The following is a 288,358-nucleotide window of genomic DNA, read 5'->3' on the forward strand; positions in this document are numbered from 1 at the left end:
TTTTGAATAGAGATGTGACAACATGAAATATTAATGAATGTTCCACTGGAATTGCTAATGACAGATTCTTCTGATGAAGAATTTAAAAGAAACCTCTTTTAAGGAAGGGAATCTGTTTGTTTTCTTGATATTTTTATTGAACTGAAATATTGATGTTTCTCTCCTTTAAAACAATTTTTTAAAGTAAATTCTACACCCAACATGGGGCTTGAACTCATGACCCTGAGATCAAGAGTTATATGCTCCACCGCCTGAGCCAACAACCAGAGAAGCCAGATGTTTCTCTTAAAGGTACTTATTTTTATCCCAAATGCTTCTATAGTATACATTTCAATAAAATTGTATCCCGGATGTGCAGGGAATTACTATAGAGTAATCATTAGAGACACTGAACTTATTCATTGTGATTATTATAGGAAAGTTAATGGGTCATAAGTGAGAAAGCTAACAATGGTGGAAGAGACAATGTGCTGGTCAGAAGCAGAACAGTTGTAAAGAATGCATAGGGTGATCATGAACATGAGAAAACATGTCTACAGTGACTAGATTCACTGTTTGGCTTAAAGTTTGAATCTTACATCTTATTTCAATTTTCCTATGGGACTGGTACAATGTTGTGTGCATGTGTATGTATATACAGGCCTGCAATAAGTGACTATTTAATTAATTGAATTACTTACACAGGACGTGTGAAGTTGCTAAAGTTACTCTTTGTCTTTGAGGCTGTTGTGTAAATGCTATCAAAACAAGGGATAAATTCAACAAAAATAAAAATTGTTATAGGAAATGATTTCAGACAATTTCAGCTGTTTGACTTGACTTTTCAAGATTTTAATCATCGATTTTCTACTGTATTATTATAAGAAAGTGTAAAATTTAAGTGGGCCAGATCTATAGTTAGTCAATCCTCTTTGGTACAAAATATCTGCATTAATATCTTTTATAATTACCTTGATTAAAATGTATTATTAGACACATTTTCAAAGACCAAATGGGTTTATATATGTGTAGAAAATTTGAATTTGTGATCTGTCAGCACAGAATGAACATTTTAGTGCATAGCTGCTTATAAACTTACACACACATACAATTGATAATTTTAGAGCTTATATAAATGTGCTTGTCTATAAAAAGGATACAAGATGGGGACTCAACAGAGGGTATTTTATTTGCATAAAAATGACAAGAATTTTAATCAAATGTTAATAATATATGAATTTACTTTAGCTATACCATCTCTTTCGCTCCTGAATTAAAGTTCTTACTCAGAAGTATGAGTTCCTCCTGCATTTTGTAGATGCTCTAACTTACTCCTAATTTATCAGTAAACATTAGCTGGGTGTTGTCATGGTAAATGGGAAAAATGTTTCTAATCTGTCGTCGTAAGTAGGCCCGCTGCGGTCAGCAGATAAGAGAGAGAACAAGAATAAGGTATGTGCTGAAGTGTGAACAACTAAAAGGTTAAAACAAGAAAAGCATACTTGTCCTTTAAGAATGATTTCCTTGAATACTATTTTTAGAGCAACATGCAAATATAATAATTGAAGAAGGTCTACGCAAATCAAATTGGAAATATTACAATATAAGAAGTGTGTACACAAATATAATTTTCATCTTGGCTTGAAATATGCATGAGGGTGTTGTTTGATCTTCACCCAGATGAAAACAAATGATGATATTCACTTTCATATAATATCCAGTCACACTTCATAAAGAGTTTTCAGAGGAAAGATATGTAATAGGACCTTCTTCTCTTTTACCTTTAAACAACAGAACAGTCAAATTTGTCTTGGTTTACCTAGCCTCTGGTCAATTGTAACTCTCCCCTCAAACCATCTGTCTTTAATTCCTTTCTGCGAATCCAAAATGCAATTAAAAAAAGATGTTTTTCAAAACGCCAATTCAAAGTGGCATTTATTATTCAGGTACTTTGACCATCGAATTCAATAAGTGTTTAGCACCCATAATGTGACTAATCGGGCTCTATGTGCAATGGAATTACTCAAAAATAAAAATATACACACTGCGTATTATGCTTGACAGTTAAGACTTATATAACCTGACCAATTAAAGTGCACAGTGTGCTAGGCTTTGCCCTTAGACAAAATGCTACAGTGGTTTAGAGAAATAATGGGTTATTATGAAGTGGGGAAGTTGGGAAAGAACTTCCTAGAGGAGGTAAGTTAAGTTGGGAAAGTTGCATACGTCTAATGCAGATGAGGAAGAGGGAGAGATAGTGTTTGGGGTCAGGGAAACATCAAGAATAAAAGGAAAAGGGTGAGATAAATTAGCTGGTAGGAAATAAATCAGCCTCTTAGAGCAGATATGTGTGGGGACCAGGCTTCCATTATAGCCTCAGTCTTTGCTTTTAGATTCACTTCCGGTTTTAGAGCTCTCCCCTCTCACCTATCTCTGTCTTGATGATATTACTAAGGGCGTTCTTTTGCTTGTGCTGTCCTGATTTTACCCGTTTAAGTTTTCCACTCCTTTCTTATAGTTCTGTACACCGAGCAGTTTCCTATTTCCTCTTTTGTTTTTTAGCTACCTGCATTTCTCCCCTTTAGACTGTTCACAAAGATCCAGGAAACCATCTAGGTTTAAGCTGACCAATGAACTTGAGTGCCACCAATGTTTATTAAGCACTTTCTAGGGGGGCAGGCATGTATAGATGAAGGCGGCATGGTTCCTACCCTCCTGAAGCTTTCAACCAGGTAAAGGCTCTTTTGTGCCCCAACTCTGCTTATATTATGCTCTACTACAACTGCAGGTTAAAGTAGGCCAAACAAAGAAAAAAGTAAAATGACTTATAAATGCTAAGAAGCCTGAAACTCAACCCAAAGAAGAATCTAGATTGTATCTGTGAAGCAACTGTGGTGAAAAGGTGACATGGTAGTTTGAATCCTAGCTCTGTCACGTGTAATACAACTTTGAATAGGATGATAAAAGAAAGGGGAACTGACATTTCTATGTGTCCAGCACGATGATTGGTATTGATTGTATATTATTTAATACTCATAGCTCATATCACTTCCCAGCTCCCACTTCAAAAAACAAAAGTAAAATCAACAGCACCACTAAAAACAAAATAAAAAAACATATTCTTCCCATTTTATTTTATTTTTTAAAGATTTTATTTATTTATTTATGAGAGACAGAGAGAGAGAGGAAGAGAGAGAAGCAGGCTCCCTGTTGAGAAGAGAGCCCGATGAGGGGCTTGATTCCAGGACCCTGGGATCATGACCTGAGCCGAAGGCAGACACCCAACCAACTGAGCCACTCAGGCACCCCTATTCTTCCCATTTTACAGATGACCAGAACTCAGGTGTAGATAAAGCTAAGAAGCTTGGGTTTTCAGACACATCTGAGATTTGAGCCTGGTCTCAAGCCCCCAGCCCTACCACTTACTAGATTTTAGGCTAAGTTACTCATTCATTTATTGAATACTCACTATATGTCAAGCACATTGGTTGGCATAGGATTTTAAGAAAACAATGTGACATGGTCCCTTCCCTTAAACTTCTTACAGTGCGGTAGAGGGAGACAAGCATGTAAGGAAGCCCTTGTAATTACGTGATAGGTGTAGTTCTGGAAGTCTACAAAGAGTAGTGTGAGGTACAAATGAGTTCATTCTACCTGGGACTGCCAAATGGCAGAGGTCAGGAGAGCTTTCACATGGGAGGTGGCCCTGGAGTTCCACAGAGTCACCCATTAAATCAGGTGATTATGAGATAGAACAAGACATTCTAACTGGAGTGAGCACTGGGGCCTGAAACAGGATGGCAAGAAATGAAGGTGGTTCAGGGTGCCTGGAATGAGAGTCGGGAGTAATAATATTCACTTCCCTTGTTAGAGGATACATAGATAACACTTATAAAGTGTTAAGCATAATGCCTGAGACATACTAGATGCTCAATAAATGTTTCTGTTCCTCTTTCAGATGCTCCATTTCATTATATCCCCTTCCAGCCCTGAAATGCCATGATTCTTACCATACTGTATGAGTTTGTATGTATTGGTTCATACACTGTCTTATACATTGTACATGTTCAATAGTCTCTACCACAGTTGGCAGAAGCCTGGGTAAAACAAGATGTGAATTTTGATAAAGGATTGAAACAAAAGCTGAATTCAGCTTCAAGCCTTTCTTTCTCTGTCCCTCTATAGTAACTTGAATACAGTTTTACTTGTTTATATGTGAATGTTGTGGAAGTGTAGAGATTCAGCATTAGTTAAACATACTGGGACATAATTCAATATTTTACCATGGGAACTGCTCACCTGCTCCCCAAACCAGAAGAGCTGCTTTTCTGTCCCCGAAAGTTTCTGAGATCATAACCTCAGCCACATTGCTGGGTGGAGATTTGAAGGCAACATACCATACAAGCACAATCTTAGAGCTCATCATTTCTGTACTGAGTTAACACATGTAATTCACATTAAAATAGCACTGATACATCACATGTATCCAACAAGAACTGGTTCTTATTTTACATTCTGCTAAGGTTTTATATAAATGTACCTGGGAGCAGGGTAGGAGCAGGGTAGTAGAGCCTGGCCATGGGAGGGAAATACAAAAGGTAGCTAGAAGAGGGGGGGCAGGAACATATCCAAGAGTGTGACTCTAATCCCACTAGGACAAATACTTGTTTAGGCAGGAAGATATCCTTGATGTGACATGTGAGCCTGAGGTGCTGTATATCCGTGGAATCTCCTCCATGCCCCCCCCCCCCCCCGCCTCCCCCACCAATTTGGCTGGGATGGCCATCGGAGTGCCTCTTCTGATGGTGAAGTTGTCCACCTCTTGTAGTCTTTTTAAAAAGCATGGTCAAGCTCTAGGCAAAATTCTATCATAAATGAATTTCATGTCAAATAATTCACTTTTTCCCTATTTCGAATATTTGTGAACAGCTTGGTATTTTAAACCACACCGTCAGATCGATTTTTCTTAGATGCATATAAATTTTGACAAGGTATAGTGATGATGTTGAGAGTTTTAACAGAAGATAAAATATTGGTGACATTAAAAAACACATTTTAAGATAATGGAGAGATGTATATATTCTTCTAGTGGACTTTGGGACTTTTACTTTTTTGGAAAGCAAAGATATGGTCATTTAACTAGGTATAAAGAAATACTGTTAGGGAAGGATAATTATTCCTAACAGTAAAGCATAATAAGGCTAATAATGATAGAAGGTACATCATCAAAGGAAAACATTGACTTGTGAGGAAGAAAAAATGATTAATCAGGCACTGGAAGAGATGACTTATAAAGCTAATAATGACACTGGAATAAGCCTTTTAGGATATACATATTTTGTTTGATCCATGCCAGTTTTTCTCACTCCACACATCTTTGAGAGCCACCTTAGTGTAAAGTAGATGAGGGTCAAAGTAACAAAAAGGGTAATAGTTTTCCACTAGAAGGCAAAAATACAACAATAATCCCTCCTCCCCCCTGCCTGTTTCAGGATCTTGGAATCTTTTAGTTGGCTACAATGATCTATTGACTTTATCAGAATATTGTAACATGAAACCATGCAAACCAATCTATTTAAAAAAAAAAAGTCTTTAAAGGGAGACAAACCATAAGAGACTCTTAATCATAAGAAACAAACTGAGGGTTGCTAGAGGGTAGGGGGTGGAGGGATGGGGTAACTGGCTGATGGGCATTAAGGAGGGCACATGACGTAAAGAGCACTGGGTGTTATATAAGACTGATGAATCACCGAACTCTACCTCTGAAACTAACAATACACTATATTAATTAATTGAATTTAAATTAAAACATTTAAAAAAAGTCTTCATTATGTGGCTACCTTCCAACTATTTTTATAGCAGTACAGCTATAAACATTTGAAATATTAAGATAGGTATAAAAAACTAAAATGTAATTTTAATCTTTTACCTTTATTAAACTATTCTATATCTGTGTACTTACTGTAAGTTACCTCAATGACAGTATTTTAGAGGATCAGAATTTACATTATTCATACATTTTTTCCTAGAGATTTTATTTTCCAGTAGGAAGCCAAATTGGATGTTCATCTGTAACCATGGTTTAAGAATGAGCACAAAACTAAGAGACTAGAATTCTCAATAGAGTTTCATATATTGGTATCTCAATTTCTGCCTACAAATCTGTTCAAGGATACTCATCCTCAATTCACAAAGCTGTAGGAAGATACAATGTGACAGTTAATTTCAACATCTTTTGGTGGTAAAAGTGTTTGTAAATGTTGGCATTTTTGTTATTAGTAATACAATGTTTTTGCTTTCTTATTAAGCAATATGTTAGTAGCTGTCATAGAATATTGTGGAGTTAAAATTGTCAAGATGAGAGAAAATTTAAATTTTATTACATTTTTGGTGAAAAATTAAAGAACACATTGCCTGGTGTTACCGGGGGACTTATGCCTTAAACTAATTATAAGCTTCCATATTAGAAGGGGGTTGTATGAATTTCTTCACCACAGCAATTGTGGTAAATCTGCTCCCCAATTGATCATAGGAGACTTTTATTCTTTTTTTTTTTTTAAGATTTTATTTATTTATTCGACAGATATAGAGACAGCCAGCGAGAGAGGGAACACAAGCAGGGGGAGTGGGAGAGGAAGAGGCAGGGTCATAGTGGAAGAGTCTGATGTGGGGCTCGATCCCATAACGCTGGGATCACGCCCTGAGCCGAAGGCAGACGCTTAACTGCTGTGCCAGCCAGGCGCCCCAGGAGACTTTTATTCTTGTATTGTGATTAGGTGTAGTTGCATTAGGCCCAAACTGTTTGTTAGGCTGATACCAGTTTTGAATTGTATGAAATGACTAAATTTCTCCATTAGTCTGCTTGAAAAATAGAATTCAAATGTAGGAATGAGACTCTGCAGTGAATCTCTACAGTAAGGAAAATGGTCAGCTTATTTCTAAATGGAAATCCCCAATTGTCACACCACATCAATCATCTGACATATAATCTGACTTCCATTGAGCTGGAATGTACTTTAAAGTTCAGGTCTCTGGATGAAGAATTTTAGCTTAGTGGGTTATGCAGGAAAAATGCCTAAATCCAGAGCACTGTTTTGGCATTGGTAGAAATAGCTTCTCTTCAAATAGCAGAGGGGAGGAAAAATGTAAGATTATTAAGCTCAAAGTCTTTTGCCTAAGCACATCTGCCTGTATTCCATTAACAAGTTGGACAAAGCAATAGGGGTAAGGATAGAACCACTTTCATCTCCTTTCATAGAAGGTTCATACTGGAGTCTTGTAGGCACAACTTATTTGGTCTACACTGAAAAAATTTAGGAAATGCCATATTAGAAAAAAATTCCAGATATCTGGTTTCTCTTTAAGAAATTGGAACCCCTGGCCACAGTGGGCCTGTATTCATAGGGCTGGGGTTGTGGTGGTGGAAAGCAGGCTGACGCTGAGAATCGGGTGCTCTCTTTACATATGCTCTGTAAATTGTCACTCTCTTACACCCCCCAACGTCTCACATCCATGCTCAATTTGCCTGCCTCATTCTGGCAGGCACCGAGATTCCTGCAGTTTATGAAATGGATGCAACGAGCTTTTGAAGGTGGGCACATCTCTTTGTTAAACGAGGGACGGGGAAAATTCAACGGCTGGTTTTGCTTCCAAACACTCCTAAATCTGCCGTTTTTCAATCTCATTTTTCAGAATGGCCTAAAGTACGAAACTAGGTATTGAAGGATGGACCTTGTAGTCCCAGTTCCACCACTGTCCAGCTGTGTGACCTTGGGCGAGTCCATTAAGTTCTCTTGGCCAAAGGCCATGAATGGTCTGTAAACGCACACAATACCTGTTTCGACTATCTCACACGGCTGTTGCACAGCACACCAGATTTTAAAAGGTACTCCTAAGCAATTTATAAACCGCAAAAACGCTTCCCAGCACAAGCGCCTGTTACAGAGTGCGACACGGTGGCTTTAGAAGTTGGGTTACTGGAATCCGCTCTAGTTCCGTGCTGCTCCCACCTCCCACGCTCGAGGGTGGGCGAGCGGAAGAAGATTCTCAGGGGAGGTCTGGAAAACTGACTTAGAAATGCAGCGAGAAGTTCCTTAGCGGGGGTAAAGTTGTTGGCGGCATTTTTAAGCATCCAGACTGACACACCAACTCCTTGCCGAGATGACAGACCCTGCCGCACGGCCAGCGCGGGAACCGGTCCCCCGGCCACCTCCCACCTCGAAGCCAGGGCCAGAGACCTGACCTGAACGCTCCCAGCCGGGACCCCAGACCCGACACCCGGACCTCGCCCTTGTCCCCAACCCCCACAATCACCTCCCCGCCCCCCTTCCCTCTCCACGTGACAAGTGCCGGAACCGTCACTTCCGGCGGCGCGGATAGCGCGCCTGCGCGGGGCGCCGGGCCTCAGAGAGCGGTTGGCAGCGGCGCCGCACCGCCAACGGCCGCGAGTGGCGAGCGGCGTAGGTCCAGCTCTGGCAGCGGCGGCGCCGCGGGCTGCGGTCTTGGGGGTGTGCGGCCGGAGAGGTCCAGCCCACTCCCCGGAGTGGCCGGCCGCCCCGCCCCCTTCCCCATCTCCCTCCCTGGGGCTCCCCCACTCCCAGGCTCGCGCTCCCGACGCTTAGTGAGGCGGCTAGGGCGCCCGGGGCGCTCGCGGAGGCGGCGGCGTTGCCCCCGCACTCGGCCCCGCCCCCTCGCGCCCCGCCCCGTCCCCGCCCTCTCCACCGCCCTCTGCGGGAGCCGGGAAGCTGCAGCGGAGCCGCGGAGCGGGCGGCTGGGCCGGGGCAGTGCGCTCGGGGCGCGCGGGATGTGAGGCTCGGCGGGCCGCAGCGCGCACGGACGCTCGGACGGGCGAGGGGCGGCGACCCCTCGCGGACGATCGGCCGCGCGCCGGGCGGAGGACTAGCTCTCTCGCTCGCCCTTGCGCGCGTCCCGCGCCCCCCAGCGCGCCGGCGGGACCATGAAGAAGTTCTCTCGAATGCCCAAGTCGGAGGGCGGCGGCGGCGGCGGAGCGGCGGGTGGCGCGGCCGGCGGGGCCGGAGCCGGCTCCAGCTCTGGCAGCTCGTCCGTGGGGGTCCGGGTGTTCGCGGTCGGCCGCTACCAGGTCACCCTGGAGGAGTCGCTGGCCGAAGGTACGGGCGCCTGGGGAGACTCGGGCAGGCAGGTGAGGGAGGGCTGGGGTGTGGCGGTGGCTCTCCGGATCCTCGCCCGCTTCTTTCCTCGCCCCCTCGGCTTACTCTTCTTCCCGCTTCTGCCTCCTTTGCTGTGCCGGCGGGGGCTCTTGAAGAGTAGCTCGGGTTTTCCGCTGTTAAGCCGGCTTTTCTCGCCGCTGGCAGCTCTGACCGGTGCGCAGTTCTTTCATTACTGAGTTTTAAGTCATTTTCAGTCCTCCTTGACGCGAGGAAATAAGTAGAAAACGTCCTAGCGAGTGATGTGGTGTCATGATTGGACCAGTGACTCATTGGAGGGTCAGATTGTGCAGGATCGAGGCTCTGCTCTGCCAGCTGTGGCTCAGGCGGCTGTAGTGCGTTGGCCTCTACCTCCGAGTCTCCACCCGCGCTGCAGGGTACAGGACCCTGCCGTCCGCGAAGTCGAGCAGGGTTTGCGCCTACTCAGTCATCAGTTGGAAAACCAGTTTATTTCTGTGCGTGCGCTTGTGCATGTGTTGGAGGGGATACTTTGCCCCAAATTCAGTTAATAGGTTGCTTTGGAGGAGCAAGTAAACTTGAAGTCCATTTATCTTTGTTTTTTAGACTCTTCATCAGACAAGGTGCTATTCATACCCTTTCGATATGTCTCTTTGGTGCTTTAAAAGGTGCTAAGAAAGCAGGTTAACTTTGACTTGCGAAGTTGTGCGTTCGGTCCGTCATTATCATTACCAGGCTATGTCAGCAGTTGCAAGTCTGCTTACAAGAAAGCTTACTCCATTTAAAAAACAAGATCCTGAACTTTAGTTTTTTATTTCTTGTAATTGGCTTGTAGAAAATATATTTTCTTATTTATTACATGCTTCATTTGATCTTTGAGCTTTTAATTGCAGAGTATTACAAAATGAATACTTTAAAAAATTCATGAGAAATAATTTGTTGATAAATGGCCCTTTTAAGTTCCAAGGTTAAGAGAAAAGAAATTAAAGAGAATAGTTTTGGTTCTCTGAAAGTCAGACATTGATGTGGTTTGGACACAGTAGACTGAGAGATTCCACTTATGTTTTTTGAAATGCCATAAACAATAGCACATTAGTGCAAAAGAAGAATCTGAAGGTTTTTGTCTATAAAATATTTAAAGAAAAAGAAATCTTGAATTATTCAGGGATGGGTGTCATTGTTTTACAAGCCATTGCCCCTAGTAATGAGCCTAGCCAAACCTTGGAGAGGTGGGAGAAGGATCCTTAGCTTCTCAAAGAATTGGAATATATGGTGATTGGTTTTGATAGACAGATGTACTGTGCTGTAAAATTTCCTAGCTCTTTGTTATACATGGATTTCAAATGTTAGATTGAGTTGTGGGTTTTAAGAAGACATGGCTGTTAACTCACATGCTGTACTTATTTCTTTGAATTGTAGTAACTAATTGAAGTGTGGCTTGAATAGTATTACACTCACTTCATTTCACAAAATCCCAGATGGGTTTTTAATTTAGTAGAAAGAAAACATTGATGTTTCATCGAACTAGACTTTGGATTTGTGGCTTCTATCACTGCTCCAGGCATATCCTATCATTACACTAAGCAAGTCATTTTCAAGAAAAATTAAGTAATTTTGGAAAATGAAAATAAAAATGGAGTATTTCCAAGGGGGAGCGCTCATTCAACCACAAAAAATTAAAAAGAAATTAAGGACTAATGTCAGTGTTTGAGTGTTCAACTTTTGCTATAAATTTTGTCATTTTTCTTGGGAAAATCCATAATCAACTGCAAGCAGTAGCTGAAGAAACTGTTTTGGAAGGTAGGACTTCCCCACCCAACACTCCAACTCTTGGACTAGACTTTATTTAGTCTTCTCTGGAGGGGAGGGGAGACTTTCTTCCCTTGTGTATTTCTTTTCTCTTCACACACACAACTGAAATTACCTATATTCAGTTTACTTTTTGATCCTGACAGTTTCTTCTTACTTCAAATGCTTAATATCCTTTCTTTTCCAAATAATTTAGACAATTTAGACAAGATGTTTAAGTGCAAAGTCTGGTTCACACTCAAGAATGGTCATTCAATAATTGATAGATACATTTGCTGGATTATAAGATTAGGGCAAGTGGTGGGAAAAGGCATTAGAGTTTAGAATACTTGAATTGGGCAGAGGTACGCGTACCATTTAGTGGGATAAGGGGTAGAAACAAAGACAGACCGAAAAACAAACTTGATAGGTTTTACTTTTTTTTTTGCCTTGGGTCCTTGTTGTTTAAACAGGGCCAAGACTGTAGGTGCTGTGCCCTGAGGTGTTTTTGCCATGCTACTGCAAACATAGGCATCTTGTTCAGAATGACCTCTGCAGTGTCGTTAAGTCTTCAATAAATCTGCTGTTCTTTCTCTCTGTCTCATATTCTGTCTCATATACTATCTCCTTCTCTTTCTCTTTCTAAGTATATTTATATTTACATATTTGATTCTGATTGTTCGGGGTAGTTATGTTTTGTAAAGTCACTGAACAGTGAGTAAGTACTGATCCATTGCCCTTGAGAAATACAGGTGTAAGATCCTGCAAGTCCCTGTTCACAGCATTTTTGTCAACCAGTCAATATATTACCTTGTTTTATGTGGGTTTCTGTTTAAAGATCTTATTTAATATTGTTGACTCATTAAAACAGTTTATGGCTAACAGTGCTTAACTCACGTCTAAATAAAGCTTATCTAAAAGACATTATTTTCTCTGTGAGGGACATCACAGCCTTCTTGAGCTTAGGAATGCTAGCTGACACTTTGGCACTATGCTTGGGGTCATTTTAAACAATGTAATCAATAAAACACAAAAATGAGAAAAACATAGCACTAAACAGACTTCAGAAAGGCCCTTTTTTATAAACAAGGCAGAACGGTATCTTGTTGACTCCAGCTGGCCTGCTCAAAATTTTCAGCACTATGCTCATGTCTGCAAATGATCATGAAAATGCCATTGTATTGATTTTGGGACTACAGATAAATTTTAGTGACTATGTGAATTTACAAATATGGAATCCCCAAACAATGACAATGAACTACGTATGTATGTATACATATATGTGCATAATATTTGTGAGTGTAAATATTATAAGGTCACATGTGTATATATATACACCTAATATTTATTTATTATATATTTAATTAAAGAAACAGATTCTCAGAGATATACTTATGTTGTATGTTTAAACTGTTGGAGCAGTTTCTTCTTTGAAATACACACTTTGTATCATAGTCTCTAGTGAAGTATGCGTGTGTTTGGAAATGCTTATTACACCTTGCACCTTTTTAATTCCTGCTCAGAGTTTAGAGGACTAATATTTTGGAGCATTTTCATTCCTTTTTTTTTTTTTCTTCCAAAACAGTTTAGTTTCAGGAGTGCATGCTAACCAAATCCAATTTGGGGCTAAAGAAATCAGATAGAGCCATATGTAAATTTTAGCTTGAAACAGTGTCAAATTGTCAAGTGTATATAATTCATGGGGCTGGCTTTTTGGTCACATGCCTCCATAAGCCTTCAGTGCTAGTTAGAGGATTTAATATTGATTGATAATGGGAAGAAGCTGGTTCCCAATATGTTTGGTTCTCAACGTTCTAAATGTGTTTGGTACAAAGTGCTTAAATAAATGGGGAACCAGGAGACCGGGACACTATCCATAATTTGTTGAGGTAATCTAATTATGAGGTTCTGGGGGGCTGGATAGGAATGGTGTTTTGAATATGATTGCATGGGTAAGGATAAGACTTTCTGTCATGGGCATGGAGGTTGTTGGTACTGTCAGTACAGGTAATTGGGAGGCCAGGAATTTACTGCAGAGTTCTGTAGAAGGAGCTCGGTAGCTCTCTCAGAGTTAATGGCTTAGATTAGGTTAGTTTAGGCTAAGTGTTAACCACTTCTCACTGTTAATTTTACAGGAAGGTAGTAATGTACATTTGATTTTACCATATAAATTAATCTGAAAATGATGGATTTAAATATGCTCTTTCATCTGTAGAAATTATCTGTGGCTACCCAGTAACTTATGAGTTAAAGTTTCTGAGAGAGAGTAGAAAAAGCAGAAGGGGAGAATTTAACAAAAATACTGACAATTGTTGCTACTCCATAACTATTTGTTAAATGCCTTTTGTGTGCCAGGCTCTGTAGTAGGTGCTATTCATACAGTGGAGAACAAACAGATATTTCTGTGTACGGAATTTACAGTCTAGAGACAGTCTAGATGATAATTGTCATGCAAAGAAAGCAGAGGGTTTAAGGAGAGAATAACTGGTTCAGTTTATATTGAAGGGTCAAGGAAGACCTTTTTAAATATTTTACCAGAAATCTGAAGTATGAGAAAAATTAGGTAAAGGCAGAGTTGTGAAGGTGGGGGTGGTGTGGAGTATGTTAAGAAGAGAGAAGTCTCTATGTGAGGAAGTTTTAGGAAGTGAACTATGCCCGTAGCTGGGGACTATAATGATTGAATCTCTTGGAGGAAGGACCCAAGATGATGTTGGAAAGGTGACCAGGATCCAGGACTTTAGGATTCCAGATTTTATCTGAAAATGCATTGGGAAGCTACTGAAGGATTAGGGCAGTTACATGCTCTGATTTGTATTTTTACAAGATCGCGGTGATTGCTATATAGAGAGTGGTTGAGAGGTATACAGATGATTAGTTAAGATGGTGGCGGTGGGAATGGAGGCTGATGTTATAATGCTTAAATGGGAAGACCTGGTGATGGATTGGATTGGGGGAGGATATTGTAGGAACTGTGAAGAATGACTTGCTTATGCAGTTCTTGGGTTGGAGGTACCATTTGCTGAGATGGGGAAGAGTAGAGAAGGAACAGGTTTTTTTTGGTGTGGCGGGGTGGGAGGGGGAGTTAGGAGGCTGTCCAGGAGTTCCAGACATGTTTAGTTGAGATATCTGGGAGGAAGTAAGCATCAAGTGGGAAGCTGAGTATGTGGTCTGGTACTTAGCAAGGGTGTCTGGGCTTAGAGATAGGTATTTTTGGTAAGTGAACATTTGGCTGTTCTTGAAAGCCCTGGGAGAGGATAATGTAGGGAGACAGTATAGAATGAGAAGGCTCTCACTGAAGGACTCTGGTAGAACATTGGTCTTAAACATTAGTGTTCATCAGAATCCTTTGGAGGGCTTGGTAAGCCACAGATTGCTGAGCCTGACCCCCAAGGTTCGATTCCATATCTGGGTAAGGCCCATAATGTTCATTTCTAACAACTTAATGAAGCTGATGCTGCTGGTCCAGAAACCTTACCTTGAGAACCACTGATTTAGAGTAAAAAGGAGCTGCCAGAGAGGTAAGAAGAATACCAGGAGAATATGATGCTTTGAAGAGGAGGAAGTGACTTGTGTTGCGTGAGAAGTCATCTTGATCACATATTTTGGTCACGCGCTCACAATTATTTATGCTTAGTTTTTTTTTTTTTTCCCCAGATTTTATTTTAAGCAATCTCTACACCCAGTTTGGGGCTCGAACTCACAACCCCAAGATCGAGAGTCACATGCTCCATGGACTGAGCCAGCCAGGCGCTCCCCCTCCCCCATGCTTAGTTCTTAACCTACCTTTTAAATCTTAGCTCTGGTTATTTCCTGATTATACTCTGCTTGTCACAGTGTGCTTCATTCCCTCTTGTTCTGTGACTGGAAGTTGTATTTACCTATCACTACTTTGCCTGTGTAATCCTAGCTGCTAGTTATGATCACTCCCTTCTTCCTGTGGACATTTGTAGCTATTTATTTGCCATTTCCCCCTTATCACATTTAATCTTTTTCTTGAGATACAATTATGTAAGCACGTGGAAATACTAAGGTGGTTATTGTTCCTGTCTCATTTCCTTTAGCAGATAGTAAAATTCTTGAGGCTAGAAGTACTCTCTATTAATTGCTTTTTGAATCACACAAATTGCCTTGTCATATCATGGACATTCAAATTCTTTTCAAAGGAAACTATTTTTGACCTTTTTTTTTTTTTTAATGAACACAGATGAAGTTCTTCAATAGAATTTAAGACCTAATTTGCAATTGAAAAGCACCAAGGGAGGGCTCTTCAGTTTTTTTTTTTTTTTAAAGATTTTATTTATTTATTTGACAGAGATAGAGACAGCCAGCGAGAGAGGGAACACAAGCAGGGGGAGTGGGACAGGAAGAAGCAGGCTCATAGCGGAGGAGCCTGATGTGGGGCTCGATCCCATAACGCTGGGATCACGCCCTGAACCGAAGCCAGACGCTTAACCGAAGCCAGACGCTTAACCGCTGTGCCACCCAGGCACCCCAGGGCTCTTCAGTTCTTGTCCCATCAGAGGTCTTCTGCTTAGGTCAAGGGACCCTGAATTTCTACTTTGGTGAAGACAGACTTTTTTTTAAAACCTGCACATGCATGTTTATAGCACCTTTATTCATCAGTCAAAAGCTAGAAACACGGGCGCTTGGGTGGCTCAGTCAGTTAAGTGTCTTGTCTGCCTTCGCTTCAGGTCATGATCCCGGGGTCCTGGGATCAAGCCCCTCATCAGGCTCTGCTCAGCCGGGAGCCTGCTTCTCCCTCTCCTTCTGCCCCTCCCCCTGGCTGTGTTCTCTCTGTCTCTCTCAAATAAAGAAATAAAATCTTAAAAACAAAACAAAAACCTAGAAACAGGAGGAGTCAGCATCATGGTAGCATAAGATGTACCTCTTTTTTTTTTATGTGGGATTTATTTTTTTATTTTTAATTCCAACATAGTTAACATATAGTGTTATATTAATTTCAGGTGTACAGTATAGTGATTCAACAATTCCATACAGGTGAAGGTAAAACTTTTGAAGACAGAGTTTGTTTAAGGCAAAGTGTCATTTCAGTTAGCCTCCTTGAAACAGCAAAGAAAGAATAACCTGGATGTTCCCTTATAGTTATCTTTCTCTATTGACATATTTTTCTTTATTTTGCAAAGATGGCTGAATTTAAAGAGGGAAAGTATTGTTACATGCAATTATGAAATTGTTTTATATTGTCATGCAATTATGAAATTGTTTTATATTGTACAATTGATTTTGACAATGAGCTTTTCGAGGGCAGGGTCTTATTTATCTCTGTATCTTTAGTTTCTGTCCAGCAATTTTGTTGTTGTTGTTGTTGTTGTTGTTTTGGTTGAATTAAACTCTCAGGAAACATTGTTTTCTTTTTTATAAGATGGAGTTAATATTTATTATGAAGATTGATAGGTAATATGTTATATTAAGAAGATAATGTATGACAGTACCTAACTGCATGCCACGGCTTTCAATAAATATGGGCCAATTTTAGGCTCAGTTTGGTTATCAGCTTTCAGTGAAATCTGCTGTAATAATTTGCTTGTAGAGTAGGTGTTACATTTATCCTGAATTAAGTATCACATTTATGTTCGTAAAAAATTTGAATCATTTTATTTAGATAATTATTATATGGCATTTAGCCATATATAATTTTAGCCATATATAATTTTTAAGTTTCAGTCAGCTATGTAGAATTTTTACCTTGATAGCAGCATATACTTTGACAATCAAATGTGAGTAATTTGTAGCAAAGAACATTGCATAGACTCTTACTAACACATGCTTCACTTTTGTGATATGTTATCATTGTAGGGATAGTTCTTTGGTTGTAGTTTTGATTGTTTGGTGTTATGTTTTCTCTAGAGGTGGCATTTTTATTCAAGTGCGCTAAAGCAATTCCCGATTTTCAATATTTTGAAAAAAGGTGTAGTGGAAATTATTCATTTATCTCCAAAAAAAGAGCTAAATTGCACTAACATCAAATTTCTTTGCTTTTAGCTATAGTCAGCTTTGTTTGGTTAATACTGACTTTCTCATGCTGAGCACTTTGGAAAGGTTGTGTTTAAATATTTTAAAAATAATAGAAATAAATTAAGACTTGTAAGCATCTTTCCATTGTGGGGTCTGCAGGAGGGAAAAATAGAAAAGGTCACTGATGTTGTTTATATTACGGAACATACTAGAAGGTGGAACTGTTGTTTGTACTTACATTGATTCTAGACCCTTAGTGTTCTTTACTAATCTTGTACATTATCTTGGTTCTCTTTCACTCCTCCTTGCCCCCCCCCTTTTTTTGGTCAAAACTTGAAGTAGAACTTTAACATTTGTTAGAATATATTTGGTAGCTATCAAAAATGATTAAAGGCTTGACTTGGAATTCTGAAATTAAAAGAGTCCTGAGTGGTGATTTCAAAGCTACAGAAAGGTTTCATCACAAGGAGTTGAGACTGTTTATTCCTTGGTTTTATCCTGCATCCATCTGGTGAACCATTCGTCTACCCACAAGCCTACTATTTTTAGGGAACTGAGTTGGAAAGTTGAGTGGTTAATGACTGAACTGTTTTAAATAGTTGGGCACTTAGTTAATTTGGAGATTCTCTTGTCTGCGTGTATCATCTTTACAAATGAGATCAGTCAGCACATTTCTGCTAACCGTTTCATGTCTCTCTGCAGGAAAGTGGTTGTTGGGCTTTTACACAGAGATACTTTATTTTTGGAATTTTTGGTTTGTCCTCGCCTTGTAGAATTCCAGTAAAGTTTAAGGGCATAGTTTGGGATGTAGCTTTTAGAGAGGCATTTTGCAGTGAATATTATTTTAAAATATGAAGCAGTTGTTGCTACTAATTTGCCTATTTTAACCTTTCGTTAAATCTTCGAAACAGTGCCTTCTTGGAGGCAACTGTTAAAAAAAAGGCAGAACTTGGAGCTGGGCCAGCTGATATTCTGTTACGCTACTAACTTGCATTGTGACATTTTGATTTCACTTTCCTCAAGAAAAAAATGAAGTGGATAAAGATGGATCTGTAACATCTTTTTCCATTTTAGCATTCTCTGATTCTGTTTATGTAATGGATTCTTAACTGCTGCTCTGATAAGAGAGGAGCATGGGAAAGGAGGGATAAAGTTGAACAGTTTTAGGATTGAGACCATAATGAAAGGATTGTGTTTGATCCTCATGTATTTGAGTTCTTTGACAAGCTTCAGTATAGATTAGCAATTTATTTTTTTTATCCTGCAGTGTAAAATTATTTCTTAATCATTGTGAAAAAGTCTTTTCTAGGAAGTTGCCTTATTGAGTACCCTTTAAGGTAAGGGGATAGGTGCTCAGATAAAATCCTGTGGCATTTTAGAGTACTGTTTAGTTTCAAAGGATATGCCACCTTAATGGATTCTTTTGTCATTTTAATGTTTGTGTTCTCCAAGTTACTCATATTTTGGAGGCTATCTGGAAGTAAAGAAATTTTTGTGTTTTTCAAGTTTTTATTTGGAAAGAATGTATAAGGAAGGGTTATGACAGTACTTTCTCTTAGTTTGTGGATAGAAAGTTTACCCATGATAATGTGTGAGGAGTCAGCTACTTTTTGTTTCCAGTGCGGTCAGCTCCAGTTTGGGTCCTTAGTACCTCTTACAGAATTATGTTCTTATGCAGACTGTTCTTCCCCTTTTAGGCTCTTTACTCACCAAATCAACTCTTGTGTTCCTTCCAGTTTTTCTTCCTGAAATGGACTTCTGATCATTTGCCTAACTAGGTGAAGTGCAAACTTATCACTCTGGGATTCAAGGCCCTCTGCAGTGTGACCCTAACTCCACACCGGTCTTAATCCCTCTCTCACTCTAACCCTAGGTGTGTGTTACTGTACATGTACTTGACATTTCCTGTACTTTGCTCTTGCCTTTTCATTCCTGTTTTTCAGTTTATGTTGTTACATTGCCTAGAATGCAGACACCTGCTTCCCCCACTCTGTTTAAATGTATGTTGTAGGATACATTTAAAAACAGTTACTTTCTTGCAATCTTTATTTTTCTATGAAACCCTTGTTTGCAACCAAATGAGTGTAATGATGCCTTCCTCTGAGGCTCTGTGTAGTAACTGTTGCTCGTATTGCACTTACTTTACACAGCTTGGTTGTATTCTAAGAAAATGTGTAATAAAAAGTTTCTTCGGCAAGATTAAAAGTTCCTTTAAGATTTGGCTTGTATTCATCTTAACTCTTATCTCTTACAGTGCTGTACTCATGATAGGTATTCAGTACATTTGTAAGAGATTGAATTTTTGAATTGAAAAGCAGCCAGAAGGCTTGTAAACATTTACTATAAAACAATTGGATAACCACCATATTTGACATACCCAACGGTTCGGCTGATGTTTAGGAGTAGGTTGGCCCCATTTTTCAAGTTATGTCCTTTTACAGAAACTAAAATAAGTAGATAGAGATATTTGATGATAATGTAGGTACGGCATTATCTAGGTGAAGGAAAAAAATACTACCAGATTTGTTTCTGGATTCCTGGCATGTTTCTTTTCTGTAGTGATTACACAAATAGTACATCTTTGTTTTGTGGGTACTACATTGCTCTTCTTACTAGGTGTGACTCTCAACAGTGTTCTAACCTGTGTTCCCATGTCATCTTTAAAGAAAGCCACTATTATGGGACAGAGAGGGCAGGCAGGCCTAAAGTATGTGCTCTGAATACCTAATCTTAAGGTAACAATATTGGAAATGCTCAACTGGCTATAGCTTTCTCTTGAGTGGTTGATAGTTAGCAAGGCTTAAATTGGGACAACTGGTATCTAAGAGTATGAGAGATTAGGAGGAAGGGTCTTATATCCTTAATGCTCTGGGGAAGAAAATACTTGGTTATTACCTTGGGGGACCCCTCTAACTAGTGTGTCTTATATTCGAGGTGCTTTTCTCAGTAGAGAGACCTTCACTTTTCTTTTCGATTAGGGAATTTGTAAGCCTGGCATAACAGATCAGAGGTAGCAAACCAAGTCTTTATGCAGTTTTGTTAATAACTAATCATTATCACCCTCAACATTCTTCTATTCCTTCTTTGTTTTTCTGGAAGAGAGGTTTCCAACACACCACTTCCCTTGCCTAATTGCTGTGTTTACTTATTTTCCTTAATTTTTTATGGCTGGGTCATTGTTAGGGCTGGCTGGAGCTTTTTACATATTTAAGTATTCTCTTTTGAATGAGATTGTGCGTGTTAGTCTAAATTTTACTATTCATTCTGGAATCATTAAGATAGTGTAGTAAAATGACTTACACATAATATAGTAATATATTTTACTTAATGAATGTTGTCAGGACTCTTACTAGGGAGTGGGATTATGCATCACTGGCCATGACCCACTTTTTCATTCTCTGGCCTGCATAACAGAATCTCTCCTACTGAATGTTAATGGTCTATTTTCTGTATATAAAAAAAATGATGGCACTGACTCATGATCAGTAGGACATGTGTTTTGAGTTATTTTTCTAGAAGTAGGATGTGTATATGCTCTCTGGGCATAGGCCTTTAATGGTCTCTTCTGTGATCAATAACAGAAGTTTATAAGATAGTTAACTGGTGTCGTAAGCAATAATGTAGATCTGAAGAGTTTTTTTTTTTGTTTTGTTTTATTTTCTTCCCAACTAGACTAGTTCAAATCCTAGTGAATAGTTAACTGGGTTGTTAAATCTGTTAATTTTTTATCTTTTAGCAAAATATTGTTTGTATAATCCAAAGAAGAAATTCAAAGGATCTCAATCCAAATTGACCTATATTTTTAAAACAACTAAAGCTAGCTGTTAGGGATTTTACGTTTTTCAGCTCACTGAAGTGGCAACTTAAGAAATGTTGCAAATCCATGGATTTTTAAAAAAGTATGGGTGTATGTCACTTTGCTGATTTTACTCTGTCTCTAAGGAATATTGGAAGTGAGTTTGCAAGGTGCTGTATGAATCCATAGTTTTCAAAGTTGGATGTAACTTATGGCCATAAATTTCTAGTATGAGACACTCCTATTTACAGATTTAAGTTCAAATTTGTTCTCACCTTAGAGTAGTAGCTGTCTTTCTTAGTAAAGGCTACATGCCTTTTTAAAAAGTTATGATGGGCCATTATGGATATTGTGGGGTCAGTTCATTGATTCTTGCTTTTTGGAAGACTAAAGGTGGGGATGGGGGTGGTGGGTGGTGTGCAAGAATCTGAATTGAGGGTTAGACCTTCTTAGCTTCCTTCAGAAAATATTCTTAAATATTATTTCAACAGGTGTTGTTGGACTAACAGTCTTTGGTTTAAAATGCTAGTGCGGGGGTGCCTGGGTGGTGCAGTCGTTAAGTGTCTGCCTTCGGCTCAGGGCGTGATCCCAGCGTTCTAGGATCGAGCCCCACATCAGGCTCCTCTGCTAGGAGCCTGCTTCTTCCTCTCCCACTCCCCCTGCTTGTGTTCCCTCTCTCTCTGGCTGTCTCTCTCTGTGTCAAATAAATAAATAAGATCTTTAAAAAAAAAATGGTAGTGCATCCTGAAGTCACACTGTTAGTGTTGGTTGTGGAGGGAGGAATTTAGGTCTCATGACTTCAACCTAGCGCTCTCCACTACATATGGGCTCCTGAATTGGCTCCTGTGCACGTACAGGCATTGGCTTGTGATTGGAGTGGGGACTTTGAGCAGGCGTAGGGACTAGGGGAGGAGGCAGCTGGAGTATTCATGGGTGCCTGCAGAGTCTGAGGTGGAAGGAGGTATTCCCAGCCACTTCTGAGTTAAAGCCTTCCCCCTTTGCTTTTTCCGAAGGCCATCAGACCATGTGCTGCAGTTGTTTATGATGTCAGGATTAATTTTACAAAGTTTAAAAAAATTTTTTTGCAAAGTTTAAAATTGCAGCTTTCCCCTAAATAAAATTGCAGCTTCCCCCAAATGAGTCTGTTGTCTCAGTGTAGAAATGTTCAAGCGTAAATGGAAGGTTCCATCGTAAATTAAATAATGTATTTGCGAACTGTAAAGTAAGAGCATAAAATCACATTAGCGTCTTCAGTTGAATGTACTGTATAGGACCTCCTATAAAAAACAAAGAAAGCGAAAAGAAGAAAATAGCTGAATTCTTATCCTCTGCTTCCTTCAGTTCCTAGTTCAAGGTTACGGAACTTTAAGGCTTAGTGCTGTAATGTCAAATCGCCTTTTGCATTTCATTTAACAGATTTGTGCTACATGTATTTGAAATAAAAAGGAACAGGTTTCATCAGATTTTTATTGTATTAGATCATGGTACAAATGCATTTGACTTACACCTGGAATACTAAACTTCTGAGTGTTTGCAGGAGAAATAAGTGCCTATGGCATCATAAAACAATTTTCTTAAAAATGACATGACATTGCTTCTATGATACATGTGGCATATTTTTATACACATACAGGTGAAAAGTTAGACTAGTTCTTGATATATGATTTAAAAATATTAAAAGAAAATTTCTTAGTCTTTTTCATAAAATGCTGGAATTATTCCCATCATTATCAAGAAACATATATCTAGTGTCTGTATTTTTCTGACTAGGAGAGCTTTTTAAAGCTCTTATTTTATTTTTTTAAATATTTTATTTATTTATTTGACAGAGAGAGAATATCAGCACAAGCAGGGGGGAGAGTGGCAGTAGGCTTCCGCTGAGTGGGGAGCCCAGTGTGGGGCCTGGTCTCAGAACCCTGAGATCATGTCCTGAGCCAAAGGCAGATGCTTAACTGACAGAGCCACCCAAGTTCCCCTAGGAGAGCTTTTTTTTAACGAAATTGAGATATAGTTGACATAAACATTAGTGTCAGGTGTACAAGGTAACGACTGCATATTTGTATAAATTGCGAATGATCACAATAAATCTGGTTAGCATCCATCATTCATTTTTAACATAGTTACACGTTTTTTTTCTTGTGACGTGAACTTCTAATATCTACTCTTTTAGCAACTTTCAAATATAGAATACAGTATTAACTATAGTTGCCATGCTACACAGGACATCCTTAGGACTTAGAGTTTTATTATATCATAGTATACCCCCCACCCCATCCTACCTCTGATATCTGTTTCTCCTTTACTTCCAACCTTAGAGGCTGTGTCCCTGATTTATCTAATCTGCCCTGTTTCTTTCTCTATCAGTTATCTGATGTTTCTTCTGTTTTCCACTTGCTCTTTAATTCTTACTATATCTCATTTCTGCTCAGCATGTAAGCTTGTTTCTCTCATCTTAAAAGGTAAAATAAAAACAAAAATAGAACTAAGTGATCTTTTGTGTCTCTTTTTTTTCTGCCATTAATTGGCTTTTCTAAAAGAATAGGCTTCAGTAATGGTTCTCAAAATATGGTTTGTGGGCCCCAGGGGAAAGGATCCTCAGGGCCCTTTGAGGAGACCTTTCAGGTCAAAATTATTTTCATGATACTACCGAGACATAATTGCCTTTTACACTGTATTGGCATTTTGTTGATGGTTCAAAAGCAATAGTGGTGGTGGTAAAACTTACAGTACCTTACCACAAATGAAGACAGTTTGCACCAAACTGAATATTAGTAGTCATTGTCTTCTTCCTCATCATTTGCGCTCAGTTTTTTGTTTTTTATTGTTTTGTTTTTTTTTAAAGCCAGTTTCCCTTAAGAAATCCTTGATAAAGCTGTAAAAATTATATCAATCTTAGCCCCTTGAGTCCACTTTTTTTTTTTAGATTGTGGTAAAGTATATGTAAGATAAAATTTATCATTTTAACCATTTTTAAGTTTACAGTTAAGTGGCATTAAGCATATTCACATTGTTTTGTGACCATCACCACTATTGATCTCCAGAACTTCCTTGTTTTCTCTAATTGAAACTCAGTACCTATTAACCACTAGCTCCCCATATCCCTTTTTCCCCAGCTTGTGATAAACACTGTTTTACTTTCTGTCTCTATGAATTTGAGTATTCTAAGTACATCTTATAAGTAGAATCACACAATATTTGGCCTTTTGTGCTGGTTTATTTCACTTAGAAATAAGGTTCACCCATGTTGTAGCCTGTATCAGAATTTCCCATTAAGTCTGAATAATATTCCATTGTAAGTATATATCACATATTGTTTATGCATCCATCATTGGGCACATTTGGGTTGTTTCTCCCTTTTGGCTATTGTGAATAATGTTGCTATGAACATGAGCGCACAGATATCTTAGTCCCTGCTTTCAGTTCTTCTTGGTATATATCCAGAAGTGGAATCGCTGGCTTATATGATACTTCTGTGTTTAATTTTTTGAGGAACTGTATTCTGTTTTCCATAGTAGCTCCATTTTTAAAAATCCCCACCAGCAATGCACAAGGGTTCCAATTTCTCCCATCCTCACTAAAACTTGATATTTTCAGGTTTTTAAAAAAATTTTATGAAAGCCGATTCTAATGCTTGTGAAGTGGTATATCATTGCAGTTTTGATTTGTATTTTCCTAAATATAAGTGATATTGAACATCTTTTCATGTTCTTATTATGGGCCTTTTGTAAGTACACATCTTTTTAGTGTGTGAAGAAATGGGAAGTGTACATAAAACACTTGCTGCATAATGAAGTTCGGTGGTGTAACTGAGGACAAGAACGTGGGTGATTGAGTTGTGTCCCAGACCAGCTGCTTTTCACATGGAACACCATTTTTATTTGAAAGGATGACTGACAGACTATGATTCATTTAGATTTGGGTATTTCGCAGATATTTTCTCTGTTAAGTGAGGCTGTCACTTCAAGGAAAACACCTGACAGATGTTATTAATGATGGAATTTGAGCTTTCAAAAGAAAATTAGAATTTTGGAAAATTGTATTTGCAGTCATGAAGTTGACAGCTTCCCATTACGTAGGTTTTTCTGAGGAGATAGATGATAATGTTAACAAATGTTATTTTCTTTTTAAAAATTGTGTAATGGAAGATTTAACTTAGAGAACTGATATTTTCCAGAAGTATGATATTACAAATACATAGTACAAGGTCAACCATTGGATTTTAGTTTAACAGTGCAAGAAATTCAGTGATACTTGCAACTAACCTTTAAGAAACCACTCATTGTCATGTTTTGCTGTAATAGCAAAGAAGAATATCTGTAATTATTTGAAAAGATTATTAGGATAGTCTTCATCTTTCCATATATATATATATATATATATACACACACACACACATATATATACGGCTAGATTTTGTTCATATGGTTCATATATATATATACACATATATATATGGCTAGATTTTGTTCATATGGTTCATTAGGCCCAAACAGCATATCACAGGAGATTTATTGCAGAAACAGTTATGAGAATCTAGCAGTCTTCGACTAAGGCAAATATTAAAGAGCTTTGCAAAAATGTAAAGCATTGCCATTTTTCTCTCTAAATTTTTGTTTTGAAAAATAACAGCTATTTTCATATTTATTTATGTTGACAAGTAATGTTTCTTATTATTTTAAATCAATAAAGATTAAAAAAATTCTCAGTTTTAATTTCTTTTAAAAAAATTTTTCATTTTAGAGAGAGAGTGTAAGTATGCTTGAGTGTAAGCATGGGGCGGGGCAGCAGCAGGGGAGAGGGCCAGGCAGACTCCACACTGAGCACAGATCCCAGTGTGGGACTCGATCTCACGACCCTGAGACCATGACCTGTGCTGAAATCAAGAATTGGACGCTTAACCAGCTGCACCACCCGGATGCCCCATCTGTTTTAATTGCTAATATGATAAATGAAGATTGATATAACCCACATGAGCAAAAGCTTTCTTGGGTCTTCAGTAATTTTTAAGACTGTAACGGGATGCTAAGCCCAAAGGGCTCGAGAATTGCTGGATGGTGTATAGTCTAGCAAAACTGTCTAATACAGAATCCACCAGCTGCATGTGGTTACTACTTGAAATGTGGCCAGGCTGAATTGAAATGTATCATATATGTAAAATACACGTGGGATTTCAAAGTCTTAATGTGAAAAAAAAGAATGTAAAGGTATCATTATATTTAATATTGCTTACATGTTGAAATAGTAGTTTTTTGTTATATTGCATTGAAAAAAATGTATTATTAAAATTCACTGTGTCCTCTAGAAAATTTAAAATTGCATATGTGGCTTACATTATATTGGACATGTATTGGACACTATTCATCTGTAGTGTACAGTTTGTGTGGACTCTACCCTTTGCAGTTGGGGTAGTTCAGCTGGAGTTCATTGACATTCCTGTGTGTTTTTCTTTGGCACGGGATTATGGCTTTCATTGTATTTTCAAAGGGACACATGACCAGAGTAAAGGTAGGAACTGCTGTAGAAATTGGAGACAACTTGTCATAGTTGCTGCTTGTAGTTACTTGAGTACTGCTAGTGGCTTGGATCTGGGGGAATCTCTCACTGGTAGGCTGGGCAAAACCTGCAGTACTAGGGGTATAGTGAGATGCATTCTTGGCTTCTCAGGTTGGAACTCTGGATGTTCGCACAGAAATGTCTTTATAGAGAGACATTAGGGTATTACAGTACTGTTAATACTAGATTGCAGGTTGACCTGAGCACCTGATTATCAGCTGTAGGATTGTTTGTGTCGGGAAATACTCTGAATGCCAAAGTGTAGATATGAGCTGTCAGAACACAATCCACAACTAAATCGGGGGATTTCCTACATTTCATGTTGGAAACCTGATCGAATGAGGAAATTTTAAGTTGAGCATTCATAGAGGTTGAAAAAAAAATATGTGTTATTTGGTTGTACAGTATAACCAATACAAAAGAATGTATTAAAATAAAGTGGTAATACATTCCAAAGATGAAGTTATAGGATGCTTCCTTACTATTTATCCCTAATCATAAGTGGGATGATATAAATAAGCCACTGAATTGGATATGTGAATTAAGTGATTGCATGTTTTGCTTGAGTTAGATATGTGATGCCATTTATGTGATAGATTCCTGGCTAATGTTGTCAGTTCTCATCTAGAAAGTCTTCCTAAAACAATGAAATTTCAGGGCCCGCTTAAGTGAAAAAAGAATGCTGGATTGAGGGTATTCCAAATATAATTATTTCAACCCTTTGCACCTCAGTGATATTGCCCTTATTATATTGTTCATCACAGTGTGCCACAATAACTTATTTTTGTCTTTCTCCCCCCAAGAGACTGTAAACTCACACATACAGTGTCCTACTTAGAATGTGTTCCAAAAGCTAGCACAGCCACTTATTAAAATTTGTTGGAGGGGAGCCTGGGTGGCTCAGTTGGTTAAGCACCTGACTCTTGATTTTGGCTCAGGTCATGATCTCAGGGTGGTGAGATGGAGCTTGCTTAAGATTCTCTCTCTCGGGGCGCCTGGGTGGCACAGCGGTTAAGCGTCTGCCTTCGGCTCAGGGCGTGATCTCGGCGTTATGGGATCGAGCCCCACATCAGGCTCCTACGCTATGAGCCTGCTTCTTCCTCTCCCACTCTCCCTGCTTGTGTTCCCTCTCTCGCTGGCTGTCTCTCTGTCAAATAAATAAATAAAATCTTTAAAAAAAAAAAAAAGATTCTCTCTCTCGCTCTCCTTCTGCCCATCCCTCCACCCTGACATATACTCTCTTAAAAAAAAATTGTTGGAAAAAAAATAGGAAGAGCCTCTGTCTGATGGTTAGCTAATTGCAGGTTAGGTGAGATGCGGGAGTATGGTAGTTGAGTGAGGAGAGCATTGGAGGCAGTCTCAGAAAGCAGATGATGGGTTGTGGAGTTTCAGAATACCAGATGTTATTGAGGTAACTTGGAAAAGTCGAAGATGTAGGTGTCTGTATTTAACATCATGAAGCCAAGGAGTCTCAAGAAGAGGTTAGCATAATGCTGAATTTGGGAAGAAAAGACAAATTTAATAGCAATATGTAAGAATTGGCTAAAATTTGGTGCTTTTGAATTCTGCTATTTCTGGTGAGAATGAAGTTGTGAAATGGGTGAGAGATGATTGAGACCCTAATACCCAGGCTTAGGATTTATGAATGGAAGAGTTTTCAAATGTAAGAAAGGGAGAAAAAAGTAGTTGATGCAGTTATGGAAAAAAAAAAATAAAACATTAATTCTAAAATCTGACTTTTCCACTATAGGAAAGAAAATGGGGATAAGGGAGGGGGAAAGATGTCATGACTGGAAATAAAGGACAATCAAAAGATAGTGACTTTATCCCGGTCTTGTGAATGGAAGTTGTGATGAGGGACCCTTGGGACTGGTGATAGAGCAGGGAAGTTTAAGAGGAATATGAATGTCCCTTTACTTGAATGGCTGTTTGTTTTTTAAGATATATTAATTTTTAAAAACATGGTAATTCTGGAGAGTCTTATTCTTTAACACACTGGTTATCAAACTAATAAGTATATAAATCACCTGGATATTTATTAAAATACACACTCCTATTTAGTATCTGGTTGGGGCTTGAGGTTCTGCATTTCGTAAGCTTTCCAGCAATGCCAGTGCTGCTGTTGCCACAGGTCACATTCTCCTTTAGCCAGTCTCCTAAGATGAGAAAAAAATACCCCCGAAGTAGTCAGATCAGTTCATGAATACAGGTCTTCCTTGACTTATGATGGGGTTACATCCCACGAAACCCATTGTAAGTTGAAAATATCATGTCAGAAATATACTTAATACACCTCCCCTCCTGAACATCATAGCTTACCTTGCCTGCCTTAAACGTGCTCAGAACACTTTACCATTAGCCTACAGTTGGGCAAAATCATCTAACACAAAGCCTGTTTTGTAATAGAGTATTGAATATTATGTAATTTACTGAATACTGTACTGAAAGTGGAAAAAAAAAAGGAATGGTGTATAGGTACAGGAAGGTTGTAAGTGTATCAGTTGTTTACCTTCATGACTGCATTGGCTGACTGGGAGCTGTGGCTGGCTGCCACTGCCAGTATCGCGAGAGGGTATTGTACCACGTATCACTACTGTAGGAAAAGTTCAAAATTCAAAATTCGATGTATAGTTTCTGCTGAAATGTGTGTTGCTTTTGCACCATTGTAAAGTTGAAAAATTGTTGAGTTGAATGATTAAGACAGGGATTGTCTGTATCTGCTTTATTAATGGCCTTCAGGCCAGACATTAGTAGATAACAGGACCAATGCAAAGGTTCTTAAACTTCATAGGGCGCTTATTGAATAGATTCCTGGACTTAAATCACAGAGAATTAATCCTAGGTTTAGAGAAAGATCCAGAAAACTTCAGGTTTAATAAGCACTCCATATAATTCTGCAGTTTGGAATTTTAATTGGCATTACATGAAAACTCTATGTTAACTTGGGATTGTAGATGGGGGAGAACTGACATATTAACAGTATTGAGTATTTCTTTCCAGGAACATAGCGTGTCTCTCCATTTTATTAAAACTTTTATGTTTCTCAGTGAAGTTTTTCTTCATTTGGGTCCTGCAACTTTATAAGCTTAGTCCTGTGTGCTTTATATTATATTGTAAATGGATTTACCTCCTCACCAGTGCAAAAAGTTTTTATTTTTTTATGATTTTGGGAGAAGATAATTTGCCTTTAATTAGGAATATATTCTTACTACTTAGGCCCGAGGAATCAAAGCTATAAAAAGACATAGAATCTATGTAGGAAGATCTTGCAATCTGGTATGTTTTTAAAGAACTGATTTCCCCAAATGCAGGTAAGTCAGGTCAGTAGAGAAAAACAAATTAAAGTCATAAATGTGAGAATTGTAAGAAATCCTTTAAGATTTCGACTGAAAGAAACAAAGAAAAAAGGGACATGGTACTTACTGTGTGCCTGTGAGAAACTGGTTTGTACTGTTTCAGAGGCTTTATCTTTATTACATGGGTCCTTTAAAGTCAAAGGGGACAGGCCATTAAATATTTTTTAGGTTATGGGAATAATTTTACAAGTATTGTTAGTGTATATAGAACCTTACCAAGGGAAGAAATAACTCACCTTATTTCTTTTCTTAGCTTTCCTTCTATTGCATTTTATAAATCATTTCACTCCGAAAAGAATTTGTTCTTAGAAAAGCTATGATTACGTTCTTTAAAAGGTATGACTGTTTTTTACAGTAGTCTCTGAACAGATCACTTTAGGTGGGCAATATTTTTATTTGTTTGTTTATATTAGTTTCAGAGGTAGAATTTAGTGCTTCATCAATTGCATGTAACACCCAGTGCTCATTACACCAGGTGCCCTCCTTAATGCCCATCACCCAGTTACCCCATCCCCCACCCACCTCCCAGTTTGTTTCCTAGAGTTCAGCATCTCTTATGGTTTGCCTCCCCCTCAATTTTCATCTTATTTTTCCATCACTTCCCCTATGTTTATCTGTTTTGTTTTTTAAATTTCATATATGAGTGAAATCATATGGTATTTGTCTTTCTCTGACTTATTTTGCTTAGCATAATACCCTCTAGTTCCATCCATGTCAGTGTAAATGGCAAAATTTCATTCTTTTTGATGGCTGAGTAATATTCCATGATATATACACACACAATGTGCCCTTGTGTGTGTGTATTTATATAGATAAAGAAGATGCAGTATACACACCCACACACCATATCTTCTTTATCCATTCACCTGTCGATGGACGTCTGGGCTCTTTCTGTATTTTGGCTGTGGTAGACATTGCTGCTATAAACATTGGGGTGCAGGTGCCCCTTTGAATCACTATGTTTGTATTCTTTGGATAAATACCCAGTAGTGCAATTGCTGGGTCATGGGGTATCTCTCTTTTTAACTTTTAACTCCATACTGCTTTTCAGAGTGGCTGCACCAGTTTGTATTCCGGGTAGGCAGTATTTTTGAGGAAGTTCCAGTGGGTGCCTGGAATTCTCTTACTGAAGAGTTTCACTGTAGTTCTTATTAATCAAAAAGTGCACATGATAGCTATCATGTTCTTTGAAGTAAGATATATTCTGATGTAAACCTACATGTCTTAAAGATCCACAAGCTGAATGAGACAACTGCAGTCTGGGTATCAGTGCTTTTAAGACAGAGCTTGTTTTGTTATGTTTTAAACGGTACTTGTTCTGTCTGAAATTGTAAATGTCTTTATAGACCATTCTCACCTGTAAAACTATCAATGGTGAACATTATTAAATTATTTTATATTGACATATTTTTGATAGAAACTTCTAATTGTCTAGAGAACTTTCTCCTGCATTGCCAAATTTAATGTGGAAGCCAGTTATATAGACGTTTTAAGGACCAAAATTTAGAAAACATCCTGTTGCGTATTTCAATAAAAGTAGTAAAACTTAACTTTTTTTTTGAATTGCGTATTTCGTTGAGAATCTAACGAAAGTTGTATACTGTGCGTTTTTGGTGGAGATTCTTGTGCTGATTCAAGTATTTGTGTGTATGTGTGTTCAAAGAGTTCTATGTACATTTTTTCTTTTTCTTGGTATGATTGGCTTTTCTATCAAAAGTATGTAAGATGTTTGTAGTTCTGTGTCTAGTGTTATCTCTGAGTATCAGAAGAGTTTGACCAAATTCTTCCTTACTGAGGTGCTGTGATCATATCGTATGCCACAGATAGGTTATAGGTATGCCAAGATGATGCCTCTTCAGCCCTCAAAGTGGCCCTGTTGTGGTGGTAGGGGGTCCCTGCTGGTTCTCTCAGGCTGAAAGCAGACTCCCATCACTTTCCCATGGGGCTAGCCAAGTAGTTGGAAAGCACTGATTGGGTAGTAATACTGGATGGTTTTCCATTAGTATGATAAGTACAGATTTAGTCAATGGAATATTAAGTCCAGGGAATCGTGGAAGTTGGTGAGAGAGATAAGCTCTACTCTGCCTGACAAACCTCATTAATCAGGAAGTAGACTTGAGCTGAGCTCCTGAAAAGGAGGAATTGCTCAAGCTATTCTTTCTTGTTTGTGTTTGGTGACATCAAGATAAACTGATCTGAAACACTGTATAGTGTGCTTTTCTTAGTCATACACAGAATGCTTAAATATGTATTTGTTTTCTGAGCCAAGGGTTTGGTATCAGGCCTTGAAGTAATAGATACTGGCCCTGTGCTGATGATAGTTTGGCTCTGTGTTGTGATTTTTCTCAGTAGTCCCCTCCTCCCCCTTCTGAAGTAATTACAGAAGGCGCTGTGTTTACTTGGCACACTTGAGATTGTTATACAAAGTGCATGCATAAGCATCAACATGTTGGGGCCAGTATAGTGATAAAGGATAGTGCCAAGAGGAGTTAACATATCCTGTACAGTGCACTCCATCTTTGGTGACTTAAAAAAAATTATCTTACTTGGATTGTAGAATTACCATGCTTTGTGACTTCCTCATGCACATTCATTTATAAAGTTTTTAGTGGTTTTTGTTTGCTCACCACAGGCTGTTTTGTATGATTTTAACTGTGCTTTAATAAACTAAATACTAGAATGTAGTTATGTGTGCAAGTTGTTTAGTGTCAAGGTAGCTTAATTACCAAGTGTTCTAAAAAATGGATTTTGCCTTCTCTGACCGTTTCATGTTACTATTTTAAATCAGTACGGCTTGAACTACAACTGTCTTCAGAACTTTGAAATAGGACTGTTTTTATTTAATGAAAATATAATTTGTATTATAAAGTAAGTATCTAAAAAATGGCAGAGAAGTTATTTGTTAATGGACTGTAGATTGAATCACCTTGCGTATTTATATACAAGAATTATCTAAATGTAACACATACTAAAATGGTAAAAATGTTTTGGGAGGATGAATATATTTTAAAAACTTAGTGGCCCTTTCAGTGTGTTTCAAACCGTTTTTTAAAAAGAAATTTCTTTTAGTGTTTTTTTTCCTGGTAGCAGTTGTCCAAAATATTTTAAGGTGGAGTTAAAACATTCCATAATGCTTAATAAGCTCATTTTCCTTTGCCTAGTATTGATATTCTATCTGTCCTTTATTTCCTTACAGTCTTTCTATGTGATGGATCTATTCACAGATTCCCCAAATCTCTATCTTTGTAGTCCAGGCTTCCTTGACCTGTTATAGACCTATCAAACAATTAAAATATATTTTCAAACTTTTAAAAACCTGGACTTCTCACCAAGTCAACAACTTAATCTATTTTGATTGAGAGGGGAGTCCACACATAGTCACCTAAGTAAGAAACTAGAGATTCATTTGTCATCTTCTTTCTATGAATACCTTTATTATCTATTGCCTGGACTATTGAAGTGTATGTATTAATATCACAAGTAATAGAAAAATGACTTTTCATAATAAAATAATCCAACAGGATAGATAAGGCAAAAATTGTTCACCCTTACCTACTTCCATTCCCCTCTTGTCTACTTGTATCCTTCTGAGAACTTTTTCCTTCATGGTGAAATACCTTTTGATTTGTGTCCCCCCCCCCTTTTTTTAGATTTTATTTATTGATTTTGAAAGAGAGGGAGAGTGTGAGCAAGGGGAGGGACAGAGGGAGAGAGAGAGAATCCCAAACAAACTCCAGGCTGAGCATGGAGCCTGATGTGGGGCTTGATCCCATTACCCTGAGGTTATGATCTGAGCCAAAATCAAGACGTGGGCACTTAAACCGAATGAGCCACTCAGGTGCCGGTTTCCCGCTTTTGTTCTTGTCTGCTCTTCACTCTCTTCCTAAACAATGCTTGCTAATTATTGTCTTTTTAAAAAAAAATTCTTTGTTTGCTTTGTTTTGGACTGATTAAGGTTCTCTTTCCTTCAATTCATTTTTTCCCTATGTTAATTGGAAGTTATATACTTTTCCCCCTGTTCTTTCAGTGGTTGTTCAACACAAGACTAATGTTAATTGCTGTTATGTATTATAAGTACTATGAAGATGCTCTAGAATGCTCTAACTTCTATCACCACTGTTAATCTCCTCATCACTTATGATATTTTCCAGGAGTTTGCATCCATTTTCACTTTAATCCACAAATAATACATGCTTATTGTTTTACAAGTCAGTGTTTAATAGCTTAGTTCATCATTGTTTCTTAAATGTCAGACCTTCCATCTGTGCTCACTTGTTTTCACTTTGACACCCCTTTAAAGTTCCTTTCAGCAAAGACCATTTTGTTAATCTGAACAGTTTTTATTTCAACTTCATTCTGGAAGGCAGTAGTTTTTTTTCTTTCAGTATTTTGAAGGTATTATTTCACTGCCTTCTTACTTTCTTTTACTGTTGAGAAATTGCTAGTTACTCTAACTGCCTTTGGGTAATCTGCCTTTTCTCACTGGTAGCTTTGATATCTACTCTTTGGTGCTGTACTCTTTCACTGTGGTGTGTGGCTTTCTGTTATTTTATAATTCTTGCTTTTTCTGAACCTGGTGATTGCTGTCTTTCATCAGTTCTGGAGAATTCTCAACCATTCTATCCTAATAATGCCTCTTCCCAATTCTTGTAATTGATAGATGTGTATTAAATCTTCTCACTGTATCCTCCAAGTCTCATAACCTCTCATTCTTGTTTTCCATCTTTGACTCTTGGTGCTGCATTTTGGTACACGTCAGCACTTGACTGCATTCAGATCTATCTTCCAGTTCACTCGTCCTTCGGGTGCGATTCATCTGCTGTTTACCCTTTTCAATTACTGTATACTTTTCGTATGAGAAATTCAGTTTGTATTGTAAAATTGGCCAGTTTTCTTTTTGAACTTGTCAATTTTGATAATATTTTAATGCCTTTCTGTACTTGCAGTTTCCTATTTTGTTTCTTTAAATATGTGAAACATTGTTATTTTATATTTAGTGTTTGGTAATTCCAGTATTTTTTAGTTTTTTCAAGTCTCATTGTGTAGTTGGTTGTTCCTTCTGACTTTTGTGTATGGTGACTGGTTTCTTGAATGGTCAGTGATTTCCTTCCCTTAAAAAAAAAAAAATCCTTGTTTATTTTGTGCTTACATATCATATAATCTCACTGGTTGGAGTTTTTTGAGGTCAGAGTGCCTTCCTCTAGAGAAAATTTGAGTTTACCTCTACCAGACTTTTGGATATACCCACGTGGGGCTACTTTAAATTGTTGGCTTAGTGTGTGTGTGTGTGTGTGTGTGTGTGTGTGTGTGTGTGTGTTTTGTCATACAGGTAGTTGAATTCCCAATCTTTGAGAATTAGGACCGTGCTCAGAAAGTCTTAGGAAACTCTCCCACTTCATCCAGTGCTAAGGCCAGGGCATATATCTGTAGTGTCTAAGGCAGGGTGTGGATTGGTTTCTATTTCACACTGAGAATGAAGTGCTTTGTGGGTCCAGGCTTGGTGTGGTGGTCCCATTGTGCATTCTGCCCTTCTCCAGTGTTGGCCTTTAACTCCAGTGCAGCTTATGGATTTGTGTTTTCTTCTTGTTTCTGTCTCCAGGGAATTTTCCTGCTCTATCTCCATGATTACTTTATCCAGCATTTTAAGAACTACTGTATCAGGAAAGGTTTTTTTTTCTGAATCTATAGTCTACCATGTTGCTAGAAACAAATCATAACTTAAATTTTAACATGGCCAGATTATTAGTTTTTATCTTTTTGTGTTGAGTGTTTTTAACATATAATTTAAGAAATTCTTTTCTACCTCAGTCATACATACATACATTTTCCTACATTTTCTTTTAAAACTTTTAATGTTTAATTTTTCATACTTACATCTTTAACCCATCATATTTATGTTTGACATGTTATGGAGTAAAGATCAAATTTCCTTATCCACCCCATTTGTTTAGCAAAACATAATTGACTAATTTATCCTTTTCCCAATGATATGCAATGTCTTTGATGTCATTTTTCAATTTTTAAAAGTTTTCTTAAATAAATAGCTCTGTTTCTGAGTTTTCTTTGTTATTCTGTGGTCCTTTGTTTATCTTTATGCCATGATGATATATCTTATCAGAGTTCATAATTTTGATAATTGGTAAAGAGACTAACCCAACTCCTTATTCTTTTTAAAAATTGTTAGCTATTCTTAATTTTTTTGCACTACCATGTGAATCTTAGAATCAGCTTATCCAGTTCCATGAAAAACTATTAGGATTTTTATATGAATTACATTGGATTTATCAAATAATCTGTGAAAAATTAAAAACTTTATAATATAGAACCCTCATTTTCATAAAGAAATTTATGTATATGTATCTTCAGCTTTTGTTAAAGTTTTATAATTTCCATTGTACAGTCCTCATGTACCTTGATTGATTGTTGTTGTTGTTGTGGTCATAAATGGAATCTTTATTTTTTTCTGTTTTTCTCTTGTTTGCTCTTGTCTAGGAATGAAGTTACTAGAGGATTATTTTTTATGCAAATCTGATGAATATAAACTTTTACTTAAAATTCTTCTATGGTTTCCTCATCTTTTGCAGGACAAAGTTCACACATCTTAGCATAATGATCTTAGCAGTGATCTTTCATGATTGAAACCATGTCTGACTCTTTACCATTTCTCATTTTCCATAATGATTTTGCAACCTGTGCTTCAGCTAAATGGAGCTAGATGTAGTTCCTTGGACATGTCCTGATATTTTTAAAAATAAGAGCTTTATTGAAATATAATTTACATATCCTGTAATTCAATTTACTTATTTTTTTCTATTCTCTATGTTATACTTTTCATCACTGTGACTTATTTATTTTATAACTGGAGGTTTGTACCTCTTAATCCCCTTTCTGTATTTTGTTCATCTCCCACCCACTTCCCCTCTTGCAACCACCAGTTTGTTCTCTGTATTTAAGGGTCTGTTTTGTTTTGTTTTTTAGATTTCACATATAAGTGAAATTATATATTATGTGTCTTCCTCTGACTTACTTCACTTAGGATAATACTGTCTGGGTGCATCCATGTTGTCACAAATGGCAAGATCTTATTCTTTTTCATGGCTGAGTAATATTTCATTTTGTGGGGTGTATGGGTGTGTGTATGTGTATGTATCACATCTTCTTTATCCATTCATCTATTTGTGGATGCGTGCGTTGTTTTCATATCTTGGGTGTTGTAAGTAATGCTGCTTTAAACATAGTGGTGCATATATTTTTTCAAATTAGTGTTTTCATTTTCTTTGGATAAATACCCAGCAGTGGAATTACTGGGTTGTATGGTGTTTCTATTTGGAATTTTTTGAGGAAGCTCTATACTGCTTTCCATAGTGGTTGCACCAGTTTAACTTACCACCAACAGTGCTTGAGGATTCCCTTTTCTCCACATCCTTGCCAGCACTTGTTATTTCAATTCATTTTACAGTGTGCAATTTAATAATTGTTAGTATGTTTAGTATATTTGAACTCACCACTATCTAATTCTAGAACATTTTCATCAACCCAGAAAGAAGCCCAATACTCATTAGTAGTCACTTCCCATTCCTCCTTACTTGCTCCAAACCTTTGCAGTCAATAATCTCTCTCTTTTCTTAATGGGTTTGCCTATTCTGGGCATTTCATATAAACAAAATGATATGTGGCCTTTGTATCTGGCTTCTTTCACTTAGCATGTCTTCAAGTTTCATCTGTATTTTAGCATGCATTCATGTATCATTCATTTTTTATGGCTGAATAATATTACATAATATGGGTAATATCACATTTTCTTTAATTATTCATCAGTAGATGGACATATGGTTTGTTTCTGATTTTTGGCTATTGGGAATAATGCTATTATGAACATTTGTGTACAAGTTTTTGTGTGAATATACATTTTCAGTTCTTCTGGATGTGTTTTCTGAATAGAATCGGTAATTCTATTCCAGTGGTAACTCTGTATTTAACTTTTTGAAGAACTGCCCAAGTTTTCTAGAGTGGCTGTGCCATTTTATATTCTCACGAGTAATTTATGAATGATTCCAGCTTCTCCACATCCTGCTAGTATGTTGTGTGTGTTTTTGATTACAGCCATCCTTGTGGGTGTGAAGAGATATTCTGTTATGGTTTTGATTTGCATTTCTCTAATGACTAATGATGTCAGGTATCTTTTTGTGTGCTTATTGGTCATTTGTATATCTTCTTTGGAGAAATTTCTATTAAAATCTCTTGCCTCTAAAAAATTGGGTTGTCTTTCATATTGTTCAATGGTAAAAGTTCTTCATAGATTCTGGATACTAGATCTGTATCATATATGGTATTTGTAAATATCTTCTCCCATTCTTTGGATTATTTTTTAGCTTTCTTAACTGTGTTCTTTGAAGCACAAAAGTTTTACATTTTAATGAATTCCAATTTCTTGTTTGATTGCTTGTGCTTTTGGTATCATGTCTAAAAAAATGTTGCCTAATCCTAGGTCACAAGGATTTATGCCTATGTTTTCTTCTAAGAGTTTTATAATTTTAGTTCTTATGTTTAGGTCATTCATTTTGAATTAATTTTTGCCTATGTTGTGAGGTAGAGGTCCAACCTCATTTATTTTGGGAATATCAAGTTGTCCTAGCACCATTTGTTGAAAAGACTATTCATTGAATTGTGTTCACTCTTATTGAAAATCAGTTGACCATTAATGTATGGGCTTATTTCTAGTCCCTCAGTTCTGTTTCACTGATCTCTATGATGTCTAGCTTTATGCCAGTATCACACTGTCTTGATTGCTGTAGCTTTGTAAGGTAGTTTTGAAATTGGCTCCAAGTTTGTTATTTTCAAGTTTTGTTTTAGTTAGCTGTTTTGTTTGTTTAGCTAGTTGTTTTGTTTAGTTTTGGGTTCCTTGCATTTCTATATAAATTTTCAGGTCAGCAGGTCCAGTTGTGCAAAAAAAAAAAAAAAAAAAGGATCTGATGGTATTGGAGGTTTACGTTTATTTATTTTTTTTAGATGGGGATTTAGGGAGTATTTGAGAAGTATTAACCACCTTAATTTATTATTTTATTCCATGAATGAGGGATGCTTTTCCATATATTAGGTTTTTAATTTCTTTCAGTGGTTGTTTTATAGTTTTCAGTATGCACATATTTCATTTCTTTTGTTAAATTTATTACTGTCTTACTATTTTTGATGCTATTGCCAATGGAACTGTTTTCTTAATTTCTTTCTCAGATTGTTCATTGCTAGTGCAGAGAAATAAAGTGGTTTTTGCAGTAATGAATGTGTATTCTGTAACATGCTAAACTTGTTTATTAGCTCTGATAGTTTTTTTGTGTGTGGATTTTTTAGGCTTTTCTGTGTACAAGATTGTGTTATCTACAAATAGAGATAATTTTACTTCTTTTTCAGTTTGAATGGTATTGTATTTATTTTTCTTAACACAATTACTCTAGCTAAAATGTCCCATACGGTATTGAATAGAAGTGGTAAAAGTAAACATTCTTGTCTTGCTTCTACTCGAGGGGGAAAGCTTTCAGTTTTCAGTAAGTATGATGTTAACTGTGGGTTTTGATAGATGCCCTTATCACATTGAGCAAGTTTCTTTCTATCCTAGTTTGTTGAGTGTTGTTATCATGAACTGGCATACTTTTTTTCAAATTTTTCCTGTGTTTATTGAAATGATCATGTGTTTTCTTTATTAATATGTTTTATTGCATGATTGATTTTCAGATGTTGAACCAACCTTGCACTCCTGGGATAAATCCCACTTGGTCACATGTATAGTTGTTTTGTTTTGTTTTGTTTTGTTTTGTTTTGTTTTAATTAACGTTTCTGGATTTGGCTTGCTAATATTTTGTTGAGGATGTTCACATCTGTATTCATAAGGGATATTGATCTGTAATTTCTTGTGATATGTTTCTCTGCTTTTCATAGAATGGATTAGAAAGTGTTCCTTCTATTTTTTGGAAGAGTTATGAAGGATTGGTGTTAATTCATCTTTAAACATTTGATACAATTCCCTAGTGAAGCCATCTATTCTTGGGCTTTTCTTTGCTGGAAGTTTTTTTTCTTTGCTACTCAATCTCTTTATTGATATAAATTTGTAATTTCTTCTTGAATTAGTTTGGTATTTTATATTTTTGTAGGGATTTATTGATTTCATCCAGGTTATTTAATTTGTTGGTAAAAAATGTTTTCCTTGTAATTCTTTTTATTTCTGTAATGTCGGTAGAAACATTTTTTAGTTTTATTTTTATTTGTACACTGAGTTTTATTATTTTCTTCCTTCTGCTTTGAGTATAAAATATCAACTTTTTATAGTTTTTAATATGGGAAGTTTTTGATTTGAGATCTTTCTTCCTTTTTCATTGTGGTTTTCTGCAAGTATAAATTTCCCTCCAACTGCTTTAACTGCATCCTGTAAGTTTTGGTATAATGTTTTTTCATTTTCATTCATCTTGAAGTATTTTCTCATTTCCTTTGTGATTCTGTCTTTGATTCATTGGTTTTTTATGAGTATGGTTTTAACTTTCACATACTTGCAAATTCCTCAAATTTCCCTTTTTGATTTCTAATTTCACTCCCATTTTTGTTGGAGAACATTCTTTGTGTGATTTCAGTTTTCAAGATGTATTGGGACTTGTTTTGTGCTCTAACATATGATCTATCCTGGAGAATGTTTCATATGTATTTGATAAATGTGTATTCTGCTGTTGAGGGGAGTGTTCTACAAATGTCTTCCGGTCTAGTCGGTTAGTAGTGCTCAAGTCTTATTTCCTTGTAGACCTTCTGCCTACTTGTTCTCTCCATTATTGAAACTGGGGTATTTAACTCTCCAACTATCATTGTTTAGTTGTCTATTTCTCTCTTCAGATCACTTTTTGCTTCATGTGTTTTAGGGCTTTGTTTTTAAGTGTATAAGTGTTTGTAATTGTTATATTTTATTAGTAGACTGACCTTTTCATTATTATAAGAATGCTCTTCCTTGTCTTTAGTAATTCTGTTTGTCATAAAGCCTCATTTATCTGATATTAGTTTAGTCATTCTGGCTCTTTCTTTGGTTGCTATTTATATGTCATATATTTTACGGTCCTTTTACTTTCAACCTATTTGTGTTTTTGAATCTCTCTTTTTTAAAAATAATATCTGACTCTATTGATATTCTCTCCTTGGTGAGGCATCATTTTCATACATTAGTTCTTTAGACATGGTTTTTATTAGTTCTTTGAACATATTTGTAGTAGCTGATTCATAGTTTTTGTCTGGTATGTCCAACGTCTGGGTTTCCTCAGAGACGGTTTCTCTTGACTGCTTTTTTCTCCCTCTATATGGACCATATTTTCTGTTTTCATGGGTCATAATTTTCTGTTGAAAACTGGACATTTTAAATAATTTATTGAAGTGATTCTGGAAATCAGATTCCTCCACTCCCCAGCATTTTGTTTTTGATATTTGTTTAGTGACTTTCCTGTACCGATTCTGTAAAGTCTGAATTTTTTATGGGTTGCCACTCAGGTCTTTGCTCAGTTAGGTTAGTGGTCAGCTAATGATAGGACAGATATTTCCTTAAACACCTGGAAGCAGGGAACCAGTAGGTGTTCCAACTTTTGCTGAGGGGCTCTTTATGTGTGTTGGCATGAATTCAGTGTTCTGATGCAGTTTACAGCTTTGCTTTTTCTTGTACAGAGTCTCAGTGTCATCCAGAGGTGAGAAGCTAGGGCTTTCTCATCTTTCCTGGGCATACATTTATTCTTTACATGTGTATGGCCTTCTAGATCCCCAGGAATGTGTTGGAGCTTTTCAATGCCCCCTACAGACACTTCCATTTCCATTTTATCCATGTAAGTTTTTTAGTCAGCCTCTCATTATCCTTAACATGGATGGCTGCCTAAGACAGCTGCAGTGTTATGTAGTTGCTGCTGATTGTTTTCAACGAACTCTCTGTTGATAGTGCTTTTTGCACATTGAGTCTGAGTCAGGTCAAATAAAGACAGACCTAGAGAATGGAGGTTTTCCAGGAAGCTCCCTGACAGGTATAATAGTGACAAGTCTTGTGTTTTTTGGTGAGTCCAGCCCTGTTTTGTTTCTGTCAGTATCTGCTAGTTTTTGCATTTACTGTTGTTGTGAGCTGTAACTTTTCAAGACTACTATGGAGCTGGGAGAGAATGATAGGAATAGGACAAGTTAAAATATCACAAGGCTCACTGTTTTTTTACTGAGATTCACTTATTTTGTTTTGAATAAAAGCTCAAATTGTGGCAAACTTTTGGATAGTTTTCAGAGTTGTGAAAAAAATGATTTTTTAAAAAAAGATTTATTTATTTATTTTTTAGAAAGAGAGAGCATAAATGGAGGAAGGGGGAGAGGAAGGGAGAGAGAAAGAGAGAGAGAGAAACAGTCTCCCTGCCAAGCATGGAGCTGGACATGGGGCTCAACACAGAGCTCCATCCTAGGACCCTGAGACCATGACCTGAGCTGAAACCAAAGAGTCGGCTGCTTAACCATCTGAGCCACCCAGGAGCCCTGGGTTTGATCTTTTTTGATAAATATACAAATAAATGAGTGTTGTTTTACCAAGTGATCTCTATCAAGAAGCTCAATATTTTGTCCATTGATAAAGACATTTCTTGTAACACATTATAAAAATCATTTAAGAAATTTCAGGACCATTTTATAAAATACACAGATTTATTGATCTGTCATGTACTGGTTTCCATATACTGCTTTTTTTTTTTTTTTTTCCCTCCCAGAACCTTTGAAACCCATCAAAAATTTTGTTTTCTCTCTTCATTTAGTTGACTTGTTTAGGGATAACTATAACAGTTTTGGAAATTCTGTCCAGTCTCAAGAAGTGGGGAAAGTTCCCATGTTGAGTTACTGAAAAGAATTTATGATGGTCTCTGCAGTCTGTTTCAAACAGAAATGTTAGAGAACTGTGTTAAATTATGGCAGTGATGTGAAAAATCCATGTCAGTAATTTTGGTGACAGCATTCATATTTGAGTGTCTGGGCATATAATATCTACATAAGCAAATACAGAATTTCTTTTGTTTAATATTCTAAAGTGTATCCCAAAGTGGTATTAAGCATTATAGGAAACTATCTATGATATTGGCCCACTTTATCTTACTGTTACCTAATACCCCAAACACAGGAGCATCTTTGGGTTTGGTTTCTTAGTTTCTACCTTGGAAACATTTTATATACATGGTTCTCAGTTAATAAGAAATTCATGATAATTGCATTCCTATGGAAGTAATCTTATAAATGATGGCTAGCTTCCAAGGGCTGATCCAAGGGCTAATGTAATTGATGCTTTAGGATTCTGAACTGCAAACAAAATTAGTTTACCAAAAGGGATTTTTATTGGTTGAAAGACAGAAACTTGGTATCCTGAATTCAGCTGTACCTGAAGGCAATTAGATTATTTTGTTTATAGTGTATTATGTGTTGTAGTTATACTAGCATTTTTGTAATGCCAACACAAAATACCATCCCATGTAATGTTATTTGCCTAGTCATTTGCATTTTGATAGAAATACAAGTTTCCATATCTTATTTCCTTATGGTAGAATTTTATAAATAAAATCATGAGGCAAAGAATATGAATATTTTAAGGCTCTTGATATATGATTATGGTGGTAATATTTTACTAATCTCCACATCCACCAAGAGCATATAAAAAGATCATAAAAGATTATTGATTTTAGAACATCCTTGGTAACAAATATAACGATGCTTTGCTATTAAATAACATTTTTTTGTGGGTTTTTTTTTTGGGGGGGGGTACAGGAACACAAGTGTTCTATTGTGGCTATAGATAATGATAAAAGATAAAAACTCAGGTATAAATAAGGATAAATAAGATATCTCTTGCTTTGATCTCTTCTCTGGACTTTACACTTGGAAATCTAATTGTCACTTCCATATCTCCAGTTGAATGGCAGTAGGTATCTCTGACTTAATGTGTCCAAGCTGTGCTCTTGATATTCTGCCCCAAACTTTCCCTGTTTGTCAAGAACTGTTCAGAGTTTGAGATTTTACCCTACTTGTAATCTGACAGGTTAGCCTGCCATAGTTACATGGATGCTGTCGGAAGACATGAGACAAAGGATTTTATTACAGCAATAGCTGTAGCCAGAGTATTAGCATTTGCTCTAGTTCCCAGAGCCTCAATTCCCACAGGACTATGCCAAAAGGGCCCAGGTGATGCCTGTGCATACAGTGGATTACATTACAGGAGAGGAACCCTGAGTTTAGGGAACTGGAATCTTTTATAATGTGTATTAAGTCTGCCCCAGAGAAGATAGGGGGGAGACATTATTATCTTTATTATGCTAGGCAGTAAACTAAACTGCCCTTTACTCCAGAGGGATATACAGGCTGTATCTTCTAAAGCTGTTACTATGCAATCTTGAAAAGGGAGTCCAAAACAAAGGTAGGTAGTGCCTCTGCTTACAAGATAAGTAGAAATGAGACACCAATGTTGAGTTGTTTCCCCATACAGTCTTCTCCATCTCAATTAATGGTGATTTCATCCTTCTAGTTCCTCAGTCCAGAAATCTTGAAGACATTTTTAATTCCTCCTTTTCTCTCATATCTCACATCTAGTTTGTCAAGAAATCTTGTCCACTCTACCTTCAAACTATATCTAGAATTTTTTCATTTCTCACTATTCCCACTGCTTTTTTCAATACCACTTTCATTTTTCAACAGAATTATTGTGGTAGCCTACTACCTGGCTTTCCTACTTCTAACCTTGCCTTCACCCTAATCCCCAGACAGTAGCCAGAGTTCATATTACAACATGAGTTCAGTCATGTCACTCATCTACTTAGAACTCTCCAGTGGCTTCTCATTTTACTTGGAGTGAAAGCCAACATCTTTACTCTCATCCATACATAAGACCCTGCATGGTCTGGCTTCCTTTTATCTCTATGAATTCTTTTTTTGTTATCTCTTTTTTGTTCGTTTAGTGCTAGGCTTTCTGGTCCATTTGCTGTTCTTCAGACATATTAGCCAAGGCTCCTTGTCTTAGGGCCTTTGCACATCCTCTTTTTCTCAACCTGGAATGCACTTGTCCCGATATCCGTATGGCTCATTCCCTCACTTACCATCTATACTCAAAAGTCACCCCAGGCCATCCCCATGCATCTAGATTAAACCTTTCAACTTCACCCCTCCCGCCAACTCAATTTTTCTAGTCTACTAGCCACCTCCACTTAATTTTCTTCTTCTTGGGATGTATCACTATCTCCTATAAAGTGTATATTTTGTTTGTTCTGTTTCAGTCACTCCAGAATGTAAGCTCACAAAGGGCAAGAGGGTTTCTCTGAATTTTTTATGGTTAGTTTTGTTTCTTGCGCCTAGTACAGTACTTGGCACCTTGTGAGCAGTTAATATAGTTGAAAGAATGAATGAATGACTTACATGGTATAGAAGTGAAATCCTGTTTTCAGAATTTATGTTGTGTATTAGAAGTATAATGAACAACAAGGGAAAATGATGAACCAGATTAATTGCTCTTTATTCACAGAAGATCAATGTAGTAATTGTAGCTTATCAGTTAGAATTACTTTCAGCAGAACCATTTTAATAATGTTAAATTATTTGCTTAAATATGTGAGTGCCAGGCAAGGTGTCATCAAACATTGATGACACTGTGATAAAAAAAGTGTACACAGTCTCTGTTCTTATGGAATTTATACCCAGTTGAGGAGAGAGGCATTGGATGAGTATAACAAGTGGAAATACTGTGGCGGGTAAGTTTTTAGAAGTTCCTGTTGTAGGGGTTGCAAACTCAGATGCCTGCACAGGCCAGGCGGGTAGTGTAAGAATGAAGTGGGCCAGTGATGCATTGAAATGGTGGAGAGTAGGGAGAATTCAGACGCACTATAGAGCACATGCCCTGTGTAAAGGGCACACTAACCGATAGCTTCATCTGATTGATGTCAAATAGAAATGAGGACCCACTCTTTCCTTACTCCCAAGTTTTTTAAGAGGAACTGAAAATGTAGGTTGTCATCTTAAACATCACAATCTTCTAAGGCACTGAGCAGTCCAGTCAAACATGGTTTTGACTTAAGGCCTCTTTATTAAGGAATACTACCTATTAAGTAAGGTTCTATCAAGAAGAAAACTCCAGGAGTGGGGAAGGCATTGTTTTCTCTTGATTATCCATTTTTCTTTTGTTCCTCCTCAGTTTTAATGTTTTTCCTAGGTCCTCCCATTTGTAATTATATAGCTAGACTTTTCTTCTGACATAACTAACAGGGACAGATGTGGATGTAAAAATCATTAGAAGGTGAGATTTAGAAGGGGGTAAAAGACTTGTGACTCCATCTTTTCAGCTTTGCGTTATTGGACTAGCTGCTTACCTTCTTTCTAAGTGTTTAGTTTATTCCTCATCTATACAGTGGGAATATCAGTTAAACTGCCTCATGATGTTATGAGTGGTAAATAAGGTAATGTACTTGGCAGTTCTCTGTAAATTGTAAGGCTATATGAATGCTCTGCTCTTGCCTTTTCTTCTCTAACTCCTCCCGTTCCCTGCCTAATCAGACCTACCTGATTCATTCTTTCATTGCCTTGGACTAGATAGCACTCACTGATATGGTAACTTTGGCAAGAATTTAAGTTAGTTATCCTCTTTAGGATAACTTTTTTTTTTTCACTTTTAAAAGAAACTTCTGAAGTTATTGCCTAACTTAACGTAATGAAACTGATGTATCACAGGCCAGTGGGCATTGGGTAGGAGAATCATTCTTCTGGCTCAAATCCCACAGCAAAATAAGTGCCTGTTCCACTTATCTTAAAGATAGTTTTCAAATGACATTGTTTTCTTTGGCAGTGGTTGAAACCAGAACTTGCTGACAGCTTGGTATTTCCTCTGTCTTGTTGATTTTCATGATGTATGATGATACACACAATGCAGAAAGACCACATGTAATTTTATCCTTCCATCTTTCTTCTTCCATTTCCTAGGAAAACAAATTTGATAGGAGTAAACACTGCTAAAGCCCAGTCTTTCATAAACATGAAATGCTTGTGTGTGTCAAGATGTTGGTGCTGTAGGTATCCAGGATACCATAAACATTTTCTGTGGCAAGAGACTTAGGCTGCCTTTGGGGAAGTCGTGAGTCTGTATAATCAGCAGCAGTGTCTTTCTTGTCAAATTCTCAGCGGTGTTGCGGTTGTTGGATGGCAAGGGAGAGAGGAATTACCTGGAGAAAAACATCCTGTGTTTCTTGTTCCTTTTCTTCCAACTTTGTCATGAAAAATGTAAAATAGTGTGAAAATTTGAAGGAATAGTATAATGAATAACCATGTGTTCATCATCTAGATTCAACTACTAATAACATTTTACAATACTTTCTTTATACATTTCTGAAAACACATGGATAATTTTGAATAATGACTCTGTATTAGAAGAATTACTGTTCATTTTCTTAGGTGGGACAGAGGTACTATGGTTATGGAGGATAATGTACACATTTTAAGAACATATATGTGTTTATCTTTTTTTTTTTTTTAAAGATTTTATTTATTTGACAGAGAGAGAGACAGACAGTGAGAGAAGGAACACAAGCAGGGGGAGTAGGAGAGGAAGAAGCAGGCTCCCAGTGGAGGAGCCTGATGCGGGGCTCTATCCACGGACTCTGGGATCATGCCCTGAGCCGAAGGCAGACGCTTAACAACTGAGCCACCCAGGTGCCCCCATATATGTGTTTAAATACCCATTGAGTACTATTAAGGAAAATGATACTCTACCTATTACTTACTTCAAACAGTTCACCACCAACAAAAATGTTCTATGGTTTCTTTCGCCAACAAAAATGTTTTATGGTTTCTTTCAAAACTAGAATTTAATTAAGGATTATGTAATGCATTTGATTATAATGTCTTTTAAAATCTAGAATAGGGGCACCTGGGTGGCTCAGTCGGTTAAGTGTCTGCCTTAAGCTCAGGTCATGATCCCAGCATTGGGCTCCCTGCTCAGTGGGGAGTCTGCTTCTCCCTCCCCCTCTGTCACTCCCCCTACTTGTGCTCTCTTCTCTCAAATAAATAAATAGAACTTAAAAAAAAATCTAGAATAACCCTACTCCCCTCATTTTTTTACTCTACCTGTGGAACACTGTATAAGACAACTAGCCAGAGTTAATATCTTGGACTTGGTCTGATTGTTTCTCTTGTTATCATTTTCCTTATTCTTCCAGCCCCTGTTTAATGAAAGCTGGAGTTCGCCTTAAGATTTATTTATTAGGTGAAAGGTTTTTAACAAAAGTTCTTTGTTAGGTAATCAAAAAGCACATAATGTGAATATTAATGCAATATTAATGACTCCCAGATTTCTCCCTTATAAGGGAATTTTTTTCCTTGTGATACTTTGGCATCATGGGAATATCCTATTTCTCATCAACCTTCATCTTGAATTTTGGCATACATTGATGATCCATACTGAATCAGTTTCTTAATATTGTACTTCTCAATTATGATACCTTTTCCTCCTAACTCCACTGACAGTCTCTATCATTTTTGGGAATGAGTAGTGTCTTTCAATGTGTTGGGCAAGAAAGTAGGCTGAGAACCGTGGTTATAAGAAACATTTTATGGCAATTCCGTATTTATAAAACTTCTGTCAAGTTGGATTTTCAGTTCTCTGGAAAGAAAGTGCTGATTAGGAGCAAAGAGACATTCAGTGAATGTAAATTATGCCTGATGAAATTAATTTCTTATAGTGACTAGGAAACTTGTCAGGTTTTGTCAAAGAAATTAGTGTATTTTAGTTTTAATGAGGCATATTAAAAATACCTCATTTTTTTTTCATTTCAGAGGAGTTTGGCTACTTCAAAAGTGATTAAACTGTTATGTTATAAACACATTTTGATTATTTATTTTGCATTTATTGTGTGAAATCTTCATCAAGTTGCTTAATACCTAATGGAAGAGGCAGATTGATGAACAAAAGATCAAGGGTGGTATATGGTATGGACTGGAAGCCGTGAGAGTTTTAAAGAAGTGCAGTAACAAATAAATATTTACTAGGTACTTAATTTAGTATTGCATGTCTTCAGAATATCTGATGTTGACTTCCAGACCTTTTTGGATTATTGAAAATCCATTTTGAATTATGGTTAGATTTAAAAGTTTCTTGATTGTTACTTGATATGGCGTACTTGTCATCTTCCTAAGTAGAAGATAAAATACATACATAACTCCTACATCTAACTATTACTTTTATATAAGTAGTTGTACTCCAGCAGCAATTCTCTGACACTAACTAGGTGTCCAACAATTCAGTTTAATTCTGACACGACCCAGAGTAAGTGCAGACCCACAAATTAAAGGGCTCAGTTCCAGATGATTGCCCCTATTTCAGATGCCCAGGGGCCCTCAGAACTTCTGATGACTGGCTTGACAGCAAATTTGGGGTTTCCCGTAACTTCTCTTCAGGTTTGATAATTTGCTAGAATGACTCAGCATTTAAGAAAGTGCTATATACTCATGATTAACATTTTCTTATAAAGGCTACAAATGAACAACCGAGCTGAACAGGTATACAAGGCAAGGTATAAGGTATGGAAGGTTCTCTAGTGCAGGAGCTTCTGTGCACATGGAGGCAGGGTGTGTCACTCTCTGGATATGTGAGTGTGTTCACCAACCAGGAAGTTCTCTGAGCCTTGCTATTGAGAATTTTTATTGAGGCTGCTTTACATAGGCACAATTGACTAAATCACTGACCATGTGATTGAACTCAGTCTCTTAAACCCTCTTTTCTCCTCAGAGGTTAGGAAGTGGAATGGAAGTAGAGGCAGGAGGCTGTAAAGTTCCAACCCTCTAATCATGTAGTAGGTCTTTTTGGGGCCAGTCTCCAACCTAAAGCTAGCTACTGGCCCCACTACTGTGCACCTCATTAGCATAACAACACACTTCTGTCAGGGAATACCAAGGGTTTTTGAAGCTCTGTGCCAGGAACTGGGGACAAAGTCCACATATGTATCATATTTTTCATGTATGTAGTGTCAGAGAAGTGCTTTTACTGCTTGGACTCTAAAGGGTTGCTTTCCAGTAGACACAGATTTCAAGAAACCAAAACATAAAGGTGGTTTATTGTGTTTAGAAAAAAAGAGTTATTTTTAGCTTTCATTTAACTTATCTTAAATTTCCTAGTCTTTGGAATGAGTATTATTTTACAAAGCTAATTTTGGTTTTGAATTATGTATGACATTTTATTAATACCTGGATGTACAAAGGATTTGGGGCATGTTTATGCAGGTAAATGTTGTCTCTTTGAATCTTAACTGTGTTTATGTTAGTTTATTAAGGCATGTATTTATTTCCATTCTTTGTATTCTTGAAAATGTGTAGTGTAATTTAACTTTCATAAGATAGACTATTATTAATAGCAGTACAATGGAAATCATACTAGTAACTATAACAGCTACCACCTATGAAATAGGTGATATTAGGCACTTTACATACATAATCTCTTTCACTCTTTGTAGTAGTCCTGTGAGATCTTACTATGTTTGCCAAATGCATGAGGAAGCTAGGGCTCAGAAGTTAACATGCCTTATGTTCATATAATTAGTAATGGTGGAGTTAATATGTAATTCCAAGTCTGACTCCAAAAGCCTTGTCCACCTCCTCCCTTGCTATGATGGATTCCGAGAAAAAATTTAGTAGAGCATTTTGTTCTCATTCATTGATTCATTCATCGAATAAATAATTTTGTGCCCATTAACTTAGACCAGGTGTTTCTCTTTCTTCCATTGATACTAGCAGTGTTTATTACTTCAAAACCTCTAACCCCCCATAATGTCTATTAATATAAAGGATCAAGTCCTGTTGTCTCATTACTCTGGTTAGAGAAATTTCTTTAAAATGATGAATTTGGAATACTTGGTCTTGCTCACTATATAATATCTAGGGATTTTTTTTTTTAGGGGGGTCATCTACTAAGATGTGGATTCCAGCTTATCTTCTGGGCATTTTTATTATTTATTGGCATTATACTTAATATTATTTATACGGTTATCTTACAGTGATTGTCTTACTGTGATGACTTTGGAAATAGAAAACTATTGAAGCAAGTATAAAAGTTTTTAGATTAATTTCAGGTAGACAATATGAAGGATTTGGTAAAATGATGCCATCAGTAAATAATATGCTTATTAAAAGTAGTATGGGGGCGCCTGGGTGGCACAGCGGTTAAGCGTCTGCCTTCGTCTCAGGGCGTGATCCCGCCGTTGCGGGATCGAGCCCCACATCAGGCTCCTCTGCTGTGAGCCTGCTTCTTCCTCTCCCACTCCCCCTGCTTGTGTTCCCTCTCTCGCTGGCTGTCTCTATCTCTGTCAAATAAATAAATAAAATCTTTAAAAAAAAAATAAAAAAAATAAAAGTAGTATGAACTTAATTTTGCTTACACATTCACTCACTGCTTGTGAGATGGCCAGATAAGGATATAGGGCTAAAGCCACCCCGAACTAAGGCAAATTTGCAACCATTTAAAACATCTTGTTGTGGCCTTTAGGATCTTTTCTTTATCCTGAACCTTCTGAAGTTTCTTGATAAGCCTTGATGTGAAATTTTAAAATTTTATTTATTTATTCATTCATTCATTCATTCATTGTGCTTGGTATTTACTGGGTCAGTGCTTTTTTTTATATTTAAATTTTAATTTGATTTTAATTTTTTAAAAATTCCAGTATAATTAAGATGCATTGTTCTGTTAGTTTCAGGTGTACAATATAGTGATTCAGCAATTCTATACCTACTCAGTGTTCATCACAGTAAGTGTGCTATTTATCCCCTTCATGTTTTTCACCCATCCCCACCCACTTGCCCTCTGGTAACCACCAGTTTGTTGACTATATTAAGAGTCTGTTTGTCTCTTTTTTTCTAGGTTTGTTTGTTTTGTTTATTAAATTCCACATATGAGTGGAATGATGGTTATTTGTCTTTCTCTGACTTATTCATTTAGCATTTACCCTCTAGATCCATCCATGTTGTTGCAAATGGCAAGATTTCATTCTTTTTATGACTAATATTCCATTGTGTGTGTATGTGTGTGTGTATATATATATATGTATATATATATATGGTTAGCTTTTTACTTATGGAAATCCATGCACTTCAAGTTTGGGATATATGTGTGTATATTATATCTTTGATATACTTTTCTTCTTTATTCTTTCTGGAACTTCTGTTATTGTGGTATTAGATCTGTTGGACTGGTCCTTTCATGTTCCTATGTTTTCTTCCTTTTTTCTTTTGTCTGGAAAATTCCTGGAAATTTTCCTTAGTTCTGTCTTCTAGCTTCTCTGTTGAAGTTTTCCCCTTTTGACCTCTTAGTTTTAATTTGCAAAAGTCATTCCTCATTCTCTGAATATCGCTTTTATAGGACCCTGCTCTATTTCATGACTACAGTGTTTTCCTTCCACTCTGAAAATATTTTTAGGATCATTGGATGGTTTCTTTAGCTCCTAGCATCTCTTCAGAGTTCCTTTTTTCCTGTTTGCTTGTTTTCATCTCTTCATGTTGGAGGCTTTCTGTGAGTGTCTGATGAACCTTTGATGTCTGGTTTTTGCTTTTGTTTTTATTTTATTTTTTAAGAGAGGCTCTTTAAAGTGATGATTGGAAGGGCTTTGTGTAAATTGTAAGGGTTTCTTGATTCAGGGCTTCACTTCAATGTGATGAGTCAGAAAGCCACTTTGTTTTCATCCTTTGACTCCCAAATTTCAGTGTCTGTATTTTTTTAATCCAGTTTCCGAGAAGAGGACTTCTTTGTCGTGATTAGGATGTACCCTATATGTCTGGTTTTTGTAGCTGAACAGTGGTCTTGGATTAAGGTGGAGATTCTCTTTTCACTGTGGAGACTTTTATTTAATTCTATTTTTAGGACTACACCTTTCCCTTCCCTCCAGTCCCCATGCCTACAAATGGTGCCTGGTGTCCCAGATTACTGCTGGTTTAACTCATCCTGCCGGGGGGATAGTGTTGGCTTGACTATGAGGAATGGGGTAGGGAATCTAGAGCTCTGATGCTTTTGTGAAGACTTCAAGCCAGTCTTCCTATTTTCTCATTGCTATCCCTGCATTCAGAGGGCCCCCCATAATTCTTTAGTTTTTCAGGTTTATGCCATTAGACTAGGCTTGCTTCTTGCTCATCCTTGCTCCCTTCATTTCCCAATCAAGTGCTTGGTGTGGTCTTTCTGTGTCTTGTACTGTGTGTCTATTTTTCATTTTCCAAAATTTTGTTGACTTGTCTCTTTCATTCTCCTTGACCTTACGGATTTATGCCTTTAAAAATCCTTTTATTTTAGTTATGGTGGAGTACAGTGGTAAATGCTACTGTTGAGACCACAATATGTTAATTGGAAATCTCTTGACTTTGTGTGACTTTATTTTGTAGGCTGCTTTTACTGTATAGCAGTGGAAAGTACCTTTCCTTTATCTGTTTTGAGTTGATGAGTTCTTTTCTCATTTAAAAGAAATGTTCTATATTATTTCTTTAAAAATTTCCAATAAAATGCACACCCCATGTGTGTGTGTGTGTGTGTGTGTGTTTGTGTGTGTATGTGTGTGTGTATGAAGAAAAAATTAGGGGTGCTGGGTGGCTCAGTTGGTTGAGCATCTGCCCTCGGCTCAGGTCATGATTCCCAGGGTCCTGGGATGAGCTCGCATTGGGCTCCCTGCTCAGTAAGGATCCTGCTTCTCCCTCTCCCTCTACTGCTCCCCCTGCTTGTGCTCTCTTACTCTCTCTCTCTCAAATAAAATCTTTTAAAAATAGAAAAAAAATTAAGTTCTTCCTCTCCCAATTATATGATTTTGGATCAAGCTTTGGTGTGTGTCCTTGCATGCTGTTTTTTACATTCATAAAATTATTAAATATGTGTTTTTGAATTTGCAAAATAGACCATTATATACCAAATGGAACAAGTGATAGACCAAATTGACATACCTTTTGTATGTTAAGAGAGTTCTAGAATGCTCTCCTGTGATTGAAAGAAAAAACCCTTTAGGAAAAGGAACCAGTGTTTGGAAGGCAAGTCACAAAAGAGGGGATATAAGTGGCCAACAAAAAGAGGTAAAGATGCTCAATTTCACTGGTAATGAGAGGAATGCAGGATAGAAAAAACAGCCACGAGTCTTTCCCTATCAAATTGGCAACATTTTAAGTGCTCTGGTGAGCATGTGAGAAAATTGGCATTTATGTTGCTGGTGGAAGTTGCTATAGCCTTTCAGGGTTTAACCTGGCAGTATTGAATCTGAAATATATTTTTCCTTTGGTGGACTTACCTTGGAAATCTATGCCACAGGAACAAAAGCAACAGTGTTTAAGAATGATTGTATGAGGATGTTTAATGCAACATTCATCATCCGTAATGGCAAGAGACAGATAAATAAAACACCAGACTAACCTGAATGACCATCACTTTGGAGATGATCAGATTATGGTATTTATATGGTATAGCATACTACGCAACTGTTAAAAATAATGAGTTAAGCCATGTGTTATTATAGTCCCTAGAGATGATTCTATTTTCTTAAAAAAAAAAAAAAGTGTGGAGGAAGGAGAAGCTAAACCTTGTATATAGGTATCTATGTTTTATTTTTTATTTCATTTATTTTTTTTAAAAGATTTATTTATTTGAGAGAGGGAGCACACACATGCGCGGTTGTGAAGGAAGTGGGAGAGAGGGTCAAGCAGACTCTGCGCTGAGTGCGGAACCCTCGTGGGCTTGATCTCACAACTCTGAGATCAGTACCCAAGCTGAAACCAAGAGTTAGATGCTTAACCGACTGTGCCACCCAGGCGCTCTGGTATCTATGTTTCAAACCAGACACTTGTATAAATATTATCTGATAAAACCTGTGTAAAAATTACCTTAAAAACAAACTTTATCAGTATAAGGTAACTGGAGGATTTCCTGGGTGGCTGACACTTGAGAGTAAGTGGAGGATTGTTCATTATGATTTAAGTCAGGTTGATTACAGTATACAACTAGTATCTTAATCTAGGTCCTTGCTTTCTTTTTCACTTAACCCAGTGGACTACTTATCAGTGTCCTCAGGATTATTTTGTTACTGATGAATTTCTACTCCTTTGGGTACTTCTAGTTGGTAGATTAATATCTGTACCAGAGGAAGTGCAGGGAAGATAAAGAAAGAAACTGGTTCTGTCATTCATATTTTCCTTTTTTCATTTTATCTTTCTGAACACATTTGAGGAGAGTTACAAATACATGCACCATCAGTAAATTAAAAGTAAAACAAATGAAAGCATGGAAAAATAATGGCTTTTAATAGGAGCAATGGTTTATCAGGAAGAAAAGTTAGTTTGTAGAAATAAATGCCTTACGTTCATACACAATTACCAGAGGCACCTGGCATCCCTAGAACAGCGCTTTCCAAGGTGGTATTCAGTCAGGTGCAAGCTACATTGTCATTATTTTAATACTTCTAACTGAAACAAATTTAGGTTGGCTTAGAGCCACTCCTTCATTTAAATATGATTGCTTTTTGTGTTGGGTTGGAACAAAAGAGGTGATATTTAAATGAAGCAGTCTGTGCAGTGGTTTCACATAGGAACCGCGTATCTTACCCTGGAAACAAACCAGGGGAGGCTGATAATCATTGCTGTTCAGAATATATACCCATGAATGGGAAGGAATGCCTATATTATATGATTTATAGATTACAAAAGATACCAGTAATTTTCCTTCCCGTGTTAACTTGCATAAATACGCATTTATTTCCCATTTTACTCTGTCAGACCAATATCTGTCATTAGTTCTTTTATTTTCTTGGGGTTTTGAGCACATTTGGAATGCTTTATAATACCCTCATGGCCCCACATTTGGAAGTATAAATATAGCTTTAATTTAACAACTGTCCCTTTGCCTGGACTTGAACAATATATTGAATTAGACATAGAAATATGTAATAAGGGGAATTTGTAGTTAACTGCCAGTAATCTTGTGATATATGTGTGCGGTGAGTTGAGAATTGAAATACATGATAATGTAGTCAAAACTCTAGATAAAAATTCTGAGGGAGTGATGAATGATGAGCATGAATTGGATTGGTCATGAAAGACTTCTCTGAGGAAAAATATGTGTTGAAGAATTTGGTAGATGTGGATTGGTGGCAAGCAGATGATACTCCTGTCTTGCATTACTATAATGTCTTAACTAATTACCACTAAATGCATTCTTCAAACAAATCATATTAACTAATTAGTAATCAGAAATTGCTGGAAAATATAGTATTTGGAGAAATATAAATAAATTATTCCCTTTCATTCTCAGAGCAGGCACTATTAACCATTATATACCTTGTTTAGGTATAAATCACAGTTGATGAACACATCATCTCTCTATTTAGAAAACGACGTCTGGCGGGATTTAGGTCTAATTTCGGATTAGTGAAATTAGCAAACTTTAACTTTTAGGAATAGGGGTTTTATGAAGAAAACTTAAAATTTTTCCCCCTGGTTTCCCTAATCATAGGCTTAAAAGTTACTTTGTTTTGTGGGTGGTTGAGAATGGATATATAGGATCCATGACTCCTCTAGGAACTTAGTCTCTGGGTCAGTGGATACTTAGCTAGGGTGTACATCGGAACTAACTGGGATACTACTCCCCATTCCCCCAGCTAATAACCAGTTTACATTATTATATATTTATAAGAACATATACACAAGTAGAATTATATAATCCTAGGGAGATAAATATATACACACATACATACTAGGCCTGACTGAGGCTTTCTGATTCAGAGTTGGGTCAGAACTTGGAAAACCATTCAAGATAAATTCATTCTCTCTCTCTGTTACCAGCTCACCAGGCAATTCTGATGCATAGCTGTGTTTGGGAAGCATTGTTCTAGGGGAATCTCTAGAAAAATATCTCAAATGCTGTTTAAATAATTTATCTTGACCTATAATCATACTACCTCCATATCTAGACCTAACTTTTAGCATGTTCTTTAAATTTTTTAAATCAAATAAAATTTGAGTAGTTGAAGTAGTATTTTATTAATGCTACTAATTTCTTAATGTTTGCATATGAAATTAATGCTTAGTGAACTTCTTTAAAAAAAATTCCCTGCATTGTTAGAGCTTTTACTTCAAGTACCTTTCCCAGATATCATCTTTTCTTTCCTGGTAACCCCCTTGTGAGTTGGGTGATTTGATTTCCCTTACGTTGTATACATGGAAATCCAAATCTACAAGGTGGGAATTTTACAGTTTCTTGGAATTGCAGGTGGGGGATATAAAGACCCTGGACTGAATCCATACTGATTCTGGAGTGTCTTAGGAATTCTTTTTCCCCTATCATTTATCCCCAGTAGTTTACTTTTCCTTTGCCTGTTTTGCATTGAATCAGAGTTTTGCATTGCCTTATCATTGCTCAGGATGCTGCTTTATAAGGGCTATCAAACTGATAAAAGTGACACACCATTTTTTGTTTTTAACTACGCTAAACCACATACTATCCTTTGCCAGGATGAGCTTTAAAGACTTCAGGTGGAAGTCTTTGTTTAGATGTGACAGAAGTAATTGTTCTTTAGAATACCTAGCAATGTGTTTCAGATGTGCTTTCTCAAATACAGTTAACAGACTGTCCAAATAACTGGCATAAATAATGAGGACATTTATATCATGTAAGAATTCTGGAAGGAGGTGGTTCCAGAGTTGTCTGATTCATAGCCTAACTATCTCAGTGTTCTGGGTCATTTTTGCTCTGATCCTTTTGGTTCATCGTGGTCCTGTCTGGTCCATCATGGCCACAGATAGCTGCAATAGGTCTAAACAGCATATTTGTATATAACAGAATCCAAAAGTCAGCAGAAGAGCATGGCCTTCTTCACAAGCCTCTCTCTCTTTTTTTCTGGGTGGACAGGGGTCCCTACAATCCCCAGCCAATTATCCCTTATGTCCCATTGCAAAATTGGTTACATATCCAGTCCTAAATCAGATACTGACAAAAGGAAATGAGATTCATTATCACCGTATAACAGTGTTGGTTCATCCCCTGGAACTGGAGGGGAACCCACCCATCTGATCATGCTGATATCTCAAATAACATCAGTGTTTTGTTATCACAGAGAGGGGGAGGCTAGTGGGTAGGCAGTCACTATTATGTGCCAAACTATAGTAATGCAGTTATGTAGTGACATTTTCCACATGTTACGTAAGAAGCAAAATGAAATTTTAGTATTTTAACCTTTAAAAGAGAAGCATATTTATTTGAGAAGCATGTTATTCTCTATGTGCTACTTTGTGATTGTCATAGGAAGCCAATGTTTTGGCTTTTAACCTAATAAAATTAGATTAAAATTACTATTATTTTTGTCTTGTGTACAGTTTGTTCCTCTCTGAGATTAAGCTCCTCAGTGATACTACATCATTTTGATAGTAGTTTCTGATTCTTTGTAATTAATTAGTACTCATTCTTCTAGGTGGATTCTCCACGGTTTTCCTGGTGCGGACACATGGTGGAATTCGCCATGCATTGAAACGAATGTATGTCAATAACATGCCAGACCTCAACATTTGTAAAAGGGAAATTACAATTATGGTAAGTGAAAGAGTAATTCCATTTGAAAAATTTAGTGTATTTTCTTTTGGTTTTGCACCATAACATTAACCAGCTTTTAGACAAGCTGCTTATTGCTTTATGCATGGCTAGAAAATCTTTGAAGTGCATTCTTTATAGTCCTACTTAGGGCTAAATATAGTCAACTCCTTCTCCTCTATCCTCTCTTCCTTATTGTAGTTCAACGGGCAAACTACTGTGCTTTTTCTTTTTCCCCCTCCTTTAAAAATACATTTTAATTATGGAATATTTTAAGAATAGAAAAATTAGAGAATTATGTCATAAATACCAGCTTATGCACTACCCAACTTAGGAATTAAAATCTTAACAGATATAGTTGAAGCCTTCTGTATATTCCTTCCTAGCTGTTTCCCTGTTCTGTTCTCATCCAAAAAGAAACTGCTGTCCTGAACTTGGTGTTTACCTTTCCCATGGTATTTGATACATCCAAAGTAAAGTGTTTGTCTTGAACAACAACAATTTGTTTTGCTTTTCATTTTTAAAATCATGCTGTAAAGTTTATTGTTGTTATTACTTTTTTTTTTTTGGGTATACTCTGCAATATATGGAAAGATAACCCTCAATAAGGGAAAAATTCTTTTTAAATATTAGGAAAAGTAAAAAGTATTTTAATAGGTTATTAAAGAAATTTTAGTAACTTGGTTAAATAAACAGTTAAAAAAGTACAAAATAAAAATTTTATTTTTTTTCTAGGGTATCTAATTCTCAGTGCTCTGGATAGCTTCTTGTTGTTTTTCTCCTCTTCCTTCTCCCCTGTTCCTCCTTTTCTTACTTCTCTTCCTCTTCCCTTTTTCCTCCGCCTCTTTTCCTCCTACTCCTCTTCCTCCTTCCCCTCTTCCTCCACCTCTTCTTCTTCCTCTTCCTTATCTTCTTCCTCTCCCCCATCCTTCCCCCGCTCCCTCCACTTCTTCTTTCTCCTCCTCTCTTTCCGTCCTCTTTCTTCCTCCACCTCTTCATTCTTCTCCTCCTTTTCCTCTTCCCCTTCCCCGCTTCCTCCACCTTTTCCTCCCCCTCATTTTCTTTGTCCTCCTCTTTTCCTTCTTCTCATTCTTTCTCCCCTACTTCCTCCCCCTCTTTCTTCCCCTCTTCTTCTTCCTTCTCCTCTTCCTCTTCCCTCCCTCCACCTCTTCTTTCTTCTCCTCTCCTTCTTCCCCCTCTTCTTCCACCTCTTCTTTCTCTTTTTCTTCTGTTCTCTGCCTCATCTCATCTATTAAGTGCTAATATATATTTTAAAATTTGTTTTATTGAAGTGAAATTTACATAATATAAAAATCAGCTATTTTATTTATTCATTTTGTTATTTGTTTATTAAAATCAGCTGTTTAAAAGCGAACAGTTTGGGCATTTAGTGCATTCATGATGTTGTGCAGTCACCACCTCTGTCTAGTTCTGAACCTTTTCATCACTCCAAAAGGAAATCCCCTGCCCAGTAAGCAGTTGCTCCCATTTTAGCTTGTTCTAGCTCCTGGCAGCCACCCATTCTGTTATGTCTCTATGGATTTACCTATTGTGGATAGTTCATGTAAATGGAGTCATGTGATATGTGACCTTTTGTGTCTGGCTTCTTTTGCTTAGCGTGTTTTTGAGGTTCATCCACATGGTATGTGTGTCTATCTGTCTATTGCAATTTATTCATCTGTTGATGGACTTTTTTAAAAAACCATTGATGGACATCTGGGCTGTTCCTACTTTTTGGCTGTTGTGATTAGTGCTGCTATGAATATGTGTGTATATGTATTTGAGTATTTTCAGTGTTTAGGGTTTATATCTAGGAGTGGTATTGCTGTGTTATGGTAATTCTGTGTTTAACTTTTTTAGGAACCACTAAACTGTTTTCTGTAGCAGCTGAACCATTTTATGTTCACACCAGCAATGTATGGGAATTCCAGTTTTTCCACATCCATGTAAATGCTTGTTAATATCATTCTTACTTACCAATCTGCTTAGAGAGAGATTTCCTATTTTATATCAACATCTTTATCAACACATATTTTGATCCCTTTTGTTCACTGATAGGCACATTTATACAACATGACTTACCTGATTCTGCTTTTATTCTCCCTATTCCCTAGTTAGACTAGAGTTAATTAGGCTTTGAGACTTGGTTTTTAAAAGCTTTTTAGAAAGGCTATCAGTCAAAAGGGTGAAGAGATTTACACCAAGATAGTAGGGGTTCTTAGACTAAATTCTCTAACTTGAGTCTAGATATGGTACTGTTGTACCATAATTCTTCCTTTCAGTAGAATTTGTATAATTTTGTAAAATATAGTCATCATCAGTAGCAGCAACACTCAAATTTTGTGCTTTAGAACAAGATAATTTAGGGAGATTAGCTCTTTAGAGCAGTGGTCTTCCAACTTTTTTTTGTTGCCCATCAATATTTATGTATTTATGAATTATTCACATGTTCAGCTGCCAAATGACGTGGTTACGAATTGGGTTTATTATTAATGATAGTGGACATAAATTTATTTTAAAAATCATTGTTGGTAATTGTTTTTTAATTTCCAGACTGACTTAATTAGATTATTTTTAAACTTATTGCATGCTGATGATTATCTTGTACCAGGAGCAAAAGTGTCAGATTTGCCATTTTTTTCCTATTTCCTTGTACTTATATTATTAGTATTATCTTTAACCTATCGTTACTTAATAGAAATCTTTTTAGCCACTTGTTCATTTTGTAGGTTATTTAGTTAAAAGTATATATATATGTATATATATGTATGTACACATTCATAAATCCACTTAACCAAGTACACATAAATTGCAGTATGTTGAAGGGAAAACAAACAAATGAGATTATAATTGTTAGTTCATAAATATTAGAGCTTAATTTAAAACATTTTTTTAGGTAAAAATAAATAAAAGTAAAATTCTGATACTATATTGTTGAGGCCCAAAGGACCTTGTGGGCTTTTGGAGACTTTTGGTTTTGAGTGAGCCATCTGTTTCTTCCTGATTGAATTTAAAAATTAGTGTTCATTGAATATCTGCCTGTTAGAAAATGGCAGCCACACGTAAATAAACTTTTCATTGAAACTGTAGAAGCCTTTTTGAAGGTTTCTACTTCCATATTTCTACACTTCATTATGTAGAGGAGAATCTATAGTTTTAACGAGATCAGATTCCATACTTATGCTTAATTTACTTTTTGAAATTGTTTAACCATTGCTAATAGAGCTTTAAAATGTATGTTTTTCAATTATTATTTTTTTTTTTCAGAAAGAGCTGTCTGGTCACAAAAATATTGTGAGTTATTTGGACTGTGCTGTTAATTCAATTAGTGATAATGTATGGGAAGTGCTTATCTTAATGGAATACTGTCGAGGTAAGTATTTTTCTGTATTTGTTTTATACTGAAAAAAATTGCCCTTAAAATGGTTTACTAGGTGTCTTGGTTTCTCCTAAGGCAGCTGTCACCTGATTCTAGACACTTATTGTAATCTCAGCTTTAATTATCTAATTAAGGAATGCTGTTAAGAAATATTTAAAATCTAGTCATCCTTGCTGCAGTGATGATAGGAGCATGTAAATGACAATTAGAAAAATGCTGTTGGTTTAAAACAAGAAATCCAAGCAGGTGAAGAGCAGTTTCACATCATCCTCCCTACATGCTTGTTTTATAGTCCAACAAAGAAGAGCATAATTTATCAATATTAGTGTTGTAAGATTTTTTCCAGCACTCTATCATGTAATTTGCAATATATTAAATGTAATAAATTTAGATGCATTTTGATCTGTAATATTTATAAACTTACATAGTCTTTGGGGTTCTTTTGTAAATATCAGAAGGTTAAAAACTGTATTTTATTTGTCTCTCTTATGGTATTTCAAAGAAATATTTACTGGTATAGTATGCCTTAATAATAATAATTTTAAAACTTTTTAATTTAATGTGTTTGAAGGGGCAATTAATTTATTTCCTGCAAACTCACATTTTTTTTTTAATCAGACTGTATCTGGCAATTTGGGCTTTAGGGAACCTTGGTTTATATTTAGATTCTCTTAAGGCAGTTATGATTTTTAATTATAATATTAGAACACTTGTCATTTCCTGAATGATGGAGGAGGAGGAGGAGGATGGTGGTAGTGTTGGAGAAAATATAGTCTCATTTACTCTAGGCTTGTAAGGAGGGAAGGACAGGGGAAAATGAAGTGAATCAGTATTGTAGTATCTATTAAGATATATTTGTAACTTATTTCCATATATAATAAAAGAAAATTAGATGTTTTCCTGGATGTTTTCTCTTTTTTATATTTCATACTGTAAAACATTGTGATCTTTTTAAGGAGAAGATATTGATGTTCTTTACTCCACTTTTCTGAGTTCTAGCATTTGTGATGCTAACTCTTAGCTGGATAAGAGTAGCCCTTGGTTACTTGTAAAGATAGCCCTTGGCTATTATTTAAAGATAATTGAATCTGGCATAATCATAACCTTGGATGAGTTTAATTAATAGTCATCCAGAAGACATTTTAAAAGGGGAACCAAATGAATTTCAGTTTTTAGGGGACAAATTTTATTTTTTAATTTTTATTTTTTAAAGATTCATTCATTTATTTGAGAGAGAAAGAGAGAGAGAGAGAGTAAGTCATGGGGAGATCATGACCCTGAGATCATGACCTGAGCTAAAATCAGGAGTTGGATGCTTAACCGAATGAGCCACCCAGGTATTCCAGGGGATAAATTTTAAAATAGGAGTATGACCTGAGCTATATTTTGAGGAAGGCATGCTTTTGCTTTTTAAAAAATTAAAAAAAAAACCAAAACTTTTGATCTGGTTTGAATTAGCAAGCTGATTCACATGAAATTTTTATTTTTATCAAAGTAATTCATATATATGTTTTAAAAAGTCGAATAGTTCTGTTAAGCTGTGTCTAAATCATTATCCTCTTGCCCCATCCCTCTCCTCAGAGGCATTCACTTTAAAAATCCTTGAGATATTTCTCCTCATATTTACTTCCATATTTCTACACTTCATTATGTAGAGGAGAATCTATAGTTTTAATGAGATCCTTAGAGTATGAAAAAGAGGGAACTTAGAGAACGAGGGGAAGTATGTGATTCTGGGCATGAGGAGGCTCTTGAATGAAAGTTTGCTAGTGGTTTTTCTGATTTTGTGTTTTAGATAGTATCTTCAAGTAAAGATGAGGATTTTATTGTCAGAGTAGTATATTCTTAGTTTTTAGATTAAATTAATAATCAGTGTTTAAATTATTTTGTTTGTCATTTAGCTGTGATATGTAATAGTCTGTAATTATATTTTCTTTCTTGTACTTTTAAATTTTTTTCCTGGAGTTGATAATTACTCTATTTTTCATTTGCCTAATTTCCTTCTCCATAAATATTAGCATTTTTTTTTTTTAAAGATTTTCATTTATTTATTCGACAGAGATAGAGACAGCCAGCAAGAGAGGGAACACAAGCAGGGGGAGTGGGAGAGGAAGAAGCAGGCTCATAGCGGAGGAGCCCGATGTGGGGCTCGATCCCGTAACACCGGGATCACGCCCTGAGCCGAAGGCAGACGCCTTAACCGCTGTGCCACCCAGGCGCCCCATAAATATTAGCATTTTAGCCCCACATTCCCCAGTGGAAGTGTCAGTCTTTATGCAGTATGCTTAAACGTTTAAATAGTTGTGTCAATTTTAGTTTTTCTTCCATAGAAATTTCTTTTCAGGAGATTTCAGTTCTGCCTAATTTTGAACAACATTTAGCTGTCATTCTGGGCATTCCCTTTGTCTTCCTGTCTTGAACTCCCTACTGCTCATGCCTCCCTCCTTGTTTTTAACTACCTCCTTGGAAGAGCGTACATTTTTCATTAGCTTTCTGATAGTGGATTATGGAGGGAAACATTTTTGAAACCCTGCATATATAGAAATGTTTTTATTCTACATCCATATTTAATTGTTAATTTGGCCGACTAAAGTGTTGTAGGTTAGAAATAATTTTGATCTAGAATTTTGAAGGCATTATTCCATTTTTTCCCCAAGTGTTTGCTAGTATTGAGAAGTCTGATGCATTATGATTCTTCAGTTTTTATTAGGTAACCTGTTTTTTTCCATGGGCACTTAGAATCTTTCCTTTATCTCCAGCATTGTAAAATCTCAGATATATTGGCTTCGTTGTGGGTCAGTTTTGCTATTTTATTTCTGGGCACTCAGTTTTTTTCTCTCCTTCATTTTCTCTGTTCCTCTCTTTTTCTTCTCTTTTTAAAAATTCTACTTCTGTTGGGAGCATTCCTTAAATATATCTTTTAGCTCCTCTATAGAATTTGGTATTACTGCTATGTTATTTTTACTTTCCAGGAACTCTTTCTGTTTTCTCAATGTTGTTCTTTGTTAAAATGCACCTTGCTCTTGTTTTAGGTGCAGATACTTTGTTGTCTGCAGTTATTATAGTTTTTAAAAAGTTTTCTCCTGTTCCTTGTGTTTTTGTTTTTCTGATTTTTTTTTCTGTTATTACGCCTTCTTTTTTTGTTAGAAGTTTTCTTCAGATGTTTCACCAGCTAAGCTTACTGCCCTCTGAGTGGGCAGTTACAGCCTAGAGAAGGAATCCAGAAGATCTGAATAGAGCATGCTCAGTTCCTTTTTCTCAGATGAATCAATTAGATAAGTTCCTTTACTTTCATGCGGGAGGAGTGAGTTGGAGGGGTAGAGAATGGGAGAATAATTACTCTCCCCTTCTTCTATAGAAGCTAATTATATTACATAAAATTGTTTAAGAATGAAGGTACTTTTGTAAGGAAGTCAATGCTACGAATATAGATCAGGTACATTGGTTTTGATTAGGGATAAAACCGTATAGGATGTAGGAGAATAAGAATGTATTATATAGCTGATACGCCCCATCATGGTTTTAGATACCAAATGTTTGCAGTCATCTTTTGTAATAGATGTTAGATCTTTGTAGGTTCATGATTTGACACTGCTTAGTTTGCTAATACTCTGATGTAGATTAAAGAGAGATTACATGCTTTAGGTAAGACTTCCAGAAATCAGAGTTGAATTTAAATATATTTCCATCATTGTATGAAAAGAACTTTTGGGTGTGTGGGTAGTTTAGTCGGTTAAACGTTTGGCTCTTGATTTCAGCTCGTGTTGGTCTCAGGGTCATGAGTTCAAGCCCCTTGTTGTACTCCTTACTGGGTGGAGGGCGTGGAGCCTACTTAAAAAAAAAAAAAAGTGAGAGTGAGGGAGAGAATGAGAGAGAGAGAAAGAGAGAGAGCGCTTTTATTTCCAGGAGGTGTTTTACAGAAATTCCCATGGATGATATACCTGTTAGCTTTTGCTTAATAACAAAACATCCCAAAACTCAAGAGCATAAAACAACAGTCATTTATTATTACTTGTGTATCAGTGGGTCATCTGTTCTAGACTGAGCTTGGAGGAATGACACTGTTCATTTTGACTGGGCTCGTTCACATGAGCGTAGATTTACTGGAATTAGAGTGGCTCTGTTTCATATGTTTCTCATCCTTTTCCCTGGCGCTAGCAAACTGTCCTGGGGATATTTTTGTAACAGAGATAGTAGAAATACAAGTATACCTTTTTTGATTTCTGAATCTGGTTCTTTTGTTTCTCATTAGAATAATCTTAACTTTAATTTTCAGGGGACTTTGATTTGCATAATGGAATTTTATTTGTTTCTATGTTTGAAATACAGCTCAACTACAGCTGTTAGCTTTTTCTGGGGACTTGGATTTTGTGATTCAAGACCTCTGAATGGAAAAAAGAGGATTATTGTTTGTTTAAAATTTATTCTACTCATTACAACATTGAAAGTTTGGAAGAGGAACTCAACATAGAGTTCAAGGTTATGATTTCTTCAGCTATGAAATGATATTTCAAGAATGTGAATGAGCACCAATAAAACACTTTTCATCCTGTTTAATTGTTGATTAAAACAAGTTCCGTCTAACACACAAAAGGATGGAGGAAATTGCTACCTGGTCAGGTCCCTCAATCTTGAGACACTCTGAATAAATTGCAACCAAGTATACTTGAATGTTCTGAAAATTGAGGATTGATAGGTAAAATTTGGTATTTTTTTCTGCTTTAAAATTTTATTTTTTATTTTTTTATTTTTTTATTTTTTTTTTAAAGATTTTATTTATTTATACGACAGAGATAGAGACAGCCAGCAAGAGAGGGAACACAAGCAGGGGGAGTGGGAGAGGAAGAAGCAGGCCCATAGTGGAGGAGCCTGATGTGGGGCTCGATCCCATAACGCCGGGATCACGCCCTGAGCCGAAGGCAGACGCTTAACCACTGTGCCACCCAGGCGCCCCTTTAAAATTTTAAAAAGAAACCCACCTATTTCAGAAAATACGTGAGCATGCTGTTTATACCGTAATAATAAAAGGAACAGGTGTGTGTGCACCTTCTTGCAGATTACAAAGTAGTAAACATTCATTTGTCCAACCTTGTTAAAGGGAAGTTTCAAGTTAATATAAGTTTGCCTTTTTAAATTCCCAAACCTGATTTTTATTAGAATGCTTTCTGAATGAATCACATATTTACTTGTGTTCTTAAATGATGGTAAACTTTTTTTTTAGTAATTTAGAATTGTCATTAGACTATCGCTTATTTTGGTATATGTAATATATAATCATCCTTCCAGGGCTCATTGGTATAACTGTTTGAGTTTATTTAGTAAGTTATTCTGCCCATTGTCTTTTACCTGAATTAGAGCATAAGCCTCTTAACCCGTCTCTCTATTTCCACTCTTGTGATTCCCCCATAATCAAGGAGATCCTTTAAAAAGCTAGATCAGGAAGTTTTCGTGGTTGTCAAGATAAAATCTAAAATATGGCTGATGGATAGCTGTCTTGCCAGTTTCATGTCACTTTACCTCTTCTCTGCTTCTTAGACCATACCTACATTGGCTTTAAGTTATTCAGAATTATTAAGCTCTTTTCCAAACTGGAGGCCTTTGCACATGTTACTTGCTGTTGCTAGCATGCTTTTCTCACTGATCTCTGCCTGATTAGTTCCTAATCATGCTGCAGCCTCAACATAAATAACACTTCCTCAGACCTCATCTGACACCCTCTCCTCCCCATCCTCCTTCACCAATTTAAATTTAGGTTCCTCTCATATTATCCTCATTGTATATAATTATATGTATTTGTGTATTGGCTTAATGTTTATCTGTGCCTTTAGATTATAAATTCCATGATAATATAAACTTTATTTTTGCTCACCACTGTTTATACAATAGCTAGCACAGTGTTGACTGTTTCTTCAATCCATGATGCCTTCAGTTATACGGTTTCAGAGATGATTTGAGAGATGTTAAAATCTTAAAAAATGGCCAGTAGTATCTATCTTAAGATGTTTTCATTTCAGAGATGTAAAATATGAAAAACAAATGCATGTCACTGAATCAATATATGATACAGTGAGCATTATGAAAAAACCAATTCCCCATTACCTAAGACCATATAGGCATTTCTTAATTTCTTGGTGGTAGTCTTCTTTTACTGAAAATACGTCTTCTCAAAATTTCTTTTTTGGTTAGCTGGGCAGGTAGTGAATCAGATGAATAAGAAGCTGCAGACAGGTTTTACGGAAGCAGAAGTGTTACAGATATTCTGTGATACCTGTGAAGCTGTTGCCAGATTGCATCAGTGTAAGACTCCAATAATCCACCGGGATCTGAAGGTAGGAATTTTAGACTACTTATGGATTAATACATTTTAAACTTCAGCATTAAAATGTTTTTGGACTGTCTTCATCTACACTAGTTTTTATTATCAGCACTGAGAAGGGTCTCTCTGTCCTAGCCTCATTTCCTGAGGCCATGTAAAGACTGTAGAATGGAAATTGTGCTTTCCATGACCCTGAGGGCTTCTAGTACGGCTGTATAAGTGGATTTTGTGCCCTCTTCTCTGCTCCTGTTGTACACAGTGGGCTTTTTTAAAAAGGGTTCATGTGAGCAAAAATGCGAACTTCACTGATGCAGGTTGAATGTCTTTCCACACTATTCTTGTTCAGTTCAGCTCTCCTCCTATTTCCTGTAATCCATATTAAGCATCACGATGTTTTCCAGAGATTCTGGAGGCAAACTTGAATGGGTCTTTTTACTCATTTATTTATAATTTACTATAGTTTTCTGTAATTTACTATAATTTGGTGGTGATTGTCTTTAATGTCATTTTATCTTAGTTTTTTTGTGGGCTCTCATCTCTTGTATAGGGTACCCACTTGTTACATTGGAAGAAGTCCCCAAAGAGGATTTAAATATTCCTGGTATCATATTTCTCAAGTTATCATTACATATATCATTTAAAACCATAGGTGTCTTCTTTGATGCCCACAAACACTAGGTTTACAAAAATTTCTCTTCCCCAAATGCTGTATGCCCAGATATCCCATGGCTAACATTTCACCCTGCTTCAAGTCTGCTCAGATTAACCCTGTCAGTGAGTTCTGTCTTATACCGCCTTATTTATAGTTACAGCCTAACATTCCTGCTCTCTACCCTGCTCTCTATCTTTTGTTATCACTTGTTACCTTGTAGGGTACAATATAATTTGCTTATGAATTGTGCTTGTTGTTTGCTTTCTGTTCTCTTCCACTAAAATGTAAACTCCATGTGGGCAGGGATTTTTCTCTTTTGTAGTGATATATCTAAGTATTTAGAAGGGTGCCTAGCACTTAGCCAGGATCTCAATAAATATTTAATGAAGGAATGAATCCCAGTTCTGACTGGTTATACAAAATTTATGAAAGGTGATAATAAAATCCTCTTAAGATACAAGAGAATAGAAGGTGTCATTTAAAATGTAGGTTGTTAACCATGAAAATGTCATCTAGGGTTACCTACTACCGTTAATATGATACAAATTAAGCCAAGATTGAAATGCATGACTGCAGACTTCTGTCCTTTAATTTGGATAACTAGTTATCCAATGAACTAGTAGTTCATTTCAGTTCTTTCGAATATGCAGTGTTTACATTTTCCCTAATAATTTGCTATGACTTTAACACATAGAGACAAAACTGTGTTTTTTAGTGGAGCATTTTCAATAAAAATGGAATTAGAAGTCAATCAGGTAGAATTTTAATGGCTTTTGTTACTTGCATATAGATAAGCTGAAGTGTCAGAAAAGGAGAAAAACAGAGGTACAGTATAGACCTCGACTGCTGCTAGTTCTTTTTTTTTCATAGAAGAGGTTTAAAGAGGATTTAGGGCTTCTTGGCCCCTGCAAAAATCATCCTGGGATGGGAGAAGCACTTCTCTGTTCTTAATAAGAGAAATAGTAGACATAGTCAAGTATATTTTTGGTCTGATTTGTTTGTCCTTCCTCATAATTTATCTTACTCCTGTCTCTATGTATATATGGCACAAACCTTTCAATGTTTATTTTGTAAAAACATGGTTATAAAAATATAATTTCTCTTTGAAAATACTACTAATTATTTATTTTTTCTGAAGGTAGAAAATATTTTGTTGAATGATAGTGGAAACTATGTACTTTGTGACTTTGGCAGTGCCACGAATAAATTTCTTAATCCTCAAAAAGATGGAGTTAATCTAGTAGAAGAAGAAATTAAAAAGTAAGTTTCTGTCTTTATTGTGCTTTGTCTCATGGGAATTTTAATTAAGTCTCTGGACCAGTTTTGCTAATACGAATTTTAGGTGTTCGATTTATAGATTTCTTCAAAATATTTCTGTGCCGTAGACATTGACTAATTTATGTCTGCTCTAGCTCAGTAGAAAATATATTTTATCATGCATACAGGGTTTTCATGTACATTGTAAATATATTAAGAAATTTGTCAAGCTGTAGTAATTTGTGGAATCATTAAAGGGAGTTTTAAGTGATTGTTGAGTTCAGTTAAACATCTTTGTTTTTACTAATACTGAGGATTTGTGCTTATTAGGAAAAAAAATCAAACTATTGGAAAACTAGGTTTTTACTTCATATTTAAATGAGGAAGATTCACTTCTTAATGTATTGAAAACTGTGTGGAAAACATGTTACTTTGTGATAGTGTATTAGAAAACTCTGTGGTAGAAGTGTCATATCTGCTTTTATGTTTTCTTAATTTTGTATCTTCTGTGGTTGCTAGAGTACCTGTACGTACCTTTCCCTGACTTTTCTGTGTCCTAGTTTTAGAAAATAGCATTGTAAATCTTAGATTACCTTAGTAAAATGATACAGCATGCCCAGTGATCTGTGAGAGTAGGAATTTCTGCATAGTTGTCTTTTCTAAGTTGCCTTTCTTCACTTCCTCACAAGTTCTCAGTTGTTTAAGACTAAGAGCTATCACTTGACCTGCAGTATACATTTTGAAATGACTCAAGGAGAGCTGATCTTACTGTGGCCCATTTGTGTAACACTGTGGGTTTCTAGACTACGTATTGCTACTCAGGAAACTTAGCCTATGATGATTATATTAGATTCTGTAAAACTTAACTCCTTAGTAGACACAAACGTCCTGAAGAACACAGAACAAATTATTGAATTGGCTTCTTGGGGGGATATATATATCCATCATAAATAAATAAATAAATAAATAAATAAATAAATAAATAAATACTTTTAAAATTTTATTTATATTTATTTATTGGGTCATGGTATATAATGCCTGCTTTAGGATCTCTGACTTGCTGAAAGTTTCATTTCTTGCTGTTGAGATTTGAAGTATAGTTAAGGTTTAGTAGAATTTTGCAGTAGTGATGAATGCAGGCTCGTGAGGAGTTCTTGTGCATTGGGGCTCAATTGAGGAATTAATGGCCTAACCATTTATTCAGTTAACAGGTGTTTATTCAGGGCCTGCAGTGCAGCGGACACTGTTGTTGGTGCTGCAGTATAGCAGTGAACAGAAGTCCTGCCCTCATGCAGTTTCTATTCTGGTTTCTCAGGTTGCTCCTCTGTAGTGTCTCACCAGTCAGGGTAATTTTGAAAAAATGAGATGACAGAATGTTGAGCCTTAAAATATTTCATATAAAATGAAACATATGAACACTCAAAATTGATCTTAAATTATGCCATCGTATAGGAAGTCCTTCCATTGTCTAACAATTTTTGCCATGAAATTGAGTACTACTTCATTAAAATAATCTCTTCGTAGTGGATTTAGAATTTTTATATTGGTAAATATTTTTTCACAGTATCTTTTAATTCCAAATAGCTTATGATGACAGTCAGTTCTAAAAGTGTTCTTAATTAGTGTAGCTAGAATTATGGCAACTAGGTTACTTTTAAAACAAAAATGATAAAAACAAACCTAAAGGAGATTTACTACTATGTGCCAGAAATTATGTTAGAGTCCATAAAAACAAAAGCCTTAATAAACATATAAATTTATTTTTTGAGAGCGTAGTAATTTTGCTTTTAGATTAATAGACTAAAATATTTTGATAAGAATAATTTTAGAGTCAAATTATTTAAAATAAATTCAAGGAAAACTAAATTTTCAATCCATTGTCTATAACATTTCTTTTAAAGAAAATTAAGTTTTTATATCATTAGAGATGCTATTGCACTTATTGAATAAAAATGTGTATGTAGATGTTTTGTATTGTTAAATCTTGATGGACTTTTATTGAGCTTTTTAAAAATAGTGTAATTTCTATATAATGTTATTGAAACTCAAAGTTTTTGTTGTAGTTTATATAGAAACAATGTAGTATCTTTTTTTTTTTTTTTTTTTTTTTTTTATATCTCCACTCCACTTATTTACTGCCAGGTATACAACTCTGTCATACAGAGCCCCTGAAATGATCAACCTTTATGGAGGGAAACCCATCACCACCAAGGCTGATATCTGGGTAAGGCCAAGAAAGGCTAACATTTTCTCTAACCAAATTTAAAAAAATCTGAGTTCAGTTGATTATTTTCCCCCGTGTCCCCCAAAAGGTATTTTATAAGTAGAAGAGAGTGGTATATAGTGGTGCTTCTTATTCAGAAGAATAAAACAAATAGAACATTTTATCTTCTTAATCCCGAATTGGAAAGCTTAGGTATAAAAAGTAAATAAAGTACTTCCATATAATGTGACGTTTTACCACAGTATTTTTTAGAATTTATATTACATAAAATGTTAATATTTTTTTGATTGAACATAATTTTGGTTGATCGCAGTATGGAAAAGCTGGTCATAACTCTTAAGTAGTTTTTAGAAGTATTTTAGGATCTTTTTAATGGAAACTAACAGGAGTAAAATTTTTTTCTAATTACAATCATACCATTGACTAACTTCTACATATTGAGGATCTTATCATTTAACATTTACAGTTAACCCTTGAACAACATGTGTTTGAACTGCATGGGTCCACTTAATATGCAGATTTTAAAAAATAAATATATTGGAAAAAATTTGGAGATTGGCAACAAATGTGAAAAAACTTGCAGATGAACCACGTGGCCTAGAAATACTGAGAAAATTAAGAAAAAGTTACATATTATTGTAAGACTACAGTATATAATACATATTACAAAATATGTATTAACTACGATACTGGTAAGGCTTCAGGTTGGCAGTAGATTGTTAGTAGTTAAGTTTTGGGGGAGTCAAGTTATACATGGATTTTCAGCTGTTGTTCAAGGGTTAACTGTGTATCTGGATTGAATTATTAAGATTGATCATGTTTCTGTATAGTTGAACTTGATGTTAGAATGCTAGTACTTCTTTAGAACTTGTTTCATAAGGAAATATATTTTGGCTGTATTTGCTAAACTAGCAAGAAACTCAATTTAAATGTGAATTCATTTAAATTCAATGAGTATTTGGTCATACCTACCTCCGTATTAGGGATGGAGGAAAAAAATTCCTTTGGAACTAGTTCTAGAGTTTACAAGAAAAGTCACGTTTGTTTAATTTTTAAAACGTATTTAGAAAGTAGTAGTGCGTAATATGTGAAACCAAATGAATATCTCCTTGGTTCTCTTCTCCTGACTTCCTCCTTACAGGGGTTGGGATACTAAATATTCTTGCAAGGTAATGATAAAACAGTATCTTTGATATCTTTTCATCTGTTGTAATATATACTTTTGCACCAGTGATTCTTAAATCTTGTGGTAGTTGAATTTTTAACCATATGCATAGTTGAATCAAACCTTGGATAAGTTTGATTTGGTTAACTTGGTGACTGCTTATGGATCACCAGCTTGTATAATTCAAATTCAGTTTGCTTTTCTCAGCATTAGCATTTGACTTATTAAATGGCTTATAGTAAATGGCTTATAGTGTAATGTAGACAGCAAATCCAATCAGATCTTAATTTATAAAATGAAGGTATTAGGAGAGGTGGTTGTGGAAATATTTTCTAGCCTAATTTTGTGACGGCTGTTGAAATCCATGTCACCTAAGAGTATTTCAGCAGCAGAGAAAACAACAGACGTCGTAGCTTAACTACAGTTTGGAAATCATCAAGGCTTGATTGAAAAAAATAATTAGTCTCTAAGCACATGATTGTACCCAGTATCTTAATAAAAAAGGAGGGAATCCTTTCAGACTTTGTATGTATGCCAGGCAGCATACTAAATTGTGATAAACTTTTTACCATTTATAGATTAGTATATGGGGTAGTATTTCTATAATGGATAACTGGGTATAACTATGGGGTTACAGATAGATTATCCAAAAATAAAAAATAAGAAAAATAATCAGAAAATAGAACCTATGTTTATATGCTTGATAGAAATAGAATTTTAATTTTCATGATGCCATTTTTTTCTTATCTTAGCTCAGGTGCAACAGAAGTATGTTACAACATTTTAGGTGTGAATGAAAGAATATCCAGAAAAAAATATTCAGTTCATACTGGTCAAGAATTATATTTCTGATTCTATTTCAGGGTAGTACTGATTCAGGGAGTTACAGTATTGAGGTTAAAGTATTCATTTAGCACTTTATATTTTGGGAAAAATTTTTTTTTTGTTTGGAAGTTTTCATTGTAGGTTATTTTTATCCTGAGAAGTAGGATGCTGATTTCATAAGCATTAGGAAATTCAGTGAGAAATGCTTCATGTTATCTTTTAATGAGGAAAATTGAAGATGATGATACTTAGCCTTCAAAATCAGGTCATTTGTTTCCTCCTGTTTCTTGAACAATTCTCATCATATCAAATGGGTAAGGAGGGAAATGCCTTTGGTGTGAAAAAATTAGGACACCTGGTTGTGTTCACACTATGTGAAGCAGAGTATTTTATATTTTAGATTTATGTTTTTTAAGTATACTGGCGTTGCTATCTAAAATTGTTATCTGGGAAGTCCTGCAACATTTATTCTAACAGAAGACACATTACTAAAGGTTTGATTGATAAGATAAAACTGGCTAAAATGCAGAACTCTTGTACTTAGATTGTCATCTGGGCAGGAGAAATGTGAAATTTAATGTAGATATTACACCATTAATAGTAGTTTTTTTTGTGCTGTTAAGGAAGCCTTAAGCTCAAATTTGCTCTATAAATGCTGAAAATATCTTCCTTACGGAAAAAAGCATTATAAATATTTTTACGTGACTTGGAACTGGTTATTTCCATTCAGAATCTTTACCATTTTATTAGTCACACTAATGCTTTTGAACTTACTAGAATTACTCTTCTAGAATTGAAATTTCTAGAGCTTTTAAATTTATTGTTGGAAGGCTATATTGAAAATAATGTTTCATAAATATTGTTGAACTTAAAAGGTGTTTCTGCATATTATGATTTTCATGGCAGTTATAAAACTTAGTGTATTTGTTAGCTGAGTGTGCTAAGTTGATGTGTGGAGAAAATCGAACAAAGGAGAAGTGCTAGTAAGGCCAAATTTTGGTATTGCTGATGTAATTGTATACTGACTATTGGATAATTTTATTACAATCTCTTTAGAATTAGAAATATCTTTTACACCGTTAAGGCTTGAGGTGACATTTTTTATAACAACATAATGATTTCTCGAACCAAAAATCACATTTTATTACTGCTTCTCAGGTTTGAGCTGTTAGCAGCTTGGTAGCTAGGAATTTCCTGTGTTGCTTTTCAGAATGCAGTTTGTGTTGTTTTAGGGTGTTTTGTCCTCATTGTCAGCAAGTAGATTTATTGGTGCTGTGCTGTCTAGGAAGCCATGCAAGTGAAGCAGACAGAGCTCTTTCTAGCCAAGTACAAATATGAATAGTATATTTAGATTAAAAATTATAGGGTTATATGTAGAAGTAGAGAACTAATTTTTATGATATGAAATAATGACATGTGTTTAGTGAATAATCAATAAAACTGTATTGATGGTTGTCTGATAAATTTAACTGTGCTAACTCATATTTGGAACCCCAGGATTTTATAACATGTTTTATAGTGAATTTTTTAAAAATGTTCCTAGAAGGAGCCTTGTGATTACTTTGTTGGTTATATGCTAGTTTTGTGCTATAAATATATTTTTTCCTTGTGAAAGAAATAAAAGTATGATTTTTCCCCAAAGGGAACCAGCTACTTCCAGTTTTAGTTACATCATTCATGAATTAGAGTTCCATGATAGCTTTAATACAGCCAACTAACCACAGAGGTGATAGAAAAATATGGAAGTGATACAGTTAAATATCTTTTCAGAAATGAAGCACATTGATTGGTTTAAGCAGTAATTTGTGAAAAGAGTGATCTGGTATTAGAAACATTAGACTTTTGTTTTTTTCGTAACATATTTAGTTTTTGGTCTAGAGCTATGTTTTTGTCTTGTGATTGATTACTTGAACTCTGATGATATTCATACTTGTTTGTTTTACAGGCGCTGGGATGTTTACTGTATAAACTTTGTTTCTTTACCCTTCCTTTTGGTGAGAGTCAGGTTGCTATCTGTGATGGCAGCTTCACCATCCCAGACAATTCTCGTTACTCCCAGAATATACATTGCTTAATAAGTAAGTACTTGGAAAATTTTATGAAAAAATTGTAAGATACTATACTTAAGGGTGGGCTATTTACATCTCTTTACCTAAACCTAGTCTAAACTATAATAAAGAAAAACATTAAAAAATGTTTATAAGACTTTTATAGGAATGAAAGCAGCCTAATTACCGATTAGTGCATGGATATTTTTAAGCCCCCTAGATAAGCTTTTGTAGAACGTAGAGATTATGTAATTAAGGAAACTGGAATTTCTGGAAAAACTTAGAGCAAAACATTTAATTAGTCAGTCTTTGTACTTTGAAATCTAAATATCCAGATCTGTTGCTTTTTTTGGATCAAAGTATTGTCAGTCTTAATGGCAAAAATTGACAAGGCAGGAAACAACAAATGTTGGAGAGGATGTGGAGAAAGGGGATCCGTCCTACATTGTTGGTGGGAATGCAAGTTGGTACAGCCACTTTGGAAAACAGTGTGCAGGTCCCTTAAAAAGTTAAAAATTGAGCTACCCTATGATCCAGCCATTGCACTACTGGGTATTTACCCCAAAGATACAGACGTAGTGAAGAGAAGGGCCATATGCACCCCAATATTCATAGCAGCATTGTCCACAATAGCTAAATCGTGGAAGGAGCCGAGATGCCCTTCAACAGATGACTGGATTAAGAAGATGTGGTCCATATATACGAGGGAATATTACTCAGCCATCAAAAAGAACGATTACACAACATTTGCAGCAATGTGGACGGGACTGGAGGAGATTATGCTAAGTGAAATAAGTCAAGCAGAGAAAGACAATTATCATATGGTTTCACTCATTTATGGAACATAAGAAATAGGAAGATCGGTAGGAGAAGAAAGGGAAGAATGAAGGGGGGGCATACAGAAGGGGAATGAACCATGAGAGACTATGGACTCTGGGAAACAAACTGAGGGCTTCAGAGGGGAGGGGCATGGGGGGTTGGGATAGGCCTGTGATGGGTATTAAGGAGGGCACGTATTGCATGGTGCACTGGGTGTTATATGCAAGTAATGAATAATGGAACTTTACATCAAAAACTAGGGATGTACTGTATGGTGAGTAATATAACAAAATAAAAATTATAAAAAAAAAATAAAGCAATGGGAGAAAAAAAAAGTATTGCCAGTCTTAGATTGTAGCTTATTTGGCCACCCTTTTAAATATTTATTCTTGATTGATTATAAAGTGTTTATTGGAAAACAACTTAAGTGTAGTATTAGGAAGGGGTAGACCTGTGGACCCCTGACTCCAAAGGAATACCTCCGTTTTCCTTTTAGCCTCCGTTAAGAGTTTTTTCTTCCTTTTGGATGGGTACTATAATTTAACTTTTTATATTTATACATGGTAAAATTTCTGGAAAAGATGATTGAGGGTGGGGGGACAGCTATCAGATACTAAAATTAAAATAGTATTAGGAAGCTGCAGTATTTAAATAACACCTCTCAGCACTGTTTTAATTAAAACGTTTCTAGAATTTCTACTCTGTTTTTTTGCATTTTTAGCATCTGCTGTCATAGCCTCCAGTCACACCGATCAGTGCAGTAGAAAAGAGGGACAATCTAAATATATTTGGTGTTTTGTATTATAAAGATGGCCATTCAACTCAGTGGGGAAAAAGTAGATGGAAATACAAAAAATTATTAGGCATTTGTGGACAAAAAAAACCAAGCTGAAAATCTACCTCATACTTTATGATAAAAATTCAAATAAATCAAAGACCTTAATGTAAAAAATAAAACATTAAAGTACTTGAAGAAAATAGGCTTGTATTTATTGATAACACTGGACTGGGTAATCTACAGGCATTAGGTCTCAGAAACTAGGAGAGAAAAGATGGATCTCTTACCTATAAGTTTAAACTATTAGAAGTACCCCCCCAAAACCTATGAACCTCAGCATAAAGTCAAATAATAAATTGGGGAAAAAATATTTGTTATACATTTGACCAGTAACTAACTTTTATAATCTATAAGGCTCATGTAAATCAAAAAGAAAAGGCAGACATTCCAGTAGAAAAATGTTCAAGAGAAAATGGATCATAAAAGGATATCTAGCTTTGCTTTGCAAACTTGTTTAAAGAATAATCTTTTTATTTATGTGGATTTGCTCAAACATGTTAGAAATTGGAGAAGTATGTCAGTTGAACACAAACTTACATTGCTTCACATGGAATGTTTTTCCTAGGCAAAGGGAACCAGAGTAACAGGGTAGGAGAGGTGGTGTTTTAACTTACAGGGGAAAGGAAATAGCCCTAAGCTTTGCTGCTGTCCTGCTGGTGTGAAAACTTTTAGCTCTGATTGGAGAACATTAAATATGAGTGTTTGTACCTGGGGTCTTCTTCACAGAGAGATCTACCTCTGTTTCCTGTGGCTTCCTACTAATGGGGGTGGTCCCCTCCCCTACTGGCTTTGAGTTCCATTTTTATTTTGTTGGTTGAGCACTTCCCAGCTTTGTTTTGATGTGTTTTTGTATCCTTATGGCAGCTTCCAGCTAAATTACCTTCCCAGGTGCAAGTTGCCTTCCCAGGTACCAGTTAATGTTTTTGTCAGTGCTCTGGTTGACAAAGTTGTATAGTTTTTCAGGGGTCTGACCCAACTCTATTGTTCCCATTATCCCTGTTATTTTTAGCCTGCCATTTGACAGAATGTGATTTTTTTAAAAAGTAAATACACCTTTTGAGTATATTTGAATAAACATAGATCCATAACCTCCTCTATTCAGTTGCTTTCCTCCTTCATTGTCTATTAAAAGCATGAAAGAATACTGATTGCAGTGCTCAAAGAATAGACTGAGGAATTTACTTTAACTGTTGTGTGTTCTGGCTAATTGAAGTTTAACCTTTTATTGAGGTTCTTGTAAATCATTGTTACTGTGACTGTTTTTCATCACAATTGAACTGAGGGTTTTATTGGGGATCTTTCAGTGTCATAGAAACTGAATATTCTCAATGGACAATGCTGTATGAGAGACTGGACAGTATATACCCTGATTCGTGATTTAATTTGCTTATAGTAGTAAGATCTTATTTTCTTGAGTTAGGTTGTTTGTTTTTTTCCTTCTCTGGGTATGTGTGTGTGGGTATGTGTTTGTGTGTAATGGGAAGGTGGAAAATGCTAAACACTTTTGAAAATTTGGGATCTGATTGGGCTCTATCTAGTTCATTGATGCTTTACTGTTTTTCATATGCTTCCTTTATTTTTCAATACATGTGTAGATTTTAGTTTTTATCAATGTTAACATAAATTTGACCATGTATTAATGTCTTTGAACTTATATCTGAGAACTAGACAGAACAGAAAAGTTGAATAAAATAAAAGCATTCAAGTAAATGTTGGTATTTTATCTCCTCTGAAAGGGTTTTTATGGACTTTACTTTTTAAATATTGCCTTGAGAAATAAAAGTTTAAAAAGTAGAGATTTTTTAAACAAGAACATACCTACAGTGCAATGTGTTTTAGAAAACACTTAGATTCTTTGCAGTTTTATTCTTTATTTTTTTCACATGTGACCTTGCCTGTTTCCTGACATCCCACTTATTTATCTGCTTTTATAATATATAATGAGTGATCTACATTGCTTTCAAAAAATTCTACATTCAGAAAACTGGAAATTGCCTAGTTGTGCTCATAGTTTTTGAAAGTGAAGCATTTTATTGTCAGTTATTCATGCAATATAGTTGTCTCCACATATTAATATAAAACAAAGCATTAAAAAACATATATCTTTTTAGTATTAACACTTTTACTAATGCTGCTTGCATCTATTTTATATGACTCAGGATTTTTGAAAATGAAATGGCTCTGCCTGATCTTTGTTAAAATTATATGGCTTGTGGTTACCTAAGAATTTGCATATACTTTTGATTATCACCAGTTTTGTCAAGGGTAATTATTATTACCTATTGTTCATGAAGCTATTTAACTATTAATTTCATTATATTTTTCTGTTGACGTTTCTTAAAAGTAGCAGAATCAATTATTCAGAATTTTTCTTCTTAGCTTCTGTTAACTTTTTCAGTAGACAAATAATGGAGCTGAATTGAAGGTTGAGGAGAGAAGCATTTTCATTATGGATGTAAGAGTTGAAAAGAACTTAGAGTATTTAGTGGAGAATGAGAAGCTTAACCAATGGGGTTACTGAATAGTTACGATGGATCAATACAGGGCTGGCTGCCTTCCCTTTCTTTTAGCTTCTGTGTTGTAAGGTAGTTAAGGTGGTACATTGTTAAGAACAAAGCCTTGAGCCAAAGGGTCTGGGCTCGCATCTGCTCTGTCACTTACTTGGTACAGAACATTGGGCACCTCCATTTATCTTAATCACATTTCTAAAATGAGCATATTAAAAGTACCTACCCCTTACTGTTATTGTGAAAATTAAATGAATTATGAAACGTACTTCTTAGCATGTGTAAACATTCAGTAAGAGATGGCCTTTAATACTACCATCATGACTACTATAATAACTACCATTACTACTGATATCATTATTATAATATTCCTGAGCTAACCCAGTTTTTGATTTTCTGGGTAAGGGGCAGGGCATTTACTTTCAGAAACTCATTAGGATGTTCATTTCCTGCAGAGATTTCTTTGGATGCTATGAAGCAGAACTTGGTTTTGCAGATTAATGGTGGCTGTACCAAAGGCTTACTATAAGTTATATGCTCAAGAATATACTGTTACATGTAACTACTACGTTTTTTTTTTTCTTGTTGTTTGCTTTATGCGGTGATTTATATGAACAGCAGGAAAAGCTTTGTTTTTCTTACTCTTGGGTCTACTCAGTTGCTTTATGATTCTGTATCTTAGTTTTTTACAGCTCATCTATTGGGCTTAACTTGTAAAAAAAAATATATTTGACATATTAGGTCCAGATGTATAATGTAGTGATTTGATGCATGTGTATGTTGTGAAATGGTCACCACAATAAGTCTAGGTAACATTTATCACCTCACATAGTTACACTCCCCCCCCCTCGCCCAGTGATGAGAACCTTTAAGACTTAGCAACTTTCAAATATACAGTACAGTATTATTAACTATCATCACCGTGCTGTGTATAGTACATCCCCAGAACTTACTTATTTTGTAACTGGAAGGTTGTACTGTTTGACCACCTTCACCCATTTTGCCCACCCCCTCCTCCTCCCCACCTCTGACAACCACCAATCTGTTCTCTGTATTTATGAATTCATTTTTCTTTCTTTCTCTGTCTCTCTCTCTCTCTTAAGATTCCACTTATAAGTGAGATCATATGATATTTGTCTTTCTGTGTCTTATTTCACTTAGCATAATGCCATCCATGTTGTCTCAAATGGCAAGATTTCCTTTCTTTTTTTTTTTTTTAATTTTATTTATTTATTTGAGAGAGAGACAGCCAGCGAGAGAGGGAACACAGGCAGAGGGAGTGGGAGAGGAAGAAGCAGGCTTCCAGCGGAGGAGCCCGATGTGGGGCTCAATCCCAGAACGCCGGGATCACGCCCTGAGCCAAAGGCAGATGCCTAACGACTGAGCCACCCAGGTGCCCCAAGATTTCCTTTCTTTTTAATAGCCAAATAATATGAGAGAAAGAGAGAGAGAGAGAGAGAATGAATGTGTGTAACATTTTCTTTATTCACCCATCAGAGGACACTTAGGTTATTTCTATGCCTTGGCTATTGTAAATAACACTGCACTAAAACATAGGGGTGCAGATACCTTTTTTTTTTTTAAAGATTTTATTTATTTATTAGAGAGAAGAAGGGCATGAGGAGGGGGAGGGGCAAAGGGAGAGGGAGAAGCAGACTCCCCGCTGAGTAGGATTCCAACGTGGGGCTTGATTCCAGGACCCCGGAATCGTGACCTGAGCTGAAGGCAAACACTTAACTGACTGAGCCACCCAGGCACCCCGTGCAGATACCGTTTTGAGCTGTTTTTGTTTTCTTTGGATAAATACCCAGAAGTGGACTTGCTGGGTGATATGGTAGTTCTATTTTTAATTCTTTGAGGGACCTCTGTACTGTTTTCCAGAGTGGCTGCTCCAGTTTACATGCTCACTCACATTGCCCAAAGGATTCCTTTTCTCCACATCCCAACCAAAATTTGTTATTTCTTATCATTTTAAAAGTAAATAAATTTATTTTAATACCTATTTCCTGTGGAAAACAAGGAACTTGCTTGTTTTAATACACTTAAAATTTATTTGGAAATAAAAAATACACAAATACAGGCAGAACAGTTCAGTGAATTGTGTACCTTGTTCCCCAGCTTCAGTGATTATTAATTCATGGTCAGTGTTTTTTTGTCCTTGGCCTCACCCACTCTTTTTTATATTATTTTTGAAAATAATCTCAGACATTTTACTGTGCCCTTGGAAAAAAATCAAAGATTAAGGTAGGAGTTCCTTGGTGATTTCCAGTCATTGCTCCTGGGTTACCTCATGGGCAGGTGTGGTGAGAGGGCTCTGATCCATGACGTCTAGGGGCAGCTACCAGGGTTACCCCAAACATACTAACCTGGCATATTGATAGTGCCATTTTAGTGTTTTAGTTATGATTGAACACATATTAGCTATTAAATTTGGTTTCATTTCAGCAGTCCATAGGATAAGTTATGTAGAATCTATATACCTAACATGTAGGAAGATCTGTAATAATCTCCACAGGTTAACCGATAAAAATAGCAAGTTAATGCTTAAAGTATTTATAGTTGTAAAATCGGAGTGGATGTTCTCTCTTTAGGTATATTTACTGTAAGTGTAATAAATAGGAGTCTTTGGGAGAGAAAAAGTGTCTTTATGAAAGGAAAACAATTTAACAAAATTTTAAGCAGAAAAATTTTTTGAGACTTCTGTCCCAAGTATTTTCCTATTAAATGTGTTGAGCCATCAGAGAGGCTAGTTTAACTTTTACTTAGGCCCAGGCATGGGTCTATCATTTTGTATAACTTGAATGGAACCACTTTATTTAATTTTTGGCTTAAGTCCGTAGTGAAGCCGTAATTTAACTTGGTCACTGCTACAGCAGCAGCAGCTCCTTCAGCAGCTCTTTTTGTTGGAATATGCATGGATGTTGTACTTTCCCATACAGTTAGTTACAAACATAACTATTTCAGCTGCATTGGCAAGTGTTTTAATTTTTTTTTTTTTTTTTTTTAGGATTTTGTTTGAGACCGCGCGTGCACAAGCAGGGTGGGTGGGTGGGAGGGAGTGGGAGAAGCAGATTCCTTGCTGAGCAGGGAGCCCAATGCTGGGCTCGATCCCAGGACCCTGGGATCATGACCTGAGCCGAAGGCTGACTGAGCCTCCCAGGTGCCCTGCAAGTGTTTTCTAATCAGATATGTCGGATACCTTAGTTGGAAATACCAGCGTAGTTTAATCATACACTACCTTCAGTGCTGAGACTGTTTTGTGTCCTTATGTTATATAAGTGGTGTTTGTGTCAATAGAAAGATTCACACAATTAGGAGCAGAGAAATAGCCTTTCATTTCTATGTGGCTAACATTTTAAAAGTTGATCTTACATTGTCAGTAGAATCAAGGTCAATGGGAATGTCTCATGATGATTCACATGATCATTTTATTTTATTATTTTATTTTTTATTTTTTTTAAAGATTTTATTTATTTATTTGACAGAGATAGAGACAGCCAGCGAGAGAGGGAACACAAGCAGGGGGAGTGGGAGAGGAAGAAGCAGGCTCATAGCGGAGGAGCCTGATGCGGGGCTTGATCCCATAACGCCGGGATCACACCCTGAGCCGAAGGCAGACGCTTAACCACCGTGCCACCCAGGCACCCCCACATGATCATTTTAAATTGAGTAAACAAGGGTGTATTCTAGCTTCTCTGCCTTTTTTTGGTATGAATTTAAACACTTTTGGAAGAACCAGATACTTGTATTTCTTAATCCATTCTTTCAGGAGCATATTGTTGTAGATGATATGGTTTTATTGTCTTTGAAGTAGGAGTTAATAAAACACTAGACTTGAGGTTTAATTATTATGAGAGAAAATGGGCAAACTACTTAAAAACTGAAGTTGTCATTCTTGGTAGATATACCTCAGTGTTTAGCTGGATTAGAGCTGATGCCTCTGTACTCCAGATTATAGCATTTAGTTATTGAGGAGTATATTTTGCAACGTACAGTCCTCTTGGACAGTTTAGGAAATTATATTATTTAAATGCTTAAAGATGCCTTATTGAGTTCTTTACTTTTTTCTTTTTTAATGGCTGATAATATCCAGTATAAAAATATTCAAAGATAAAAATGTAGCCATGTTCTACCTATGGATTTCAGCCTCCTCATACTTTGAATTAGAATCAAATCAGAAGGACATGGGAGCGCATCAGATAAAAGTGTCAGCATTAATATTAATAAAGCAGATTGCAGAATGAAATTTAGATCTGAAGGCAAATGGGCCTATTAATCTGTATTCAGTCGCCAAATGTACTTACACCTCGTCATAGGCAATGCTGGCAAGCCATAGACTTCCTCTGTAGAAGCGGGCCATTTACCAGACGTGGCTCCAGAGAGAATGTTTACGTCTGGAGAACTGTTCTGAAAGAAAGAGTATCAGAGATTGGTGCATGTGGGTGCTTCTTTCTTTTTTCTGGTCTAACAATTGGACAAATCACTGTTTTCTTCTTGGAGAGGAACGAGTTACAGTAGTAGGGAGAGGTCACTAGTACAGTGGTTTTCAAACTGTTTGACTATGGTCCATAGTAAAAAATACATTTTAGTTGTGACCTGGTGGATGTACGTGCATGTGTGCTCTCTCTCTCTCTCTCTCTCTCTCTCTCTCTCACACACACACACACACACACACACCCTCCAAAGAAGCTTCATGACACATTGTTTATACTTACCATAATAATGCACTCTAATATTTTATATTCTATTAAAATAAATGATAGTTGTGACCTTTTAAATTGATTTTATGTTCCATAAACGGGATCAGTACAGTTAGGCAAACTAAACTGGCTTTAGCAGATGTAGCCCCACATGGAAACACAAGCCTGGGAGTTAGAGGTCCTTCTGTATGGTTATAAGATGATAATCAGTCCTACCCACAGCTTGGTTACCTAATCTTATTAAGGGGATGTTGTACTGTGCTTAATTTGAGAGAGAGAATTACCTATAGAGATACTGGTTAGAGAACATGAAATCTTGAATTTATTGCCCCTTAGTGCTTTTCATTAATACGAAAGAAAAAAATATATAGGATTGCCTGAGGTTCATTCTTTTCCACTCTAGAGACTTAAAAAGCTTTTCCTAGATTAAGTCCGGCCATAGAAGTATATTCCTGTGCCGTACTGTTCTCTGCTCTTACAGAATTTCTTCTCCTGAACTGCACTTAGGTGTTATGTCACTGGTCATCACAGAAGGAATTGTCACTCACTTCAATTTCTTAAGGATATTGTTCACTCTGTAAGAACCTTTAGAAAGACTCAAAGGAGAATTTACTCTTTCCGTCAATATTAGAAATAGTGCTTTTTCTTAACACCTAGTTTGTTTTTGTGCTAAGGATACGGTGATTCTTGTAATGGATCATGTTGCTATATTTGTGTTGCCGAGTAGAAAGTAGAGACCTAAATTTTTGGCTTACTTTTATAGGACCAAATCCTATGCAGTTTCTTCACTGACATCATTATCCTGTTTATTTTTTGCCGGGGGAGGGCAGGGGCTCTTAGCCATTACTTTTCTTATTAGTACTAATTTTCTCATATACTTAAAATCTTATAGTTTTTGGGCTCCTGGGTGGCTCATTGGGTTAAGTGTCTGCCTTTGGCTCAGGTCATGATCCCAGGGTCCTGGGATTGAGCCCCGCAAAAGGCTCCCTGCTTGGTGGGGAGCCTGCTTCTCTCCCTCTCCCTGCTTATGCTCTCCCTGCCCCTCCCTCTGCTTATGCTCTCTCTCTCACTTTGCTCTCTCTCTCTCAAATAAATAAAGTCTTTGAAAAAAAACCTCATAGTTTTGTATGCCTTTTCAGGTCCTTTATAGGAATAAATATTTATAATTAGCTAAGTTGAAATTAGATCTTAAAAGCCAAATAAACTTAATTGTTAGTATAGAAAAAGAGATTGTGAATTTGATGTTTCTTGTGATTTGTTTAGTTTTAAAAAATTATATGAATAAGCATTTATTGTTAAAAGTCTGTTTAAATTTATTTCTATATCATGTACTGTTGTACTTTTAAAACATTTAATATTTGTTGGTGTCAAGATCAAATATGATTTTGGAGGATAAAATAAACCTTGTAGGTCCCTGAATCTTCTTTGGAATGAGGTTGAATACAATCTAATAAATAAATGTTTTTGGTTATTTACATTTAACAATGGTGACAAAATAATAAAAAACAATATTATAAGTGACCTATTATAGCATATAAAATCAAGTTACATGCAGAGAATTTTTTTTTTTGTTTAAAGACTTGCTTGTTTATTTTGAGAGCGTGAGAGAGAAAGAGAGTATGCGCGCGTGCATGGATGGAGGGGCAGAGGGAGAGAGAGAATCCCAAGCTGACTCCTTGCTGAGCACAGAGCCCAATGTGGGGCTTGATTCCAGGACCCTGAGATCATGACCTGAGCCGAAATCAAGAGTCATGCTTAACCGACTGAGCCACCCAGGCGCCCCCACACACAGTATTTTTTTTTTTTTAAAGATTTTATTTATTTATGTGACAGACAGCCAATGAGAGAGAGAACACAGCAGGGGAGTGGGAGGGGAAGAAGCAGGCTCCCAGCGGAGGAGCCCGATGTGGGACTCGATCCCGGAACGCTGGGATCACACCCTGAGCCGAAGGCAGAGACTTAACGACTGCGCTACCCAGGCGCCCCCACACAGTATTTTTTAAAACTGACTTTAGAATCTCCTGAAACAATTTCTAAGTTTGTACTTAGTGTCATTTGTTACACAGCTGTGTTTTTAGCCTAAGTTTATCATGCCGTTGCAGATGTATATGTTGTTTGTTCAAATAGTACTTAAATTTGAAGGGAAGATTTAATTCTTTTTGATTTCTAATTTTAATTTAGCTGTTTATATACTTAGATCTTTCTGTACGTAATTTTATTAGCAAATTTCAGAATATTATCTAATTGAAACTCTACATTTTATATTCCAAATAGGTTTAAAAATGATTTGAGCGGTGCCTGGGTGGCTCGATTGGTTAAGTGGCTAACTCTTGATTTTGGCCCAGGTCATGATCTCAGGGTCCTGGGTTTGAGCCCCACGTCGGGCTCCACACTAAGTGGGCAGTCTGCTTCAGGTTTCTCTCTCTCTTCCTCTGCTCCTCCCCCGCTCACACTCTTTCTCTCTAAAATAAATAAGTCTTAAAAAAATGATTTGAACACTAAGAACTTGGTGAAGCAGCGTTAGAACATGGAGATGTTTTAACAAAATATGAACTTTTTAGTTCTAGAATTGAATATAAATGCCAGCCTTCTTGTGCACTTGTGAATTAATAAGGGACCCAAGAAATAGATAAGTAGTCATTTGGCTAGGGGAAAAAAAGATCATTTTGGCTAGAAAAAAAGGTCAGGTATTTCAAGCAATGTTGTAAGACTGGTGTGAAATCCGTTTACAATAGAACCATAAAACTCTACTCATACTTCTGAACATGACATGAATAACATGCAGAATAAGAGTAGCGTTAGCATCAGTATGGGATGAAAGAATCGTTTTGGAAAATTATAGTGTGAACCCTGAACTACTTTGTTAAACATAATGCACACAACTTAGTCTTTTCTTAATGATGCAGGATCATTTGAAAATTAGTAGAGGTATTTTAGATAATAATGAAAATAAGGACCTCTACTGTGGCTTTGGAACTTCCTTGAATTATTCCCCAGTGTTCACCAAACTCACTGTTTTGTGTCACTTTCTGAGAAGAATATTTATATTCGTTTATTTATACTTCTGGTACAGAGCTGTTCCATGACTGCTTTTAGCTTTGGTTAATGCTTTAGGTTCGTGTATAAAATAACAATTTCTATATTTTCTAGGACATTAGCAGACTTTACTAGAATCACTGATCTTAGAATGGAAAAAAGTGTTATACATTTTATTGTTTTGATGTGCCCCTAAATAGCTTCTGTGTGTTCAGTGAAACTTAACATTTTAATCTGTTCTTGCAGGGTTCATGCTTGAACCAGATCCAGAGCATAGACCTGACATATTTCAGGTGTCCTATTTTGCATTTAAATTTGCCAAAAAGGAGTGTCCAGTTTCCAACATCAATGTAAGTAGTTTTTCAAGTAGGATATGAATTTAAAATCCCATTTCATATGTATAGATACATATACCTTCAGAATTACTTGTTTCATGACAGGTGGTCTGATAGTGTGTTTGTGGCTAGTATTTTTGATAAAAAGCCACAGTTGCCAAATGGAGCTGTGGTGCCCCGGGGAGCTACAGCAGACCTGGGGCACTGCAGGATATTTTTCCTTTTTGGGGAAAACACAGTGACATCTGTTTTTCACAACACAAACTTCTATTATTAAGTTGTTTGGGCCCATCTGTTAAGTTGGGAGGGTACCTCATGAAAAATTCCTGAGACGCTAAGGACTGGGTAAACTAAAATTTTGGTTATGTTTGGTGTAGAGAGCATAGGTATTGTAAACGGAGAGACCTGGGTTCAAGTCTATCAATGACTGATTTTGTATATTTTGGGAAGTTACTTAATGTCTTTTTCTGTGAAAATAATAAATAGGGTCACAAATAATAAATGTAAAACCTTGTGCCTCATCCATGGAAGGTGTTGAGTTGATAGGAGCTAATATTGTTCAGAGTCTTTGAATTATTTTGTCTGCATAGTATGTCTAACTATATCAGATTAACTGTGTATGGCAAGTCTTTGCTAATTTTAATAAAGGTCTGGGTTCATCACTGATTTTAAGCCAGTCTCAGTTTTTAAAGATCATTCTGGCTCTTGTTCTTCTAGGTCTTGTTGGTGTGTAAAACTTAGTCCATCCCACTAAAAAAATAAGGAAGTTGGTACTATTTCTTTTTGTTTTTTAAAGCTGCAATGTAATATATGCTCTGTCGAAGCTGAAAGTCAGGCAGTTCTAACATTCTAGTAATGAAAGTAGGTTTGACATTTTACTGTGGATTTTTAGCTTTTCATTCAGCGTGTGTGTATTTGGGTGCCTACCATAAGACAAACATTATAGAGAGCATAAACAAGTGATCTGCTCTTGTTTGCTAGCCTTTACAAGCAGTGTCAGGAAAATTATCTGCAGTATGTAGAAACAACACTTTCCTCAAATGCTTCGTGTTTGCTGCTTTTTCCAAAGTCATTTGGAAAATAGTCACTGATTTACAAGTATTATATAATCCTTCTTTTTATCTGATATTTACATGTTTGTAAAGTGGATATGATGTTGTTCTGTTTCTTTTCCAAGGGTTTCTGTGGAACATGATATGACAGTGACATTTGTGTAGCATGCAGTGATATTTGCAGATTAGATCTGGCAAATATATGTGAACATGCTGTAGGTATCTGAGGTGAAAGTAGTAGTATTTCATAGTACTTTTTAAGAGCGTATCTATACTGTTTAAATAAAACTTTTTGCAATTGAAATGAAAACCAAAATGAAAAGTTTTATTTTTTTTCTTCCAAGAATTCTTCTGTTCCTTCAGCTCTTCCTGAACCGATGACTGCGAGTGAAGCAGCTTCTAGGAAAAGCCAAATAAAAGCCAGGTAGGCAAAGCTATGCTGAGATTTGAAAAGACATTTTTAAAAAAGTGTATAGTTGTTATTTTTAGTCCTACTAAGTTTCATTGATTAAATATTATTTTCACACACAAAAAATGTATGTTCTTTATTGCATGTGATGAGGAGCTTAGATAGCAGCTATGACATAAGCTTTTTTGCATGAGGTACGGGGTTTGACATCAGTCTTACTCGAACTGCTCACCCTCAGCAATTAAAAAGTGATTATGAACTAGTGATGTTACATTGGGTCATTTTGGGGGTGTCATTATTTCTTCACATGGTAACTATAAGTCATGAAATTTTTGTGTTGTGTTTACAGCTAGTATGATTTTTTTTAATTCAAGGAAATAACTCTTAGAGCCAGCTATCTTAGAGTATTCTAAATTCGTAAGCTCTTTTCTGTATTCTAATAGCATATTTAGGATATATATTGCTATATATAATTTATAAAGAATGGTTATAATTCTTTTAAGACGTAAAGAAATATGATATTTTAAATTATCATTCGTAGTTATTTACTGTATTGATAAGTTTGATATGTATTATGTAGGTTAAGATGTGTATTTGATCAATGATTGAATTAATTATTTTTTAAATACTATTTTTGGGTTTAAAAGTTAATAAACAGGATTATATTTTAGATTATCAGAAAGATATAATATTACATGTGGGGAGATTTCTTGGTCACAGCTTTTTTTTTTTTTAAAGATACATTTATTTGAGAGAGAGAGCATGAACACACGAGTTGCAGGGGTCGGAGGGTGGCAGAGGGAGAGAGAATCAGAGAATCTCAGACTCCCCGCTGAGCACAGAACCCATCTCAGGCTCCAACTCAGGACCCCTGAGATAATGACCTGAGCTGAAATCCAGATAGGATGCTTTACTGAGCCACCCAGGCACCCCTTTCAGAGCTTTTTTTTGTATTGCGTTTTACTTTGGCAAAGATTTTATTTGACATGAAATACATAAAATATGTTTATTATGTACCTGTTATTTACAAGATATAGATACGGGAAACACAAAGAAAGAGGAGCAGTGTTTAATCTCAAGGAGCTCACATTCTAGTGAAGACAGATGAGAAAACAGTTACCAGAGAGATACCAGGCAACTCTGAGAGTGGAGAAAGGGAAAGCTGGGAGCAGAGAAAGCCTCCTTTCCTTGGCCCCATGGCTTGCTAAACTCTTCCTGGAAGGATGAATAGACAGTCACCTGGAGTGATGGGGAGTGAAATACAGCAGTCAGGCACTTCAGGCAAGAAGAATGGCCTTTGTGAAAGCGCATGGATGAAGCATAAGGGCACATATACGTGTGTGGTGGGAAATGGAAGCTAGATGCCAGTCATGAGCAACTTAGTTTATATGTCATGCTGAGAAATTTGGACTTTGGCCTTTAAGCCAGTGAATTTTCAGCCTTGCAGTCAGCTCTACTATTTGGGACTTTGTGTGAGATGTGTTTTTATAATAACAAAAAATAATTTGTTATTTATAAATTGTTCAAATATCATTTGTGAATGACTGTTTAAAAAAATATGCCATCACTCTAAAAATATTATCTTCATTCACTTGAATTTTAAAGTACTCTCTCGAGTAAGAGACTGAAGGAATAAAGTTACATCTAACTTGCAGGAATCTGTTACGACTGACTTTTGTATCGGTGACACAGCTGTAGTTAACAACTGCTGTTAGAGTCGAGTGGCAATTATGAATTATTATAGGACATGTCAGTTCAATTTTATTGTGGTGTTTTAAAATTTTATTTATTTTTTAAAGATTTATTTCAGAGAGAGAGAGAGCAAGCAGGGGAGGGGGGGTGGGTGAGCAGAGGGAGAGAATCTTTCAAGCAGAAGCCCCGCTGAGCTCCAAGATGCTGCCAGCTCCTGCTCGATCCCAAGACCCGTGACGTCATCATGACCTGAGCCGAAACCGAGAGTTGGTCACTTAACTAACTGAGCCACCCAGGCGCCCCTGTTGCGTTTTTTTAAATAATTATTTTGTCAATGATTAAGTCTGTAAGAAATAGATACAGATTTTTTGAAAAGCATGAGTCAACTGAACAAGAATGATGCTTTGAATATCTCTTTAATCATGACAGAAGTCATAGCTATACAATTATAAGCAAATGAAATAGTTAATATGACCACAATTCACAGTGCTATTCGTATTATGTTAAATCTGAACATTACATTAAAAAAATTAGGTTCATTGGTGCTTATTGGTCAATAATATAAATTTACTCTTTATTGATAGAATCCGTAAAGTACTTGAAAGATTTAAATGTGTATAAAACCTAATTAAAAATATTAAGTTAGGTTTTTTTTTTTTTTCCCCATGTAAAAGGCTTCTTAATGGGGGACGGGTGATTGGAGAAATCTTTAAATAGCTAGTATCATTATTTATATGTTTTAGAGCTTTTATGTGTATTATCCATCTACCCTGCCTTTACTGTGTGACATTTTTGGTTTTACTTCTTTCTCAGAAGCTCCTTTCTACCTCCCTGAAACCTGCATCTGCTTTTGGGACTGTTAAACATGGGAGACTTTTGTGACTTGTATCTGAAAATGGAAAGGTTGAGAATTACGGTCCTGGCAGATGGAAACACTTAAGTATTTTAAGAGAGTCTGTGGTTTAGGAAGATTGCTCAGGTGATAGGGACTAGGAAAGACAAGGAAGGGAGCAGAGAGAACAGCTCTGTCTGTTGTAAGGGGCCAGATGAGGCTGCACAGTAGTGTTGACACTAGTGATTACTTCGTCTTTTGTTCTAGTCGAGTTCGGTCTTCATGTTGCCTAATCTGCCCAGGCATTTTCTTCCCATTTCTTCACACAGAATGCTTAATTTCTTTTTTACTGTCTAATGAAAATGTGTTTATTTTTTACCCTCCAGCACCTACCTGAAGTCTTTGTAGCCAAATTAGATTAAGAGTAGAATTACTCCTCTATGAAACTCTTGACAGTACTAGCTTGACACTGATTATTTTTACTGTCTTATGTTTTATTGTATTTTCATGAACACGCATCCTATCTTCCTGGGTATATTGTAAATTCTCTGAAGACAGGGTCTTTTTTTTAAAGATTTTATTTATTTATTCGACAGAGATAGAGACAGCCAGCGAGAGAGGGAACACAAGCAGGGGGAGTGGGAGAGGAAGAGGCAGGCTCATAGCGGAAGAGCCTGATGTGGGGCTTGATCCCATAACACCGGGATCACGCCCTGAGCCGAAGGCAGATGCTTAACCGCTGTGCCACCCAGGCGCCCCATCTGAAGACAGGGTCTTGCCCGTGTTTGCTGGATATCAGTAATCATATAATAGATATTGAGATAAAATACATTAGGAAACACTATACTAAATTCTGTAGAACTTTTAACATGCTTTTTAGAGGTTTGCTGCGCTCATGTGTGTTGTAAATCTCTGTAGAACGATTTATAACAGGAACAAGGCAGGGCGAGTTCTGGCCTATACCATCCACTTAATAAAGAATGGATAGACAGATAAAAAGGTTGTATAGGGTATACAGTCCCCAAATTACTTGAACTAGGGAGTACAGCGTTGGTTTTAGTGTCATATCCATAATTTGAACTCAGTAAGTACTTGATTATCATTAAAATGAGATATAATTGGTTAGATGTATACATGATAATTTTATTGCCTTTTCAGTTTTCATATGACTTGTACTATAACCCATCCCATTTAAAACATGTTATTTTTAGAAAACAGCACACATACAATGTATTTCTATTATTTAAAATCTTTTGATTAAATTTCAGTTCTTTTCTTTCTTAGAAAGGTAGTTAAGAGAGCTCCCTCTTGTGGTGTGTACGGATATAAGAGAGAACTGTAGATCTGTACAGTTACTGTATATAGGGCATTCTCCAAATGCAGCAGATATGGACTTGGTAAATCATGTATGCAGACTTTTTAAGTACCAAATTATTTGAAAAGGTGCTGAGGGAACTTGGGAAAGAGATTTTATGGCTGTCCTGTTGAAAAGTGAACATATGACCCTATTAAAAAGTATTTGAATTTTTATACTAAATTTATAGAAAAAATAAGTTGATAAATCTGTAAGTTAGAGAGTTTCCCTGCCCCCCCTTTTTTTTGAAAAAAGAAAAGAAAATGTGTCTTTTAGTGTTCTTGCTTTAAAAACTGTGCTTACCACTTTGACTACCCCTGTCTGTGGCCTAAACTAAGTCCTAGTGGGAAAAATGTTACATAATTTCCATTCATTGTTTTAAGTAAAGCATACTTAAAGATTCAAGAAGTTGGATGTGAATAGGTAGCTCCAATCATTGAAAGTTTTGGCTCCTTTTGTTTTCTGAGCGCTGGAGGGCAGTCTTTTCTTTCTTAGGCCTAGAGTCTAAGCGAAGGGAAACTTACTTTTTGTTTCTTGTTTTTATTTTTCTGCCTGGTTTGGAGAATTGGCTCCTGATTTTGTCTAGAACCTTTTGAGAAGGTTTCTGTTTGTTTCCTTTATTTCATCTCCTTAAGAGCAATCCTATATTCTTACTCTATCAGCTTCAGCAGCAGACTCTGAATGGTAGCATACTAGTTTAAGAAAAATGGTTAGGTTTATTTCATTTACTTTCCTATTTTTATTAAACATTTAATACTTGAGAATGGGACAGGAAGAAGCCAAGATGACTGATATGATCACAATAATAATTAAAGTGCATCTGTTAAAATAGAGCCTTTATAGGACAAATAGTGAATTAGAAATAATTCCAGTATTTGGAATGAAATATATTCTTCTGTTGTAGAATAACAGATACCATTGGACCAACAGAAACCTCAATTGCACCAAGACAAAGACCAAAGGCCAACTCTACTACTGCCACTCCCAGTGTGCTGACCATTCAGAGTTCAGCAACACCTGTAAAAGTCCCTGCTCCTGGTGAATTCAGTAACCACAGACCAAAAGGTAATAACAGCTCTGCCAACCTTATCACCTTTATAGTTAACTTAAACCTTTTGTGGCTTGATTTCCTAGGAGTGTAAATTACTGGCAAAATACTATTGTGAAGCAGATGACTTAATGCTTGCAGAAACTTTCTACTGATGTCTGATAAACTCAGCTAATTGTTTTCCTAAAGTTGTAGGCAAAATGTAAAAGTATGGTACAAAAAGCTTCCAATTTGCTTATGCATAGAGTCATCAACTAAGTAGGGTTTGAGGTTGGTAATAAGGTTCAAGAGTATAGAAAATTCTGGACTGTGTTGGAAAGGAGGAAGTTGAAACTTGAGCCTTAAAAAGTTTTATGTATTCCACTGCATCTAGATCCTTGACGGAGGAGTCTCTCTTGGGTCATGTGGAGATTACAACACAGGAACCTGTCTTCTCATCTGATTTTGAGAAGATTTGTTTTTCTAATCTAAAATATCTTCAAAGCATTATGGTACAGTGTAGTACTTAAAAAAAATTCCCCAAGAAAATCTCTCTAATATTAGATAGTAAACTTGTCCTCGCTAGTATTCGGGGGAAAAAGTAACAGGCCCATCTCAAGAAAACCCCGTTATGCACTTAATTTCATGGGATAGCTGTTTTGCTTTAATGTTAAAATGTTTTCAGTTAGTATACTCCAATGGTTAAGAGCCCACACTTAAAGTCTCATGAACCTGAATGTGAGTTCTGGTTTTCCCATTTCTTAGTGATGTATGTTATAAAGACTCTGGTACCTATTTGATAGGATTGCTGTGAGGATTAAATAACTGCTTAATATAATCCCTTGCCACATAGTATGTCCTTAAGAAATGTTAAATATTAGCTACTCTTATTACTGTTAAGCATATGCTCAGGGAAGAGAATGTTTATGTTACCTGATGCATTGCTGCATACTTCTGTCGTGATCAGGCCCAGCAGACGGAGGATTATTCCATGGAAAAGGGAAAATAGGGGAAGTTGAAGCCTTTTGTGTCCATTTCTTAGCCTCACTGTTCTCTCCTGTAAAATGAGAATAACACCCGCTTTGCCTGTTACAAGAAATACAAGACAAGGTGTGTGATATCTGGGAAGGTTCTGTTTCGTAGTAAGCATTCAGTGTTATTTCTTTTCTTTTTCTTTTTCTTTTTAATTTTCCTACCATTTTGGGTTGGAGATCCTATTAGTCTTCTCTATCATGTATCAGTGCCCTCTACCCGAAGACCACTAGGAACACACTTGTATTTGAACCAATTAGGCTTATACTTACATATCATGGGAATCTGTGGGAGTGTCTCAGTAAGATGGTGTTTGAAAGACTTACTGAAGGATTTGAGCTTGTGTTAGGTATTTTTGGGAAAGCTTGAAGGAAGTGGAGCTTTGCTCTGGAGTGAATGCTGTCAGGAAGTGGATATGATATCATTAGGTATCTTAATAAATCTTACTTCTGTAGAAGGAGGGAAGCAAAAGCCTCAATTGGTATAGAAGCAGCAGTCAGCCATAGTAGCCAGGATATATCCAGGAGAGGTTTGGTCAATTTTTGGTTTGGACAATGTGCCTGATTTTGGCAGCGTTCAGATGTGATTATGGAGTGGTCTTGTTGTCCTGATCCACCGTGCTCACAGGAAGCCTTGTCTGATGTGGGCGTTGGGAGAAGTGTTGTTTATTAGGAGCTGTGCGGGTCAGGCCTGCTCCCATGGCAGGGCTTGCTTGCTCTCCTTCAAACGCTTCCAGCTTAAGTTGGAAAAGTAACATTCCCTTTTCTCCCCATATGTGCATCTTTTAACATTTCTTCCCCCATTAAGTATTATACAAGAAGTGACACATGAATATGTTCTTTTAAAATATTCAGACAGTACAGTAGTATTTGGGGAAAAATGGAAAAGTCTCTATTATTTTTTTCTGTGGAATAAACTAGCAGCAGGTTAGTATGCATTTCCCGGGTGCATTTTTTATGTTCTTGCATGCGTATATATAGATAAAAACCACTTATGCTGGGTTTAACGTAAGTGGATTCATACCATACATAGTTCTCTGCAACTTGATTTATTTTACCTCCTGTATTTAGGAGAGCTTTGCACATTAGTGCATATAAATCTACCGTGTAGTTTTTAATAGGTAGATGATATTCCAGTGTGAGTGTACCATAGTTTATATAACCATTTGGGTTATTTCCAATATTTGCTCTTATTAATAGTGTTGTGGTGAACATCCTTATAACAGCCTCTTGATTTCCATGTTAGAGCATTTTTCTGAGGAATATATTAAAAAATATACTCATTTAAAATTTGCCACATTGCCAGAACATAAGGAATAGCATGGAGGACATTAGGAGAAGGAAGGGAAAAATGAAGGGGGGGAATGAGAGGGGGAGACGAACCATGAGAGACTATGGACTCCAGGAAACAATCTGAGGGTATCAGAGGGGAGGGGGGTGGGGGGATGGGCTAGCCCGGTGATGGGTATTAAGGAGGGCACATATTGCATGGTGCACTGGGTGTTATACGTAAACAATCATGGAACACTACATCAAAAACTAATGATGTACTGTGTGGTGACTAACATCACATAATAAAAAAAATAAAATTTGCCGCATTGCCATCCAAAAGACTTCAAAAACTTACACTATCAACAACAGTGTGAGTGTCCTTTGATTCTGATCCTTGCCAATACCTGATAGTATTGGTTTTTTTAAAATGTTTCCCTATTGATAGGTAAAATATCTTTGTTTTTATTTTAATATTCTTGATTAATACTACTGTTCCATGTTTACTGGCTGTTCGTTTTCTCCTGTGAATTATCTTTTGCAATTTTCTGTGAGATTGTCTTGTTTTTAATTTTTTATTGCCCTTAAGATTTTTTTTTTTTTAAGATTTTATTTATTTATTTGACAGAGAGAGACAGCCAGCGAGAGAGGGAACACAAGCAGGGGGAGTGGGAGAGGAAGAAGCAGGCTCATAGCGGAGGAGCCTGATGTGGGGCTTGATCCCAGAATGCCGGGATCACGCCCTGAGCCGAAGGCAGACGCTTAACAACTGTGCCACCCAGGCGCCCCCTTAAGATTTTGTTTTTATGTATTCTTAATATTCTTTGCCAAATATATTGTCAATACTTTCTTACAGTATGTCTTTAACTTTCCCGGTGAATTTACTTAACTTCTCTGAGCCTTACTTTTATCATTTGCAAAATGGGGACTAATAGTATGATGATTTAATGGTATACTTGAAAGCATTGTTTTCACATAGGATTGTTATGATGTTGTTTGGGATTTCTCTGGTGCTCTGTGGCCTTGGCTTGAGAACCAGGGCACCAAAGGCTAATGGTGGTAATATCTGTGTGGTAGAATTATGGTTTTAATTTTCTTCTGTATATTTTTATAAATGTTTGAAGACTAATTATAATGAACATGCATTTCCTTATAATTACAAGAATTAGGAAGTTATTAAACTATTTTCATAGAGGTGTTGTATTTAAGGCCTGGGGAGGTTTGAAGATATTGGTGAAAAAGAATCCTTCTCTCCCTTCTTGTACTCTCTTTTACCCCCATAGGATTAAATAGCTGCACTTGAATTTATGGTAAGTTGTTGGAGGAGAATATAGAAATTATGGCATATCACATTTCCTTTCTGATATTGTGTGTCTCGTTTTCATTAATTTCAAAAGTTTATTCATAGGATTTGCCTTGGATAAAAATTATGAAGCTTATAAATGTCCATTTAAGAGGCAGTGTTAATAAATTCACTATACTAGCATTTATTGAACACCTGTTATAATAGACATTCCTTGGGGCCTTAATAGATCAAAGTCATCATCCCACCCGTCAAAGGGCCCCGGTTAGGACATAGCCGTGAAGATAGCGTGTGCAAGGCAGAACGAAATGTTGTAAACCAAGTGGAGGTGTTAGATAAAGGAGAAAGGAGGAGAGCCTTGAGCTAGACTTTGAAGGATACGAAGAATTGCAGTAGGTGGAAGGTGGCAGTGTAGACAGAGAGAATCATATTGGCAAAGGCACAGATTCATGCCAGAGAAGCGAGAAACCGAGGACGTGGCTGATGTGTTCATGGAGAGATGACGTAGGAGAGAAGCGTTTCTAAGACGTTGACTTGTTCAGAGTTGTGGCTGACAAAATTAACTTTCATGGGTTCTTAAAATTACAGTAAACAGTCCCTTCAGACTATGTGCATATGGAAGTTTCTGTGCTATAAAGTAAGGATAAAATTGCCTTGGTTAATGATTATCGAAACGAGTGTTTTGAAATCCAGCCATCTTGTCGAAATCTTGTGTTCACATACATTTCTGGAAACCACTTTTAGGAGCGCTGAGACCTGGAAGTGGCCCTGAGATCGTACTGGGTCAGGGGCCCCCCCAGCAGCCTCCGCAGCAGCACCGAGTCCTTCAGCAGTTACAGCAGGGAGACTGGAGACTGCAGCAGCTGCATTTGCAGCCCCGGGCCCCGCCGCAGCCGCCGCAGCCGCAGCTCCTTCCGGATGCCTACACGCAGCAGGTCGCTCTGCGGTTCCTGTAGATGCGGAAGGGGTGGCGGGGAGGTCACGCGGCTGTTGAGAATCAGCGAACTGCCTGTCACATCACGGCACCATGAACTCTAGATCCACGTAAACGCTTGCCCAGTTTCGGGATTTTTGAAGAATATGTATTTACTTGCATTCTGTGAGAGTCTTAAGAATATTCCGCTCAAATAGGTTGCATCATGGCTTTATGAAGCAAAGACATGTTCGGTCATTGGGCAATATGAATAAGCGTGGCAATTTGTGATGAACGTTATCTTTTCCAGGTTATGTTTTGGGTTAAGAAACAGATTAATAATGTTATTGTTGGAAAGGTGATATTTAGGCTTTCAGAAGTAACACTACTTGGGTTTTTGTTCTAGTTTTTTTCTTCCCCTGCCTGGGTTGGTGTGTGTGTGTGTGTGTGTGTGTGTGTGTGTGGAGGGGTGGCATTTAGAGTTGGAAGGGGCATAGAAAAAAATGACCTTAAGTTCTGTTCTGCCCTTTGCCTTATCAGAACCTGCAAATTTCTAGTTTCATTAAACTATTTTAAATTTAATGACTTGTCACAATTGCCTTTCCGTCATTTCCTGAACTGTTTTTGAACCTAGTAAACGCATGGGTGGCTCCCTCTTCTCATCTTGATTAATAGACCCAGAACAGAACGTAGTTAAGTAGATGGTGCCATTGAGTTGCCAGAAGATATCACTGAAGTGGAGATAGAAGAGATGGGGAATTTACTGAGTCCTGGACACAAGTTACTGCAGGGGTTCTCACCAACTGGTAAATGTGTTTAGGTTTAGTTTTCTTCCAAGCGTCCTCAAACTGCGCTGGGAATGGTTTTAGTCCACTCCGTTATGTTTCACTGATAATCTTCGAACCAATTCCAATAAGCACATGTAAGTTATAGTCAGTTACATACTATAGTTCTTTTACATTGGTGTTTGGATTAGTAGTACTGAAATCATTGTTTTGATGGTAAGCTCAGTACTTAAAAAAAAAAACCCAAAACCAAAAAAAAAAAAACCTATGGCACAAAAAAGGCATGCATAATATTGATGACTTTCTTTGTTTTTTCATTGTAGTATCAACAGGCAATGCAGCAGCAACAGATACTTCAACAGCAGTTTTTAATGCATTCTGTGTATCAGCCGCAACCTTGTGCATCACAGTACCCTACAATGGTAAGTGTCACATAATTTCTAGGTATTTCTCTCTGAGAATACATTCCAGTGTTGGAATTCCCAGTATGACAGGTATTATTCAGAATTTAATTATTCAAATTCAACTCAAGTCAGTTAATTAACACATTTTTAACAAAGCCAGTGGTGTGTTCTAAAGCAGCTTGACATTGGTCTGAACCGTAGCACCTGAATTTGGCACATGGTAACTGACTGGTGGTATTTTTCTCTTACCTCATAATATAAGGGAAATGATCTATTTCCTGTGGTCTTTTGTCATATGTCTCTTTCATTTGGCAAATGTCTGTTGAATAAAAAAGAGAAACCCAAAAGGAAATTGCATTTGCTTCAGAGAATAGTGTGACCTTTTTTTTTTGTTTTGTTTTTTATAGCAACTGCTGTACTAGTGACTGTAAGCTACTCTCTTGTCTTTTTCTTAAACTATTCAAAGGAGGATTTTTGAATCCGGTTAAGTGAATCTAGCTTCAGAATTTTTTTTTTAATTGAGGTATAATTAACATAACATACATAACATGCTATCAGTTTCAGGGATACACCGTAATGATTTGATATTTGTGTATTTTGCAAATGGTCACTGTAATACATGCAGTTAAACAACTTCTTAAATAGACTTATTTTTGTCTTGCTGTGATATTCTATACGCAGGCTGCTCATTCATATATAAATTGTTTTTCAGGCTTCTGACTTTGTTGCCAGTGTGAAAAGGAAAGAATGGAGTAAATAGGTGTGATGCTGACTGTGCTTTAGTGACATCGGACCCTGTTTTGTGTAATGGCATTTCTTGTTTCAGATGCAGCAGTACCAGCAGGCTTTCTTGCAGCAACAGATGCTAGCTCAGCGTCAGCAATCCCAGCAACAGGCTTCACCTGAGTATCTTACCTCCCCTCAAGAGTTCCCGCCCGCCTTAGTTCCTTATGCTTCATCACTTCCAGCTCAGGTTGCAACCGTAGCGGACTCCTCTTATAGTGCCAATAGGCAAGTATTTTTCCAGTGACTGCAAAAGAAATGATTGTGGAAGTGGGTGTAAATGTGGAGTGGAGTCACTGAATGGCTCCTGAATTGAGAGCCCATCTTTTTAGAAAGTCCCCCTTTTTCTCTCACTAGGCCTGTCTTCCTGGCCCTGAGTATCCCTGTCCTTCCTTGCATTTCCATCAGTTAGGTCTGCTAATTGGTATTTGCAGGTGAGGTTTAGCAATGTCTAGCAGCATTTAAGGCTAAGAAAATTAGTGGCTTGTATGTTAAGACATTCTTTGTAATTTAAATAGAAACAAAACCCTAACGGGCTATACTTTAGTAGTTTAAAAAAATAACCCTTGTAGACAAGTTAATTTAACTTTCTCTACTTATGTATTATTACTTTCAATTAATTTGACAATATTTACTCATAAAGTTTGTCTAATTTGGTTTGATTTAAGAGGTACAAAAAATAGTAACGTGCCATTTGGTTCTTTTTTAAGATAGTGCAAGCTTATTACAACCACAGCCTCGTATATTTTGGTTATTTAGTTACATTGGTTAGTATAGAGTTATTTTTCATGGATAATTCATATTGAAAACATTACAGTAAACTAAAGAACTGTGGTATAAATTTTCTCAAACTCAGATTTGAACTGGGGAGTGCTTCAGGATTTTATAATGAAAAATTTGTTGACCATTATGAATATTTCTTAATAGTTTTAGATACGTTGGAGGAAGTAGCTATTAGAACTTTGATTATGGAAACACTAAAGAAGTTCTCATACAACATTATTTCAGGATATGAACATTAGCTGAGAAAAGGTATCTGCAAGCTTTGGGTAGGACTTAGGCATGAGAAAAAGCAACATCAGTAGCATACTTATTCATTGAGCATGTCAAGAGAGGGATAAAATATACAGTTTGCTGTGATATACTTCCCAACCTGTATGTGTGTGAGAGAGAGAGAGAGAGAAAAGAGAGAATGAAAGAAAGGGAGAGAGAGAGGGAGGGACTGAGGGAGGGAGGAAGCAAATTTATTTATTCAAGTATTTTCCTAAAACAAAAATTGAGGTGCATGAACTAAGACAAGTATGTCTAAGTGCAGGGCAGGGCATAGACCAGAAGCTGGTTTGGTTTAAAGATCCAGATTGGGGGGCGCCTGGGTGGTGCAGTCGTTAAGCGTCTGCCTTCGGCTCAGGGCGTGATCCTGGCGTTGTGGGATCGAGCCCCACATCAGGCTCCTCCGCTAGGAGACTTCTTCTTCCTCTCCCACTCCCCCTGCTTGTGTTCCCTCTCTCGCTGGCTGTCTCTCTCTGTCAAATAAATAAATAAAATCTTTAAAAAAAAAAAAAAAAAAGATCCAGATTGGTATTTGCAAAGTTTTTTGTTATTTGCCTACTCTAGTTACAGTTTTTTGGTTTATCCACATATCCACTTTTTTCTTTAATAAATTAATAACATTATTGCAAATAACATTAAAACAAATAATATTAAACATTTTAAACAAATTGAATCCACTAAAATATAATCTGGAAACACAAGTAGTAATCTAATGAATTTACAAAAAAGACACACCTAAAAAATAAGCCCCCTAGGGATAAGAATGGAATAGTTTTATTCTTCATTAAAAATAGGATATTCTGCTCAATATTGTTTAGTTTAAAATACTGATGAGGGGGCGCCTGGGTGGCTCAGTCGTTAAGCCTCTGCCTTCAGCTCGGGGCCTGATCCCAGGGTCCTGGGATCGAGCCCCACATCGGGCTCCCTGCTCTGCTGGGAGCCTGCTTCTTCCTCTCCCACTCCCCGTGCTTGTGTTCCCTCTCTCCTTCGCTGGCTGTCTCTCTCTCTCTGTCAAATAAATACAATCTTTAAAACAAAAAAATACTGATGAGACCTGTACTGATTTTTTTTTTTTTTTACTTTTGATGTTAATTAGCATGAAAAATGTCAGTTAAATCCAGCATATATATATAGGTAGTTGGAAAATGCAAAGATGTTAAACTGTCTTCTCGAATGCTGCATATATATTTATGTATACTTTGTGTGCTAAAGGATTACCAACCTTTGGAAACAAAGTTGTGTCACTGATGAGAAGAGTCATGCATTAAAAATCTGTAGGAGAGAGTTCTTGTTGGTATTCCATTGCATATGTATTACCTAAACTTCCAGTTAGTTAGAAAGGAAGATGGGCATCTAAAGATATGAGGTCCATGTAAGCATGCAGGGCACTGATACCTATAACCTGTGTAAATCACACGGCACTGTCTACTTCAATCTTTCCAGCGAGACTCTTCATGGAATCACAGGTGTGATATGTTAGATAAGTGCTTTTTTCTAATTTCTGGAGGAAAAAAATTGGTTTATCATCAGAATCTTCTGCATACCCCAGTGTGGGAAATACTGCATTGGGTATCTGTGAAAGTATATAAGACTTGTTGTACTCCACTTCTGTGAAATTATGTATCAAGGGAGATGGAAGGTTGGAGCAGGAAGGGGTTAGATCAGTAGAAACAATTATATACTTGGCAAATAGGTACACTAGCTTCCCAGAGGAACACTCCATTCACACTTGGGGCCTTAATGATACTGCATTAATATTCCCATTTAATATCAATCTTTACCAAAGTTATATGTTGAGTATAATATCTTAGCAATTTAAAAGGTGATCTGTAAACAAATATTCCTGCTTATAACTAAGTCAGTGGAAGGTGAAAATTGGGTTAACTGTTTGGCTCTAAGTGTATAGTAGATATTTGAACAGAAGAAACGAAACCAAGTCATTCCTTAGACAAAGGGAAAGGGTCAGTGTCTTGGTTAGCATGATTATTTCCTTTCCTACTTAATCTTATGCTAAAATTTCTACTTTTCCAATATGTTAATATAGCTTTAGTATGACTGTTGGAAAGTATTAACCATGTTGTATTCACATAACAATGAAATAAACATCAACACATGCGTTATTTTATTTTTTGTGATAGATTTCCCTGTTGTATTAGTTATTTGTTGCTGCATTCCCCAAAGTTAGTGGTTTAAAACAATGATAAACATTTATTATCTCCCACACTTTCTTTGTATCAGGAATTTAGGAGTGCATTAGCTGTATGTTTATGTCCAGAGAAGGGTCTCTCAGCATACAGTTAAGATGTTTGCCTGGAGCTGCAGTCCGCTGAATGGTGTGGCTGGTGCTGGAGGATCTTTTTCTAAGATGGCTCATTCAACATGGCTTAGGGCAGGAGGCCTCAGTTCTCTGCTGTGTGGATCTTTCCAAAAGGTTGCTTAAGTATTCTCGTTTGCAAAGCTGAAGACTGTTTTGAATAAAGAATTATTTGTTCTGGTTTGTTCAAGAGCAAGTGGTCCAAAAGAGAGGGCAAGAAGGAACCCGTGATGCCTTTTATGGTCTAGTCTCAGGTGTCACGCGCTGGCAGTTCTCCATATTTCATTTGTTGGGATTGAGTCACTAGATCTAGCCTTATATTCAAGGGCTGGGGAATTCGATTTCGCCCTTGAATATTAGGAGTGTGAGGGAGGATTGTCAGAGACTTTGTAGACATATTTTAACACCTGTTCAAATTGTAGGTTAAGGTGACACATCTCATTGAGTTACAGTCTACCAAGAGGAATCAATGAATTCATCCTAGGAATATGAAGAGGAGGATAGGGATAGCGAATCAGAAGTTCTGAAAGGGGTCCTTGGCAGGCAGGAGGGAGAATATCTATTCCTTTTTGAGTTTTAGCCTCTGATTTGTGTTTCAGGGACTCTGAAAGTCCTTGAGGGTAGTTTTGGAATTAGAGATGAGATTCTATCATAGGGAGGCAGGCTTAGATCTTAGCAGTTGATGCATTCCCAGGGTGAGTTCTAAACTGAATTATATTTGTTATTAAGATACCTAACTTATATTTATCAAGAAGGACTATTTATTTGTTGGTCAATTCCTGTGTTTTCGTCTAGCTTTCAGTAAGTGTTTAAACTTTCCATTCTCTACTCAGCTATACTGACAGGGCTTGGACTAGGGGATTAAATGGGCAACTTTTGTGTGGTGGCAGTGACAGTAAGCTCCCAAGGGGAAAGTGAATTTAAGGGGATGAGTTGAGGCTTGCAAAATTGAGACACATAGAGATTCTCCCTCCATTACCGATGTTAGAATATCTGGATCTGAATTATTGCCAACTTTGATTTGACAACTTTGTTACATTGCCTTGTGACTATGCTGTTTTTCCAGGCTGGGTTGAAGGAGACGTACCCAGGGATTCTTTTTTTTTTAAAGATTTTATTTGTTTATTTGACAGAGATAGAGACAGCCAGCGAGAGAGGGAACACAAGCAGGGGCAGTGGGAGAGGAAGAAGCAGGCTCATAGCGGAGGAGCCTGATGTGGGGCTCGATCCCATAACGCCGGGATCACGCCCTGAGCTGAAGGCAGATGCTTAACCGCTGTGCCACCCAGGTGCCCCCCCCCAGGGATTCTTAGGTTAAGAAATCTTTAGACTCCCACCTTCTCTTTAAAGTCAAGAGGCCTATTAGATAACTTTCATGAAACGAGTGGTTCTAGGCTCCAGACTATATAGATACTTGAAAACCATGAATTATTTATTATGTAGAAAATAACCCTCATCTAGTTTTAGCAATTCATAAAGCACTCCTCTAACAGTTCATGTCTGCTTGGTAACTATATAGAGAATGCCTTCGTCAAGAGGAAAATTGTTGCAGTGTCTCAGCATAACCAGGACATAAGAGCATCTTATTCAATGGTGATTTTAGAGTAATACTGTTTGACATGGCGACTGATTATCACTTTAGGGATATTCACTGTGATAATCATAATATTTATTGAGTGCTGATTTCTTTTTCTAGACACTGTTCTCTTTGCTTTATATATATTAATCTTCTCAGTAAACTTATGAGGTAGATACAGTTCCTCCTGTTTTTACAGATGAGGAAGCCGAGACAGTGAAGTTAAGGAACTTGCCCAAGGGTACGCATTGAGGCAGTTCAGATCCCAGGTGGTGCCATTAATCTATGCCCTGATCTGCCATATCCATCATAAATAATAAAAGGATCTGTTTTTCTAAGTTATTTAGAAAGTACGAACTAGGGCACTTTAGAATTTTCAAATCTAATGGTTTTTTTTTTCCCTTCTTTTCCCTCTTAATTATTACTATAGGTCAGTTGCTGATAAAGAGGCAGTTGCAAATATTACAAGTCAGAAGAACATCAGTAACCCGCCTGATATGTCAGGGTGGAATCCCTTTGGAGAGGATAATTTCTCCAAGTTAACAGAAGAGGAACTGTTGGACAGAGAATTTGACCTTCTAAGATCAAGTAAGGGACACTTGAAGGCTTATTTTGCTTCACAGTAAAATAACAGCTCTATAATTATTCAGCAAGGCCAAAGACTGTTTTGAGGCGGTAAATAGAAAATTCTTTTTGTGCATTTGAGGGCAAACATCAGGCCATCTTTTACATATACTATCGAACTATGTTGTGTGCATTAGAAATCAATTGCTTGATAGTAGCTTTAAACCCAAGATTGCTAATAACACCCTGATTCCTAACACTTAAATACTGCATATCTTTGAATGTTAAATTCAGAATATCTCTAAAACGTGGAAAATCAGTGTTCAAATGAAAAGGGAGACATCCGTTATCTTGCTTACTAATCATTTTGCAGCTCTGTTTTCTTGCACACGCAGTAGAAGATACTGTGGGTCTGAGATGCCCTTTGAAAGTGCCTGAAAGAAAACATGGGCTACTACATTATGTTAATGTTTTGTAATGCCCTTTTAATGAGTGTTCACATAAAAGGGCTGCTTTGTTGTCCTGATATGGCAAAAGTTAAATAAATTATTTTCCACTTTGAATCAGATATCTCAATGTTTTTACTTGGAATCATTGCCTTCTCTTAAACTACCTAATATATATGTCAAGCCTAACCACACGCATTTTAGAAAAGTTCTTTTTCGGAAAGGCGAAGTGTGGAATGTTTTGAGGAGGTTGCAAAATAGCAAAAAGCTCACTTCCGGAGTATGTAGATAATTTTCAGGTTTCAGAGGCTTATACGTGTGTGCACACGTGGGCGTGCGTGTGCACGCGTATCCAAGTGTGTTTTCCTGTTTTGCATGTGAAAAGAAGGTCCTAATGGTCCCTCATTATAGTTTCTAGCTTCTGTTTTATTTTAGGTAACTGGCTTTATGAGAACAATTATTAGATGAATTGCTTTGTTCCCAAATGATATATATTTTATGTAAAATTTATAAATGCCCCGAATTCATGTAAGAATAGTTGTTTGGGATTTCAGTTTGTATTTTACATATTGGTTATATGACTATGAAAAATTAAGTTGATGATTAATGCAGATATAAAGATGAGTTTTGAACCTTTAATAAAGGTTTGTCAGCTTCGGTAAAACCAAACTTACATCTTTTTATTAAAGAAAGTTTTCTTAAACCACAACTTTTTTGTTTGGCATTTTTAGTATACCTTATGTTGAGTAGCCCCAAAAGCCAAGTTGTAAAAAAGGAAATAAAGTATCTCTTTCTTTTGGGGGGATGGCAGGGTGACACAGGGGTTAACCGAATCAATATAATTTATAGGGTTATTTTGAAAGCGAAAGGTAAAATTAAAATATTCATTTTAATATGTTCTGACCAGGATAGTAACTGAGGGTTTGCTAAATCAGTATTTTCTACTCTTTGGGTAAAACTCGTCCTCCCCCCGCCCATCAGTTTATGGAATGGGTAAAATATTCACATTATTTTGTACCTTAAAAATAAAAGTGTGTCATTCTAAGCTCCCTAGAATTTGTAATGACAACCAAGTTTTATTTACTTTGCATAGGGAAGAATGGCATATAAAATATTCATGTATACATAACTTCATAAAAATTGGGTTTAGCATGTAAAACTGTTAACCAGCTATTTGCTTTCAAACTTCAAGGTCAGATAACATATGTAATTTTTGTATGTATCTGTGCACACATGTGTATGCCAAAGAATTTAGACTTCCTTGCACATTAATTGTGGAATGATATTAAGTTCCAAATGAAAGTGCAGGAGGAGCTTATCTGAAGGTCAAACTCGGAGCAACTCAGCCATTTGGGAAAGTGCCTAGATGGTCCCTGAGCTATTGAAATCATTTCACTGTCACAAGGCTGATGTACTTAAATTGGCATCTAGCACCAGAAAACATACGTGATTTCTCATCCTTGGCAATGCTGCTTAACTACGTTGTAATCTCAGTGAAGTAACTTAACTTCTGTCTCACTTTCTCACTTATAAACTGGGTAGAGTGATGCTTACCTCATAAGGTTGTCAGTAAAATTAAATGAAATAATGTCTTGAAGGGTCTGGGTACTCCATAAATGCCACTTCCCTGTTCCTCATCTTCTGTGTAAGTCTTTAGGCTCCAACTTGAGGTTATTGCCCTTTAACCAGCATTTAAAAATTATATCTAAACTATCAGGTTTCTCAGCTGGCAGTTAAAAAACCAGATTAGAAGGGGCTTTGTGGGCAAACAACATTACAGCAGAAATGACATGTGATAGCAAGAAAGAAGATGAAAAGTGTGTGTCTTCTCTGTAATAATTGATAGTCGTAATAATGGTGTTCATAAAAGGTGAAATGTCTTTAATAAAGTTTATAAAGAAATCATTAATATATAGAGTATAGTTTAGAAAGATTTCTTTCCAAAGTGTTACCTACCTGTAATATATTCAGTCATCTTTAACACCTCTTGCATTCACAAGCAATAAAGCACCTAATATCTGATCCACTTGATAGGGGCTAAATTACCCTGCAACACAAAAGACGTCTTTCAGAACCTTAAGGGTTTCAGTGGAAGACTAACATTAGTGTAATGAAAATTAATTTCGGTCATTACTGGTTGGTGCCTTTGTCCTTAAAAACTTTTTCTAAAATAAGTAAATTATTGTTGCATTTGGAATAGCAAATTTACCTTTTTTTCTCAGCACAGATTTTATCAACAGTTTTTCAAGTCTTTTCTAAAATAATTTATATTTGGTTTATGAAATGCTCTTCAGCAAGAAACTGAATACCTTTTTGTATGATGCTTAAAAATATAGCCATTTCCCATGTAATGATTGTTCAGAATAGTACACTGCCATTTGAGTTTTTATTTTTAAGATGGTAAATGGTTATTTATTAAAATGAAAAAGGATATTCTGTCTAGGAAGTACTTTACGCGTTTGTACTACTCAAAAGGTGATTTGAAAATCACAATATATTTTGACATACTAGAATTCCAAAATATGAGTATTTGGCAACAAAAACTTTTTTAGTGATCTTTATAAGAAAACAGTTATTGATTCCATCCATATACCAGTTGGCAAAGGGATTTAACATATAAAATAAACCAGATTCTTACTTTTGCTTTCAGTGTAACTGAATATTATTTATGGTTCAGAATTTTTCTCCTGTTCTACTTAAAACCAAAACATTAAATCAAAATTAGGCATTATTAATAAAGCTGATCTCAATGACATTTTTAAAGTTTAAACTTGTATTTTTCTTTGTCTTTCATATCAAAACATCCAGAATAGTATGTAAACTTTAGAAATCTAACTGTGATAAAATTTAATACATTAAACACTAGATTACAGGTGCTTGCTTTGGGACACTTTTTAACTTGCATTTGTTCAAATAGTTGTGTAGCTCTGCATGTTAATTAAAATTAATGCTTAATGGAATATTTTTTGTCAATGATGACTGTTTCTGTTTCAAACTGCATCACAATAACTAAAAGAAAGAATAGAAGAATCTAAAGACTGTGGCTGCTTTGCAAATTCTACTGAATGTGTGTGTGTGTTTTTTTTCTATGAAGCCACGGAATAAAATAGACGTAAATATCTGTATTAGTTTGTTGTAAAGCATTAACTCTCACCATTGTAAGCTAACTCAGATATATTGCTATTCCTTCAGTGCAGAATAACAGAACTTTTCAAATAGAATAGTTTCGAAAGTATCAGATGAAGACCGTACTTATAAAATTTACTTATTAGCCTTTTGGCTATTGAAGCCATTTTCCAAATAAGCTGCAGAATTAACTTATTAGAATATTTTAATTTTCTGATGGTATTGTGGAATATACTTTGATTCTAGGATTTTTAAATCCTGTATTTTTTGCTATCTGTATCAATTAAAAATCCTGAAAAGATATTGTCTTTATTCAACAACACAGTTCTTTTGGGAAGGCAGGAGGAGGTAAGTTTCTTAATGTTGGACAAATCAAGCTCAAGTTTTGCTCTAATGTAAACCAATTATTTGAAAATAGAACTTAAATTCATTTTAGGGGTGACTATGTATTTGAAAAATAGCTCTATATACCATTTCATTAGTTTTTAATTATAGGTAATTAATAATTGAAACAATTAATATGTGTATTTATTTTGTATTTTGTGCCCTGGGACCCAGATTATCCTGTGAACTCTAGAAATCTAGATGATTTAACAACAGTCCTCCATGGATAAATTGATTCTGTGTTTTGTGAGAACGTGATTCATTTTATAGCGCATTTATTCTGACTCCCGTTTTGAAATAATTGGAAAATGAACTTTGCATAGAACAGTGTCTCCATATTTTAAATTATGGGACTCACTGTATTAAAAATGTTAGTTTTTCCCTACATGATAATGTTTGTACTCTTGTCCTAACTACATGGTGCTGTTTATACATTTATGAGAATTTAGCTTAGATTGAGGGAGATAATATACCGGTGCATGAGGATTCAAAGAACCTTAGTGGTAACTGTGCATTTTTATATGCTGGGAACCATTGGCGCAGTGCTGGTTTATAAACCTGGGGAGTATATTAAAGTGTCGATTTCCAAATTCCCGCTCAGATAATCTGATGCATTAGGTTTGTGGTAGGGCCCAGGTAACTACATTTTATACAGGAACCCTAGCAATTATGATGCAAATGGTCTAGAAGGGAAGTTTGGTCCTAATTTAGACCTAAGTACCCATATATACTGTCTTGATTTTCAAGAACGAGGGATCTTGGATAGGATATGCTGTGGCTATCACTCTGAGATAGTCTTTTTCATTTGTCCTTTCCTACTTCCTCTTTCCTTTGTCCTCACTCTGTTGTACACGAGAATTTTCATTGTCATCCATTACAGTATTGGATTTGAAAGGCAGCTCACAAGTCTTGGAACTTTTGTTTGTGCATAAATCAGTTGTCAGATATGTTGCCTTAACAAAATATTTATCACTTATTATATTACCAGTGGGGTTTTAAGTAAAATTTTAGATAACTCAAAGTTTCATGTGGATATTGTATTTTAGTTTTAGCCATAAAAGCTGATAATTGTGTCCATTGTCATAAATGTGTTTAAAAAATTGTCCATTGCTGTAATTAGGTGTATTAAGGATGTCGTAGACTCTAGGGCCTCGCCTTCTCAAGAGTGTGCTTCCTGACCCAGCAGTATCACATCACCTGGGAGCTTGTTGAGGTGCAGAATCTCAGAACCCATCCCAGAGCTGTCCAGTCAGAATCTGCATTTTCACAAATCCCCAGCTCACTGGGATGTACCTTCAGTTTGAGAAGCACTGTCCTGGGAGATTGCTGCTTTAATTTGGGGCTTTTTGCTTCATTCTGAAGTTACAGATCATTTTTAGGGAATTCTAATTATATTTGGATTTTCTCTGCCTACCCTGCAATGTCTTAGAACTCAAATGAAACCAGCATAATTTACCCATAGAATTTCTTAAACGTGAAGGGTATAGTCCTGGGAATGCTTAAAATTCCTGAAAAAAGCAGAATGAGTTCCTAATAGTATATGCTTGAGTGCTAAGAATCAGAGGCTAGGGAGACAGCTTACAAAAATCAAGAAGTTGCCAACTGATCAAGTGCCTGCAATATGCTGTTTAAGAGGAAGGAAAGGTAATCACTACTTAGGGAATTAGGGGACAGCAACTCTCTTCACACACGACAAGCCTGCTTCTGCATGAGTTAGAGCCTCTGCTCTAGCTCTTCTTTTGTCTGTGTGCTCTCCACAGGTATCCCTTCGCTGCCTCTTGAAGTCTTTTCTCACCTGGTCCTGGTCAGAAACTCTCTATTACTGTGACTTGTGCCCACTCCCTTAATTCCTTACCCCTGAACTACAGTTTTCTGTAGAGCTTATATATTTCTCATTATGCTCATTGCTTTTTGTTTGTTTGTTTGTTTTTCCATGCCAGCATATAAACTCCAAGAAGGCAAGACTCTGTGTTTTGTTTGACATTGCCTGCCCATTGCTTAGAACAGTGCCTGGCACATGGTAGATCTCAGTTATCCGTTGGGTGAAATAAGAAACTCTGTCATTAGGCTTTTCATAATATCTGTGTATATGTGAATGATTTAATATGAGAAATGAACATCAGTAGTCAATTACTTTTTATTGCTATTGAGAAATAAGATTTGCCTATTTTATGAACAAATGACCATTTGCAATATTTTTTCCATATGTATTTTTTGCAGAAAGAAAGTCTGCCAAATATGTCTCTGTTCAGTAAGCTGGGTTTAAGTTCAGGTCCAGTATGTTACAAGTTGAAGACAACTGGGTATTTTAGTAAACCAAACTAAGTTATTTATTAGGTTAATTGTATTTGTGAAATTTGTGAAATCACTGAGATGATATTGTTAAGCTTGCCTTTGTAGCAACAAGTATTATTAAACTCGAGACTACCCCCTAATATTTATAAAATGAATTCTGACTAATATTTTTCAAAAAGGCCGTTGCTTTGATTAATTTTATTTATACTGTTACCAACTTTTTTTTATTTATTTTAAAGACCGTTTTTATTTTATTTTATTTTTTTGTTTCATCTTATTTTTGCAGACAGGCTCGAGGAGAGCGCATCCTCAGATAAGAATGTAGATCCACTTTCTGCTCCACATAACCACCCTCCAGAAGATCCTTTTGGTTCTGTTCCTTTCATTTCTCACTCAGGCAAGTTACATATGTAACATCGTCATCAATGAAAAATACACACACGAAGAGCAATAATAAAAATAACAACAATAAAAAAACCTTATTAATATAAAGCCAAAGTAAGAATTAGGTGTTAGTTATAGAAAATAGAAAATTATTTTTACCTTTGCTATCCTCTCTCTGCCATAACTCTCTTTTTATCTTTATTGTTGGATATCAGTGAAACAAATTCATGCATGAAAATCTCTCTCTTTTTTATATACTTAAAATATGTTTAAAGATATTTTTATACTCAGCTTTTGCTTAAAAATCCTGTATTTTCCTTGTTTTTGTGTGCTTTTTATAGTTGTTTTTAAAAAGTATTAATGATTTTGTATGTCATGATAATTTTGTGACAGATTACTCTTTTCTTCTTATATCCTCGCTTTAATTTCTTTTTTTGGCTTTAATTTCAATTTAGAACTTAAATATTGTTATTACTATTAAAAAATATCTGTAGTAATATTTTCTAAGTAATCACCCAGTTGACACTGTCAGAGATACTAGGGTGGAATAGGATCCCACTTTGGCATAAATGGATTTGTGTGTGTGTGTGTGTGTGTGTGTGTGTGTGTGTGTTCCTAAAGGAAAAAAATGAATTTGATCATAGAAAAAAATATATTAGAAGAAATAATGCCTTGATAGAGTACAAAGTTTTGTTTATACCATATTCAAGGTAACTATCAGCCATGTTCTTGCGTTCTCTTCCTTGTATTTCCCACTCAAGCAAATTACGTATATGTAATAACATCATTGCTATCATTTAAAAATGCACACAAGTGAAAACAGCAAAAACAGATACACCTTACAAGAAAAACTTATAAATGTAAGTTTAGTAAGAAATAGGTGTTCAGGATTTCTGATGAATACACTGAGGCAGTGTTAATAGCTTTTCAATATTTAGATTTGGTTATCCAGGATATGCAGCACAATAATCAGGAGTTTCTACATATTTTCATGTTCTGTATTTTACTCTTTGCCCTTTATTGAAAACAGTCCATATTGTTGTCATTTTGTGCTTGCTTCTTTCAAATTATCTTTGAATGAATGGCATGAAAACATTAATTGAGTGGGGAAGACAGTTTACTGTTTCTACTTAATCTGCACGCGTGTACTTCCTCACACCCCCAATAATAATGCTACTACTTTTTTCAAACAAAGTATAATATCTCAAAATGGTCATTAGAAGCTCTCAAGAACATAGGTATTGATCTGTCTGTGGCAGAAAATGGTTTCAGTACTGCTGGCTCTTTTTCGAACTCTGGAAGGAGTTGTATGATCCTTTTCAGGTTTGTATGTATCTTTGCAACTTCCCTGTTCTTTAAGATTCTGAAGGAACCCTGGGAAAATGAAGACTGGAATCAGGGACTAGGTTAAGCCTCAGTGACTTGCCATTTCCCTGGGCACCCTTATTTTGGGGTTGGCCTAGGACTTTTGTAGTTAGAAATATGCTCACAAATTTGAGCTTGATTGCTGTCATTGTTATTTTGTTTTTCTTCTTAATGTGGGCATTTAATTTCTGTTATATTTTAAATTTATCAAGTGTGGGAAACATGAATTGTCTGTCTTTGAATCATGTTCAGTAGCCAACCCAGTATGTATCTAATAATATTCCTTGGATGTATGAAAAAATTATAACTATTCCTAAAAATTCATACTCCTAAGTGTTAAGAAAGTGACCTTAAAAAATGATCTTTACTATAAATGTACCCTTCCAAAAAAGTCTTTTTAGATTTAGTGTAGCCATGAACACTGGAATGGTTAGGTTATGAAAAATTGAGGTCACAGAATGGAATAAAGGAGGGAATGGTCATAGGTGAGATGTGCATCTAGAAAGAGAAGAAAAGGTGGTCACTTGGCTATATTAGCACTGTTAATTTGTATTTATGAGATCTAAAATACATAATTAAATTAAAACTAAAAATAACATATTACTACTGACCAAACTATTCATTATCAAGCTTGGATGTACTTTGTTACATATAATTTTTCAATAAAAATAAAGTATTTGGGGTCATTCATTTTCCTCAAATAATCAAATCTACTGAAACAAAAATTGCCTTCTTCCATGAGATTTAGGAAGAAATTGGAAAAAGAAAAATGAATTGTATTCAGTGAAAATACACCTCACGTAGCATTGTGAGCATCTGGAGATGTGTAAGACCAGGAGTGTGTGTGGATGTGTGTGTGTGTGTGTGTACACAACATAGAACGATAGGTGTATGTGATAAACCATCTTACTTCAATCTGAGAGTTGACAATTACTGAACGTGATTGTATTTTAGGTAAAACCATATAGAGATTGCTACTTGAGAATAAAGTGAATTCAGTCATGAAGCAGAATGCTATAAGAATTTAGCAAGTTTTAACTCCATTAGGAAAGTACATTTAAGAGGAAGTCCCATTGTCCTAAATCTAGTGTTCCTTACACTGTTTTTGTTAGGAATCGTGCTCTTTTTATTTTGAAAGACGACATTTCTGCCAGCACTTTTAATCTTAACTTTCAAATTGTAATGGGTTAATTTTTGCTTTGTTTTTCTTCAGTTTATCATAATTTTACAAAATTAGTTTTTAAATGTAATTTTCTTAAAATATGTATGTACTTCAAAAAGTTGGATTTAACAGGGTTTATAATGAAAAAATTCACTTCTCTGCCTGCTGCCTCCCTGTCTGCTTTCCCTGTTCAGATTCCTTAGAGATAATTTTTCACTTCTGGTATTTAATATATCATACTTACTCTGCTATCTTACTCTTACCCTTCCCCCCCACTTTTAGGTAATATCTGTGGACTTCTTATTATGGAAAATGAGGATTTAGATTAGTTACAGTGTTAATCCTACTCCCCCTACCCCATCCCCCCACCCCACTCCAGATACACACAACCAAACACATTTTGTCTGCCCCTCCCCTGCTTCCAGTACAGCTTTGACAGAGTTGTTGGTTGTCAAGTGTTCAATGTGTACGTTTTTTGAGTACGTAAATGTTTTTCACCGCGGTGTTCTAATATACCGTGATCACATGTCCGTTCTCCTGTAAGGTTTTGTTTTTCCTTGAGTTAACTATAATTACATTTATAAAAATGACTATGTTTTGTTCCTTTATTTTTTTATGTACTCTGTTGTTGATTCATCTCCATTTAGAAATATTATTTCCTCCCATTTTAAGGTGGCTACCATTTTAATTTTGCCTGGTTACATCTCTCATGGAGTTCTGCAGTCTTCATTGGTTGCTTTCTGTAACTGCCACATGCTTATCATCCTAGTGTTTTCTTTTGCCCACCATTCTTCTGGGAATTCCTGGATCTCTTCTCTTTGTTGGTCTGTTAGCAGAGCAACCGCTCTACTAGTTTCTTGAGAAAGTATGCACGGGAGGAAAAGTTTTAAGCTTTGCTGCCTAAAAATATCTTTTTTAAAAAATTTTATTTATTTATTTTTTTTAATTTTTATTTTTTAAAGATTTTATTTATTTATTCGACAGAGATAGAGACAGCCAGCGAGAGAGGGAACACAAGCAGGGGGAGTGGGAGAGGAGGAAGCAGGCTCATAGCGGAGGAGCCTGATGTGGGGCTCGATCCCAGAACACCAGGATCACGCCCTGAGCCGAAGGCAGACGCTTAACGACTGTGCCACCCAGGCGCCCCTGCCTAAAAATATCTTTTTATCCTAACTGACACTTGATTGATAGTTTGGCTGGGTAAATAATTCTACATTGGATGTAATTTTTCTGTGAATTTTTGAGGCATTGCTTCATGGTATTCCAGCTTAAAAAAAAAAGGCTTCAATTAGAGGAATATTCCCTATGCCCTTAAGCCTAGGTCCCATACCCTCTATTGTTTAGAGTCCAAAATACCTTTCTTCCTCTATTTCTTTAAATAGCTGCATGTACTCCAGAGATGTTACAGTCAGCTGACCTACCTTAATTTGTTCACATAGATGCATCTTTCTGATTTGTTTGGTGTCTTAGCTTATGCTGTAACTTTTTCGGACTTTTTGGAAGCTTAGGTGAAGATAACATTTTGATAGGCCATGTCTTAAATGATTCAAATCTAGCTTTTCCTCTTTTTGTTTTTAAACATTTCTTTATGAGCCAAATTAAATTTATACAGTATCCATTTATGCAGAAATCAAATAATTACATCAAGAATATTTTTGGTGCTGTATGTAAGGGTAGTATCCTGTTCCATAAGGTGATACTTCAGTTACCATGGAATTATATTTACCTTTTATGTCAGGTTACTAAACTGTTATTAGAGTGGTATATCATAATTATAATAATTATAAAGTCCTGAATATAAATCTTATTTCTGTTTAGCCATGTGATATTGGGTGTTGCCTAATTTCTTGGAGGGTTTCTTTATCTTAAACTGGGGATAATATTAGCTACTCGATGAGATGATCGAAAGAATTAAAAAAGAGAATGTTACGCAAAGCACGGCATTCTCAGCGTTGTTGCTATTGTGGCTGTTGTTGGTAGTGTGATTAAATAATATTCTTACTGTTTACTAAATTTCAAAATCTTTGTGTTAAGTAAGTTGTAGCTGCTGCGCAGCCAGTAGTGCTACAAAATTCCAGTAATAATAAGCGAGTATTCTCTTCACTGCTGGTATCTTTAAATTACATGTAGAATCTGTTTAAGAAGCTTTTCACTACCAAGAACTGTTTTAATAGTGCTGTTTCTATTTTTATTAAAGCATTAGCTATCAGTGTCCACAACAGTACACACATAAACATCGTATTAAAAGCATGGCATTCATTCCCCATCAAACCCACACACTCTTCCTTCTCCCCAAGGCATCATTTTACAGTTAGTTTGTATACCAACACAGGATGTGTGGCTCTGTGAATTAAAGTGTGAACTGCTTAATTTTAATGAACATAACTTCTGAAACAGAGTATTTGAAGAATTTTGTTGACACATAGGCTATATTAATTAGGTCACTGAAGTTTTAGATTTCATATATTGCATTTCATTTTTAATTAGGTTTGGTGAACTTACTCTTCCAAATCCCAGATCCACCTCATTATCTAACAGGAGATTAAATTGAGTTTAGAGTTGGGAAAGGTCACATTATACATAGCAAATATTTGATGGAACGTGAACTGTTACAGATTGTCAGTTCAAATGCTGTGTCTTTTTAAAAGTGATGATGAATTTATTGCTTATATTTTTAGATTCCAGTATGTAATTCTTGAAGATCAAGAATTTTGCTATTCCAAGATGTTGGCAATAATGGTTACCATTTATTGAATTCTATTTTATACATACAGTGGAAACTGAGGCTCAGAGAGCATCAGTGACTTGCTTAAGGTCAGATAGTTTATAAGTAGGAATCCTGCTCTCTCTGCTTCTAAACTCTCTTCTTTAAATAGTAGTAAAACAAAGATGTTAAGTGGACTGTTTTAAATAAAAAGCTACATAATAGAAATGTCAGTTTTGTAGCGTTTTTAATCTGTCTGGGAAATACTGTTCACAACTAGCATGATTCTCTTTTTATACTCAGGCCTTGTCACTTGGCCTGTCTTCGGAGAAACAGTACAGATTTTGATAAAACCTTCTAATCCACTAATCCTTGGGCATGGTGCATTGCTGGGAGATGATGGCAGGCAGTATGCTATCAATTCAAAGTGAGCTTTAAAGTCTTATCGCCCTTCCCTTGTGTCCTAAATGATGAGACAACAGAAGGCATGTAATTACAATAGCAGTTTCAAGCCATTCATCCTCTATAATCTGATAGCAAAGAAAAGAACATCAAAATAAAATTTCCTTGAAACTGGAAGCTGCTTATATGATTAAAAATGTACACCTGTTTTATAACTAAAAGAGCATTCCTCTAAAAGATGGAAACCTGTTTAGAAGAGTATGAGGCAAACATGCCCCTCTCCTCATATTTTTTTGACATTTTCTAAATATTTTGAATTTTTTGATATCGTTTATGAAGGTTCATTTATGTGATTCAAGAATACATTATTTGCAATATTTATTTAAAATAATGTGGCATTATCTAGGATTTCACTCTTCTTCCCAAAGTGTGTAAAAGAATAGGGTATGTGCTATGGTGAGCACTGTGACTCGTGTAAGACTGATGAATCACAGACCTGTACTCCTGAAATAATACATTATATGTTAATAAAGAAAATAAAAAATAAACCATTAAAAAAAAGAATACTATAAAAAATATATGAAAATATGAAAAGTGACCTTACAAATTTAGCTTTTGAGTTTGGAATCTTCCCCTGGACTGGGCAAGACTTATGATGTCTTTGAAATTTTAATGTCTAGAAGTTTCTTTTTATGAAAACTCAAGCATGAAGTGGATGAATTTATGTCTTTATATTTATTTGGCAGATTCAGGTTCTTAAATTCATTTGGTGAATTCAGCTTGTTCTTCAGAACCTCCCAGTTGTTTTTACCTGCCTAGTCATTTTCCAGATCACTAGAATCAGGAGTTGTAGGTGAGCTTCACAACTGTTAGAGTGAATGATAAGCTTCTTGAAGTCAGGAAACGCTTTATTCATTTTTGTATGCCATACAACACCTTGATGAATGAGCTTATTACTTTAGTAATCTAATCTCTCTCTCTTTATACACACACACATACCCTAATATTTAATGAGCTTTTACTAAATAAAATGAATATTATTTAATGTTCAGCTCTATCAGGTAAGTTCTATTATTGTCTTTATTTTATAGATGAGGAAACAGAGGCTTTTTTGGATATTTATCTTCTGTGGATTTTGTGAAGTTGAGATCTGGTGATGAAGCCTTATGGTATTTCTAGAACTCTAACCTATAGACAATAAAATACTCAACACAAGATATGAATTGTACAGTTCAACAAAACACTGCTGAAGTAGAAGCAGTATTGGGCTTTTATGATTATTATTATTATTATTATTTTTTAACTTTTCAGACATAGCTTTGTAAAGGAAATCAAAAGAGATTCAAGACAAGTCCGTGGTTGTATTTTGTTGGGGGTTGACGATGAGCTATGTTGAGTATTCGCTGGTGATGAGATTCTACTGGGAGTTTAATTGTAGAATTTACAGATGAGAGTTTTAAACTAGTGTCAGCAGGGAAATCACTCTGGCTTTGATGTGTATGGCCTTAAACTCGGGCATATTCCTTGTGTATAAAAGGACTACATCTCTCAAAATCCCTTCTTGTTTTTTGCTTTCAAATATAGTTGAAGCTATGCAATAGGATTAAGGTCACCAAAAGAAAGAAATGGAAAGAGAAAGGGGAAAGCCAAGTAATGAGAACTGGATAGTAACAATGCATATCTTTGAAGTGGTAGGAGGTCATGACAATGATCTGACAGAGCAAGGGGAACATTTTTGGAGATGTAGCTAATAAAATTGAAAAGGAAAGATCGTAAGGAAAGATCACAAACCTTTCAAAGCATTTTCACCCTGACATTGTTGTGGGAGCTTAATGGTGAGGAGTTAAGAGATAATGTATGAAAAGCCCTTGGCGTTGCATTTGTGCGCTTGACAGTATTAGTTACCATCCTCTCTGATTCATTTCTCAGTGTCAGTGGAAGCGTATGGCAGGTACTCCACCAATAATCATGAAATGATGGTGTTACACCAGCAATACTAACATAGCCCTTCACTGAGTACGTACCACACGCCAGCAGTGTTGTAAGCACTGCACGTCCGTTCTCATTTTAATCCTTGTTACAGCTTTCGGAGGCAAATACTATTGCTATCCCTACTTTACAGGTGAAGTGAGACACCTAAGTAGTGCATGATTCCAAGTCATCAAAGGACACTTCCATTTAGTATCTTCTGCTGATGAGGGAAGGGAAGTCTGCTATATATTTTTATATTAACAGTTATCAAATGGTTAATGTGGTATTTAGATATTTAGTAAAAGTAAACGCTTTTTACTGACAGCACTGAATAACTGAAGCATTGCTTTAGTTAGCTCTGAACTATTATCTTGAATTCTATATATGACACATACGAAGCCAGTGAGAATAGCTTCAACCAGCAGAATTTATAAAAGTAAGTACTGGTTCTCTTGACACTTACTTTAGTGATTTCACATTGTTATAATATTTTTTTAAAGATTTTATTTGAGAGAAAGAGAGAGCGTGCACAAGCCAGGCGAGGGGGCAGAGGGAGAGGGAGAAGCAGACTCCCAGCTGAGCAGGGAGCCTGACGTGGGTCTTGATCCCAGGACTCTGGGATCATGACCTGAGCCAAAGGCAGACGCTTAACTGACTAAGCCACCCAGGCTCCTGTGTTGTAACTTTTTTATTCCCAACACTTTACTTGGAATTTCCCTGAGAGATCCCATACATGCCGCAGAAGAGAATTTAAGACTTTGTAACCCTTTATTGCTGTTCTTAATAATTTATCCAAATCTACCTTGTCTATCTTAGTCACTCCCTTTATTTTCAGGACTTTGTTCTGATTGGATTTTGGCTGTTGCAGAAATCAGACCAACCTCAAAAGATAAGGATTACTCAAAAAGCTGAAATTTTCATACTTTGTAGTCCCAAGGCACAAAGCAGAAATAATATCCTGACTAGAAGCCATTAAAATATTCTTCTGTATTTAGTTTAAGGAAAGAAGAATGCCCTACTCAGAGCCAAAAATAAAAGTTAGTCAATATATGAAACTTTACAGTGTTTTACCAAAATCAGTTAATAGAGAAAGGTAACTGAAGTATCCTGGGCACATTCTAGATAATTGTTTATGCTTTAAATACGTGTTTCTAGTGCTTATTTTAAATATTATGGTAGCCCCCCCTTCCACCCACTTGAAAACAGCCATTTTTAATGTTAATAATACAAATCTCAGTAAATATAGGTATTTTCAGGATTTAGGATATATTGAATTATAAGGAAACATATTTAGACTGTATTTTTGGGAAATTAAATAGTGAAATAATCCTGATTTAAATTTCATAATAAATCACATGTGTAATATTTACTCTAACAAGTGGAAGAAGCAGTCTGGCCCCAGGAGCAAACAGTAGGAATATCTGAATTCTTCTTTTTTTTTTTTTTAAATTACAGGATATGCTTAGACAAAGAAATAGTTTATAAAAGTTGATGGCACTTAGCTATGAAGTCACATTTTAAAGTACTATACATTGTACAGTTGATCACCGACTTTATGACCATAATACTTATTTTGACAGTCTTTCGTGCATATGGAATAGGACTAAAAGCCTCAGAATATATTGAAATAATTTTAAATTTTGTACAATTCCTATTTCTTTCTCAGTTCTTCTGTGGTTTCACAGTGAAGTGGGGATGCTTACGTAGATCACTTTTACTGCAGAAAGTAAAGCCTCATCTAGGATTGCTGTAACTTGCAGCTTGGAATTTCACTTTTCCTCAGCAGGAAGGACTGGAGAGAGATGACCACGTGTATTTAAACTGTGTTGTAATGGTGTTTAACTTTGAAGTTGCTCTTACTGTGCCATCAGAGAGTTTCATTGCTGCTCATGATTCTCTTGTGAGAATGTGGGAGAAGAAAGGAATTTGGATAAATATCCCTACTTGTTTTAGTTTTATAAAGGGGAAACAATAAAAGAAATGAAACTAGTTTTTCTTGTAACCAGCAGAAAATTTCCCCAGTTGCCCATACTTTTCAGGGATGTAATCTGAAACCACAAAGATAACGTAGATCATTGTGTGTGTCTGTTCTTGGTCTTTTCGAAAGCAGTCTTTTTCAACTTCTCCTGCGCACTCAACAACAGCTGTTTAAAAATCAGAGGTGTAGTTTCCAGGATCCAGTATGCACCCTTGTGTGTGGATGCATTTGTGTGCCTACTTTCTGCTGGCCTTTTTTTTTTTAAATATATGTTTTAAGTAATCTCTACACCCAGTGTGGGGCTCAAATTCACGACCCTGATATCAAGTCACATGTTCTTCTGACTGAGCCAGCCAGGCACTCCTTTTCTGGCCATTTCCTTTTTTTTTTTTTTTTACTTAAGATTTTTATTTATTTGAGAGAGACAGAGAAAGAGACGGAGAGTACAACAAGGGGGAGGGTCAGAGGGAGAAGCAGACTCCTCGCTGAGCGGGGAGCCCAATGCGGGACTCGATCTTGAGACTCCGGGATCATGACCTGAGCCGAAGGTAGTCGCTTAACTGACTGTGCCACCCAGGAGCCCCTTCTGGCCATTTCTAAAGTGGACCTGAACACCTCTTGAGTTAGCCATAGAGTTGCACTTGTCTCTGTGGTGCGTGAGTGGCGCAGTCGGTTCGTGTCGGCCTTTGGCTCAGGTCATGATCCCGGAGTCCTGGGAATGAGCCCCGCCTTGGGCTCCCTGCTCAGCTGGGAGTCTGTTTTTCCCTCTCCCTCTGCCTCTCCACCCCACTTGTGTGTGTGTTCTCTCTCTCTCAAATAATTAAATCTTAGAAAAAAAAGAAAAAAAAGAATTGTACCTCCCCTCCCCCTGCATTTATATTCACTGTTGACCACTGAGTCCAGAAAAGATGCTAGAAGGGTGGAATTTGGTGGATGAGGTAATTGAGTTTGGCCTTCTCCCGGAGGTGATGATGACAGTTTACTACTGAGTGCTTATTGTGTGTGTTGGGCACTCTTCTAAGGCCTTTCTCTCTAACAGTTCTATGAAGCAGAACCTGTTATTGTCATAGTATTCCCTCATAATATGATAATTTATGTCTTTCCTCATATGATGCATGAGGATACAGATCATGATAAGTATGAGCTTATCAGAGATTGTTACTGGCTTGAGTTCATTAGTGGTGTATCATTTATTTATAATGAATATGTATAATGAGGGAATAACAGTAAATCCATAAAGTGAAATTGATATTAAAAAAGGAGAGTTTTTTCTTTTTTCCCCTTAAGGAAAAAGTACATGATCTTGGTTCTATTTAAAATGCTGGAAAGCTAGAAACAACCTATAGGTAAATGTTAAATCATAAAATGTTATATATACAATGTTTTATCATGTTTCTATTAGAATTAATAATGACTATATTGATACCTATAAACATGCATTAAAAGTGGTAAATGAAAAACTTCACAAGTTTATATGCACACTGACAATTGAAAAAATAGATCTGGGGGTGCCTGCATGGTGGCTCAGTTGGTTAAGTATCTGACTCTTGATTTCAGCTCAGGTCATGATCTCAGTGTTGTGAGACTGAGCCCCGCTTTGGACGCAGTGCTGGGCATGGAGCCTGCTTGGGATTCTCTTTCTCCCTCTGCCCCACCTCTCCTGCCCTGCACGTGCTTTCTCTCTCTCTCTCTCAAAAAAAAAAAAATCTGTATGGTACTTAACACAAAGAAATCTATATCTCTATTAATACAACTTTGAGAAGCTGACAGTGCAGACAGAATGAGTAGGAAGTGACGAGTGTGTTTTGGAAAGCACTAGTGGCCAATTGGCTAAAGGAAACAGTTAATTTAGAAGACTGAAATTAAAATAGAAGAATAACAGAAAATCAACTGAAGGACTCTGTCCTATGTTAAATTTTCCAGAAGATCTCTGTGCCCTAGAAATGGAATTTCTCAGAGAAGTTGCAGAAGCAGGGGCCCCTGGATGGCTCGGTGGGTTGGGTGTCTGCCTTGGGCTCAGGTCATGATCTTGGGGGCCTGGATTCCTGCTCAGCGGGGAGTCTGCTTCTCCCTTTCACTCTCCCTTTGTGCTCTCCCTCTCACAAATAAATAAATAAAATCTTAAAAAAAAAAAAAGAAAAAAAAAGTTGTAGAAGCAGTATTTTCCCAGAGTGTATTTTGCAAAATCATTTATAAAGTTAACAGGTGCTACTTGCACGTGAAAATGTTTGTAGTGAAGCAAATTTGGGAAGTCCTGGGTTTCAGAAGATTAAGCAGATTCTTTTGTGCAGGACTTGGCAGGACCTTTAATGAGCATTTTCCAGGTAGAGGCACATTACATAGCAGCATTTTATAAACTCATTTTATAAACCTGGTACCTGAGACCGCAGAGCCGTTTTGGTTCTTGTAACAGGAATAATGTTCTGCGGGATACACTTTGGAAAACATTCTGGAATGTTCCTGGAGGTGTTCATGAGCAGGCATGATGGGTACACATTGTGTTTCTCTGGGTGTGTAAGGAGCTTGAAGTAGTAAGTTAAGCTGTATCATAGAGGAACTGCCCAAAAGTGAGGGATGATTGTAAGCCTTTGCCATTATACTTTTTTTTTCTTTTGAATAAAAATTCATGAGAATAAATTCTACAGCTAATCTAAAAGTGATCTTTGTTTTTAATATCAGAAGTAAGCTGTATGGAGGAGAAGTCAAACTTGAGAATCTGCATTTGATTTGGTTTTAATCTGTTAGGATTTAAGATAAGCCTATTATAAATTTGTAAAGATACAGCATTTAGCTCTTGGCTGGTTTCATGGAACTGGTAGATGAATAATGGATGAAGATTATATTTCAGTAGAACCTGACAGAATTCTCGTGTCTTCTTTCCCTCTCCCTCCTCAGCCCTGCTCCTCACTTTGAGGTTGCAGCAAACTGCATGGACCGACCAGAGCCAGTGGCCATTGTCTGTCCTCAGTTGATTGCACCTCTTTGCCTCACTCACCCAGCTCAGTTGTCTACTGTGTCTCCAGAAGCACTCCTCTTGGCTTCCCTGACACTGCACTGGCCTGGTTTTGGTCCTCCTCTCTGTACTTTGCAGTTAGCTTTGTAGGTTCTTCTGCTGATTTCCGAGTGTATTATACCTGAGGGCCCAGTGTTGGGTCCCCTTTTCCTGTTCTGTACTCACTTCCTAAGTGATTTTCTTCAGACTTGTAACTCTCTTCTATATACCCTCTGCATGGGGGAGGAGTCCCAAATATCCGGTCTCCAGTCAAAAACTAACCATTGCCCTCAAGCCACAGGTATCTGTTTGCACTTAAATGCCTCACAGATAACTCAAGCATTGTGTCCAAAACTAAATTCTTGATAATCTCTACTTTCCCCTCTTACTCTTTACTCACTCTTTTCTGTCTGTGTTATGGCACTACCATCCTTCCAGAGAGTTTCCCTCCTCAGTCTTTAATTCTTCACTTCTACTTAGCCTACCACCACTATCATCCAGGCCACCAGAATCTCTGGCTTTAATTTCTACCAGTTCCTCTTCCCTGATCTCCTCACTTTTGTATCTGTCTCTTCAGCCTTTTTTTCTACACAGCAGTCAGTTATATTTCAAATATCAATCTGATCATGACACCCATTTTAAATAAAGCCTTGTAATGGTTTCCCATTACATACTGAATTTAGAACAGAATCCAGACTCCTTATCATGGCCTGAAAGGCACCTTCACAGGCTGGTCCTTGCCCCTCACCTTCCTGCCTCGTCTTGTGTGGTGTTCCCTTTGCCACTGTACTCCACACACACTGGCCTATTTTCAGGTCCTCGAACGTGCCAACTTCTTTCTTGCAGTAGCCTTCACACATGCCCTGGCTTTTCTGCCCATCCTTTGCATGGCTGGCTCCTTCTCACTCTTCAGTCTTAATCGTCCTCCCCTCAGGGAGGCCGTTGCTGGCTGTCCGGAGTCGGTTTCTGTAGCCCTTCCCCCACCCCACGGCTTGCACCACTGCTCTGTTATTGCAGAGCGCCAGGCCTCATACTCTTTGCCTCCCACACTTCCCTGTAAGCTCCTGAAGGCAGAGACTGTATGTATGCACCAATGTAACAGACATTTTTTGTTAAACTTAAAAAATGCGGAGACTGAATTCTGAGCTCAAAAATATCTCCAAATGTAAAGAGTTCATTTTTAAGTGTAACTTTCTGTATCATATTTTGAATGTATTGGTTATGCGTCCATGGCTATGAGCTCAGAGTAGTCACTTATTGTTTCATTCAACAAATATTGATTCACCACATGCTAGGATAGAAAAGAGTGGTAAGTGAGGTAAATGATAAATAGGACTGTGTCTAGGAGCTCATAATCAGGGAAAACAGACAAGCAAACAAGTGATTGTAATACAGTACAATTAAGGCTTGTTCTCAGTTCATCAGAAGTCCCAAATATGGGTATTTTTCAAGGGGTGTCTTTGCAGGGCTCTGGCATGGGCTGGGTTTTGAAACACAGCCAGATCCACTAGGCACGTCAGGTGGGAGTAGGAGTGCTGGAAGGATGTTCCTGCCAAGGGGTAGTGTGACAGTGGTAGAGAGATGTTAAAACAGCAGAGTGCCCCTTGAAACCCATATCTCATTAGGTTCCTCGGTTTCTGATAGCAAACATCAAGAGGTTGGATAGCAAGATAGCTCAAAATAATTTTTTTTTAATCTTAATCTGTCGGGTGGAGCTATATACCCATGGAAGACATCAGCTTCTGAGGCTACAGATGTGGGAGGACAGAATCCAGATAGAGAAGGGCACCCTGTGCTGGGCTAAGGGTTGGGACTTTAGAGAGCCACTGAATGGGTTTAAGCTGTAGCCACTAATAATTACTGTTTCAGAAAGGTCATTCTGGTGGCAGGACAGAGGAGCACTTTGAGGGACATGGTACTGGAGGGAACAGATTCAAGAGTTTAAAAGCATTAACTGTTTGGTGAGGAAGGAGGATGATTTCCAGACTTCTGTTCATTTGCAGAACTAGTTAGAAGTGTTGTTCACTAATTTAGAGGGAACTGGTGAGGAGCACATTTTAAGAGGAAAAATGATCTCTTTTGAAATTATTGAGTTTGAAGTAATAGTAGGATACATATTCATAAGTATTAGATGAATAAGATAAGTATTCATGGTCAGTATTAGAGAGATCCAGTCATCATGGTGTATGTGGCAGTTAACATAAAAGTATTTAAGATCCCAGGAGGACATACAGTGGGAGAAAGCCAAGGAGAGAACCCTGGGGAACATATATGCATATGGAGATGTTCGTGAAAGAGAAGTCTCTACATGTATGACCAAGAAGGAATAGTCAGGGAGGTGGGGAGACAACAGTACTGATTTCTAAAGAGAAGTAAGAACTCAGAGGTGTCATATGCCCTAGGGACCTTGTTAATAACAGGAAAGTAATGGTCCTTCCATCATAAGTTGATTAGCTTTCATGACTACAGACTATACTTCCAACCCTAACTAATTATTTTGAAAATATCTGATCTTAGTCAAAGGAAGGGAAGGGATGATTGGCTATGTGGTTGGATCAGTTCAAATTGATCCCTACATCTGGAAAATCAATTCAATACACGAATGTATCGGGAGGGCAGTATATTTTCATGTAACTAATACAGTCTTTATTATATGCCATCCAGTGAAATTATAAAGCACTATATTTGTTTGGTGCAGTTTTATTACCCATCCATCTACAGTGAAAATATTGGTAGTTAAGTTTTTTTTAAAGGTAGCATGCTTTTAATGGACTGTTTAGTAGTGAAGATATGATAGTTAAAGGAAGATGTGTCATCTAGAGAAGGCAGATGTCCTTGGTACGGTCTCGGTTCAGTACCTGGTCCTTGGCCTAGATCAGATTATGGGTATGCACTCATGTTAAACCTAAGTTGTAAGATGACCAGAATGCTAATTTAAGAAATGACAGTGAAACATATAACTGAGCAGACAAGTTCTTCTTGCTTGTTGATCTCTTTGGGAAAACTTTATAATGGAGTTGAAATACAAGCAGAAGGTGGTTTGGTAAATGTGGGATTCTGAGTAGGGCAATTAGCCGAATAATCTTACTTTGAAGGTGAGAGAAGAAAAGCTGCCCGTGTACTATAATCAGAGTCCTCTTCTGGGGACCATAAATAAAACCCCGGCCTATGGTGAGTAGCGGGAGTGTAGGTTAAGAGGCAAGTACATCTCTTTGCACTAGAGGACCTAACCATCTAGTCGAGGATAAGTGCATTCCCTAAGCCTAAGGACCGAAGAATTGGCATTATTTTCTCTCAGTGAACTGGTATGAGGGATTTGTAATGCCTTGTGTTCTTGCATATTGTTTAGTGCAAATGGTTCTCGAAATGTATGGGAATGCTATAGTAATTTTTCTTTGAACCTGCAGGTTCTCCAGAAAAGAAAATTGAACATTCATCCATGAATCAAGAAAATAGTTCTGCAAACCCTATCAAGAATAGAAAAGCGAGTCCAGTCTCTAAAGACCACCGGACTTCAAAGAAGACCTCAGAGAATTCCTCAGTACAGGGTCAAGTGCAAAAGCGGAATGATGAGTCTGAAAGTGATTTTGAATCAGATCCCCCTTCTCCTAAGAGCAGCGAAGAGGAGGAACAAGAGGATGAAGAAGTTCTTCAGGGAGAACAAGGAGATTTTAACGATGATGACACTGAACCGGAAAATCTGGGTCATAGGCCTCTCCTCATGGATTCGGAAGATGAGGAAGAGGAGAAACACAGCTCTGATTCTGATTATGAGCAGGCCAAAGTGAAGTACAGTGATGTGAGCCCTGTCTACAGTAGAGACAAATCCGGCAGCGGACCAGCGCAGGATCCTACTAACACACCCCTCAGCCCACCGCCCTCCGATGTTGGGGTGCGCGCTCCTCAGCAGGAGTTTGACGTATTTGGCGCCGTCCCCTTCTTTGCGGTGCGCGCTCAACAGCCTCACCAAGGCAAGAATGAAAAGAACTTCTGCCAGCAGACCCTCCGTCCTGCCGTGGGGTTAGAGCCGGAGGAGTTTGATGTATTCACAAAGGCACCCTTCAGCAAGAAGGCGAATGCGCAAGACGGCCGTGCGGTGGGGCCGGAAGCGCATACTGTCCCTGGTTGTCCGAAAAGTGTCGATATGTTTGGCTCCACTCCCTTTCAGCCCTTTCCCACATCAACAAGCAAAAGTGACAGCAACGAGGACCTTTTTGGGCTTGTGCCCTTTGAGGAGATCACTGGGAGTCAGCAGCAAAAAGTCAAACAGCGAAGCTTACAGAAACTGTCTTCTCGCCAAAGGCGCACAAAGCAGGATCTGTCCAAAAGTAACGGCAAACGGCATCACGGCACGCCGACCAGCACCAAGAAGACCGGGAAGCCTACCTACCGCACTCCAGAGAGGGCTCGCAGGCACAAGAAGGTGGGCCGCCGGGACTCGCAAAGCAGCAATGAATTTTTAACCATCTCGGACTCCAAGGAGAACATTAGCGTTGCACTAACCGATGGGAAAGACAGAGGGAATGGCCTGCAGCCCGAGGAGAGCCTGTTGGACCCCTTCGGTGCCAAGCCGTTCCATCCTCCAGACCTGCCGTGGCACCCTCCACATCAGGGCCTGGGTGACATCCGTGCCGATCACAACCCCGTCCTGCCCGGGCGGCCAAGACCGAACTCACTGCATGGCTCATTCCATAGTACAGATGCGTTGAAAATGGATGATTTTGGTGCCGTGCCCTTTACAGAACTTGTGGTGCAAAGCATCACTTCACATCAGCCCCAACAGTCCCAGTCAGTCGAATTAGACCCATTTGGTGCTGCTCCATTTCCTTCTAAACAGTAGATACTTCTGATGGACTCTGGCATTAACTCCTGTTTCAAAAAAGTATGAATAGTTTTATGAATTTGAAAGAAAATTTATTTGTATAGCTCTTTATATCATTCGTTCTTACAGGTCAATCAGAATAGGTGATTTTTAAATAAACCAAATAGAAAAAGGAAGTATTTCCACAGGGTAGTGACTCACTGTCTCTTCCATGCAGGAGAAAAGGGAGCTCAACTGCTAGCTCTAACCCCGGGTTTCAGCTGCCGGACGCGACCCCACAGAAATCCAGGGAAAGCACGTGCCGCCTTCCCAGTTGTGTAGCCGCTGAAAAGGGACTGGAAAGCTGTGTCATTATTTTTATAACAGAATGTCACTTGCGTGTGCGCATTCTGGGCTCATGGCAGGATCCAGCATTTAAAACTAAGGTTATTTGTACATACACAGGTTGCATTGGCGGATTTTTTAAAGGTCCCTTCTGATTTCCACATAGTAAAAACAAAATCTGGTTCTCCTAAAGAATTAAAAAGTGATTATCTGGAGAGAGCAGAGATTTTAGTCCTCAACACCTTTCTCGACAAAGCAGAGCCAGAAGTAACTGACTATTGTGCCTGAAACCGTTGCATTTTTAAAAACAAGTGCCATTAATATGGAATATCTACGCAGAAGCCTAGAATAAAAACTAAAGAGAAATACCTGATGTGTGGAAAATGTGAAAGAAAAAAAACGATACAGAAGAGGGAGAAAAACGACTTCAGGAACACTTGATACATTGTTTCTGAATGGCTTCTTGCTCAAAGCTTTTACTGTCATGTCCCTAATAAAGCAACTTGTTGGAAAAATGGGGAGTGAGGACGAGGGTTGTATAGCAATTGTACTTCGGGAGAAAAATAGGTAGCTGAAACCCTGAGTTTTTAAGACGTTTACAACATAAAATCATGTTGCATTTAATAATGTGCTTTATTAAATTACCACCTTCCCCAAATATTCCCCAAGTCACAAGCAACAACTTTCTAGTTAGGTTGGGAGGGTGGCGTAGTTTCAACGAAGTGCACAGAACAGTGGAACCCGGAAAGCCTTATAGGCAGGACTCACGCGTCCTGCTGCAAGTACCTCCGCGCTGATCCGCAAGATCGTAAAATGGCTACAAGGTGGTGGATGACGAGGAGCTGGCATCTCAGTTCTGCTAGGTGATGTGTCTCTAGTGAGAAGAACCCAGCTACCAAATTGCCTTTTTTTTACACCCCAAATCCTAATTAGAAACTTGAGATTTTATAGAAAATCTTTAATAAGATAGAAATTACTATATGAATTAATGTGAATATAGTATCTGTGCTTCCTGTGTCTCCCAGCTGTTTTAAGTTATGATTAACTGTCCTTCCCTATCAACATGTAGAAGTTTCTAGAACTGTTAGAGCTATTTACAAAAAGGGGTGGAAACTCTTATTATCTGGCACTCTTCTTGATTGCTATACTTTAAACCAACTGTCTTTGAACCCAATTAAAGTGTATTTTATGAGTAATCTTATTAGAATCTCTTAATTATAGTGCCCCAAATGGGATGAGCTATTTGCCTGTTTTCACAGTTCTAAACTTGGAAAGAAGCAAAGTATATGTTACTAAACTATATATTCATTTTTATCGTTTTTCTCTTTTATGTTTTAAATCAGATATAAATTTGTGGACAAACAGGGAAGCAATATGTGAATCCCAGTGTAGCAGAGGCAGACCAAGCATTATATTACTGCTGAAGAGTTGTATTTTTAGAGCCCCGACTGCACCAATTACTTGTCCTTGTGCCAAAGGCAGATATTATGTTTGCACCTTTTCCCCCGATTCTCAGGTTGATTAATACTGCTAATGCGAATGCTCGAGTAGATGTTCTTTAAAACTTTACGAAGTCGACTCAAGTGATGCTTTCTTTTAAAACTGAAGACTTGGTGATTACATTTAGTAAATTCATATAGTAGGTTTGTATCAAACAGATTTGTTTTTTAATGAAAATTTGTTGGTTGATGTGTACACACTATGCTTCTTTGACTGTTTTAGTCCTTGGCCTTGGTCTCTGCTAGACCTCATGAGTTTCGTAATTTATAAGGGGTAGTAGATGAATTAATGTGGTCTCCTTGGGATGTAAACAGGAAATACTTAGATTGTTTCTGATACCAAGGCCTTGCTTAACTTGCTTTTCAATACACTGAATAATTTTAAGTGATTTAGACACTGATGTGGACACTTTGGGCTTATAAAGTTGGATGAATCCTAAAGAAACAATTTTGACATTGTTTAAAATACTTCCATTCTTACGTTTATTATATCACAGCCCAATGACTTTCCTCTTTTGAGATTATAGCTTAGAGGAAATAGGATTTGACAGGGGACCCGATAGGATAGAAATGGGGAGATGCCTGTGTGTTGAAGTAAAGGCATTTTCTAGGGAGTACAGGATTAGGGTTTCCATTTTTCATTATCTCCTCCCACTATTGTTAGGATGGAGGTCACTCTAGTGATGCCGGATAATCCCCTGATGAGAGTTATGAGACTGGAGCTCCTAAGACACATGAAAGAGCCAAACACATACTTGGGACAGAGCATTCAGTAAAAGTTTGGTTCTATTATGGGATGGTCCAATTCTTGTTTAAGGAAGGAAAGTTGAAATTATTTTCCTATTATTATTCCTCTGTGCTTCTTTTGTACGTCAAGTAGTCATAACTACACCTGTAATACTTGAACATCATTTAAGGGAAGTAAATTATGAAGCTAGCAAAAATCTGAGGCCAAAGTTATTTCTGTCCTAACAGCTTTAATAATGCATGTTGATTTTGAATAATCGTCTTAAAAGTGGACCAGTTAACGTTTTAAATATCACTTCAGCACAATTGTTAGTGTTCAAAAGATCAGCTTTTATGGCCTTGAAGACTGTATCTGCTGAGACACAAAAGTTGCTTGGTATAGGTGGAGGAAGAAAGGTTTCCGGCTGGATGAGAATTTAACTGACTAAAATATTTATTCAGAAGTATCGACTGGGAAATTGTGTAATTCTTCCACTGACCACCCCATTGAGTGTATTTGGGCACAGTTATGACATTATTTGGAATTGTAGATAGACACACCTTTTATCCCACCCCGTTTATTGTTTAACGGTGATCGATTGTTCTCATACTGCTGGTGGAAAAGAGTAAGGTGGAGCCCACTCTTCTGCTCTGATGTTCCTTCGGCAGAGCCGTTTTCTTGCTATTCGGCTGCTCTGCTTAGTTCAAGTTTTGGTACTTGATATAAACATTGCTAGAAGGTACACATGTATTAATATCACTAGTTCTGAGGAGTTTGGTATATTTGTTTTAATACGTGTAGAATGTGCAGTAAACTCTTCCTTTTAGCAAAATCACTCATCATTGTTAGGTCTGATACTGAGCTGACAGATCTACTGTGAGAATAAAAATTATGTTTGAAAATTGTTATACACCAGGGTGTTTATATATTGAGAAAAATATATAAACACACGTATGCATGCACATGTCACATCTCTCTACTGTGGAGTTAATGTGAATTTTTAATTTTAAATGGAATTGCAACCACAATCATTACTAAAAGAGCATTCACTCCTAGGGAGGTTTTACAAAAGCCACTAAAAGAATGAGGTAGACAGATGAAAATGCAATGGGTCATCATTTGGGGTTATTTTTATTTAAAAATCGATTGTGCTACTTTTGAAAGAGTTGTTTCTATTACTACTCTTTTTGTGATTGAAAGGTCATCTAATAGTAAGCAGCATAGTAATAGTAAGCTACTTTTTAAATTGCTGGCAAACAGCTTTAAGTGCACTTTCTTTGATTACACTTCCATTTTTTGTTAAACTTGAATTTTCTGAAGCCTTTTATGTACCACTAAGCAAATAACTTTAACTTTTAGTAAACCGGATTTACATGTTTATTGTATTTCTAATTGTTACAAAACATACTTTCTAAAGGAACTTCAATCCTCAAATATAGCTGGGAAACTTTGAGATAGAATCAGTTGCCTTTTTTTTTCTCTTTCTACATCTAATTAAGCACTAACTGATTTTACTACTTTATTGCCTTCACATTGCTTACTCTTCTTATTGACTGAATTCTGTCCCTCATTCACTTTGTTTTGTTTGAAATTTAAAATTATTTTCTTACTGTATTTATCATACCTACTGTTTTAATAATCTGCTTTCTTTAAATGCAATAAATCCCAAATGGATTGCATATTCTTTATAATTAGTGACTTTGGAGTTTTTCATTATTTGTCTTAAATGTTTTGGATGTAGACTTCTATTCAGTTCTCTTATTCAACTACAGACATGAAGCACCTATTATGCTCCAGCTAGTGGAACAGAAAAATGAATAGGATTAGATCTCAGTTCTTAGGGTGAAGCTTACAGTGTAGGATTTAAGCAAGAAAACTTATTGTGCCCTAGCATTTTTGCAGCAGAAATACTTCATAGCACAATTTGTTCAGGCACTACAATGACTGATAATTATAATAATGAAGGTAAGGCAAAAACATGACTTTGAAGCAGCTTTTGAGTGTTTGGCATTGTTTTTGCATTGTGTATAATTTATTTAAGCTTCTTAAAAACTGGTAACGTATATAACTTAACAAATATTTGGTTAAATAAAATATCGTAATCCTTGATTATGTCAGAAAAGAGGCTTTGGCATGTTAAAGAGAAAACCTGTTTGTTGGACTGGTGGACTAAGTTTGGTATCAGGATTGCATTATCTTACGTATTATTTCACAAACTGGAGTCTTTAGATTGGTGGCTTGTGGAAAGATTCATCTTGTTATGAACTTTTTTTTTTTTTTGACTTAGTAACATCTAAAGTTACATGGAAGAATAAGGGCTTTGTGTCTTCTTAGTAAATGGTACAAAGTGTGGAACGTACCACTGTTCAAATTGTTATGGTTAACTTCTTTAGAGAAAAAAATATCCTGCAATTAGAGCTATTTATTTTGAACAGCAAATCCCTTTTTAAGGAAGTCCAGCTCTACCATCATCCATAAGATATAATTATTCTTATAGTAAAGGCATGAGCTTTTGAAGTTTTATGTTGCACAAACACAGTTTGCTTTTTACTTCAGATGGTTGGCACTATTGAAATTACATGTATGTTCTGTATAGTGTTTTTGATCCCAGACTTATAAAGCAGGACTAGAGCTTTCATGGCTATCATTCGTACCCTCTAAGGATAGAATTTCCACTTTTCACAAGAGACCCCTATTGCTATTACCTCTCCCTTGTGAAAATGTTTCTGTGAAGGTAGTTTCAGTTTGGGGTCATTATCTCACTACCTACTCAGGAAGTATGGTACAGAATTTCAGGGGACATTGGTAGCCAGTAGCATCTGCACCTCTTTTGAATACAAACACAGTAACTGTGATAATGCATGGAAAAGATACTTCTGTCCCTCCCCGGATAGCTGAGCTGATTCTTCACGCATTTTGGCAGGGCTGGAATTACCCAGAATGATGATGCAGGTGGATACAGATCTACTCAGCTCAGCCACTGGCAGGAATCCAGAGGTGCAGGCTTTGCCCCTTGACATTTAATACAGGGCAAAGGATAGCTCTAGGTAGGTACCTGCCAAATGGAGTTGCACAGCTTTATGCGTCAATCACAATCTTCAAATCGGTTACTTTGTCCAGGTAGGATGCCAAAGGATGTGACAGAGATTCCCTGAATCTTCATTCCAGATTCTAAAATATGATTTTGAAGCTGTTATGTGTTATAAAGAACGACAGGCAGCACTTAATATATTTAGTAAACCCAGTTTATTTACATCACACGTATTTTGCCATGCAGCTTACTGAATTGCACTCAGTGTAATAACAAAAAAGACAAGCACTATCTTTTGAAAATGGCTTTATATAGAAAGATAATTGTCTCAAATGAGTTAACTACAACCTTATAAATCACAATAGACAATTTAAAACAGCCATGGATAGTTTTAAAATGTACGTGTAAAGTCTGTAGGTAAAGAGCTTTTATAGTTTACACATTGTAAAATTAAAACCAGTCTATGGTAGCTGAATAGTGTACTTTTACTCTTATTTTAATAAATCTATAAAAACAAAAATAACTTAAATATACATTATTACAAGGCTCAGATTTGTAGGCAATTTTTAAATATTCTTTCATGTTAGCAATGTCTTAAAAAATTTGCCAGTAGTGGTATGCACACAGTAGGTGGTCAATAAATGCTGACATACAGAAGTGTTTATAGTTGACAGCAATCTACATTCATTCACTTATTCCCTACTTTATAATAAAATATATCATAGTGAAGATGAAAATGAGAGAGGACAGATCTCTTACAATATTTAACATTTTCATAAAAAGATGAAATGTTCACATGGTATAATTCTCCCTACAGTCAGACTTGTATGCCTTTTAAATTAAAAAAAAACAGTCAAACACAGTATCATTAATTCAGATGGCAAATATTAAATAACTCATACACTCTAACAAAAAACCAGGAATGTTTTTTAAAAATTAAGAGAAAATAGAACTTTAAAAGTTGAATCTTTTTATTTTGAGAAGATTTTATAGTAAAAATGGTACCAGGCCTAAAATAACTAGACTTTTCTATTTTTAAATTAATTAGAACTACTCTCACTGTATTTTATTTGGCTAAAATGACAAAATATCTATTTAAAATCAATAATATCATGTTAAACCCATAAGGTTTGGGGGGAAAGGGGAAAATATATTCTGTTATCATTACAGCAAGTCTTTTTATCACTCAGCATATGGATCCAATTTGTGGCCTTAGGAGGCAAAGTAGCCATTTTCAAAGTAGTGTGTTCCATCATCATAATGGGTACAATACAGCGCCCTTAGCCTATTGGGAGGATTCTCCATGCTGAGATGCTAGCATGGGGAATTTATATTCCAAAAACACTATACTGAAAAGAAACAGAAAATTTTACAGATGCATAAACTGAGGCACATTAAAGTAACATTCCTAATACGAGATGTATAAATGGCAAGGTGGAAACAAGCTTCACGATCACTCAACACTTGTCCTGATATTTAGTAATTACAATTTTCTGAAGATACACCAGTATTTAAAACAGCTCATGTCAACCCATTAAGAAATTTGGATAATATTTTATATTCCAATGAACATGTTTTGTGAGTGACTGCTTCAAGAGGGATTTGATTTATACATATGAAAAGACCAAAGAACAAGAAAAGCATTGTATGCTAGGGCAGTGAGATCTATTTCTTAGATATATACAATAAACAGTAATGCTTCAGGCCCAAATATTAGATAGTGTGTATCAATATACTCTGAGTTGTCAAAAATGCTAACACATGCATAAACAGGGAAAGACTAGAGTACAGGTGAATAATCCTGTCATTGACTGGGGCATCTGCATGACTTTGTTCTAAGGCTTAAGGTTTATTTCAGGGTCAACCCTGGGCCATCTGGACTCTGTGGCCTTGAAAGTAGCACCCATATAACTGGGAACCCCCATCCATCAGGAAATTTAGGACTGCAAATTCAGAGAGGTGAAACTCTCTATTTTGCTACAGGAATTTTGGAACCAAAAATCTGTAATCCACTGGCAAGAGTGCAATTATTATATGGAACTAAGTAATATTCTTTGAAATTAAAAAGCTTAAATGTGAATGCCTTGGTTATTAGACCACAGAATTTGTTGCCTGATCATATAAGCAGTTTTTAATGTGGTTCTTATCTGATGGGAAATAACGACACAAGTTCTTTTCGTCTTAATGCCTCTCTCAACTTAAAGGAGGAAAGGTTTAAAGTTTTTGTGCTAGCAAACTAAAAAATCCAGTGTTCCTAAGGAGAAGAGAGCCTGTAGCTAAAGGCAATCATATCTTAAGTGCCAGTTTCTCACAAACCATGTATTTAAAGGCTAGGCACTACTCAGGACCACTCTCCTAGCTGTGTTAAGCACAGGCTATTGCAACCCTGGCCTTGATGAGGCACTTCAACTTGATCAACTACTGTAAATATCTTCTATTAAAGGAATCACACAGGATGACTCCATTTTATAATGGAGATAAGCCCTTCCTAAGGAAATTAAGCTGGTGTTAAGTAAAACAAATACTATTTCTACACCGGTTTCACATTCACTGTTATTCAGATGTTTCTTAAAAATGTCAACTAATTTTCACTTTCTGTACAAGCAGCAAATTAGTAGTTTTAAGGGCCGTAAAGCAGTTATTACAGATCCCCAAGCATATTTTTCCATTTTTATAAAGTATTACTCATGATATATTAAATAGGAGGGAAAAGGGAAAATCTAATGTGAATCTTAGAAATAGTGGGGTATACAACTCCCCATTACATATTGCTTAACAACTGAATACACCAGGTGGCCATACCTGAATTCACAAATGTGAAACATAGTCAGGGCAAGGCTTGCTGTGTCTGTACTGCATGACATACACTGTTGACTGATGCCACCAATATAACATCACTACTGCAAGGATATGCCATATCTGGTGGCTTGATCCGAGGTAGTTTAGTTGTCCTAGAAGGGAAGGCAGAGAGAAAAGGATATTGATTGTAATATTTTGATATTAAAATAAAAATATATTTTTATCTCTGGCCTTGGAAATACAGCTTAGCAGCAAAGAGATTTTGGCAGTGTCAGAGCACCTGGAGACTGACAGGAGATTCATTCAAACCCACATGTTTTTTAAAAAGGATGAATTCATATTTGGTTCTAATTTTTTAAGGACGCTGGATTTTAGAAATACTATTCCAAGTGTGTCTTCCAAATCTACTTTGGTTAATCTCAGGAATTCGATCTTCTGTCTTCCCTGTCTCCTGTCTTATCTGTCTGGATATATATGCCATGGACTAATTCACAAAATGTAATTAGTATGCCTTCATTAACTAAGGCTGATTAGTTCATGTACAATTTAGAACTATTTCTCTTTGTGCTTAAAGTTTAAATTCCAAGGAGATTAAATAATTAACATGTGGGAAGCTGCTTGAAAAAGAACAAAATAAAATACAGAGCTATAGAAATTTAAATGTACATCTCTTTTCCTTACTCATGGTGCTTCTATGGCCATGTAATGTAAATATTCTCCAACCACTGTCCCTGTCTTTTCTTACCAAGAGAAACAGTATGGTATGTAGATTTTAAAGTATAAGTCCGCACAATCCTTTCTGTAGGGGTTCCTTGCCTTTTTTCGGTCCCACAGCACACTTTGACAGTCTAGTGAAACCCACAGACTCATTTTCAAAAGCACGAAGTACAGAGGGTTACAAAGAAAACTGATTATATTGTCATACAAGTATCATAGATCCACTTAATTCTGCCCATGGACACCTTTGAGGATCTTTGGACCCCATCAAATATCATTGTGCTGTTTCTGTATTTTTAAAAATGTAACTGAGCTGAAAGTAAGTTCTTGGGTGTCAATTTGTTGATTTCACAGCATTCACCCACTATTCTCACCACTGCAGGTCTCTCTCTACAGCCAGGTCATAAATGGGGACTGGTGAGACAAGGTTTCTAAGCCACTCATTCAAGAGCATCTGAGACTATCACTTTTATCTGTGAAGACTTTTTATCTCGTATGGTCTCCATGTCTCCGCTGCTCCACTGTGCCTGTTCTCCACCACACACTCTGCTACACGGGGCACGGTTCAGGTCAAGCTCATCTGGGAGAAAAGTTAAGTTACATAACATTTGACCTTTTATAGGGATCCTATGTTAGACAACTGGAAACCTCTGATACGAATATTTTAAGGCATAAAAACACTATGGCCACAATTATGTAGTGTAGAAAAATTTCATGGTTCAATTTTCTATGTGTACTTGTCATGAACAAATTAGTAATAAAAGAATTATTAATAAAGTGATATAAAAATGTATTTTGCCAGAACTGTTTTCTGAGGAAAGTTCTGGCCCTCCCTGAAAGGATGGGTGGTCTTCAATGAAGGGACATGTCGTAGTTATCTTGAATCCTAGTGTTTACACTCAGGTGGTTCTTTCTACTCCACTCTTACTCAAAACTCACTGGTGAGAAACGAGTGCACAGAAGAATGCCAGAGGTTCTGTGCTCTATTCATTCTCTAGATCAGGGCTTCTCATCCTTTTTCTTCCCAACATACATCATGAGTGGCATAACCCTATCTTCAATTTACTGTGGAAGAGATTCTTAACCCAGGAAGGAAGGACAAGTTTGCAGTTTGAATTTGAACCACTGCCCTACTTCTAGCTCCTCAAACCAAAAAAATCACTGCTCTATGAACTCTGTTCTTGACTCAAACCAAAACTCACCTGGACTTACGTCATTCTGTCCCTTACTGAATCACATTACCCATTTATGGGACTGAGGTCGAGGGACATCATCATAATAATAGCTGCTGACATGTATTGAGTGCTTACTACTTGTGAGGAACCTTGCTCAGTGGTTCCTGCACATTTTCTCATGTAATCCTCACAATAGCGCCATGAGAAAAAGTAGTATCGCCATGCTCAGATGAGGAAATGAGCTGAAAAAGTGCAAGTAACTTATTTAGCTCATGTAGCTAGTAAGTGGGTGATGTGGATTTGAACCCAAGCAGTCTGACTCCAGACCTACGTTCCTAAACAAGCAAATACATGTTTTGGACAACATTATTAGCGTCCTCTTAGTTATTTTCTATCAAATGTCATTTTTTTCTGGACTGAAGAATCAGGGAAATCTGTCCTATTGCGTTACTAGCTTGTGTATGTCTTGCGGATGTGAAGACCCTTAACTTATATTTTTTTCCCCTTAGTACAGGGTACCAGGAAGCTGAAAGGCAGATTGGTGGTCTTTACCTATTTTTAGAACCTCATGATGGACATATGGTGAAGTGATCCTAACCCTGGCTTCTTTTCATTATCTTATTTTCCTCTCTTATTTCTTGTTTTGTGGATCTCTCTCTATATAAATAATTTTTTAAGATGAGTTGGTATATAAAGAAGTCAATGGTAATTGATAATTAGTATTCCACAAAAAAAGCAGTGGTTAGGAGAAGATTCCCAGCTTTGTCACCAGCTTATAACTGGGAAATGGTGGTGACCTCATCTACTTCACTCAACTCATGGTGAGGAGGAAAGGAAGTCTATGAAAGCCCTTTGAAAGTTAAGCTTTTAGATAACATTTGACAATAGGAGAGCCATTCTATAACCAATAATATTGAAAAAAATCTAACTTTTGATACTCTGAAGCATACACTTCCACCATATTTAGAATAAAGTCACGAGATCACTATAAAAGTGATACTTACCTGGAAAGTACCGTTCTGGAACTTTGGAAATGTAGAACAGGAAAGCAAGAAGAGCAATCACGTACATCACAATTACACGGGGTGCAAAGTCCTGAAAAGCAAAACATTTTTTTCACAGATCTTTTTACTCTGACTGAATTCCTAATTTATTATGAATCTAATTCACAGATTAGGTAGAATTCATAGGTGGAATTTAACCTTGTTAAATCTCAATTGCTTTTGTACAGTCTCCAATTATAGAAACCCTGCTCTCAATACTGTAGGAAACAGGGATGCCTGGCTGGCTCAGTCGGTGAAGTGTCTGACTCTTGGTTTTGGCTCAGGTCATGATCTCCGAGTTGTGAGATCGAGCTCCTGTCAGGCTCCATGCTCATCACAGAGTCTACTTGGGATTCTTTCTTTCCTTCTTCCTCTCTGTAGGAAATGGCCCACAGGAGTGGAACAGAGTACTCTAAAGGCAAGAGTACTAAAGGAGCTAGAACTTTAACATGGTTGAAGGTCCTAAGGACACCCAACTCCAACTATAACATAGATGCATGGGCGGAATGCATATGGGGAACGGAGTTAGCTGAATAAGCAAAAAAACTGAAGATAAGGGACTTGTAGCTAGAAAAGACACAAGAGGTTGGGAGCACCTGGGTGGCTCAGTCGGTTAAGCGTCTGCCTTTGGCTTAGGTCATGATGCTGGGGTCCTGGGACCGAGCCCTACGTCAGGCTCCCCGTTCAGCGGGCAGCCTACTTCTCCCTCTCCCTCTGCTGCTGCCCCTGCTTGTGCTCACTCTCTCTCTCAAATAAATAAATAAAATCTATTAAAAAAAAGAGGTTTGGCCCAACAATGAAATCTGTCCACCAACCCAGATAAATGGTCTTCTTGAATACTACTATATGAAGCAGTCCATCTCTCAGCTCTAATTGGAAAGCTTTTCCTTGCCCTAAGAAAATTAGCCAGCTAAAATTTGTACATATTGTTCCTAATTCTGGTTATATACCTAATTCACCAAGAAGCCATTTAAGAAATAAAGACAGATTACTTCTCTCTACAAATATTTGAGAATTATTATGGCCCTCCTGAAATTCTACATTCTTAGACTAATGAACATGAGATTTCTCATTCTAGAACACAACCGCACCCTGCTTCCCAGGATTAGCCCTTCTGGAACTTTTCATCTTCAATTAAGTCTCTTTCTCTTTCCCTATCTTTTAAAAATTACAGCTTATTGGAGAATTTCTCGGGAAGTCTCCCTCTGCTTCTTCATTGGAATGATCTGTGATCACATTAGATTTCCATCTTTCAGAACCACTATTTTCCTAAACCATATTTCTATTGTAAGATTTCTGAATGCAGGAAAGCTCCCATATTTTTCTGAATTTCTCAAAAATCTGGTTTAATAGGTCTGGTTCTCTTTATCATTAGAAGCTTAAAAGGGATGTGTTCACTTCGTCTCAAATTTCGGTTCCTTCTATGTCAATAACCAGTTATTCATTTCCGGTTAGAATTAAATCTAGAGTTGTGTTTCACCATTGTATTTTCTTTAACTTATACTCAGGGAATTAAAATTGGTAGAGAAATGATGTTTTCAGATATCAGGATCACTAAGTTCCTCATCACTACTGTCTCACTTTCTCCCAATTTCTTATTCTTATGAAGAAAGCATCACCCTGTTCTCAAGTTGACAAAGTGGTCAAATCATATCGCTCAATTTGCTATATCACAGAATTTCTTTTCTTCCTAGTTTTATACCCAAACGCTTTCCACCATGCTGTTGCCAACTTCATGCAAGTACATATAAGCTTACTATTAGTTCTCCCGTCTTCTAAAAAAATATGATCCTTTTGAATAAAACCTGCATTTAAATCCCCATATTCCAGACAAAGGTCCCGTTGCAACAAGTGTATATTATTTCTGCTAAATTTCCTGGCATATTTACTGATGTTAAAAATTTGTAAGTTTACTCTCAAGTGCATCCTTAAAGCATTCTTATATGGATCTCTGAGATCTTAAGTCTTATTTCTAATCCCCTTCTCAAGTATACTGAGGTGTTCTCACTGAGCTACCTCCTAAATGCACTCCGACTTGCCCCATAATACCTTACTCTAAAAGCTCTTCTTTTACTTCCGAGTATATTGTCCTTGGTGGGTGGGACATGCTCTCATGGCTCCAGCTACCAATAACTATTTTCAAATCTTGATCACTAGTCTCAAACTGTGACCTAAATTCCAACTCCATCTCCACCTTTACATCCCACTGGTGCCTCAAACTCTACAGGCCCAAGGAAAAATCTTTCCCAGCTCCTTTTTCTCCATAAAAATCAATCAATTACTCCTAGTTCCATATTTGTGTTATCACTGGCATTATCCTTGCCATAGCTAACAAAGCTGGAAATGTGGAAGTTCTCCTCCACTGATAAGGACTTGGGTATTTATACATTCAGGGTAGAAGAAGGAGAATTAAGAACGTATCATTTGCAGAAAGACATCTCGGGAAAAAAACAGTAGTTACACTTCTTCCTGCAAGGCATGCTTATTTATATTGATGTGAACATTATGGCATTAATATGCAATTATAAGTGTTTTCTCAAATGACAGAGACCCACCTACCTGGTCTGATTACAGTACTTTACCCAAAATGAATAAAACTGAAAGGACAAAAAAAATGAGAGAAATATTGACTACATTCAATCTACCTGTACAATAGGAGCACCGATTCCTCCATTGAGCCAAACCCAGTGAAGGGTGGGGATCACTCCGTATCCCGACACGGAACAGAAGATGATAGAGCGGAGCCTCTGCCACTGCTGGGTGAGGTAATTGGGATGGATCTGCGCAAAGAACACTGCCAGGATCATAGCAAGCACTGTGATCAAGTACACTTGACGCCAATACTATAAGTAAAGGAAATCCAATTGTAATTGTTACTAAAAATAAGAGAAGGAAAAGAGCAATTCTGGCTTTACACTATACGTTCCAAACTTATGTGGTTTTTTCATTTCTAAACATAATTAACTTCCTTCCTTAAAACACTGCATGTTCCATACAACTGTTAGGTTTCTTAGGATGACAGTGAGCTGGTAGAAACCACATTTATTCACACAGAAGCTTTTTCTGAGTACCTATTATGTGCCAGGGACAATTTAAGTCCTGTAGAAACAAAGCTGACTATGACACCGACTCTCCCAGTGGGTGAGCTCATAGACTATGGGAGGGGCAGACATAAGCAAATGATTACAATCCAATGGTAAATACTGTAACTGAGCTGTGAACAGAATGTTGTAGAGCCAAGGGCTGGGGGGGGGGGGCGTTTGCTACCTGGAGTAGCTAATAAATGCTTCACAAAGGAGATGGTATCTAAGCAGATGATCTTAAGGAATATATATGATTGTGTGGGAAGAGGGAGTTCTCAAGGAAAAGGAACAGCACACACAGTGGGAAGGTTCTGAGAAGGGAGGCTGAAAGGCAGGCATACTGTCAGGCTAAGGACTTGGAACTTTAACATGGTGGCACTGGGGGAATAGCAGGTTCTTTAAGAATAAGATGACAGGCCTGCTTTTCAAACTGACTTACTAGATAACTCTGACATCGGTGTGAAAAGAAAGCAGTGACGGGAAGCCAGCTAGGAGATATTAGAATTGACTCAAAGAAGGGGATGGAGGCTTCGACCCTCGTTGAACAAGGAAGACACAGACGTGAACAGCAGATTCGGGAGACTTTTTAAAAATAAACTCAAATCTTAATGGTTGACTGAATGCGTGAGAAGAGGATGGCGAAGACTGCTTCCAGTACGAAAGGCCATGCAAATGGCTTCTACTAATGAAGCAAATGAGCAAAGATAATCCAGGTGTCGTGTGGGTGGGGGAGAGCGAATGGGAAAGCATGAAATGTGCATTTAAAATATGTGACGTTTGAAGGGCTTACAGAATATTTAGGTATCTAAATGAGCAGCTGAAGCTCAAAAGTTAGCCTTACATACAGCGGAGCTCTTCAGCTGGGCTCTAAGGACTTCTGTGGGGCTATTAGCTTCCTGAAATCACATGTCAAATTGTTTGGTTAGTCTGTGCCCAAATGTACACCCTCTGGATGGAGGGTCCAGAGTTCTCAACCTCGTTCTCAAAGCAGCCTGTGTTCCTTAAAAGATAAAGACCCACCATAGCAACTGAATATTTGGAAATGACTGGGTACCAGCGGAAAGAAAACAATTTTTCCTTTAAATGATCATTAGCTGCAGTGGTTCTCTTTTCTTTTGGGAGCCTAGCTTTTCTAAAAAGAGATTTATAAGAAGTGTCCCACTACTCTCTTGAATTATCAGGTATGTTTAGGAAAATGTAAACAGAAAACAGGTTAGCTTTCAGAGGAAGAAAGAATAAGTAAAACAATTCAAATATGACAATGACTGCACTCACAAGCTCCTAGTTATCAGCTTATTCCAAATTTTCAAAAAGATATAAATGGTTTCATGCAAAATGAGTAAGTGAAAGCTGAGCAGATATGAACAATTTATTACTAAAATCAAATCAATTTACAAGGTTAACTGCTTATATATTTAATTAAATGCTTATGTTCTAAAGTAATTAGGCCTAAAAAGTAAATGGCTCATATGTAAGTGTCTACAATCAAAAATTCTCTTACTTCAAACCAAACTTAGGATTTTTCTCTTTGCTAGTTTTACACTTTACCTTTACTGGCAGTTATCTCTGTTATTGTGCAGAGACAAAGGTCCTACTTAAGAATTCCCAAGGCAGAGGAATCCTGTGCTACAGCCAATCTTCCCAGTATGTGAAGGTTGGGGAGTATGGCTCGGAGCACCTGCTACATGCGGAGGGCTTGTGGAGAGGACAGGCTCTAGCCCTTTGTGAACAGGACTACAAGTACCTAGTATGGATACTGCCCCGGTGCAGCTCTGTCCTGGCTCTGAAAGGGAGGGAAGTAAGGGACGAAAGAAAAAGAAAACAGTGAGGTAGGAGAGCAGGAGGAAGAGAGAATAGAGCTGATGAGGACTTTCTGAATGGGAGGGCTTGAGATGTACTGAGCCCAGTGGGAGATGCAGTTTGCCTCCTGGCTGGGACATGAGGTGATGAGACAGAAGGCCATACTCACTAGTTTGGCGGGCCGATATTTTTAAGTCAGGTGCTACATAATTCAATAGCAGTGTTTCAAACGCTGCTTTGCACAAGGCAACAACTGACTTTTGTGACATCAGAGTCAGAAAATAGAGCTGATCTTGAACTCAGATACGTATTTGTTAAAGTCACTCGCCACCCAACTGGTCTGTCTCTACGCTTACCTCCAAATATAAGACCAAAGAAAGGAAAACATATTTCTTATGAAGAATTGGTTCAACATGCTTACAAACAGATCCTTTATTTTTTTCACTGAGAGAGGAGTAAAGGATCAGGGAAAATGGAAAGCAGCAGCCAGCATCATAATTTTATCAAGTGCTAACTTTAACTTCAGTACTATAAACATAAAAATAAAAGATATGCAATGTGAGGACTCATGTAGCTATATGGATTTAGTGGAAACGTTAATAATTTAGTGTTTACATCCGTTTTAAGAAAATATCTTTAAATATTTATTTCAATGGAAAATTAGTAAAATGAGTATGGATCTGATAACAGATATTAGAGATCACAGGGCACTTTTGAAAAATGAGTTTATACATACACAAGACTCTTATTTCCTTTATAAGTTAATTATGTGTTTATTCCGAAGTTCAAAGGAACCATGGCAAGAAAGCCCAAGACCTATGTGAAAGGGAGAAGGTAAAATGTTTTAAGTTACTTACGTTATTACAATAAAATGCATAAAATACCCCGGAGACATAGCATCCCAGTATTCCAATAGAAATTCCTGCATAATCTAGTGCCATCCATCTTCGACAGGTTTTTTCTGATCGATGGCAGGAAAAAAGATGATAGCCCACAGAGCAAAGCATACAGACCTATGGAAAATAAAACAAATCTTAGCAAAGTGAAACAAAAAGAAATTAAAGCAACTCATGTGTGATGTTCAGGGAAGTGGTTAGGTCAAGCCCAGGCTTTCTGGCCAAATAGACTTGAACCTGGATTCTGGCTTTGTGCCACAGGGCAAGCCATCTCATTTCTCCAGGTCTCAGGTTCCTTATGGGTAAAATAGGGTAACAGTAGTAAAGAAAGAAATTTAAAATGGTAGATATTTTATAATATAAAAATTTTGAGTGAGTAGCACAGCAGTTGAAAATTATATAATGTTAATGTTTCCAAATATTAATCGAGGCTTATTTGGATTCACAAATGAGTTTCCTTTTAAAAAAGTACCCACCAGAAGTAATCCATGTCCTTAAAAAATTAATCGAAGAACACAGAATTATTTAATGTAAAAACATAAGCTCCTCCCACTTAATCTATTCCTCAGCAGTAGCTCCTGATAACATTTGTTACGTGTCCTTCTAGATAATCTAAAAGGAATGTATCAAACACCTATGATATGTAAGTCCACATGTACACAGACACACGATACGTACTTTTTAATCAAATGGAATCACATAATACATTCTGTTGTACAATTTTTCTTTTCACACTTAAGACGCTATGTCTGTATGAGATTTCATTGTATAGAGTTTACTTTTGGGTCGTGAGTTAAACACAGCTTTGTTGTGTTCAAGAAAAAATAATTGTGACTTATGCTGACTTTATATGCTGCCAAACTGAGAGCAAAGCTAATCTGATTCAAGCAGCTGCTCTGAAGATTGACAAGGTTTCCATGGCTGACCTCCCTCCAGCCATTAAATACCTGCTGTGTGTCATACCCTGGGGATACAAGGATGTGACCTCTACTGTCTGAAATATATTCCCGAAACAAGTGGACATACAAGTGGGGATGTAAGAAGTCACAGTGAGAAAATAGAGGGGGGAAGGGACTGGTTTGTGGGTATATGTGTGCATTTGTTTGGTGGGTGAAGTGATGGGGAGAAGAGCTTCACAGAAGGGCTGCCACCTGGCTGGATCTTAAAAGGTTGTTCCAGCACTCATCAAGAATATAAATAAAGGTGACAACATATTTATTGGAGGGTCCACAGGAAAAGCAGTGTACTGAGAAACACAGAACCATTTAGGAATGTCACAGGAAATTCATAATACAATTATGACAAGTCCTATACCTCAGAGAGTTTTAACGTCAAAATTATGGGCGAGGTGTGATACTACTGAAGATTTTAAGTGCAGCCTTAATGGAAAGGCTAAGATGGGAGGTTACAAAAGTAGCCCTGGAGAGCAATGACAAGAGCCTCTAGTAAGCCAGTGATGGCGGGGATGCAGCAAATGGCACAGATAAATGATACGAAACACAGATAAATGATATGAAGTAGGTCAAAATGATCAATATTTTGTAAGCAACTGCTCAGGCAGAAAAATGGTCAACTAGCCAGTCTGTAGTCTGGTCATTAAACAAACCTAATCAGGTCCCACAGCTTCAATATCAATATTCAAAACAATGTACCTAGCCACAATGTCATTTGTTCATTCATAGTCTAAAATCTTCATCAGTCCGTGGCTTTGGCTATGAAGCCACAAGTCAGAGTTCACTGACCCAATTAAACATAAACCTCAGAGGCTTGGTTATTTGTTTGTCAGATTATCCTTGAGATTAAACACAGTAAATCCAGAGGACACGAAGGTGTGTATTCTCGTTGACAAGGAAAGATCTCATTGTCACAATGCTGACTGACACAAAACAGTAAGCAGAGATGATCATAGCTCAGGAGATCGGCAGGTAAGGGGGAGGCAGCTATGCATACACAAATTTCAAATGTGGCTATCTCTGGAAAGTGGAAATTCAAATGGCTTTTCTTTCTTCCATACGCTTTTTTGTTTGTTTGAATTCCTACAGGAGTCTATTTTATAGTAATAGTAAGAAACAACAGTAAAGCTAATTTCATTATGAAAAGGAAAATAAAGAGAAAAATGACAATTTTCAAAAGGAAATTAAAATATATAGTGTTAACAGAGAACACTGAGTTTTTAAAAAGTAAACCTATGCTTAGTATGTTCTGTTTTAAAGAAATGTGTTATTATTAGAATTCTTTAAAAAAACTGACTGAAAAATTATCTGGCAAATTGAGTTTGGTTTCAGTTTTCTGGAAAGCTTCCTTCTGTGGATTATCTTACTCCATCAACGTAGACAGAAAATTAGAGTGTGACATCCTATATCTCATCTCCTTGGCATGATAACCAAATACTTTAGGATCTGGCTCCTGCCTCCCTCCAGCCTCATCTTTCTCCATTCTCCCACGAGCCAAGCACAAAGGCCAACCCCTACATGTCCAGGAAGTGTTGAACTGTCTCTTGCTTCTGGGCCTTTACACAAATTACTTTTATCTGCTTAAATCCCTGCCTCACTCTCCCTCCCGCCCTCCTACCTGGGTGACTTGATCTTTATGACAGGTTGATTTTGTTCAGCACTGTATTCACGATGCCTAGCTGAGTGCCTGGATGGAGATCGTGGAACTTAATGCAAATGAACTGAATTTAGGGAAAGGCATTCCTGGATTCTACTCTTCCCTAAGACAGAAAGACCTCTGGGAAAGTTCAAAGGCCCTGAAATTACATTCTACTACTCAGAATGTACTCTTAATCTACTTGGTGGGAAAGTACTAAGCATATAAAATGGTAGAAGTGAAAGAGAAAAAATGTTATGCCTTTTAAAAATTAAATGTAAATCCATCTTTTTTTTTTTTTTTTCTTTTTTACAGAGGGAGAGAGGGAGAGAGAGAGAGAGAATCCTAAGCAGGCTCTACACGTAGCACGGATACCCAACGTGGCGTTCGGTCCCAAGACCATGAGATCATGACCTGAGCAGTAATGAAGAGTCAGACGCTTAACTAACTGAGCCACCCAGGTGCCCCTAAATGTAAATCAGTCTTAATTTGTGGTTTATCATGCTCCCTGCTGACTCTAAGAATTTGAGAAAATTGAGCCAACAAGTTATAAATTTAATTTCATAAAAATAAAAACAACAGAGATGGCAGTGTTCAGTAGGGAAGATCTGCTGTCTTTAGCTGTGGTTAGCATCTTGATGCCTTTGGCAACTTGTACAGTGTATAACAAAGATCACTGCACTAGCAGCTAGCACGGGATTGTACTGTCCTGCTGAATAATCCTGAGCAAGTCACTGTAACATTTTGGGTTTTTCTTCATTGGCAGTTGTAATTATTTCAGTTTTTCAGTCCTGCAATGCAATGTTTTCTTAAGACAATATGAAGATTAATATGCTCTCCCTGAACTGACGTCAGTTGTGGCTGGATGGCGAAGGAATAAAGGGCAGGCCTCGGGGTAGAGGAAAACGTGGGATTTTCAAAGTAGATACTATCCATATAATTAACAGTAGAGTATAAACCAGTTTTGCTTATTAATGGTTATTAAGAGCATCTTCGTCTATAAGATACATCTAAAAATTAAACTATAAAGAAACTGATTAATTTCTATTTTAAAACTAGAGATGGATTCTAAGAGATGTTTAGGCTGCAATCAGGACAAAATGAGTATACTTTAAAAATACTTAAAGAAAAAATAATTTTCAAATAATAATAATAATAAAAATACAAGAGTATTCTTTCCCTCAATGAAATTTAAAACATTATTCCAGAAACCAGAATTAGGAAAAAAGGGGAAGGGAGACGTTCCCAATGTGTTTTTAGTTATTTAACTCTGAAGTTTTAACTTCAGTTGAATGATAAAGGTCTGAAATTAAGTGATGTATCATGAAAGCAACATCTGTGCACCTTTCAAATGGTAGCCACAGGTGAACTTCAGGGAGTGCTGGCCTATATTTGGAGGAAGGGGGGGGGGGTGATAGCTTTTAATTTTTATGTTTTTCTGTACTCTCTGCATTTTTTCTTAATTTTGAAAATGTCAGCAGGATTTCAGTCCACATTTGTTTTCTTCTTTAGAATTATTTGTTTTTAAAACTATTACATATAACTTTTAAAGGAATTTTACAGATCCTTGAAGAAAAATGAAAGTGCTGGGGAACTAACAAATATAAGAGGTAGAAAGGAGAAACTGAAAGTATTTGAAACCAGGCAAGCGTAAAAAGACCAAAGGAAATAAACATTAAAGCAATAGAAAAGATCATTACTAGCAAAACAAGACATTAAAATTAAGACAGTATGGAAAGAAATACAGAAATCACAGACATATAAATAGGAAAAAGATGGGAAATCTTCTGAAAAAAGTTTTAAGCAGTAACTGGTGTTCTATCTCAGCCAGAAAATAGAGTACAGAGGTTCCTATCCTTATATTAAATCTTAAAACAGAAATCTCTAAAAAGGGAAGGAGAAAAGGAAAGGCATTTTCTCAATCTTAAGAATCTATTGGACTTCAAGTATACTCTAACAGTAAAGTCCAAATATACTCTCATAAAAACATTTTTGCTGCTTAAATTATGAATTAGCTAACCTATATGTTATTTTGGGACTCTTTAAAGCAAGTGGTGGCTGTGACGTTAAGATCGCCTGCCCAAGCTTGTCTGATTAAAGTTCTCTTTACCAATAATAATGTTTGTGAAATGACTTACCTGGAAGCAGAAAAGACAAATAGAACAAATTACAAAATCTTCTCTGGACGCACTTGCCGAAGGTAATACTGATGTCATGTCATATATTCCCAGGGTAAAGAAGAGAAAAAAACCCAGCAAATGACTCCAGATGTTTACGGTCTCATTAGATAAAATAAACAAACTGGAAAACAAACAGACATGCATCTCAGATTCATATTGACTTCCTCACCATCAGCATTTAGAAGGTTAGGGGCCGTTTCGGGGGCAGTTAGCTAACACTTGCTACTTTAAGCCCTTAACCCCATCTTTGCTTTTGTAAATACGATATCTCACTTAGTTTAATTGATCTTTAGGTTCTTCCACGTCTCCACCAACCCTGAGATCTTAGAGCTTTTTTGGTGCTTACCTCTATTGTCATATTTACCATTTCCTTCCTTATCTGAGTTATTTATGTATAAATTCCATCTCATCCTCCAGCCTATCAACTCCCTGATGGCTGGCACCATCCATTTTTATGATACCACTGTCCCAAGCAGAGCGCCTTGCTCAGATTAGAAGCTAAATGTCTACAGAAATGATTGTGCAGATTAAACTAAATGTGAGCTACCATACTTTCATGTTCAAAACAGGTATCTGAAAACATGCTAAGTTTAAGGTTAGGCACAAACTTAAAATACCTTTTTAGTACTCATTAAAAGCAAAGCTAAACAGACTCGAGAGAAGCAGAATAAATACAAACTGTTCCACTGGAAATGTCCTTTAAGATAGGCATGCTAGAACAGCTTTGCTGTGGTTGTGTGAAACCAAACTAGTTCCTAGGTGGCATGAGTTCCTCCTTTTTAGGTACAATAGGTTACTTTTAACAGCAGTACTATTTGCTCACTAAATGCCTGACTGGTTTGAGTTTAAGTAGCCTTAACAGCACAGGTTAGTGCAGAGTGTACCACACCAACCAGGAGTCAAGAGGTTCACTGTCCCTCCACTCTCCCCCTCAGCAACAAATTAGCTTTGTGATCATAAGCAAGTCACTTAACCTCTCTGGCTCAGTTTCTTCATCTACAAAACAAGGGAGATGGACTAAATGCTGCTGCAAGTCCCTTCTAGCTCCTTCATTTTGTGAGATGTTTCCCTAGCTGTGGATAGAACTCATCTGATTACTTACTGTTTAAAATTCTCTTGCATTTCTCTTACAAAATCTAATCTTTTTGTTTGAATTAAGGTCTTTGACATTCACTGGTTCAGATTCCTTATTAATAAGCATTAATGTATAACTCTAACTTACTGAATTTGTAGGAATCACCATGGTTCTCATTTTCCCATTTTTACACATCATAAACAGACCAGGGTCTCACACTATCCAACGATCATCAAGAATAAAGTGAAACTTCTTCTCATGAATTTCAGGCTTTACCCTGTACAAAGCACCAAGTATACAGACTACTTATATTGGGGCAGGGGTGAGGATGCAGGAATGTGAAGGAACACATCTAACTAGAGGACTTGTTTGATGATCAATACTCTGCTCTGCCTATTGCCTCAGAACCTTTCACTTTGTGAAATCCAGTATAACCTGATTAACTGAACTGAGAGGCACAAGCTTGGCATGCTCCTTCCAACTAACAGTGTTGGCAGGACAGCTGTGACATACAAAACCTCTCCTTATATCCAAAATCTGTCCTGGTCACTCTTGACAGCTAAAAGAAGAGAGGGCAAAAGCTGAGCTGGGAAAAGACAAGCTGGAGCACTTGGAAGAATATTCCCTGTAGAGAATCTATTCTTACTCTGTGAGAAGTTATGCTTCTCTGTTCAGCTTCAAAATCAATAATCATGATGAAAACAAGTCACCATTAATTGAGTGCCTGTTTGGCGCCATGCCCTGTGTAGCATTTTATACACACGATCTCATTTAATCCTTAATATTTTTTGAAGCAAGAATTGTGATTACCCTTGTTTTTACAAAAGGGTAAAATAAGATTCAGAGAGGTCAACCTTTGTTCAAGGTCCTGAAATGGTTAAATGGCAGATCTGGATACCCAAGTCTTTTTGACTCAACAGCCCAAGATCAAAGCACTGTATGTATTTCACTTCTCAATCCATGAGATTTGGACACTAACATCAGAATGCAGAGGACTACTCCTATGTGGGTAATAAAATACTTGAGGTAATTCACTACCTGTTCTGTCCTTGTGGAACTTCACCTCCATAGCAGGGCCCTGATTTCTTGTATAACAACTTATGCAAAGGAGACACTGGGGAGGCAAATAGTACTCAGGATTCAAATTGGGAAGGCCTGTGGGCCATCCACTGAGTAGGGATGGGCAGAATGTCACCTTGTGACTGTGAGTCCAAAACACTCTCAAGGCAGGGCAGAAAGAACTGGGGAAAGACCATGCTGAAAAGAAGACCAAGAATCAGATGTGTGATTGCTTCTTGAGCAATTCAACAGCCTACATTCCAGCACTAGAGTTTGTCACTACAGAATCCTAGAATTAACCAATATCTGTACCTTAATTCTCTTAAAGTGGAGTTCTAAATTTAAGTACATAGAGTTTTTAAAAACTTTTATTTATTTATTTGACACAGAGAGAGACAGCGTGCACAAGTAGGGGGAGAAGCAGGCTGAGGGAGAGGGAGAAGCAGGCTTCCCGCTGAGTGGGGAGCCTGATGCGGGGCTCAATCCCAGGATCCTGGGATCAGGACCCGAGCTGAAGGCAGACACCTAACCAACTGAGCCACCCAGGCACCCCCATATACAGTGAGTTTAACACAAAGCTATTCTAAGAACCAGAACACTGATTTTTTGGTTTTGTTTTTTAAAACCCAGGCTTTCAAGGGACTCATGGTTTTAAAGGTTTAGATGATAAAGAAATTCCTTTCTTAGAAATGCTTCTAGGGTGCTCTAGTGGAGGGTGGTGCCCATTACAGTCTCTCTTGGCTATAGTCCTTTTCCTACACAGCGTTTTCACAATGGTTATTATGCAATAGAGTAATTACCTCTTTAATGTGTGTCACTCAGACCAAACCTTAGTGGTTTCATGAGAACAAGGGCCATATCTGCTGTTCTCTGCATGACCTGGTATAGTGCCTGGCACCTAGGAGGGGCTCCATAGTATCTGCTGAATGAATGAGTCAGGATCCTGTTTCTCTGGGATATATATATACACACACACACATATATATATACATATATGTGTGTGTATGTGTGTGTGTGTGTGTGTGTGTGTATATATATATATATATATATATATATGGCAATGTGAACCTGTTTTCTATTATATTAATATAATTTCCTATTATATACCATGTTGGGCATTTCTCTGGCCCAAACCATCTGAATTTCCATAGGGCTGATCTAAAAATAAACAAAGCTCAGGTATACACTGGGGCAAATATCACTTGGCCATTGTTAGTGGCGTCAAGTCCAATAAGCACCAAATGCGATAAAGGATGTAGAAGCTCTCCGTAAACTGCAAAGCGCCATAGGAGAAACTGCTATTAATTAAAATCACTGTTAACTGTCATTATTATTCCGTGGATCAAGCACCCAGGTGGGGGAAAAAGATAACTAGAGGAGAGAGATGGCAAAAAGGAATGAGAAGCATGGGGCAGTTAGGAAATGACTGGGAGGCTCCTGTTCCTGGGAAAGCAGCAGGAACCCAGACAAAAAGGGTGTAGGTGGGGAGGAGGGGCTGCCGGCGCGCCCCCCGAGGCGCGCCCCGCGGAGGCGGCAAGACTGTACCTTTTGATACACAGCCTGGAGGGCAGGTAGGCCCGGTAGCCGTCGGTGATGTACGGGTTGTCCTTGAGGGACACGGGGATCTGCTCGTAGGTGTAGAGCCGGATGCCGCGGGGCACCAGGACGGGCCAGTACTGGTAGCTGCCCAGCTCTATATAATGCGCGCTCTTCAGTAGCTTCTGATGCATCCTTCCCTGCCGCCGCCGCTCCCCCTCTGGGAAGCTCGCCCAGGCCCCGCCTCCCCGGGGAGGGGGCTTCGCCGCCGCCGCCCCCGCCCCGGAGCCCGCGAAAGCAGCGCGAGGTCCTACGGTCCCGCCGCTGCCCAGGCCCCGCTCCGCGCTCACACCGGCCGGCCGCCGCCGTCAGCGCCGCGGCGGACCCGGCGGCGTCGCAGCCTTCTCTGACGTCAGCACGCCGCGGCGGACCCCGCCCCTCGGCCGCCGGTGGAGCTGGGCGGGCTGGCGCGGGGGCTGCCAGCGACGCGGGAGCGGACGCACGCTTGGGCGGCCGGCTGAACCGAGGCGCCAGCCTTTCCTCGTTGGTGAGAAGAGCACGGAACTGTGCAGGCGAATACAGGTGGTGTTTTCTTCAAAGGGAAAAGAAAAGAGTTCACTGAAAGAAAATTAAGAACTAGGGCTAACTCTTCGCCAGTTACTTAAGCTTAGACTCTCACACGTAGCGTTAGAAGGGAGGTTTTCTAAGCTAAAGTCTGTCCTTTGAAGTAGCTGAAAATAGAGGAAAGCTGACGCACGTGGAACGTTTACCAAAATTGAGTTATACATTAAGCCGTAAAGAAACCCCCAGCGACATTCAAAACACTGAAACCATTCAGGGTATGTTCTTTAACCCAATAGAATTAAAGTAGAAATAAACAAAATTAAAACTCCCAAATGTATGAAATGGAACAAAACGCTTCTAAGTATTAAATGGGTTGATGAAGAAATCACAATGGAAATGAGAATATCTGAACTGAATGATAAAGATGGAACATTGCCAAAAGTGGGGTCCAGCTAATACAATGCTTAGAGGAAAAGTTAAAGATTTCTTTATTTCCAGCTGTGCACTATGATGCAAATGTTTTTTTAATAACAGCGACAGGGCGAAACTGTTTCATCCCTATATGTAGCATTCTTAGCCCATTCTTTTGCATACAGTAATCACTCATGATTCCTGTTATTTATTATTACGGTAGTAATATTAGCTGATGTTTGAGAAAACAGTATAGCGTACTGATTAAGTTCTGAGCTTTGAAGCCATGGTACCTGGGTTTGAATTCTTGTTCAGCCATTTACTAGCTATGTGCCCTTGTGCAAGCACTTAACCTCTTTATGTCTCAATTTTCTTATTGATAAAATAGGGTTAATGGCAGTACTTTATGTGGTGAGGATTAAATGAGTGAATCCATTTAGTAACAGAAAAGTGCCAGCCATATTGTTATCACCCCAAAAATGTTAGCCATTATTACAATTCAAGTGAAGATGTATTAGTAGGTAAAGCTGGAAAGGTAAAAATGTCCTAAATGGACTTAATGTCATGCGAAGGAATTCTTTAAGCCATGGAACTAAAACTAATATTTGAGAGCTAACTGTGTGCCTAATACATTATCTTTACTGAAGGTTACTACATGCAGGAATTCTTATTTCCTAATGGAGGAAGTTCATGTCTGAGAATGCCTGTCACTCCCACTGACCCCTTCTGGGAGGCTCCTTCTGCATGTATTCTTGCTGGTACCACATGACACTAATTTGTGGTCCCTGCTGATGCAAAGGTGTCCTGACACAAATGTCCATACCATAGCCATGGTAATTAGCTTGTCCAATCAGTTTCTTTCTCTTTCTTTCTCTCCCCTTCCCCCCTTCCTTCCTTCCTTCCTTCCTTCCTTCCTTCCTTCCTTCCTTCCTTCCTTCCTTCCTGATTTTATTTATTTGAGAGAGAGAGAGAGAGAGAGAGAGAGAGGAAGAAAGCAGGAGCAGGGGCAGAGGCAGAGGGCAGGGAGCCCAAAGCAGGGCTTCATCCCAGGACTCAAGGATCATGACCTGAGCCGAAGGCAGACTCTTAACTGACTGAGCCACCCATCCAATCACTTTCTTTCTTAGGAATTTGACCTGGACATGTGGGAAGAAAGCCTGTAGTCTGTTATTTGAAACAGAAGTAGAAAGGTGCTCAGAGATGATCAGAGATTGAGAAAGTAGCTGGGTTATGGTAATGATGGTACACTAGAGTGAAGAACTAAGAATGGTGGCTGCTTTGATCGTCAACAATTTGCCCATGAAACCTGTTGCAAAACAACTTCTGTATGATTTCAATACTTTATAACCCATTTCAGTTCTCTAATTCATTCATGTGGCTTAATTTTTAAATTAAGTACTCTTTGACATCAAGCATTGAAGAAAATGAAATGAATGAATGATGATGTCACAACAATCCATGTCTGAATCCTAGAGAGGAAAAAAAAAAGGTCTATGAGAAAAAAAATTGAGAGAGCTCTTTCACTCAGGTCTGTAAGACAATGAAAGCAGAAACAACATTGCTTTGGGGCACATCTAATAGATGAGAACACAGAAGGGAGAGGGCACAATTCCCCCCAGAGAGCCATGGAGTTTTGGAATTTTGCGGACTCTGGATGTTCAGCCATGGTGCTTGACAGAAGACGTAAGTGGCCTGATAGAGGAATAACACCTGGTGGGGTCCCTGGCACCTGGGGATGGGTGGGGTGTCAACAGCTGCATGTAGCAGTAGACCTCAGTGCCCTTGAAGTGACAGGATGAAGAAGTGAACCACCCAGTAAATGATAGTGGGGAAATGGCAGTGCCCCAGCATGAACACCTGTGAGACACATCTCAGGTTTTGAGACACTTGTGGTGAGGGGTGGGGAAGGCGTTCTCAAGGAGCTGGAAGCCCTGCATTCTCACATTGGCCCAAGAGCAAGGAAACTTTGAATTTGTACTGTTTCAGTGAGTCAGTCTGTATTTTATAGGCATATGCAGCTTGGGAAAACTTGGGTTATTCCTTGTTTTATAGGATGATTTTCAGTGAGCTGTGATGGAGAGACATGGACCAGCATGGAGCATTTGGGTGAGTGAGATATTTTCATTCTTCTTTTCTTTTTCCTTTTCTTTCCCTTATCTTTCCTCCTTTCTTCCTGTGTACCCTTTTTACATTTTTTACAACTCTAACAGCATTGGAGTGAGACTTGGAGGTATTAAAATGGACACAAATGGACGTTTACACTTAGGGAGTTCCAACTATGTGACAGACATTTTCCTAGACGCTAAGAATACAAAGATGAATAGGGCATCTTTTGCACATCTCAGCAATATTGACATTTAGACCACTCCCCATCCCCAAACTCTTTTTTCTGGACCTTGGGGACATCTTTCACCTAGATTTTTTCCTTACCTCTCTGGCCCGTCCATCCCAGGGACCTTTGATACCTGCTATTTCTCTACCTGGTCTTTAAGCCAGAGTGTTTTTCAGCATTCTTTCTTCAGTTTTTTTTTTTTTTTAATATTCTATTTTTACTCTATATATTTTCTTTAAGGTGATGCTTCTCAAATCTGCAGTTTCAGGCCAGATCTCCTTTCTGGGCATCTGGGTTCACATTTAGAACTGGACATAGAAACTTGAAGTATTAAAAATGAACTTGTTTCCTTTCTCCTAAATCTGTTTTTCACCCCATATCCCTATTCACTCAGTGTCTTAAGCGTCAGAGTTATTTCCTCCCCTGACCCCATTTTATCAGTACTCTCCTTTCTGTCTTTCCCTGTTACCTTAACCAGTTCCTTGCTGATGATGTCAGCTTCCCTGTCCCATTAGGCTGATCTGAAAATACAAGTGAACAACAAAGAGTTCATCAATTTAACTATACCCTTTTTAAGCTCTCTCTCCTTCCATTCTCAGCCACACTTTTAGCAACAGAAGTCTACATTGATTATTCCCATTTCTAACTTTCCTTTCATTCCTTATCTCACTGCAGTCTAACTTTTGTTCTACAGCTCTGTTGAAACTTCTTTTGCCAGGAATGCTAAACTCATTGGACACTTAAAAAAAAAACCTCTTTATTGTAAAATAAAAATACAGGAGCGAACAAACCACAACAAAATGGATTTTGCCAGCCACGCCAGTATCCCCTTCCTATTCCTCATACCAATCACAATCTTTAACCTTCCTCTAAAAGTAATGAATACCCTGACTTCTGATTGCAGAAGTCACCCCCTTGGGTCTTTTGATGGTTTTGTTATCCAAGTTTGCATCCCTTGACGTGGTAGCTTTAGTCTGCCCATTTTTAAAAAACTTGATCTATCTTTTAAGTCCTTTTTTAAATGTACAAATTTTCCTCCATTCCTTTCGTTGCTTACAATTTATCTGTGAGAGAACTAATACATTTTCTCATAGTCTGTATTCTGCTGTTTGTGGAACCATTATACAGTTATATGTTACTCTGTCCTCTGTACTTTCTGCAAATTGCCGGTGGGATCCAGAAGCTTGATCAGATTCCTGTTTGATCCTTTTGGCAAGACTATACGTAGTAAGGTGTTCTCATCTGGAGATACCTAATGTCTGGTTTTTGTTCTTTCTTGATGTTACCAACTATTGATGTTCAGTGCCTAGATTCATTAATTCACGCTGTTTGCAAAATAGTGATAATAAAATTTCGTCATTTTGTTTCCATATGTTAACTGGAATAGTTTTTGTAAGGAGATACACATCATTTACTGTTTGGTTACCCAGTGGTATAGTTCAAGTAGGGAAAGCAAGATAATTGATTCTTTCATTCTCTTTACCTAGGTGTCAAGAGAGCATGTTGGTTCCCTGTTATCTTCACAAGGACCAATTCAATTAAGAACATTACTTTGAACTCATGAATTTAAAGATATTTGATAATTTTCAGTTCATTGTAGTTCATTTCTTCATTGATACTCAAACTGTTTCATCTTTGGTCAGTGGGAGCCTCTTCAAATTGGCTCCTAAGTTCTTATGGCATGACCTTAGTAGTGTTTAATAGCTTCTTTCTTTTTGGTGTGTCAGAATGGTCCTGCCTCATCATGTGAATTTACTGCTCTAGATTTATAATCAGTAATTTCACCAAAAAGCCCTTGCACAAGGATCAATTGTAGCCTTCAAAAGATGTATTCAAGTCCTAATTGTTGGTACTTCTGAATGTGACTTTATTTGGAAATAGGGCCTTTGGACATGAAATTAAGTTTAAGATCTCCAAATCATTCTGAATTTAGAGTGGACCTTAAATCCAATGACTGGTATCTTTATAAGAGAAAGGAGAGGAGGATTTTATTTTATTTTATTTTTTTTTAAAGATTTTATTTATTAATCAACAGAGACAGAGACAGCCAGCGAGAGAGGGAACACAAGCAGGGGGAGTGGGAGACGAAGAAGCAGGCTCGTAGCGGAGGAGCCTGATGTGGGGCTCGATCCCATAACGCTGGGATCACGCCCTGAGCCGAAGGCAGACGCTTAACCGCTGTGCCACCCAGGCGCCCCAGGAGAGGAGGATTTTAGATATGCAGGCCCAGAAGAAGATCATGTAAAGACAGAGATCCAGAAGAAGGCATGTAAAGTGTCAGAGGAGCAAACTGGTTTCTCCTTGCTATTTAAAATGTTAAGGAAGGAGGTAAATGGAAGGAAAGAACTGTTAAGGAAAAGAAGATTCAAGCCCTTGATGATTTGGGAGGTTCTCACACTATCCAGATCATAAAGGATCAAAATTAAGAAGTTCATTGTTGGAAAAGTATGCTCTAGAGAGAGGGTCAAGGATGTAGCTGGGCAACCTTTTGCTTAAAAAATTGGGGTTGTGACTTGTGGATTTACTTAGCCAACTCAGCAGAAGCCGGGAACAGAGATGGGGTGATCCAGGAAAGATCTGTGGAGAACCCTGTCTTGTCTAATGGAGTAGACCTGCATGACATACATAGGTGACCCACAATGGGTTTTGAAAATGTAGCATTAGCAGAAACACTGACAGCTTGGACTGAAGGGGACAGAGAGAGACAAAATGAGGGAAAACTGTTGGACTTCTGAGATCCTACAGGCAGGAAACTGGCTGATAGATCTACTTGGCTGCAAACATGTGTTACCTTTTGAGAAAAAGGAAGAATGTCTCCAAGGGCAGAGCCCCAGTTGCACAGAGGCTGGCAAGGTCCCATCACACGCTCAGAGGCTTAGCATTGGGACATAGAGGATTTTTTTCAGGCCTTGAAACCCAAAGGAATTTGTCTTCCTGGATTTGGAATTTGCTTGGGACTGGTGACCCCTTTATTCCTTCCAATATCTCTCTTTTGTAGTGGGAATGTCTATCTTGTGCCTGTCCTACCATTGTGTTTTGGGAGCAGATAATTTGTTTTCTAGTTTCACAGTACTTCAGATGGAAAGGAATTTTGTCCCAGGATGGATCATACCTAGCATCTCATTCATACCTAATTTTGATGAGATTTGGGACTTTTGGGCTGATGATATTTAAGAGATTTTAGAGTTGGTGCTATAACTGGTTAAGACTTTTGGGAATGTTGGCATGGAATGAATGTATTTTGTATGCTGGATAGACATGAATTTTAGTGGGCAAACTATAAGGGGGTGAGTGGTGGCTCCTCAAAAGATAACGTCCTTCTGGGGAACCTGTGAATGTGACGTTACTTGGAAAAATGGTCTTTGCAGATGCAAATAAATTAAATGACTCAAGATGAGATCATTCTGGATTGAGTTGAACCTTCAGTCTGGTGATATGTTTCTTTGTAAGGGATAGAAGAGGATAAGACAGACACATAAAGAAGTCCACGTGAAGACAGAGGTAGAGATGGTAGTTATGCTCTCAGAAGCCAAGGAAGATCTGAAGGCACCAGAAGTTTGCAAGAGACACGGAATAATTCTCCCTTAGAGCTTCCATGGGAAATGTGGTCCTGCTGACACTTTGATTTCAGACTTCTAGCTTCCAGAATATGAGAGAATAAATTTCTACCCTTTTAAGCCACAAAGTTTGTGGTACTTTGTTACAGCTGCCCTTGTAATCTAATACAGCCCTGGTTTTCTTTAATGGAAAACCGTATTTCAAGACTACAATATGAGTGCTGGGTATACTCATTGAGATATTTATATTTAAAGATTAGATACCATATGAATTCATGCTCATATTTCCAATTAAAATTCAGCACTACAGGGTTTTCACTGAGAATCCTGGTTATCAAGGATGCTTAGTCTGATTGAATTAGAACATCACATAATTACTTGTTTTATGCTGCATTATACACACAATATCAGATTATAATACTGATTATCAGCACAATTATGATTACTGGTTATTTTTTTGCATATCCTATGCCTATTCTTGCTTCCCTTCCTTTTTGTTTTTATATTTGTAGCTATATCTACACCATCAGCTTATACAGCTGTTATATGTAATTTATATTATATAATGGTATATAATATACATTATGTTATATATTGTGTATATGTGTATATGTATATATACATTTGTTGTATGTATTATGTGTACATTATATACATACAGTCTCTCTTTAACCTTCCTTTTTTTTTTTTTTAAAGATTTTATTTATTTATTTGACAGAGATAGAGACAGCCAGCGAGAGAGGGAACACAAGCAAGGGGAGTGGGAGAGGAAGAAGCAGGCTCATAGCGGAGGAGCCTGATGTGGGGCTCGATCCCATACCGCCGGGATCACGCCCTGAGCCGGAGGCAGACGCTTAACGACTGTGCCACCCAGGCGCCCCTAACCTTCCTTTCTTTCTACATTTAGTTAATACTACTAGTCCTTATGTTAATGTTCTAGTTGTTTTAGTTCTCTGCTGCGGGTTCTCTATGAAATTCATTGGAAAGGACTTGTGGGAACGATATTCTCAAAGTTCCTGTATGTTGATAAAAGTCTGTCTGAGTCCTTCTTACTTAAAGGTTAGTTTTGTGGATATAATATCCTTGACTTATATGTTCTTTCCTTGAATATCTTAAATATATATTAATTCATTTTCAAGCACATAAATTATTGCTATAGTTGAGTCTGAAGATAATCTAATTTTCTTATAAATCATATATTCTTTTGATTAGATGCTGGGAAGATTTTTTAAAAATTTATGGTTCAGGGGTACCTGGGTGCTTTGTCGGTTAAGCGTCTGCATTTGGCTCAGGTCATCATCGGAGTCCCAGGATGGAGCCCCATGTCGGGCTCTGCGCTCAGCCTGGAGCCTGCTTCTCCCCCTGCCCCTCCTCACTCATATGCTCTCTCTTTATCTCCCCACTCTCATTCTGTCTCAAATAAATAAATAAAATCTTCAAAAAAATTTAAAGTTCATTAATTTTGTTAGAATATCTTGGGGTTGATTGTTCTAGATTCATATTCTCAGGTATATGGCTAATCTTTCAGTATATGATTTCGAATATTTTGTTTCTGTTACTTTACTTTGTTTTTCTTCTTCAAGGATTCTTAGTATCCCTATATTGGCACCGATAGGGAGCCTGACTTGGGGCTCAATCCAGACTCCAGGATCATGACCTGAACAAAGGCAGAAGCTTAACTGACTGAGCCACCCAGGTGCCCCCTTCTATCATTTTCTTAATGTCCTTTAAGCTCATTTTGAAGTTGCACATTGCAGTTTTGATCTGTTTTTTGAGAATGTATTTTTTTGTATGCTCTCATGATATATGGGGAAGGTACCCTGCCCCTTCTTCTCTCTCTGTCTCTCTCTCTCTCTTTTTTTTTTTTTTTTTTTTTTTAAGATTTTTGTTTATTTATTAGAAGGAGAGCAGAAGCAGGCTGAGAGGCCGAAGGAGAGGAAGAAACAGACTCTCCACTGAGCAGGGAACCTAATGCTGGGGCTCCATCCCAGGACCCTGGGATCATGACCTGAGCCAAAGACAGATGCTTAACTGACTGAGCCACCTCTCTTCTCTTTTTTTATTATAGTAACTTTGTTTGGGATTTGACTTCTATATTTTTTTTATTGCTCATTTTTATGCAAATTTATTTTTCCTGAACTTTAGAAAGCTCCTTGTTTTAGATAGTTTTCTTAACTTTTTGGAATTCCCTCTGCTTTTGTTTCTGTATACAAAAATTGGGAGCTTTTTTCCTGACCTTTCCTAACTCAGCTCGTCATTTGCACTTTTCTCTGCACCTTTTCTTTCCTTTATCTTATGTATCCGTCCTCCTTAATTTCTATTGCACTCATGGCAGGCTGTCTCAAAATAGGGTGGGGGCTCTGTCCTGGCTGAGAGACTTGGAGGGTCATTCTTAAGCGTTCATAAGGGCTACAATGCCTCAGTCCTTCTATGTCATACCCCACATCTCTTATATTATCTGGGTTGGACAAAGGCCCTCCTAGTTTCAGCTGTGGCTCTCAATTTGTTCTGCATCCTTTCCAATGAATATTTGTTGGTCTGTCAGATGCCTTGTGGTTTCCTTCTGCTTTCTCCTTCACATATACCTGTAAAAGGACACAAGTCTTATGGTTTACTCTTATTTTGAGATTTGTAGGGATATTATATTATCTATTTTTATAAATTTTTTTCATGTATTTTTTGTTTTGCTATTTAGCTCTTCTATTTTTGTGTAAGTGCAGAAAACCCAAAATCTGTGATGCAACCACTATTGCCATCTTTAAGTCTCTGTCAACAGGTACTTTTTAGTCCTTATTTTACTGACTTATCTGCAGCACTTATTTCCTGACCACTTCACCTTTCTTTCTTTCCTTGGTTTCAGTAACCATGCTCTCCTGGTTTTCTTTTTATTTTTCTTAACATATGTCTTAGTCTCTTTTGTGGTCACTTCTTTTGTCCGTCTCACAAATATCCGTGTTCCTGAGGGTTCTGCTATTAATCCTTTTTTCCTTCTCTCTTTACACACTGTAATTAGGCTTTAATCTTCTTGATTCTTTGGTTTAATTTGCACGTGTATGGCTACTGATACCCGAATTTCTACACTGGCTATACACCTAAATATCCAGTTTCCTATTAGATATTTCCACTTGTCTCTCATGACCATCAGACTGAGGAACATATCAAACCAAGTTCAAAATTTTTCTCTTCAATTCTTGTTTCACCTATTTTTATGGGTAGTCGTACCACCATCTATCTAGAAATTCAGGAGTCATCTAAGGAAGAGGTGGAAAGTAAATACAACTTATTTGCTAACCCTGATAGGTAAGTAGTGGCTCCTGGGAGAGCTGATGTGAGATGTGAAGAGTATGATTATTAATAGGGATGTCCGCTCTGGGTTGGTGGTAGCATTCTAGTTCCCCTCATTTGCGATTGTGTGCTAGATTCTTCCCTCATCTCTTCTCACATTCAAATAATCACTATATACTGTTGGATTCTGTCTCTGTTAAGTCTCTCAAATCCATCCCTTTTCTTCATTCCTGTTGTCACTGCGACTAGTAGTTTAAATCTCAGTCATAGCTCAGAAGCTACTTCCAGTCCCCACTTTCAACTCAATCCAGTTTCTTCCCCTATGCCCTTTAAAACCTAAATCTTATTTATTGCTATAAACAAACAGAAAAACCTGTAGTCTTTGGCTATACCCTACAGGATATACTTCAAGCCCTTTAAAATAAGGGCTTGTCCTAGACCTTGCCTTTGGATTGCAGTGAGCCCTGTCTCACATAGCTGCCTTACCCACCACACAAATGAGATACTGAGCTACTCAGAGTTTCCTGAATGCACTGCATTATTTCCAATCTCCTTTGCACACGCTGTTCCCTCTGCTAGAATGCCCTTCACCCTTTCTCTCCTTTCTGTGCCAGGATAACTCCCACTATTCTTCCAGTCTCTACTGCAGCATCACCTTTTCTGGGAAACTTTTCCTTCTTTCTTTCTTTCTTTCTTTCTTTCTTTCTTTCTTTCTTTCTTTCTTTCTTTCTTTCTTTTTTTTTAAAGAAGCAGGGAAGAAAGAGAGAGAGAGACGAGGGGCAGAAGGAGAGGGAAAGAGAGACTCTTAAGCAGTCTCCATGCCCAGTGCAGAGCCTGGCATGGTGCTTGATCTCACAACCCTGAGATCATGACCTGAGCAAAAATCAAGAGTCAGTTGCTCAACCGACTTGAGCCACCCAGATGCCCCTGGGAAACTTTTCATATCCCTTATTCCAGTTAGAGGTTCAGTACTTTTCCTCTGTGTCCCCCTGGCATCCATGCAAACTGTAGAATTGAATTTACCCACTCCATTGTAATTGCCTTCTTTCCTGCAGGTATTTAGTGTCCTTTAAGTGGTCTTTTTTTTTTTTTTTTTTTTTTTAAAGATTTTATTTATTCATTTGGCAGAGAGAGACAGCCAGCGAGAGAGGGAACACAAGCAGGGGGAGTGGGAGAGGAAGAAGCAGGCTCATAGCGGAGGAGCCTGATGTGGGGCTCGATCCCATAACGCTGGGATCACTTCCTGAGCCGAAGGCAGACGCTTAACCGCTGTGCCACCCAGGCGCCCCCTTTAAGTGGTCTTTATTCTGTTTGTAGTTCCATTGCTTTAGGTGTTCAGTATCTTTTTTTTTTTTAAATAAACTTTTTATTTTGAGGTCATTGTAGACTCACATGCAATTGTAAAAAAATGATATAGAGAGAAAGCCCTTGTACTCTTTGCCCAGTTTCCTCCAGTGGTGACACCGTAGTACAGTATCACAACTGTGGTATTGATGTTGATACAGTCCAGATATGGACTCTCCATCACCACAGGATCCTTCCTGTTGTCCTCTTAGAGCCACACCTACTTGACTCTTATTCTCACTCTCTCCTTATCCCTTGACAACTACTCACCTGTCCAATATTTCTATGGTTTTATCATTTCAAGAATGTTATATAAATGGAATCATGCAGTGTATATAACCTTTTAGAATTGGCCTTTTTCATTCAGGATAATTTTCTAGAAATTGATCCAAGATGTTGTGTGTGTGATTAGTTCATTCTTTTTTTTTTTTTATTGCTGAATAGTGTTCCATGATGTTTATGTGCCAGTGTTTCTTTAACCAGCCACTTGTTGAAGGACATCTGGGATATTTCCAGTTTTGGGCTCTGAACAGTAGTGTACAGGTTTTTGTACAAACATAATTTTTCATTTATTTGGGATAAATGTCCCAAAATGCAGTTGTTGGGTCATGGTTACATGGTAGTTTCATGCTCAGTTTTATATGGAACACCAAACTGCTTTACAGATTTCAATGAATAAAGGAATGAGCAAAAAATGTTGCCTCAAAATCTTTAAAGTGAATATTAGGATCAAATCTATTTTTACTAATTGCATAGCCAATCATATTAGTCCCAAGCATGATATTCTAAATACACTGATATTCTAAATACTCTAAATACACTAAATACGCTTACAGAGCAAAAATCAGTAAGGCTTGAGTGTGGTAAGCTTCTTCATTACTTTAGGAGTCAGGGTTTTTTAGCCTAAACTGTTTATAACAATAGTGAGGTTTGATTTCTCACAAATGAGATATAGACACTACACTAAAATTTTTAATCTCCAAATGGCTGCACATTGAAAATTATATTTAAAAGCCCCCATAAATGATAAACATAGCTTGTTAGCCCCTAACAATCAAGATGTAACCATAAGTCCTTTCAATTTTTTTCTATTTCTATAGAAAATAATTTATACAAAATAATTTTATTTTAGTGTTCCCCTGGAGTGTTTGCCTTGGTAGGGTGGTATTGCTGGGAGTGAGGAAGATTGTGGGAAGTTCCTAGCACGCAGTGTTTATAAGGAAGAACAAATGAGCTGAAAAAAGAGGTGGAAGGGGCGCCTGGGTGGCTCAGTAGGTTAAGTGGCTGACTCTTGGTTTTGGCTCAGGTTATCATCTCGAGTTCATGAGATCAAGCCTTATGTTGGCTCCCCACTCAGCAGGAAGTCTGCTTCTCTCCCTCTGCCCTTCCCCCTGCCCACATGCTTGCTGTCTCTTTCTCTCTAAAATAAAATAAAATAAATTGAAAAAAAAAAAAAAAAAAGAGGTGGGAGACCGGGAAAAGGAGGCAGGAACACCTGAAGTCTTAAAGGATCAGCGGACGGTGAACCCATCAAGGACAGGAAATATATCTGGTTCACCATTGTACTCAGGTTAGAGAACAGTGCCTGGAACACAGTAGGTGCACAACAAATGTTTATTGAACAGATGAAGGAATGTATGTTCTAAAATGAGCGGGTGGTGTCTATTCTGAAAGGAGAGGTAGGGGAACTTTCTAAACTACATTTACATGCTTAACTAAGTTTCCCTAAGCATGGCCCTGCTGAAGATTATAGAACCATGGTATTGATGTGGGAGGCTGTGGAGTTTCCTTCTAAAGATCTTTAAAAAGAAGATAGGTTCTTATCTGTCTGGAAGGATCTTACGAAAAACAGAAGATTGATCTGAGTAATTAGAATAGCCTCTGGCCCTTTTCTTCCTTGAGCTTGTTTTTGCTTTTTTTTTTTTTTTTTTTTAAAGATTTTATTTATTTATTCGACAGAGATAGAGACAGCCAGCGAGAGAGGGAACACAAGCAGGGGGAGTGGGAGAGGAAGAAGCAGGCTCACAGCAGAGGAGCCTGATGTGGGGCTCGATCCCATAACGCCGGGATCACGCCCTGAGCTGAAGGCAGACGCTTAACCGCTGTGCCACCCAGGCGCCCCTTGTTTTTGCTTTTTAATTTCAGGAAATGCAGTGCAAAAGCATGTACCATCACCATCACACCAACAACAATAACTATTTGTTGAGAGTTTAGTGTATGCCAGGCAACGTGCTGAGTGTGTAATCTGTGTGCTGATGAATTGTTTGATTTTTGAGAATTCTTGTGGATTTTACTGTGTAGTAACACAGCATTCCTGCAGATGTCACTCTTTTCCTGCAGAATGCTAACCCCTGAGCCCTTGAGCCTTATACTGAGATAGGGCTGAGAAACAAGTGATTTTAGAGTCAGTGTACTAAGGTCAAAAAAAAAAAAAAAAAATCAATATGTTATCTATATTTGATTTGCAGTTCCTAAATAAAAATCAGACTTCCCATTAGAAATTTGCATATAAATTTTTTTTTAAATAGAAAACTTGGTGATCAAGTTCATATACTTTTTAAATGGCTTTACTGTTTTACCTCTATCTTTAACATAAAATAATATAATTTTTTGTCCTAGTTTCCTCAGGAACAGTAAACAAAGAATTTATTTTGTACCACCCTCTCTATTTCATTTCTGACTTATTTTCCTTCTTTGGTGTGGGGTATATGACTGAGCTTGGGGAAGTGCTCAAAGCTGACTGGTTCCTGCGTGGAGGCCCAGTTCATCAGCCTCATTTCCACCTGGACTTTAGCTTTTCCTTGCAGCTTGTGGCCATAGCTGGCACCGATACTACAGCCTTTCAGAAACAGGCAGCTACAGGATTGAAGAATTAAGCAGAATGAGCAACATGCCCAGAAAAATAGCAATTGCTTTATCACTATCCCGTGGTATTTCCAAAAAACACGCTTCTAGGCTCAGATGACTCTCGTGATGCTTTCTGGGCAAACACACAAAACAGTGTTAGCTCTGCAGCTCTGCATGTGGCTCTGACGAGTCAGTATTCAGTATTCACGTTGAGTGAGAGCCTCTAATTTTCTGGTACACTTTTGAAACATTTAGGGTTTCATATCCCAGAGGAAAATCCTGTGGAATCTTTCCCTCTTTCATCAGATCCCTTGGTGTAGCTCTGAGGCAGTGCCTCTTAGAGTTGGTCTGTTGATGGTCTGCATCTGAATTACAGGGGTGTTTGTTAAAAAAAAAAAAAAAAAAAAAAAGGACACAATCTTAGACTTGTCTCTCATCACAACTATAGAACTAGGTTTTCTGGACAATTTATAAGAAACTACATCAATTCTTTCTCTCACGAAAGTTTGAAAACTGCTGAAAGTGCTCTCAGGAGCTAGCAGTTCCCCAAACACAGATCAGAAGTCCGATTTGGTCCTGGCCTCCAGCTGCTGTCCCTTCTCACTGCGGTTATTTTCAGGGCTCTCCTGCATTCTTTATCCTCGAAGTTTATCCCCAGGGTCTTTATTCACTAAAGATGATCTGAGAATCCCTGAGTTCAGTGCATTTTAATAAAGTTGCCAATGCTAGCTTCGGGGGGCCCTAAAGTCCGGCATGTCTCTCCTGGGCTAAGCCTAGTATAGTCAGGACCTCCTGCTTACCTTTGTTCTTTCTTTTCCCTATCTGTCTGGTGGTATTCCCGGCCATTCCGTTTCTTTTCTCTTCTCTACCTAGCAAGAAATGATCTCTCAAGATTGTTCCAGTGTCTTTCCTCAGGGGCAAATTCCTCAAATCCTCAGGAAGATGTGGTTGACCAGTTACAGAGCGAAGCACTTACTGCCTCCTTCTCTAATTTGTTTCCCATTAGTTTCTTGTCAAGTCGTTTTCATATTCTTTGTATCCTTGGCATGGAACCTTTGTATCCCTGGCATGGACATAGGAAATGCTTCATATATGTGTGTTGACTCACTAAAGGATTTTTAAAAATCTCACCTCCCACTTCTGTTCCTGTAAATCAGTGTAGACCAAATAATAAGCAAGCTCCTGAGGATTAGGTCCATGGCTTCTTTGTCTATTAGCATGAAGAAATGAACCTATGAATGAAAACATGTATCTTTAACTTTTGTTTCCATATGCCAACTTAAGATACTATTATGCAGAACTCTAAGGGTAGGGACCATATTTCATTCATGTTCAGCTCTTGGCACAGTATCTAGCACATAATAGCAGTTGCTAAATGTTTGTTGAAATACAACTCAAGAAGCTACTCATGAATTAATTTATGTGACATCGTGTAGTACAGCAACAAGAGATAGCCTCACTTTTATATATGTGCTTGGAATGTTCTCCTAATCAGAGAGTTTATGGGACTTATGCTGCACTATTTAGAGGGGATGAAAGTTAGAACCCAGGACTGTTCAGGCTTAGAGGAATCATCAGACTTAGAACAGAGAGATACTCTCCTGGGTCACTGGCTGGGGAACCTCCCAGTGAGGATCGTTAGGTAGTTTTCACTTTCCAGAGATGATCATTCAGTACACATATGTCATCGTCCACTAAGCAGTTTTGCTTGCCCATCCTCTAGCTGTTGTCTAAGGGAGGGGTCTAGGAGGCCTTTGTAAAGATTAAAGCCCATTAAATGATATTTTTAGTATGTGTGTTACTCTATCGCAGGTGGAAAAAAACCCATCTTTTTGAGCAGGCTGTAATGCAACATATAGTGGGTAGGGGGCAATGCTGGAATACGATATATATGAAAGAGGCAGAATTCCATTGAGTGGGGGCTCGGGCAAATTTAAGGGCTCTTTTGGAGTCAATTGGTTGAAACATTTTGCTATAATGGCAGCTACTACCAGCACCAGCACTGCACCAATATTAATGACCATCTATTTCGTGGCTCGTGAGTGGCAGCATTGATTTTGTGAACCCAATTCTACTGATTTTTAATTTGGTATATTTTCCATTATACCATAATATGATTGCTTTCAGTAAGGTTTTTTGTTTGTTAAAATAGTTACATATTTTCCCTGATTATAAGAATAATTAAATTATCCTTATAAAATTCAAATTTAGAGACGTGGATGTTTACAAAGGTAAAAGTTTTCCTTATTCCAACCCCTTCACATACAAGTAATGTTAACAGCTCAGTATATATTCTTACAGTTTTTTTCTATGTGTAAACCTACATCAATCTTTCTAATGGAAATAGAAACATAGTATGGCTACTTGTTTTTCATGGCAAGCTTTATGGGGACTGGACCTAGACTTGCTAAGTGCACCCATTTGGACTAATATGTCATCGAATTTTATGCACAGCTTTTTTGGGTTGTTATATGTGGGTTACTTTTAAATGTTGGTCCTGCAGCTCCTAACAATTGTTTTTTTCCTATTCTTTTCCATATTAGCATTACTGTGATTTTAGCCCTTTTAATTTGTAACACATGGTGTGATTCAAACCACTGAGTCTTAGCATCTGTCAATGATAAGATCATTCCTTTTAGTGATACAAGGATGGTTGCCAATAATGTGGCAGAATTTGGCTTTTCATTGTTATGTTATTAATGACTGCAAAAAAGAACTTGTGGATAATGTGTTATTTTCTACTTAAGCTTCAGTCAGCATTCTGAAATCTCTTTTAAATTTCTATAGAAAATTAAAACTGAGGTGGTCTTGAATTTTCCAAAGCAAAATTATTTTTCTCTATCCCTAAAGTTTGTGTTCTAAATCATTTATGTAGGGCTAGCTGACATTACTCTCTTATACCTGGAAATGTTGTATGCTGCAGTCCTAAAGCTGGAACAAGGAAGTCTGGCATAAGCAGACAACAACAAGGCCACATTAGGTGTACCCTTGCAAAAGATCTGTGACCTATCTCCTTGGATACTGTCCCTGATGTTACTGATTTAAGAGTCTGGTTCTTCCCTTTGAACTCTTTCTCTTACTATATGTAGAACTATTTATTTCTCATTTTAGTCCTTTTAACTTCAATTTTTGTGCCTTTTTTTTCTGATGTAACTTATCTATCTCTGTAGATGTATTATATGAATGTAGTAGTGTTGTTATACATAATGTATACACATTTTATTAATACAGTATTACTTATAATTTTAAATAAGGAGATACCTGTTTTCGGTATTGGGTGGATGCGTTCAAAATTTTTTCTTGGTGGTGGTGTGCAGTAAAAAAAATTTGAGATTACTGTACAATATTATGAATTACTTGAGGACAGAGATAATTTCTTTTCTTCTTGATATTCCTAATTGCTTAGTGTAACATCTGGCTTATAATAGGTAGTTAATAAGTACTGTTGGCTGGCTGGCTGGCTTGCTGGATAGACGGATAAATTATGTGATTAGGTTTTTCCTTATGAGTAGGAGGTTATCTTAGGTTACTACTTAGTAAATACTTCAGGAACTAAGGGCACATCTGTGTGATCAAACAGCTAGACTGTGGTAATTGATCTAGATGCTATGTTTGGATGTATTAAAAACTGATTCAGCTTGCCACATTTTTCAACAATCCACCAGATTGATGGATTACCACAAAATAAGTTGTGAATGTGATTGAGAAATTTTATGTAACTCTGCTTCCTTGGATTCATTTGTCTTAAATATTATCAATATCCTACCTAGGGTTTAGCAAATGACATGATCACAAACCTCAATTAGATTTCTTTATATTTCTTTTCCCTTTAGTGAAAAGGTCATGTGATTAGTACAGTACAATGACATGATCAGGGATGAGGTAAGGGAGGAAAAGTCCTAAAAAGGTTTGTGGAGCTCATTTTCAAATGAAATGTTAACCCCACTAACATTTTAAGTCTTCTCATTGCCAACTTACTACAGTAACAATGATGCGACTGAGGGTCCCTGCCAAACAACAGTGCCCCAACTCAGTTTTCGTAACTCCTCTCCTTTGGCTGATTCTTTCCCACATCACTGCTATTCTTGCTGTCCATTTTTACCATGTTACTTGTACAGAACAGGATCTAGTACATGGTACATACTCAAAAAATGTTTGTTGACCAACCATATCCCATCCATATAATTTATACTCAGGTACATGCAAATGGCAAATGTGTATGTCTTTGATGGTAGACATAGTAGTCATGTGCTGGTCAGGGTAGAGTGGGGAGAATAGTTTCCCCACACTCCTCACCCAGGGTGGCTCATTCGGGCGATTCTGGTCAGCACCACCCAGTCTGCCTGTTGGTTGAGGAATGACGATTTTGTTTTATCCTCCTCTCCTGTGCAAATAGATAAGTAAATAAAAACCAAACAAAACAGGCTGAACACTATAAAAAACCGTATGCTCTTTCCATCAGAATTTCCCACAGAATTCAGCTGGTACATTGCTGATGTTCTTATTTTGCATGGTTATTTTAATGGCATGGATTTGGATAACAGTATAAGGAAATATGAGTTGCTCTAAATGTGAGCATATTTTGGAGTTTACCTGTGAGTTATATGAGTGTATAGTTTTTGTTAAAACCATTTTCTGCCTCTTGCTCTTGTTCTTTTCTTGCCTTGCTCAAAATCACATATTAAACATGAATGCTCTTTCTTAGTGTTAGTACCATGATCTACCTGAACAATTTTGCAAGGGAAGAAAAGCACATTGAGGCAGAACGGTTTCTACTAGCAAGAAAGGTGAAAGTTATTCGTACTGTCTTCTTTTTATTTTAACTCATTAGCTAATTTTACAAAAAAAAAAAAGGTTTTAAGTACTAATTATATGTGACAGTGTGGATGTTTATAGTGGATGTTTTAACACATGTTATGGTACAGCTGTCTTATGCTGAAAGAAGAATCTAAATTTTCTTAACAACCATAGTAGAGGGCACCTGGGTGGCTCAATCAGTTAAGCGTCTGCCTTCGGCTCAGGTCATGATCCCAGGGTCCTAGGATCGAGTCCCACATTGGGCTCCCTGCTCAGTGGGGAGTCTGCTTCACCATCTGCCCCTCCCTCCTGCCTGTGTTCTCTCTCTCTGTCTCTCTGTCTGGCAAAAATAAATAAGTAAAATCTTAGGGAAAAAAAAGGAATCCTAGCAGAGAAATTTTTTTATTGGGTACAAACCAATAAATGCATGTAGGCAAAAGATATAATTTTTTTTCTAAATTTTGCCTAACTTCTATTATAACCTATAACTGTGTTGAATAGTGTCCCCCCAAATTCATGTCCACCTTGTATCTGAGTGTGACCTTATTGGAAAATAGGGTCTTTGCAGATATAATCAACGTAAGATTAGGTCATACTGATTAAGGTGGGCCCTAATAAGAGAAAGGTAATGTGGACACAAACAGGAGAAATGTGAAGATGAAGGTAGAGATTGGAGAGATGCATCCACAAGTAAAATGAGGACATGGATTGGTGGCAACCATCAGGAGATGGAAGGTACAAGGAAAGATTCTTTCCTAGAGACTGTGGCCCTGCTGACATCTTAACATCAGATTGCTAGCCTCCAGAACTGTGAGAAAATGAATATCTGTGTTTTAAGCTACCTAGTATGGTAATTTATTATGGCACCCTAGGAAACTAATATACAGCCCCTTTTTAATTGTAGTAGCAGAAAATGAACCTCATAAAATTTGGGGAATGCTTCTTCTTTCTCTGGAGCTGCCTTAAGTATCAGCAAGATGTGATGTTGAGGAGGGGTCCATCAGATCCTTAACACCACCAAGCCACTCTGGTGTCCTGGAGCTGTTGCCTGGCCTGCCTGGTTTACCATCAGTGTTCCTATCTGGTTGCTGCAGAGGTGACCTTTGCTCCCATCTATATGGGTCCTTCTGGTCTGCCATTTACTTCACTATTTCCAGGCCACTCTTGAATGACCAGAAATTATTCTGCTGCTCCCATGCCATGCTGTGGGTTACATAGATATATTTTGTAATTATTTCTTCTCTGGGATAGTGACACCTCCCATGACTTTACCAGGACAATATACTGCAGATCTCCTCTGCTGTTGAACCTCTGCTCAGAAACCTATCTGGGAGTATTGCCACATCTCCAGGAATTGGCCAAAGGAATGGCTCAGAGTTCTTTACTGATGCATATTCTTATTGTTTCCTGTAAGGCTCTGTCCCTGTCACTAAGACTGGGGAATATTTTTCTAGCCTTGTTTTGAAGTTAGGAATGGGTGGGTGTAGGAGGTGGAACAAATTCTTGCTTATTCATACTGCTTAATCTGAGATGTTTTGTCTATATCTTGATTCTTTTCTGTTTGCCTAACAGCCTAAATCAGTAATTCTCAACTGGAGGCAATTTTGCTCACCAAGGTCATTAGCAATGTCTGGAGACATTTTTAGTTGTCACATCTGGGGAGGAGGAAGGGTGCTAATGGTATCTAGTGGGTAAAGGCTAAGGATGCTGCTAAATATCCTGTAATACACAGGGTAGCCCTCTATAACAAAGAATGAATGCCCCAAATGTCAGTAAGACCACTGTTGAGAATCCGAGGCCTAGATCCTTGAAACAAAAAGAGTCAAAGATATGTCTTTTTTCCTTTGCTTTCTGTGGTTAAATTCCTCTTTGGAGGCAATGAACAGAATGTCTTGCTTTTGAATGGAGAAAGATTAAACAGTGAAAAGGAAATATTGAGTAGGGAAGATTGACCATTACATCAAAATTATTCAGTCTTTCCTAGGGAAGCGTATTTAAAAATCCTTCCCGATTCCTCTTACGCATAAATAAATTATTTATATTAAAATAGAAAATAGAGCATTAGCAGTTATCTGGGACTTCTGGATTGACTACACATCCAAAATAGTTAATTTAGGAGGGGAAAAAATCCACTCAGGAGCCCAGACTTTCTTGATTGACTGTCTAGAGTGCCAGATGACTTAGGCAGGTGTATGTTTTAGCTAATTCATGCCAGCCTGTGAAGAACATTGGGCTAGCAATATGTATACATGGATTCCAATCCTGATTCTCTTATCAGCTGCTTGAGTGGGCAATTTCCCTTCTTTGGGCCTCAGTTTCCTTATGTGTTAGAAGTTTAAACTACGTTATTTCAAAAATTCCTCCCATTGAATTTTTTCCTATGATTTGTACCAGACTGAGAACAGAATAATCTTTCATATATAGATTGTTAAATGTACTATTATAAAATTATCTTTTTTCATGCCATTTTTTGTAAATATGGAGGAGATTGTTACCAACAAAATTTGTTCTCTTATTCTTCTGTGTGCCCATTAATTGGGATAAAAGGATAAGCTGCTGTATTAGAAAGACCCAGCAATAGAGTATTTTTGAAGAAATGAGGTTAGACCACATTTCCATATTCCTTTGCATTTGGGTGTGATTACATTCTCACTAATAGAATGTGAAGAGAAGTGTGGTGTCTAAACTCATTCTAGTCCTGTAGGCAGTGGACATTCCTCTTTCATGCTTTCTTTCCCTTTTCCTATAGCTAGAATTCCTGGTCATTCAGCTTTAACCATGCAGGAGACAAAGATGCCCTTGGTTATGATGGACAATAGGATGGAAGGAATCTGGAACCTCAAATGATGGAATGGAGCAGAACTGCCCCCACCAAACTGGATTGCTCACCTCAGAACTGTTTGATAGGAGACATACTTTTTTTTTTTTTTTTTACAGTCGCTATATTGTTGGGTGTTTTTATCATAGCTGCGTAGCCTTTTACTATAAGTAGAGGAATTCTCCACATAATGACTTAAACAACAAACTTAAAAAGAATTGCATTCCTATATACTCAGTATACAGTCCTACTGTTGACTCTTAACATCTCATTACTAAAATATAAGTGAAATATTTTAAAACAAGATGAGGATATTGACAAGATTAGGTCTATCTTGTCGATAATTTCTTCTTTTCTCACCTGGTTCGGTACCATTTTCTCTTGTAAGTTCTGTATTAAAAAATCAATCCTTACAATCCACTCCAAATTGGTCTTTTTTTAGAGGCATGACCTCTGTCTTCAGAGAATTATCCGTTTTTCTATGTATAACTGCTCAAATTTTAGATCTGTTGTATTTCTTACTGCATTATTCCTCTTATAGCTGTTACTCTTCCTGGTCTTAATGCGTTGCTGGATCATTGGGTATGTGGCTCTCTTCCCATGTGCCTATGCAGATTGTCTCCTGCAGCCATTTGAGAACGCATGGGAAAGACTGTCCCTTTATGCTGTAGGAAGGTAGACACACTGGTAGACGGGAATGGTGTTTTAGATCACCTTGACCTTTACTGGAACAGCAACGACTTCTTGAGTTCTCAAGAAATCACTACTTTCTAGCAAATGTTCCCTTTGACTGTTTTTCATTGCCACTCATTTGTAACTTACAATAGTAGTGCTTATTAAGTATTGAATATTGGTTTAGATACTAACCTAATTCTAAATCTGAACTGTTTTTGTGTTTAATGAAAATTTCGTTCAACTATGCAAATAGGAACTGTTTTGTTGGAATAGATATTAATTTAATTACAAGATCATGAATAAGAGAAAGCCTATAAGTTATATATTCAATTTTATATATGTTCAAATGTGGACAACTAGTTTAGTCTTTCTCCTATTGATTAGCTGAACTGAGATGTGAATGGAAATGGTTTCGATCATCTTATCAACATTTCCTTTTAGCATTCTTTAAATAAACCTGTCTTATATACTTTACATAGGACAGCTTGTGATATGGTTGCTCTTTGAAATTAAAATCCTTCCTTGGTGACTAAGGAGATTCAGGTTATTGTTAGTTCAATGCCCTTTTTTAAAAAGGAACTGGAGTATAACTTCCCTTTATAATTTTAAATCAGTCCTTTGGAAAGTAAACCTGTTTGCAAGTTTAATCTTGATAATAATTCATGCAGGCCTACATGATAGGTTTTTATTTCTTAAGTGACAAAATGAGAGTTGAAATGAATGCTTGCTGTGACTTCATTTGGATTTGAGTAGGAGACCCACCTTTCTTCTATGTTCAGAGTAGGCAGCTGTGGATGGTTTCAGAGTAAGAAAAACCCCAATAGGGAACTTTTTGGAGTTGTTGCATTTGCTCTGTATGCTCTCTGTGTTTTGATACACTGAGCAAGGAATGTTGATGAGACATGAGGCAGAACAGCTTGTTCCTCCACAGCTATTTTGACTTTGCAATGCTGGCAGTAGTAAAAAAAAAAAAAAAAAAAAAAAGTTTAGTGTGTTAACTAAGCAAACACATGGGGCTTGGAAGAAGGCTAGGGAACAGCTAGGCTATTCTTGGTATCAAGAACCCTATTGCTTAGGAACTTTTAATTCCAGTTCATGAATGCATAGTACTTGGAGTCCTACAATTCTCTAGATGTTCTTTGTCTCTCAGGGTGTTAATAGGAACAAATGGTATTGCTAATGAAGTAAAATGCAAGTTGTGTTCAATAATCAAATTTTAGTACAAGAAAGATGACTTAGAAGAAGAGCACTTAGAAGATTCAGAATGTGATTATGGAAACCAATTTAGTTAAATACCTGTGCTACTTTAGTTGTTAGTAAATATAGATTATCCTGAAGAAATGGAAAATATCAACAATGGGGATAGTTTTACTAGGGGTGTTGCTAGGAATCTTAGAAGATGAATGGATTATAAGCTTGAGTTTTGTGAGTTATTGTTGCTATTTTTCACTGAAGTGACAGTCTGGCAACATTGAGCTGAGGCTTTAAGAGGCATGGCCAGTTTCCATCGGCCTCTCTTATGCTCCTTCGATTGGCCGTAAGAAGAACATGTCCTTGGTAGCTACAGTTTTTTTTTGTCCGGAGTCCCAGGGTCAGATACAAGGAACCAACCTAACCATGCATCAAGCTGAGCCTAACTGAGTCTAGTCAGTCCACTGTTGACATGCAGACCTGTGAGGGAGAAATACACGTTTTTTGTTTTAAACCATTGAAATTTGGTGGTGGTTTGTTATGCAGCATTATTGCAGCAAAACCTGACTAATACACCTTTGTTAGAGGTCTCTAGTTTTAGACTGTTGGTATGTGAGAACAAGAGTGTTGTGTGACACAGATCTGATGTCCTGCCTCAGATTCTGTCATCATTGCTGGGCCATGCTGTCAGAGGTTTGGCAGTGATGCATACTGTCACTATCTGCGATTTGCTGCAGTGCAGTCAGGTTTACTGGCCACAACTCAAGAATTTCTGACACCTCTAAACACTTTTAGGCTTGGAAGAAATCCCACAATAGTGGGTGCAGTATCTGGCATCTTAAGTGGCCACCTTAAGAGCTAGATGACACGACATAGAAGTGTGGTGTGTGCTACTGCCATGGAACAAACTTCGACTAATGGGAAAATGGAGAGGGGAGGGGGAAAGTAAATACTCCCGTCCCCTTCTTTCCCTTTTACGTGGATGATTCCAGCTACACAGTTATATAGCTCATCTGAAGAGGCACTGCAGAGCCAAGCAGCATCAGCTGAAAGATCTGCTGTGTCTTTTTATAGCTCATTATGAAGCAGTGACCAGTAGGATAACAAGTCCTTTTCACAGTTTTCTATTCTTCGTTACCTCTTTCCCCCCTTTTCCTCTCTTTCACTGCCCTACTTTTTATGCCCCAGAGTAAGTACCAGCACTTAATCTTGATTCAGCCTCGGTTTTCTGAGGAACCCAAGCTAAGACCTAGATAGACCTAGATCATCATGGGAAGGTGAAGATGATAAAAATGGTGATTATGATGATATCAACCAATACCTACTGATGACTCCTTACCATGTGTCAAGCAATATTTTGACTGCTTTGGTATTTTTTTTAAATATTCACTGCAACTCATAAACTGGGTAACAGTATTAGCTCATTTTATAGAGGAGGAATCTAAGCTTTTTAAAGAGGTTTGATTATTTGGTCAAGATCACATTGCTAAGTAAGTGGAGCCAGAATATAAACCTGTGTATTTCGGATGACACATCTTAGGACTTAAAGCACTAAGTGACACAAATAAACTGCAGAGTAGGTAGCAGGTGCCAAATTACAATGGCTTATGTGCTCTAGTATGCTCCAGAGCGCTTAATATGTTATATTGCATATAATGTATATTCAATATGTAATTTGTTGATTTCATAAATAGTTTATTAAGCTTCCACTTACTAATAATATTCTGATAAATCCAGAGTTATTCTACATAGCACTCATGGATTGTCAATTTTTAAAAATTAGATTAAAGAGCCATATTTAACAATAAACCATTCAGAATCAAAAGACTTTTTAGAATTTTATAGGGCTAGAGAGGCACCAAAAAAATTATCTTTGTATATTGTTTGAAAATAGTAGTATTTATTTGAACCTGATGTATTTGGAATAAAAGGATATTTATTACAATAGAAATACTTTTTTATTTTAATAAATTCTCTTGTTGCTTCAGGAAAGCAGCTCATTGTAGTAGAAAAATAATGGACTAAAATAATTCTTCCCTTGAGTTTTTCCACTTAACAAGCTTATGATTTGGGGAAAGTTATTCTGGGCTTGGGCTTCAGATACATCAGCTGTAAAATGTTAAGTTGGTTGAAGAGTTTCCAGCTCTGACTAGCATCTGTGATTTTCCTGAAGTTACTGGGAACCTATAGCCAGATGTCATCTGAAGGAACAGTTGCAGCCACCCTTTTGATGATATGTGATGTTCTTTCCCTCTTCCAAGATTTTTCCCTATTTCTCAGTTTGGCAGATTGTTCTTTAAGATTCAGTTCAAATGCTTCTTTGTGTGTGTGTGTGTGTGTGTGTGTGTGTGTGTGTAAAGTTCACCTGACTTTCTTATACAGATCCCTACTTTTTATTTCTGGGTACCAATATTGTAATTCTTACTCCATCATTATATAATTATTTGTATATGTGTCTGTCTCTCACTAAACTATGGGTGATATAACCACCACAACTGCCACTGTGGCCACGACCACCACAAATAACACTGATACCACTATTAACAACAATTACAAAGAGCTTACTATATTGAGGAGGGAGTGGGGAGACAGTATTTTGGGTGGTGGTAGAGGAACTTTTTGATAATATTATATATTTTAAAAGGACAAGATATTCTTTTTAATGGTTAGTGATTTTATTTGTTCTTTCTACAAAATCTTTACCAAGTCTAAGATCATAAAAATATTGTCTTGTGTTTTCTTTGAGAAACACAATGGTTCTAGCATTTATGTGGAGGTCCACGTTATATCTCATAGATTTTTGTGCATGGAGCAAGGTAGGAGTTGAGGTTTAATTTTTTTCCACATGTATATCTAATTGTTCTAGTACCTTTTGCAAAATGATTTTCTTTTCCCAATAAATTTACATCCCACATTGGTCAGTAGTCAATTGACCATATACACATGGGTGTATTTCTGAACTGTGTATTCTATTTGTCCATATTATCCCTAAGCCAATACCACAACTGTCTTGATAGCTTTATCAGCTAGTGTAAGTCCTGCAACTTTGTCCCTTTAAAATACTATTTTGTGTAATCTGGGTCATTTGTATTCCATGTAAATTTTAGAATCAATTTTTCAATTTCTTCAAAAAAGACTGCTAGGATTTTGCATTGAGTATATAGATTTATTTGGATGAATGGAAAAGAGCAATGTTGAAAATTCAAATCTATGCATATGGTATTATCCATTTATTCAAATATTTAATTCTTATCAGAAATGTTTTATAGTTTTCAGGGTAGAGGTCTTGCATAGCTTTCAGTAAATTTCTTAGGTATTCTATATTATTTGATTCTGTTTTATACGAAACCACTTTCTAATTTTTGCTTTCCCATTGTTTATGTAGAAATGCACTGTGCTCCAGAGTTTTTTTTTTTTACCCTTGCTTAGCATCTACTTTTTTTTATTATATTATGTTAGTCACCATACAGTGCATCCCTAGTTTTTGATGTAAAGTTCCATGATTCATTACTTGCATATAACACCCAGTGCACCATGCAATAGGTGCCCTCCTTAATACCCATCACCAGCCTATCCCATCCACCCCCCGCCCGAAGCCCTCAGTTTGTTTCCCAGAGTCCATAGTCTCTCATGGTTCATTTCCCCTTCTGTTTATCCCCCCTTTCTTCTTCCCTTTCTTCTCCTACCCATCTTCCTACTTAAATGAGTGAAACCATATGATAACTGTCTTTCTCTGCTTGACTTATTTTGCTTAGCATTATCTCCTCCACTCCCGTCCATGTTGCAGCAAATGTTGAGAAATTGTTCATTTTGATGACTGAGTAATATTCCATTGTATATATGGACCACATCTTCTTAATCCAGTCACCTGTTGAAGGGCATCTTGGCTCCTTCCACGATTTAGCTATTGTGGACAATGCTGCTATGAACATTGGGATGCATATGGCCCTTCTCTTCACTACGTCTGTATCTTTGGGGTAAATACCCAGTAGTGCAATTGCTGGATCATAGGGTATTTCTATTTTTAACTTTTTAAGGGACCTCCACACTGTTTTCCAAAGTGGCTGTACCAACTTGCATTCCCACCAACAATGTAGGAGGGATCCCCTTTCTCCACATCCTCTCCAACATTTGTTGTTTCCTGCCTTGTACATTTTTGCCATTCTAACTGGCGTAAGGTGGTATCTTAGTGTGGTTTTGATTTGAATTTCCCTGATGGCTAATGATTTTGAACATTTTTTCATGTGTCTGTTAGCCATTTGTATGTCTTCATTGGATGAGGTCCATCTGGTCTAGTATGGCATTCAAAGCTCTGGTTTCTTTGTTGATTTTCTGCTTAGGTGATCTGTCTATTGCTGATAGTTGCTCCAGAGTTTTTCATTGCTCCTTCCTTTAAATCTTCTGTGCCTTCTTTATGTCTGTGCAATCATTGATCTGCTTTTGGTCACTATACATTAGTTTGCACTTCTAGAATTTTATATATATAGAATCAAAAAATTATACTCATTTTGTCATTCAGCATAATTATTTTGAGATTCAGTCATGATGTAGCTTGTATCAGTTTATTCAGTTTTGTTGCTATGTAGTATTCTATTCTGTGAATGCCATAGTTTGTCCATGAACCCATTGATGGGTACTTGGATTCTTTCTGGTTTGGGCCATTAAAAATAAAGATATTGTAAACATTTGTATATAAATCTATATATGGATATATTCTTTCATTTATCTTGGATAAATACCTAAGAATGAAATGGCTGGATTTTGTGATAACCTTTTAAAAAATCTGTCAACTGTTTTTCAAAGTTGTACTATTTTGTAATTCTGGCATCAGTGTATGAGAGTTCCAGTTCCTCCATATCTTCATCAGTACTTGTTATATCAATCTCTCTTTACTTACTTTTAATACATAATTTTAGCCATTCAGATAGCTGGATAGGAGTATCTCATTGTGGTTTTAATTTGCATTTCTCTTATTACTGACAATGTTAAGCATCTTTTTATGTGCTTATTTGCGATTCATATATATACGTGTGTGTGTATATATATATATGTTTTGTTGAAGTGTCTGTTCAAATCTTTAGTCCTTTTAAAATTTGAATTAATTGTTTTCTTATAAATTTTGAGGATCTTTATATATTCTGGATAAAGAGTTTATTAATCATCTATATCATTTGGAACTATATTCTCCCAGCCTGTGGCTTACCTTCTCATTTTCTTAACAGCATCTTTTTAATAACTGAAAATTTTAATTTTGATAAAGTCTGATTCATCAGTTTTGTTCTTTCATAGATTGTGCTTTTGTTGTATCTAAACAGTCTTTGCCTGTCACAAGGTCATAAATTTATTCTCCCATGTTTTCTGCTAGAAGTTTTATAATTTTAGGATTGTACAGTTAGGTCAGTGATCAGTTTTGAATTACTTTTTGCATGTGGTACAAGGTATAGGTAGTTTATTTTTTGCCTGTGGATATCCAAGTGTTCCAGCATCATTGCTGAAAAAACTATTTTTTCTCCATTAAATTTCCTTTGCACCAATGTAGAAAACATATATGTGTTGATCTATTTCTTCATTGGTCTACTAGTATATATTTATACAAATACCACATTCTTTTGATTACTTATAAGAAGTGTTACAATCAGGTAATATTAAATCTTCAACTCTGTTCTTTTCCAAGGTTGTTAACTATTTTAGGTTCTTTGCATTTCCATTTGTGTTTTATGACTTCCAATTTGTCAGTTTCTACAAAGAACCTGCTGGAATTTTGGTTGGAGTTGCGTTGAATTTGTAGATCAATCTGGAAGAAGTGACACCTGAACAATATGCAGTCTACTAGTCGATGCATATGTTATATCTTTCTCTTTATTTTGGTTTTTATTTAATTCTTCTCAATAGTGTTTTGAGGTTTTTTAGTGTACACGTTTTCTACATCTTTTGAGTGATCTATCCCTAAGTATTTTATATTTTTTCGATGCTATTGTAAGTAGCATTTTAAACATTCCATTTCCAGATTTCCAGTTACTTGCTGCTAGTATACAGGAATTCAGTTGATTTTTGTATGCTGATTTTGTATCCCAAAGCTTTCCTAAGTTCACTTCTTGGTAGCTTTTACTCTAGGTCCTATTAAATATTTATACAGATGATCATATTGTCTGTCAATAGATGTTTTTATATGCCCTTTCTGATTTCTATGAGTTTTGTTTCTTTTTCTTTCCTTGTTGCACCACTAGAATCTCCAGTAAAAAGTTGGAGAGTGGATATTCTTGTGTTCTAGTCTTTCAAGTATGGTGTTTAGCTGTAAGTTTTTCGTAGATGTCTTTTGTCAGATTGAGGAAATTCCCTTCAATTCCTACTTTGCTGAGTGATTTTATTATGAATGGATATTGGATTTTTGTCAAATGTTTAATGTGCCTATTTTGCAAAGATTATATGGTTTCTTTTCTTTTTTTAAGTTTGTAAATATAGAGAACTACATGGATAGATTTCAGATGTTAAAGCAACATTGGATTCCAGAGTAAACCTCATTTGGTCTTGATCCTTTTCTAATATATTATTAGATTCAATTTGCTAAAATTTAATTAGAATTTTTATGTCTACTTTTGTGAAGAATATTGATCTGTAATTTTCTTGTAGTATCTTTTATTTTGGTATCAGGGTAATACTAGTCTCAGTATAATTTGGGAAGTATTCTCTCCTTTTGAATTTTCTAGAAGAGATTATGTAGCATTATTTCCTTCTCAAATGCTTGATAGAATTCCCCAGTGAAACCATCTAGGCCTGAAGTTTCCTTGGACAGAGGTTTTTAACTACAAATTTAATTTCTTTAGTTAATATAGAGCTATCCATATTATCTACTTCTTGAGTAACTTTTGGTAGTTTATATTTTTCAAAATTTTTATTCATCTTATTTGATAAATTCATTGGCATAAACTTGTTTGGAATTTTCCCTGAGTATTATTTTAATATGGATTGCATCATTGTTAATATTACCTCTTTATATTTAGTGTTTCTTTTTTTCTACTTAAATTACTAAGTTTTAACTCATATTTTTTTAGATTCTTAAGGTGGGAATTGAAATTATTGATTTGAGATTTTTCTCTATTTCTAATATATGTAATACTTTAAATTAGCCCCAAGTTCTGCTTTAATAAAATCATGTGGTTTGTACTCTTTCTTTCTTTCTTTCTTTCTTTCTTTCTTTCTTTCTTTCTTTTAGGTCTGGCTTATTGTATTAAGTATAAGTATTTTGAGATTCAACCATGATCAAAACTCCTCTATTCTTATCCTGATTTTCTGTGTAATTTTCTTGTTATTGACAGTAGAGTATTTAAATGTCTATCTATAAATGTGCATCTGTCTAAATTTCCTTGTAGTTCTGTCAGTTTTGCCTCATACATTTTGAAGTTCTGTCATTAGGTCTAGAAAGTATTAGGATTATTGTGTCCCTTTAATTATTTGACCCTTATTGCAAAATGACCCTCTAAATTTTGGTAATATTCTTCCTTCTGAAACCTATTTTGTCTGATATAAATATATCCACTCCACTTTTATTTTTATTAGTAAGTTTTATCTTTTTACATCCCTTGACTTTCAGCCTATTCATATCTTCATATTCAACAAATGTTTCTTGTAAGCAACATTTTAGTTGGGACTCGATTTTTCTTTAAATTTCAGTTTGCCAAACTCTGGAATGTTTAGACCATTTATTTCTGTGTGATTGTTACTATGGTTAGGTTTAAGCTTACCATCCTGATATTTGTTTTCTATTTGTCCTACCTGTTCATTGTTTCTTCTTCTTCTTTTTTAAGTTTTTATTTAAATTACAGTTAGTTAACATAGAGTGTAATATTAGTTTCAGGTGTAAAATATAGCGATTCAACACTTTCATACAACACCTGGTGCTCATCATAAGTGTGCTTAATTCCCTCACCTATTTAACCCATCTCCCCACCTCCCCTCTAGTAACCATCAATTTGTTTTCTGTAGTTAAGACTGTTTCTTGGGGGCGCCTGGATGGCCAGTCTGTTAAGTGTCTGCCTTCGGCTCAGGTCATGATCCCCAAGTCCCAGGATAAAGCCCTGCATTGGACTTCCTGCTTGTTGGGGAGGTTGGTTCTCCCTCTCTCTCACTGCTCCTCACCCCGCTCGTGCTCTCTCTCGCCCTCTCTCTAATAAATAAATAAAATCTTTTTGTAAAAAAAGACTCTTTTTGGATTGCCCCTCTCTCTCTTTTTTTTCCCCCTTGGCTTGTTTGTTTTCTTAAATTCTACATATGAGTGAAATGATATGGTGTTTGTCTTTCTCTGACTGACTTATTTCACTTAGCATAATACTCTCAAGCTCCATATACATCATTGCATATGGCAAGATTTCATTTTTTGTTATGGCTAATAATATTCTATTGTGCACAGTTTAATACTAATCTTTATGCTATTGTTTGCATATATTTTACTTCCATATATGCTATAAACTGCATGCTACATTGCTATTATTTTTGTGTGACAGTCAATTATTTTTAAGAGATTTAAATAAGAAAAATATCTAATGTATTTGGTCAAGTAGTTACTCTTTCTGTGCTCTTCATTCCTTTATGTAGATCCATATTTCCATCTGATATCAATTTTCTTCTTCCTGAAGGCCTTTAACATTTCTGTGGTGGGTCTCTTAGTGATGAATTCTTTTAGCTTTTCTGTGTCAAAAAAGTCTGTTTCACGTTGTTTTTGAAAGGTATTTTCATTGGATATAGAATTTTATTATTTATTTATTTATTTTTAAAGATTTTATTTTATTTGAGAGAGTGTGGGGGAGGGACAGAGGGACCTTAAGCAAGGTCCACACCCAGCTCAGAGCCTGATACAGGGCTGGCTGTCACGCCCCTGAGATCATGACTTGAGCCGAAAAAGAGTCGGACATTTAAATGACTGAGCCACCCAGGCACCTTGGATGTAGAATTTTAGATTGACACTTTTCTTTCAAAAAGATGTTGCTTTACTATCTTCTTGCTTTATTGATTCCCATGGAAAATCTGTCATGAACCTTATTTTTGTACCTCTCTCTGTAGTGTGTGTGTGTACATTTATTTTGGTTGTTTTTAATATTTTCTCCATATAACTGATTTTGAGCAGTGAGATTATGATGTGCCTTAATGTAGTTTTTTATGTTCCTTATGCTTGGGTTTGTTCATGTTTCTTGAGCTCCTTAGATCTGAAGATTGTTGTTTTTATCAAGTTCAGAAAAATTTTGCCATAATTTCTTGAAACACTTTTTCTGTCTCATGCTTCTCTCCTCTCCTTTGTGAACTCCAATTTCACATATGCTAGGCTGCTTGAAGGTGTCCCACAGTTCATTGATGCTCTCCTCATATTTTAAAAATTCTCTTTTCTCTCTGTTTTCATGTTAGATAGTATCTATAACTTCAAGTTCACTGATGTTATTTTTCCCCGTTAGTGTTTAATCTGCAATTAATCCTCTCTGGTGTATTTTTCACTGCATGCATTGTATATTTCATCTCTAAAAGTTTGATTTGGATCTTTTCTATATGTTGCACATCTACATGCAGTTTTTTTTCAACATATGGAATGCATTTACAATAACTCTTGTAATGTGTCTATTAATTCTATAATCTGTGTTATTTTTAATTAGTATTCAATGAACTGTTTCCTACTATTTTATGTACTTGGAAAATTTTGATTTCATGTCAGATATGAGTTTTACCTTTTTGCTTCCTGGATATTTTTCCTCTAAATATACCTGAATATTGTTTTAGGATTCCATTCAGTTACTTGGAAATAGTTTGATCCTTTGGGTCTCGCTCTTAAAATTTGTTAGGTGGGGGCTTGAACGGTGCTCATTTTAGGGTTGTTTTGCATTACTTAGGTAAAACTTTCTGTATACTCTATCCAATGCTCTGGATCTGTTTCTTGAAGTTTTCCAGTCTGTCTAATGGGAATAGGCATTATTACTTATAGGCCTGTGTGGGTACCAGGTACTCTTTCCTGAGGGTGATTCTTTTCCTGGGCTTGGGTAATTTGCTCACATGTCTGTGCTGATCAGTGCTTTGCTGAATACACAGAGTGACCCGAGATCTTTTGGGTTTTCTCTGTGTGCAACTCTCTATTCTCTGGTATTCTGCAACAAGCTCTTGCTGCCTTAAGGGTTTTGGGCATTTAAGACTATCTCCCTAATTCAGTGTGTCTCTTGGTCTCTGCCTTGGGTTTCTCTTATGGGAATTTCTGTCTTGTGATATTGCCCAATCCTAGAGCCTGCCTCATTCTTCCCACCCCCAATCTCTAGGAATCCCTATTCTTTATTGACAGTGACTTTCAAACCCTTGTTTTATATATTTTGTCTGTATTTTATTTGTTTTAGGCAGGAGGATAAATCTAATCCCTGTTATTCCATCATGGGCAGAAACAAATTTACATTGATTTATTTTTTGAATGTCAAATCAACCTTGAGTTTCTTCAAATTCACCCACTTGATACACCCTATTTGACCATGATTTTTTTAAACAATGCTGGTTTTAGGTTTTTAGAGGATTTTCAGCATATACAGAGAATATTGACCTTGGATTTTTTTGTTGTTGTTGTTTTGTTTGTTTTGTTTTGTTTTTTGGTCAGGTTGGTCCGATTCTTTGTCAGGTTTTTGTTCCAGAATTATGCTGGCCTCATAAAAATGAGTTGGGAAATGTTGACTCTATTTCATGAAAGAGTTTTATGTATTTTTTGTATTTTTTTCCTTCCTTAAATGTTTAATAGAATTCCCCTGTCAATCAAACTTTGCTTAGCATTTTCTTTGTGGAAAGAAAGATACTGTGTTTATTGACATAATTTTTTTCATAATATTTCAGTATCATTTTTTTTCAAATCAAGAGGATCTGTCCCAATATTCCTTTAATTCCTGATAGTGATAACTTCAATTTCTCCATTTTACTTGATCAGACTTGCTAAGAGTATATTTATTGAATTAATCTTTTCAAAGAATCAACTTAGGCTTTATTTTTTAATCTCTTAATTCATTGATTTATGCTATAATGTTTATTTTCTTTTATCTACTTTAGGAATAATTTGCTATTCTTTTCTAGTTTCTTAAAGCTTAAATAATTGATTTTACACTGATCTTTTAAAAACCTGTTTAGTTTAAAATACAGGTTTTTAAGCACTATTATAGCTGTACCCACACATTTCGATATGCTGTGTTTAATTATCTCTTATTTCAAAGTATTTTTAATTTTTCATGTGTTGTTTCTTTAATCTGTGGGTTGTTTAGAAGTGTGATGCTAATTTTCCAAATATTATATCTTATTGTTATTGATTCTAACTTATTTCATCATGGTCAGGTAAAATACTATGAGTTATTTGGGTCTTTAAAAATTATTGGGACTTATTTTAAGGAATAACATATTTATCTTGGTGCATGTTCTGTGTGCGCTGAAAATAATGTGTATTCTGCCATTGTTGAGTGTTATGTTTTATAAATGTCGGTTGAGTCAAGTTGGTTGATAGCATTATTGAAATATTCTGTGTAGTTTCTGATCTTTTTGTTTTGGGATATATATATATATATATATATATATATATATATATATATATATATAAATTTCTGGGAAAGAGATTTTAAAATCTCCAGCTATGAATGTAAATTTGTCTGTTTCTTCCTTTAGGTCCATCAGTTTTTGTTTCAGTTACTTTAAAAATCTGTTGAGATGGATATACATTTAGGATTCTGATGTGTTCCTAACAAATTGATTCTTTATGATTTTGAAATTTCCTCATTCCATTTTCTTCTGGATTTCATTACTTTTGATGATAAATCAGATGTAATTCTAATCATTATTCTTTTGTATGTACTGTGTTTTTTTTTTTCCTCTGGCTGCCTTTAATTTTTTTTTTTTTTTTTTTTTTTTTTTTTTTTACCATGTTTGACTCAGCATTGTGAGTCTGGTGTACAGAGGTGTGGCTTTTTTGTCTGTTTATCTTCTCTTGGAGTTACTATGATTCTTGATTCTGAGGTTTGATTTTTTTCACCAATTAAAAAAAAATTCTTGGTCATTATGTCCTCAGATATTTCTTTTGACCCATTTTCTTTTCCTCCCATTGCACTTGAAAGTTTATTAGGCTATTTAATATTGTCCAACAATCATGGACTCTTTCCAATTTTTCCACTCTTATTTCCCTTTTAGTTACATTTTTTTGGATACTGCTTTTCTTTGCTCTTAAATTCATAAGTGTATTCTTTAGTACTGATACTATATTCTCACTCTGGCATTTCAGTTGGTTCCTTTTCATAGTTTCCATGTCTCTTTTGAAATTCTCCATCAATTCATGAATGTTTCCAACTTTTTCCACTAAATTCTTTGACATAGTTATCATATTTATGATAAAATTATTTACTGAAAAGTTTTAACATCTGGGCTCTTTAGTATCTGATTCTACTGACTGTATTCTTACTCAATAGCTCACATTTTCTTGCTTCTTTGTGTGTATCATAATTTTTTAAACTGCATGTTGGCCATTGTGAGTGAAAGAAAAAATAAGTAGAGATTGAAGTAATGAGTATTTATCCCAGAAAAGGACACACCCTTTTTTTCTGTCAAGTCTTAATTTGGGCAGGCTGAGTGAATCTGATGTATGTTTGAGATGTGTGAATATTGTTTTAGCTTTAGATTGGTTTGCCACCAATTTTAAATGTTTTGAGGACAGAATCAGCACTTTTCTAACATTAGGGCTTGTAATTTCAGCACTGGCAAGATTTTAGAAATCCTTTTAGGCTTCCAGCCTGTTTTGTTTGCTTGGGAGTTTCTCTTTGTTTTGGTTTTATTCATCTTGATAGGTCTTTCTTCTTCCTGATGCTCTGCTTCCAGTCTTTGGCATCCAGTGCATTGTGCTTAATGAAAGTCCACAATGCCTCAAGGAATTCCCCTCAGTTCTAGCTCATTTCAGGTTTCAGTTGCAACTGTCTTGACCTAGGTGAAAATTCAGATTTTCTCAGTCAAATTTCTTTCAGCTCCTCTGCCCTAACCCCAGCCTTCATCGGAATGCTGCTTATATTTAGGGAAGTCCTCACATGCCTCAGGGATATCTCTTAGATTTCCTAACTTGCCCCAATCTTCAGTGTAGTACTTCTGTGTACTTGATGAATGCCTACTGTGAAGTGTTGATAGGTGGATACAGCCTTACTCTGTGGTTGGGGTTCCTTATTATTCCAAGCTGTCAAGGTGCTAGTAATAGTTCTTTAAGATTCATATAGTTTCTCCCTTTTTGCCCTTCTATGATGCACTCTACTGCTTGATACTTTACCAGGGATGAAAACATTCATTGGTCTTTCTCCTAGAATGGGATCATGAGTATAGATTTTAGTTAATTTACCTTTATTTGTGTCCTCTACTGTCCTGATGGGTTAAAAAAAAAGCTATGATTTTGTGTATTATCTACTTTCCCCTTAGTCTTAGTTTTGAGCAATCATCTCTATAATTTCTGAATTCCAACCTTCTTATATAATTAAAAAGCAAGCATTGTGCTGAAGTCAGACAAAGGGTTTTTTAAGTAGAGTAGTACTTTTTACTGTCTGAATTAGTTCTCTGAACCTGATTTGCCCACTTCACAAGGTAGACTTTTAGCTCCATGTGGGCAAAGACCAGGGCTGAATTTGATTGTCATTGCATCCTTGGTGCCTAGCAAAGTATCTAGCATGCACTAGACACTAAGTGGATTGTTATTAAAACAATGAAAGCAATTTGAAAGAGGAAAGTGGGTCTGATTTTATAAATTTTTAAATTCTAATTTTTTAAACTGAGTTTTTTCATAAGTTTAATGAATGGAATATGTCTCTTAACCAGGAGTCCATAGAACTCTGTAGATCTGCAGATGTATTCAAGTTTGATAGATATTGGATTGGAAGATGGGTAAGAGATTGATGTTTGTGTGCAATATATTTAGAAAATCTGAACAGGAAGTGTGATTCTCACAAGAAAGCCTTAATTGAGAAAGAAGGCTGAGGCTACAGGTCTATGTTCTGCGTTGCAAAGATATCCTGGCTTGATACAAATGCCTACCCTAGTAGGGTTAATAGTCACATTGAGGGGTAGAGAAACAGGCAGAACCCCTGGATGTGTACCAGAGGTCCAGGAAAAGAACTGATAGAGTATGTTTCTATTGTCTTAAAGTATCATGATAATGTGAGGTGGGTAGGTTGGGGGGGGGATCATTGTACACCTGTGTAGGTGTGTATACAACAGATGTATGGAGAACTCTCTTTACTAGTCCTTTGATATAATGTTTGTGGAATCTCTTTGTCCAGAGTGTAGCTAAGCTACCCTACTGCATCGCTGCCTTGGCATCCATTTTGTTTGGCCAAGCAACCTGTGGGGATCTTAAACTGATACTAGACCCCTCATGTAAGTGCCTGCCCTAAGAAAACAGCCTGCAAATATAAGTTCCTGACATGATTTTCTCAGTAGTCCTTGTGATCAAGAGTTTCCCCTGCCTCCAAGGTCTTCACTTGTGCCCACTTAGAAAATACTCCCATGGAGCTTACTAAAACTCTACTCTTTTTTGGTTGAAATTGAAACTGACCTATCCAGTCTTAGCCCAGAATGCCAAAGTACTACATCAGGGACCCCAGTCGAGACATGTGTCGCAGGTCCTTTTGTTCTCTCTCTGCCTGCACTCTACTTTGACCTCTCAGTGTAGCCCCTTGTGGTATGTTGTGTACTTCATCTAGGACCTGTGAGTAATAAACTTCTCTGTTTCTGTTGTGATCTTCTGTTGAACCATGGCTCACCATTTGGTACCCTGTGTTCTACTTAACAAATGTCAGTTCCACAAATTTGTAACACTCTTTGAGTCAACAAAAATAACCAACATTTATTGAATGCTTTCTCTGTGCCACTTACTGTTCCAACTTTTTCATAAAAAGTAATTGTTTAATTCTCATAATAACACTAGGAGCCTGGTGCTATTTTTATCCTCATTTTTCAGATGAGGAAGACGTATCACATAAAAGTGAAGAAACTTATTAGCGTTTTATAGCTAGTACGTGATAGAGCTAGGCTTGGGACCTAGATAGTCAGGATCTAGATCTTGTGTTCGTGACATCTTGGCTATGGTGACTCCCTGGAAAGCATCTTAGTACTTCCATTGTTGTGTCTGTTATTATTGTTTATCTTCCTCTTATTATTATTTTTTTTAATCTCATTGGTGGTTAGTGGCTGTGAACTTTTATTTGTTGTATTTCTAGTCTTTGGTCCTTAGCAAGCTTAATCTCCTGCCTTTTTTTTCCCCCCATTCCTTTTTATTTTAAATTTTAGAGAATTTTTTTTTTGACAAATGAAAATTGTATATGTTTAAGGTGAACAATCTGATATTTTGATATACATTGTGAAATGGTTAGCATAATGAAGCTAATTAAGATATCCATCACCTCACATAGTTATTTTTTTTTGTCGTGAAAACACTTAAGATCTACTTTTAAAGCAAATTTCAAGTGTATAATACACTATTATTAATTATAATCACCCTGCTATCCATTAGATTTCTCAGAACTTATCCATCCAGCACAACTGAAACTTTGTTTCCCCACTTCCCCTTCCCTGGCAACCACCATTCTACTGTTTTGTTTCCGAATTTGACTATTTTAGCTTCTGCCTTCTTGATTGTCACCTGGGCTTAGCTGGAGCTTTTTGTTACCTTTGAAATGGCAGGCAAGAATTCTACCACTGAACCACCAAGGCCTGGTTGTTTCCTTTAAAATGAAACTCAATTCACAAAACATCTGTTTGAGTGCTGCTATTAGAATGACTCTCTTTTGGAACTACCATTCTTTTTTCTGAATCTAGTGCATTCCCATTTGAACTAATGATATTAAAAAATATCAGTAAAGGTGCTAGGGCAGCAGTGTGGTAGTAGCTCCAACAGTGGTGGCAATAGTGAATGTGGCTGAGTCCATGAATGAGGTAGACAGATTTAGTGATGGCAGAGGAAACTCTGGGATTCACATTTTTATTCCTTCAAAAACTATTTACTGAACACAGATACTGGGTACTGGAAGTATAGTGGGGGAATAATATAGAAATAGCTCTAGCCTTCATGTACCTTACAGTGTAGTGAGGGAAGATCAATAGCTCATGGATAATAACAGCAAACAACACTTGTATAGAACTTACTATGTGTTAAATGTTTCCCCAAATGCTTGACACAAATTATCTTACCTATTCCATTCAATAATCCTAGGAGGTAGGTATTCTGATCTCTAGTTTATGGATGAGGAAACTGAAGCACAGAAGGTTAAGAAACTTGCCCAAGATCCCACAGCTAGTAAGTGACAAAGCTGATATGTGAACCCAGGAAGACTAGCTCCAGAATCTGGCACCAAACACTACCCTAGTCGATGAACAGTGATTAGTCACTTGATGACAGTGATAAGCGCTACAGAGACAATGAGAGGATGGGGGGAATTGAACCTAGTCTGGAGGGTCTGGGAAGACTTGCCTGGTGAAATGACGAGGAGGGATAGTTAGCCAGGTGAAGGTGTGTGTGCATGTGTGTGCGTATGTTATAGGGTGGGGTGGGTGGTGAGGAACTGGAGGAGCATTTCACACAGGGAGAGAAGCTTTGTAGGACTTGTGGTGGGACACATCTCTAAATATTTTCAAAGCAAATGGCAACTTGTGATTCTTTTAATGAAAATTCATTTCGTATACGACTTTCAGGTCCTATTTTGTAGCATAATTCAGAATGCTTTTGGGTTTGTATATGATTTTAAGCCAATTGTTGAGTATGTATCTCTGGTGTTTCCTGCTTTATTGGCAGTGAATGGTCAGCAGCTGAGCTTGGGAATCCCGGAAAGCTAAGTTCATATCCCAGCTTCTTAGTCATAGTCATTTCTCAATTAGTTGGGGTTGTGCTCTCTGTTTTCTAGAATAATAGAAAGTGCATTAAAATGCATGAAATATAAAAATTACCTCAAATTAGTGCAAACATCCTTATAGCTGAAGGCTTTCATTGCTTATAGCTGTCTGGTAACCATCAGACCCCTCCAGCTAGATAATTAGGTCTGTTCTGGGCTCGATCGCAGCCAATGGACCCTTAAAAAGGAAGCTGTCATTTACTATAGTAAAGACAAAGGGGAATTTGGAGGGCTATGGATTCAAGCACTACAAAGACAGGATGGAGAGAGTAAGTGAGAGAAAGGAAGAGGAAGAAGACTGAAGCACTGAGACTACTTTGTGCCCAACTTGGTTCTGTTCTAACATTAAAAAAAAAGAGAGAGATTAACTAGGAAGCAAATAGAAATTAGATTTTTAGCAAGTTTTTAGCAGTTTCTCATCAAGTGACACATACGGTGTTTAGTGTTTCTTAATGAGTTGCCCTAAAATTATTTTTACACTTTTGGACATCTGTGGAGTGGTAAATGTGTTCCTAAATATTAGATATAATTACAAGGAAATATGTTTATATAAATTCATTTGGTACCAGGTTCTGACTAGTTTTGTTTTAATCAGGGTTTTGGATTATACATGACTTTCTTTCCTCTCCCCCTTTATCCTCATTAATCAAGAGCTGACTGTATTGGGTATCTGAACTTGAGTGGCTATACCAGATCTCTTTGAACCTTGGCTTCTGACCTATAAAAATGAAGCCAATACCCTAATCAGTCAAGATATTTATAAAGATGACATAAAATAATATGCAGCAAAATGACTTGTGTGAGGTCTGGTTCAGGATGGATACTCAAATCATTTTAATTCCCTTCTTCCTTGTCTGCCTGCCTGCCTTTCTTCTTGCCTGCTTTCCTTCCTCCCCTTCTGGCAGGAGGGCAGAAGGTAAGGAGATCAAGTCTGAGCGTTGCTGCACAGAGGCTGGTGAGCTTGACTTAATCTTTCTGTTCCTTAGTTTTCTCACTGTTAGAAGGAAAGAATTCACTAAATAGATCCTCTAGGAGCCCTGCAGGTTATCAAATTCTACAATTCTATTTTCTTTGATTCTTGAATTACACATGAAAATATTTGACTGTACTTTCAGCCCCAAAGTTGTTACAGTTTTTGCCCCTCTAAAGGATGGTTGTGATCCTAGCTCTCCACCCCTATACACCTGGGAAAGATTTTCACAAATATAGCTTGACTGAATTCGTTGCCCCCAGCTGACTTAGCAAAATCCAGGCAGCTGAATGGATGGGCTTCTATTAAAACAATGATGTTTGATTATGCAGCTGCAGCACTGGGGAGAAGAGATTGAACCAGTATTTATGAGGTGGGTCTGTGATGTGAACTTTAAAACTAGTTCTCCTGGAGGATTTAGATCATTCTTTTTCATTTCCTTGGAAAAATGAATACCCATGTATGGTAGGCTGAATAAAGCCCCCCCTCCCTCAGGATGTCCATTTTCTAATGCTTAAAACCTGTGAATATGTTAATTTACATGACAAAAGGGACTTTGTAGGTATGATTACATTGAAGATTTTGAGATGGAGAAATTATCCAGGTGGGCCCAATATAAGCACAAGGGTACTTATAAGAAGGAGTCTGCAAGTCAGAGTATGTAAATGGTGATGTAATGATAAAAGGAGAGAGAGCTTTGAGGGGTTGGGGAGGTGGCTTAAAGATGTTATGCTGCTAACATTGAAGATGGAGGATGGGCCCACAAGCCAAGGAATATAGGCAGCCTCTAGAAGGTGCAAATGGTAAGAAAATGAACCCTCTCATAGAGCCTCCAAAAGGAACACAACCCTGCTAAGCCTTCATTTTAGCCTGTAAAAGTTACTATTGTTTTATACCACTGCATTTGTAGTAATTTAGTAAGTAGCAATAGGAAACTAATACACCATGGCTCCCAAAGTAAAAACTATAAGACATTTATTCTTCTTCCAAATAAGTATGGATCAACAGCTTTAAGGATGGGAGAATAGTTTTACCTCTTACAGCTTGGTAGTTGGAGAAAGGACTTGATGGGTGGAGGTGACCTAGACTCTTCAACACTTTGAGGTAAAAAAGCTTTGAAATGTCTAGGCACTGTGGGGTCTGAGGTAGGCTATCGCAGAAAGCTTCATTCAGAGGAGTTACTGATTTACTGAGGTGGAAATTAATTAGAATGGATCTATTTCCTATTGGGAATTCTTATAAGCTATTCAGTTTCAGCTCTGTTTTCTCTTCCTGCTCCAGGAATATGACCAAGATTGCCCCAGAAAGGCCAATGAGTATTGAATTTAGATGGTATTGAGACCATATTTCTTTTCCCCAATCCCACTTTTCTATAAAGCTTAGTAAGGTTTCTTTCCCTTGGTAGAGGTAGGAAACTGGTAGCGACAGGGTGTCTCTTCGGTGGAGCAATAGGTAGGGGTCATGGACAACAAAGTCTCCAGAAAGACATTGGGTAGTTTTCAGTGAGGCTTTTCCTTTCTAGGCTCCAGTCTAACTTTGCTGTAAGGTAAGAGAAATCCTTTTGTAGGTCAGATTCTAGGTAGTCAACTGTGAGCCAAAGATTTGTGGGCATGAAATTTATTGGAGAATCTTTTAGGAACAGCTCTTGTTTGGGAAGCAGGATTGGACAGAAGGAAAGTTGAGCTGTGATAGAGTTGCAGTAGAGCCCTCAGCTGATCCCACATGAAGCTCTGAAGCTTGAAAGGCCCTACAGAGATGTCCTAAATTGAGATGAGGGTGATGAGGGAGCAGAAGACTAGCTGAGGACAAAGCGCAAGCTGACACCCTGCAACACTCCCCCCCCACCTCCACTCCTGGGTGGGATAAGTGTGACATTCTTCCAGGAAGCTCCCAACTGTCTTAATGCCTTGCTAGAGGGAAAAACAAGGACTTGACAACGGCAAGGCCTTCAGTATCCTGTGAGTCTTCTTTAACATATGAAAGTCCTTTTGAAACCTCCCTTTTCCTTACCTCTCCCAACTCCCAACTATATAATCAGCCACCCCTCACAACCCTGGTGCAATAGCTGTTTCTGCTCACAGGTCCTGTTCCCATGCTTTAATAAAAACCAACTTTTTGCACCAGAAACATCTTAAGAATTCTTTCTTGGCCGTTGGTTCTGGACCCTACCCCACCAAACCTCACCTATATTCCAAAACCACATCAAGGGAATTGGGCCTTTATATCCCCACAGTGAGCAGCCAATGGATGTCTGGCTGCCCTGGAGTTAATTTGGAGTGAGGCAGCTCCCTTCTGCTGAGGACAGAACCCCAGGAGAGAGTCAGCTGTGACCCACAGGCAGCCAGCACATGCAGGCAGCAGGAAAATGAGTGCCTCAGTCCTGAGTCAGAGAGCTGGGTGGTATGCCAGAGCTATTGTACAGATCAGTGAATGAATGTGGAGAAGGGAAAGCACAAAAGTGAGATCAGTATCAAATAGAGCACTTAGCTGGATGCAGATTTGGAAAGATAGATTTATAGCTTCTATGTCATTGGCTTAGCAAAGGCACTTGCTTAATTACTTAGTTCCACCTCCAGTAATCATCCTTTTTGTTGCTTGTATATCCCCAGGAGGGTGAAGAAGAGAGAATTAAGATAGTTGAAAGTCAAAAATAAGCCTTATTTTAAATCTCAAATTTCAGTCTTGATGAAAAACATTAACATGTGCCTTTTCACATTTACCTTCCTTGAACATTTTCATCTTTGCCTTTCTTTGTCTACTGTGATTGAAGTAGTATTAAGCAAAGTAATTGTGTGAAGTTGGGTATAAAGGAGAAAAATAGGGGTTCCTGGGTGGCTCAGTCAGTTAAGCATCTGCCTGCAGCTCAGGTCATGATCCCAAGAGTCCAGGATAGAGTCCAGGTTTGAGTCCTGGGATTGAGCTACGCTTGGGGCTCCCTACTCACCAGGGAGTCTTCTTCTCCCTCTCCCTCTGCTCCCCCCACCCATCCTGCTCTCTCTCTCTCTCTCACTCACTTTCTCTCTCTCAAATAAGTAAATAAAATCTTCCAAAAAAAAATGAAGGAAAATAAACACAAGTAACAGACTTGAATTCAGTGTGACGTATGTTTCTGTCCAGACGAAATATTTATCTTCACTGAATATTTATTTTAGGTGATAGAAAACCCATAGATTAAGTAATTTTTTTAAATGAAAATGGGCAGCAGGAATGGACTGATAGCACGTTAAGGTCAGGAGTCTCTCTTTGAAGTTCTTTATCCCTACAGGTTATTTTTAGTTTGTTGTTGTTAAGTTGTTGAAAAATCCATTTTCCTTTGTAACTTTGTAACATTGTGAGGACTACTTAAGGTAGATTCTAGCTCAATTACATCAAGTTACCATGGTGTCTTTCTACACGCTTATTAAGTCCTTTTCACCCAGTTGTTAGCCTTTCCTTTTTTTTCCATCTCACTTTTATATTTTACAAATTTTAGCCCCACCCACCATATCTTTATTATTAATTCATTTAGCTTCTGTTGCAAAGAGATCAAGTATTCATTCCTTTTTGAATATTCACTTCCCTACAAGCTTAGAGATATTTGACTGACAGCAACAGCTACCCCCATGAAGCCTGTGTAAACATGAGTTTATGGGCTGCTGTGCAGGCATCTTTGGTGATTTACTTTCAGGTTATTGGGATTTATTTATTTTTTGATGGACTGGTAAATTATGAGGCCATGGACCTTGCCAGGTTTTCAGGTATCAACCTAAAATGTCTTGCTGGAAAAACTGTGGTTGGCACTGCAACACAGGGAATGACCAATGATGCGTCATATTTTTTTAATAGATATAATGTTTTAATAAACATTCTCCTCCTAAAGCAATGGATTTTAAAATAGGCTTTTGCCTTGAGCCATGTAGCTACCCAGCTGTGAGTTTTATAAGGCAACAATCTCCACATCATTAGATGTTATGACTAATATTCCAGTAACTGAAATAATAGCTATTTACATGAGCATAAAAAGTTAAAATGATATTTAAGGTGTGCTTACCCTTAGAAAAGTGTTCTTGTAAAAGTGATACCACAAGTTCCTTATTTATTTTCTCCATATTGACTTGTAAGGATTCTTTGCAAACCAAAGAGTGGTTTAGAAAACTTATCCTAGAAGGATACCAGGGACCTCTCCAGCCTTGAGAGCAGGGTAGGATTGCCTCTCACCTCCAATCCCACTGACCTTTAAGAGGTTAGGCTTCCTGAAGATTTCTGTTGTTGGCTCATTGCTTAGTAGTCTGTTCCCACCTTTGCAAGGTGCCCTTGATGTTTTTGCTTCAAGTTACTATTTTGCTCTTCTACTGGTTTCTATATGAAACCTGCTCACATTACATCAACATTTGCTGAGCTTTTTGTGGGTTTTACTAAAAATTTGGAAGATGTCAGTTAGTATACCCTATAGCCTTCTGCCATTTCTATGGCTCTACCTGCTTCCCTTCTAGCCTAGCTTCCTGCCATCATTGCAAAAACAAACACATTTCTCTCATCGTCTTGCTCCAGAGCACTGCTTGGCCCTCTGAGATCTCATCTCTTATTCCAAGCACTTATCAAGGTGTTTTTTTTCTCCCAAATAATGAGTCTAGTGCCAATATAAGTATAAAATTATTTTCCTCATCTCATTACATGTTTGAAGACTTTTATTTTCTATTTCTACTAAGTATTTGCTCATAGGCATGTGCGGGTTATATGGCCACAGAAGGGAAATTTCTCTTGATTTTCTATTGATGTTTCCTATTCTAGGCAGGTAAACAAAGGAAGGAAGAATAGTACTACCAAGAAGTTCAGGATGGACAACTTTTAGAGGGGGAATGCAAGTGTTTTGGTTTCCTCTCTCTAGTGCTACATGAAAATGCTCAGTTAAGAGAAGAGATTTCCTTCTACTCAATCTAACTGGCTCAGCCTTAGAAACAGGCAGTCCAAGCTCATCTATTTTTTGACCTGTAAATCTTTATCATCCAAATGACAATTTCATTCTATTTCCCTTGCTATTTTGGCTTGTCTCATAGAAATGTTGATCCTTTTGGAAACACAGAACAGAGTAATTCTTCCTCTTCTCTCCATTTATGTTCTTCTCACATCTTGCAATGGTTTGAGTTTCCTAAACTTAACCTAGTTTTAGTTGTATAATCTAGAAGTCTGTATTTGGTATGAGAGAACTGAATTTTATTCAAAAACGGAGTTTTTAAAATAACAGACTCCAGTGGAAGTATGATAAATTTTTTTTCTTGCTCATAGTGTGTAAAAGATGCAGCTATTTCCTTGTTCCTGGAGAATGTGAACTAGGTATCAGTGACAATGTCAAGCCTCTTCAAAGCTTTTATTTATTTTAAACTATAACTTTGGTTGTTTGCAGGGTCATGTTTTTAGGGTCCTTGTAAAGTGAGTGAATCTGACTAGATCATCTTCCATCCTATTCTACATCCTAATTTTAATCTAAATATAAAATTCCCTTAAGTGGTCCAATTCTCAGCTCCCCCCCAAGTCCCTACTGGATTGGTATATATAAATTCTTTAAGAGACCAAAACTGAGTTTCCTTTATCCCTTTTCCCCTTTGTAGCCTTCCCACAATAGAGGATCTGTTCACTCTGTAGAGTGAATTCTTCCTCTCTTAATTTGATAAGGGAGTATTAGTCCCTGAAGCTGTTTCATGCAGTGGTTTGTTAGTATAGAAGGAAACATGAATTGATCTGAAATTCTCCATGCTGTTACACTGAACCTATCTTATATCAGGCATTCAAGAATTTTTTACTTTCCTAACTAAATTGTAACACTGAGTATCCCTGCACACATCCCTTTCTCCTTAGTCATGTGAAATTACTAGGGCATTTTATAAAGAATGGGAAGAAATCAGAGCCACTTTTCTTAATTCTCTGTAGTTTTATTAATATTAATGAAACAGCATGAAAAAGTTACTTGAAGAGAAAACAAAGAAGGTCAGTGGGTACCAAGAAAATAGAGTTGCCTTCTTGTCAGCATATAATTCCACTATGAGTGAATCTCATTGCTTCAAAAAGCAGGAGAGGTATTTCTTGTGATTTGATTTCCTCTCCCATCTTATCTGTAGGAATCCCAGGATTCACAATAGAATCATCCTGGCATATGCTTTCTCCTTCACTGTTTTGATACTGAAAAAGGAGTACTGCTTTGCCTAGGACAATATTTGCACAGCATGCCCACGGCTTCAGCTGAGTCTTGAAAGACTTTGCGGGTTATGACATTCCCCTAAATGTGCTGAGCTTTCTTTAACCTTTCATAAAACATTGTGATCTTTATGGACTGTATCATATTGTGCAGTAATGTGCTTTATTGTCCACAGAATAAGCTTTTCTTAAAGATAATTGGAAAGCTGGAAATGGCTGCTATCGGCTGATTTTTAAAAAATACATTATTTCTGAAATGGGGCTGGTGTAATAATGACCCTATCTGTTCAAGATTTAAGATTTGTCTTGGCAGAGAAAATTGATCCATTTCACCTTTGTCTAATGGAAATTTTTATCTAGGATTATCTGTTTATGTAAATGAATGTTCCTCTGAAAAGGGAACTTGAGGGGCTATAAATCTTGGTGACACTTCAGTTTCATAGGGGAGAAATTGGAAAGGATTCTAGTATTTATCTGCCTGAAATTGGTTATAAAAACAAAATTATCTTCATGTACCTGCAGCATCTGATGTTTCCTGGAATTTCATTATATTTTTGAATAATTCAGTGCAATAGTAAGAATGGTGTTTCTGTATTACCTCATTCAGAAGTTGTTTTTACTTTTTCTATTTTCCAGTTCCTTTCTAATGCTGACATTAACAAGGAAGGGAAGCCTTTTGCTTACCTACATTTTTAGGGATGAGTTTTTTTTCTGCATAATCTTAATAGTCTTCAGCTATTGTAGGCTCGTTACCTGCAGTTGTATGAAATGTGTTAGCAGAATATCCATCATTTCTCTTTTTAAAAAAACAAAGGTTTATATGGGTTCTGATCTGTTGACCAAAATACTGAGGTTACTAACAGAATTGCTCTACATTCAACAAAATATTTTAGTTCTTCACAGTAATCTTTGGGCCAAGCTTAATCTACGGTATTTGGAAGTCATAAGGTGATAACTTTGAAAAGTCGTCAGTGTTATGACAGATTCTTTTTCCTCAAGTCAAAGGAAAATTGGAGAGTAAGATGAAGTCATTTAAATGTCAGCTAATCAGAGAAAAATGAAGGGAGTTAAAAATATAATTGTATTAACTTTTTTGAAGAAATGCATTATTTCTTTATAGAGACTACTATATTATTACCTGGTGGTTATCGGAATTATACTGTTTTTATGTTTCTCTTGTAGCTACCTACTTGGAAGTTTTTCTCCTTTAGGTCACATTTGAGTTATCTCACCAGGATTTGGGGAAAAAAATGTTGCAGTCCAAATATGACATGACTGTAATTATTTAGCTGTGTGGCATATAGACTAAAAATTGGTAAGGAATTTTATTTTTTCAATATGAATCCATTCATAACAAAGTGTGGAAAGGCAGCAACCAGCAGTAGTTTTGCTGCCTGGATTGTTCTTATTAAAAAAATCATATTTTTGACATCCCTATTTAGGTTAATCATTGCAACTGTCTTTCAGCATTATAAGGACACGAAGAGTAAGTAGAGTACATAATCACCTCTGTTTTTCAGGAAGTGGAAGGAAAATGTAGCAGTGTGGGATAGAAGACAGGGCATGGGGCTGGGAGTTAGAACTGGTCCCAGCAGCTGGAGAATTGTGAGTGTGGAAGAGTCACTGCAGTTTCTAAGCCCTAGTTTCCTCATGTTTAAGATGCACATTGAAAACCTGTACTGAAAAGCAACTGTGCTGTGAGGAGTCAGAATAGTGGTTGCCTTGGTGGGGGGAAGTGTTGGGGCAGAGGTGGGGGTGTGCAGCCATGGCTGCGGGGCTTCTAGAATGCTGCTCGTGGTCCGTTTCTTGAGCCGGGCATGACTTACACAGCTGTATTCATGGTCTGGCCACTGTTCTGGTTGTATAATAGTTCAGTTAAAAAGTTCCCTCAAATTCCTACTATTTCACAAGATCACTGGGGGATCCATATTTAAAAACATGTAAAATATGGTAATGTGCCTTCCAATTTTAGGTACAAGCCTCTTCAAAAATTTGTAGCTTTTTTTGGTATAGATCACATGTATAACTTTCCACATTACCTCTCACCTGACTTTTGATTTATTTATTCTGTGTGTTTCTGTACCTTATGTAGTTCAGTACCTGGACCATATGAAGGTCCAGTAAGTTTATTTTCTACATATATATACATATACCTATAATATGCATGTATGTATGTATATATATTCACATCTGTATAAATATCTATATAATAAACTCTCTCTATATAATAAACTCTACTCTGTTAGAGCATTGGTTAAGAAAAAAGACCCCCAAAATACAATCATATGTAGAGCCAGTGACATTATCCAGTTTGAGACTCTAAATATTTCCTTTTACCTAGAAGATGCGCAGACCCCCATCATTGATTCCAGCATCTGCTTGGCAGCTTTTAAGGACATAGATAGAAAACAAACTGTAATTTAAACAAACTTTAATTTTCATACTAGATATGACCTTTTAAAACTTCTAGTTCAATTCCAGCCTTCTAATTTTAAAGATGAAAAATGCGTAATCGCTTTAGTTTTTCATATCAATATTAAAAAGTAGCTCTATGATAAAAATAGTTACAAAATTAGTATGCTCTAATAAAAAGAAAGCTTTCATTTAAATATTAAAATTTATAAAAACATAAGGGACAATTATTTGAATCAAGAAAGAATTCTTTACCTTACAAAATTTTTCCTTTAAATAGCAAGATTCCTCCCCCAGTGCACTAAAAATTATTCCCATATTTATCTTTGTATGAAGCTAGCAGTACACATTTAGATTAATTACTATGAAGACGTATGAAGTCAGGAAGGCTCCCTAGGAACATTCCAGAAACACCAGGCCTTTAGGAGGCAGATTAAAATGTTAGGTTTGTGGTAGAAAGTAGGTATTTCGGGGACCTAAGATTGCACAGACCTTTCCAGCTACGCTGGAGCTCTTAACGATCAGGACTTTGCACTGTTTATCTTTATGAGGTATGAGGTGGCCTCATATAGGAGAGGAAAAGAGTTCTGTGGTGGACTAACCTGGGTTTGATTCTTATTAACCAAGTAGCTCTGGACACATTTCTAAGCTTCATTGTCTATAGCAGCAAAATATGCATGGGAACACTTTCACCTACCAGAGTTGTGTGCACTCACCAAGAAGACCTTGGTAGAGTCAGCGCTCATGCATGATAGGTGAGTTCCCTTCTCCCTACCTGCAATCTCATGATCTGACTTTGGGATCTGAAGGAGTCCAATAAATAATACCACCTTTCTCTGCCTGAGGACCAGTTCAGAGCCAACAGTACAGTGGATGTAATATATATAATGATAAAATTACAAATATGTATATATGTATCAAACATTCATTGTGAAGTATACATATATATACTTTATATATATATACATGAAAGTATATGTACTTTAAAAATATATATATATAAGTGAATCAGCTTTATTACTGATAAAAGTTGGCTTGGAGGAATGGCTTATGTATGCAGCAATAAGGATCTTCTTTTTTTTTTTTTTTTAAAGATTTTATTTATTTATTTGACAGAGATAGAGACAGCCAGCGAGAGAGGGAACACAAGCAGGGGGAGTGGGAGAGGAAGAAGCAGGCTCATAGCGGATGAGCCTGATGCGGGGCTCGATCCCAGAATGCCGGGATCACGCCCTGAGCCGAAGGCAGACGCTTAACCGCTGTGCCACCCGGGCGCCCCAATAAGGATCTTCTTGATACAGAATCCCAGAACTACATCACACACTCTGTCACTGTAACTAGCCTTGGGCCTCCCCATGTAGGTTCCTGCCCCTGTTGACTGAGTGTATTGAGAAAACAAAGGTGTTTGCTCTTTTTGGCTAGTCTTGTTTTCAGAAGGAAGGAGAGCTGAAGAGGCTAAGCCAGTCATATTTAGTTTCTCCTTCCAAACTCGTCAGGCTGATAAGGAACTTTGTCTCACTGGAGAAGTGAGAGAGCAGCAGAGTGAGACCAAGCACTAATGGATGTGCCTCCACTGGGAAGAAAATATCAGCCGTGAAGATCAGGATGCCCCTCAACATCAACATAGGGGGCATGATCCATAGCAGGTGAGAGATGTGTGTTTGGTAAGTAGATGGGTTTGTATTTATCCTTAATAAAAATTCATTTTGTTGGAAGAAGGCTATCATTTCAGGCGGTAAAAAGCACTTTGGATTCTGGTTTTCTCATCTGTGGTAAAAATCATCCTATTTTGTCATGCTTGTTAGATCAGCATAATCTAATACTTGGCTAGATGCTTTGCCAGAATCCAGGTAGGCTATTAAATAGCAACAGTTTGGTGTAATAGAAAATACAGAGGTGAACTTCTAACTCTACCATTACTTATTTAAATTTTAAAATCAAACATATGTAACAAACTTCCTACTTCCTAAGAGGGTTTTTTTTAATCTCCAAAGGAACCTGTAAGAATCTCACAAAATTTTAACCTCTTTTTCACTGTCAACAGAGACTTGTTGGCAAATGTAATTATAGCCATGTACGTATCTGTACTTTCTAGACACAGATAAAGCAAAGACCCAGACAATTTTCCTGGAAAATCAGAACTCAAAAGGAACGGCAGGAATGCTAGAGGTTAGTCTGGGTGGGAGAGACACACACGCATGAACTCTTAATTTTAGTCAGCCATGCTGAGAGCAGAAGTTTTTGCCAACTGGTTAGATCTAAAATAAATAGATATTATGTGTTTGGCAGAGTAGAAAAGTCATGAATTGCAGAAGTAAAACTCAGTATATTTGTCATCCAGAGTAAAAGGGTATACTCTAAAACTTGAGGTTTTCCAGGTTGTAGGGAGCAGAGGTTATATATTTGTCAGGGTTCCCTCAAGGCAGCTTTTCTAAGTGATATGAGACAACCCACCTGGATTTTGGCACATGAAGGTTATCCAGTGTCCCCTTGGCCAAGTTTTCCTTAGAATGTCCTTCTACACGTGAAGCGGAGTTCAGGTGCACCAAGTAAAGGGTCAGAAGCCATGAAGTGTCTGTTGATTTTTTTCTTCTTTTTCACTTCTCAAATTTTAGGGAAAACCCTTATCATCTGAGGTCTAGTTTATTCCAATTACAGCTTTTTCTTTGTCTCAGGTACTCTGCTAATTGCTGTCCCTGAATCTTCCCACATAATGGTGTAAAGTGACTCCCTATTGCCTACTCATCAAGTACAACATTTCTGGATTTCAAATCACTCATAGTCTGGCCTCCCCCCTTAGATAAAATGAATGGTAAAATGTATAATTTATATCAAAATAATGATTTAAAAAATGTATTTGTACTCATCACCCACTTTTAAGAAATAAAATATTACAAATACCCAACCCATCCTCCATTGTATTCTCCTCTTAATCCCAAAGGTAACTACTATCCTGAGTTTGAGTTTAATATCCTGCAGCTCATCATACTTTTAATACAGATGTATGTATCCATACGGTATTATTTGCATGATTTCAAACCTGAAATAAATAGTACCATTATTGTATGTATTCTGTAAAGTTTCATTTGTCATTATTTCTGTGAAATTTATCCCTGTAAATATGAATAGCTCTAGTTCATTCATTTTCACTGAATAGAATTCCACTGTAAGAATGTATCACAAACCTAATTCCATTCTCCTTTTGATGAACATTTACATTTTCAGTTTTATCTATTGAAAACAATGGTACCATCTGCATTCTAGTACATAGCTCCTTGTACACAAGTGTAAAAAAGTTGTGTTGTTTGTTTAGGGTGATTGTCTAGAAGTAAATTTTGGTTTATAATATATGTTCATACCAAACTCACTTGAAATAGTCCAGTTAACCTCTGACATGGATGTACCTATAAATACTTCCACCCTCGGTGAGTAAGAGAATCTGTTGTTCTCTATCCATGACAACATGTGTATTTCCTGACATTGACTTTGTCTGTCTGATGGGTGCAAAATGATATCTCACTGTGGTTTTAATTTTAAGGCAGAACATCTTTTCATACATTTCTTGGCCAGTCTGGTTTCTTCTGTGAATTGCCTCTGTATATCTAAGGTTTTGGTACCATTTATTAGTGTATTGATTCGTTCTACAGTTGATAGACATTTGATTTGTTTTCTGTATATGGCCATTGTGAATAATGCTTTGAATATTCTTTGACATGTCTTTTGATGTGCAAATTCATTAGTCTCTGTTGAGTGTACCCCTAGGTATAAAGTTTCTGGGTTAACATTAAAAGGTACAGCTCAATGGTCTTCCTGTGTGGTTGTACTAATTTTACTGACCATTTAGATACCTCTTTTTATGAAATGCCTGTACTATGTTTCCTGTCCATTTTTCTTTTGGGCTGTATGACATTTTTGTTTATAGAAGTTCTGTGTCCATATGCATTGTGAGCTTTTTGTTAGTTATAGGAGTTTGAAAATACATTCTTACATCCATGGTTTGCTTTTTTCCTCTCTTCATGTTTTTTGATGAGCAGAAATTCCCATTTTAACATCATCATGTTTATCAAAAAATTAATGTTTTTGCATCCTATTTAATATCTTACCTCATCTGACATCAAAAGACTCTCTCATAGTATCTTCTGGGAACTTTATTGTTTACCATTCATATCTACATCTATATTCTATTTACTAATTTTTAGTGTATGATATGAGGTTAAGGTAAAGTTTATTTTTTCCATGTGGGTATGTAGTTGTCTCAGCTCTACTAACTGATGTTTTCCCTCAGTTCATTACACATTTGTCATAAGTCAAGTGTACATTTATACATGGACTCTTTCAGGGCTCTCTAATGGATTCTAATGATATTTGTCAATCCTTACACAAATACCATATTTTCATAATTACTTTAGTTTTGTAAAAAGTCTTGGTATCTTGTAGAGCAGGTTCTCTCTATGGATGTGTTGCCTTTTAAAATATTTTCCCTAGATTTTAATAATATTGGTGCTATTTTAAATATCTTTTTTTAGATTGCCCAAAAAAGTAATCTTTAGCTTGTTACTGGCATATACTATAGAGTTGGTTATTGAATATTGCTTTTGAATAAGTAACCTTACTAAATTCATTGACTTATTTTGATAATTTACCTGTACTTCTTTGGATATTCTACATATACAGGCATACCTGCTGTAAGTAATGACAGTTTTATTTGTTACTTTCTATCCTTATATATTATTATTATTTTCTTCTCTTATTGCACTGGTTGGGATCTTCAGGACAATTTAAATAGAAAAGATTAATAAAGATACTTTGTAGTTTTCCTGACCTAATAAAGGAAAGTTATTTATTAATTTATTTGAGAGAGAGAGAGCATGCACAAGTGGGGAGAGGGGCAATAGGGGGAAGGGGAAGGAGAGAGGGACAAGCAGACTCTGCAGTGAGTGTGGAACTGCTGTGGGGCTTAATCTCACGACTCTGAGATTATGACCTGAGCTGAAACCAAGAGTTTGGTGCTCAACTGACTGAGCCACCCAGGCACCCCAACTTTCAGTATTTTAAATATGTTTGCTATAGATATATGGTAGCTAATTGCCCCATTTCCTCCCTGCTCCCGCAGATCTACCATTTATCTTTCTGCACTCTGATTTTTACCCCAATCTTTTGTACTGCATTGTCTGGACCCCTTGTCTACTGATTTATGGTTCGGTTTGGTCAACATGATGCAGTGGCAGAAAATCAGGAGGGTGAAAGCAGAAATAGGTGTGGTTTTCATCCTTCCACACACTTCCCTGTTGGACTTGAGGGAGTAACTGCACCATCGGTCACATTCTGAGTTCCTTTCAGCAGAACTCTCTTGTAGCTACATGCTCTTGCAGAGTCTAATAACTGTTTCCTCCCATTGTTCTTTCAGGGTTGTAACAGCTTTTCTTTCTTACTGTTGTTAGCTATGAGGTGCCTCACCATTCCTTGGGGTTTTTCTTATAAACATACCTTTATAAGTAATTTCTCTATTAACCTTATTGAGTGTGCTATTTCCTATTATTACCCTAATTGTCAGATTAAGGAAGTTTCTTTCTATTCTTTTTGCTAGTATTTAACAAAATCATGATCAGATATTAAATTGTATTATTCATTTTTGTCTTCTTTTTGATGATTATATGATTTTTCCCATTTATTCTGTTAATGTATTAGATTACATTTGTTGATTTTGCTGTTTTTCCTGTTCAGGAGATATCACATGGTGAAATATATCAAAGTACTCTTTTAATCTCACTTGGAATAGTACTCTCTATTGGCTTGTTGTGGCCATACCTCAAAAATGGGATGATTCAAAAATGGGATGTTAACAGGCACTGATGGCACTATACACATACTAGGAGGGTACAAAAAGGTTTATTATCATATTAGGAGGCTTCCTGGGGAGAGAAGGGCAGACCTCCCAAGATTGTCCAAAAACGGCTTGAAAGAGTACGGAAAGTAGACCGACATGGAATTTTTATGGTGGTTAGAGAGTGGGCAGTGCTGAGAGCTCCTGTGCATGAATAGGGATTTGCATGATTTAAACCTCCCACTGGTGCCAAAGGAGGGAGCACCACCTGGGTTTTCTTACTAGTTTTCCCAGATGTGGGGAAGAAAGGGAAGAGGGAAGAGTGAGGCTTATAAGATATAAGGCATTACACATCAAAAATATAGAGTCACAGTTCATTGTAGGGTTTATGTCATTAATTAGATACAGAATTAGATTCCTTTGTCTTATTTTCATTTTTTCATATTTTGGGACTGCTGTTCGAATATATTTAATTATCTTTAGGAAATTCATGAATTATTTGTAAGGGAAAACAGTTATTTATAAGGGAAAAATTAGATCATTATCAGACTTTTCAGTAGCATTGTGTTATGTCCTTTCAATATATAGTTTCAGGTTACTTTGACTTCAAGAAAGTTTGCTTGAATTATAGTTTCTCATATATGCTTTGCCCAATATTCATATGTTGAAGTCCTAATTTCCAATGTGATGTTAGTTGGAGATGGGGCCTTTGGGAGGTAATTAGTTTTACGTAAGGTCTTGAGAACGTGGTCCTCATGATGAGATTATTGTGCTATTTTTTGGGAACAAAACCAGAGAGCTTGTTTGCTCTTTCTCTCTACCATGTGAGGATACATTGAGAAAGTGGCTGTCTGCAAGTTAGGAAGAGAGCTCACCTGGGAATGGAATTGGCCAGCATTTTATACTTGAATTTCCTAGACTCCAGAACTGTGAGAAATACATGCCTATTCTTTAAACCATTCAGCTATAGTATTTTGTCACAGCTGCTGGAACAGACTAATACAATACATGTTGGATCTTCTTTTCCTATCTTTTGTATCTAGCCTTTTTTCTTGACCCTTTTTTTGCCTCTTTTAAAAAAATTTTTAGGGGTGCCTGGGTGGCTCAGTTGTTAACAAGCATCTGCCTTCGGCTCAGGTCATAATCCTAGCATTCTGGGATTGAGCCCCGCATTGGGCTCCCTGTGCAGTGAGAAGCCTGCTTCTCCCTCTCCCATTCCCCCTGCTTGTGTTCCCTCTCTCGCTGCCTCCCTGTCAAAAAAAAAAAAAAAAAATTAATACTTTCTTTTCATTTTTTACTAAGTCATTGTCAAATGTGTTCATTCACTCCTGCACTCTTTAAATTTTAGTCTTCTAGCATTCTAAAATCTAAAAATTCTATTTTCCCTTTTATTTCTAATTGTTTCCCAAGCTCTTTTACCTACCTCTCTTTTTAAAGGTGTGAAATGTTCCCTTTTTAAAATCACTACATTTGTATTTTTTTTCCAATTCTTATTTATGTTTTTCATTCATACTTCTGTCATTTCTTCTAATTCTTTTTGCTCTTTGGTTACAATTTCACCTATTTTGTTGATATATCTTTTCTGACATGCTTTCATCTTTGCAGGGATGTTATTTTATTGATTATTGTTCTTTTTTCCATAACATAATTTCATAAAATTTGAACATGACTCTTTACTATTGCTAATTTTTATGAGTTTTCTCATAATTTTGAGAGATTATGATAGGACATGATGTCTTTTGTAGCTTGACTGCTTTAGCATTCTCTCTTATGTTGTTCTCATACTGTGATGTCTGTACACAGTTGGCCATTGAACATTGTGGAGTTTAAGGGTGCTAATCCCCTGCACGGTGAAAAATCCACCTAGGATTTTTGGGTCCCTCAAAACTTAACTACTAATAACTTGTTGTTGACCAGGAGCCTTACTGATAACATAAACAGTTAACACATGTTTTGTGTTATATTATGTACTATATTTTTATAAGAAAGTAAGCTAGGGAAAAGAAATTATTAATAAGAAAATCCTAAGGAAGAGAAAATACATTTACAGAACTGTACTCTATTTACTGAAAAAAATCCACGTGTAAGTAGACCTGTGCAGTTCAGAGCCATGTTGTTCAGGGTCAGTTGTACTTCCTTAATTCTGCTTCTGCTCTCCTTCCACCCTGGGCCTTCTTTATCTTTTGCTTCTATTATCTTTACCTTACTCAATTAGATTCTACTCCAAGCATTTTTTCTTGGTATTGGATTTTGTCTTGTGAATGAGATTCAGTATGCTAATTTTGATAGTTTACTGGGCCAAGACTGTTCCAGTGCTACCAGATCTTATTGCTGTTCCCTTGCTGCATTTACTCATGAGTTGGATTCTATAGAAACCCTTTCGGTTTCAGATGCTGTTCTTATATTGCACCACTGCATTTACAATGTTGGGAAATTTGAGTCTCTTCATCTAAAGCTATCACAATCCCTATTGCCTTTCCTCCACTTCTCCTTAGACTGTTTCTGATACTGTAGGGATCTTGCAACTGATATTACAGTGATCAGTAGTTTGTCTATATCTATTCATATTTTCAAGTTTCTGAGACTTCCACATTACTTAGTTTTGCTGTAGATGTTGTCTGAGGGTTTTTGGTTTTGCCACTGCTATTTTCTGTGTCTGTTTTCATTGGGAGATTAAGGGATATTAAAAAAACCAACAACTATTATCTTGCTCCAGCTTCTGTCTTCCCAGAATCTTCCTGATCCTTCATCTGTAATTATTTAATTGATATCTTTCCCTCATTAGAATGATTTTGAGACCTTTTTGGGCAGAAAAAAATGCCCACTGTTAGAAAGTAATTGCTTATTTTGAAAAAAAAAATACAGTTGAACATATATACACCAAAATAAATAATTAACTATATAAATAAATAAGTAAATAAAGTAACTATGTGAGGTAATGGATGTGTTAATTAGCTTAATTGTGGTAAAGCCTTAATTGTGGAAAGTATAATACAACAAACTACTGTATAACTTTTCCCTGGATTTGCCAATTACTATCGTTTTGCCCTTTTTGCTTTATTACTCTCTCTTTCCACTCACACAGACACACAGATATACATATTATATTACTATTGTTATTGTCTTTGCTGAAAAATTTGAGAATACAGACATCATTCCCCTTTATATCTAAAACCTTCATTCTGTTCTAAGAAATGAGGAAATTCTCCTATATAAGCACATACATTGATGAAATTCAAGAAATTTAATGTTGAAACAATGCTATTATCTAACATATTCATATTTTACCAGTTGTCCAAATAATGTCCTTAATTTTCCAAATTCAAGAGCCAGTGTAGGATCTCTCATTACATTTGGTAATCAGGTCTCTTCAGCCTCATTTAATCTAGTATATGTTCAGGGTTCAGCCTTTCTTTGTAACAACATGGTCATTTTTTTTTTTTTAAGAAAAGGGAATCCAATTGTATTGTAGAATGTTCCTCAAGTGGGGTTTGTTTAATTGTTTTTTCATGATTATGTTATGCATTTTTGTCAGAATTATGACACAACACAAGTGACGTTGTGTGCCTCTCAGCGTATCGCATCAGGGACATACAGTGTCAGTTGGTTCCATTATTGGTGATACTGGTTTGATTGCTTGGTTAATGTGACATTCATTAGATTCTCTATTGTATAGTTATGATTTTCCCTTTTTAAATTAATTATTTATCTGTGGAGAGATAATATAAGACTCAGTAGGTATCTTATTCCCCATCAAGTTTTCACATAGTGGCTTTAGCGTCTCCTTATGGTTTTCATATGTATCAGTTATTACTGTGATGTTTGTAAAATAATAAATTTTATGACTGTTTCAATCTTTCTATAGTTATTAGTTGGCATTTTAATATAAAGAAGAGTTTCCATTCTATCATCTTAAGTAATTAGCAGTATGATCCTACAGATTAAAAAAAATAAATTGGTTATAACTAATTATTATCACTTTGCATTTTTATGCTCAAATTGTCTCAGATTTGGCTAATGGGAGCCCCTTGAAGCTGGCTCCTAAGTTTTTTTCATATTTCCATAATTTTTGAGGACTTCCTAATTTTCTGGAACAAAAAGACATTCCTGGAATGTCATATAGCAAGGAGCCTTGGTTCTTTTTAGTAGAGAATGATATTTAGAAACCAGGATCTTGGTACCAGGTATATTCATGGCTATTGTAGGCTTATTGTTTTCAGACATCCCCCCTCCTTTATTTCCCTTTTTTTCCTTCAGAAAGAGCTAGGAAATCTCTAAGTTTCTTTTTCTCTTCCTTTCTGTCTCCATTACACTGATACTTCTAATTCCAACCCAGCACTACAAGGTTATTCATTATTTTCTCCCATCTTATTTGTATCACTTTTCTTTCACAGTGAGAACTTTGGCTCCCCCAAATAGAAATTTATGTACTCGATTTACTCATTTGCGTAATCATATTATACACTTAAAGTAGTTTCAGATACTCTCTCATTACCAACATTGACAACAAGCCTACCAAGTAGAGTTCATGATTTCTTTGTGGTTCTTTTTATCTTTAGTCTTTAAGTTTGTAGTCAAATAGCCTTCTGTTTTCCTTCTTTTTTTTATGGCTTAATTATATATATAATCACATTTTTGTTATTCATTCATTAATGGACACTTAAGTTGTTTCCATATCTTGGCTGTTGTAAATAATGCTGCAATGAACATGGAGTGCATATATTTTTTTGAGTTAATGTTTTTGTTGCCTTTGGACAAAAATCCAGAAGTGAGATTATAGGATCATATGGTATTTCTATTTTTAATTTTTTGAGGCATCTCAAATAATGGCTATATCAATTTATATTCCCATGAACAGTTTACCAGCGTTCCTTTTCTCCATATCCTCACCATACTTGTTATCTTTTGTTTTTTGATAAAAGCCATCTCTCTTTTTTTTTTCTTTTTAAGTAGGCTCCATGCCCAGTGTGAAGCCCAGTGTAGGGTTTGAACTCAGAACCTTGAGATCAAGACCTAAGCTGAGGTCAAGAGTCGGATGCCTAACTGACTGAGCCACCCAGGCTCCCCATTGATAAAAGACATTTTAACAGGAGGGAGGTGATATCTCATTGCGGTTTTGATTTGCATTCCCTGATGATTCGTGATGTTGAGCCCATTTCCATATACCTGTTGGCTATTTGATTTGATTTGATTTAGAGAGAGCGAGAGAAATCACAGAGGGAGAGGGAGAAGCAGACTTGCCACTGACCAGAGAGCCCAATGTGGGGCTTGATCCCAGGACCCTGGAATCATGACCTGAGCTGAAGGCAGATGCTTAACCGACTGAGCCACCCAGGCACCCCACCTATTACAGGCCATTTGTATGTCTTCTTTGGAGAAATGTCTATTTCCTTTATTCATTTTTAATTGTTTTTTTTAAAAGATTTTATTTATTTATTTATTTATTTGAGAGAGAGAGTGAGAGTGAGTTAGGGGAGGAGCAAAGGAGGAGGGAGAGGAAGAGGGAAAGAATCCCAAGCAGACTCTGCCCTGAGTGTGGCTCCTGACGCAGGGCTTGATCTCATGACCCTGAGATCATGACCTGAGCCTAAACCAAGAGTCAGACATTCAACTGACTGAGCCACCCAGGTGCCCCAATTGTTTTTTTAAAATTACTTTTAATTTATTTGCTTTAGAGATATGAATTCCTTATATATTTTGAATATTAGCCCCTATTCAGATAGATGGGTTTGCAAGTATTATCTCCCATTCTATAGGTTGCTTTTTAATTTTGTTGTTTCATTTGTTGTGAAGACTTAGTTTGATGTAATCCCACTTTTAATTTTTTTTAATTAATTAATTAATTTTTAAGTAGGCTCCATTCCCAACTTGGGGCTTGAAATCACAGCCCTGAGATCAAGAGTCACATGCTCTACTGACTGAGCCACCAGGCACCCGTTAATCCCACTTTTTAATTTTTTTCTTTTTCTTTTATTTTTTGCCTGTGCTTTTGATGTCATATCCAAGATATCATTGTCAAGACCAATGCCAAGGGTTTTTTTTTTTCCTTATATTTTCTTCTAGGAGTCTTACAGTTTCAGGTCTCATGTTTAAGTAAGTCTTTCATTCATGCTGTTCAGCATCTGCTGAGATAATCATATAATTTTATTTTTCATTCTGTTAATGTGATATATCACATTTATTGAGTTGTGTGTGTTGAATGATCCATTCATCCCAGTGATAAATCCCTCTTGGTCATGGAGTATGTTCCTTGTAGTGTGCTGTCAAATTTAGTGTTGGTAGATTCTTGTTGGGGATTTTTGCATCTATGTTCATCAGGGATATTAGCCTATAATTTTTTTCTTGCGTTGTCCTTATCTGACTTTGGTATCAGTGTAATGCTGGCCTAATAAAATGAGTTTTTTAAAAAGACTTAATTAATTTGTTTGGGAGAGAGAGAGAGAGAGAGAACAGGCATACATGGGGGGAGGAGCAGAGGGAGAGAATCTCAAGCAGACTCCATGTTGAGCATAGAGCCCAATGCCGGGCTCAATCCCATGACCCTGAGGTCATGACCTGAGCCAAAACCAAGAGTTGGATGCTTAACTGACTGAGACACCCAGGTGCCCCTAATAAAATGAGTTTTGAAGTGTTTCCCCTGCCTCAATTTTTTTGAAGAATTTGAAAAAGATTGGTGTAAATTCTTCTTTAAAATGTTGATAGGATTCACCAGTGAATCCATCTGGCCCTGGGCTTTCTCTTTTTTGGGAGGTTTTTGATTACTGATTCAATACACTTAACTTGTTATTGGTATGCTCAAATTTTCTTTATTTCTTCATGATTCAGTCTTTTTTCTTATTTATTTTATTTTAATTTCAGTGTAGTGAACATACATGTTATATTAGCTAAGATGTACAATATAGCGATTCAACAATTTTCATATACTACTCAGCAGTCATCAAGGTAAGTGTACTCTTAATCCCCTTCACCTGTTTCACCTACCCACCCCCACCTACCTCCCCTTTGGTAACTATCAGTTTGTTCTCTATAAGAATCTGTTGGTTTGTCTCTTTTTTCCCTTTGTTCATTTGTTTTGTTTCTTAAATTCCACATATGGGTGAAATAATATGGTATTTGTCTTTCTCTGACTGGCTTATTTTGCTTAGCATTATACTGTCTAGATCCATCCATGTCTTTGCAAATGGCAAGATTTCATTCTTTTTTTATGGCTGAATAATATTCCACTGTATATATTTACCGTTTCATTATCCATTCATGATCACTTGGGCTGCTTCCATAATTTGGCTATTGCAGTAAACACAGGGGTGCGTATATCCTGTCGAATTGGTATTTTCATATTCTTTGGGTAAATACTCAGTAGTGCAATTACTGGGTCATATAGTAGTTCTACTTTTAATTTTCTGAGAAACGTCTATACTGTTTTCCACAGTGGCTGCACCAGTTTGCATTTTCACCAACAGTGCATGAGGGTTCCTTTTTCTCCACACTTGCCAACACTGTTGTTTCTTGTGGTTTTGATTTTAACCATTCTGACAACTATGAGGTGATATATCATTGTAGTTTTGATTTGCATTTCCCTGCTGATGAGTGATGTTGTGTATCTTTTCATGTGTCTATTGGCCATCAGTATGTCTTCTTTGGAGAAATGTTTGTTCATGTCTTATGCCCATTTTTAATAGGATTGTTCATTTTGTGGGTGTTGAGTTGTACACTTTTTTTTTTTTTTTAAAGATTTTATTTATTTATTCGACAGAGAGAGAGACAGCCAGCGAGAGAGGGAACACAAGCAGGGGGAGTGGGAGAGAAAGAAGCAGGCTCATAGCATAGGAGCCTGATGTGGGGCTCGATCCCATAACGCCGGGATCACGCCCTGAGCCGAAGGCAGGCGCTTAACCGCTGTGCCACCCAGGCGCCCCGAGTTGTACACTTTTTTAATGTATTTTAGATACTAACCCTTTAATGGGTATGTCATTTGCAAATATTTACTCCCATTCAGTAAGTCTTCTTTTAGTTTTGGGGTTGTTTTCTTTGCTATACAGAAGCTTTTCATTTTGTTGTCATCCCATAGTCTATTTTTGATTTTATTTCTCTTGCTTAAGGAGATATATCTAGAAAAATGTTGTCGTGGTCAATGTCAGAGAAATTACAGCTTGTGCTCTCTTCTAGGATTTTTATGGTTTCAGGTCTCATGTTTAGGTTCTTTATACATTTTGACTTTACTTTTGTGTATGGTGTAAGAAAGTGGTCTAGTTTTATTCTTTCGCCTATAGCTGTCCAGTTTTCCCGGTACCAGTTGTTGAAGAGACTGTGTTTTTTCCATCACGTATTCCTGTCTCCTTTGATGAAGTTTAATTGACCATATATTCATGGGTTTATTTCTGGGCTTTTTATTCTGTTCTGTTGATCTGTGGGTCTATTTTTGTGTCAGTACCATACCATTTAAATCTGGAATTGTGATACCTTCAGTTTTGTTTTTCTTTTTCAAAATTGCTTTGGCTCTTCAGGGTCTTTTGTGGCTCTCTACAAGTTTTAGGATTATTTATTTTAGTTCCATAAAAAATGCTGTTGGTATTTTGATAGGGATTGAATTAAATCTGTAGATTGCTTTGGATAGTATGGACATTTTAACAATATTTGTTCTTCCAGTCCTTGGTTATGAAATGTCTTTCCATTTGTTTCATCTTCCAGTTTGTTTCATCAGTGTTTTATAGTTTCAGAGTACAAGTCATTCACCTCCTTGGTTAAGTTTATTCTTAGGTGTTTTATTATTTTTAGCGCAATTGTAAATGGAATTTTCTTAATTTCTCTTTCTGATGCTTCATTATTAGTATATCGAAATGCAATGGATTTCTGTGCTTTAATTTTGTATCAGGCAACCTTACTGAATTCATTTATCAATTCTAGTAGTTTTTTGATAGTTTTTAGGGTGTTATATACATAGTATGTCAACAGCAAATAGTGAAAGTTTTACTTCTTCCTGACCAATTTGGATGCCATTATTTATTTTTCTTGTCTGGTTGTTGTAGCTAGGAATTGCAGTACTGTGTTGAATAAAGCGGTGAGAATGGGCATCCTTGTCTTGTTCGTGACCTTAAGTGAAAAGCTCTCAGTTTTCACCGTTGAGTACGATGTCGTCTGTGGGTTTTTCATATATGGACTTTACTAGGTTCAGGTATGTTTCTTCTAACCCTACTTTCTGAGGGTTTTTATCATGATTGGATGTTGTACTTTGTCACATGCTTTTTTGCATCTATTGAAATGATCATGTAGTTTTTATCCTTTCTCTTATTGATATGGTGTGTGTTGATGTGATATGTTGTGTGTTGATTGATTTGAAAATATTGAACCATCCTTGCATCCCAAGAATAAACCCCACTTGGTCATTTTGAATGATTAAAAAAAAATGTTAGATTTGGTTCACTAATATTTTGTTGGGGATTTTGCATTTATTTACATCGCAGATATTGGTCTGTAATTCTCTTTTTTGTGGTATCTTTATCTGGTTTTGGTATCAGGATAAGGCTGGTCTCATAGAATGAATTTGGAAGTTTTCCTTCCTTTCTATTTTTTGGAATAACTTGAGAAGGATAAGTATTAACTAAATGTTTGGTAGAATTTGCCTGTGATGCCATCTGTTCCTGGATTTTTGTTTGTTAGTTTTTTTGATTACTGATCCAAAACTGTTTTAGTTTTGTTAGGTTATATGTTTCTAGGTATTTATCCATTTCTTCTAGGTTGTCCAATTTGTTGGCATGTAATTTTATAATACTCTGTTACAAGCCCATGTATTTCTGTGATGTTGGTTATTTCTCCTCTTTCATTTGTAATTTTGAGTTTCTGTCTTTCTCTCTCTTTTTCTATGAATCTGACTAAAGGTTTGTCAATTTTGTTAATCTTTTCAAAGAATCAGCTCCTGGTTTTCTTGATCTGTTCTTTTTTTTTTTTTTTTTTTTTTTTTTTTTTTTTTTTTTTTTTTTAGTTTCTGTATCATTTATTTCTGCTTTAATGTTTATTATTTTCTTCCACTGCTGGTTTTGGGTGTTGTTTGTTCTTCTTTTTCTCTCTCCTTTAGGTGTAAAGGTAAGTTGTTTATTTCTTGCTTCTTGAGGTAGGCCTATTTTTTTACATATTTCCCTCTTAGAACTGCTTTTGCTGCATCCCAAAGATTTTGTGTTTTCATTTTCATTTGTTTCTGTTTAATTTTTGATTTCTTCTTTGATTTCTTGGTTGACCTATTTATTTAGTAGCATGTAATTTAACCTCCATGTATTGATGGTCTTTTCAGGTTTTTTTCTTGTGATTTATTTCTAATTTCATAGCATTGTGGTTAGAAAAGATTCATGGGATAACTTTGGTCATTTTGAGCTTGTTGAGACTTGTTTGTGGCTTAATATGAGATCTGTTCTGGAGAATATTCCATGTGAACTTGAAAAAAATGTGTATTTGCTGTTTTAGGATGGAATGTTCTGAATATATCTGTTAAATCAGTCTGGTTCAATGTGTCATTCAAATCCACTGTTTTCTTGTTGACTTCTGTTTGGGTAAGTGGGGTATTAAAGTCCTCTACTAATATTGTATTACAATTAATTAGTTCCTTTATATTTGCTGTTAACTGTTTTATGTATTTGGCTGCTCCTGTGTTGAGTGCATAAATATTACAATTTTTTTTTCTTCTTGTGGGATTGTCCCCTTTATGATTACATAGTGTATACTTCTTTAAGTCTCTTGTTATAGTCCCTGTTTTAATACCTGTTTTGTCTGATAGAAGCGTCGTTACCATGGCTTTCATCTCACATCCATTTGTATGATAAATCTTTCTCCATCCCCTCACTTTCAATCTGTCCGTGTCTTCAGGTCTGAAATGAGTCTGTAGTTGGCAATATATAGATGGGTCTTGTTTTTTGTTTTTTGTTTTTTTTTAAGATTTTTTTAATTTATTTATTTGACAGAGATAGAGACAGCCAGCGAGAGAGGGAACACAAGCAGGGGGAGTGGGAGAGGAAGAAGCAGGCTCCTAGCGGAGGAGCCTGATGTGGGGCTCGATCCCGGAACGCCGGGATCACTCCCTGAGCCGAAGGCAGACGCTTTAACTGCTGTGCCACCCAGGCGCCCCGGGTCTTGTTTTTTATCCGTTCCATCTCTCTGTGTCTTTTGATTGATTAAGCATTTAGTCTGTTTACATTCAGAGTAATTATTGATATGTATTTATTGACATTTTGTTACTTGTTTTATGGTTGTTCTTGTAGTTCTTGTCTGTTTCTTCTTTTGCTTCTTGCACAGTAAGTTGGTTTTCTTTAGTGATATACTTGGATTCCTTTCTCTCTCTCTTTTTTTTTTTTTTGCATATATATTACTTGTTTTTTAATTTAAATTCAATTAGCCAACACATAGAACATCATTAGTTTCAGATGTAGAGTTCAATAATTCATCAGTTGCGTATAACACCCGGTGCTCATCATATCGTGTGCCCTCCTTAATGTCCATCACCCAATTACCACATCTATTTCTAGTTTTTAATTTGTGGTTACTATTAGGTTTGTATATAACATCTTCTGCATATAGCAGTCTATATTAAGTTGATGGTCACTTAAGTTTAAACCCATTCTTTACTCCTCTTCCCCACTATGTTTTAGGTATATGGTATCATACTTTACATGTTTTTATTTTGTGAGATCCTTGAGTGATTTTTACAGATTTACTTATTTTTACTGCTTTCATGTTTCATACTTTTCTTATACTTACTTAGGGTCTTTCCATTCAAAGAGTCCCCTTTAGCATTTTTTGTAAGTCTGGTTTAATGGTCATGGATTCCTTTAACTTTTGTATGTCTGGGAAACTCTCTATTTTTCCCATCTATTCTTAATGATAGCCTTGCTGGATAGAATGTTCTTGGCTACAGATTTTTTTCCTTTCAGCACTTTGACTATATTATGCCACTCCCTTCTGGCCTGCAGGTTTTTTGCTGTTACTTATTCAAATAAATATTTTGTTCCCTTTTCTCTCTCTTCTTCTTCTGGGATCCACATAATGTGGATTAATACGCTTGATGAAGTTACTGAGTTCCCTAAATCTACTCTCATTTTGCACATTTTTTTTCTCACCTGCTCAGCTTGATTATGTTCCATTACTCTGTCCTCCAGGTCACCAATTTGTTCCTCTGCTTCCTCTAGTCTGCTTTTTGTTCCATCTAGTGTATTTTTAATTTCATTTGTTGTATTCTTCATCTCTGATTGTTTCTTCTTAATCTCTTTGTTAAGGGTATCACTGATTCTTCCACTCTTCTCTGAAGTCCAATGAGAATCTTAAAGATCATTATTTTAAATTCTCTATCAGGCATATTACTTTTATCCATTTCACTTAGGTCTTTTGCTGTGGTTTTGTCCTGTTCTTTCCTTTGGGACATATTCCTTTGTCTCCTCATTTTGTCTACTTCTCTGTGTCTATTTCTCTGTGTTAAGAAAATCAGCTACATCTGCTTGAAAGTAGTGGCCCTGTGAAGAGGTCCTGTAGTGCCCTGCAATGCAGAGGCCCCTGTTTATTGGAACCTGGTGTTGTCTTTTGAGAATCCCATAATAAGAATATTGCTTCTGTTAATGGTGTCCTATGAATCTCATAGGCTGTCTTCATTTTTCATTTTTCTCCTTATTTCCTCTGACCGGATAATTTTAGTAATCTGTTTTCAAGTTAACTGACTTCTTTATCTTCTGCTTAATAGAATCTGTCATTGAAGCTCTCTTTTGAGTTTTCCAGTTCAGTCATTGCATTTTTTAGCTCCAGAATTTCTGTTCGTTCTTTTTTATGGATTCTGTATCTTTGTTGAACTTCTGATTTTGTTATTTATTTTTCTTATTTCATTTATTTGTTTTTCTGTGTCCTCTTGAAGCTCAGTGACCAACTTTAAGACAGTTATTTTGAATTCTTTGTCAAGTTACTTATAGATCTGCATTTCTTTGCAGTCCATGATTGGAACTTCATTTTTTCCTTTAGTGTTGTCATATTTCCTTGATTTTTTTATGTTCCTCTAAGCCTTGCATTGCTAACTTTACATTTGGAAAGCACTTACCTCCTCCATTCTTTGCTGACCAACTTCAGGAGGGAAAAACCTTTACCCATAAGCCCATCTAGAGATTCTGAATGTCTCTCAGACTTTTTCAATGGATGTGCCTGCTTCACTCCTCTTATTCTTTTTTGAGGGGAAGTCATAGATTTGTGTGCCTTCTTTCAGTTCTACAAAACTAAGCTGGGTGCCAGAAGACTTCCATTTATTTTTCTTAGGGCAGTGCCCTGAAATGTGTAAGTTTGTATGCCTCCCAATCCAGCAGAGTCAAGTTGCATGCTGATATCCATGCACTGTCTGAGGAGGCTACCATGCTCTATCTGTAGAAGAGCATGGAATTCTGGCTGTGGGGTAGATGTGTGGAGTGCTGGGGGCAAGCAATGACTAGTTGTTGGGGTTCACAGTTAAGGCATCCTATGGGGTTCATAGATGGGGCTCTTGGTGCTGACTGTGAGCTGTTACTATAATCCATAGCTGAGATCTACACATGGGTTACTATGGGCCCCTGCTTCTTTCCCCTGCTCCTGGCTACCCTCAGACTATTCTTTTGTGTTGATCCTCCATGTGTTTTGGGCAGGGTGAGTCAAAAGTGGGCCTTTTTGGAAATGTCCCATAAGGCTGGAAAAGTCACATGCTCACTTCATTTTTACTTTCCCCTGTGGGAGAAATCATAGCCTGAAGCAGTCTCTCTTGGGATAGAGTTGTGCTGTCTTAGGGGAGGAGTGATGTGAGTAAAGTAAAACTGTTATTAACTTCTTCAGTGTCTCTATTCTCAGATTTTTTCAGTTGCTGAAACCTCTCATTGGACTTCAGGGCTTCCATAAATGTGTCCTCATCTGTGGGTGGTTGTTAAAATCAGTGATTCTGTGGGGGCTTAGAGGCTGAAATCTAGTATTCTGCCATATTGCTGATATCTCTGAATATTCATTGTTGAATGAATAAAGTTTATATTTAATTTTTGGTAGTTTCTCTCATCCTTATTGATTTAACTATTCTTTTGAATACATAAACACTAATATGTTTCAAAATATCAAGACTATACTAAAATATTCAGAAAATTGTCACTTTCTCTTCATCTCTTTTATCTTATTCCCACCCCTATTCCCAACACTCACTAGTAACCAATTCTATTAATTTTTAGTTTTCCTTTCTTTTGTCTCCTTTTGAAAAACAAGTATATTTACTTTCTCCATCTTTCTTACCCAAGGCTGCACATTTTATATATTTTACTTTTGATGCTATATGTTCTTTCCCCCCTCTCAACATTATAGACAGCAAATCTCTTCCTATAAGTTCATAGAGATCTTTCTTATTCTTTTTTACATTGTGTTGATTTATCACCATTTATTCAATGGTCTCTTGTATATAAGCATTTAGGATATTCCCATATGTCACAATTACAGATAAGGCTACAGTGAATAACTTTTATATATGTAGTTTTGTAATGTTAGAAGTGCATTTTCAGGGCACATTCCTAGAAGCATTTTGCCATTTTTTTTTCATTTAAATTCAATTAGCCAACATATAGTACATCATTAGTTTCAGATGTAGTGTTCAGTAATTCATCAGTTGTGTATAAAACCCAGGACTCATCACATGTCCTCCTTAATGTCCATCACCCAGTTACCCCATCCCCCACTCACTTGTCCTTCTGCAACCCTCAGTTTGTTTCTCAGACTTAAGAGTCTCTCATGGTTTGTCTCTCTCTGATTTCTTCCTATTCAGTTTCCCTCCCTTCCCTTATTCATATGTGGAATATTGCCATGTTAAATGGCAAATGCATATGTAGTTTTCTTGGATATTATTAAATTATCCTTCCCACACTGCACCATTCTGCATTCCCAGATATAATGTATTACAGTGTCCATTTCTCCATAGCCTCACCAGCAGAATATGCTGTCAAGCTTTTGAATTTTTTTCATTCTGACATGTGAGAAATATTCAGTGTAGTTATATGTGTATGCAGTTAAACATCTTTTCATATATCTGTGATCCGTTTTTTTTTTTAAAGATTTTATTTATTTATTTGACAGAGAGAGAGACAGCCAGCGAGAGAGGGAACACAGCAGGGGGAGTGGGAGAGGAAGAAGCAGGCTCCCAGTGGAAGAGCCTGATGCGGAGCTAGATCCCAGGACCCCGGGATCACGTCCTGAGCCAAAGGCAGACGCTTAACAACTGAGCCACCCAAGCATCCCTCTGTGATCCATTTTTTAATAATTGTTTTGGTCAATTGTCTACCTGTGTATTTTGCTCATTCTTTTATAAGGTTTCTGAATCTTTCTTTCCCTCGACTTTAAGAATTCTATTTATTAGTGAGGCACCTGGGTGGCTCAGTCACTTAAGCATCTGTCTTTGGCTCAGGTCATGATCCCGGGATCCTGGGATCAAGCCCTGCATTGGGCTCCCTACTCAGTGAGGAGCCTGTTTCTCCCTCTTCGTCTCCACTCCCCCTGCCTATGTGTGCACACACACTCTCTCTGTCTCTCTGTGTCAAATAAATAAATAAAATCTTTAAAAAAGAATACTATTTATTAGGAAAAAATTCTATTTGGGACATTAAATCTTTTCCCATTTTATGTATTATAAATATTTTCCCCTTATTTTCATTTGTGTTTTGATTTCTTTTATGGAATCTGAATTTTAAGCCATAGTTAGAATGCTTTTTACTATCTACTCTCTTCTTATGTATTTATAATTTCATTTTTTACATTAGATCCCTTATCCATTGGGGTTTATTTTTGTATATGATGTGAGATATTCTACCTGTTTTTAAAATTTATATTCTGTAGTACCAAACAATTTATTAAAAAGTATATGTACACTAACGATTTGAGATGTTACCTACATTATATTGTAAATATCCATATGTATTTGAGTCTATTTCTGGACTCTCTATTCTATTCTTCTTATTTAACTATTCATGCACTAGAGTCTTCCTGCTTTATTTATAGTATGTCAAAAGTTCATAAATAACAGAAATAAAACCAATGAAACACCAAAGTAGTAATTAGAAAAAGTTTATTGTGCACACACCAAAAAGACAGTTTGCAAACTGGGAATAGTTAAACCAAAATATGGAATGAAGCTTGGGGGCATTGCTTATACAGTGGAAAGGCAATGACTTTTTTTTCTTCACAGCGATTAGTTATAATAGTTGCATTTTCTTAGATAATAGAGAATAGGTTAATGATCATCTCATATCAACTTTGGAAAAGAGTTTATGTTTTGCTTTTGATTTTCAGAGGCTTAAGCAAGAAATGATCTAGGTCAACTTAGTCTTGCAAAATAAGCTAAATTAAGCTTGTGTGACTAAACTTATTTTATCTGCTCAAGGAATTTTTAATGCTGGTCTCTGTTTTTTATTTTAACACTATGTTTAATATCTTCTATGTCTCCTCCCCCAATAACTCTTTTTTATTGTTTTTGAACTTATTTTTCATGTTTTTTTTAATATGAGCTTTTGCATCAGTTTGTCTCATTCCACAAAAAATTTTGTTGTTAATGTTATTAGTTTTGCTTTATGTTTGTGAATTAAGGCCACCTTGAATTTTAATTATTGTTAAGTACTTAGTACTTAGCATGTTGCCAGGCTTATAACATTTAACAAATAAATGTTAGATGAGCAGATGAATAAATAAATGAATACTTTATGGTTTACATGTCTTATAATTTGATTCAAACAGGCATGTCCTTGAATGTGTTTTATTTTAATTAAAAGGTGAAAAGCACATTCTTGTGATAAAAGAAATAATTACAATATTTAAAAAATATTTTTATTAATTTATTTTTTAATTCCAGTATAATTAACATACAGTGTTATATGGGTTTCAGGTATACAATATAGTGATTCAAGAATTCTATACATTACTCAGTGCTCATCATGATAAATGTACTCTTTATTCCCTTTACCTATTTCATCCTTCCTCCTACCCATCTCTCCTCTGACAACCATCAGTTTTCTATATTTAAGAGTCTGTTTTTTTGTTTCCTTTTTAATTTGTACATTTATTTCTTAAATTCCACATATGAGTAAAATTAAATATGGTATTTGTCTTTCTCTGACTGACTTATTTCACTTAGCTTTATACTTTCTAGATTCATCCACATTTTTGCAAGTAGCATTATTTTGCTCTTTTTTTTTTTATGGCTAGATTACTATATGATCCAGTAATTCCACCGCTGGGTGTTTACCCAAAGAAAATGAAAACACTAATTCAAAAAGATATATGCACCCCTATGTTTATTACAAACTTATTTATAATAGTCAAGCTATGGAAGCAGCCTAAATTGTCCATCAATAGATGAAAGGATAAAGAAGTTATTTTATATATATAATATATATATTTTTATTATGTATGTATTATATATATTATATATATTTATATAATATATATACACATATATACACATATATATTTTATATATATATACACACGTATATATACACATGCACAATCACAATATTAACGTATTTTTTAAAGATTCATTTATTTATTTTAGAGAGAGTGAGCAAGTGGAGGGAGGGGTAGAGGGAAAGAGAAAATCTGGAAGCAGAGTTCTTGCTGAGTGCAGAGTCCGACGGGGGCTTCATCCCAGGACCCTCAGATCATGACCTGAGCCGAAATCAAGAGTTGGCCACTTAACTAACTAAGCCACCCAGGCACCTCAACAAGTGTATTTTTGTCTTTTAAAAAAGAGATCTTTATATAGAAATATTAAGAAACAACCACCAACCTGCTCCAACGGCAATTTTGAGTATATTTTAAAAGGCACCTTTCCGGGGTGCCTGGGTGGCTCGATTGGTTGAGCATCTGGCTCTTGTTTCAGCTCAGGTCATGATCTCAGGATCCTAGGATTGAGCCCCGTGTGAGGCTCTGTGCTCAGTGGAGTCTTTTTGTCCCTCTTGCACCTCCTCTCTCATTCTCTCTCTCAAATAAAAAAATCTTAAAAGCCACACTTTCCTCAAAAACTTTACTATCATTTGATGGAAAATTATCATAATACTCTGATTTATGTAAAAGGATGTTGCTTTATTATTTAAATAAATATACAAATATATGATTTCTGTCATGTGACTAGTTCCCCTTCAGGTCTTGTGTAATAGTGTTTAAAACAAATTTGAGGTGGACTAATGCCATAAGCAATAATAGTGCCATTTCCGAAACCTGAAGAGGACAAGCCTAAATATTAGAAATAGGTAAATTGTTCTCTGGGTTTTTCCTTTAGGTGTTTCCATTAGCATATCTGTACTCTTTTATGACATAATCCCTATATCCTAGCAGAGAAGGTTTACTTATATCCTCTTCCGTGTGTACACACAAAATTCCTTTAATTTTAAGAAGTCCCAGTAGGCTTTTCCATCTCTTTGTGCCTCTTTCACTGCTGAAATGCAGCTGCCTCAGCTATGGAAGACAGCAGCCAACTGGCACAAAACAAGAAGTACAACAGTTGGCAGAAAGGAAATTTTGTTAATGACACCAATAATGTGAGTCAATTTTCCTGTGAAAAACTGCATGATTAAATCTTTGATGGAGCAATGACAAACTTTTCTTTTAGTCATCTCATAACATATATGTTAGTTCTTTCTTCCATGTAATTTTTCAATTTCAATAATATTTCTTGTTTTGAAAAGAAGGGTATAGGGGAAACAAACACCAACAAAAGGTAAAAGCTGTAAACATTGTTTGCCAAACTTTGTGTGTGTGTGTGTGTGTTTGTGAATGTAAATTGTTTTCATCTGCAGTGCCAGGTGATCAATTAGGATTTCCCTGGATTTTTAGGAAGTTTTCCTCACTCATGATTCTGGGTAAAGTTAAAAGTATCGGGTTTGAGAGCCGATGACTGGTGTAGCTACCAGACCCTGTTTTGTTCTTGCATCATAAACTCCATTGAAAGAGTTAAGGAATTGTAATACAGGCATGCACACTGATTCATTGTTTGGATAAGCTCCCATGAGCTTTCATAAGGCACCTAACTCAGCAAGAAACAAACTTGCATAGTGGTTAGAGGCAAAGAATTTGTTGTCAGATGGACCTGGTTCATGTCCTGTCTCTGCTGAAATATTTTAACAAATTAATACACTAACTCTTCTAAATGTTAACTTTCTCATGAATAAAACTGGGATGTGGATATGATAAGAACAATACATTTGGGTTGGGAGGGTTAGAATAGGGAATGCGTAGCATTCTGCTAGCTATTATGTTCATTAAGTAAGGTAGGTCAGGTGTTTACAAATGTGAACTAGGCAAACAAAGTGCAGAAAGTTAATGGAACCATACATTTGTTCTAAGTCTATATGTCATTTCAATTCCTCAGAGAAAATGAGAGTCTAAAATTTAATATTCTGTTTCTTAAATTATCTGTAGACAATGGTCACTGTGGGTTTTCAGGTTTTCTTAGGAGACTTATTCTGGTGCCTCAGAAACAAAACAAAACAAACAAACAAACAAAAAAAACAAAACCCATTGATCCTATAGTAAAAAAAGTCTTGTAGGATATTTGTAGACAGAAAAAAAGCATTGAGCAACTTAGCGGTATTAAGTCAATAAAAATTACGGCAGAAATATCCACGGCTGATTAAACCATTTTCCCTGGAGACAACACTGTTCAATAGAAATTTCTGTGGTAATAGGAGTGTACTATTTCTGTGCTGTCCGATAAACTAGCCACTAGCCACATGTGGCTATTCAGTACTTTGTATTTGTCTAGTGTGATAGAACTAAATTTTCAGTATTATATAATGTTAGTTACTTTAAATAGCCAAGTGTGGCTAGTGGGTATTGTATTGGAGAGCAGAGCTTTATGGTATCCAGTCCACAATTGGAAATATAAATTATTCTAAAAGGAAAGTGTCCCTTCATTTACAATTTTTAAGGATTAATGGTATGCAGTATACCAAAGATGACTTTCTGCTAGGTAATGTTTGTGCAGTCTAATTCTTGAGACCCGATTTGCCAGCATTGAATAAATATAGTTCTGTAAATTTGTTTTTGGGATGTACTGTAGTTCAACAGGACTGAACACTCACCTGACTAGGGCAGCTTGGCTGTGAAACCTTCATTTCCCCCCACCCCCAAGAGCTGTTATAAACACTGGAAAAAAATTGTGGACCATCTGTAGCTGCAGATGGGGATTTGTGGACGGTGTACAAGTTGCAGTCATGGAATCAGCAGAGATGCCCAAAATATGTCATCCAAATTGACCAGTCAGGATGGTGAACAGGACATTATCTTGTTCAGATACTTGGTTTCACAACCCTACCATGGTAAGTGGGCTCTTCATGGGGTCACAGGCTTTTTCTCTTTCCCCATTCTCTGATAATACTATTGCTTTAACTTTCAGCAGGCTGGACTCAGAGACTCAGGGACAGTTTCACAGCATGGGTATCTGAAATACCACAAAATGTACTCCTATTCTCATTTTTTACCATTTGATTTTTGATGCACAAAATAGGTTGTGAGCCAGTGATCTTTTGACTTGTTTGAAGCAATGAGCACTGTGGAAAATGGACTATATTGATTTGGTTATGTTGGTGAAGTATTTTTTATTCATTGTCTTTGAGGTTTTCTTATGTGGAGCCTCTAATATACATCATTTTGCCATGTCAATCTTAAAAGCACATTGAGGCTAATAGATTAAACTGTTTGAATTTGCCGAGAAGGCCATAGTTAAATAGGTAGTTTTCAGCTTCAGACCGTGAGGGCCATTTAAAGAAACTCCATTTATTTGTGAAGCCAATGCCCCTTTCTTTCAGACCTAGAATTTTATACTTCTCTAAGATGATTTGGTTTGATGGATTCATATAACACATTTGTTTAAGATGCCTTGCAGTGGTATTGAACATGGGCCAGTTTGAGGCCATGATTCTGGTAGAATGATCCTACAGAGAATACCAATGTGGAATTAAATAAACCAGACCGCCCGTTGCCTAGGTCTCTACTTGAGAAGGCTAGGCTTGAGGAGACTCTGAAGGAGCACTTTAACTTGGAGAAAGATGTGGAATGTTTCATGAGACTTAGTAGGAAGGGGCTGGCAAAAGTTCAGCCAGCTTCTGGAATACTTGGTTAAGTATAGTTCTCAGAGGACATGGCATTTGTTCTGTGGTCAAGCAGTGGTTGTCGGGCAATTTGGATCTTATCAGGAGGGTTGGAGAGGAACAGTTATGGGCTAAGCCCCTGTGCAAGAGGATGGGGAGGATCAACGGCGGGCGCAAGGACCTGCAAAGGCCACTGTGGAAAATCTGCAGTCCTTCAGCATCTCTCACAGCAAGTTATGCAGAAATGGTGTTTTCTTTCAAGAAAGCAAAATTAGGCTAACATGAAACCCATAGTTCCATGGGTTTTTGTGGACTGAGGAAATACATATTCTAAAGTGGGATCTGAACCAAGCATTCTGGGGGCGCAGTGACTTTGGCCATGCCTGCTGGGAGCACTTACTCTCCACTCTTGTCTCCAGGGGGAGGTTGATTAGAGGATCCCTACTGGCCCTTCTCTGTCCCTGGAGGAGAAGAGTCTGTCCTGAGAGGTGAGTTAGGAGGAGAAGCGAACAGCAGGGCCCAGTCCATCCCAGGCCTGTTTGGAGAGTGCAATCCGGTCAGCTCACCTCAGTCATCAGTGAACTTGGCAGCACAGCTCTGCCCTGTGCTTGTCCAGGTGCCTGTGCCCAGGTGTGTGAATTTCATTCAGGGGAGTGTCAGCCAGCTTTGTGGCTGCAAAAGATCACCCATGTTCTCCAGCCCAACTTTACCAGTAATACAATTGACATTTTGATCTCCATCTGTCTGAATTATGCCTCTAGTTCTTTATTAGTTCCAAACTCAGGACAGCGAACTGGGTGATTTCATTATTGACTTGCCAAACCCCAACAGGTCTAGGAATTCTTGGGATAAGTCTTAAGTAATACTACTTGAATAATACTGCTGGTATGTGAAGAAAAATATATGGGTGTGATCTGGGCCACTTTCTGAATTAACTTCCATTTAATAACAGCAATAGCAACAACAACAATAATAACAACGATAATTAATTAAATACTTAATATGTGCCAGGTGATGGCCTAAGCACTTTTTTTTTTTTGTTATAGAATGTAGACAGCCTAAGCACTATATGTATGTTACCTTGGTTCTTACAACAAATCTATTAGGTGTATATGATTAATCCCATTTTTTTCAGGTGAAACACTGAGGTTTAGAGAGATTGAGTAGCTCGCTCAGGGTCACACTGCTCTAAGTGGTCATTAATGCCACATAGTTTCTCATTTGCTTGAGCTACCTGTCTCCTTGCTCTGGGCTCACCTATGCTCTCAGCGTTCCCTGATGACTCATACACACAGCCACTCTAGAGTGTGGCCTTGAAAAGTGCCTTCACCTTCCTCCTGATTCCTTTGCACTTGCTTTTGTCTTGCTCTAGTTTCATATTCAGACTCAGATAGATGCCTCTGACCCCACTCAGTTTTAGTGAGCCTCTGAACTCTGCTTGTCTCTTTTTATACCTTGACTTTCTGATGCAGTATTTTACTTTGCTCATATCCGTGGCTTTGTGGTCCAAGTTACCTTGGTTATAAATATCAGCTACAATGTTAGCTTTACAAAACTTTGTCTCTTTCTTCCTACAATAGAATATGATTCGGGGGGTTGAGGGAGGATTAAAACTCTTATATACGCAGCTTTCAAAACAGCTATATGATCCTGTCATCAGAATAGAATTATTTCTCTGTATTTGCTTTAGTACAGAGCAATGTCTTTTGCCTTTTGGAGAAAAATACCCAGTCGATGATCATGAGTTGCTGTCAGTGAAGCAAGAGTAGTCAAGGTGAAGCTGAGATACCTGGGCTCAGAGTCGGGTGTCAGGAGGCTGTGGAGGGCATCAGGAGTCCTAATCAGGGTGGAACAGGTAAGACACTGTTGGTGAGCCCCCTAGAGAAATTCAGTTCACATGGTAAATGTCAGGAAAAAGGTCAGGAAGATGTGACATCAAAGCCAGCAGGAGTACATGAAGAGAATTCTGGGAACTGGGGAAGGCCTAGGGTCCCTTTTGAAATCCAAGGCCCACTTTGTTTTGAAGGTGCAGCCCTCTCACTATGGGGTCTGCTAACCATCTCCCAGGTACCAGGACTCACTGTTAATTTTAATTCATTTTGCTCATCTAGACAATCAATGACTATTTATTGAGTCTGTATTATGTGCACAGCACTTTCAGGGAGTCAGTGATCTAGTGAACAAATTTTAGATGCTAATGAGGGAAACAGAGATGAGTAGTCAAAATACAGTGGGGGAAGTGCTTTTATAGGGCTCTTCAGGAGTACCAAGGACGGAGGGACATCTACCCAGCTGTCCTTGAGAGGTCAAGGAAAGCTTCCTTTAGTCAGTGCTGTCTAGTCTTTGACTTATAGGACGAGTAAGGTCACCAAAGTTTGTGGAAAGGACAATGCGTATTCTGGGTAACTAAGAGCCTAAGGGCCTAAGGGGAGAGCATGGCACACTGAAATTACCCAAGGACGTTCAGTTTAGCTCGATCATAGAATGTGATATGAGGAATATCGGGGATTGACTTTGGAGAGGACAGCCTGAGGCAGATTAGCCAGGGCTTATAGCTCATGTTCATGGGTTCTGGAAGCCACTGAAGGATTTTGAGCAGGACAGTGACCTGGTCAGGTGTTTGTTTTAGAGAGGAGGAGCCAGTAGGCAGGCTGCTCTGCTGAGGCTCTTAGGGCCCTGTTCTCAAGTGGTTACATGTAGTGCTGGGAACATGGGACATTTGTCCAAACTGCTACTTAGTAAAGTGTCCAGGCCTCAAAAATCAGTGTCACTTCAGATGATAGCTGCACTTGTGAGCATAGCATAACCTATGGAGAAGTTGAATCACTATGTTGTATACCTGAAACTAATATAACATTATGTGTCAATTTAAAAAATCAGTGTTACTGTTCTGTTGATCGATTGATTGATTGAGGTGTGATTGACATAACTGCTGTGTTTCTTTTGAGTCTTCAGGTTTTGACTTTCAAAATCCCAAGTTGTCTAGAATTCCCAATCATACTTTCCTGTTCTGGATATTAAGATTCTGAATCAGGTGAACAACTGTAAAACACCCCAAGCCCATCCTCACCCCTAACAGAAAACAGAAAAATCCCTTTCAACTTAAAATGGTATTCAGGAAATGATTTTTAATTCTTATGTTTAAGTTTAAAATCTAAAAGCTTTGATTTAAAGTCTACTGAATACAGTTTCAGGAATTGAATGGCTTTTTAAAATGAGCTTAGGTTTAAGATAATATTTAGGACTTTACATTCATGTTCTTCAAGCAGCAAATCACATAAGGCTTTACTAAAGCAATCTGGCTACAAATTATAAAAAACAGTTTTTAAACAAATTTCAAAAGATTTTTTTTGTCAGTATGATTTCAAATATGCAAAAAGAAAAAATAGTTATTTGCTTTAATAAAAGATTCTTTGTCTGAATAGTCTATGGATTATTGTTTTTTAAAATATTATATTCTTTTTTTCAACCCAAATTCCCTAGATGAGTGTTCTTGCCTGTTCAGGGTTTTTGTGTTGAACCATGAGCATTTGTTTGTATACATATGAATTTCTGTGTGTTTAAATATCATCCACAAAGAGAGGCAAAGCATAAATATATTTGGGGCCATAGTTTAAAATTGATGAAACTACACACAGAAAAGAGGAGGAATGTTTGATGTTTCCTCTCTGCTTCCTCTCCTCTTGCCCCTACATCTCTCTCTCTACCTCCTGCTCTTTCTCCCCACACTTCTCACCCTTACCACTGGTCCTGCCCTGCCCAATAAAGCCTCTGCACCTTCCTGCTTGTAATTTGTCGCTAATCAGCTGTCACTGTCATAGCCATGATGAGAGGTTCATCTCCGGCTGAGGGTAATGGCCTTAAAAGTCACAGAGTCAATGTCAATGGGATCGCTCCAATTCAATCACTGAGCTGAATGAGGGATGGCACCTGCTGACATTAGCACTCATTTTGAGCTCAAGCATCTGGGCCCCAGTAAATAACCATCAGTGGGTGGGTCTGGGGGACAGGTCATTAGCCCCACGAAAAATAAATATCGCTTCCCTTGATGGCTGCAAGTAATTTAGCTCAGACGAGGAAATTTCACCCTAGATTAAGTATGATGAGCCAATATCAGTCAGAGGAGGCCAAACAGTGAGAGCTTGATGAGATAGAGGGAAATTTATATTCAGCTGGCTGCATGTGAGATGAGCTCAAAGAAACGACTTACCCTTCCAGCCCATCTTCATGTGCACACTCAGTGGTGGGCTTATCTTATTGCTTGCCTTTGTTGCTTAATTTGGGGGGGGGGTTGAGGTGGAGATTGGAGGCTAGACTAGGGTGAAGAAGGAGAACAGGTTTCAGATTTTTCCTACTTTGCTTTTGTGATTTTGTCCTCTAGCATGTAATGTCACAGCTTAGCCCTTATGCCAGCACTTGGCTAGTGGAAGGGCTTTGCCATGCCTGCCGGCTTTCACATGCAGACCTCCCCTCCTGAGAGAGCAGACCCAGCTTTAATTGTTTTGGAGGCCCTGGAGGCTCCTTTCCAACACTAGTAAATGGGTTGGAGAGAGAGGTAAGGTAGGGCTGGATCCCTCCTTTTTGATCCTTGGGCATGAAGAGCCACCACCCTCAATTCACAAGAACATCTTTTTATTTGTCCCACTGATGTGATCCATCAAATCCAGAAGGGTTATTAATAGAAGGTCTTTATTAGAAGCAGTTTAGCTCATTTTAGAATCATATTTTATATCTGTAAGGACCTGCCCTCGGTCCACCCTCTCCCTCTTTGAAGTAGATATATCTCAAAGCTGGGTGAATCGGGTTCCCAAGCAGTCTTTTGCGATAGTACTGGAGACAATATTATTTCTTTTGCCACTCCCTTTGATAACAGAACTTGGAAGATTTCAATAGGCATGTGCCAGCCACTAAAACATTTTCTAAGTCATATGCTCACCTGATAATCAGCCAAAAATTCTTTAGTATTTTTAAAAAGCAAGATTTTTTTACCTGACCTGTATATCTGAATTTTGTTCTTATAATTCTGAAAACAATTTCATTACAGAGACATGGGCTATAGTAGCATGGACACCTGGAGGATGGTAAAGCCTGTGTGCACAGATAGTAGAAGGGAAATCTTGCACAGAGGCATGGGATTCAGAGGAACTCTTACTTATAAGAGGACAGGATCAGTGAAGACCTCTGTGAAAGCTCTTACTCTCATAAAAGCTCAATAAATATTTCTTGACTGAAATCATAAAGACTGCCGTGGTGACCAAATGCATCTCATATAGGAACTTTTGTTTAGTCAGAACAATGATCACAATTTTATATAGAAGGATACTTGGGTGATTATTTGTTTTTGACCTATAGTGAATATTCAGTGAATATTTGATGAATGAAGGTTAAACAAATACTTGCTTTAAGTTTTCTCTTCTGCACTGTGCATTCCATAGGAGCGAAGACTGTGTCTTTGACTGCTGTATTTCTGTGTCTAGCTCAGTGAATGCTATGTAATAGGTGCTCAGTAAATATTTCACAGAAGAATTAAACTTTTTGTTGAGCACTTCTTATATGTCAAGTACTTTGTGAGGGACTAAAACACATGTATACAAACTAGAGTTTATTATTTAATTGAAGAAGAAAGCTATCCATATATAAGAAAGTTAAAGAAGAAAGCATGTGCTGTACATACCTGTTTTCTATAATATAATCTGATGTTGCATTTGTGTTTACCAAAATGTAAGATGAATTAAGAGACTACTATGGTAAAACTAAGGCTCTTGAATTCCTGTAAGAAAGAAAATATACTCCTTGATCTATGGAAATTTGAGTACGGTGATTTATATTTGATTCTTATTAGGTAAATGCCCCCAAGATATACTCTTGTTGAACCTGTAAGACTATTAAAGCTCTTCTACTCCTTTAACTAGTAGATTATTTCAGTGAATTGAGATCCACAACTTTGTGATATGTGTTGAGAAGGTATTTATCAATCATTCAGATGAGAGAGAGAGAGGAGTTAGAGAGTTGCTCAATAGTGCAGACAAAGCCAAAAATAAAGCCCAAGTCTTTATCACTAAACAGGTAAGGGAATAAGGGGGTGGTTTAAGTGTTAAATCAAGTGTTTAATTCATCCACAGAGTACTATATTATCATTGTTGTCATTAAAAGTACCCTCTTGGACAGAAATGCAAAATAAAATTTATAAATCATTCTCTTATTATAGCTTTTATTATAGATACCTTTGTATGCTCCTATTAAGAAAAAAGTTACTAATTGGCTAATACTTTCTAGAACCATAATGGATGAAGTTTTCCGAGTCAGGTGTTTTTTTTGTTTTTTGTTTTGTTTTTTCCTTTTTTTAAACATACTAACTGTGCTTCTGGCAGGCTGAGTGAAGAGGTAATTAAAAACGGCCCCATACTCCCTATTTCAATGATTTGAAATCAAAGAAAATTTTTTCTCTACAGGAATCTTTGATATAGCAGATCCTATTGATTGGATTGCTTGTATTTTTACTTTTGAGGGAAATTAGATTACTCTGATTCTATACTTTTGGTTGTTTTGGAAAAAAGTTCAAAATAATTTTTATGGCTTGTATTTTTTAAAATGTAGAATTGAGTATTTCTAAGTTTTAATAATAAGTTCATAATAATTTTAGGAATTTATTTTCTTGTTATTGGACAGAGTATTTATATCTATGATGAATGTTGTGATTAATAATATTTATCTTGAAAATGTTTATCTTATACTAATATTTTACAAGATGTATGTGTGTAGATTTATGTTTTGTATACCAAAGTGGAAGTTGTTTTGGAATCAAATGTTGCTGTTTGTATGACTTGCAGGTTGTCTGTTTTTTCTGATTGTCCTCCTTCAATCTAAGAAATTACTGTTAAAGTGTTGCTTTCTGATGTGGAATCTACAGAGGCTCAGGGATTTAATTTCTTGAATATTTATCTTTGGCTTTTAATGCTTTGGATAATCACAATATTATTTAGCCTCACTTGGTAGCTGAAAATTGATTATTTTCATTTGGTTTTCTAATTTCAAGAAAGTTTTGTTGCCAAAAGGTAAAAGGTAGTAGAGTCAAAGTTTTAAGGCTGCTGACAGATATATATATTCAAAATTTGTGACTCAGATTTGGTAACTTCAGTATGTGGGCCAGTGTTGTAGCTAAAATAGTCTTATGTCACTCAGAGTTATTTGAATGAATTAAAGCCAAGTATTGAGTGTGTGTGTGTGTGTGTGTGTGTGTGTGTGTGTGTGTTAGATGGAGGGGAGAGGAATGGGAAATTAATTGTCTCTTCACATTCTGAATACTTCCACCAACCTTCCTTGTCTTCATATTCCTCTACCCACTTTCACCTGGGAGAGAAAGATTTGGGGCTAGGTGGAGGAAAAGAAAAAAAAAAAACAAGAGGAAAAAAAAGTAAATAAGAGAAAGAAGAAAGAAAAAGCAGTTGGAAAAGCAGAATTAAATATAGAATAATATAGAAAAACTCAACAACAGATTGACCTGGTACAAAGACTCCTGTAAGGAGTGGGATTATCGTATTCTAGAGGTCAGGGAACAAGATGCTGTGCACTTTACATAGATCATCCTATCCCATCTTCACCATAATCTATTATTCCCATATTATGTATGAGAAAACTGAGGCTCAAAGAAGTTAAGTAAATTGTCCCAATTCACATGAGTAATAAAAAGCCATATCACACTTGGATCCCAGGTCTCTTTGATTCCAAAGCCTGTGCTTTTAGCCACAACATTAAGTATGCTTGTTCAGTTGAATTGAATGTACAGTGATGCAGGTTTTGCTTTAGGTGATTTGGTGTATGTGACCACCTATGATACAGAGAATGACTGGAATATGGATGTCAGAATGGCTTTGGGAAATGCATGTTTTAGGCCGTATCATTGGAAGAAGAGTTTTTTGTTTTGCTGAAAAGTAGGAGAATATATTATGTTTTGAAAGTTTGGCAGAGAAGTTGATACAAGTGGTGACTGTGGTTATTTTCAACCATATGAAACAACACCATTATGGAGGAGATGAAAGGCTTTTCCTTTAGTTTTAGATAATAAGGGCCTTCCGGTTTCCTTTTCTTTGAGGGAATGCATACCCTCTTCCTAAAGCCTAAAATCGAAGGATGAGAATGCAATAGTGCTATGCATCCTAGATTTTATTAAAATGTGGCCACTACTAGATTATTTAGGAATTTGGACTTAATCATGTTCCTTGGCTTTCTTCTCCTTTTCACTCTTGTTTTGGAATTTAGGATATATCACTTTTTTTTTTCTGATAAGTGACCACAGGATGTGTAACATTCAGCTTTGCTAGTTGTTACCAGATGTTAATAGGAGAAAATAAAGGTCACATTCGTGGTGAAATGCATTTAGGGATAATTTGTATATTGAAACTTTCCATGTTTTACCTCTTCTCTTTTTACACAGAGTCCTGAGAATTCTTTATTTTGTAAGTTTGAAAATCAGCACTAAATGTTTTCCAGCAACATTTGTAAGCACCCCTCCCCCACAATAATACCAGCCCTTTGTCCCTCAGACTCACTTTACAGAGCAGAGCTCATTAAATTTTCAGAGCTTGTATGGTTTTTCTTAATCGAGTGGATGGTGTTGCTATGATATGGTGATGCTATATGGTAGACTGGACCTAGGTCAGAGCAATGATGTAAGTAAACCCAAAGATAATTGGACTAAATTAGGAATTTGTAGATTCTAGTAGTAAATATGTTTCCTAAAAGAAGTTATATTTAAAACGTTTTTCAAGGCAAACCCTATACTAAATCCACCAGAAGGATTTTGCTTTTAAAAATAACCCTCCAAGGGCACCTGGATGGCTCAGTCGGTTAAGCGTCTGCCTTCAACTCAGGTCACGATCCCAGGGTCTTGGTATTGAGCCCTGCATCGGGTTCCTTGCTCAGCAGGGAAGCTGTTTCTCCCTCTTCTTCTGCCTGCTGCTCCCCTTGTGCTCTTTCTCTTTGTCAAATGAATAAATAAAATCTTAAAAAAAAAAACAAATCTCCAAAACCAGTTTCTAAATATCATAATTTAAAAGAGTATATTCTCTAAATGTATTCATTTTAGAAGTACCATTTCTATTTATTTTGAGTTTCAGTGGCCCATCCTGTAAATATGATGATAATGATGGGGGTACAGATTAGCAGCATAAATACAAGTTTCATTGCAGGATAGTATTAGTAATAATAAATTACTGCAGCAATTTTGTTGTAAGTTTTTGAAATGAGATTTGGGGGTATAGAAATTAAAAGACTTTATCAAAAAGAAAAGATTTAAATTAAAAATATATTTTTATATTTCTCTTTTATTTGTAAATCTTATTTACATTGTCCCTCCTATTCTGTAATAGCTGGCATTTATTATGATTTGATATCTGTCTGCAGTGTTTGTGCATGAGAAAGTAATGAACAAAAACAGTTGACAAAGTCATCACGATAAAGAGGTTGATGATGAATTGATTGCCATTACACAGGTATTGTGTGCATCCTACCAGTTGACATTTTGAACTTCTCCCCTAATGCAGGTTGCTTTCTCTCATCTAAGAAACAGATAAAAGTCAGGCATTCCCAATTAAGCCTGGTGAGATCCCATACCTTCTAATTACAGGCTAACTTACTGTGTCTAACTGTAATAGACATTTTGTTAGCAAATTGCTTTGAACACCCAAGTATGCCCAATAAAGCAAATAGGAAAGTATTAGAATTACTAGCAAAAGTGTTCAGTGTGTTAAATTTTACTATTGAATGGTTTATGGTAATCTCTTAGAGTCACGTACATTTTCTTTCGCTTTTCTTTTTAAAGGATGTTGTAGTTTGGCCAGTAGTAGCAAGACTGAGTTTAAAGTGATAGGAAGGAAAACAACAACAAAAATGACTCACCAATGAAAAGGACTCAGAAGAATTGCAAGAATATTGTAGGAAGGAATTCATGTTTGTAGTGATTAAAAGTTGTGGTAGGAGATTGATACCAAAAAAGCTCACATAAATTTCATCAAATTGTATAATCAGGATTGCTGCAAAGAGTGGATTGGGGATTGAGTTTGTGTAAATCAGAATAAAATAAGTTTTATTTTAGTTTTTGAAGCTATTCTGTAGCATTTCAAAAAGATTTTATTTTTTATTTGTCAGAGAGAGAGGAAAAGAGAGATAGAGCACACGCAGGGGGAGGAGCAGGTAGAAGGAGAAGCAGGCTCCCTGCTGAGCAAGGAGCCCAATGTGGGACTTGATCCCAGGACCCTGGGATCGTGACCTGAGCCAAAGGCAGATGCTTAACAACTGAGCCACCCAGGCGTCCCAATTCTGTTCCATTTTTCTTCTGTTCGAATTTTATGTTGAGGGTGAGTCAAAAGATTCAAATTTACATCATTGTAATACTGATAAAATGGCAAAATGTGAGATTATGGAATGTAAGTCTCATAAATGAATTGCATTCCAGTTGTTTTATTTTTAGACATTTTGCAGAGACACATACAAAGCCACTGATAAACTAGAGAATGGCTGTTGTTCAGCCATCTGTTGCACAACGTATCTTTTCTCTTACTTTTTTCTACTTTCATTAACATTGGTTTCTTGTAGTACTTTCTGTACCCTTCGTATTAGGATCAGGGATACCAGATTATCATCTACTCTAGACATCTTTGGCAAGTTAATATTCATTGGATTCTGACTCTAGAGATGGGGTTAAATTCATCCTTTCACATTTTGGTTCTAGACTTGTCCAACAAGCTCTTGGCAATAAGTCTGAGAAGGGTTCGCCAGTAGACTCTTTGTATATATGCCACCTTTGCTCTGCACTACTTTTTGTTTAGATTTAAATTTAAATTTAACCGACGTTCATTGAGCTCTTATTCGTTCTCTTTCTGTTCTTTAGTTTGCAAGGTAGTTTACATGGCCCTTTATAGTTTACAGGGAATATGGAGTCTGTATAGCTCTTTACAGTTTCTAAGGAGTATTCATATATCTATTCTCATGTGACATTGGCTTTATGAACACATGTGAATAGCACAATTCCTACACTAAAGAAGCTTACAATCAATTTGAAAAGGTAATCATTAACATAAATGACTTATCACTCCATTATGGAACTTCAAAATAACGCTAAGAGGAGATTTGGAAAAGACATAATAAAGTTTAAGTACATATCAAATTTGATACTTGCTTAAATAGAAATAAATACATGGGCTCACTTTTAGATATTTGGAAATTTTATCTAAAGTCCTCTCTATTTTATAATTTCTACATCAGATACTTTGTATTAATAATGGAGATAATAATACCTAACTCTCGTAAAACATGTGATACTTTTTAAGGAGCTTTTAAATCTTGGATTTCATTTTATCCTCATTAATGTGATAATCTGCTGAGGTTCTTTTTTGTCATTGATTTGATTACAATTGCTACACAGCAAGAAGAGAAATGGAATCACACTACATTAGATCCTGAAGGAAATATAAAGATAATCTAATCTAATGCCTTTATTTTAAAAATGAAACTGAGGCCAAGGTTAAGTGACTCATCTTAGGTCACATTGCTAGTTAGAGCCAAATCCTCTGACATTAAATCAATCACGGTTTCTACCAAATCACACTGCTGCCATCCAATATGGGCTTTTCAGGTCTTCTGCCATGGAAAACCCATGAGTTTAGGCATAAATTATCTAGTTTGACTTCTGTCCTACCCAAATGCACTGCTCACTGCTTCCTCTTTCTTTCCTTCTTGCCTCCTCTCCTTCTGTTTTTTTCTTCTTATTAGGATATTGTCATACATCTATACTAGACAACCATCTATAGAATCTGTTTCATCTTTGCTTGCTAGTGGACATGGGAGTTGAAACTATTTGATCTTGATACCATGGTATTGGAATGTCTGTTCTGGATATTTGAATATTAAAATTTTCCATTTCTAGAACAGAGAAGGTAGGCTTATGAAATAGACATAGAATTTTAACACTTGAGTAAGATCCTCAAGAATTTTTATTGCTGAAAGAACATATTAATAATGGCTACCTGTAAGCATAGATACCAAAAGTATTTCCGATCCATGGTTAATCTAATATGGTATTCTGTCTGTCAGGGATATCAACAGAAGTTTGCTGTAGACTCCCATTGTAACCTTCAAAAGGTAAATGTAGGCCAAACTTTTATTACAGTGGTAGGGTGGGGACACTCTGGGTTCAGATCTCACATGCATGAAAGGCCCCAATTTAGACTTTTAAGATCATGTGTATACAGTCTCAGAGATATGCTGACAGCTTTGAAGGGTTGTTCATCATAAACCTTAGCCTGTTGTTCCCTTACCACACTTCAGTACTTCCCTATGAGTTTTAAAATCATAGAATTATCTTATGACTAGCTCAGTCATATTACATTGCATGTTTTTCTGCTAAACATGTTAATTTGTCAAATGTGTCCCTTTCAGGGGCACCTGGGTGGCTCAGTCGTTTAAGCGTCTGCTTTTGGCTCAGGTCATGATCCCAGAGTCCCAGGATGGAGCCCCGCATCAGACTTCCTGCTCATCAGGGGGAGTCTGCTTCTCCTCTGACCCTCCCCCCTCTTGTGCTCTCTCTCTCAAATAAACAAAATATTTAAAAAATGCATGCATTTTACATGTATACTATAATGTTTTTTTTTTTTAAATTTTTAAATGTATTTACATTCTCAGTAAGACGTGGCACAGACTGTTTTAAACTTTGGTAATCCATTTATTTTGTATTTAATTCCTCTTATAGTCCTGTTACAGATTTATATGTAAGTTGATCTGAACTGTTTTGTTTAGATTAAGTCTGCATTTGTTCTCTCTAAACATATCCTCAGTAATATAGGTTATAGTCCTACTAACTATGCTGAGAAATATCTTATTTAAAAGTTCCATCCTTTTGCCTTTGGTGAGATTCAGTCCCAGTTTTCCATGCTGTGGTAACTAAGTCACCGGTCACCTATATATCCTTTGTGATTCTATAAATTTGAGTAATATGTCCTATGTGCTTCTTAGTTATAAAAATGGAATATGCCAATACCCATGACTTTTTAGGTGCTATCCCTGAAACTTTTAAAATATCGTTAGGTTTAAAATGGCATCTGAATAGGAAACAAACAGGGTTGGTGGAGGCTCCAGAGAGGGGTTAGGGGATGGGGTAACTGGGGGCTAGACATTAAGGAGGGCACATGAGGTAATGAGTACCGGGTCTTATATAAGACTGATGAATCACTGACCTCTACCTCTGAAACCAAAAATACATTATATGTTAATTAATTGAATTAAATAAAATGAGAAAAAGTGTCATGTGTTTTTTTTTTTTTTTAAAGATTTTATTTATTTATTTGACAGAGAGAGAGACAGCCAGCGAGAGAGGGAACACAGGCAGGGGGAGTGGGAGAGGGAGAAGCAGGCTCCCAGTGGAGGATCCCAGGACTCCGGGATCACGCCCTGAGCCGAAGGCAGACGCTTAACGACTGAGCCACCCAGGCGCCTCGTCATCTGGTATTTTTGATCCACAGTCACATTGTTCCAGAAATTAGCACACTATTGTTGTAGAGTATTTTTATTCAATGTCCTTTTTTTTTTCATTGTGCAAAAATAAATCAAACTGGTTTTGAACATTATCAAAAATTTTAAAAAGTTTAAAATAGCAAAAATCTTGTAAGTCTAGTCTTTGAGTTTCAAGGTTGACATAATTACAAAAGTAAGGCAAAAGTGTTATAAAAAATTCAAATCATCAAAATTTGCAAGGTAAAACATCAAAATTGTCCCCCATTCCTCAAAACAATTTTCATCATCAATAACTTGGTGGGTATCTTTGCACATTTTTTCTGTGTTGTCATACAAATGCTTGTTAGGTCTTTTTTTTTTTTTTTTTTTTTTTTTTTTTAAAGATTTTATTTATTTATTTGACAGAGATAGAGACAGCCAGAGAGAGAGGGAACACAAGCAGGAGGAGTGGGAGGGGAAGAAGCAGGCTCATAGCAGAGGAGCCTGATGTGGGGCTCGATCCCATAACGCGGGGATCACGCCCTGAGCCGAAGGCAAATGCTTAACCGCTGTGCCACCCAGGCGCCCCAAATGCTTGTTAGGTCTTACCATTAAGTTATACTTATTTGAAGATGGTCAAAGTGAACTGTTGAATAAGACAAGATTTCATTGCCTATTCTTAAGTAATTTATATTCTGTAATTGCTTCTTTCCAAACATGTCTTGAAATCACTGACAACAATACCAATGATGGAATTTTAATGTAGCAGAAATAGCCCCAAATGCTGCAACAAAAATCCTGAATTTTGGCACTTACTAGCCTCACTAATGGTATAACTGAGTAAATCATTGATTTCCTTTTGCTCATTTCTGAGATGTCTTTCATTTTCATAGTTCTACTAATTCTCTTACCAAATAAAGAACACTTATATATAATAATGCAAAATTTAGAAAATTTCTGCCTAAGGAATCACATGGCAAAAATAAACCTGAGTAATTTATTTTTTTTATTATTTATTTATTTTTAAAGATTTTATTTATTTATTTGACAGAGAGAGAGAGACAGCCAGCGAGAGAGGGAACACAAGCAGGGGGAGTGGGAGAGGAAGAAACAGGCTCCCAGTGGAGCAGGGAGACCAATGTGGGGCTCGATCCCAGGACCCTGGGATCACGCCCTGAGCCAAAGGCAGACGCTTAACAGCTGAGCCACCCAAGTGCCCCTAAACCTGAGTAATTTGTAATGGGAGGAAGTGTTCAGTATTGACTGTGCTTTGGGATAAAGCAGATAGATTTATATTATGAGTCACTGTAACACCTACACTCATTAAACTATAATCTTAGTTTTGAACATACTTTAGTTTTTCTTTAAAGAAAAAATGTTTCAAATTTTTCTTTGAAGAAAAACCTGTTTCAAGTTTTTTTTTTCTTTAAAGAAAAACTTGAAACAGGTAAATAAAACATAATTAGAGGAATTTCATTATGAAGGAATTGATTTTGTCTATATTTATGTTTGTATTGTGACTCTCTTTGTAAAGCCATTACATAAATTCTAAAGGACTGTAAGATTATAAATTCAACTTGTATTTAGAATTAAAAGTTGCAAATATAATGAATGTAGGGTTTTAGTCTATTTCATATTGCTAGTGTTAGAAAATGAAATCAAGATGCAGAAAATGTCCACAAATCTGAGGAGGTCTAGTGGATATGTCCGAAGAATTTCAGGTATAATTAGATAAAAATATAATTATAAAAAGACAGATATCTTTAATAAGCTGACATCCCCATCCGTATTTTATGAAATGTGAAGATGGAAACTATATTACTCACTCCCAAATTTATTCAGAATTTACACTCTTCTTCATTAGAGGCAAGTATCAAATTTGATGTCTCTCAGGGTTGTAATAGAACATTGCCAATGTATTTTTTATAATATTAAAACTGAGTATAGGCTGATTGAAACAAAAATGATTCCATAGTGTATGGAAAGACATTCTGCCTTAATGGGTAGAAGAAAAGCCTTGGAGAATTGCGTTTTATTCTCTCTTCTCTTGTACCCCATTTATACAACTGTGATAGCTGGTACATTGTCCTTAGGTTTTCCTTAACCAGTTTAAGGCAGAAAAGAAAAGTAGGCATTTAGATACCTGTTAGGGACATTTTCTTTTTCAGTGGTGGTTTATTGCAATACAGTTCTGATGTTAATCGTCCAAAGTTAGCATCCGACACCGCAGGTTTAAGGACATGGTCCCTAATAAAACTGCCCTCACATGAGATAGCAGCTGAATATTTGGGGACTGTGGGCCAGATGCACATCTGACCCACTGACTCCAAATCCAGAGGATTCTTGGAACCCCCTTGAGATTCAATAATTCACTAGAATAACTCACAGAACTCATATACTTATAATTATAGTTTTATTACCAAGGATACAAATCAGGACCAGTCAAATGTAGAGACACATAGGGCTGTCTCTGGGAGGATCTTGAATGCAGAACTTCCCTGCTTTCCCCCATGGGAGTAGGGGGCTTTGAACTCCTGCACATTAGTGCATTCACCAACCAGAAAGGTCCCTCAGGCTTCAGTACCCAGAGTTTTTATTGGGGTTTCATTATGTAGGCATGGCTGATTGAATCATTGTCTACATAACTGAATTCAATCTTCAATCTCTAGAGGTTGGGAGGGCAGGCTGGTATCACAGATCAAAGCCCTGATCCTCCGAGAACATGGTTAGCCTGCAAGCTATTTAGGGTTCCACCATGAGTCACTTAGCATAAACTCAGGTATGAGACAAAAAGCTCATGAATATCAAAGACATTCCTTTTTCTTAGGAAATTCTAAGGATTTAGAGTCTCCTTCCACGAAACAGGGACAAAGGCCAGTCAAATTCTTGATTATATAACAAGTTACTATGCTCCAAAGCCCTTGCTTTAAAAAAAAAAAAAAAAAAAACTTTGACTATGATTGACACACAATATCACATTATTCTCAGGTGTTCAACATAGTGATTCAGCTTCACTATATGTTATTCTGTACTCATCACAAGTGTAGCTCCCGTTTGTCACCATATAACACTATTATAATACCACTGACTATATTCCCTCTGCTGTGCCCTTTATTCACATGACTTACTCATTCCCTAACTGGAAGCCTGTACCTCCCACTCCCTTTCACTCATTTTGCCCATCCTCCCACTCTTGATCTCTTCTGGCAACCATCAGTTTGTTCTTTATATTTATCAGATTCTGCTTTTTGTTTATTCACTTGTTTTTTAGATTCCACACATGAGTGAAATCAGATGGTATTTGTCTTTGTCAGTCTGATTTATTTCACTTAATATTTCACTTAGTATGATACCTTCTCAGTCCATCCATGTTGTTGCAAGTGGCAAAAAAATATTCATCCTTTTTTATGGCTGCGTGATTTTCACGCGCACGCGTGCATGTGTGCGTGTGTGTGTGTGTGTGTGTGTGTCATCTTTATTCATTTATCTGTTGATGAACACTTGGGTTGTTTCCATATCTTGTCTATTATATATAGAAGCAACACACTTTCTTTAAAACATTAGTACAGATCTTCGTCAATTTACAACGGGGTTATGTCCCAATAAACCTATCACAAATTTAAAATATCTAAGTAAAAAATGCATTTAATACACCTAAGTTATGGAGCATCAGAACTTAGCCTAGCCTACCTTAAATGTGTTCAGAACACTTATATTAGCTTACAGTTGGGGAAAATCAAATAACACAAAATCTGTTTTATACTGAAGTATTGAATATCTCATGTAATTTATTGAATACTGTACTGAAAGTGAAAAACAGAATGGTTGTATGCACACAGAATGGCTGTAAGTGTATTGGTTGTTTACCCTTGTGACTACATGGCTGACTGGGAACTCCTGCCACTAACCAGCATAATGAGAATATTGTATAGCATATTGTAACCCCTGGAAAAGATTGAAATTGGAGGTTTGGTTTCTTCTGAATGTGTATCACTTTAACACCATTGTAAAGTCAAACAATCCTAATTTGAGCCATCCTAAATTAGGGATTACTATTTCTACTATCTATGCACCATAAACTAGTCATAAAGTCAGACATTCTGGTTATTTTCTTCCAGGATACCTGAAAGTATACAGTTTCCTTCTCTTCCAATCCATTCTTTCCAATCCTCCACAGTCTGGTTGGAGTATGAAATACTGTTCTAATATTGGTAACTTTTTTCTGAGAAAAACTGTGAATCAATATGGGTTTCTAGGCAAGGTCTAAAGAATTGAGGCTTGGGGCACCTGGGTGGCTCAGTCGTTAAGCATCTGCCTTTGGCTCAGGGCGTGACCCTGGAGTTCTGGGATCGAGCCCCAAGTCGGGCTCTTCTGCTGGGAGCCTGGTTCTTACTCTCCCACTCCCCCTGCTTGTGTTCCCTCTCTCGCTGGCTGTCTCTCTCTCTGTCAAATGAATAAATAAAATCTTTTTAAAAAAATAAAGGATTGAGACTGAGAACAACTTCTAATTGTAATAAATATTAAAAATATCTGTTCTCGGTGGTCCCATGCTTCTCTTAATATTTATTGACTTCAAATGTATAATTGTTGTAATTGCTACTATAAATCATAGCAAAATGGTCCATGGTCAGAGTGGATCTGATTTGGCTTTACCTATGCATGTGTTCTTATGATGAGAGAGGTGTGGAAATAGACTCATCACTTCATCATTAAAGTATACCGGAAGAACAGACTGATACAATCAAATGGTTACTTTAGTTTGGTCCCAGCTCCACTAATGTGGCCTCTTGTATAGAATAACATTAAAAAATTACCAACAGTTTTTTAAAGATTTTTTAATTTATTCATTTGATGCAGAGAGAGAGACAGTACAAGCAGGGGGAGTGGCAAAGGGAGAGGGAGAAGCAGATTCCCTGTTAAGCAGGGAACCCAACACGGGGCATGATCCCAGGACCCTGGAATCATGACCTGAGCTGAAGGCAGACGCTCAACCTACTAAGCCACCCAGATGCCCCACTAACAAATTTGATTGGCTGTTGAGTTAGGTCAGGTTGGCTTCCATGATGTGATTCATTTCATTAAATTTTGTTGCCTCAGGATTATTGTTTCCTTTTCAGGGAAACTTAAAAGGGGGAGCACTACGGGAATAACTAAAAGTCCTAATTTCTCATGGAATTTTTAACCTTAATGGAACCAACCAAATTAAGATTTAAAAATATGCAAAATTCATTTTCTATTTTTGAAAACCATTTTCTAACTCAACCCATGTATTTCCTCTTGGTAGTGGTTGGATGGCAATCATGTATGCTTTTATGGTTTGTGGAGTTCTTAGAAGTCTGAACTATGCCACATGCTGAGTGTTATGAGACGAAAATGTGTCAGCCTTGATGTTAGGCCCAGGGATATTAAATGTACTGGTCATGAAAAGCCTCTTTAGATCAGACAACAAATAGTAGGTATTATTACTACTATTATCCATGCAGGGTTTGTTAGGAGAGTAAGAGACAGACAGGTACTGTATATTGAAGTAATTTATTTGTTGCTAATAACTAACATTATATCTATGGTTTAGAATCATGGTTTATTTTGGCCAAGAAATTCCAATGAATCTCAAGGGAAAAGAGAGCATAGAGGAAAAACGTGGATATCTCAAGGTTTGAGAACTGACTGACTCTTAACATTCACTTTGTGTTGTGGGCAAGAAATTAATATTTGGTTGGAAAATGATAGCAATTTGGAGGGAAGTACAGAACTGCATTTATTTTGTGTTTGGCGGCTCTATTACTCAACACTGTGAGCATATATATATATATTTTTTTGGTACGAAAATGAATGTTTCTTTTGTGGGAGGGTGCCATTTTATGTGATGTTGAAATTACTCCCCTACAAACTGTATTTTATCTTGGGAAGTGATTGGTGTCAAAAGCATTGCTTGTATCAAGATATATGTACAGAGTGGCGCTTGCTCAGTAATATATGGTGCCCTGATGGTTTATGTTGATGGCGTACTGGCACAGTTTGCATTAGCCATTCTTTTATACCTTGAACTGTAAGGTGCAATAGCTTCTGGATTTATATTTGTAAGACTTTTAACCATTTAGGGAGTTCTTTGACACGTAGCACAGTTGATGCAAGTCATAAAAATAACATCAGCAAACAACAAGAACAACAACAACTGTTATTGTTATTATTTTTAACAGCTTACACTTGAAAGGATGCCCTTGTGAAGTAGATTGGTGTAATGATTAAGCACCTGGCTTCTGGAGTCAGACTGCCCAGGTTTGAATCCCAGACCTGCTAGGCAAGTTGCTTTATCTTTTTGTGCTTTAGTTCCCTGATTTTTAAAATGGAGGAAAGAATAGAAGGAGTGTTTTGGGGGACTATATGAAATAATACACAGAAATACATAGAATGGTAAACTATTTATTTAATGGTGATGCTTTGCAACATCTCTAGTCCTTACAGCAACCCTGACAAGTTATTTTTTCCTCCAAATTGTGGATATAGAACTGAGTCTCAGAGAAGTTAAATGACTTGCCTTGAATACAGAGACTGAAGGTTAGGGGTGGTTGCCTTCGATTCTTGAATTCATTTCACTAAGTTTTGTTGGTTTAGGATTCAAGCTATTATTATTCCTTTTTAAGTGAAACTTTAACAAGGGAGCACTGTAGGGATATTTAATTCCTAGTTTTTCATGGAATATTTTTTAATGGTAATGGAACCAAATATCATATAGTATGCTGAAAGAAACCATTATCCAGCCTACAAATTGTTTTGCGGGGAGAGAGGATTAATATTATTATTGAGACATAGTGTAAAATTTATGTAGTTGGGTTAAGTTGGAATTTATTTATAATTTAGAGAAAGTTAGAAGAATTTTTTGAGCGTGGATGTTGCACACAAACTGTCACGCACACCCTACAGCCAACTTAAATTACATGCACCTTGATTATCCAATCTGAGTACCAGCCCTGGTAAATCTTACTTTAAGCTCCTATTGACATAAATACTTTGCTTAATGAAATAATTTATGGAGATTATGAAAAAAGTGTATCTCTCTTTGAAACTGTTCTTCATACTCAAGATTTTTAGTGGCAAAAGCCATTGAAATGTGAGTGCTGCCCCTCGCATAATTGTGACCCTCTTGCCATCTGGTTCAGTCTATGTGTATTGTAGAGGGTTAGTAGTTTGTTGAATGGTTTTGTCAAGATTGTCTTTTGTACAGCCTTCGCTGTCCTTAAACTTTTTAGAACCACCCCTCTGGAGCTTTCAGCATTAACTTTGGTACCATATAGCTGCAGTTTGACATGTTTGAACATAATGTCAACACTAGTAGACTGTGTGAGGCCTGTGATATCAGAGGCAAGACAGAACGAGTTGTTCCCAATACTTAAAATACCACCGTTGTGGGAGCAGGGGCTAAAACCCAATGAGATGAAAAGAATCGGGTACAAAGCAGAGTGCTTATATTTATATTTGAGAGCATCAGGTTAAGTTGTGATCTTATGTGTATTACTTAGTTCGACCGTAGTCTCTCCCATTCACACCAACACCTAAGCCAGTGTCCTGGGAATAATCCCCCCATGCATCCCTATTTGCACACGCCCTTTTAGTGATTGGATTCTGTTTCACTACTCTGAGTCTTTAATTGTTCTCCTGTTCATCCCTTTTCCTCACTGCTCTTGCTGTTACACTTTTTACAAATTTGCAACCACAGTGCTTTTTCTCTTTTTATGAATGAGCATTTCTCATATTATTAAATACCCTTCAAAACATGTCTGTGTGCTATTTCATTATATGGTTCTACTCGATGAAAAAAAATCATTTATTTTTGTTTAGCTGATCTCTCTCTCTCTCTTTTTTCTTTTAGTTTTTATAAGTGATGTTTCTATGCAAATTATTTAGAAATGTATCTTAGGCTAGATTTCTAGAAATAGAATTTCTGACCACAGGTTCTCATTAAATTTTAAAGGCTCTAGAAACATAGAGGTATATTTCTTTTCAGAAAGGTTACCAATTTATTCTCCCATAGTAGAATGATTGTATCCATCTCACAAGAACCTTGGTTATTGTTACCTAAAACAATCTTGTCAATTCAGTAGATAAAAAATGTTTTGATGTTAATTTAAATAGTATTTTTGAATGCTAGTGAGGTCAAGCAGATTTTTGTATGTGTGCGTGACTTGCATCTCTAATTTTTATAGTTTGTAATGTTTGAATAGGTATTTTGCATGTTAATATAGTAAAATCTGTTTTTCCATCATGCTTTCACTGGTTTTATACTGGTAAAATACTTTTGTAAACTGAATATTGATCTCTGTTTTATAACATTAAAAAATAGTTAACTCTTTGATTCATCTGAAATACAGCTTGGTGTACTTTGTAAAATGAGTTTCCAATTTAATTTTTTCCAAATAGGAAATAATTTTTCCTTTGATTATTTAATGTGTTACTGTACATGCTACAGTCTGTTTTATGGCCATCTAATTAGTTCCATTGATCTGTCTGTTGATTTTTGCACAGGTTCTCAATTTGTTTTAAATACTGAAGCTCTAAAACTACATTTTGATATTTAATAGAGTGAGTGTCCCTTTATTCTTATTTTTCAAAATACCTTTTATGTTTGTGTTTCTGTTGTCTGTTCATCTAGAGGAATTTTAGAATAAATTTATCATGCTTTTTCCCAAGGTATCCCACTGGAAAGAACTGACACATATAAAGTCTTTTGTGTCTCTTTATTTAGTTAGATCTTATTTTATTTACATTTTTAGTAAAGCTGTCTAGTTTTAGTCATATAAGTACCACACATGTTTTTGTCGTAATTATTTATAGGCATTTTATATTCTTGATTGCTACTCTGAATGGGATATTTTTTCTATGATATTTTCCAGCTCAATTTACTGGTATACATCTTCTAAATAGTTTTAATAGTTCCCACGGTTAACTTGGGCACCAGAGGGAGCTGTGGTGTAGTGGAAAGAGACCTTGTCATGAGAAGGCCTGAGTCTCAGTCCTGGCTCTGTAAATTATTATTTCCAATGTAGCCTTGGCCAAATTCTTCTATAAAATGGGAGAATTCCCCCCACTTTTCACAGTGTGTGTTGGGAAAATTCATTCAGAATTGTTAATGTACATGAGCCCCTTGGCAGATGATCTGGAGGGATTGAGTTTGGGAAAACTTGGGAGGCAAGTATACTCACCTTATATAATCTGGGCAGCTAATTATTTACTCAGGTGTGAGGTAGTGCTTAATGGGAAACATGGTCTTATCTTGAGATGGGGAGGAAAGAAAAAAATCATTAGCAATATTTTTAGGATTTGGTAGTAAAGTCAACATCAACTTCTGATTTTCATCTGTTAGAATTATAGTATCACATGTATCAAGAGGGTAGATTATTAGGATGGCAGCATGGTGTTGTGGAACAAATAATGATCTGGAAGTCAGGGATCATGGGTTCTAGTGCCCACTATGCCACTTTGTAGGGTGATCCTGAGTGGTTCAGTCTTTTGGGACCTCAGTTTGTTAATATGTAAAACTGAGAGTTTCAAGTATGAGTCAAGACAGTACAGACTAATTAAAGATTGTTTTTGCAAATGAGATTATGGTGCTAAATGGAATACCTGATTTATTCCACGTGTGCTCGATGGTTCAGTGGATTGGTTTCTAGTGCCTTGGGGTAGGTATATGATGCCGGATTTGGGTGGGCTTCCTGTATTCTCTAAAGTTATCATCATTGATGGATCAAAAATCATGGATCTTTCAGGAAAGCTTTTTTTTTTTTTTAATAAAACTAGAGTAAAAATGCTACAGTTTTTTAAATTCAAATATATTTTAAAAAATCTTCAAACTATTCATGTCTTTTAGTTGGTTAAAGTGTTGACAGACTCTTAACTAGAGCCTTGGGAGGAGCAATGCTGTAATCCAATGAATAATATCCACAAATCCAGGATCATGTTGGATATTATCACTCATTACCATTGTGAGAAAAGGATGATTAAACTAATAGTTACTGGGAGACATTTCTGGTGACAGGAGGCAATGATGAAAATAAACTGACTTCAATATACATTTAGAATCGGGAATAATGGGACGTGGCAGGAAGCCAATAAATGAACATGGCCCTCCGCTCTAATCAATGAATTACTTTCCCCTCTCTCTCCCTCCTCTTGAGAGCAGCACAGGAACCTTAATGAAAAATCAATAGCCCTCTGTAATTCAAAACTGGAATCAGTCGTTTGACCTGCCTTTTTTTTTTCTTCTTTCCTTCTTTCTCTGCCTTCTCTTCCTTTTCTTTCCTTCTTTCCCTCCTTCCTTCCTTTCTCCCTTCCTTCCTTCCACTCTCTTTCCTTTTTTCTTTCTTTTTCCTTCCTAAGAAAATATCTTAGCTCAAATCAGAGTTTAGTTATAAATAGCCATTCTTTAAAAAGCCTACAGAAGAAACCTAACATCAGTCCACAATTTATGCCTGCTATCAGTAAGGCTTTTCTTTTTGGCATCTCAAGACATGTTGGGCTTTAGATTTACTTCTCTCCATAGGTCCCCGTCTAATCCAATCTTAAAAATTATATGCAACAATCATTTGTTTTGGTTTTTTTTGATGATTCTTATGGCAGTTACTGCTACCAGTGCTGCAGATGTTTTAAAACATAGGTTTTCAGTTCTGGATGCTATCTTTACACCCATCTAGGACTGAATGGGAATCAATTTTTCTAGCAGCCCTCTCTGAATACCTTCTCTAGCATCTGTTAGCTGTTAAGTCTGTGCTCAAAACAAGTCAGGGCCCACAAGCTCTTGACCTAAAAGCAATTAGGACAGACTGAAAGGGAAACTGGAATGTAGGTTTTAAAATTGGGTCCTCTGCTTTTATTTCAAATCTATCACAATATAGGACAGAGATCTTCAGGGTCTCTACTAGCCCATATGCAATCATATGCTGGTAAGTCTTCAACAACTAGCTCTTTTATTGGGGATAGCCCTTCTTTGTAGGATTTGCTAATTTCCTTGTTATAAATACTCCCACCATGGCTGATTTCAAGCTACCGATGTGACTGTCCTTGAACATGGGTTGGGAGGAGATGTACACAACGAGCTCAGCTTGATAGCTGGTATGAGCTGTCCTACTACACCCCTATCAGTATTAAGCACCTTTGAACAAATTAGAAAACAGTATCCCTTCTGGGTGGATACAGCATGGCTTAGTGAATGGTAGAGGAGATGGATTCAGTTCCTGTTTCACCCCTTGACCAAGCATGATAATGTAATAGATCAACCTGCACAACCATATGTGACTTCTGGGAGTTCTTAGCTTGAGGTCTGCAAACATGGAAGGGCCCCTGGATTGGTTCCAGAGAATCTATAACCTTCTAATCAGTCAGTATGTGTGTGTGTGTGTGTGTGTGTGTGTGTGTGTGTGTGTGTGTGTATGTATGAATGGGCTTTTATCTGGGGAGAAGATCCATGTTTTTATCAGATTTTCAAGAGTACCTTATTCAAAAAGTTAAATCCTTGAAAATTCTAATTACATTGGTATGAATCTGGGGATTTTGGAGCTACTTTTAAATGCAATTTTGTAGGATATTGAGCCATAAGACCTAGTGAGAGTCCTGAGTTTGCAGCTTTCTAGAAATTAAGATGGCAAGATTTGGCAAAATGGAAACCAACTGAAATTTTGATAGGCCTACACATTTTTGAATACCTCATAGAGAGATGCAGTATTCACATTGTGTATAATAATGCAGTCAGAAGGCAGCAGAATTTGGTTTTCCTGCATTCACACATGCCAGTCTGAACAACAGGCATTAAGAAAATAAGAGAATATTCATCTTTTTCTGTCCTTTGTAAGTGACACAGGACTTTGAGAATCATTGATTCTTTTTCTGACTTTACCCCAGGGCTGGGCATACACTCAATTTATGGTCCTTTTGCTCAGGCTCATCCTGCACAATTTCTAGCATTTGGAAAATGTTTCTCATGGCAACATCTACTATCTGTGACTGCTGTTGGAGGGCGAGGAGCGATAAAGGGAAGACACTGATCGCCATCTGTGGTTAAGGTTAGGTAAGCCAGAGTTACAATCTAAGAGTATCACATATATAGAGGCTTAAAAACAATGCATTTCTAAAGTGATTCAGATTTTCAGCTAATCACCCAGTAGTGAGGCCCAGAAAGTATGTCCCATTATGACTGTTTTGTAGAGATTCGGGAACTAAGATTCGTAGGGCTTGAGAACATGCCTTAACTGAGAATTAGAAGCAGAGTCAGATCCCAAACCCAAATCTTCTCAAATCTTGTCTATTGCTCTTTGCACTACTTCTATTGTCTAGCTATCATCATACTCTCGATTGTTCCAAGGGTTGAAGGTGTCAGTCTAGTCATGGATATGCTGAAGGTAAATCTCAGGATTGCTCATTGGAGTGTAATTATTTTAACATTCCTGATGACATTTCTTAAGGCAACATCTATGAGCAAGGACTTTGAAGTCACACAAACCTGAGGGAGAATCCTGGTTCTGCCTCTTACTGGTTCTACAACCAATCTGAGTGTCAGTTTTCTCTTCTGCAGAGTGGGGGCAAAAGCACTTCCCTCAGGATTGTTGTGAAGAGTAATGTACATAAAGTACTTAGATAATGCCTGAAAGGCACATAGTAAGCATTCACTAAATGGTAACTAGGGCAATTATTAACACTGTATTCAATATATTGATCCACTTACCACAATGAAAACGCTGTTTAAATGTTCAAGGACATATTTTGTTGGAAAGCACTGTATGACAAGCTTTATTTGAAAACAGCTGCACTAAGATATGTATAAAAGATTCCAAATAGAACCGCATGGCCTATCAAGCTTTGTTTCTACTCTCTAAACACCAGACTAGTCTACCCAAAGGAGCCTAATGTAACAAAATAAATAAAGGGGAAAAAAAAGAAAACAGAACAAACCCTCGGCTCCTTCAAACCACAAAACTCTCAGGCATCTACAATAAGGTTTCTCATGGCCTTCATTTCCAGCTGTGCCTAGGTCCAAAAAACAATGACTGGCATCTCTGTTTATTTTTGTGGGCTACTACTCCAAGCTTTCTTTCACTGAGTGACATATCATTACATGATATTTCTGTTCCCAGATAATATAATCCACATTACTGCTGAGTTACAGGTACTTTCTCTTATCACAAAAATCCTGCTGCTAGGGTCAGTGATAACCTATTCTTCTCTATTTTTCTCATAAATGTGCGGAAGGTTTCTCCTCTGCTGGACAATTCCCTTCTGCTTCTGTGCCCCTGCTTCTGCTGTGTCGTCTGTTTGCTGAATGTCTGGGCTGCTGGCAAGAAGGCAGGCTCCATTCCTTGGCATGAAGCTAAGCATACTCACTGTTGCCAAGTGACCATGCATCACTACACTTGTATTTTAGGTTTCCGGGTGTCTTATCCCTTGACATCTTCTTAAGTCCAAGCAGGGAGGAGCAGTGTTTGAAATGCTCAGGATGCTGAGGCAGATGGATGCATTCCTGGAAGGGAGGCCCTGAGACCTGGCACAGACAGACTGAATCTGCAGTCATTTCTCCTCCATCAAGGTCATTGTGGGGTTCAGTTGGCATCAGACCTCTCTGTTTTTCTCCCTTCTTCCCCCCAAAAAACCTGTTCCAGTTGCCAAAAAGACTTCCTTTAATTCCTCAAGAGCATTTTCCAGATTTCCCCATTGCATTATAAAGGCAAACTTAGCCCCTTCCCTTTTTTTGACTCAGTTTTTTAAAGCTTTCTTATTCCTCCCTCGATCTCCCTTCATTCATCTCTCCATCCCTCCTTCTCTCTTTCTAGAGTTATCTTTATTTGTAAGTTTTAGTTTAAGAGCATAAACTTTGGAGTCAGACAGCTTGGTTTTGAGTTCCAGCTTTACCACTTACTAGCTTTATATTGTAGGGCAGGTTATTTAACCTCTCTGTGACTCAGTTTACTCATCTGTAAAATCTGGATAATAGTAGAATTTAATTTATAGGATATTCTCATGATTAAATGAATTAATATATGTGTGACTATCACATAGTGGGTCATAAGTTTTGGTTATGACTTTATTTATTTATTTATTTATTTATTTATTTATTATTTTATAATCCAGATTTATGCCACATCGTCTAGAGACATTTTAGGGTGCACTATGATGACATTTAAACTTAGAAATGAGAAATATAAATAAATAAATGCATTTTTAAAATTTCTGTGAATATTCACTCTTTAAAAAAATAGAAAAATATTTAAAGAAAAAGGCATTTTCCAGAACATACTTTGGTGTTGACATTTTTAGGAGCAAGAAAGCACAATTATCCAACCCTGAATACTGTTGGCTTTGGTTGTGTGCAACCAAATTAAAATACGTAGGTAACTAAATACAACCGTAGGTTTTCGTTGCAATCTGCTATATGTATTTTTTTGGTTTCAGTCCCAGCTGTTACATGTATATTTAGTTAAATAATGTAGCTATATAAGAACAAGTGTTATGCCTATTTTTAAAGGCACATTGTTTTAATTGACTGCATATGTATGTTTTATTTTAGTCTGTGTAGAAAGTACTCAGACTCAGGACTCATTCTGCATGGTTACCTACAGGACTTGTGAGCACCACTGCATACCAGAAAGTGCATTTTCTCTCAGGCTTTCTCCAAAGACAAAAGCTTTGGTAAGACCTTGGACTCGGTTTTTCTAATGATGTAGGTGTGTGTGTGTGTTTTTCTTTTTGTGTACCACCATGTAGGTCTTCTTATAGTTAAAACCGATAGCTCTTTTGCATTCTAGGCTCCACACTTTATAAACATTACTTGTTGATGTTTCTCTATCCTTAATCTCTTAGCTCATCAGTGACCTGTTTGTAAAATTAAGATAGTCTACCTATACTACCTGCCTCACCAAAGTTAGTTAAGGCATGAAAAACCATCTGTCATCAGTCTTAAAAAAATTTAAGGATTGTTGTTTTTAGAAGATACTTTCAAATGCTGTTTGTCATACTTATATTTCTAGGTAAGGTCCATTTTTGTTGATATGGTGGGAGAAATGCATATTTAGATTTAAAATCAAATTATCAAGTGGAATATAAACAGAGAAAACATCAAAGTGTATTTTTTAATACTTTGGCATTTTCACAGGAGTTCTTGCCAATCAGTTTCCTTTTTATGGCTATAAGCTGATTTTCCTCCCCTGTTAAGAACAAATGCCCTTTATTTTAATCAGTTTCCACTTGCTGACAGCTTTCTTTTTATATGAATTTCAAGTGCACTATATTATGTGGAGTTCCTGTTTGCCAAACTGTGCCCACGTAAAATCATATTGGTCCTGTCAACTGATAGACATAACTTACAAAAAGAAACTCTGGTTTGGAAGGCTCAAAAACTGAAAGTTGGCCATCAGTAAGATTTCATTTGCTTCCAAATCTGAATTCTGTTTTTGATGGAAGAATTAAGGATATGATTTGTGTTAAAAAAATTTTTTATGGGTATCAAAACATACACTGCATGCTTCATTAACATTCTGCTCCAAAGGGTAAAATTCCCAATGCCATTTGGGAAGTGGGACCAGGGAAGGAAAGAAGACTAGATGGCCCTGGACATGGATATCAAGTGGAACAATTAAACCACCTGGAGAACTATAGACATGGAAATGGGACAGGGGGTCTTTCATTGCCAGTTTGCTGATTAAAATCTGGGCTGAGTCAGAAGTGATTGCAAGCCATTAGCATCTTGCCCTTGGCTAAAGGCCTACTGAGAATAAAATAAGTATAAAATGGGCTTGTTCAGCTCCCCAGGGCCACAGCCCATTCAGATATTTCTCAACAGTGTCTTTGAAGATAGAAAGTTAAGGAACCCAAGTTCTCATCATCCCCTTTAATTCTGAATTAATGAGTTGGAAGGGTGAGTCTTGTCTCTTGCTCTTAGTGACAGTCACGTAAATGGAGGGTTCCAATGTCTAGACTTATCAATCCATCACCTTTGGTGAACACCATAAAACAGTGATGTACTTAGCAAGGCTGTTGACCTTTTGTGAACTAGAATGACAGTGTGCTTGCAATTGGAGGGTGAGGTCTGGGGAAAAGGAGTAATAAAGATCTTATCAATATGCCAGATTTGGGTAACAATTGCACTAAGTGTTATGGAGACAAAGGGAAGGGAACCAGCCTATGTTGGAATCTCAGAGGGTTGGAGCTGTTAAATAGTTGCAAGACCATTGGTTGGTCTGCAGGTATGCATGCATTGGGTTACTTGTGTGTGAGAGCCAGACGTATACATATGTGTACTATGTAAAGTAAAATACTGTTCTATGACATGGAAGCAGTTACAAAAGTGTGACTATACTGAGGCTAACTCCCCAATGTAAGAAAAAAGTTCTCATCCCTTTTAATGATCCTATCTTCTATAAGGCCATGCACTACAATATTAATTAAAACCATTCCTGTCCGAGTTGAAATTTTGGTATTTGGAGGGCTGGTCAGTGGAATGGAAAGAGCTCTGTACTGGTTAGCAGGGGACTTCTCTTTTACACTCAGCCGTCTCACCCAAAAAGCTGTGTGATAGGAGGAAGCTTCTTAACCTCTTTCGGCTTCTTTGCTTGTGGGCAAATGAGGAGGTTAGACCAGATGATCTCTGGTCTCCCTTTTTAAAATTCTGTGCTTCCCAAATAATTGTTATGGTGGTGATGTTGGTGAGCATCTTTACCTTGGTTTTTACTGAATTGGTGTAATTTCTGACAGCTGTTCTTTGTCTTCTCCCTCCTAAGAAAGCCTCTCACTTTGTGTTCCTTTGAGTGTCCCCCCCGCCCCCGCCAAGAAAGGAAAAAGTGAGGAAAGTGATAGAGGTGAGAGGGAAGCAGAGCACTGGCCAGGGTGCCAAGCTGGCGTTCTGCACACGCAGCCCGGGCTCTGCCCCGCCGTGCCCACCTGGCAGCCAGACAGGAGCACCTCTCAACCTGGGAAAATGCTGTGCGCCACAGTCAGGGAACAGCTCAGGGTTATGGCTTCACTTTATTTGTTAAACAAAAGGAAATAATTAAAGCAGCTATAAAAAATTCCCTCCAGAGCCTGTACTTGATGTGCACACTGGCTTGGTTTATTAATTGATACAGATTTCTGGTTCAGTTCACCTTGTGCCTGTTGTCGCACAATGATCTGTGTGGTCAGGGTCTGTGACTGCAGCGGTCTGGGGGGCTCAGGGCTAAGCACCGTGTGAGGTATGGCTCCTTTTCCTGAGAAAGTCAGTCCCCGTGGCGGAAGACATGGATCCAGATATTTAGGGCACACAGGAGAGAGCAAGGGAGGAAGCCAATGTTGCTGATCCCACCTAATGTCCCTCTCTTGCCCTCCTTCTTCTTCATGTTCATGTTTTCCTGGTCCATTTTTTTCCCCCTTTTTCTTCTCCCCCATTCCCTTAAGTAGAGGTGACACAGATCAATACCTTTGATGGAAAGTAATAATCAGGCCTATTAAGTGACAAAGGTTTACTCTGTAACAGCTGTGCTGGCGGGAGAGGAGAGCTTGTCTGACTAATGAATCATGAAACAATCAGGCAGTAGCCATTTGTGTTTAGATCTGTAAATATGGTGTGGTTCAAGTGCCAGACCATTGCCGGCGCTCCAGCTGGGGGCACAGATGGTCCGCATTCAGAGCAGCACGAGTGTGAAGAAAGGGTTTTTTCCCTGTCTCTGTCCCACACTGCACCTCTCCGAGCCTCAACTCAGCTATCTGCCAGAGGAACTTCGGAGAAAGAAAGGAGAGTCCTTTCAGGAGAGGAGGTACCTCCAATGTGCATTTCAATGTAGGTTACCAAGCACTTGAGGCTCCTAAGTGTTCCACCTGAGAGGAAAAAAATGCTAATGGAATGTCAGTGTTTTGTATTCCCATAAGAAGATTCGATATGTTTGTGACTCTAAATGCCTACATACTCCCAAATATATTTCTTTATACTTTTCCTACCCATTGCTATACTTGACCTCCTGTTTTGTTCTTAGCTATGAACTGAACAAGTTGAGAGGAAAATATATATTCCAACATGAGAAACTCACATTTATATATAAAACTGAAACTATTCTGTGTAAAAATATGCTAGTAATGTCTGTTTGGATTCTATTTCTCTTAGTTCTTGAAGTAAGGATCTTCATCTTCTTCTTCAAGACATTACAAAATCAAGAGCTAGTCATCCTGACCTTCATCAAATGTGGTTTTGCAATTTTTTGTTACTGCTGTTCACCTCAGCCAAGAAAGCTTTATTTTTTATTAGAGATGGATACTGAGGTTCCACTTTTTAAAAAATGTATGTTTAAATCATTATTGCTTGAATCATTTATCTATTAATTTATTTGATTAATCCATTGGTAATTAAGTATTTTGTTTTGTAATTTCTTTTGGTGCTCTAAAAGCTTTGTTACTTAACAGTTTCTGGTCAGTTCCTTGCAGAACTTGGCATTGTGGCATCCTTTTACGATGGGAAACCTATTCTTCACCATTTTTTTCTTACCTTTAAAACAAGTAGTAAAAAATGGTCAGTAGGAGGGAAATTTATAAATGTCTAGGAATAGTTAGGAAAGATATTTGAAAATATATTCTGGAATTTATATTTTTCTCTTTTTGGGAGGCCCTTTTTCTCTTGCTCTCTTTGGAGAAACTAACAAAGAAGATATTTTTCAGGATGAGCTGCAAGTATTGAAATAAACCCTATCAATTTTTTAACTGAAGTGTTAAACTCTTTGCTTTTGAAATTACAGATATGTATGAAATATTTATGAGAAGACTGAGTTGTGATAAAATAGGTCGAGTGCTGTCTCCAAATTGTTCTGCATAGCTGCCTGGAGCTGGCTGACTCTTTGTTTCCTGTGGATGGGCTGGTATAAAGATGACTTAGATTTGGTTTATAGTTGCTGGTAATTTCAGTTTATTATTTGACCAGGTAAGAGGCAGTACAAAGGGCACGATAGAAATTAGAGGTATCAGTGTGTGGAAATGGCTCCCCACTGGCCTCCGCATCTCCTTCAGAGCTATGCCCAAGGTTGGGTGGTCAGGGCCACCTGGTGGAGGCAGGGCCTCAGAAGGGCATGCTCAGTGCCATCGCTAATGCTCAGCATGCCATCACTCAGAATCAATCTCATAGTCACCCACGGAAACTCTTCCTGTGCCACAGCTACATGTTTAACGTACTAACTGCATCTCTGTTTATCAGGTCTGGAGCAGATCTGGTTTGGCATAACACAAATCCACTCTGAAAATCAGTGGTGATGGGCCCAGGACTTTAGTTTCTCTCCTCCTCTCCCTCTGTCCCCTGCCCTCTAAAATAAACAAATAAGTCTTAAAAACAAAAGTGTCTGGGGTGGAGGGGGCACCAGACACTTTTATTTTTAAGATTTATTTGTTTATTTTAGAGGGTGGGGGGCGGAGGGAGAGGGAGAGAGAAGCTCAAGCAGGCTCCACACTGTGTGCAGAGCCTGACATGGACTTGATTTCAGGACCCTGGAGCTACGACCCCAGTCGAAACCAAGAGTTGGGACACTCAACTGACTGCACCCCCCCCAGGGGCCCCCCACCAGACACTTTTAAAGTACAATATCATTTCAATGCTTGGCAAACTTGGGGTAGTGCCTTTATAGAGATACCATCTTCAGATGTTATCAGTTGACTAATTGATATATCTCAGTCAGCAATACATAAAAATTTGAGGTCATAAATCTCTGAAAATCTGGTGGGAGACATGGACCCTCTTCTGAGTATCCATCTCTAATAAAAAATAAAGATTGCTCTGATATATACATAACATTTTACCACACAGTTTTAGAGGTTTCCAGGGTCTCTCAGAGCCCATCCAAAATACTTAACTGCAAATGGATTCATCAAATAAATTAATAGTTAAATAAATAAATGATTCAAGCAATAATGACTTTAAGTGTTGATTTTTTAAAATGGAAGTTCAGTGCACATCTCTAATTAAAAAAAAAAAGCTTTCTTTGATATTTGTATGTATAGAATTTTACCACACAGTTTTAGAGGTTTCAGAGATATCAGAGCCCACCCATGGCCCCCAGGTCAAGAGCCTCTGCTTCTCTAATATGCTTAGCAACCTAATCACTCCAGCCCAATTTTGGGACCAGATCCTGCACCTCCATCTCAAAACCATGTCACCTTCTTATTCTCTATAGTACCTGACTCCCAATTTTATTCCTATCTCCCTACTTTCTTCAAATCAACACTTTATTTTCTAATTTCAGTGTTTGCTTTAATTTATGATCATTAATGACCACCCTGCCCTTGAGAACCTGCTAGACATTGTACTTTCTTTTTTTTTTTAAAGATTTTATTTATTTATTTGACAGAGAGAGAGAGAACACAAGCAGCGGGAGTGGGAGAGGAAGAAGCAGGCTTCCAGCGGAGGAGCCTGATGTGGGGCTGGATCCTATAACGCTGGGATCACGCCCTGAGCCGAAGGCCGATGCTTAACGACTGAGCCACCCAGGCGCCCCTAGACATTGTACTTTCTAACCCTGATTACTAGTCATCACAGCAACCCTGTGAAGGGAGGTTATATCCCATTGTACTAATAAGGAATTTGAGGATTCTGTAGATTAAGAACTTAGTATGGTTTTTTCCCCTTAAACTGGTTTTTAATGTTTTTTCCCTAAAGAAATGCATTTAAACAGGAAACCTTATCTCACTCCCAGAAAAGCAAAACAAAATAACCAATTTAATTGCCAAAAGATAACTATAAAATACATAATAAGTATTTTTAAAAATCTGCATACCATCAAAAATCATTTACTGTACACCGTGTGACATAACATTCCCCTTATGCCATACTCTTTTCTTAAATTAGTGGGGTTTTTTTTCCCTGTCCTTTCTTTATCTTCCCTTCTCTTGCCTCTTTCCTTCTCTGCTTAATTATCCCTCTCCTCCTACTCCTACTTCCCACTGGCTTGTCTCTTTGAGGCCTTTGAGTCCATCTTCCTTAAATGGAACATGTATGTGATCTAGTCTTTCACCCTGAATCACCAGACTCTCTTAGGTCACGAAAGTCAATAGTGTATTCCCTGTTCATGGTGTCTCCTCACTGCAGATATTAGCAATGGAAAAGCATTATCCTAGCTAGTCTTGCTCGCTCTGGCTCTATGCAGATGGAGGAGGGCGGTTCTAATTCACAGGTAACATCCAGATATGGGGACTCCTGCTACCTGAGGTATTGGGCTCATTGTCTTGAGAGCCAGGGCATTGGACAGATGCCAAGTGCCTCCTCTCCCAGACCTTTTAAACATTCACAGGGACTGTCCCCAGCCCTCCTTTTCACTTGGTGTATCCTTTTTCCTGAGGTGGTCTCAGGCAGTCCCATGACTTCAAATAAACTTTTAAATGCGTTGTCTCTAAAACTTATGTTTCTGGCCTGGACCTCTCCTCTTTCTACTCTTGTACCATTTCTCTCATGCAGCAGAGTGCTTTTTGTAAAGGGAAAAGAAGATCACATCACTTGCTTCCTAAAGACATCCAGTGAGTTCTTTTGTTACTAGAAAAAAAATCCAAGCTCATTAACACATGGGGCACTCTGGGCCCTATGTGTTCTAGTACTGCCTACCTCTCTGACGTCATCTCTGTCTGTGTCTGCCTTGTCTGAGAAGCCGCAGCTACACTGACTTTCTTTCTGGGTCTGGAACATGCCCAGCCCATTTCTACCTCGGGGACTTTGTATTTGTACATTTTTCTTGGGAAGTTTTTTCCCCACATCTTCCCAAGACTGCTTTCTTATCATTCAGAACTCAACTCCAATGTCACCTCATTACCCTTTAGTTATTCATCCAGCTCTAATCATTACTGTTTTGTCTTCATAGAACTTATCCATACTCAAAATTCTTTATTAGTATAAATATTTATTGCTGGCCTCCTCTACTTAGAATGTAAACTCTTTGAAGAGAGAGTCTTCTTGTTTTGCTCCCTGCAGAAGTCCTAGAGCTTTGAACAGTACCTAGCAATGAAAGGTCATCAATAATAATATTTGGTGGGTTGATTATTCCAAAAAACCTTCTGCTTCTTTGTAATAGACCTTATTATGAAATGTTTAATAAAATATCACATTTCAGAAATATACCAATGGCCTTCTTATTTCAAGATGCTTTCGGTTTACAAGCTGATTGAATAGCTGGTGGAGAAGCACAGTGGAGAACAGCCTGATGCACTCAGTAAGAAGCCAGACAGTTGCACAAGGAAAGCTGTCAGAAACTCTCGGGGGTCTTAAAGGTAAAAGTGGGGAGTTGGTGGTAGAGAGGGTTGTTGGATGAGTTGAATTTTCTTTGAATCCTTTCTATTTTAAGATACATTAGGAATTTTCTAAGACTTATTTTGGAGGTTGGAATCTGTTCAGTCCAGTGCCATAATACTTTTAAAAAAAAATTTTTTTTATTTATTTATTTTTGAGAGTGAGAGAAAAAGAGTGTACCAGCACAGGAGCAGCAGGGAGTGGCAGAGGGAGAGGGAGAAACAGACTCCCCTCTGAGCAGCCAATGCTGCTGGCTGCTGGTCCAATGCTGGCTGGACCCCAGGATCCTGGGATCATGACCTGAGCCGAAGGCAGATGCTTAACCCATTGAGCCACCCAGGCACCCCAAGTACCATAATACTTTTATGTACTTTGTTTATATATTAACCTTATTACCTGGTTCCAGTTTTTAATCTTACATTTAGTAAAATTCTTCTGTTAGTGATATTCCTCTCTTTTATTTTTGTCTATTTCATACCCACTTTTATTTTCTAGTTATTGCAGCTTTCAATAAGAAGAACCAGCTTTTAAGTCCTAGATTTGAAGTTTACTATCCTTTTGTCTCAGGTCAAACTGAATCTTAGTTTCTAATCTATAAAAATGTGCAAACCTTGTGAAATTATTACTTCCCTTCCAGTTGAGTGCTTTTGAGTGGTTGTGGGTATTTGAGAGATGGCTAAGGGAAACTAAGTTGGGGATACATTTTATTGGGATTTGAGTGGGATATAGATATGTAGTATGCAGTCACTTCTGAGGGTAAATTATTGCTAGGTGTTTTGGTGTAGGCATTTCTTCTGGTGCTGTATTGATTGGCCTTCCATATGACACAAAGTAACAGGGCCAGAGACCATATAGTCTATGGTGTTCATCATTGGCCTATAAGGGTAGTGCGGGAGAAACAGATCTGAAATGTATGGATCCAGAAGCTGTTCTGGATTATTCTTCTAGATTCTGTGATGTTTGCGGTATTTATCAGCTTTGTGAATTACATAATTTGCTTTGATTTCTTTTATGATTTAAATAAATATCAAATATTAAACAAATATTCACTTTCATACCTAATTTTTATTCACAATTCAGTATTCCTTTTCTTAAAAATGGCCTTCCCAAATTGTATAAGCTTCAGGCCCCATAAAACCTGGATATACTCCCGCCTGATGGTAAGAATTTTTAAGGTGCCCAGGTCTTTGTTGAATTAAGCTTACTTCATTAAAACCAATCTTGAGTTTGGAGGAAACAATCACATGGAGCCCCCAATGCACTATAATTCCATGTATTTTGTGCTTTTGGTAGAAGAGGTTCTACATTTTTCTAAAAGTGTTACTATTTTTTAGTTGAAAATAAATGTTTGGCAGAGTAGGTTCTATCTATGTAGCTTCAGGGCAAAAGCAAGAGGATACAGGGGTTCCCACCACAGGAATCAAATCTTGTATGTGTATTTGGCATCTGTACAACTCTAGTCTCTAATCTCACCTCCTTCTACTCCTACTGGGACTGAAGTAGGGCTTAAAGGCAGAATTCAAGATAAGCAAATGAGACCAGGAATTCAAAGAGCTGTTCATTGCAATCATCCTTACTACCTACCGCAGTCCCAATCTTCCTGCTCTACTTAACTTTTTCCCAAGGTACTTATTACCATTTGACCTTTTAATATTTTGTTTAGTGTCTGTTTCCTCCAACTGGAATGTAATTCAGTGATGATAGTAATATTTTACCTGTTTTATTCACTGCTATATTCTCAGAGCCTAGAAAAATGCCTGGCATAATAGACATTCAAAAAAAATTTGTTGGATGAATGAATGTTAATATTAGTGGTGAGGACATTCCATTTCCTTTTAAGAAACACCATTTCTTTTCTCCACTTGCATAGATTAAGTCAAGGTCCAGGTTAAAAGATATATATATTCCTCATTTCTCATGTTGAAGAAAGATCTATAACTCTTTTTTTTTTTTTAATCTCCATGTCCCATCCCACCATTTGTGCTATTGATTAATAAAGTGAGTGATAGTGTATTTGAATTGGATCATTCAAGGTGAGCTTTAGTGTGCCTCTTGATATCTTCCTTCTTTAAAAGTTATATTATTATGCTTTTATTATAAAAGAATACATAATTATCATTAAAAATACCAAACACTTCAGAATTATATAACATAGCTCCCCTCCTCAGACTACATTTTTGCAAAAACAACCACTGTTAGGAAGTTATTCTATAGCCTTCTTAGATTCTTTTCATCTTCTTTAGAAACTGTCAGCTATTTGACTAAACATTCACATTGAACAGAAAGAGGCTTGCTTTGGGGAAATGCAAAAAGTCAGTCAAAGACGTGTCTCTTGACTTTGGGAAATCTAACACTTAAATATGGAGATAGGGCAAATATATGACAAAGAATACTTTTGAAGGAATATACATGTAAGTATTAGTTAATTCTGTGAAAATGAGAAACAGGTGCTAGAGGCCAAAAAACAATAGTGCAAATGTGGCCGATGAGATGAATTAAGGAAGAGTACCTATGGTCCCATAGGATGTCAAAATGGAAATAAACAATTATTTCTTTCCATAGTGCCTTCCTCCCAAAAGGTTATTAAAAAGTGTACTTAAAGGATGTTCTTCTCATTTATTATGTGTATATATATATGTACATATATATACACATAACTATTTGTGTATATATGTGTATATACATATATAAGTACATATTTGAACTTTGTGACTAGATACATTTTTTGGTGGTGGATTTAACTCATCTAAATTTCTGTGCAAGCTCTCTCTCTCTCTGTATAGATCTATAAATATATAATTTAAAAGGCTATTTTACTTTAAAGAAATGACCACATTGTTTTAAGCAGTATAATCCCTGGAATAACTACGCATTTCTGTCACAGTGATAAATGCACTATGAACCTGTGTGTGAAAGGTGAATAAAATTCTGCTCATTTCTATGTAACTAGAAAAGAAAAAATAAATCCTTTTGGGTGGTGGCATGGATAAGGATTTACTTGCAGATAGATTATAATTTAAAATTGACTTCTGAATTTGACAAGCCTTTTGACCCGTGTTCAGAACACTTTGAGAGGGCTCATGCCAGCAAGTTACAATACTGTATTTATCAGCCGCCACCTGCAGAGATTTAGTCTCCAGCTGCTGCTTTTTTCTCCCCAATCCATTGGAACTTTTTATTTAAAATGGCTACAAGACCAAATAGCATTGACTAAGAAAAGAAAGCACAAGGGTAGCATTTCCCTAAAACCATTATTTTATTGGGACAAAAGAGCAAGGTTTTCTGAATCAACCTTAAGAAGTACAGATATTGAACATGTTAACAATACTAGCGTTCTTCCTAAAAACCACATTACACCCCACCTCACTGGGTCTATTGAGTGGAATGTCGTGCAAAATGAAAGGAAATAAAGAAGCCCAAACTGTTTCTTCTAACAAGGTGCCATCAATAATGTCCACATGGGCGATCATTCCCTGATTTAAGACCTTGTCTCCTTCATGCATCCACTTAAAGCTCTTTGGACAGGGGGAAGCTCCCCCTCCTTCTTCCAAACAGGATGTTAGATTAGGAACGATTTGTCCAGTTCTGCCGCCCTCTTCCTTATCTGGCCGACTTCTTTGGGGATTCATTCTCTTGATTATTTGTAGTATTGAATTGCTGATGTACATTTGTACTCCTAAACTTAGACCCTGTGCATGTGTATTTATGTATACTAGGAACTTTGTCCTAATTTTTAAATAGGAAAATTTTGCTTTTTGAAGGCATTTTCTTAGGAAGAGCAGTCAGGGGAGAACACAGCTGGCTTTTGAAAATTGAGTTTCTACTGAAAGTTTCCTGCTATTATCTTGACAATCTTATTATTATCAAAGCATTTGAATATTAGATATGACAATGAACACTCACTGCAGGGAAGAGAGGAACAAGGCCATAAGTGGGAGGGGGCCACTAACAATTGTACCCCCTGTTGCAGCCATAATAATTTAATATTCTCATACTGGGAGGCTCCATTTTGCTTGGCCTGTATTGAGCTACTCCATGTGTTGTTTCCTTTTGGCCAAACCATCAGGGTAGTCCCTTGAACAGCCTGTAAGATTTCAAATAAGGAGCCTGCTGATAATGGCCTAAGGGCAGGATTTTTGTTTTGCCTGGGAGTCAGTAATTTAACTGTTACACCAAGGGAGGCTTCTGGGTTTTGAACAGAATTAATTTCTGTTGTATTAAGGTTGTATTAAAGTTGTTGGTAGATCGATAGTTTTTCCTCTTATTGACTACTTGTCTCTTCCCTAAAAATAGGAATGACACAACCACTAAATGATTGAGACTAGATATATTGGAGTTGCCACGTGCAACCCCATTCTTGGTTTGTTTTGAACTTTGTGACTGGAGATACGTGCACACACACACACACACACACACACAAACACACAGTAGATTAACTCTTTCATCTAAATTTCTGCTCAATATCAGATGGGACTTAAAGCTGTCATGTTGAAGATGCTAAATAGAAGAGAAAAATTATTCTTTCATGTAATTCCTACTCTTATATTTTTCCTGGTATCAATGTAGAGTATAACTTCCAGAAGTCCTTAAGGCATTATCATTTGAAAATAGATTGTGAATTTGTCTTTGTCTGTATTACATGAAAGATTTTATTATATTTTTATGCCATAACATCATACTATAACAAACATTTGGAGGAAAGTTGTTATAGTGAGTTCCAGGGTATTCCTGAGAGGCAAGGGGAAAAAAAGATTAATACACTTTTCCTTTGTAAAATTGATTTAGACTGGGAAATAGCAGCTTATCCAAGGTTATGGATGTAGCAGAATATAGTGTTAAATTAGGATGACCTGATCACCATTTGGTTTTTGATTGTCATGAGTTGTCTCCAAGAAATCCTTTTAAAAAGAACAAGAAATATTAGTAGAGTTGTTGGTCCTTTGTTTTTTATTCATTTTGATCCAAACAGTGGGAAGCTCTCACTGAAAATGACCTAGTTTAAAATACCATTATCACCATGGGCAAGTGGATATTTCGGTTACTTTTTTTTTCAACTGCTGAATTTATTTTAAGAATTTGAAGGCTTTACCTGTTGATAAAGGGATTTTTTTTATTTATTTATTTATTTATTTTTTTACCATATCTCAGAGCAGAGTTTAAGCAGTGTGAGTTCATTAAGAAATGCCAGGTTGTGGTTTGAAATGTTCCTTTGAGATTCCCATGATCACAGTGATCTTATTTCTTGTTTTGGAGTCTGGTGACCTCATGCATGAAGGTCACAGGGCATTGTAGTATTCTGTGCACTTTTGTGTTTGCATTTGTACTCAGGATGGTGAAAAGAGTTATCGTTACCAACCTTCATCTCATAGTTAGCTTGATAGAGCATTTGTACATGAATTATTATTGTTGGTATATTTATACTAAAGTCCCCAAGGAGAACAAGGGTTCTTTAGGAAATAGGTTCTAAGCAGTAATATGACCAGTATCATGTAACAAAGAATATACTTTAGGTTAAGGAGTAGATCATCAAGAGTAATACCCTAGTCTGTCTTTGTATGTATATGTGTGTGTGTGTATAAAGTGCTGAATAAGAGAACAACAGCAGAAGGAGAGCATGAAGGAAATTCTTCCTTTTCAATAAGAGCTATAAATGCTGTGGTGGGCATGTGTGTAGATGTCTGCATCTCTCTTTGAACACCGAAAATTAAATATCTAATGATCAGTTTTAAAATAGTTGTGAAATAGACACATAGAGTATTCCATGTGGTGTTTGCATTTTTAATTTTTTAAAAGGCACAGGGGTGCCTGGGTGGCACAGTCGTTAAGCGTCTGCCTTCGGCTCAGGGCGTGATCCTGGTGTTCTGGGATCGAGCCCCACATCAGGCTCCTCCGCTATGAGCCTGCTTCTTCCTCTCCCACTCCCCCTGCTTGTGTTCCTTCTCTCGCTGGCTGTCTCTATCTCTGTCAAATAAATTAAAAAAAAAAATTTTTTTTTTAAAGGCACAGCATTCTAAACTTCGGTCTAAAGAAAGTAACAGATAAGAAAAAAAAAACAGATGCAGAGAGACATTAATAATTAAATTAATTCAGGCTCAAGATAATTTAAAAATTCTAGTAGAGTATTTTATTGGGGAAAGTATAAGATAAAATTTCCATAAGTTACGTTTGCTAAGTCCTTGGTGGTAAGTGTATTAAAATTGTCATCTAATGATTGATGCTGAATATGTATAGCAGGGCCACCGGTTCCTCCTAAGAAGCTCACATTTTCTTTAAAGTCTCACTTGGCAAGCATCACATTTTATAGTGCTAACTTGGCACAGACCTTACAGCTAAAGAAGGCAGAATGGCATAGTTGTGAGGGGCATGGACTCTGGAGCGCATTTCCCTGGACTCCATCCCAGCTCCACCAATTAGTAGTTGCATGATCCAAAGCAAGTTGTACCTTCTTGTGCCTAAGTTTCCTTCTTTATAAAATAAGGCTGATATGAAGATTAAATAAGTTAATACATACAGGGTTTTGCAGTGCATGGCACATAATAGATTATTTTAGCTCTCTGTGCCTCAGTTTCCTATTTTAAGGGTATCAAATGTACTTCTCCAGCATTATTGTTAGGATTTAATAAATTGATATAACACATACAAATTGCTTAGAACAGTGTCTGGCACTCATTTTAATGATTATTAATATTCTACATAGTAACAATCAGATTTTCTGAACTCCCAATTTAGTTCTTTCAGAAAACATGCTAACTTCATGAAAAATGTTGTTCCCTTCCCATACAATTCTTTTAAAAAAAATCAAAAGTGCTAGTCAGAAGTTCTGGCACATGATCATACTTGTATCTACAAATTTTTCAATCCTTTGTTGGAAATCACATACTGGTAGAAGAAATTAATTTCCATGAAAACAACAGTGAATCTCTTTAGGGACCTACTCCTAAATTTTATTTATATTTTTATTCAGAAAAAAATGGGGGTTCCAGAAAATGTTCATATTTTTTTAAAAGTAAATCTTAAGTATTCTCCCTTTGCCACCAGGATAGACTTTCCTGAGAAAATTTTGTCTACTTTGAGAAGTGATTGACATTGATTCCCTGTTAACTTCTGAGTATGTTCTGGTGTACCTGGTGACAAGTAATAATCTGAACATCATGCAGTTGTTAGAGTTTTGTTTTGGCATAGAAATCCCCAATTTGTAGTCCTCACACTGTGGGCCTTATAAATAACTTCCAATTATTTTTATTCATTTGTTCATTCATTCATTCATTCATTCATTCATTCATTCATTCAATAAATAATATTAGGATTCCTATGTGCCTGGACTGGGCCAAGTGTTGGGTACCTTATGAGAATGTTTTTTTTTTTTAAATGTCTATGACCCTGCCACATTGTTTCCATACTATAGATTGTGGCCCATTAGTAGATTATAAGATAAATTTAATGGATTGTGACCAGAATTTCTTAAAAGATGAAGTGGAATTGAAAATGGTAGAGTGCACTGCACATGATATTATTTTCCAAAGCTTTTTTAATACCTCTATTTCAGTATCTAAGACACATATATTTGTCATGTGAAATGTGTTATTTTTGATTATCCAAAAAGTTTGAAAAACTGCACTCAGCAGTAATCTGCGTCTCTCTGCAATCCATCTCCCCTCCTCTATCTTCTTTCTTGTTCACTCTTCTCCAGACTGGCCCCTTTGCCTTCCCTTCAACTTGCCAAGCACACTTGCTTCTCAGGATCTTTGCATTTGTGACTATCTCTGCTTTGAAAGCAGTACTCTCAAATATATTTCCTTTGTTTCTGCTCAAATGTCACCTTCTCAAACACTTCTTGTCCTGACCACTCTGTCTAAAATAACTTACCATGCTCTCCATTCTCTCACTTCACATCCCGATCCTCTTTATTCAGCCTCACTTTATTTCTGGAGACTAGAGCTTAAATGGTCTCTGACATGTTATCTTTGCCTGATGTGATTTGTCAGTGTTCTTGTTGTCTTTCTCTCCCCATCAAAATGAACACATCATGAATTCAGGACATGGTTCTGTTCATCACTGTAACACTGACACCTAGAACAGTGCCTGGCTTATAGTAAATGCTAAACAAAACAAAACAAAACTTGCTGAATAATTAAAAGAGCAAATAGATAATGAAATTAAAGTGTCATATTGGTTTTTACTTTATTGCGTATGAATGATGTTGGAAGGATTAGTGATTTAAATTTGTTACACAGCCCCCAAAGACTTGGACTTTCCCCAGCTCTCCGGTCTCGATCAATTGCTTTTCCTTCCCTTTCTTGTTCCCCAAGTTTTTGATTGCTGTGCTCTGATAGCTTGGAGATCATAGTGGTTCTATGAAGACACAGAACTGTGTCACACTTTCCTGCCTTTGCTCACACTATTCCCTCGGCCTGGGATGCCTTCCCCCCACTCTTGCTTCTTCAGCTGAGTAACTGCTGGCCCTTCAAGATTTGGTTTAAACCTCATCTTTCCTTGGAAGCCCTCCATGATCTCCCTGACGAGGGGAGATGCTTCTTCTCTGTGCTTTAATATCACTCTGTGTATTTGAAATACCTATTTTTGTGACTCCTTGTTTATGAGCTACTTGAGAGCAGCAATGGGTTATTTTTATTTTTATATTCCTAGAATCCCCTGTAGTGCCTGGTATGTACTAGGAACTCAATAAACATTTCTTTCGCTGAAAGGAAACATATTTGAAATTTCAGACAATTTATTTCTTAATTTATCTGAACCATATTTTCTTGAAATTGACAATTAACCTCTGTTTGATAAGTTTATAAGATATTTAGTCCATTAATAAAGGCAGATGTTTTAATGGCTATTTTGTTGTTTTTCACTTCTTAAAAGAAAGCATTTCTTAAAAAATTTTGAGAGAGGGGAGAAGTTAAGTAGCTTGGATGAAGGAAAAATGGAAAGGCACAGATGCAAATTGTGCCCTGCATCATGCATCTTGTTTTTCTGTTGTACATCTCAGTTGTCTGAGGATGTGTATTCAATGGGTGGGTTCTTGCTTTTGCGGTTTTGTTTGTTTGTTTGTTGTCTGTCTACTTCTAAAGAACTGATCCCTGGAGATGAAAAAGGGATTTGAGTAAAATGTGAAGTTGTCTTTTTAGGTCCTGAAAATACACTGGTAAAAGATTCAGCCAAAGTGAAGATTTTGGATTATGTGTGGTTTTCACTTCTATTTGATGCTTTGGGTCTTTTTTGCCATGGAAAATTGAGAGTTGACTGAACATGTCAACTACCCAACTAAATATAACCTTCTGAGGAAAATTTATTCTTTGCACTCCTTTGCCTTTTTATTGTGATGAAAAGAGAGAAGGAAAAAAAAAAAAAAAACCCAGAGACTCAACGGGCTGTAACTTTAATAGGTCATTCCAGCCAGTGCTTACCTTCACAAAATTCTGATAATACAGGGAAGACAATACAGTGATCAAAAGCAGTGATGAGATTTTTTAGCAGCATTAACCGTCATGACCTAGCAAAATGAAAGAAAATGGTTTAACAGAACTGTCAGCTTCAATATAGCTAATAAAGGCATGGATAAATGTTTATTACATACCGGAGACAGATCATTTCTGTACAGAAATTGAGGATGACCTTTACTGATAACTCTTATCTGCCTGATATCCTGAGCGAGAGGGAGAGACAGAGGGGAGAGAAGCATATTTGCTGATATTTATGAAAGGAGAAATTATCATGTGCAAATAAAACATTTTAGCAATGATTATCTCAAGTCACCCTTTGCCCTCACTTCCACCCCCACAGACATACCTCATGGAGGTATAATGTACGTTCTTCTCTAGGGGACCAAATATACCTCACATTTTGGTAGCATTGATAAATTCATGGAAATTCTTAAAAAATTAAAAAAAACAAAGAATAGGAGCACATGGATATGAATAGCTATATCAATAACATTGACTTTTAATTTCTTCTAAGACATGACAAAGATTGAAATTATATGACATCCTTCTAATAAAATGGTCTTGCTTGTAACTAGGAATTTAAAAGAAATTAGTAATAACCAATCCATGTCCATTCTGCCATAAATTGCTGATATCCATAACAATGTTTAGATTTTTTGAAAGACAATGCAATTTAAGTACCATTACTTATTGATATTGGTGTTTTTATTCTTGCTGTGAAACTAGTAGAAATGATGGTGTAGATGATGGTGGAGGTATTTATTTATTTATTTATTTATTTATTTTTCATCCCAAAAGGAGATTTCTTGGTACTTTAGTTGAAACTGTTTATAATTTAAGTTGAGCTGTCATCAAAAATATAAGTGAACATTTGATGTGATAATTTGGGTAATTTAAGTAAGAAAAAGTAGATTTACCTGAAATATTTAAACCTTAAGCTTGTTTTTTGTTTGGAGACACACATCAAATCTTGTTACATTGTTCTTGGAATAGTTCCATGTGTCTGGTGGCTGCCCAGGACATTTTAATTAATGACAGTATTTATGACAAAAAAGGAAATCTTAGACACTCGGGGATTTTTCTACATATTCTTGTTTTGAGATATGTTTATATATAGGACTAGTTTCACTCTGAACTGAAAGTTTTCTTCAGAAGGCATAAAACCCAACATGCATAGTAGATTACAAGTGGAAAGAATAGACATGCAGTGAATGGAACTCACTTGACATTGAAATTGACAATTCTTGTTTTTATATTAAATTTGATTTAGTAATAGAGGTGAAACTGGAAACCTCTTATCCCCTTAGCTCTATGGCCTAATTAATTGTCGTTTTTTTCCTTCCCTTCAGAGGCTCACTTATTTTTTCTATTTTTTTAAACAAGCCTACAGGCAACTGTTTTGCACACCTAATATGCAGAAGCTCTGCCAAAAGTGTTGGTTGTATTTAGGAGCCATTGTTGGCACTTGGTGCTTAGAAAAAGGAAGTGACTCCTCTCTCTCCCTTTCTCTCTCTGTTTTACATCTGCAGCTGCCATGTGTTCCCTTGGCCCATTTGGGCTGCTCTGAGCCACTGACTCTGCTACTATTAAGATAGGATGAGTTTTCCAGAATGTCATAGGGGGCTTGTTTGGCATTTAATATTGAATATAGACTCCACTGAGGTTGAAAAAGACAACACAAACAAAGTCTTGCAGATGAGGTAAAACAACAGTTTGTGCCTTGTCATAAACATGTCATTTTGTGCCTCTGACCCAATCTCCACACCAAGTTTTCCTCTAAGCACTATTTCTCTGTTGACATACAGGAACTGTTGGTGACACACACACACACACACACACACACACACACACACTCACAGAGATACAGGGAGAGAGAGAAGGAGAGCACGTGCAAGCATCAGACATGGAAATCTGTTACTTCTCTTTGATCTCAATAGCTGAATTAATTTAGAAATTATAAGTTTGCAAATACCTGATAGCAGAAAGGAACTAGAAGGAGGTCATTTAATTATTTCTGTCTACAATCTTAAACTATCGTGTTGGAACTATAAAGAACAGTAAAGTTGTAATTTGATGAAATTGTACTTTGATGAAGAATAATTAGATATTTACCGTAAAAGGTTTCTCATTAGAATAACATGGCTTTTAGATTTATAGTTTTCTGCATTGTTCAGATTTGGTGCCTAAAGCAAATTAAAAGAGGAATGAGATTGACTATTTTTAGTGCTTATGTGAAAACAAAAAACCTCAGAAATCTGTTTGGATTAATTTCTTAAAGATTTTTTTTCCAATGAAAAATTATGAATACTTTTATCTGACGAAAGATGAGGTGACTCACTGATTCTGCCATGCTTGTGATAAATACTAACCAAGAAGTATACCTGCTACATGTCCTGGGCAATATATAATCATTATGTTTTTACTTTACCAGCACCATATGTAGACTTTATTATAGACTGTTTTAAGCACATGCCACATGTATTAACTCATTTAATGCTAATGACATCCTTATTTTATACATAGGGAAACAGGCATGGAGAACTTAGGTAATTTGTTCAAGGTTATGAAGCTAGTGTTATAGCCAGCATTTACCTCAAGGAGTCTAATCCCAAAGAACTTCTCTGTCGTCATGCTTTGCTTCATCTTAAATACCAAGGGATTGGAATTGAGATAGTTACAAAGCGAAGTCTGTAATGTGCTAATGTGAGTAATGTGGTCTGAGTATCAATTTTGTAATAGTACTAAATGATTGAAAGCATTAATTGGCTCTTACTCTCATAAAGCTGGAGGGAGAAAAAGCAGGCAAACATAAATAATATATGTGTATATGCACCTGTGTTTGTGGGGTTAGTTAGGGTGGAGAAAAATAGGCATTTCTATTACCCCACCTCTCCTCCAGTACCTCTTTACGTTTCCTGGATTGACTTTTATTTTTCTTTTCTGCCAGTCTTTTTCTACCACTGAGCATTCACGGGGAACCTCAATGGGCAGGACGTAGTCCTTTCCCTTGCAGCCTAGATGAGGAGACAGATTAGTATCCTGCCCAGGGTACTGGGGAAGCAGATGGAGCAGATAGCATATACTGGCTGAGACCAGGAAAATGCTTGGTGAAATCTTTTGACTAAAAGGAAGAGAAAAATTACTTTTATATTAATAAAAAGTAATTTCTGATTATAAAAGTAATTCTTAGTATAAAAAATTTAAGAAGTGTTAATAAAAGAGCAGTGCCCTTTAAGATTAGGATGCAGAAAGAAATACATAAAATCTTGGTGTATGTCAAGGCTTTTATTTTATGCCCCAAGTGTATATTTTTTATAAATTTGGAATCATACCAAATATAATATTTAATATAATATTTGAATATTTTCATGAACATATGCTGTTCTATAACATGACTTCTTTGTGTCTGCAAGTATTTATCATATTAGTGTATTCTACCTATACTCTTGTTGGATGTCTAGGTTGTTTCCATTTATTCACTACTATAAATACAGGGATAATGAACATCCTTAAACAAAAATGCTGTCCAAATCTGATTGGGCTAGAATATGAGATTATTTATATTTTTTAGCTCATATTGCTCAATTGCCATCTTGAAATAATATACCAATTTATATTCCCACAAGCATAGTATAAATATTAGCACAGTCTTACCAGTAGTGTTATTTTTTTTAACAAAAATTCTATTTTTTAATGGACGTAGTACTATTTGGATACTATATTTCCCCTTGAGGGAGCTTTAGTAGGTTGTGCCTTTCAAGGAATTTGTCCATTTAATATAAGATATCAGATGCACTGGAATGAAGTTATTGTACTATTCCACTAGTATCCTTTCACTATGTGCAGAATCTGTAGTTCAGCTACCTCTGTCAATTCTCTATAGTGGTAATTTGTGTTATCTCTCTCTCTCTCTCTTTTTTTTTTTTGTTCCTCATTAGTCTTGTTAGAGACTTATTGATTTTATTGATCTTACTAAAGAAGCACTTTGAGAAGCATTGATTTTTTGTTTTCTATTTAAGTTGATACCTGATCTGATTTTTACTATTTTCCTTTAAATACTTGGGGTTTAATTGTTCTTCCTTTTCTGAGGAATTTGAGGTAATTAATTTGAGACCTTAGATTTTAATAGAGACATTTAGTGCTATATATTTCCCTCTAAGTACTGCCTTAGAAACATTTCATAGATTCTTATATGTTGTATATTTCATTTGTATGCAATTCAGAATAATTCCTAGTTTATCTTTTGATCTCTTCTTTGATCCATGAATTCTTTAGAAGTTTGTTATTTGGGAATTTTTCAGACACTTTTCTTTTGTAGATTCCTAATTTAGTTTGTGGTTAGATAATATACCCTATATGACTTGAAATCTTTTATATTTACTATACTTGTTTTATGACCCAGAATATATTTCTGTCTAGGTAAATGACCCATATGCACTTGGAAAGAATGCATATTCTGCTACTGTTGGGTTGAGTGTTCTACAAATGCCAAGTGTATCAATTTTGTTAATAGAGTTGTTCAAGTCTTTTATATTCTTTTTTTTTTAAGATTTTATTTAATTGAGAAAGAGAGCGAGAGTGAGCATGAGCCAGGGGTGGGGGGCAGAGGGAGAGAGACTCCTCAAGCAAACTCCCTGCTGACCACTGAGCGTGAGTTCAGAGTCCCACACAGGGCTTATCCCAGGACCCTGAGATGACCCTGATCATGACCTGACCCAAAATCAAGAGTCTGCCACTCAACCAACTGAGCTACCCAGGTGCTCCTAAGTCTTTTATATTCTTTTCTTTTTCTTTTTTTTTTAAGATTTATTTATTTATTTGAGAGAGTGAGCAAGAGAGTGTGCAGGTGAGGGGGGCAGATGGAGAGGGAGAGAGAGAATATCCAGCAGACTCCTCTCTGAATATGGAGCCCAATGCAGGGCTTAATCCCTCCACCTCGAGATTAAGACCTGAGTGGAAATCAAGAGTTCAACACTTAACTGACTGAGCCACCCAGGTGCCCCAATAAAGATTTTTTTTTTTATGATTCAATTTTATCTCCTTTTTTTTTTTATTGTTACTTATAACTCTTCACTCTTACTTTGGTAGTTGCATTGATATTATTTACTTCATGTTTAGTACAAGTAATGTTTAATACTAGTACTCTTGGATAGCTTTTTTATTTGGCTATGTTTTCAATCTCATTAATTTTTTCTTCAGTGATAGTTACTCTGCTAATCCCGTCAGTTGTATGTTTTCCATTTCAGACATTGTTTTCAACTCTAGAAATTCAATTTTAGTCCTCTTAAAGAATATATCTTCCATGTCTCTACTTAGTTGTCATTTTTTTCTCTACCTTTTTAAATACATTGAGTAGAGTTATAATAACTTTTTAATATAGGTGTATATTTTGTCATCTCTGTCATTTTTGTTTTGGATTGAATGTGTTGATTTTTCTCATTATGATAATTCTTTGCATACCTCTTAACTTTTAGTTTGATGCCAGACATTGTGAATTTTAACTTGTTAGATCCTGGATATCTTGCATTCCTATAAATATTCTTAATAATTTATGCATTTATGTTGTGAAGTTACTTGAAAACAGTGACTTTCATTTTTTGCCCTTAAGTTTTGTTGAGAATGGCCCTAATACAACTAGTCTATGACTAATTTACCCCACTACTGAGGGAAAACACTTCTAAATAGCCGACCAAATGCCCCATGAAGAATGAGAACACTCTGGTTTGGTGAGAATACTCTATCTGGTGAGAACAGACATTAATTCTGGTTCTGTGTATACTCCAGGAATTGTTCTTTCTAATGCTTTCAGATTTTTTTTCTCCAGTTTTTTGGTCGTTTCTTCTCATAAATCCTGAATAGTTGGGGGAGACCTTCTTCAGGTCCCTAGAGTTCTGTCTTTGCAGTTCTCTTCTCTTTGTTACTCTGCCTATAAAGCCTGATTGTCTTAGCCTCCAAAGACTTTCAACTTTTTTTTCAACTCAAGAAGACTTTTGTGTCCCATCTGATTTCCCTCACTATGTGCCATGGCTTGGAAATTTTCTCCAGGTGATATGCTGGTGTAAATAATAGGGCTAATCTTATTAGATTAGCTGATCTCTCATTGCTTGATTTCCAGTATATTGAGAACCATTGCTGTACATATTTATTCAGTTTTTTAGTTGTTCAGGTATGAGAAAAATTTTTTTTCTCTGTAACTCCATTTTGGCCAGAAGCATAAGTTGTGTTGAGCATATTTTCATGCCCTTATTGGCTATTCATATATCTACTTTATGAAATGTCAATTTTTTACCCATTTAAAGAATTGGGTAACTCATTTTCTTAGTATTGTGTTATAAGAATTTTATTTATATTTTGGGAAACTTTTAATGCTCATGGTTTTAGTATTAATGAAGTCCAGTTTATCAAGTTTTTCTTTGGTAATACTTGAGGTCCTTTCTAAGAAAGGCTGGCTATAATGTTCATGACAGTTTTCTCCTCTATTTTCTTTTAGAAGTTTTATAAGTTTAATTAAACTTCTACATTTACATTTAAGATATATTTTAGATTAACATTTGTGTGCATAAAGGGTAAGGTTCACTTTTCCAACTTTTGCTCTTAAGCTGTTTTAGCATTATTTGTTGAATGGACTGTCCCATTCCATAAAATTGCATAGACACTGTGGTTGAAAATCAGTTCATGTGTAGTTATTTTTCTAGACTGACTATTCCATTCCATTGTACCCTATGTCAGTATCAGTGTATTGATTCTTGATAGCTTTACAGTGAATCTTTAAATGAGGTAGTGTATGTCTTTCACTTTTATTTTTTCAAAATTGTGTTGAGTGTTTAGGTTCTTTGTATTTAAATTCTTAGAATAAGTTTGTGAATTTCCACAAAGTAGTTCTGATAGGATTTTGTTTGGGATTCTGTCACATGTGTAGATCAATGCAGGAAAGATTTACATCTTAAAATAGTGAATCTTCCAACCCATAATCATGGTGCATTTTCCTCTTTTCAAGCTTTCCTTTAAATTTTCTTTAATTTCTCTCAGCAATGTTCTTGTTGTCACTGTATAGGTAGTTCATGTATTTTGTTAAATTTATCATTAAATATTCCATATTTAATGCTATTGTAAACTGAATTTTTAAATTGTTTTCCCGTTATTTGCTGCATATATTTAGATATACAAATGATTTTTTCACATAGACCTTGTATATTGTGACTGTTAACATTGCTTATTAATTTTGATAGTTTTTTTTCAGATTCTGTAGGATTTTCTATGTACAAAATCACATGTGTGCAAATAGAGACAATTCCACCTTTTCCTTACCATGCTGCATGCTTTTTGTTTATTTGTCTTGCCTCATTGTACTGAGTAGAGTCTCCAAACTCAGTATGAAATAGAAGTAGTGAAAGAGGATATCCTTGCCTTCTTTTTTTTTTTTTTTAAAGATTTTATTTATTTATTTGACAGAGAGAGAGACAGCCAGCGAGAGAGGGAACACAAGCAGGGGGAGTGGGAGAGGAAGAAGCAGGCTCATAGCGGAGGAGCCTGATGTGGGACTCGATCCCGGAACGCCGGGATCACGCCCTGAGCCGAAGGCAGGCGCTCTACCGCTGTGCCACCCAGGCGCCCCTGCCTTGTTTTCTATTTTAGGGAGAAAGTGTTCAATCTGTCTCCACTAAGCATGATGTTACTTGTGGGTTTTTTAAAGGTATCCTTTATTAGATTGAAGAAGTTTTTTCTCTTACTAGTTTGCTGGTAGTTTTTAATGTGATTGTGGTAGAATTTTTTCAAAAGGTTTTTCTGGGGTGCCTGGGTGGCACAGCGGTTAAGCATCTGCCTTCGGCTCAGGGCGTGATCCCGGCGTTCTGGATTCGAGCCCCACATCAGGCTCCTCCGCTATGAGCCTGCTTCTTCCTCTCCCACTCCCCCTGCTTGTGTTCCCTCTCTCGCTGGCTGTCTCTATCTCTGTCAAATAAATAAATAAAATCTTTAAAAAAAAAAAAAAAGGTTTTTCTGTATCTATTGAGACAACCATATAACTTTTCTCCCTAAAGCCCTAGTTTGGTTAAGTAAATTGATTAATTATCAAATGTTAAACCAACTGTACATTCTTTGAATAAACCCTACTTCATCATTATATATTAACTTTTTCAATGTTGCTGAATTTCATTTGTTAATGTTACATTAAGATTTTTTGCATTTATATTCATCAGTTATTGGTCTGAGGTGTATCCTATTTTTATTGCATTTTTGTCCGGTTTGGTATCAAAGTAATGCTAGCCTTTTAAAATGAATTTGGAAGTGTTCTCTTCCTCATCTATTTTCTAAGATATTTCCTATAGCATTAGAATTATTTCTTCCTTAACTGTTTGCTATAGATATCAACTAGTAAAGCTATTTGGGCTTGCAGTTTTCTTTTGAGAAAGTTTTTATTTACAAATTCAATTTCTGTACTAGATATAGGGTTGTTTTATGTCAGTGTTGGTAATTTCTGTCATTCAAGTAATTTGTTCATTTCATACAAATTGTTGAATTTACTTGTGTGTTCTCTCCTTTTTTTCTTGATTAGTTAGAGGTTTTTCAATTTTTTTTTCAGAGAACAGTTTTTGTTTTCTATTACTTGTCTGATATGTTAGTTTAACATATCAATATTATTTCCTTTCTTTTTTCTAGTTAATATGCTATTGCTTTTAACTTCTTAATATAGAACTTCAGATCATTTATTTTAGATTCTTTTTTCTCAACATAAGCATTTAAACAAATAAATTTCCTTTAAACACTACTTTAGTTATAGCCACAAATTTTGGTGGGCTGTATATTTTTTCCATCAGGTCAAATAGTTTTTAGTTTTCCTTTTTGTCTTTTTATTTGATCCATGATTTATTCAGAAGAATGTTGTTTAATTTCCAAATATTTGGGCATTTCTAGATTTTTTTTATTGATTTTTAATTTAATGCCATGATGATCAGAATACATATTCTGTATGATTTCAATCATTTTAAGTTAATTCAAGCTTGCTTTGTTGTAATGAGTATTTTATAGTGTCAGTTATGTCAAATTCGTTGATTGTGTTGGTCAAGTCTTATATACTTTTATTTTTATGTGTGTCTATGTATTTTATCAATTTATTGAAGCAAAGTGTTAAAATTTCCAGCTATAATAGTGGATTTTATCTCTTTTTCCTTTCAGTTCTTTTAGCTTTTGTTTTAAGTATTTTGAAGCTCTGTTATTTAGTGTATACACATTTAATATTGGTCTTTCTTCTTGACTAATTGAGACTTTTGTCATATTGAAATGTCTATTTTATATTCTGTCATATTCCTTTTCATGAAGTTTAGTTTTCCTGATTTTAATATAGGTTCTTCAGTTTTCTTTTAATTAGCATGTGTAAGTTTTTTTATTATTGTTTTCCTGTCCTTTTACTTTTAATCTATATTTTTATATTTTAAGTTCTTTTTTTTTAGTAGTGTATAGTTTGGTCATGCTCTTTTGTTCAGTTTGAAAATCTTTGTATTTTACTGGAAACTTTAAACAATTTATATGTAATATGATTATTATTTTTTAAAGATTTATTTATTTATGAGAGAGAGAGAGATATTCCAGGACCTTGAGCTGAAATCAAGAGTTGGCCACTTAACCGACTGAGCCACCCAGGTGCCTCTGTAATAGTTATTAATATGGTCGAGGTTAGTTTTACTATTGTCCTGTTTGTTTTCTTTTTGTCTTATATATTTTCTTTTCCTCTTACCTCTGTTTCTGCTTCCATCTGAATTAGTTTAGTTGAGTATTTTGTA

The 288,358-nt window shown here is 36.8% G+C and overlaps 2 protein-coding genes across 6 annotated transcripts; one reads left to right on the top strand and one right to left on the bottom strand.

The window, feature by feature from the left end:
- The first annotated feature begins 8,660 nt into the window (after positions 1-8,660).
- On the top strand, positions 8,661-134,904 carry BMP2K (BMP2 inducible kinase). 2 transcript variants are annotated; one of them, XM_026509892.4, is made up of 16 exons: positions 8,662-9,107; positions 58,058-58,176; positions 61,441-61,546; positions 67,739-67,881; positions 69,659-69,780; positions 71,920-72,001; positions 75,937-76,069; positions 88,186-88,289; positions 89,671-89,750; positions 94,518-94,678; positions 98,988-99,178; positions 100,265-100,363; positions 101,172-101,356; positions 106,499-106,656; positions 113,170-113,280; positions 129,249-134,904. In XM_026509892.4, exons 1-16 carry the CDS (start codon positions 8,936-8,938, stop codon positions 130,679-130,681), a joined length of 3,399 nt encoding a protein of 1,132 aa, XP_026365677.2. In that variant the 5' UTR covers positions 8,662-8,935; the 3' UTR covers positions 130,682-134,904. The 2 variants fall into 2 exon arrangements, with proteins under 2 accessions (XP_026365678.2, XP_026365677.2); XM_026509893.4 differs by lacking the exon at positions 113,170-113,280 and having other exon boundaries at positions 8,661-9,107.
- Positions 128,465-156,566, bottom strand: PAQR3 (progestin and adipoQ receptor family member 3). 4 transcript variants are annotated; one of them, XR_008958415.1, is made up of 8 exons: positions 156,206-156,566; positions 152,485-152,647; positions 147,719-147,874; positions 144,624-144,821; positions 141,940-142,030; positions 139,047-139,195; positions 136,269-136,384; positions 128,465-130,710 (listed from the first exon to the last, which is right to left on the bottom strand). XR_008958415.1 is itself a non-coding variant. In XM_044388141.3 (7 exons), the coding sequence occupies exons 1-6, from the start codon at positions 156,388-156,390 to the stop codon at positions 139,053-139,055; spliced, it is 936 nt and encodes a 311-aa protein (XP_044244076.1). In that variant the 5' UTR covers positions 156,391-156,566; the 3' UTR covers positions 130,632-130,710; positions 139,047-139,052. The 4 variants fall into 4 exon arrangements, 3 of the variants coding, with proteins under 3 accessions (XP_044244076.1, XP_026365680.1, XP_026365679.1); XM_044388141.3 differs by lacking the exon at positions 136,269-136,384 and having other exon boundaries at positions 130,632-130,710; XM_026509895.4 differs by lacking the exon at positions 128,465-130,710 and having other exon boundaries at positions 132,211-136,384.
- Between the last annotated feature and the right edge of the window lie 131,792 nt (positions 156,567-288,358).

This window comes from Ursus arctos, unplaced genomic scaffold, assembly GCF_023065955.2.
Source record: "Ursus arctos isolate Adak ecotype North America unplaced genomic scaffold, UrsArc2.0 scaffold_9, whole genome shotgun sequence".
Lineage (NCBI taxonomy): Eukaryota > Metazoa > Chordata > Mammalia > Carnivora > Ursidae > Ursus > Ursus arctos.

Excerpts from the sequence above, each read along its gene's own strand:
- BMP2K (XM_026509892.4), top strand. The coding sequence starts at position 8,936 with ATGAAGAAGTTCTCTCGAATGCCCAAGTCGGAGGGCGGCGGCGGCGGC. Across the intron at positions 67,882-69,658 it reads TAATCCACCGGGATCTGAAG|GTAGAAAATATTTTGTTGAA; the intron begins GTAGGAATTTTA and ends TTTTTTCTGAAG. Across the intron at positions 72,002-75,936 it reads CCACCAAGGCTGATATCTGG|GCGCTGGGATGTTTACTGTA; the intron begins GTAAGGCCAAGA and ends TTTGTTTTACAG.
- PAQR3 (XM_044388141.3), bottom strand. The coding sequence starts at position 156,390 with ATGCATCAGAAGCTACTGAAGAGCGCGCATTATATAGAGCTGGGCAGC. Across the intron at positions 144,822-147,718 it reads ATGCATTTTATTGTAATAAC|TATTGGCGTCAAGTGTACTT; the intron begins GTAAGTAACTTA and ends CTTTACTTATAG. Across the intron at positions 139,196-141,939 it reads TCCAGAACGGTACTTTCCAG|GACAACTAAACTACCTCGGA; the intron begins GTAAGTATCACT and ends CTTCCCTTCTAG.